This window comes from Pan troglodytes, chromosome 5 (genome assembly GCF_028858775.2).
Source record: "Pan troglodytes isolate AG18354 chromosome 5, NHGRI_mPanTro3-v2.0_pri, whole genome shotgun sequence".
NCBI classification, from domain to species: domain Eukaryota; kingdom Metazoa; phylum Chordata; class Mammalia; order Primates; family Hominidae; genus Pan; species Pan troglodytes.
In genome coordinates this window covers 99,768,534-100,041,286 of record NC_072403.2, presented here as the reverse complement: position 1 = coordinate 100,041,286, position 272,753 = coordinate 99,768,534, and the positions used below count along the sequence as shown (strand labels likewise).

At 40.2% G+C, this 272,753-nt stretch overlaps 3 long non-coding RNA genes across 5 annotated transcripts; 1 reads left to right on the top strand and 2 right to left on the bottom strand.

Moving 5' to 3' along the window:
- Nucleotides 1-47,323: 47,323 nt before the first annotated feature.
- Nucleotides 47,324-264,927, bottom strand: LOC104006903 (uncharacterized). Of its 3 annotated transcripts, none has more exons than XR_001718573.3 (6): nucleotides 264,680-264,927; nucleotides 56,748-56,859; nucleotides 54,545-54,717; nucleotides 53,935-54,115; nucleotides 52,345-52,526; nucleotides 47,324-52,207 (listed from the first exon to the last, which is right to left on the bottom strand). It is a non-coding gene; the product is annotated as an uncharacterized LOC104006903 (long non-coding RNA). The 3 variants fall into 3 exon arrangements; XR_008548811.1 differs by having other exon boundaries at nucleotides 47,324-49,118; XR_001718571.3 differs by having other exon boundaries at nucleotides 47,324-52,526.
- On the top strand, nucleotides 127,140-131,141 carry LOC134810208 (uncharacterized). Its single transcript, XR_010157736.1, has 2 exons — nucleotides 127,140-127,451; nucleotides 127,823-131,141. It is a non-coding gene; the product is annotated as an uncharacterized LOC134810208 (long non-coding RNA).
- LOC134810209 (uncharacterized) lies at nucleotides 133,094-142,160 on the bottom strand. The gene is made up of 3 exons (XR_010157737.1): nucleotides 138,466-142,160; nucleotides 137,583-137,702; nucleotides 133,094-133,535 (listed from the first exon to the last, which is right to left on the bottom strand). It is a non-coding gene; the product is annotated as an uncharacterized LOC134810209 (long non-coding RNA).
- Nucleotides 264,928-272,753: the final 7,826 nt, after the last annotated feature.

Below are 272,753 nucleotides of genomic sequence, written 5' to 3'. Positions count from 1 at the left end.
TTGGCTTTAATATGCTTGATTTGGTAAAAAGCATTCTCCATAGTAATCCCCCAGAGAGAAGGTTCTCAAACCACTCTTGTGATATTTCTAACCTTTAGGGGAGAAGAGGTTTCTCTTTTGGAGCAAGATCCCAGAGGCAGGATTTCTCCCCTGGCTTTTTTGTTTCACACCCTTACCTCTGTTGTGTCCTTATTCTGTGTCCATCACTTAAAACTGTATTGCTACACAATGTGGGAATTTTGTGGTAGAAACTGTAGGACACCTACTGCAGGAAAAATATAGGCATAAAAAATTAAAAAGCTGTAGGAACCCCCCTGGATTTTTGAATATAGGAATAGCAGCTTCAAATGGTTGGACTGTATCCTCTCAATAAAATGTAACTGCCTACAAAGGCCCTACCTCACTGAAGGTCTTCTTAAGCCAATAAGAATTTCCATGTGTTAAGGGAAGAGTGGTACCCATAAGATGTTCTATTTTAATAAGAAGAATTTTAAAAGCCATTGAAAATTAAATAATATTCTAGAGCAATGTGGTTGGCATTTGTGACAGGAATAAGTATCACATTGTGAATAAGTCTTGATAGAAAGCATATGGTACTTTCATATTCCTCTATTTGCAGGGCTGTGTAAACCACATTTTCTAAGATTGAATAAGGTCTCCTATCTGTAGTTATTCAGGTTATAGATGCACAGCCTCACTCAGCTACATGTGCCCAGATTAACACATGAAACAGAATTTTAGAATGTACCTATATCATTGAGTTTGCCCCACAGCTTTTGTGATCATATCTTTTGTTTTTTTTTTACTTTGGGTCCATGGTAAGAACAAGTTCTCTCATTTCCCTTGGTTACTGAGGAACAAGGTCTATCCCACTGTCCCATTTCACTACTTCTCTACCGACTCCCACTCCAAACTCAACTGCTTTCCTATTTTGTCTCCCTAATACCCCTAAAATAGATGTGCCCCTTACCCTGCTTTCTAAACATGGATTCCCTGGTGACAAGCCTGAATTGTCCTAATTTCTGAACTCAAAGGTTCCCCCAGAGTCTCAAATTTACAGTTTCTCCATCTAACTCTACTCTGTACCACCACCACAGCACAAACTGTACGGTGTGTTACAACTCCCATGGTTTCAGGATATTTAACAAGCTATATAAAAGTCTACTACCTTTTGACATATACAGCACAATTATACCAGAGCTTTTACACTTTTCACACATGTAGATTAAGGAGAATCATAGAACTGGATATCTTTAGAGTCTTTAGGAATTCTTGCATGGAACCACTAAACATCAGATGCACCTAAATTATCTTAGGATTTTAATTTTACTTTCAACCGTCTAATAACACAGGACAGGCATTCTGGGGAAGAGTGCTTTGGAAGCAGGTAAAAATACAAGTTGTACTTCCCAAAACTCATAGGTACTCACCTTAAAAATTCTCTAGTTACTTTGAGGTGTGAGTAAAGATTTTGTTCCCAAATAAGATTTTTTAAAATAGCATTATTGAGACATAGGCCATACAATAAGCTGCACACATCTAAAGTAAAGAAGTGCAACTTAAAATCACAATGAGATACTACTTTACCTCAGCCAGAATGACCATTATTTAAAAATCAAAAACAATAGATATTGGCATGGATGCAGTGTAAAGGGAACACTTACACACTGTTGGTGGGAATGTAAATTAGTACAACCTTTATGGAAAATGGTAGGGAAATTTTTCGATAGTAGATCTATCATTTGTTTCCGCAATCCCAGTACTGGGTATCTACCCAAAGGAAAAGAAGTCATTACATAAAGAAGACAACAGGCACATGCATGTTTATTGCAGCACAATTCACAATTACAAAGATGTAGAATTAACCTAAGTGTCCATCAACCAATGAGTGAATAAAGAAAAGGTGATAAATATATTCACACATACCATGAAATATACCATCGAATAGCCAAAACAAAGAACAAAATAATGTCTTTTGCAGCAACTTGGATGGAACTGGAGGCCATAATTCTAAATGAAGTGACTCAGGAATGGAAAACCAAATACTGCCATGTTCTCACTTATAAGTAGGAGCTAAGTTATGGGTAGACAAATGCATATGGAGTGGTATGATGGACATTGAAGACTCAGAAAGGGGAAGGAATTTTTTAAAATTACCTATTGGGTACAATGTACACTATTTGGGTTATGGGTAGAGTTAAAGCCCAGACTTCACCACTATACAATTCATCCATGTAGACAAAACACACTTGTGCTCCTAGAGCTATTGAAATAAATTTTCTTAAAAAAAAGAAAACGTAAAAAATAACAAAGTATAAAACCATCACCACAATCAAGATAGTGAAAATACCTGTCACACCAATAAGTTTCCTCATCCCCTTCTCCTCCTTATCCCTCCATCCTTGTCCCTAGGCAACTACTGATCTGCAAGAGAACATTTTATGGAGAGAACACTACTCTTCCATTAATACTTGTAAATTTTTACTGCCTTAAGAAGACCCGCAGAGAGGTAGGGCCTTTCTAGGCAGCTACATTAGAGTTTTATGTAAATGGAATCATACAGTGTATATTCTTTTGTGTCTGGCTTCCTTCAGTCAGCAACACTGAGGTTCATGTATGTTGTCATGTGTGTTAACAGTTCATCCCTTTATATTGCTGTGTAGTGTTTCATTGTGTGGATAATATCACAATTTGTTTTTCCATTCACCTTTTGCTGTACTTTTGGGAGATGTTTCCAATATGGGGCTCGCAATGTTTAGACTGTTGACATCTAACCAAGAATATTGATTGGTTTCTATAAACTAAGAATATTGGTTGATAATTATCTTGTAATATCTTTGTCTAGTTTTGGTATCACTGCAATGCCGGCCTCATAGAATGAGTCATGGAATAATCTCTCCTCTGCAATTTTTTGGACAAGTTTGTGTGGAATTGGCCTTATGCTTCTTTAAATGTTTGGTATAATTCACCTAAGAATTATTGTCACGAATTTTTCTTTATGGGAAGATTTTTACCTACAAATTCTATTGCTTTAATATACCTAAGGCTGTTCAGGTTATCTGTTTCTTCTAGAGTGAGCTTTGGTAGTTTGTGCCTTCCACGGAATTTGTCCATTTCATCTAAATTACAAAATGTATAGCGATAACAGTGTTCATAATATTTTCTTATTATCCACTTAATATCTGTAGAAACTATAGTGATGTTATCTCCCTCATGTTTGATGTTGGTAACCTACGCTTTCTCTCTTAGCCTGGCTAAAGGTTTAGGAAGTTTATTGATATACTCTCAAAGAACTGACTTTTGGTTTCAATTACTTTATTGTTTTTATGTTTTCTAGCTTATTGATTTCTGCTTTAATTTTTATTCCCTTTTCTCTGCCTACTTTAGTTTTAATTTGCTCTTCTTTCTCTAATTCCTTACAATGGAAGATGAGGTTGTTGATTTGAGATTTTTCTTATTTTTTAAACATAGGCATTAAGTTATACATTTCTTCCTGAGTCCTATTTTAACATTAGCCCACAGTTTCTGATATGCTGTGATTTCATTTTCATTCAATTGGAAATATTTTTTAATTTTCATTTTGATTTTTTTGACCCATAGGTTATTTAGAAAAGTGGCATTTAGTTTCCAAATATTTTTTAATTTTCCAGATAATTAAATGTCTGCTTTAATTGTGTTATGGTCATAGAATATACTTTGTAAGACTTGAATCCTTTTAAATTTGTTGAGATTAGTATTATGGCCTAGAATATAATCTATATCGGTAGATGTTCCATGTGCACTTGAAAAGAATGTGTATTCTGCTCTTGTTGGGTGGAGTGTTCTATAAATGCCAGTTAGGTCAAGTTAATTGATAGTGTTGTCAAGTCAACTATACCGTTGCTGATTTTATGTCACTAGTTCTATCAATTGTTAAAAGAGAGGTATTAAAATCTCTAACTATGTGAATTTTTCTATTGTTTTTTGCAGCTCTATCCATTTTTGCCTCATACATTTTGAAGCTCTATTATTAGGGGCATACATATTTAAGATCTTATGTCCTCATGATTAATGATCTCTTTATCTTATGAAATAATCTTTTTTATCCGTGGTGATATTCTTTTCTTTGAAATATGTGTTTTTATATTAAAATAAGCAATCCAGCTTTGTTTTTTTAAAACTAATGTTAGTATAGTATATATTTTCTTTCCATTTACTTTTTTTTTTTGAGATGGAGTCTTGCTCTGTTGCCCAGGCTGGAGTACAGTGGCATGATCTCAGCTCACTGCAACCTCCGTCTCCTGGGGTCAAGTGATTCTCCTGCCTCAGCCTCCCGAGTAACTGGGATTACAGGTGCCCACCACCATACCCAGCTAATTTTTATATTTTTAGTAGAGACAGAGTTTCACCATGTTGGCCAGGCTGGTCTCGAACTCCTGACCTCAGGCAATCTGCCCACCTCAGCCCCTCAAAATGCTGGGATTACAGGTGTGAGCCACAGTGCCCAGCCCCCATTTATTTTTAAACTATTGTGGCTTTATATTTAAGTTGTATTTTTGGTAGGCAACATATAGCTACTATGTATTAAATTAAACTTTTTATTTTGAGACAATTGTAGATTTACACACAGTTATATGAAGTAATACAAAGAAGTCCTTTGTGTGCTTTATCTAGTTTCCCTAATAGTAACATCTTGTAAAACTACAATAAAATATCATCCAGGATATTAACATTGATATAGTCAAGACACAAAACATTTGGTTCACCTCAAGGCTCTTCATGTTGCCCTTTTATAGCCACACTCACTCCTCTGCTGCTCTAACACCCTCTTTAGCCACTGGCAACTACCAATCTATTGTCCATTTCTATAATTTTGTCAATTCAAGAATGCTATATAAATGGAATCATAGAGTATACAGGCTTTTGAGATTACTGTTTTTTTATTCCATGTAATTCTCAGGCTAATGTGTGTAGCAATAGTTCGTTCCTTTTTATTGCCAAGTAGTATTCTATGATATGAATGTAGCACAGTTTGTTTAACCATTCACCTATTAGTGGACATCTGGATTGTTTCTGGGTTTTGGCTATTACAAAGTTGCTATAAACATTCATATACAGATTTTGTATGAATATAAATTTTCACTTCTCTGTGATAAATGCTAGGAGCACAGTTACTAGGTTGTATGAAAAGCATATGTTTACCTTTTAAAGAAACTGCTACATTGTTTTGCAAAGTAGCTGAACCATTTTACATTCCTGCAAGCAATGTATGAGTGATCCAGTTTCTCCACATCTTTAACAACTATTTTTTAAATTTTAGCTGTATTGATAAGTATATGATATATATTCCAAATGTTGTACTAGTCCTTTGTCAGACATGTGGTTTGCAAATATTTTCTCCCTGTCCATTGCTAGTTTTCCATCCTCTTAATAGAGTCTTTCACAGGCAAAAAAAAAAATAATTTTGATGAAGTCCAATTTATCATCTTTTACTTTGTATGTTTACTTTTGTACTTTTATTTTTGTATGTTTATCTTGTATCCTTTGAACTTGCTACATTCACTTATTAGGTCTAGGTGTTTTTATGCAGATTCCTTGGGATTTTCTACACAATCATGTCATATGCAAATAGGAACAGTTTTAATTCTTACTTTTCCATCTGTATGCATTTTATTTCCTTTTCTTGCCTGACAGCACTGGCTAGAACTTTCAGTACTAGGCTGAATAAGAGCGTTTTGTTCCTGACCTTGGGAGAAAAGCATTTAGTCTTTCACTATGACGTATAATATTAGCTGTGGGTTTTTTGTAGATGCTCAAGATGAGGCAGTTCCCCCATTCCTATTTTTCTGGGAGTTTTTAAAAATTAATCATTAATGGGTATTGAATTTTGTCAAATGCTGTTTCTACATCAATTGAAACGATCATATAATTTTTTACCTTTAGACTTAATATGATGAATTACATTGATTGATTTTTGAATATTGAACCAGTTTTGCATCCCTGTTAAACTCCACTTGATTATATAGTATAATTCTTTTTTTTACATATTGCTGAATTTGCTAATATATTCTCAAGGATTATAAAATCTATACTCATGAGAGATAATTGGTCTGTAGTTTTGTTTTGTTTTCATTTTTTTGGTTTGTTTTGTACTGTCTGTGTCTTTTTTCATAATAAAGCTAGCTTCATAGAATGAGTTGAGAAGTACAGTTTTCCTTTAGTTTCAGGAGGCATTGGTTCCAGGACACATTTTCTCTCTCTCTCTCCTCTCTGTCTCTCTGTATTATTTTTTATTGTTTCTTTTTTTAATTTGTTTCAAATATTTTTGATTTGTGATTGGTTTAACCTGCAAATGCATAACCTGCAGATAGGGAGGACCAACTGTATTCCCCCAGTAGAATTTTCCAGTGAAACCATCTGGGCCTGGATATGTCTTTTGGGGGAATTTTTAATTTGATTTTTACAAAATCAATTTCCTAAATGGCTGTAGAGTTATTCAAATTATCTATACCATCTTGGTGAGTTATAGTAGTTTGTCCTTTTTGAGAGATTAGTCCATTTTGTCTAAGTTGCCAATTTTATGGGTGTAGAGTTCTTTGTAGTGTTCCCTTGTTACCTTTTTGATGTCTACAGCATCTGTAGTGATAGCCTCTGTTTCACTGTTAATATTGATAATTTGTGTTTTCTTTTTTTCTTTGTCATTCTTGCTAGAGATTTGTCAGTTTATCTTTTCAAAGAGTGAGGTTTTCATTTTATTAATTTTCTTTATTTTCTGTTTTGAGTTTTACCCCTATCTTTATTGTTTCTTTCCTTCTGCTTGCTTTGAGCTTATTGTTCTCTTCTTTTTCCAGTTCCTTAAGGTGGGAGCTTAGGTTATTCATTTGAGACTATTTTCTTTTCTAATACAAGCATTTAGTGCTATAAATATCCCTCTCAGCACTATGTAAGGTATGTTTCTCAAATTCTGATATATTTTCATTTTTATTTAGTTCAAAGTATTTTTTAATTCCTTTGAGACTTCTTCTTTGACCCATGGATTATTTATCAGAATGTTATTTAGTTTCCATATGTTTGGAGATTTTCCTGTTATCTCTCTGTTATTGAGTTCTAGTTTGATTCCATTGTGGTCAGAAAACACATTCTGTATGATTTCAATTATTTTAAATGTGTTGAGGTTTGTTTTATGGCCAAGATATGTTCTATCTTAGTATATGTTCCATTGACTCTTGGGAAGAGTCTGTATTCTTCTGTTGTTGAGTGGCATGTACTCTGTCAATTAGATGCTGCTGGTTGATGGTGCTATTAAGTTCTTCTATGTCCTTGCTCATTTTTTGGTTTGGTTGTTCTATCTATTGCTTAGAGATCAGTGTTGAAGTTTCCAGGTATAATTTTAGATTTGCTATTTCTCCTTTCAGTTGTAACAGTTTTTGCTTCACATATTTTGCAACTTAGTTGTTTGGTGCATACACATTTAAGATTGCTATATCTTCTTGGTAGATTAACTTATTTATCATCAGGTAATGTCAGCTCCATGCCTTCAACTCAGAGAGTGTGCCAGGTTCTTCCTGGCTTCACCCTCCCTGCACCACAGCCTGCAAACTCTCTTAAGGCAATATCCTGGGGCAACTGTAAGCCTACCTCATTGTTTCCCATCTCTAAGGGATCACTATACTTCATTGCCTGATGCCCAGTGTCTTGCAAACTGTTGTTTCATAGTTTTTTCTGCTTGCGGGTAGGGCAGACAAAAGAGTGAGTTGCTAGACATAGCGGGGTAAAACCAATTATTCTTATTCCATCTTTGGCATTAGCCAAAATCTCAATGTATGTTCTAATGGTCTTGGATGTGGTGGCTTCCTTCCCTGTCCCCCTATTTCATGAATAAAAATCTAGGAAATTCAGATATTCAGAAAGCTCCAGTTGAATATCATGAAAAAGGAGTTAGTCCAACTTTATATTACAGTTCAATTATGAAGTTAGATCTCTCAAATAAGGCTCTGAAATTTTCTTTAGGGGGCCACATTTTCCAGCTTCTCTGAGCCCCATCATTTCCTACATATCAAATATCACTTTTGATTAGTGACTAGAATTGATTAGTGACTAGAATTTTTCTCTGAATGTTTATCATTACCAGACTAGTACTAGTGGGGAGAGTAGTTTCCTTACCCAAGGATTTAGGGAAGTGGACAGAAGATATCATTACTAGCTATCATTATTATACATCATTTCTAGGCATTAGATGACTTTTCCAACCTTCTGGTGGCTTTTTCCCTAGTAGATCTGGGGACAGGCCTTTATGTAGGTACTGAGTGATACTTAATTCTAAGTACCTTTAAAATAAATGAATCATGTATACTTATAACCTGAACTTTACATTAGTATTCGATTTAATAAAGATGCCTCTGTAAGGAGAGTGTCACAATGGCATTAGTCCCTACCCCTCTGTGAAACTTGTATGAGTGCGGTATAACATGATAAGGACATTATCCATTTTCGTCAAGGGTTTCTAAGATATTGTTCATACCAAACTTGAGACCAGTTGACTCAAATTGTGCAACAATTCCTCTTTTTCTTTTTTAGCCATTGAATATAGTTGATGGAATTGTAAATACTAAATACTGTTTTCGGTTTGTACATAAAAGCTCATCTTTTATTTGGTCTCTAAAGTCTTAGATTAATCTTAAACAGTTGCTCTTAACAAGTAGAAAATATTTATGTCCAAGAAGATCTAACAATCCTAAACATATATGCACCTAACAACAGGGTTTTGAAATATGAGGAAGAAATTGATATAACTCAATGGATAAATAAATCCACTATTATAGTTGGACACTTCAACATCCCTCTTATCAAGTAATTGAGAGATGAAACAAGCAGAAAATAAGTAAAGATAGAATTGGCTTGAACAGCATTATCAGTCAACTGGACCTAATTGACATTTATACACAACAGAATACACGTTGTTCTCAAGCTAACCTGGAACATTTATCAAGATAGAATACATTCTGAGCCATAAGACACCCCATCATAGATATTAAAAAAATGGAAATCATGCAAAGCATATTCTCAGACCACAATAGAATTCAACTTAAAATCAATAAAAGAATGATAGATGGAAACTTACTCAAATATTTGAATGTTAAACAACATACCTCCAAATAACATGTGGGTCAAATAAGAAGTCTCGAGGAAAATTTAGAAATATTTTGAAAATACAGCTTATCAAAATTTGTGAGATACAGAAAAAACAGTGCTTAGAGGAAAATTTAAAGTATTGAATGTATATATGAAAGAAAAGAAAGATATAGCATCAATATCCTAAGCTTCCAACTTCAGAAACTAGAAAAAGAAGAACAAATTAAGCCCAAAGTAGGCAGAAGAGAAGAAATAGGCTGGGTGCAGTGGCTCACACCTATAATCCCAGCACTTTGGGAGGCCGAGGAGGGCAGATCACGAGGTCAGGAGATTGAGACCATCCTGGCTAACATGGTGAAACCCCATCTCTACTAAAAATACAAAAAATTAGCCAGGTGTGGTGGCAGGTGCCTGTAGTCCCAGCTACTTGGGAGGCTGAGGCAGGAGAATGGTGTGAACCCAGGAGGCGGAGCTTGCAGTGAGCGGAGATCGCACCACTGCACTCCAACCTGGGCGACAGAGCGAGACTCTGTCTCAAAAAAAAAAAAAAAAAAGAAAGAAAGAATAAACATTAGAGCAGAAATCAATGAACTTGGCAGAGGAAATCAATAAAGAAAATCAACAAGACTAACACCTGGTTCTTTGAAATGATCAATCAAATCAATAAACCTCTAGCCAGGCTAACTAAGAAAAAAAGAGAATACATTAATATAAGAAATAAAAGATGGGTCATCACTGCTGATTCCATGGACATTAGAAGGTTAATAAAGGAATCTTCTGAACAACTCTATGCCCACGTATATAACCCAGATAAATGAACCAACTCCTTGAAAGATACAATCTACCAAAATCCACACAAGGAGAAATACACAGTTGGAATAGGCCTATATCTATTAAAGAAATTAAATCAATAATTAGTAGCCTGCCAAAACAGAAAGCACCAGGCCCAGATGGGTTCATTGATAAATTCCACCCAAAATTTAAGAAAGAAATTATACTAATTATCTATAATCTTTTAGAGAAAATAGAATCAGAAAGAATACTCTCTAACATTCTATGAGACCAGCATTCCACCAATAGTGAAACCAAAGACACTGAAAGAAAGGAAAACTGCAGACCAATATCTCTAACCATCTCTCATGAATACAGATGTAAAAATCCACAACAAATTATTAGCAAATAACACCCAATGGTGTATAAAAAGAATTATACATCATGAACCAGTGGGATTTATTCCATGTGTGGTTTCAAAAATCAGTTAATTTAATTCATTACATCAACCGGCTAAATAAAAAAAAACATGTGGTTTTATCAATAGATGCAGAAAAAACATTTGAGAAAACCCAAAACCCATTAATGATTTAAAAAAAAAATCTTCAGCAAACTAGGAATAGAGAGGGACTTCCTCAACTTGATATAAAACATCTACAAAAACCATACAGCTAATGTTATACTTAATGGTGAGAAGCAAGATCTACCCCTAAGATCAGGTAGGAACAAGGCAAGAACGTCTGTTCTTACCACTCCTATTTAACATCCTACTGGGAAGTCCTAGCTGATAGAATAAGATAGGGAAATAACATAAAATGTATACAGATTGGAAAGGAAGAAATAAAAATGTATTTGTTCATAGATGACATGACCATCAATGTAGAAAATCCCAAAGAATCAACATCAGAAAACCCTGAAGCTAATAAGCAATTTTAACAATATTGCAGGATAGAAGGTTAATATATAAATTGCTTTCTTATATACCAGCAGTGAAAAATTGAAATTTGAAATGAAAACATGTCATTTACATTCACACTAAAAAGAAAAAAGAAATCTGTAAAAATAAGCACAAAATTTATATGAGGAAAATTGTAAGACTGTGATGAAAGAAATCAAGGAAGATAACACATGGTAAGACAGTCCATGTACATGGATAGGAAGACTTAATTTTTTTATTTTTATTTTTATTTTAATTTTTACAAACATCTCCAGGCATTACACCTTTCACCCTGCAGGGAGACATTGGCATCTCTCCCTTGGACTCTAAGCTTTTTCCCACCACTGGATCTTTGTACTGGCTATTCTCCCCTGCATGGAAAGCTCTTCCCCTTACCTCCATTTGCCTGCTTTCTTCTTTTCATTCAAATGTCTCTCTCCTTCTCACAGAGATTTTCCCTGATCATTCCCTCCCAGTCTCCTTCCCTGTTACTTTCTACCAGACTATTCTATCAGCTTTCTAGCCAGTAGCACAAATGGCTCAAAACCTTGAACTTGAAGACAGCTCCTCACAAGGAACCACATTATCTCTGCCTTCCTGTCCTTAAATTTTCATCTTCACTCACTCCCTGAAGCCACAACAGCTTCTGTTGCTCCTCCTAAGTGCCAGGCATCCCCAGCAAGGCCTGCACATTGGCTGTTCTTTAGCCTGAGCACTGTTCTGAGACAACCTCTGTGAACTTCAGTGTTTGCTCAGGTGTCACCTTCTTAATAAAAGGTCCTCTAACTCCTGCTCCCCTGTGCTCTATCCCTTGCTAATCTATTTTTTTCTACAGCATGAATCACTTAATTATCAACATCATTCCTTGCTTGTCCCCTACCCGGCCACCTCCTTCAGGCCTTTAGAATGTGAGCTACTCCAGGGCAGGAATTTTTGTTATCTTTTCTGGTGTCTCCTAAGTGCTTAGAAAAGAGTTTTGCACACAGAAGCTGCTCAATAAACACTTGAATTACTCTGAAATTACCCAATATATTGATTTACCTGTGTCCTTTATCATTCCAGATTGTGAGCCCCAATGCAGGGTCTGGTTCAGGGTGCTATCTACTCACTGACTGCACCCCACTGTGGTTGCCCCCAAATCCAGAATGCCAAAGAGCTGGAGTAAACTTTTCCTATAAAAGCCTTTTTGAATTGCTATTAAAAGGCCAGACCACAGGCTACTCCAGACCCTGCTAGTTGATACCTATCACCCTAAATGTTTTAACATGTCAATTCTTCCCAACTTGATCTGTAGATTCAATGCAACCCAATCAAAGTCCCAGCAAGTTACTTTGTGGACATTGACAAACATTCCAAAGTCTACATGGAAAGACAAAAGACCCAGAACAACCAAGACAGTATTTAAAGGAGAAGAACAGTCAGAGCACTGACACTATCTGACTTCAAGACTTACTTGCAAGCTACAGCAACCAAGACAGTGTTGTATTGGTGGGAAAAAAAAAAAGACAAATATTTCAACAGAACAGTAAAGAAAACCCAGAAATAGACCCAAACAAATATAGTCAACTGATCTTTTACAAAGGAGAGAAGACAATCCAACAGAGAAAGGGTGGTGATTCTATGATCACACTTCTATTGATATGATAGATCATGCAAATGATATAAATCAGTACTTAAAAATTCCTTCTTTCTGTCAATACCTGGTGAAAATCTACTAAGTAATGAATTTTTAATAAAAGAATAAACTCTTTTATTTTAGTTTCCTAAAAAATAATTTATCTTTTAAATGGCAAGTTAGACAATTAAAATAAACTAGACTTCTTATGAAGTCCATTGATTCCAGGTCTTTAGAGAAACTCAACCAATTTCCAATCAGAAAATCTTTGCAACCACCTATGACCTGGAAGCACCCCCACACCCACACCCGCCACTTCATACTTCAAGTTGTCTTGCCTTTCTGGACCAAACCAATGTATATCCTACATGCACTGATTGATGTCTTACGTCTCCCTAAAATGCAAAAAAAACAAGCTGTAGCCCAACCACCTTGGGCATATGTTCTCAGGATCTCCTGGGGCTGTGTCACAGGCTTTAACATTCCTATTTGGCTCAGAATAAATCTCTTCAAGTATTTTACAGAGTTTGACTCTTTTCATCAATAGACTTTATTAAAATTTTAAAAACTTCTCTGTGAAAGATGCTATTAAGAACATGAAAAGACAAGCCACAGACTGGAAGAAAATATTTGCAAAACACATAAGCACTGATAGCCAAAGAATTCAACAAAGAACTCTTATAACTTAACAATAAGAAAACAAATAACCCAATTGAAAAATAGGCAAAAGTTCTGAATGGACATCTCATCAAAGAAGAAATACAAATGGCAAATAAGCATAGAGAAAGATCCTCAACACAACATACCATTAAGATATTGCAAATTAAAACAACAATGATAAACCACCACACAACTAAAACTCAAAAACACTAAAACACCAAATGCTGGTGAGGTTGTGGAGCAAGAGGAACTCTCATGTATTGCTGATGGAAATGCAAAATGATATGGCCACTTTGGGAGACAGATTGGCAATATTCACAAAACTAAACATACTCTGACCATATGATACAGCAGTTTTGCTCCTTGGTATTTACCCCAATGAATTGAAAACATGTTTATACAAAGCCCCACATACAAATGTTTATGGCAGTTTCATTTTGTTCTGTTTTGCTGTGGGAATGAGGAGGACTAGAGAGACTACGGGGTGAAATAGTCGGATGTTTATTGAGTGCACTTAGACTTAGCAGATTAACATCCAAAAACTGGGCCTAGAACAAAGACAGCACTTGATTTTTATACACACTTCTAAAAGGGGGTGGGCTAGCTTGGAATAAGCTTATAGTAGTGCGTAGTGGTGTGAAAGCAAGGAGACAGAGGCAGAACAAAGGCAGTTAATCAAATTGTGACAGGTTCATAACTCAGGATTACATGCGACTCTTGCTATGCGGTCTAGATGGCTGTTATCCAGGCTTGCTCTAGTGCTTTGCACGGGTTTATCTCATAACCTTTGCTATGGCACCTAGATGGCTGCAGCCCAGGCCTGCTCAGGCATGTCTTATAACTTTCACTGTGCTGCTTAGATAAAACAGAATACTTGAAGTTACTAGTTACAGAAAACAGGAATCTATAAACTCATAAGTTTACTCATATCATAGGGGAAAGGGAAATTTGTTTTATTCTCCTTATTTTGAGGGAGTGCTGGGAGAGTCTCTAGAGCACATTCCTTTGAGCCCTGGCTTCTTTGATAATGTTATTGAGACTTCACCTGGGTCCAGGCTTTGCCTGTTACTGCCTTTGGGATGAGTCAGCATAATATAGAAAGTTTGTTTTTCTCTTTTTAATTCTATTTTTTCTTTTTTTCTTTAATTTCCTGCCTCAGTTTTTTTTTAATTATAAGTTTTATCTTTTTTTTTTCTTTCCAGCTTTTTTTTTAGGTTCAAGGGGTACATGTGCAAATTCATTACATGGGTAAATTGCATGTCCCAAGGGTTTGGTATACAGATACTTTTGTCACCCAGGTAATCAGGATAATACCTGATAGGTAGTTTTTCAATCTTAACCCTCCTCTCACCCACCACCCTCAAATAGGCCCCAATGTCTATTGATCCTTTTTTTGTGTTCATGTATACTCAATGTTTAGCTCCCACTTATAGGCCAGAACATGTAGTATTTAGTTTTCTGTTTCTGCATTACTTTGCTTAGGATAATGCCTTCAGCTCCATCCATGTTGCTGCAAAGGCCAGGATCTCATTTTTTTTTTAATAGCTGTGCAGTATTCCATGGTGTATATGTACCACATTTTCTTCATCCAGTCTGCTGTTCATGGCATCTAGGTTGATTTGATGTCTTTTGTTTATAGCAGTTTATTCATAATTGCTAAAACTTGAAAGCAACCAATATAGGTAAATAGGTAAACAAACGGTGGTACATCCATACAATGAAATCTTATTCAGTAATAAAAAGAAATGAACTATCACACTGTGAGGAGACATGCAGGAAACTTGCTAAGTAAAAAAAAGCCAATCTGAAAAGGCTATATACTATAAGATTACAACTATATGACAGTCTGGAAGAGGCAAAACTGTGGAGACAATAAAAAGATCAGTGATTGCTAGGGGTTCTGCAGAAAGAGGTGAAGAAAGGATGAATAAGTGGAGCACAGGTGATTTTCAGAACAGTGAAACTATTCTATATGATACTGTAGTGGTAGATGCATGTGATAGGGTTTTTGTCAAAACTCATAGAAGTGTATAATACAAAGAGTGAACCTTAGTGTAAACTATGGACTTTAATATTAATGTATCAAGATTGGCTCATCATTTGTAACAAGTGTACCACACTAATGCATGATGTTAATAATAAGGGAAACCAGGAGGTGTGTTTGGGTTGAGTGAGTATTTAGGAACTCTCTGTGCCTTCTGTTCAATTGTCTTGTAAACCCAAAACTTATCAAAAAATAAAGTATATTATTTTTTAAAGACTTTATATTGTTTAGAGAAGTTTTAGGTTCACAACAAAACTGAGTGAAAGATACAGAGATTCCCCATCTATTGTCTACCCCAACACATGTGTAACCTCCCCAACTATCAACATCAAGCACCATAGTGGTATATTTGTTACAATCAATGAACCCACACTGGCTCATCATCATAACCTAAATTCATAGTTTACATTAGGGCTCACCTTTGGTGGTATACATTCTATGGTTTGGACAGATGTATAATGCCACGTACTGTATTCAGCCTTATAGTATGATATAGTTTCAATATATGTTCCCACCAAATCTCATGTTGAATTTTAATCCCATTTAATTTAATCAACATTGGGGAATGTTGCAGGGGGGGCCTGGTGGGAGGTGTTTTGGTCATAGGGGAAGATCCCTTCTGCTTGCTAGTGTCCTCACAATAGTAAGTGAGTTCTCGCAAGATTTGGTTAAGTGTGTGACACCCCCCTCCCACTCCTTCTTGGTCCTGCTTTCTCCATGTAACATGCAAGCTTCCTGCTTCACCCTCTAACATAAGTAAAAGCTTCCTGAGCCCTCCCAAGAGCAGACGCTGATGCTATATTTCCTGTAAAGCCTGCAGAACCATGAACTAATTAAATCTCTTTCTTATAAATTACCCAGTCTCAGGTATTTCTTTATGGCAATGCAAGAATGGCCTAACACAGAAAATTGGTACCAGGAGTAGGACATTGCTATAAGGATACCTGAAAATGTGAAAGCAACTTTGGAATTGGGTAACGGGCAGATATTGGAAGAGTCTGGAGGGCTCAGAAGAAGACAGGAAGAGGAAGGAAAGTTTGGAACTTCTTAGAGTAGTTAAATGATTGTGACCAAAATGCTGACAGTGATATGGACAGTGAAGTCCAGGCTGCTGAGGTCTCAGAGGCAAATGAGGAACTTACTAAAAACTGGAGCAAAGGTCACCTTTGTTGTGTCCTAGCAAAAAACTTGGCTGCATTGTACCCATGCCCTAGGGATCTTTGGAAATTTCAACTTGAAGTGATGAGCTAGGGTGTCTGGCAGAAGAAATTTCTAAGCAGCCAAGTGTTCAAGGTGTGGCCTGGCTGCTTCTAACAGGATACACTCAGAGGTAGGAGCAAATAAATTTTTTTAAATTGGAAATTATATTTAAAAGGGAAGCAGAACATGAAAGTTTGGAAAATCTGTAGCCTAGATATGCAGCAGAGAAAGAAAAAGCTTTCTGGGGAGAGAAATTCAAGCAGGTTGCAGAGCAACCACTCACTAGAGAGATTTGCATAACTTAAAAGGAGACAAGTGCTGATAGCCAAGACAATGGGAAAAAGGTCTCAAAGGCATTTCTAAGACCTTCACAGCAGCCCCTCCTATCATAGGCTCAGAGGCCTAGAAGGACTGAATGGTTTCATGAACCAGGCCTAGGGTCCTGCTGCCCTGTGCAGTCTCAGGACACTGCTTCCTACATATCCTCTGCTCCATCGTCAGCTGTGGATCAAAGGGACCCCAGTATATCTCTGGCTGCCACTCCAGATGTCAAAAGCCATGAGCTTTGGAGGCATTCATGTGGTGTTAAGCCTGCAGGCCCACACAGTGCAAGAGTAAAGGAGTCTTAGTAGCCTTTGCCTAGATTTCAGAGGATGTATGGGAAAGCCTGGGTGCCCAAGCAGAAGCCTGCCACAGAGGCAGAACCCTCACAGAGAGCCTCTGCTAGGACAGTGCCAAGGGGAAATGTGGGGTTGGAATCCCCACGCATAGTCCCCAGTGAGGCACTGCCTAGTGGAGCTGTGAGAAGGGGGCCACCATCCTCCAGACTCCAGAAAGCTAGGTCCACTGGTAGCTTGCTCCCTGCACCTGGAAAAGCCCCAGGCACACAACAACCTGTGAAAGCAGCCATGGGGGCTGAACCCTGCAAAGCCAAAGAGGTAGAGCTGCCCAAGGCCTTGGGAGCCCACCCCTTACACCAGCATGCTCTGGATGTGGGACATGGAGTCAAAGGAGATTATTTTGGAGCTATAAGATTTAAGGACTGCCCTGCTGGGTTTTGATCTTGCATGGAGCCTCTAGCTTCCTTTTTTTGGGCCAATTTTTCCCTTTTGGAAAGGAAGTGTTTACCCAATGCCTATACCCCCACTGGGTCTTGGAAGTAAACGGGTTGTTTTGATTTTACAGTCTCGTAGGTAGAAGGAACTCATCGTCTGATGAGACTTTGGACTTGGACTTGGGACTTGGGACTTTTGAGTTGATGCTAGAATGAGTTACATCTGGGGGACTATTGGGAAGGCAATATTGTATTTTGCAATGTGAGGACATGAGATGTGGGGGCTAAGGGTGGAACGACATAGTTTGCATATATGTCCCCACCAAATCTCATGTTGAATTGTAATTCCCAATGTTGGAGGCGGGGCCTGGTGGGAGGTGTTTGTGTCATGGGGGTAGATCCCTCATGCCTTGATGTTGTCCTTGTGATAGTGATTCAGCTCACTCGAGATCTGGTTGTTTAAGTGTGTACCACCCCACCCCCTGTCCCTGTTGCTTCTGCTTTTGTCATGTGGCATGCAAGCTCCCTGCTTTGCCTTCCACCATGAGTAGAACCTTTCTGAGGCCTCTGAGAAGCATATTCTGGTGCTATGCTTCCTGTACAGCCTGCAGAACTGTGAGCCAATTAAACCTCTCTTTTAATAAATTATACAGTTTCAGGTATTTCTTTATAGCAATGCAAGAACAGCCTAATGCAAGTATCATACAGAGTATTTTCTCTGCCCTACAAATGTTAATTTTAAAAACTGTTTCTGTAGAAAAAAAAAGAAAGAAATGAAGTAGAGGAAACAGTGATTCTAAGTCTGCCCAAACTTTTCCCACACTGTTCATGGTGGGGAGTGACCATCCAGACAGAGGCTTCAATTATCTCCAGTGTTACTCAGAAGATCATGGAGCACAATATCCCAATACACTTGTTGCCCATTTATGGTTTGGATCACAGAAGATACATTGGGAAATTTTGCTCTAAGAAAACAAGATAGAGAAAGTTAATTTTAGTTATAGTTTCAATTATTTTTCATTGTGGAAAAATAATGCTGTATGCTGATTAATAAATTTGGAAATAATTATTTCTATTGCTAGCAAGATGCGTTGAAACTGGAATGCTCTAACAATGCAGGATTCAAAATAAATTGTTATAGGCTTTTTCTAAAACAACTTTATCCATAAGTGTATATATATTATAGGTGTGCTTTGTAAAATATTATATATATTTATATTCAATAGTTTGATTATTGGTAATTTATGCTATGAAATGAATTTGATGGCTCAAACTATACAGACTGCACAAAGATGTTTATTACTGCATTATTTATAATGACAAAACATAGAAATTATCTGAATATGTATCTAATAGCAGAATGATTAAATAATGTTTTTGCAGCAATTCAGTAAGATGTGTTACAGTCATTACAAATCATGATTAGGACATTTGATTATAGCCAGAATTATTGTTACTAATTATCATTACAATTAGCTCAACATAGCACTATACAAAAGAGAATGAATACAAAATCTTCAAACATTACATTCTTTCCATCTAACTTCCATAGCTTTGTCCATGTTCACCCTATTGCTTGGAGTAAATGAATGATTGTACAAATACAAGTAAGTAAACATCATGTGTGAATATGCAGAGACTGGCAGCTCATTGAAATTGAAAGGCCACATGATGAGAGTTAGGATTTTCTTTTTAATTTTTAAATTTCTATTGTTTGCATAATAAATAATTTATCTTTAAATAATGAGCAATACTTTGCCTATCCTAATTCACTGGGGATTTAAGAGACTTGAAAGCTTATTCTTGAGCAGGCATCATGGCATGACCACACGGGCAACAAATCTGAGAATGGAAGTGCTTATCCATATAGTTCAACATCCTGACCATTCTCCCTTCTACCCCCCGATAATCACTTTTTAAAAACTATATAGAGAATTGAAACAGATTTCTTCCTTTAGATAATTGTCTCAACTCTCAACTCACTTGGCTGGTTAAAATCTGTTACAGAAATGCTTCCCAAGCTTTAATTGTACATGAATCACCTGGGGATCTTGTTAAAAGGCAGACTTTGATTTGGTAGGTTTGGGGTGGGGCCTGAGATTCTTCATTTCTATCAAGCTCCCAGATGATGCTGATGCTGCTAGCCCTGGACCATATTTATGTAATAAATAATATAGCATTTGAGTAATCTACTGATCCAGTGAATCCAGATAATTCATATACTTATATGTGTGTGCATATGTATGCATATATATGAGTCATATACTTAAAAGTATGCATATATATCACATATATACACACATATACACACTTCATGTATACATTTATATATACATACTTTATATATGTACATATACAAATATACATATCTATACATACAGGCTATATATACATCTATACGTATATATACTATATATATATACACACACACATACATAAAGTATTCCATCAGGTTTGACCATCAACATGAAGCAAATTATGGCAAATGGCCAGTTTACACTGTAATTTATACTATACAGACTGACTAGTTTCCTTAGTCTTCTCATCTTTGAAACAAAGATGATAAAACAGTTGGTAAGTTACCTGCTATTTCTAGATTCTGTGAAGGAAAAAAAGAAAGAAATGAAGTGTTGAGTTTGATCGTGCTTGGCAGAGGCATGACTTGTTTAATGATAGAAGCAAAACCTGGTCGTAAATGTTCAAAAAGCATCAATAAGCTCTAGTAACTCTTGCTGATGGAATTGACATCTAGCACTCTTCTTACTCATAGACTATGCTTGAAAAATATTTGTTCAGTAAATGCCACATGAACAAATTTATGAACACCTACAGCCATATCTTTGTACCGTACCCTATGCTACTATCTTCAGCTACTGGCTGAAAATATTATTTTTTTCATGGTGTTCTCAAGTGATAAACCTGACTAACTTCAAATATGATGAAAGTATTCATTTTTGTGGAAAATCTTAAATCATCAAGATGCGATTTTCTGTGACATAGTATTTGAATTGATGACATCTTCCACAGTCAGTCAGTAGCTCTCAACACATCTTATTTTCCAGACACTGTCCTCAGCAAAAATAATACTGAGAGGTCAGGGCACATCAATCTGCAGGGCGTAAAAAGGCGGCATCTGAAATACTCTTTTCTCACTTCTTTCTTTGCATAGATAATGCATTGCTTTCCCCCGCTGAATAGGGATTGTTGCCATAGTAATGTTTTAAGAACACTCCTAGATCAATATTAGAACTGCAGAAAGTGTCTGAGATATTCCATGCCATTTGTGAGTCTAAAGCTATGTCCCCACTCTTGTTTATTTGCTCAACTGTAAACTAAAGATTTGAGCAACTCTCACAACTGGTCAGTTCTGTGATGTGAAGAATTAGTCAGTCAACCAACAAGTGTCCTGTGAATGCTCCCAAGCAGAGGATTATGCTAAGCATTAAACAATAACCAGCAATGTCAAATGCAGAGGCTGTGTATCTGTCAATACGGAAAAAAAAATGCAGTGTTTACTGCACCAGAGGGCCAGGATCCCAGCTGTCCCTTAAAATGCACACTTTGATTTTTTTTCCATATTATATTTCAAAGTTTCCCTAAGAAAATTAAATATGTTTCTCTTTTTATTGTCCTATTCATCTTTAGCTTCCCATCACAATTCCCAACTTGCCCACATAAATAATATCTCAGTACCACACACTGCACAAAATATGGGAAATGAGTTGCAATTCCTTATATTACAGAATGTTTAGAAACATTCAGATGGTTTAGAATCAACAGTTAGAAGGAAATAAATATATATGCCAAGTATGTGTCTGCTTCCTTCTGTAACAAAGCTACACATACACAGACAGTGCTTTTTATGCCACAAGGTAGACATGTATTCCAAAGACCCCGTTAACTTCAAGTGCTGTTACATAAATCTCCTCAAGTTATCCCAATAATGAATGTCCTTCTGAGGAGCTGGATAAGAAGATGCCTGGGCTCCAGCTGCAGCCCTGCTTCCAGCCATGTGACCCTGAGCAAGTCATTTCACCTTGCTTGAGCCTGGTTTTCCATGTTTAAAAAAGACAGAACTGTACTTCCCAATCTGAGTCTCCATCTGACTATAAAACCTGTAGCACCATGAAACGAAGTCAAATAAAGGGTCCCTTCATCCTTCTTTGGTCTTTTGCTCCACTTTCATATCCCTTGCTGATATAGCAAAGTACTCAGTATCTGTTCTTATGGAAGTTTGGCGGCAAACACACACCATCTGTCGAGAAGATTGGTGGTGGCTCACGCCTGTAACCCTAACAATTTGGGAGGCCAAGGCAGGTGGATCACTTGAGGTCAGGAGTTCAAGACCAGCCTGGACAACAAGGTGAAACCCCGTCTCTACTAAAAATACAAAAATTAGCCAGAAATTGCTTGAACCCAGGAAGCAGAGGTGGCAGTGAACTGAGATTGTGCCACTGCACTCCAGCCTGGGCAAGAGAGAGAGAGACTATGTCTCAAAAAAAAAAAAAAAAAAAATTAACTCCGTGTTTTCCCAGTCATGCATATTATAGGAATGAATTCAAGGATTCGGTCTGGAAGAATGAGGACACTTGTTATTTCAAATTAAGAATATATAATTTATGGGAGGCCGAGGTGGGTGGATCACGAGGTCAGGAGATTGAGATCATCCTGGCTAACACGGTGAAACCCCGTCTCTACTAAAAAATACAAAAAATTAGCCAGGTATGGTGGCAGGCACCTGTAGTCCCAGCTACTTGGGAGGCTGAGGCAGGAGAATGGCGTGAACCCGGGAGGCGGAGCTTGCAGTGAGCTGAGATCGCGCCACCGCACTCCAGCCTGGGCAACAGAGTGAGACTCTGTCTCAAAAAAAAAAATATATATATATATATATATAATTTATATATACACATATGAGTTTAGAAAAAAATATATAGGTTAGGTAACTGAAAGATGAGCATTACCAAGTAATTGGTCAAGCTGTCTTAATTTTTTATACAACCATATTTAGAAATAAAATAATGCCCTGATATAAATGGCTTCTAACTACCTGTCCTATATTATTCCTCCATTGTAACCATGAGTGAAATTGCATAAAGTTAATCCATTGACCTGTAAAGTCAGATTTGCCCTCTAAAATGCAAGCTATTCTCAATATAAACAATCCTTTGTTTAACTATTTGTAACAGTCATTTTAGCTATATGAAAAGTGCTTGAAGTGTACTCTTAGAATGCCAAATTATAATTTAAATTTAAACATTATTTGGCATAGGGTTGACTGCCACTCAGTGAATTCCTGGTTATCTGCATTGTGGCAAAATGCTCATCTGCCCAGGTAAGTGAAAATTGACTATATTTTTAGTACTGTGAAATTTCCCTTGGCCTGCTCATTGTCTCCCACACATCTCTGGGAATTTAACCTTTCCTCATTGCGATCTATTTCTTTAGTTGCAAAAACTCCAGAAACAATCTTATGTGGGAACCCTAGATATCCAGATGTTAGAGAGAAGTAGTGTTATTACATAAGAGGTGTACTTGGGATCTTTCTATTTACACAGATTAAATGGAATGAATAGTTGTGACAACTTCCATCATTGAACACCAGTATACTGTTCTGGGACCATCAGGAAACATAGCAGAATGAGCTGACATAAGCAGGTTACCTCCCTGCATCACCATCTTACACCCAGCTCCCAAAACATAGAAATGCTGGATAAAATAGGACAACACCACAATACAATTTTACTACAAGCCAAGCACAAAAGAATGGTAAAAATGCAGGAAGCAAAAACAAAGGCAGACGCCAAAGTCAGAGCGGCACGCAGTAGCAGGGTGATGCAGCCACAGCCCATAGGGATTGAATGGAATGGAGGCCCTTGGGACTGCTGATTCAAGGGCAAGAAGTTCAGCCTAGGCTCTGTATGAGGCTGGGAGCCTACCTGGGCCTTGGGCATGAAGGTCAGAGCTGTGAAGCACTGCCTTCTCCAGGGCAAAGGAGCCAGGAAAACTCTCCACAAGTCCAGGAAAGCCTTGAAGAAAGTTGCTGTCCTTCTGGGGCCTTGGGTTAGAAAATAGTCACCAGAAATCAAAATGCCAGTTCTGTGACATATTTGGTTGTATAACTTGAATTTACATCATTTGCATGGTAGGGAACCTCCAGGCCAAGAAACAAGCCCAAAAAGTGGCCCAGGATCACTGGAACCCTAGAACCCAGAGAAACAAACTGCAACTGAGGGCATCTGGGAGGTTTCTAGGAAATGTGGACGTGGAAGGATAAACAGAATTTCAATAGACAGAATTAGGGGAAAGGTGTTTCAGGTGGACACCTACCTGTGCAAAAGCATATGAGGGAATATGTGGCCTAAGGTAAGAAATTTGTGAAGGAGTAGAGTGAGAAAAAAGGCTGGATAAGGGGGGCAGATTAGAGGAATAAGATGATCAACTTTTTTATTGTGAAAATAGCTGGTATTGTGCTCAAGCTGATTGCAAATGTCACAATGTGTAAAGCTAATAACTAGGTTTATCCCTTTCCACTCGATAATGAGCAATATGAATAATGAATGGTATGAATGAGTGAAAGGGTTGCTTAATACTAGCTAACCTCCCCTGAGTTCTCTTGGCCAAATAATTCCCCACAATCAGATAAATAAATCCTTGGTGCTACTTCCCGAGAGCTTCCTACAGAGAAGGCCAAATGAGAAGTAGTTCAGTTTTCACATAATTTGGTGCATTGGTCCTTGTTACTTCCAATTTGGGGCCATTTGCAACCATTGTCTAGCATGTCTCACTCAATCATAAAGTCTCTCACTGAATCTCGGTTTCAGCTGCTTCACTAATTGTCTTTTGAGATCTTCTCTGGGCTCTCCCTAAAGAATATTTCATATAGTCTACATGGTTTATACTTAAAGTCAAACCATACCAAAAGAATTTCTAAATTGGGAAGACATGAAGCTTGCTGTTTTGCATGATGTGGTGTCACATGAAAACAATTTTTTAATAGAAATCATGGTTAGGCAAACTTTTCAATAAAGATCCAGATAGTGAATCTTTTAGGCTTTGTGGGCTATATACAGTCTCTATCACATATTCTTCGTAGTTTTTTTCATTTGCTTTTATAACACTTAAAAAGCCTAAAAACCAGTCTTAGCTCACAGGCTACACAAAAACAAGCTAGGGCCAGATTTGGCCCACCGGCTGTAGTTTGCTGAGCCCTGATATAGATTAATCCAAGGAATACAGCATTTTTGGCATTTAATTACAAAGAAGTCCGGAGCTAGCATGAGTGAATGACTGAGACCCTGAGGGATGGCTGTTGGAGTGCTGAGACCAGCTGAAGAGAATGTTAAAAACACAAGACCATGCTCGCCTGAACAACCAGAGCATCCATCAAAAGGAAATCATTTTCAAAGTGAAATCATGCTTGCATGACGAACAGCAGAATATCAATCCAAACAGATGTGTAGGAGGCAATGGAAAGTCAGAACCACGGAACAGTAGATTATTTAAAGCAAATGAAGTCAAGTGCCAGAGAAGATGTATAAAGGAACCCAGAATGGGATTTTAAGGAAGATCCTCCCTCAAAACAAAACTACTCTGCTACACCACCCTTCAATTTCAAGTCATTTAAGACTAGGTAACCTCCTGTAGTATAACTCCTATTATAAACTAACACATAAAATATAAAGCTATTATTCTGGAGAAAGAGAAGAGAGATAAGGAAGTAGGGGAGATAGAAGAAAGGCAAAAAGAGGAAAGGTAGGAGGGTGTGATGGTAAATTTTATATGTCAACTTAACTGGGCTATGGGGATGTCCAGATAGCTGAAAGAACATTTCTGGGTATGTCTGTAGGGGTGTTTCCAGAAGAGATCAGCATTTGAACTGGTAAACTGAGTAAAGCAGATGGCCTTTCTTAATGTGGGTGAGCATTATTTAATACACTGGGGACCCTGAATAGAAGAAAAAAATGGGGGAAGTGGGAATTATCTCTGCTTAAGCTGGGCATCTAACTTCTCCTACCCTCAGACATTGGTGCTTCCAGTTCTCAGCCTCCGGACTTGGACTGGGTCTCCTGGGTCTCAGGCCTTCCAGCTTAGACCAGCATAACATTATTGACCTTCCTGGGCCTTCAGTTGGCTGATGGCAGATTGTAGGACTCCTCAGCCTTCATAATCCTGTAAGCCGATCCCTCATAATAAATTTCTGTATATCTATAAATATCCTACTTGTTCTGTTTCTGGAGATCCCTAATACAAACGGGAAAAGAAAGGAGGGGAGAGAAAGAAAAGCCAAGGGAAAAGGGGAAGAACAATAACATAACATTTAATAAATCTTTTTTTTTTTTTTTTTGAGATGGAGTCTCGCTCTGTCATCCAGGCTGGAGTGCAGTGGCGTGATTTCGGCTCACTGCAATCTCCGCCTCCCGGGTTCAAGCAATTCTCTGCCTTAGCCTCCTGAGTAGCTGGGATTACAGGCACCCACCACCGCGCCCGGCTAATTTTTGCATTTTTAGTAGAGACGGGGTTTCACCATCTTGACCAGGCTGGTCTTGAACTCCTGACCTCGTGATCCAACCCCCTCAGCCTCCCAAAGTGCTGGGATTTCAGGCTTGAGCCACCACGCCCAGCCGGCATTTAATAAATCTTTAAGTATAAAGTAACATGTGGCATCTGTCTTAAGCCTAAAAACTCTGACTACAAAAAAAAAAGTACTATCTTTTTTCTTTTTCTTCATGTATGTCCCACAAGAAGTTGACAACTTGTTGTCCAGGATTAACCACATGGCCACACCCAGCTGTGAGGAGGGTGGGAAGTATATTTCAGCTAAGCACATTGCCTCTTCTGATAAAATCAGTAGAAAAGGGATAATGATGTTGGGGTAGGCTATGGCAGTTCTTGCTGTATGGTGCTAATGTGACTTTCACCTTACTGTGGTTATTGGAATATTTTTCAGCCAAGTCAGGGATCTGAAAACACAGAAAATTTAAGGAGCATTCAGAGCCACAGGTATGTAATTGGCCAAAGCATTTTGGAGGATGGACATTGGTAAACACCAGTACACTAAATAAGCAATGGAAATAAATGTGTGTAAAACACACTACCCTTTTAAGCTATCCAGAAGCATATGATACAAACCTTGAAAGAACAGCAATGGCCTTCAACTAAGCAAAACATAATTTATTAGAGGTGAGCTCTTTTGAAATGAAAACTATTTAGAAAGTTAATATTGTTAGACTGGGAAAAAATATTCCAAAACACACACCTGACAAAAAATTTGTACCTAGATTATCTAAAGAACTCTTAGAACTCAGTAATTAAAGGCAAACAACCTAATTTTAAAATAGGCAAAAGATTTTAATAGACTAAAAAAGAGATGCACAAATGGCCAATAGTTACATTAAAATATACTCAATATCATTAGTTACCAGAGAAATGCAAATTAAAACCACAATTAGATACCACTACATCCTCACTAGAATGGCTATTAGTAAAAAAGCTGACAATACCAAGTGTTGTCAAGGAGGTAGAGAAACATGGAACTCTTCATGCTGATGGGAATGTAAAAATAATACAGGCGCTTTGGGGAACAATTTGGCAGCTTCTTATGAGGTTAACATGCAACCCAGCAATTCTACTCTTATGTATTTACCCAAAAGAAATGAAAATACATGTCCCAAAAAAGACATGAACATACACAGCAGTTTTATTCAACATTTCAAAACATTGGGAAACAATCCAAATGTCCATCAACAGGTGAATGAATAATGAAATTTATCTCACAATTACAATCCAACAGCACTAATGTTCTTTTAAAATCAATGTATCGTGGTATATTCCCATAATGAAATTCTCCCAGCAAGAAAAAAGAAGACAACTGCATTCAATGACATAGATGAATCTTGAAAACATTACACTTTGTGAAAGAAGTCAGGCACCTAAATACATACTGATAATCCCATTTATACAATTCTAGAATAGTTAAAGCTAATCTACAGTGACAAAAAGCAGAGCAGTGGTTGTCTAGGCCAGGAGTGGTGGTGGGCAAATTGACTGCAAAGGAGGCCAGTGGAATTTTTGGAGATGTTGGAAAAGTTCTGTATCTTTATTTTGATAATATTTATGGATGTATAAATTTGCCAAAACTCATTTAAAAACCATAGGGGTTTTTTTGGTTTTTGTTTTGTTTTGTTTTTGGTTGAGATGGAGTCTCACACTGTTGCTCAGGCTCCCAGGCTGCAGTGCAGCGGCGCGATCTTGGCTCACTGCAACCTCTGCCTCCCAGGTTCAAGCGATTTTCCTGCTGCAGCCTCCCGAATAGCTGGGACTACAGGCGTGCACCACCATGCCTGGCTAATTTTTGCATTTTTGGTAGAGACGGGGTTTCACCATGTTGGTCAGGCTAGTCGTGAACTCCTGACCTCTGGTGTTCCACCTGCCTCAGCCTCCCAAAATGCTGGCATTACAGGCATGAGCCACCACACCCAGCCTAAATAGTTAAAATTAGATTATTTTATTGTAAGTAAACTATATCCCAATAAATTGATTTTAAAAGAGCATTAGTGCTGTTGCATTGTAACTGAGATAAAAGCGGTGTTTGTATGATAAAAAATCGCATTCTTGGAATATGATTCATTAAGTAATTGATTCATCAAATGAATTAATCCTTGGGTCAGAATCAAACATGTTCACCAAACACCTGCTGTGTGGTAAAAATCATCCTAGTGCTGGGAATTAATGGATACATGACATAGTTCCTACCATCAATGAGCTCAGTCTCATGAAGGATGTGGGCCTCTAGACAAGTAATGTCCATACAGGGTAATGGGGGCTGTAATAAAAGTGAGTACACAGTGCAGTGAGTGTTCAAAGGAAGAAACCACCACTTCTGCGTGAGGTAATTAAAGAAAGCTTCATCAAGAAAGTGTTTGAGTTCAGCCTTGAAAGATGAGTGTGAACTTCTCAGGAAGCCCGGGGTGGAAGAATGCTGAAAGGATATTCTGCCCATACCCAGAAAGAAGCATCCTGAAAGCATACAGTTGAGAAATAGCTCCATGCAACAAAGTTTTGGGGTGGATCTTAGGCTTTGTGCAAGTGATGGGGGGTGGCCACATCAGAGAGGACCTTGTGTGCCATGTTAAACAGTCTAAACTTTGTCCTGCATGAAGTGACAAACCAATGAAAGGTTTTAGCAGGAGAGGGAGGTGGTTAGATTTGCATTTCTGACAAGCAAGATGAATGGATTGGAGGGGAGCAAGTCTGAAATGGGGTGCAGTATTGTTAATTTTTTAAAGAACTGGACTCAGTTGTTAGTCAGGACAGCAAGAACAACTTACTTTATCAGAGCCCACAGTGCTCCACATGGCCTGGCCACTGCCCTCCTTTCCAGTCTCCTTTCCCCCCACTGGCCTTCTTACTCGCTGTCCTCTAGTCACACTGGTCTCCCTGCCTTTCCTCAGACATTCTAGGTTCATTCCTGCCTTGGGACTTTGCATTAATGTTTGTTTCTGTCTTGCTCTCTGCTTCCTTCTCATGAGCCTGCTCTGCATTTAAATGTCACCTCTCTCAGAAAGCCTTTCCCTGATTTCCTGGTCTAATGCTTCCTTCTTTGCCATTCACTATTTATTACTTCCCTATTGGATCTTTTTCCCAGTGTCAAGAACTGTGAAGAGTCTGAGATATTACCCTACTTGCAAGTTAAGAACTTGGCTTGCCCCATTATCTCATGGATGCCAAGACAAGACACAAGACTCTTGGGTCAGAAACAAAGGGCCTTATTACTCATAACACAACAAGTAATCATGAGCTTTATGTTTGTATCAGTACTTCTTGCTATCCAAGTTCCAGGGGTAAACAGTGTGACCCAGAGAGATACCGCACACACAGTGGGTTTGTCACAGCTGAGGAACCTAGTACTTAGGGAAGTTTGATCTTTTATATTGGATGGTAAACAAACATACCCAGCCATATTAATAATTATTTATTACACTGGACAGTAATCAAGCCTACCCTCTGCTCCAGAGAGATGCTAGCTTCATCTTCCAAGGCTGTTTGCCATACAGACATCCTTAAAAATATAGTCTAGAACAAAAGGGCAGTTTGTGCCCTTTTGCTTATAAGACATGCAGGAACTTGAGAACCTTGGAGTATTATCTCCCAATAATATCCAACCCTCATTTCTACACTGTTTTTTTTTTTTTTTTTTTGGTTTCTGGTGAATTTTCCCAAGAGTATAGTGCTCCATCAGCTACTGTGTACAAATTGAGCAAGAACAGCTGGGATCAAATCCATTAAATTTGTCTTATACCGTATTTACTTAGGTTACTATCAATAGAATGCCAAGAAAAAGGATAAGACCAACTGGCAGCATAAATCTCAGCCATGTCCTACTATTGTCCCAGACCTAACCTGCTGAAAAATCGTGTAAGTCATCAGGGTCACATTAGAAATCTAAATGGTTTTAAGTTTTCATATTGACATTTGTACTTAGTCTGAAGCATCAACCCAAGTATACCAGAATGTATTGGCAATAGCACAGATTTCACCATGGCACACAGGGAAGAAGTTTAGGGTAATTCTCAGCAACCATTCTCAGCCCAGTGAATTAAGGCTGACCTTAATGCCTTCCAGGGCCAAAGTAGTATTTCCTTAAATACTTGAAGGTCTCTTATGACTATCCATAAGGCGCAAGTCACTGTATTTTCAGAAGAGAGGCACATTAATGCTGGCTTCCTCCATCAGTGAGGAGCACAGGTTGACAGTGGCCTCCAATGTGGCCTTATAGCCAACTGGCAGGTCTTGGGGTGCCCAATCTAATTGGAATAATTTATGTTGCTCTTAATTTTTGGAAAGACTAGCTGAGAGCAATCAGTCCACCTGTTCTAGTTTTCCAAATCACCAGTCACGTGGCATTCATCGGCCTCATGGAATGACCCAGAGGTAGAAAAGATGTCTAGAGGTGACAGGTGACACTTTTGCAGGGGAAGTGCACGAGCTAGGGCAATGCCTTACTGTTTCTGGTAGACTTCTCAGAAAGTTTGAAAGGAATAATGATCAAATAGCAGTTGGAATCATCTAAAGCAGAAATGTTTGCAACAGTTTAGAGAGGTATACTAGGTGTTTTCCTTCATGAGGAAGGCTCATGGGGTGAATCTAAAAAACAAAGATTATTAGTGCCCCTTTCCTCTGCACCCTCAGGTCTAAAATATTTGTATTAGTCTGTTCTCACACTGCTATGAAGAAATACCTGAGACTGGGTAATTTATTAAGGAAAGAGGTTTAATTGACTCACAGTTCTACATGGCTGGGGAAGCCTCAGGAAACTTACAATTATGGCAGAAGGGGAAGCAAACCATTTTCACGTGGTGGCAGGAGAGAGACTGAGTGCCCAGCAAAGGGGGAAGCCCCTTATAAAACCAGCAGATCTTGTGAGAAATCATTCACTATCATAAGAACAGGATGGGGGAAACCGCCCCCATGATTCAATTACCTCCTACCAGGTTCCTCCCACAACACATGGGGATTATGGGAACTACAATTCAAGATGAGATTTGGGTGGGGACACAGCCAAATCATATCAGTATTCCTTCCCCAGGTGCTGGATTCTTGCTCTCCCTCCACAGTCTCAAAAATCAATGTGTCCCACTATGATAGCTACAACATCCTCTTTTCTCTAAATATCCCAGATCTTTCATCTGATGGGGATCATGTATAAGAAGGAAAAGGACACTTTTTAAAACTTATAGAGATCTACAATGTTCCCTACTTTGGCCTGTGAGCCACCTGCCCCCACAAAAGGGAGACTTAGCATGCAGCATACTCAACTAAATTGTCATTACCTTACGATCTAGGCCCACATCAAACCAGCAAGAGAATCCAGGTGACTGAAACAGAATTAAGCTTGAATTTCCTAGGCCACCTTTTGGCCAGGCTGCTAACCAAAGAGTGTACCAACCAGATTGGCCTGTGGTTGCCATTAGGGGAACAAAAAAGTATCAGGCCCAGGAATGGTCAGGACAGAATCCAAAATTTTAAAATAGAGCTATACACTTCCCATTCCTTTCGTCATTGACTGTTACCCAAGAAGTTGCTAAAAGTAGAAGATTCCTGTCTGGGACAGCCGCATTAGTGATCAACTGCCTTGCTGAGGGGTGTGGACCAGAAACAGTTAAGGGAGGTTGTATTAGCTTCTTAGGGCTGCCCTAATGAATTATCACAAACTGGGTGGCCTAAAACAACAGAAATTTCTTCTCTCACAGTTTTGGAGGCCAAAATCAAGGTGTTATCAGGGATGTACTTCCTCTGAAGGCCCTAGGGAAGGATCATTCTTTACCTCTTCCAGCTTCTGGTAGCTCCAGGCATTCCTCGGCTGGTGGCTGCATAACTCTATTCTCTATCTCCATCTTCACATAGTCTTATTCCCTGTCTATGTTTCTTCTCTTCTCTGTTATAAGGAGATTTGTCATTAAATTTAGGACCTAGCTGGGTAATTCAAAACATCTCATTTCAATTTGCTGAATTTAATTACATCTGCCAAGACCCTTTTTCCAAATAAGGTAACTTTCACAGGGTCTGGGTATTAGGACATGCACATATTTTTGGGGTGGGTTTAACCTGACACAGAGGTATAGTCAGAAATCTTTCTGAGTCAATTTTTGAGGAGGCCATTCCAATACTCGACAATACCACATGCCTGTGAATGGTACAGCATGTGGAAGGACCACTGCATAACTTAACTATTATTAGCTCATTCTTGAGTGGCTTTTGTGATAATAAATGTATCACTATCAGACTGCAAATAGTATGGAAAGCCAAACACATTATGCATATTAGTTTCAAGGGCCACAGCAGTGTGGCTGGAGTCTGTTGACCAGACTGCAACAGTAACACTGTAACCTGAAAGAGTATCTACAGCAGAGAAGCACCACTGATAACCCCAACAGAGGAATCAAAGATCCAAAGTTGAATGCATTCAATCACCAGTGCATGGAAGGCAGTGTGGCAGCCTACAGCATGAGATAAATGGATCAGCTTATGGCAGGATTCACAGGTCTGGCATGCAGTGGCAGCCTCAGAAACACTGAATCCTTTACTTTGTTCCCAGTCTATGATGGTGGATGTATTGCCATGTATGGTATGAGGATGGATTCCAGCAGCAATGGTAGCAATCCAAGCTGTGCAGGCTTGATCAGCAGTTTGATTTCAGTTGATTTCATCAAAGAATAGGTTCTTATGATGAATATTTACTTGAGTGAGCCTGACTGTTTAGTTAACACAGTTCATGATCCCAAAGAGGGATATCTCTAAATCTGCCAGTCTTTGGTTTTCCAGGTGGCAGACCAAGTAGCTAGGCCATTGGCAACACCCCAAGAGTCAGTAAAAATATAACAGAGTCTGTCAAGGGGAATATTAGGCAGAGCTGTGGGAAGACCTTGAGTTCTGCCCCACTGATAGGATCAAATGCATCCATTTTGCCTCTGCATAGCTGAATAGCTATAGCAGCTCACTGGACAGTACTGGATTTCAGCTTTGCCAAACCATCAGTGACTCAGGCCCAGGCATCTGTAGCAGGAATCAACAAACTTTTTCTTAGAGGCCCAGAGAGTAAATATTTTAGGCTTATGGGATGTGTGATCTCTTTTGCAACTACTCGACTCTCCCACAGTAACACAAAAGTAGACAATACATTATGTTCTATCCACGTAAAGAAAAAAAATAAAAATAGACAATACAGGAATGAATGGGTGTAATTGTGTTTTAATGAAACTTTATTTGGGGATACAAAATTAATGTACAAAAAGCAGTAGCATTCCTATACACTAACAGCACCCAAGCTGATAGCCAAATCAGGAATGCGGTCCCATGCACAATTGCCACACACACACAAAAAATACCTAGTAGTACAGCTAATCAGGGAGGTGAAAGATCTCTACAATGAGAGTTACAAAACACTGCTCAAAGAAATCAGAGATGACACAAACAAATGGAAGAGCATTCCATGCTCATGGATAGGAAGAATCAATATCGTTAAAATGGCCATAGCGCCCAAAGCAACTTACAGATTCAATGCTCCTCCTATCAAACTACCAATTACATTCTTCACAGAATTAGAAAAAGCTATTCTAAAATTCATATGGAACCAAAAAAGTGCCCAAATAGCTAAGGCAATCCTAAACAAAATGAACAAAGCTGGAGAAATCACACTGCCTGACTTCAAACTGTACTATGAGGCTAAGTAACCAAAACAACATGGTACTGATACAAAAACAGACACATAGACCAATGGAACAGAATAGAGAGCCCAGAAATAAAGCCACACACTTACAACCATCTGATCTTTGACAAAGCTGACAAAAACAAGCAATAAGGAAAGGACTCCCTATTCAATAAATGGTGCTGAGATAACTGGCTAGCTATTATATAATACATGCAGAAGATTGAAATTGGACCCCTTCCTTACACCACATACAAAAATTAACCCAAGATGAATTAAAGACCTAAATATAAACCCTAAAACTATAAAAACCCTGGAAGATAACCTAAGGAATATCATTTTGGGCATTAAAAACTGGCAAAGATTTCATGGCAAAAATGCCAAAAGCAATTGCAACAAAAGCAAAAATTGACAACTAGGACCTAATTAAACTAAAGAGCTTCTGTATAGCAAAAGAAACTATCAAGAGTAAATAGGTGATCTACAGAATAGAAGAAAATATTTGCAAGCTATACATCTGACAAAGGTCTAATATCCAGAATCTACAAGGAATTTAAACAAACATACAAACAAAAACCAATTAATCCAATTGAAAAGCAGGCACAAGTGGGCAAAGGACATGAACAGACACTTCAAAAGAAGACATACATGTGGCCAACATGCATATGAATAAATGCTCAGTATCACTAATCATTAGAGAAATGCAAATCAAAACCACAATGAGATATTATCTTACACCAGTCAGAATGGCTATTATTAAGAAGTCAAAAAATAACAGATGCTGGCAAGGTTGCAGAGACAAAGGGAATGCTTATACACTGTTGGTGGAAGTGTAAATCCATTTAGCCATTGTGTAAAGCAAGTGTGGTGATTCCTCAAATAACTAAAAACAGAACTACCATTTGACCCAGCAATCCCACTACTGGGTATATACCCAAAGGAATATAAATGGCTCTACCATAAAGATACATGCACACATATGTTCACTGCAGCACTATTCACAATAACAAAGAGGTGGAATCAACCGAAATGTCCATCGATGGTGGACTGGATAAAGAATACATATACACTATGGAATACTATGCAGCCATTAAAAAGTACCAGATGATGTCCTTTGCAGAAACATGGATGGAACTGGAGGCCATTATCCTTAGCAGACTAATGTGGGGACAGAAAACCAAATATTGCATGTATTCAATATAACTGAAACTAAATAATGGATACATGGATACATACAGGGGAACAACACACACTGGGGCCTATCAGATGGTGGGGTATGGGAGGAGGGAGAGATTCAGGGAAAGAAAAAAAACTATCAGGTTCTATGCTTGGTACCTAGGTGACAAAATAATCTGTACATAAAACCTCCAAGTCATGAGTTTACCTATGTAACAAACCTGCACGTGTATCCCTGAAAGTAAAATAAAACTTAAAATTTTTTTAAAAACAATATTCTTAAATGCATGTTCCCTCATATGCTTCTTTGCACTGTTTATTTTTATCATGAAAAACATAGTTTTGTTTTATTTATTTAAAAAAAAATGAGTGGCCAGCCTGCAGGCCACAGTTTGATTGAGGGCAGAATTCTGTGAATAAAAGGCCCTATTGAGCCAGTGACTTTGTTTCAAATGGTAGAATAGAGGAGATAGTTTCTCCCAGAGAAACCTGCCAGTTTTTCATGTGAAGCTGAGATGCAACTGGGGCCAGGGTGCCTGCATTCTTGAATATACCATTTCTATTTGAAAACAAGGGTTACTGGGCTCTTCACAGCTTGTTACCAGTTGAGTCCAAGTTGACCTACCCCACAATGAGAACTTCAGACTGGAAGTCCAAAAGTCTCCATGAATTAGGCATTCGATGTTGACAAGAGCCAGATAGCAAGTTGTTAATAGCTGCTTTTCAAAAGAAATGTACCTGGTAGCTATGTCAGTAAGGTAACAAGACCAAAATCCCAAGGAGCACCTCTAGATAAAGGCTGCCTCTCTTTACCAGAAGTTCCCATCAGCAAAATCATCAGTCATGGAGGTTTGTAGCTCACAGGGGTAAAAATAGACTTCTTGATGGTGGCTGTTGCTTTTTTTTTTTGAGTCCCACTTACAGGGTGCTGATTTTCAAGTTACCCCATGTACAGGACCAAGAAAAATGCCCAAGTGAGGCACATACTGTCTCTAATAACCAAAAAAAGTACAGTAAGGTGCTGGGTCTTCTTTTTGGTGGTGGTTGGCTACAGGCAGTAGTTTTTTCTTGACTGATGGAGGGATTGAACATTGTGAATCCATACATGGTCCCAAAAACCTTCACTCACTGAGCAGGCCTCTGAATTGTGTTAGGATTTTCAGCCACCCCTGCTGGCAGACATGGGATAATACCACAGTCAGGATCTTCTCAGGCTTCTGACTTGCTAACCAGGAGGATATCATCTGAATAGTGAAAACTTTGGGCATCTGAGAATGGACACATTCATGCTAAATCCCAAATCACCCGCTGGGCGCAAATATCAGGATGGTTTATCCCACTAACACTTCTATACATTAGCCTCTCTTTGATCAGGGGAATCCCCTCTGGCAACTTCTGGGACAGGGAAGTATGGGAATATAAAACATCAATTCATACTAGAGATTCATCCTATCCACAAGGTCGTGTTAACTTCCCTTCCCTACTGTATATCCAACCCACCCCCTGTCACTTGGGACTTTGGGGTAGGTTGTCTATGTCCAATAGAACTTAAAAGTTTGAGGTCCTTCCCTCCCCAAGCTTTCCCAGCATATTCAGATAAGTGTATAAGGCCTCCAGTTGCCCTTGGGGACAGGGAGACCTTGGCCCAGCCCCAATCCTCCTTCTCTTTGAAGCAGCTGAGGTCAAGGTCAAGAGAGAGGGAGAGATCACAGAGGTGCAGAGGAAGAGAATGATTCTGCACCGGAAATCAAGGCTTTGTATTTACTTTCAGTTTTAAGCAGTCACAGTGCAGTGCAACCAAATGAACTTCTAATGACTTTAGCCTGTCTAAATCTCTGCATCTTCATTGCTGACATCGTTTATTTCAGCATCACTGCCTCGGTAGCTATAGCCATATTGTCTTTTGGCTCTGGCCACAGGACTCGCTGCCTCATTGTCACTATAACATTTCTTCTTCTTCCCACCTGAGGCAAGCAAGCAATGTCAAAAACACTGTTCTAATTGCTTGTTTTATTCCTACGCCCTTTACTTGGCCTTAAAACATATATTAACAGGCAGGACCATGGAGACCCTTACTAATCCCCCTACAATCCTTGTTCACCAATTGGATAAGAGTGTTATCACTGGATTCTAGAAAATCCTTTCATATTCCTGAACCTGGCCCATATGGTACTTATCCTTTCTTTTTCAGAAAGCAATGTCTGTGTCAGCATCTTATATTCTCACCAAAAACTGCTGAGAACTACAAAGGGTCTGAGGTTTTACCTGCTTGCAAACTAACAAAGTAGCCAGCCATGGTTTCATGGATGAGGGCAGAAAACACTAGACTCCTGGTTCAAAGATAAAGCACCTTATTAGTCACAACACAGCAGATGGCATGAGCTTCATATTTATGCTGCTTCCTTTTGCCCCTCAAATTCAGGAGTGATCTGGGGAGGGCCTGCATGAATGCTGCACACACACTGGCGGAGGAACCGTGAGCTCAGGTGTCCCAAATCTTTCATACTAGACAGTAAGCAAACCTACCTACCACCTGCTCCCGAGGGGGACACTATTATCTTCCAAGGCTGTTTGCTATACAAACATCCTTGAAAAGACAGTTCCAAACAAAGGGACAGTTAGAGCCCCTTCTCATGAAACATGCAGAAATGCAAGGCACCCAAGTAGAATTGTCTTTGAGCATCCAATCGTCTCCACTTGATATTCCCTCACTTGTTTACTTTTTTATTTGTCTTTTGCTTCCACCAGAACATAGCTTTATGGGATCAGGGACCTTCTGTGTGTTGGTCTCTGCTCTTCCCCTACCATCTAAAATAAGACTTGGCATATAGTAGAAGCTCAGTAGGTATTTGTTGAACAAATAAATTTCTCAAAATCTTACTTGTTTCTGAATACCCAGCTTAGATGACCTGTCTTCAGAGGAGCCATACCAGATGCTGTCATTGAGATTTATTAGTCAGGCATTTGAGCTTTCATAATGCTTGAACTTTTGGCATGGCACTTGTAATTGGACTTGTGTTATGGTTCCTTTTTTTGAGACAGAGTCTTACTCTGTCGCCAGGCAGGAGTGCAGTGGCACAGTCTCAGCTGACTGCAACCTCTGCCTCCCGGGCTCAAGTGATTCTCCTGCCTCAGACTCCCGAGTAGCTGGGACTACAGGTGCGCGCCACCATGCCCAGCTAATTTTTTTGTATTTTTAGTTGAGATGGGGTTTCACCATGTTGGCCGGGATGGTCTCGATCTCTTGACCTCATGATCTGCCCACCTCGGCCTCTCAAAGTGCTGGGATTACAGGTGTGAGCCACTGCGCCTGGCCAGTTCTTTTTTATTCATGTTTGTCTGGCTAGATTGAAAAACCCTTGAAGGTGGGGATGGAGTCTTATTCATAAGGCTGAGACTAGGGTGAAGCAACTAAAGAACCTCAGCACAAAATTTAAGGAGGTACCCTCAAGCACATGCAAATATGCCCTACACACTTTGCTTGCCTGACCCTAGTCTAGTCCTGCTTACTTGTCTTCACATCTTCAGAGCCCACAAAATTGGCTCTCATCTAATAGATGTTCCACCAGTGTTTATTCAGTTAAAATGAATAGGATCACTAACTGAAAGTGTTCGACAACCATTTGCTTAGTACGTAATATTTGCCCTTTGACCCTTTAGAGGCATGTTCACCATTCTCCGCCCTGCTTTGTGCCACAGAAGGCTGACCTGTGTGAACTGTATCAAAAGGCACTCTTGCCTGTAGCTTCTAGTTGGATGTGGTCAGTGGGAACTCCCAGTAGAAATTGGAAGGGCAGAAGGAGGATGAGTTCAGGGCCCCCAGCTCCCTTGCTGCAAGGTCACCTTGGATTGGCTATTTCCTCCAACAAAGACACAGCTCCTGTCAGTCAGACCTCTCTTACAGGTACAGTCACTCTCTTCAGGTTACAACAGTTGCTCCCACTCCTTGCTCCTTCATGCCTAAGACAGGTGATGCCTCCCCATTGTGGCTGCCTCTGGAATGTATTGCTGTACCTTTTTGTTTCCCTCCATTCTGACTGCATCTTTTTTACATAGTTCATTTATTAAAACTCTTTCAGGCCAGGCACAGTGGCTCACGCCTGTAATGCCAGCACTTTGGGAGGCTGAGGCAGGCAGATCACTTGAGCCCATGAGTTCGAGATCAGCCTGGGCAACAAGGCAAAACACTGTCCCTACAAAAAATACAACAACAACAAAAAAATTAGCGGGGTGTGGCAGTGTAAACCTGTAGTCTCAGCTACTTGGGAGGCTGAGGTGGGAGGATCACTTGAGCCCAGGAGCTTGAGCTGGGGAGGTTCAGGCTGCAGTGAGCTGTGTTCATGCCACTACACTCCTTCCTGGATGACAGAGAGAGACCCTGTCTCAAACACACACTTTCAATTACTTCATTTGATATGCTATTTTTTTTTTCCTATTGAGACACTTAAAGAACACGATATTGGACCTCAACAGATATTTTATAATAAATATGGGGAAAAGCAATGATAAAATATATCACTTAATTTTTTAAATATAAAAGATATCATTTTAAAAGAAAACTTGACAGCAACTATATGGTATTTTATTGGTTTCAACCAAATGAATTTAATTTCAATGGATCATGATACCTAAAATTGATAAAGTAATAAAATTAAGCCAAAGGGAAACCAGTTTGAAGGCTGGGAAGACTGATGATGTATTATGGATAATGAATGCTAGAGGGTGGGGTATTTTTATAATTCACCTTTTTGTCATTAGTAAGTTAATCGCAAATCTATGCACCAAAATGAAAATGCTCAATCAAAGGAATACATAAAGCCTTAGATGACTCCAAGAATTACTAGGGCATAAAGACTTAAAAGAGTCTGAAAACTAAAGGATGCCTAGGTAAAATAATTTCAATTATCTTAATGATTTAGCAGCGTAAGTATGAACATTTCTTGATAACAAAATGGCATTAATGATTCTGGCTGGGAAAAGAAAAGCTTTAATTTACTAGAAAAGGGTTAAAGTTGATATACTGTTTCAACTGGGAAACTCAATTACTGAAAAGCAGAAGAGCAAATTGATTAATAGGTGGTTTTAACAATGGTTTCATGCTTTGGTCACTACAAATAGAGGGAGGAGTGATGGAAATCCTACTAAATTCATAACATCTTAATAAACCTAGAGGATTTGGGATTCTAATAGCAAGTTTATTTTGAGATGGGACTGACATTTACGTTAGATTTCATCTCTTCTAATAGTGCCTTTAAGAAAAAAATCTTTGAACAAAATGGGATGGCAATTCCTTAACCCTTTCATCCCTGGAACTAATTACCTAAAGAAAGAATATGATTGTGTGTTAAATTCTAAGCTTATTTAGAAGATGCAGCACAGAATTGAGTAATTATACAGATAATTGAATCCCCAAGCCTTTCTCTTTATGCAGAGTCTAAATAATTGACGCAAGGATGAATTATCCAGATTCATTATCTCATTTCTGGACTTCATTTTAGTAATTACAAATTAAAATTCAGCCAACATTTATTGAACAGCAGCTGATTCTAAGATTTTCCATATGCTGTTCCAGTTAATCTTCCTAGCACCTTTGTAGTGTAGGTGTCATTAATTCCATTTTACAGATGAGGAAGCTCAGATTCAGAGAGGTTTATAACTTGCATGGAATTGGATTTGAAACCGCATCCCCTTACTTTAAGTCTGGCAAAGTTTGCTTTAAACCACGTGGATAAATAGATGAGAAATGAAATTTGATCATGGTGTGAAAGCCACACATTCTGGGAAACAATACTAGCCAGGGGATGAGTTTGCTGTTCTGAAGTTCTAACTGAACATGCCTTGAACATTTCTGAGGATCCTGTCATCAACCACACTGGGAGCAGAGCAGGACTAAGTTTACACCCAAATTGATTTGTTTTCTTCATCAGTTACCTCTCACTTTCTCTGGAAATGATTTATCTTTCCTACCTGATTTTTGAGTAGAGGAAACATTATGACATTAATTGGTCACCAGTTAAACAGTGACTCATGATTTATGTAAGGAATATAGAGCTTTTCCGGAAGACTACATTTCCCTTTGCCAGCGTTACAGAAAAACATTTCGTCTCACATATAGAAGATCAAAACTCGGAAAGGGAAGAAGCATTTAAAAATCCAGTGCCTGTGGGGAGGAAAATGTATCCAAAGAGATAATCCCTCAGGCACTTACTCTCTCTTATTCACCAAGAAAAGAATGCACACAACTGAAAATATATGAGAAAACTGAAAGAAGCAGGAGCTGGAGAAAGCCGGAACAGAATAGCTGTTGTCTAGAAAAGAGCAGTTGGTTCTTGGTTGGTAAAAATACCAATCTCATTCCAGTGGTATGTGACTTAGTAGAACCAAAATAAGTGACATACTGGTCCAGAGAGAAAACTGCCCCAGGTCTAAGGTGTTAGGAGAAATGAAGAGCTACAGAATGTATTCAATGAAACATGACTTTCATTTGCATTTTCCCCTTGATTTGACTTTGTACTTCACACTTCCAGCCTTCTACACATTAAACAATGAAATGAACTTATTTCTAGACCCTCACTCAGCAATCCACACAAAATCTATCTCAGGCAGTGCCCAGCAGAAACCAACCTGTATAAAAGCCCAAAAAACCCCAGCAAGATTTTTCCCATTTTTTATCCCACATCCCTCCTCGCCTTTCTCAGTCCATACATTGTTATAGCCTCATTAAGAATAGTCTTGAGTAAAACCTACACTTTCATATTTTTCTCCAAGAAACCACCAGAGCAAAACTCATATAAAGAAGAATCAAGCAGTCTTTTCAGATAAACGTATTAGAAAAAGGCAGTTTCTATGTTCACTCATTCATTCCACATTGTTTTAGCAGTACCTACTCATTTCCAGCCTCTGTGCCAGGTGCTGGGGATTTAGAGGAACGATGTGATCTGGCTGTCAACCTAGATGAAGAGACAGGACACACAGTACATTGTAGTTAGGGTACCTCACAGATAGGAACACCAATCTAGGATAGCACAAACATAGAAGTTTTAAAACTTTATTATCTAGAATATGCTGTTGCATGATTTGTTGATGGTGTTTCTCGCAAATAAACGGGTTACAAATGCAACACTGTGGGCTCTGGCCAGTGCTGCAACCCTCCCCCTGTCTATAATTCTGAGGTTACTTCTGGACAAACTGTAAGTAGTCTTTGTTGTCTGGGGTGGCTTAAAGGGATCTGAGGGATGCTCCTTTACAGTAAAGAGATGTTCTCTTTACTTGAGCAGTTTCCAGGTGAGCAAACCTTTGACTCAATTGTCAAAGCCTCTTACTAAGCCCCTCTAAATATAATGATCTTTTTTTTTTTTTTTTTTTTTTTTTACAGAGTCTCACTCTGTCACCCAGGCTGGACTGCAGTGGCGCGATCTCGGCTCACTGCAAGCTCCACCTCCCGGGTTCCCGCCATTCTCCTGCCTCAGCCTCCCGAGTAGCTGGGACTACAAGCGCCCACCACCACGCCCGGCTAATTTGTTATATTTTTAGTAGAGATGGGGTTTCACCTGTGTTAGCCAGGATGATCTCGATTTCCTGACCTCGTGATCCGCCTGCCTCGGCCTCCCAGAGTGCTGGGATTACAGGAGTGAGTCACCATGCCCGGCCAATGATCTTTTTTTTTTTTTTTTTTTTTTAAAAAAAAGCTGTTTGGTGGGGGAACTCTCAAATCAAATCAAATAAGAAAAAAATGCACACGAATATTTAACATTGAATGTATTCTCATTTGTATCATATGCCAAAGGAGGTATCACAGGAGATGAGCAAGACGCCAAGTTTTGCCTTTCGTTAAGCTTGCAAGAGTCCTGTAAATGGCAACTCTTGAGCACAGAGGAGAGGGTTTTCTCTTCATTTCCTAAATAGTTTTTCCTTCTGTTAGGCTTTCAAAGTGGAGAACGTAATCGCTACCAGTGCTATCCCCCATTTCCCAAGCATTGGCTCCTTCGCCCCTGGAGGGAGGAGGAGCCTGGCGGGAGAGGAGGGGAAGCAGCGGAAGGGTCTCATTCAGCTTCTCCTCCGGGAACCTTCCTCCTGCTGCCGGGATGGCAGGCGTGGCAAATAGGGGTATTCTGCTGCCTCTTCACCACCTTTTCATTCTACTCTCCCTGCCTTGCAAAAAGTCACAGAAGGTCACCAAGCACATAATCCATCATGGCGTTTTGACAGAATACCCGCAGCCCTGCTGAGGGAAGACATGAGGTCATTAAGGGCTTTCAACGCAGACGAGGAGGAACCAGATTATATATGAGCCAAATTACTTATCTCTTGGCCATGAGGGATATTAACGTTGAAATGAATTTCCTAAAGGCTATTGCAGAATCGTCCTGTCTGGGCACCTTGAGAAGAGAAGGGGTAGTGTCTGTCTAATGCTAGATGGGGGGAGAAGAGCTTGGGAGGAAATGGCATAGCCCCCACTTTTTCTTCCAGCCTTAGACTTCTATTAAACTTCTGTTAGATACTGGCTACAGGGTGCTTTTTGGAAAGTATTAGATTTGAAGTGAAACAAATTGCTGGTCATTTACTTACACTTTGATCGCCTTTGGGTATACACCAATTGTTGATGAGAAATAACAAAATTAATGGAAATCGTCACTGAAGAGAAATCTCTACCTACCTTTCCTCTCCCTGTAGGCTTCCATAACTGAGAGAAACAGTTACCAGATTCTGCTGGGGAAAATACAGTTAAGGCATAAAACCAAGAAGAAATGATGTTGTAAGTCAGTGACCCTGTTTTATCTCCTAAACAACCACAACCACACTCAACATTTCAATCGACTTAAGTGAAAACGTGAATTGGGCCCCTAGTTCTCATTGATTAATCACACTGGGAGACAAATCAGCCAAGAAACCAATTGAATTAAAAGGCTGAACAAGATAAATAAAACCTGGGAACAATCCTTTAACACAGACAGCTATGACTCAGTTATGAACGCTCAGCACAAAATGATCCTGAGGAGAGAGAAATGACAGTTATCATTATTATCGTTAACATTATTAGTTGCTATTATTACATTTTATTAAAAACTCATAAAAAATAGATGTGCCATTGTAAAAATTATGTCAAGAACTTAAAACATAGCTAGAGAAAAAAGAAAATTTCAGGTTTTCATGATTGTGCTTAAATTAATGTTTAATACATCCTGCTAACTTAATTTTTTTTTTTTGCTTGTGACTCATCTAAAAGACTAAAAGGATTTTTACATTTTCAGAACAGGAAGATAAAGAAATCAGGATGCTGCAGCAAAATAAGCAACATTCTAGTTGATAATTATCTATCACACAGTATAGTAACTTTTAATTAATTTGGTCACAGTTTAATTAAAACTTAAGTTTTATTTGATCAGATCTCCAGGAAGCTAGTGATTCGCATTTGCATTGTGCTTAGAATGCACATTTTCTTCACCTCCTGTTATCACCAGATAATTCAGTAATGATTGCCTGCGACTAAGCTAGGCCTCCATATCGGTCACAAAATTTATCACCTCACTATAGAGTGACCTCTGCTTGAATCTCCTTAGGTTTCTCTAACTTGTTTTATTCATGAGGCACTCTTGTTCCAGGAGGCCAAATACAGTTATCAGCGGCAAAGGTCAGCACCTGTCTTTAGATAGTCTCATAAGTCAGTGGCTTTACAAGGGGTTATTCCACAGCATTATACATTCTGGACTGAATGTACAGGAAAAACAAGGAAACAAGGAAAAGCAAGGCATTTCCCTTTCCCTTAAAAAGGCTGTGATCTGGTTTAGGAAATCATGTTCATCTCTTATCCCCTCACAAGGGCCTCCAGCCAGTCTTGCTGCCTTCTAGCTCCTACTCCCTACCACAGATCTCCCCAGCACCCTTCAATCTGATCAACATCTTTCTACAACCACTTTGATTCTGTCACTCTCCTCAGGAAAGCCGAGTCCAAATTCTTCAATCACCAGATTGCACAACATTGTGGCTGCATTACATAAATCTCTTCTGCAGCCTCACCCCTAATGCCTCACAATGAAGCTGGCTCTGGCCATCGTCCCCACCTGAGCCACCACCTCCCCTCTCTGTTTTGTCACATTCCACCTGTACTTCAAGCTCCAGTTCACCTCCACAAACTTGCCAGAATATCCTAGCCCTTAGCTCTCTCTCCCTTTCCTATTCATGGGACTTTCTGTGTCGGCAAAGATTTCATTTAGCAATCAATCTTCCAAATTAGATCATTGGCTTCCTGAGCAGAGGCCAGGATTTACACCTTCTTGGTTATCCCCAGGCCCTACCCCAGCATTATTTTTCCTCAACAATTGTTAGTAAGTCATGATGGACAGTGATAAAAGTGGTAAAGAATTGATGGTGTAATACCTTAAAACATTTTTAATATGTCAACATGCACAATCATTATATATTAAAATTACTTACATCTTGCCTCTCCCTACTATACTATATTTTCCCCAAGAGTCTAGATCAGGTTGTCTACTTTTTTGCTTTATTCCAAATGCCTAGCATAGCACTGCACACATTGTAGAGATTTATTAAATAGTTGCTGGTTTAATTTAATTAATTTGATATAGCTGACACAAATATCTACAAAACCAAATATAAATATCTGTGCCACCACTAAATACTATAAGTTAATTGCTATTCTTCAGCAATTTTAGTACATTGTCCTTGTACTGACACTTCACTTCTCAGTCTAATGGGTTATTTATTTAATTAATAGCTATTGCCCATTAGGATCCATTAACATATCAAATTGTTTTTTCTGAGTCTTGCCAAAAAATAAATTGTACGTGTTACTCTATGACTCTTGATTGTATTATTTTAACATCTCTTTGATGATCTACGAGTCCCTAATTAAGATAACAAATTAAATATACAAAACATTAAGTTTATAACTCCTTTGTGAAGGCAAACCTAAATATGAATTTGCTGATATTTTAATTTTTTTTCTAAAGTAAATCAAGGTAAAGTAAATCAATTTGATTTTGTAGGACTTTGTCGTGCATAAACAACAAATACACAAATGCACAGACACACTTGGGCTAATTCAAATTGTGTTTCCAGGAGTATCTGTGATTTAGTTTCAGGTTGTTTATTTGCCCCTTAGAATTCTTCTTGGTTGTTGCTTCTGGCACATCAGAAGATGACTTTGGGTAATATGTCCTTCTTAGCTGTAGTAAAGTGCTGTGTTGGAATCAAATCGGCTTCTACTTCCTACAAACTGTCCATGCTCCATTGAGATGGGAACCTGCTAAGAAAACAGAAAGCTAAATAGCAGCAGGCAAAATAAATCAATGTTCAAGCTTACCTAGTAAGCAAATGAACCAAGCCATTGCCTTGAATGTGGGCAGACTGAACTTAAAATGGCTGCTATGAGACACTTGGAAGAATCTGATGTCGTTTGCCCTATTTCTTAGATTTCACACACTGAAAGACTTCCTTTTATCTTGAAGCAAACAAAATAGACAAACATGAACAAAAGTAGACCATGGTCTTATTTTTATATGAGACTTAAATGCAGTCCATGGTCAGGTATCTTGCCAACTCTGTTTTACTTAGGACCAGATCGTTTAATGAAATTATTGAATTATTAAAGAAGCACTTCTCACCAGCCCATCCGTCATTGTTTAGGGATTTATATTTCACAAATAAAATCAATAGTCTCGTGAGGACATTGCTGCTTATATTGCAGAGTAACACCATCTGTCAACACTGAAACTTGGGAATTTTTTCTATGACTTGCTATGGAAGCATCTTATATGCAGAGACCTTTAAAAAAAAACTTTCTACGAGTGCCTCTTAACTACACCAAATTTGACATGTTTAATACTCCAAAAAAAAGCATAAATAATGAAACTCACTGTAACATTCTCAGCAGTCAAAGCCAGAAAGGACACATAGTATTCTTACCATCTGGGCCAGCCACAGGTAGGAAATGTCCACTGCAGAAAACTGCAGAATCTCATTCTTCAAAGGACCAACCCACATGCCTCTACCCACACCCACACACATACATGCATGTGCATGCTCTATGTGCAGAATCAAGACTATAGATGAAAGGTCCAAGGATACATAATCACATTACCCATCACCAGTTTATTTTCTTACTCCAATGCCAAAAACCATAAGGAGATGTATATCCCTCAGTAGGTGCAGAGAAGGTGACTTGGGAGATAGAATTTTTGCTGAAGAAGTGATGTGCAAGGTCGGAGCCAGTTCTGGTTGTAAAAATTCTCAAAATGGCAGATGTTGTCCACAGAGGTTTTTGTCAAAGACCACTTGATGACAAGTTCTTTAAATTCTACTGTGTCATTCAAGATAAGAGTGTCAGATGTTTTGGGCATTAGGTTTGCACAGCTCATCCCTATGAAAACATTTTCTACTTTTTCAACCAAGGAAATAGGTTAAAGAGATTCTCAGGAAAGAATTCTTGGAAAAGAATTTCTTTGCTCCATTGATAATTTGTGGAAACCACTTTAGCTATTAGAGCACTGCGGCTTCAGATGGGTTTTAACAGATATTCCTAAATCTCTTCATTTTGTTTTTTTGTTTTGTTTTGTTTGAGACGGAGTCTTGCTCTGTCGCCAGGCTGGAGGGCAGTGGCGCCATCTCAGCTCACTGCAACCTCTGCCTCCCAGGCTCAAGCAATTCTCCTGCCTCAGCCTCCCGAGTAGCTGAGATTACAGGCACGCGCCATTACACCCAGCTAATTTTTGTATATTTAGTAGAGATGGGGTTTCATCATGTTGGCCAGGATGGTCTCGATCTCCCAACCTCGTGATCCGCCTGCCTCTGACCTCTCAAAGTGCTGGGATTACAGGCATGAGCCACTGCGCCAGGCCCTTGTTTTTTTTGTTTGTTTGTTTTTAATATTAATGGATGCAGGGTCTCACTATGTTGCCCAGGCCAGTCTTGAAACAAAATCTCTTCTAACAAAATACAAGTGTATAGGGTAAGATGGTGTCCATCCTTTAAACTTAGTCATTATACTTCTGTCTTTAAAGAAAAAAAAGACTTAACGTTCCCAAACTACTCAGACCTAGTCAGTACACTGTACCAATGTTAGTTAGCTGTAAATTATTCATTCTTTTTTTTTTTTTGAGACAGAGTTTTGCTCTTGTCGCCCAGGCTAGAGTGCAGTGGTGGCATCATCTTGGCTCACTGCAACCTCCGCCTCCTGGGTTCAAGCGATTCTCCTGCCTCAGCCTCCCGAGTAGCTGGGACTACAGGCACGTGCCACCATGCCCAGCTAATTTTGTATTTTTAGTAGAGTCAGGGTTTCACCATGTTGGCCAGGCTGGTCTCCAACTCCCGACCTCAGGTGATCCGCCTGCCTCGGCCTCGCAAAGTGCTGGGATTACAGGCATGAGCCACTGCGCCTGGCCAGATTATTCATTCTTAATGGATGTCTACACTGTGTCATGGCACTATTCCAGATCTGATAACACAGTAAAAAGCAAAGCAGACACAATACATACCTTTGCGGAGCTTCATTCTGGTTGGGGAAATGGACAACAAGTACATTAATAAATAAATAAAAGACTGTCTGACATTGACAAATACTACAAATACAATGAAACAGGCTAATGAGGCAATGGCATTCTGAATTCTGATAACACAAACAGACAATAAAATTTCTTTGAGAAAAAAATCCATGTCCTACTTATCCTTCTTAAGACCCCTGGTATCTAATGCAATGCTTGATATTTGGTAGATGTGCACTTTTTTTGCAGTTGAATTAATTCTAAATGCAAAAATAAATAAATAAATAAGACATCGCTGAAGCAAGAACTTTGAAATAAAGGATTAGAAATTCACCAATAATGCTTAAACTCTTTTGCAGTCAAATTTCTAATACAAATGGCAACCTGCACAGGAAAAGCACTCAGAGTTGCTCTCTGCCAAAGGATGGAGCTTCCATCCTTCTGATCAGAGCACTGCACAAAATGCTCCTAGTCTGTCTTAACTGATCTACTCTGCTCCCTGGAAGGAAGGGGGTACTGGCATCACTTTGATTCAGATTTATTATGGCAGGACATACAATTGCTTCATTACTGCTGGGACTTGAGGGAGATTCAGAATGAAACCCAGGTGTTAAAAGCCATTTGATGCTGAACTCTCAGCCACACCTCCTGAGGGGTCAACTGAGACACCAAGCGGAGAAAGAAGTCATTCTCTCATGGACAGCAGGCTGCTGAAACAGTGTCCCTTCCGACTGGCCAATCAATGGCACATTACAAGAACGGCAAAGAGAGGTCACAGGTTCCAGCAGGAGGTGTTAGGTCATTTATTTATTTCTTTAAGTTGTTGGTTTAGTTCCTCCAGACGTGTCTATTAGAGAAAGAAGGGTAGGATTGGTTTTTGTAGTTTGTATTTGTGATAAAATTCTGTGTTTGAGTCACACTGGTCTCTGCCTATTTATAATTTTTTTTTTAATGCAGTGTCCATACAGCAGAAATAAAATTTTGTAAAATCATTCATTACAGTAGTATTTACATTGTACTGTTAGTAGAAATTGTTTATTTACAACTTAGGTTTTCTATTTATTAGGATCATTAGTAGGAAACAACATTCTCACTTCTACAGGGCAACTTGATGTCACAGACAGAGCACTGGGATCTGAATTTCTATCTGAGCTCACTCATGCACTGGCTCTGGGACTTCTGGCTTTGCAGTCACATCTGAATTTTGGCTTTTTCCTCTCTTAGCAGAATGAGCTTGGCAAATTACCTATCTTCCCCGAGCTTCCACCACCACCTCCATAAAATGAGGATGACAATATGTACTTCAAAGTTTTTATGATGACAGCATCATAAATGTCATCATTTATGTATCATCATGTCATCATATGATGCCAATATGTATTAGTTTGCTAGAGCTGCCACAATAAGATGCCCCAGAATGGGTGGCTTAAACAACAGAAATGTATTTTCTGACAGTTTTGGAGGCTGGAAGTCCAAGATCAAGGTCCTAGCAGGAGTGGATTCCTCTAAGGCCACTCAGCTTGCAGATGGCCATCCTCTTGCTGCTTTTTCATATGGTTGTCCCTTGTATACTTGTGTCCCTGGTGTCTCTTCCTCTTCTTATAAGGACACCGGTCATATTGGATTGGGGCCCCACCCTAATGGCCTCCCTTTAAATTCTTGCAAGGACTTGTCTCTAAATATGGTTAAATTCTGGGGGGTGGGACTGCAACATACGAATTTTGGGAGGACACAATTCAGTTCATAACATAATGTTTATAAGATGTATAATAAATTAGATTCCTTTCCTTTTCCCTTAATTTTACAAATTGGCCTAAATCAGCAGCTTTCAAAGTGTGGCCACAGATCCTTGAAGGTCAACAAGATCCTTTCGGGGGATTTGTGAGATCAGAACGATATTCACACTAATATCAAGATGTTATTTGCCTGTCAGGGTTGACTTTTGCACTGATAGTGCTAAAGCAATGGTGAATAAAACCACTGGCCCCTTAATACGCATCAAGGCAGTGGCACCAAACTTTGCTTATAGTCATTGTATTCTTCAATATCATACACTCGTAGCAAAAAAAAAAAAAAAAAGGAAAAAAAGCACCAATTTAACTAAGAGTGTCTTTGATGAAGCAGTTATTGATTTTATTAAATTTCAACCCTTGAATACACGTGTTTTAAATATTTTGTGTGATGAAATGTAGTGCACACATGAAGTACTGCTTCATACCAAAGTACAACGGTTGTCTCAAGGAAAACCACCTGTGTGGCTGAGTTGCAGCTGACCTAGCCACCTTTGTCACAAAGCACCAACCAGTTTTCTGTTAAGACTTTCAGACTTACTAACTTTGATTTGAGGAAGTTTAACTTGCAGACAAACTATGATTATTGAGACTTTGGTATGACATTTTCTTGAAAATGAACTAAGTGGACCTCTCAACTGAAGGGAAAAAAAGAACCTGTGTTTTTCAGTATTTGTCCTAAATAATAAAGTGGGAGCTTTCAGGTAAAAATTAGAATTTTGGAAACTTGTATCTGCCACCATGAGATTAACAAGATTTCCAAAGTTTAAATACTTTCCTTACATGGCTGGTGGTGATATTAAAAAATATGATTTTTTGCCAAAATTTGGAAGCTCTGCATGGCCCAGCGAAACAATGTTTTCCAAATAATCAATGCATCCTTTTACAAAATGAGGCATGGGTAAAGAAATTCATTCAAAGTGCAAGGTAGACCAATAGATTTTAAAGTAAAAGTTCATTGATTTCGTTTCATAATCTATATTATTGAGCTTTGTTGCAGAACCAAAGAAGAATATCTACAGTTTTGTAAGATGATGAAAATATACTTCTTTTCCAAGTACCTATCTGTGTGAGGCCAAATAGAATGGTTCTGAGTTTCCTCCCCCTACCTCTAAAAAATATTGATAACTGCTAGCCTAGACCAACGTCTCCCAAGGCACAGTATACACACTGCTGGTCATGCATAAGATGGTTCTAATAAAAGCACACATAAACTTTTAAAAGTTTTTATAATTGCAAATTTACTTTAATTGATTTTGGCAAATTATACTGGTTTTCCATGTTATAGTTTTACAAAGCTTTCTTTTTTCATACATTTACTTATATTAAAAAGTGAATTTAATGGAAACATGCAGATATGGTAAAAATGGTGGCAGTTGTATGTGAATCACTGACGTATGGGAAGCTCTGGTCCCAGGATACATTTTCAAAAGCATGTATTGCACTGGGTTATTTTTTTCTAACTTGGGCCTTCTCACCCAACATTTTTACATATTAACGATTATCATGAATGTGAAAAAACATTTTAAATGGTCCATTTTCAAGGCATGATAAATCTAAGTACTGGTGGCCAGCCTGTGGATGTAACAAACCGCACATCTCATGCACCTAGAAGGTCACGATAAGTGAACAGAATGTAGAGGAGGGGTCAGCCCATAAAAGGGAAGAAAGTTTCATTATCGGGAAATCGAAACTTAAGCAGGGAGGGGGGTGGGGTATAACCTTATAAGGGGGATCATGAAACTTAGGCGACATCCGGGAAGATTGTAACCCCACAGTACTCAACCAATGAGGAACTAAGGGAGGGACTTGCATGCTAGGAGATAAATTACCTTCTGTAACTGCCCGGGATGTGCCTACCTACCAAACACCCTATCTTGCAAGACCACCATTAAAAGTCTTGCTTTCACTGTTCTTCGTGTCTCTGAGTCCATTCTTTGGGTTTGGACAGGTGAATGTGTGTTTCTCACAATGAAGAAACAGAATTTACTTACAGTACAAATTATTCTCCATCTCATTCAGACCACAAAGTTCTATTTGAGGCCCGGATAATTAGTTTGATTTAGCTATCTGCAGTAACATTTGAAGTCTCCAATTCGTTCTGGATTTTGTAGACATAGCTCTCATTACACAGCTGGTAACATTACTTGATGAAATAGAAAATATTACTTATCAGGTATTTTACTTTAATCTCATCTTCTGTCTACAAGCTATGTGAAGCCCTAGGCTTCCTTTAAATTAGAAAACCCCCCAAATTCATGCTGTATGGACAATGACTGATACCTCCATTCACTTTCTAACTCCATGGAAAGTGGTTCAGGAGCCAGTCTTGAGAAACAGGGTAGTTCAGGGAACAGAGTGCTGAAGGCAGCATCTGGAGATTTGGGTTCTTCCCATGACACTGACCCAATTTTGCATTGAGGCTTTGGGCAAAACTCAATCTCTCCGGACCTGGCTTTCCGTATCTGCAAAACAAGGAGTTGAACTAAATAATTTTTCAGTTCAAACATCCTGACTCAGAAGAGGGCTAGAAAGAGCTTGTCAGGGAGCCATTTCTCTAGGGGACTGCAGAGGAAAGGGAGCATTCAGCCCCTCAAGAGGCACCACTCAGGACACTGAATGCCAGGCTCTGCCTTTGCGGATATGGACTCCATTTCCATTTGAACGGTGTTATTTTATCTTAATCTGTTACTCTGCAGTGGCACTGAAACTTAATATAATTAAAAGAAGGGGGTGGACATATTGAATGGGTGGCAAGGCGTGGCTGCCTGAGCCCCAGGAACTGTGAATTCTAATCTTGGCTCTGCTGCTGTCTCAGGACACATCATGTACCATTTCTAAAACCTAGACAGCTTCTGGACAACATCGTTAGCCTATCTCACAGGACTGTTGTGGGAAATAATTTGCAAAAATAGCAGTGTAAAACAGTTTGCAAAATTAAGTGCTAAACTGAAACTTGGGCAACATGCTGAGTATTCCTATTCTGTCCAGCTAACTAATAAATATAAATTTGCTATTAGTTGAAAAGTCCTTAAGAATATAACTACTTAATCAATACAACACCAGCAGCCTGACAAATTAGCATGAAGCCACAAGCCTGAGACCTGCAAGAAATTAAATTGGTGCTTAACAGAAATTGGACTGTGAGCAAGATAATTTATGGAAATTTAAATTTCAACCCACAAAACCTGAACCACATTATACACTTTTAGGTCTAGGTGCACGTAATGGCTAGGTCCACATTGCTGTTACACATATTACAAGCAAATGTGAAAAGACAAACAAAAATGTTTTGGGGAACCCAGAAATTTTTTAAATCTATCTGCAAAATTGACACGCAAAATATGCTTTTATAATGAATTTTAAAAGATACTTTACAAATTTTTTAAAGTGGCTATTATTGCTCTAAGTAAATTTGTCTTTTAAAATTGTTTCATTTAAACTAGGGAATTTAAGAATTAAGAACTGGAGAGAAAGAGAAAGAAAGAAGTTTATTTTGATGCTCATTTCTCTTTCCTCTAAGTCCTATACAAGCAATTGAACAAGAGACTTGCAAAACTGAGGTTGACAAAGGTGTGTGTGTGTGTGTACATGTATGTACACACACAGAAGTCCGGAAAACAGCTGGAATGGTTGAGTTGTGCTAGACCTCTCCTGAGCATTGTGGTTGGTCATTCCTCTGATGGGTCTGTTTTTCTGTTTACCTTTTCTTGGTCATAAAAGCTAGCCATATCTTTAGGGCAGCCTCCTTAAAGGAAGTGCTTCGATTCTGGCATAATGAAAGGTCTGAATAAATGAATGCTAAGAGTTTTTGTCACCTCTGTGTTCCTGGGGACTCCCCGTCTGCCAGCCTAACACGTCTTGCAAACTTACCAACAGTCTGTCCCCCGAGGGCCAGCAGAAGGTTTCCTTGATTGCCCTGTGTTCTTTTGCTGGATGCAAAGGTTTAATCATGGTCAGATTCCCTTGCCTCATTTCCATGGAGTTAAACTAAATGACAATCTGGCACTCCATCTTGTCTCGCAGTCAGCAGGAAATGGCAGCTCCACGGAGACTGATGTGAAGGGAAAATAAACTTTTTTTGCTAGAAGCAGCCAACCCAGACATTTCTTATTCCACAGGTAGTCGATAAAGTATTAATGACTGCAGAGATTTGAAAGGCCCCAGACAAAGAGGCTATTCTAGGCTTTCCCTTTCTGGTTTGCCCTTTAGATCACTTTGTATCTATAGGCAAATGTAACTCAAGAAACAAACTCCAGAATGAGTTATCCCAAATGACACAAAGAGAGTAGACTTCCTGTTTCCCATTATTTCACTGTAGGGAACTGAAAAACAGCAATTCTTTGCAACTTGCAAGGCTATGACAAAAGAAAAGAAAACTCATGGCAAGAGGAGAATGAGAAAGAGAGAAAGGAGAATTAAACTTCCCTGATTATCAAGTGGAAATAAGTCAAACAATGATACACATGCCAGGTATACTCACAAAGCTCTCTGTGGAAATCTTCATTCCTTTATGGCTGTTAAGCAGGATCATTTTAACAGCTGTTTCTTTGACATTACTTATTGGCATCTAAAAATATGCCAGAAGCTGTAATGCAGGCCAGAGATGAAACTTCCATTTTTTCCAAGTGTTTTTTTTCCCTTCTCTTTTGAAACCTAGTAACCAACAGATGACACATTAATTCCTTGAGCAATGAAATTAAACAAAGTAGGATTAATGTCCACTTCACTAAAATGAATCAAATGAAATAAATATGTGATTGAAACTTGTCAGAATTAGAGAAAATAACCTGCTTATATGCAATTTTTGAAATGAGCACCTCAGGCACATTTAGTGAATTTTGCTGGAAGAATGTGAAAAACGAATAGTTCTCCATGGAATTTCTGTTAGATGGTCTCTAAAACAGCACCCTATCAAACCGTCCCTCTCCCATTAAAAAAAAAAAAGTCAAAGCCAAAGGAAGAATTCCGAAAAGTTAGGAAATTGAATGTTTATTTTTGCTATTGTTTTCATACTGAATAGGAACATGAAAGAAATCTTTTACTCCGCAGCTGCATCTAATTTAAAATGAAGCTCCCCAAAGAGGAGTGAAGAGGATGTGATGAGGAGCAGTTAAACATGGATGCTAATATTTTGTGAGGCATCTGGTACTGTTCCACCACCTAGAATTCTAAGAATCAAATTAGTAGATTCAATTCTGCCAAAGTTATCAAATTATTTGTCCAAAGGATTGTGCAAAGCAGGCCCCTCCCTACCAACATCTGCTCTACCCATCCAGTGAGGACCAAAGACGACCATCTATTTGATTTGTGGAGACGGTACGTTTCACCCGTTGCTGGTCTGGCTGAACACTGCACCTTTCATCATCAAAGTCCTCAGTTATTGCATGAATCTGCAGAGAACAGTAATAAACTACTTCATCTTTAGGTCTATATAGAGATAATTCAAATATTTGATTTGAATTGTAAGATACTTACATATTTCACAAATATGTTAAAAATGTTTTAGCACCTGTGTCACCATTTTAAATGAACACCCAAGAACCTCACCAGCAAATAAATGAATGTAGTACTTTTTTGGGGTGTCGAGAGAACACAAAAGGAAAAGTAGTAAGGGTTTTCTTACTACTTGTTACATTCAGAGCCTTTTAATTTGTTTGAGAAATATTATTTAATACTAGAAAACGTGGTAATCCTATCAAGTCTGACTGTCCATCCTTGATGCATGTTGGAATGAGATGACAGACAATGGGCAAAATCTGTTAGGCTAAAAAGCTGAAATGAAAAGTTGCCAGGGATTTTACTTGCCAATGTCTCGCAAGAGGTAAAGAATGAATGACTATTTATCAGTCTGGGATATGTGCAATTTGGCTTTTGCACATAGGAATTTCTCTTCCCTCCTACCAAAATGAAAACTGGAGTTTGAGGGTGCATTAACCATACTGGATTCAAAGACAACTGACTGGAACCTGACCAGCGAGGATGTGGCTGTGTAGCTCAAATTTATGACGGTGCATCTGCTGTGAGTGGTGTCTTGAATGGAGGCCAGGCCCTCTTCCGTCAGCCGCATCCATATGCTACGCATGTGTTCACTGTACGCACACTTTTTAAATTTAGCTCTTGTGGGTACATGTTCTACACTTTCCCCCTGTACATGATTTTTTAAAAATATGCTTTAGAAAATATACACAATCTTTTCAAAGTCTTTGCTGACTCACTGGGGGTTCTTTTGAATGTTTTCCTTTTGAAAGCCTTCAATTTAGGTAGTCAAAAGTGTGTGACAAAAGCCACCCTTAGTCTACTAAGATTAAAATCTACTGCTTATTTTAAAATAGCTGTTTTGTGATGGCCTGTCAAAAAACTTCTTTTTTTCTATCCAGAAGCAGACTACAGCTCTTTTTGATAGACTACAACATGGTGAGAAAAGATAGGAAAACAATCATCCTGACCAGTTTGGGCCAGTTTATGTGTTAGTCTTCCAAACATCTTGCATTTTACAGTTTAGTGACAGGACAACACAGGTTTCAGTACTACAACTGTCAGTATGACTGCCTCCGAAGTGTCTCCCTTAGGAAGATGGAGATTCAGACATTTCCGATGTAAAAATTCAAACAACTATGTTGTCCATTAGATTAATTTCCATAGCTCCTTTTTCTAATGTCTGAGTTGTGAATCAAAGTTATTACCTGGGTCAGGCACTCCTGGAACAAGATTGTGAAATTGGTTGGCTGCAACTTTCCTGGAGGCTTGTGTTTTCATCTGACTTTTCGTGATTATATTTTATCATCTTCTTTGCACCTTAGAAAACAAAAAGGCATTATTATTGTGGGTGTTTATAAATATGTTCCTATTTAGCACTTTTTTTTTTTAAGATGGAGCCTCCCTCTGTCGCCCAGGCTGGAGTGCAGTGGCGCAATCTTGACTCACTGCAACCTTCACCTCCCGGGTTCATGCGATTCTCCTGCCACAGCCTCCTGAGTAGCTGGGATTACAAGTGCCTGCCACCGCTCCTGTCTAATTTTTATTTTTTAATTTTATTATTATTATTTTTAGTAGAGACAGGGTTCCACTATATTGGCCAGGATGGTCTCGAATTCCTGTCCTCAAGTGATCTGCCCACCTCGGCCTCACAAAGTGCTGGGATTACAGGTGTGAGCCACCGCGCCCAGCCCCTATTTAGCATTTAAATGCATACTTTCAAAATGTTCAATTTGTACTTCCCTTGATCCTAAAATCACGGTTCTATTTTTCTTTTTCTATAGACAGATAAGATAGACAACTACGCTTTCATTTTATTATAATTCCTGGAAGGCCAGGACAATGCTTTTTTTCATTTTGATTTTTTTCTTTCTTCTCTTTTATCTTACTCTCTTCATGACATCTACAGTCTTATGCACACAGAAAGCATTCTTTTTTTTTTTTTTTTTTGTGAGACAGAGTCTCATTCTGTCCACCAGGCTGGAGTACAGTGGTGTGATCTCAGCTCACTGCAACCTCTGCCCGCTGGGTTGAAGCGATTCTCCTGCTTCAGCCTCCCAAGTAGCTGAGATTATAGGCATCTGCCACCACACCCAGCTAATTTTTGTATTTTTAGTGGAGACAGGGTTTCACCATCTTGGTCAGGCTGGTCTTGAACTCCTGACCTGGTGATCCATCCGCCTCGGCCTCCCAAAGTGCCGGGATTTCAGGCATGACACACAGTGCCTGGCTAGAAACCATTCTTAATTGGCTGTGTTTCCCTCTTCTCTTATTACCAAGCCTAAGATTTGGGAAACAATAGCTTCCGAAGTAGTTTTCATCTAATCTCTTAAATCATTAGAAAAATGCACCCAATAATACAATGTGAAATACAGGATTTACATTTTTAATATATATTTGGATACTTATCTCCTCTGAAACACCCTTTAAAAGACAAACTACATCAAACTTTTCGAAGTAATTCTTAGCATTATTGGAAATGTTCACACTTTTGGAATGGTTGACAGGAAAATAATTGGATGACAGTCACATAATTGATTAATTCAGTAAATTCAGCCGGTAAAATAAACCAATTTGGGATATCATATGAAACGAAACATCTAAATATTTCACATTCAGCCAATTAGCTTACCATCAAATAGCCAGCCGTGAATTAAAGGAGAAAATAAATTATCCCTGAGAAATGGCTTTGTACGGTGTATTTCCACCTGTCTTCCTTGAGGAAGGGTAACCCTCTAATTCAATCTAGCTGATAGCTCTAGGTCACTGCAGTTGATCAAATGATAAAGAAAAAAAACCACTAAGGGATTTTACCCAAGGCTGGGAATAATTTAGAACTAACACTCTGAGACTAGAGTTTAACACAACACTCGCTTCATGAATCTTTCTTAAGGCTACTATATGAATTCCATCATTTTCAAAGAAGCATTCAGGGTTCCATGAAACATCACACGCCTGAGAATTTGTGAGTTCCTGTAGGGTCTAGTGACTCCTCTCACATTCTTCCTACTTCATACACAAATTCATGGTGCTCACATAAAAAGCCCTGGCCCTCCTCTGGTCTTGAAAGCAGCCGTCCTGCTGTGTATTCTCTTTTGGTAGAGGGTTGGACGCAGTTACACTTCACTTGAAAATCTTACTCAGCTAGAAGGCAGTCATTCAATTTCTTCAAACACCCTCTAACATGTGGTCTTATCTCACATCTGGTTCAAAGTTAAATTTCTTTCTCTTGCTAAAGGAAGAATATTATCACTTCGTGCAAGCCTTGTCCCTGTAATGGCTCCATCTCCAGCCTCATCCAGTCACTGAATCCTGACTCCTCTCACTCCTAAATTTCTCTCATCCACCCTCTTCTCTCCTCCAGGCCTTCTGCTGTGGTCTGATTTCAGACCTTCCTCACCCCAGATTACCACAATACCCCCCTCCAGCCTACTTCTCTACTTCATCCTCCACACTGCTGCCAAAAGGATATTTTTAACTTTCAATTTTGAAATAATTTTAGACTTACAGAGAAGTTGCAGAATCAGTACAGAGTTCCCATAAACCATTCATCAAGCTTTTCCTAATGTTAATAGGAAATGTTTATAATCTCTTATATGACTATAATACAATCACTGATTTTTAAAAATGAATATTTTTCATTGAAAATTCATAATTGTATACATTTGTGAGGCACAATGTGATGTTTTCACATATGTATACCAACTGGAATAACTAAATCCAGCTAATTAACATATCTATCACCTCACTTTATCATTTTTTGTGGTGAGTCATTTTTTAATTTACTCTTAGTTACTTTGAAATATACAATACATTATTATTGATTCTAGTCTCCCTGCTGTGCAATAGATCTCAAAACTTATTCCTACTAACTGAAACTTTGTACCCTTTGACTAACTAACAACTTCCCATTTTCTCCCCCATCCCCGCAGCCTTTGGTGACCTTCGTTCTACGCTATGTCCAGGAGTTAGACTTTTTTAAGTTTCCACATATAAGTAAGATCATTTGTCTTTCTGTGCCTGGCTTATTTCACTTCGCATAATGTCCTCCAAGTTTATCCATATTGTCACAAGAGAATTTCCTTTTTTGAAAGGCTGAATAATGTCTCATTGTGTATTCATACCACATTTTCTTCATCTGTGGATCCATTCATGGGTACTTAGGTTGATTCCACATCTTGGCTATTGTAAATAATGCTGCAATTAACATGGGAGTGCAGATATCCCTTCAACATATTGATTTCATTTCCTTTGGATATACACTCAAATATGAGATTGCTGGATCATATAGTTCTATTTTTGGTTGTTGTAAGGAACCTCCATACTGTTTTCCATAATAGCTGTACTATTACATACCCAACAACAATGTACAAGGGTTCCCTTTGCTCTGCAGACCCACCAATACTTGTTATCTTTCATCTTTTTGATAACAGCCATTCTATCATGTGTAAGGCGATATCTCATTACGATTTTAATGTGCATTTCCCTGATGATTAGTGATACTGAGCATTTTTTCATGTACCTATTTTTATGTCTTCTTTTGAGAAATGTCTGTTCAGGTCCTTTACCCACTTTTTTTTCCCTTTGAAAAAAAATTAACTTTTAAGTTCAGGTGTACATGTGCAGGTTTGTTACATTGGTAAACTTGTGTCATGAGGGTTTGTTATACAGATTATTTCATCACCCAGGTATTAAGCCTAGGACCCATTAGTTATTTTTCATGATCCTCGTCCCTCCAAGCCTCCACCCTCTGATAGGCCCCAGTGTGTGTTGTTCCCCTCTATGTGTCCATGTGTTCTCATCATTTACCTCCTACTTACAAATGAGAACATGCGGTATTTGCTTTTCTGTTCCTGAATTAATTTGCTAAGGATAATGGTCTCCAGCTTCATCCACGTCTGTGCAAAGGACATGATCTCATTTTTTCATATGGATGCCTAGTATTCCATGGTATATATGTACCACATTTTCTTTATCCAGTCTGCCATAGATGGGCATTTAGCTTGATTCCATTCTTTGCTATTGCGAATAGTGCTGCAGTGAACATACACATGCATGTGTCTTTATAAAAGAATGATTTATGTTACTTTGGGTATATACCCAGTAATGGGATTCTTGGGTCAAATGGTATTTCTATCTTTAGGTCTTTGAGGAATCGTCACATTGTCTTCCACAATAATTGAACTAATTTACACTCCCACCAACAGTATATAAGCGTTCCTTTTTCTCCACAACCTTGCCAGCATCTGTTATTTTTTGACTTTTTAATCATAGCCATTCTGACTGGTGTGAGATGGTATCTCACTGTGGTTTTGATTAGCATTTCTCTAATGATCAGTGATGTTGAGCTTTTCTTTATATGATTGTTGGCCCCACGTGTATGTCTTCTTTTAAGAAGTGTCTGTTCATGTCCATAGCCCACTTTTTTATGGTTTTTTTTTTCATGTAAATTTGCTTAAGTACCTTAGAGGTGCTGGATATTAGACCTTTGTCAGATGCATAGTTTGCAGAAATTTTCTCCCCTTCTGTAAGTTGTCTGTTTACTCTGTTGACAGTTTATTTTGCTGTGCAGAAGCTCTTGTCTAATTAGATCCATTTGTCAATTTTTGCTTTTGTTGCAATTGATTTGGAGTCTTCATCATGAAATATTTGTCCGTGCCTATGTCCTAAATGGTATTGCCTAGGTTGTCTTCCAGGGTTTTTATAGCTTTAGGTTTTATATTTAAGCCTTTAATCAATCTTGAGTTAATTATTGTATATAGTTTAAGAAAGGGGCCCAGTTTCAATCTTCTGCATATGGCTAGCCAGTTATCCCAGCACCATTTATTAAATAGGGAACCCTTTCCTCATTGCTTGTTTTTGTCATGGTTGTCGAAAATCAGATAGTTGTAAGTGTGCAGCCTTATTTCTGGGTTCTCTATTCTGTTCCACTAGTCTATGTGTCTGTTTTTGTACCAAAACCATGCTGTTTTTGTTACTGTAGCCCTGTAGTATAGTTTGAAGTTGGGTAGTATGATGCCTTCAGCTTTGTTCTTTTTGCTTAGGATTGCCTTGGCTATTCAGGCATTTTTTCAATTCTATGTGAATTTTAAAATAGTTTTTTTCTAGTTCTGTGAAGAATCTTAATGGTTGTTTAATAGGAATAGCATTGAATCTGTAAATTGCTTTGGGCAACATGGCCATTTTAGTGATATTGATTCTTCCTATCCATGAGCATGGAATGTTTTTCCTTTTGTTTGTGTCATCTCTGATTTCTTTGAGAAGTGTTTTGTAGTTCTCCTTGTAGTGATCTTTCACCTCCCTGGTAAGCTGTATTACTAGGTATTTTATTCTTTTTGTGGCAACTGTGAATGGGAGTATGTTCCTGATTTGGATCCCGGCTTCACTGTTGTTCAGGTATAGGAATATTTGCCCACTTTTTCATCAGGTTATTTGTTTTCTTGCTATTGAGTTGTTTGAGTTTCTTATATATTTTGGATATTAACTCTTTATCAGATGTATGATTTGCAAATATTTTCTCCCACTCTGTGGGTTGTCTCTTCATTTTGCTAGTTGTTTCCTTTGCTGTGCAGAAGCTTTTTAGTTTAATATAGTCCCATTTGTCTATTTTTGCTTTTATTTCCTGTGCTTTCAGAATCATATATAAAAAATTATTCCTCAGATCAATGTTGTAGAGCTTTCCCCCTATGCTTTCTTCTAGTAGCTTTACAGCTTCAGGTCTTATATTTAGGTCTTTAATTCATTGTAAGTTGATTTTCATATATGATATGAAATAAGGATCCAATTTCATTATTCTGGATGTGAGTATCCAGTTGTCCTAGCACCATTTATAGAAGAAGCTCTCCTTTCCCCATTATGTGTTCTTAGCACCTTTGTGGAAGATCAATTGACTGTAAATATGTGGACTTATTTCCAGGCTTTGTATACTGTTCTATTGGTTGATACGTGGTATTATTCCAGCTGTTTGGTTAAAATAGCCTTATAATATATTTTGAAATCAGGGAGTGTGATGTGCCCAGTTTTGTTCTTTTTACTCAAGATTGTTTTAGATATTTAGGGCCTTTTGTAGCTCCATAAGAATTTAATGACTGTCTTTTTCTGTTTTTGAAAAAAATGATATTGGAGTTTTGATAGGGGTGGCATTAAACTTGTAGATTGCTTTGGGTAATATAGACATTTAACAGTATTAATTCCTTCAGTCTATGAACACAGGATGTCTTTCCATTTATTTGTGTTTTATTCAATTTCTTTCAGTAGTGTTTTATAGTTTACAGTATACAGATCTTTTTTTTTTTTTTGAGACAGAGTCTCGCTTGGTCGCCCAGGCTGGAGTGCAGTGGCACTCGACTCACTGCAAGCTCCGCCTCCCAGGTTCATGCCATTCTCCTGCCTAGGCCTCCCGAGTAGCTGGAACTACAGGCGCCCGCCACCACGTCCGGCTAATTTTTTGTATTTTTAGTAGAGATGGGGTTTCACTGTGTTAGCCAGGATGGTCTCCATCTCCTGACCTCGTGATCTGCCCGCCTTGGTCTCCCAAAGTGCTGGGATTACAGGCGTGAGCCACCGCACCTGGCCAGTATACAGATCTTTTACCTCCTTGCTTAAATTTTCCACCCCTAAGTATTTTTGTTGCTGTTTTTGCTATGTAAATGGGATTAATTTCCTTTTCAGTGGTTTATTATTAATGTATAGAAATGCTACTGATTTTTGTATAATGATTTAGTATTCTGCAGTTTTACTGAATTCCTTTATCAGTTCTGACAGTTTTTTAGTGGAGCTTTTAGGGTTTTCCATACATAAGATCATGTCATCAGCAAACAGAGATAAAATTTTGCTTATTCTCTTTCTATTAGAATGTCTTTTATTTCTTTCTCTTGCCTAGTTTCTCTGGCTAGGATATCCAGTACTACACTGAAAAGAAATTATGAGAGTGGGCATCCTTGTCTTATCCCTGATCTTAGAGGAAAAGCTTTCAACCTATCACTGTTGAGTTTGATGTTAGCTATAGGTTTGTCACATATGGCCTTTATTTTTGTTGAGGTACATTCCCTCTGTATCTAATCCATTATGGTTTTTTTTTTTTATCATGAAAGGATGCTGAAATTTTTCAAATGCTTTTTCTACATCTATTGAAATAATCACGATTTTTATTCTTCATTTTGTTAATGTGATGCGTCACACTGATTGATTTACATAAGTTAAGTCATCCTCATATCCAAAGGATAAATCCCACTTGATCATGGTGAGTGATTCTTTTAACATGTTGTTGAATTCAGTTTGCTAATATTCTGTTGAGTATTTTTGCATTTATGTTCATCAGGGATATTGGCCTGTAGTTTTTCTTTCTTGTAGTGTCCCTATTTGGCTTTGATATCAGGGCAATATTAGCCTTGTAAAACGAGAAGTATTCCATTCACTTCAATTTTGCAAAAGAGTGTGAGAAGGACTGGTATTTGTTCTTCTTTAAATGTTTGACAGAATTCAGCCATCTGGTCCTGGGCTTTTCTTTGATGGAAATTTTTTATTATTGATTCAATCTTCTCACTCATTATTGTTCTGTCAAACAATAGACTCATTATTGGTCTGTTCAGGTTCTCTATTTTTTCATGATTCAGTCTTGGTACATTGTATGTGTCTAGGAATGTATTCATTTATTCTAGGTTATGCAATTTGTTGGCATAGTAATTTCTTATAATCCTTTGTATTTCCATGGAATCTGTAATAATGTCTCTTCTTTCATTTCTGATTTTATTTGTTTGAGTGTTCTCTTTATTTCCTAGTTAGTCTAGCTAAGGGGTTTGTCAATTTTATTTATCTTTTCAAAACATGAACTCTTGGCCAGGTGCAGTGTCTCATGCCTATAATCCCAGCACTTTGGGAGGCCAAGACGTGCTGAACACCTGAGGTCGGGAGTTTGAGACCAGCCTGACCAACATGGAGAAACGCTATCTCTACTAAAAATACAAAATTAGTCAGGCATGGTGGTGCATGCTTGTAATCCCAGCTACTCGGGAGGCTGAGGCAGGAGAGTCACTTGAACCTGGGTGGCAGAGGTTGTGGTGAGCCAAGATCATGCCATTGCACTCCAGCAACAAGAGCAAAACTCCATCTAAAAAAAAAAACAAAAAAAAACCTTGTTTTTCTAGTCTCTATTTTATTCATTTCTGCTCTGATCTTTGTTATTTATTTCCTTCAGCTACTTTTGTGCTTAGTTTGTTCTTCTTTTTCTAATTCCTTGAGGTATAACATTAGATTATTTATTTGTGATCTTTCTTCTTTTTTGATATTGGTGTTTATTGCTATAAATTTCCCTCTTAGGACTTCTTTTGCTGCATCCCATAAGTTTTGCTGTATTGTATTTCCATTTTTATTTGTCTTTGGGTATTTTTACAATTTTCTTTCAGATTTATTACGTGACGAATTAGTTGTTTAGGATAATGTTTAATTTTCACATATTTGTGAATTTTCCAAGATTTTTCCTGTTATTTATTTCTGGTTTCATGCCATTGGGATAGAAAAAAGTTCTTGATATGATTTCCATCTTCTTACATTTGGTAAGACTCATTTTATAGCCTAACATAAGGTCTGTCCTGGAGAATGATCCATGTTTGCTTGAGAAAAATATGTAACCTGTTGCTATTAGATGAAATGTTCTGTACAGGTCTGTTAGATTCATTTAGTCTACAGTCTAATTCAAGTCCAGTGTTTTCTTATTGATTTTCTGTCTAGATGATCTGTCCATTATTGAAAGTGGGATATTAAGTTCCCTAGTATTATGGTATTGCATTCTGTCTCTCCCTTCAGATAATATAGTAATTGCTTTATATATTTTGGTGCTCTGATATTGGGTGCACACATATTTACAATTGTTATGTCCTCTTGATGAATTGACCCCTTTATCATTATATAATGACTTTTGTTGTATCTTTTTACAGCTTTTGACTTATATAAATATAGCTTCCTCTGCTCTCTTTTGATTTCTATTTGTGTGAAATATCTTTCCCATCCCTTCACTTTCAGTCGATGTGTGTTCTTACTAGTAAAGTGAGTCTCTTTGTTGGAAGCATGTAATTTTTTTTTTAATCTATTCAGTCATGCTATGTGTTTTGATTGGAGAATTTAATCCATTTACATTCAGGGTAACTACTGATAAATAAGGACTTGCTACTACTATCTTGTAATTTGTTTTCCGGTTGTTTGTAGATTCTTTGTTTCTTCCTCACTTGCTGTTTTCCTTTGTGGTTTAATTGTTTTCTGAGATAGTATGCTTTGAATTCTTTCTTTTGATATTTTTGCAACTAATATGCATGTTTTGTTTGTAATTACCATGAGGCTTACATAAAACAACTTATAACAGGCTATTTTAAGCTGATGACAACTTACCTTTCATTGTATGTAAGAACCCTACACTTTTATTCCCTCCCCTCCATCTTTTATAATATTGATGTCAAAATTTATGTCTTTATGTTATTTGTGCCTTAACAATTTATTTCAGCTACAGTTTCTTTTAAAATAGTTCTGTCTTTAACTCTTACAGTAGAAATTAAATTGGTCTATACTCTACCCTTACAGTATTAAGATAGTCTGGATGATTATACATTACTTATACAATTGAGTATTTTTACTCTTACCTGTTTTATTTTATTAGCAGTCTTTTATTTCAACTTAAAGAATTATCTATGGCAACTCCTATAAGGCAGGCCTAGTGGTGATTAACTCTCTTAGCTTTTGTTTATCAGGAGAGTTTTTATTTCTCCATCATTTCTGAAGGATAGCTTTTCCAGGTAAAGCATTCTTGCTTGGTAGTTTTTTTTAACTTTACCACTTTGAATATGTCATCCCACTCTGTCCTGGCTCACAAGGTTTCTGCTGAGAAATCTGCTGACAGCCATATGGGACTGTCTTCAATATTATATGCTTCTTATTTCTTTCTGTTTTCAGAATTTTTTTATGGTGTTTGATTTTTGATAGTTTGACTATGATGTGTCTTGGTGAACTCTTTTTTGGATTGAAATTTATTGGAGACTTCTGAGCTTCCTGTGCCCAGATTTTGTCATCTGTCCTTAGATTTGGGAATTTTCAGCCATTATTTTATAAAATATTCTTTTGGGGCCTTTTCTCTGTCTTTTCATTCTAGAATTTGTATTACGCAAAGTTTCGTTCTCTTCAACAAATCTCTAGGATTTCTATTTGTTTTTACTGTTTTTGTTTTTGGGGGAGGGGATCAAACTTCTCATTTTGCTCATGAATGTTTTCAAAATTTCATTGCATTTCTATTTGTATTTTCTTATGGTTTCCCAAAGAATTTAGAAGATTATTCTGAATTATTTGTCAGTCATTTCATAGATCTCCATTTCTTCGAGATTCATTATTGGAGCTTTATGAGTTTCTTTTGATGGTGTAATATTTCCCTGGTTCTTCAACATCCTTGTGCCCTTGCATTGGTATCTGCACATTTGAGGACATGGCCACCTCTTCCAGCCTCCAGGTGTCTTCAGTGGTGATAGACCTTCACTATTTATTCTAGCCTGGGATTGGATGCAACTCCAGGCAGGCAGACCTTGCTGTTGGGTTCTCTAGTTGGGCTGAACCACTGTCTGGGTTCTGAAGTTGAGCAGAACTACTGGATGTGCTCTACAGTCTGGTGAGACCAATGGCTGGATTCTGATAAGGCGGGGCTGCTGACTGGACTCTGCAATTGCCTCTGATCAGCCTGGGTTGCAGGCTGTCATCCCTGGCTGGATGACATCACTGTTTGTAATCTGTAGTTGGACAAGGCTGCATCATAAGTTCCAAGGTTGGGCAAGGTCTCTGGGGTTGCTGTGGAACCACTCAGGATGAGCAGAGCCAGAGGCTATGCTCCACAGATATTCATGGATATACACTTGCCTTGTAGCTTCAGAGAGCCTTGAGCAGAGCACTGAGGCTTGGTGGAGTTAATACTTGGCCACTGGGGTTGAGCAGGACCAGAAGTTTCTGCTTGCAGACCTGCACTTGCCTCCCAGCTAAAGGATATTTTTTAACTGAAATCTGGTAATGTTATTTCTTAGCTTATAATCCACCCATGGGCCTCCAACACCTTCCAGATATATGCAAACTCCTTGGTATGGCTATGGAGCCCTCCACAGTCTGATCCTCTCACCTCTTCAGCTTTGTCTTCCAGTGATTTTCTATTTGTGATAGTTAATTTTCAAATCAACTTGATTGGGTCAAGGGATGCTCAGATATTTGGTTAAACATTATTTCTAGCCATATTTATGAGGGTATTTTTGGATGAAATTAGCATTAAATCAGTAGACTGAGTAAAGATTACCCTCTGCATTGCGAGTGGGCATTGGACATCACTTAATCTGTTGAGAGATTGAATAGAACAAAAGGGTGGAGTAAGGGAGAATTTACTCTCTCTTCCTGGCTGCTGAGCTGCGACACTGGTCTTCTCCTGCCCTCAGACTGGTACTTACACCACTGGTGCCCTTGGTTGTAAGCCTTCAGACTTGGACTGGAACTACACCACCGGCTTATCTAGATCTCCAATTTCCAGACGACAGATCATGGGACTTCCTAGCCTCCATAATTGCATGAGCCAATTCCTTATAATAAATCTTTAGATAGATATAGAGACATACTAACAGTAATGTATATACATTATATATATATTATATATATATATATATGTAAAATTTCCTATTACTTTGGTTTCTCTAGAGAACCCTAATGAACACTACCTGATCTCTAGTCATGTGTAGGATACTAGGTATAGGTTGTGGAATTTGTTCTTATTCTTTTGGGCCTTGGCACATGCTTGCTATTTTCTCTTCCTTGGATGTCCTGCATGCCACTCTATGCCCCTACATTCCAAACCTTCCTAGTTTCATTTGGCTAACATCTACTTGACCTTCAAGACCTGACTCTTTCCTGTTCTCTGATACCCTTAGCACCTGAGCATCTGTTTATCATAATATTTGTCACACTGTCTTATCATTTCCACTCACCAGATTCTTTTCTGTACTAGATTCTATGCTCTAGTATCTAGGGCAGTAGCTAACACATAAGGAGTTTTCCTTGTGCCTAAAGCAGGGGCCAGCAAACTATGGCCCACGTGCAAAATCTGACCCTCTGCCTGTTTGGTAAATAAAGTTTTATTGGACCACAGCCATGCTCATTGATTTTTGTATTGCCTGTGGCTGCTTTTGCACTGCAGCAGCTGAGCTGGGTAGTTGAAACAGAAACCATATGGTCCACAAAGTATAAAATATTTATTATCTGGTCCTTTCCAGAAAAAGTCTGTCAACCACTGATCCAGTGGATAAACCAGGAGTCAATTATATTTAATATTTTATATTTGATTATCAATGGCAATGTGTGTTAGAAATCAATAGATTTGTTAAAAAGATGCCTTTTTCAGGGCATTAATAACAATCATCATAAATTTAAAAGTGGAAATTGGCAAAGATGTTTTAAAACAACAATTTCCTGTAAGCGTCCAGGGAAACAGTCACTCACACACTGCTGGTGTGAGTGTAAATTACTACACTATTTCTGGAGGGAAATTTGACAATATATTTCTAAAGCATTAAAGTCATGCATAAAATTTGTACCAGAAATTCCACTTTTAGAAATTTGCCCTAAGGAATAATCAGAGATGTACACAAAGATTTATGTCCCGTGTTCATTGGAGCATTATTTACAATACTGGAGAAAATACACCAGCTAAATACCACCTAAATAGCTAGCAGAAAAAAAAATGGTTAAATAAATTGTACTCTATCCAGAGCCTGGGAAATAAATGTAGCCATTGCAAATCATGCATAGAATACTTATCAATATAGGTAAATGCTCATGAAGTATTGTTAACTGGGAAAAGCAAGTTTTAAAACTGTCAGTATGACATAATGCTATGTTATTATTAAAATATATATAATACATGCATCGAAACAAGCAAAAAAGATGAAAAGAAACATGCCAGAAGGCTAACAGGAGTATCTCTACTATGTCTGATATTTTTTGTTGCTGTTCACTTCTGAATTTTCTATAATAGAGTTTATTGCTTTGGCAATTATAATCTTTTAGAAAGAAAAATGGGCAGTTTCCCCATTCCCTATGATTTGGATGGGTTTTCACACTTTACGTTACAGAATTTCGAGAAAAGAAGGCAAAACTAAAAATGCTGTGGTTGAACCGAGGTCAGGAGCTCAGAAATGCCTTTTTTCCCCCAATCACTCCCACTATCAGGGAATCAACCAAGAAAAGGGAAAACATCCCCTTAGGTTGTCAATATTAGGGTAATTTATTGCCTGAAGCTAATATAATGAAGTTTAAACAAAAATCAGTGGCAAAAAAAAGGTTGAAATGTATAAACTTTTGGGGATACAAGGAGTAAAATGAATTGTCCACATAATTTCAAGTAACCAGATTTATTGATTTTTTTCTCCCCTATTTTCAGCTGGATATTCACTATCATGTAGACATGATCATTAATAACAGCCTCACCCATAGGTGACCCTTTGAGGGACAGGGAAAATTAGAACCTAATATGCCAAACAACTGCAATGAATGGTGTGTGTGTGTGTGCGTGTGTGTGTGTGTCTGTGTGTGTGTGTTGGCAGGGTTCAGTGGGAGGAATGGGGAAGTAATATGGATACAGATGAAAATTTTTAATTAATAAATTTGTGGACTCGAGTTTTATGTCTGTGGGTGATTTGCATAGCTTTTATAAAAAGACATTGGTGGAATAATTTGTCACTATTTTCCAGGACCCTCAAGTATTTCCTGATTTGCCCTAAGTTTACTCTCCGCTTCTCTAGCCAGGCTCCTCACATTGTCTCCTATGCCTTGTTTCTTGCTATACCCTCCCTACTTCTCCACTTCTTTACTTAAAAAAAAAATTGCTTGTGGCTGTGACCTGCTCACGGTCAAGGGCAGGAGTTCACCTGAAAACTTGTTAACAGGATTTTAAGGGCAGTGAAACTCTATCGTATGATACTATGCTGGTGTATACACATACATTTATCCAAGCCCATAAAATGTACAACATTAAGAATGAATTCTAATGTAAACTATGGACTTCAGATGATAATGATATGTCAATGTAGGTTCATCAGTTGTAACAAAGGTACAAATGGGGGATGTTGATAATGGAAGGGGCTATGTATGTGTTTGGGCAGGCAGTCTCCATACCTTCTTATCAATTGTTGTGAACTTAAAACTGCTCTAAAAAAAATAAAGATGATTTTTAAAAAAGAAAAAAAAGCAGATCCCTAAACCCCACTCCACAAATACCAAATCAGAATCTCTGAGGCCAAACCCAAGCATCTTTATCACCACCCAGCTCCCCAGGTGATTCCCCTGCATATTAAAGTTTGAGAACCCCTAGCTCAATGAGTGTTAACATTTCCAGGTAGATCCATTTTTGATGAGGCTTTGGAGAGATAAAATAACTCAACTTAAAAACATAAACGTAAAGGCTAAAATTTCAAGGACTGGTGAGGAATATTTTTTTTAGGGAGGGGGTTGGTATCTTTTAGCTTATCCTCCTACCTGTCCCCTAAAAGTCACATCTCCTCTGCCTTAAGATGATCTGCAGAAGTGATCATTCTCTTATTATGATCATTTATGGGGGAGAATAATATTGGTCCAAGGGGGAATTAAATATTAAAGCCATAATAATTGTTAATGTCTTTAAGAATTTTGCACCCTTGTAGTACTTGAACATTTCAATTTTTTCTTGTTTTTAGTTCTAAAATATCATTTCTAAGTCTCACAGGGATTTTTTAAACTATCCCACTTCTTTATATTTCTGAACTTATTTTTTAATCAACACTTTTCAAAAAGTCTTTTGATTGAAATACTGCCTTGGCTGTGACTGCTGATTGGAGTTTTATTTTTAAAACTTAATTCAAATGAATGTGTTACTAGCTGGAATAGGGTATGACATTAAGTTTAAAGAAACTATCCTTGTTTCTTTAGTCTGATATGTGGTGATGGGCAAAAATGGTTCTCTTCTGAGGGAAAAACGTCTCTCATTTTCCTTTCATATGCATGCATATCCACATCAATTTCAAGTGCAGTAATTATGACTGAAATATCTCTTCAGCCTCAGTCTACATTTCTGAGGGGGAAAAAGTTGAACATATAATGCGATATTATTTTAAATTGCCTGCAGAATCTATTAAATATTCAACTGCTGCACAATAACCTTTATCTAGCCACCATCTTACTTATTCTCAAAGGTTTCAAAGGTGATCTATCGCTCTTCATGAATATAATGGTTGACAAGGTACAGACTGCTGAGTTTGATCTTAATAGAAGTTGAAAGATATTCATCAGACTTGAGCCTCTCTAAGGTTCCACAGTAGATAACAGAATTGTGAAATGCTACGTTTGAAAGAACAAAGATTGACAAGCTCACAGCTATTCCCATTTTCTTGGTTCAGAGGACATTTTGGTATTGCTCTGATGGAAACATCCCTGCAAATGAGGGTCTTGTAAAAGCTCTGCCTAATAAACTGTAATGCTTTCAGACCGCCAGGTCAGATTGAAGCACTACAGTTTCTGTTGCCATATAAATATGATGAGTTGTGATGGGAATTATAAATTCATCCTTGCTGAAGATACTACATAAAAGGGTTCTGCGTGTGTGTGTTTGCGTGTGTGTGTGTGTGTGTGTGTGTGTAGGGGGGGTGATCATTAGAAGGATGATATTAAAAAGGAATGAAGGGACCCAAACACTATTTAAATCAAATTTTATAACAAATAGGAACTTTAAAACATTATAGACCTCTATGTGTCAAATATTTGAAGAAAGTGTGTGTGTGTGTGTGTGTGTGTGTGTGAATTGTTTAAAAAATTAACAAACACCCTCTGGTCTTCCATAAGGAACAAGAAAGACAATTTTCTGATTGGTTTGTCCCTAGATATGTATATACTGTGGGCGTTTTTTTCTCTTTCAAGCCCTTTACATAGAGCCATCAACTCTTGGAAAATTCTGGTGAAGTGGGAGCAGTTAGTCCTCTAATGTGTATACTCAATCCAAAATAAAATTAAATTGGGAGTTTCTATGCCTTTCTAAAATTGAGCAAAGTCAGGAGGTGAGGAGGAGGTGAGGTGGGGGTGGTAATGGGGGGAATTTAGAACTCTGACTCTTCTTTGAATGCATTACAGTCTAATGTGTGCCTGCCAGCAACAGCCCCGGAGCTTGAAGGAATAACATAAATAACTCTCGAATACAAACTCAAAGTAAACTTGACAGACGGGATGCTGGGCCAAGACCAACAAGATTAAATTTCATAGGATATAAAATCCTACATTTGGTTTCAAAAAAATCAATTAAGTAACTATAGACTGCAAGAGAGTTGACTAGGCTGCAGCTCAATGGAAGAATATCTGGGACTTACACTTGACCACACTTTAACATAAACTAATATTAATGTTGAGATGGCAACAACTTACAATTTTATAGTAGTCTACAGTTGGCAAAGCACTTTTGTATACATGATCTCATTTGATATTCCCGAAGATATTATGGGATAAATATTTTAATACCCAAGCACAAAGATTCAGAAAACTAAACTTAGGGAAGATAAAGAGCCTGATCCTGAATAACACACCTAAAAACCCTGCCTAGAAGGCAGGATAGGCCACTAAAATGTATTGAGCACCTAATATGTGCTGAGTCCTTTATAGATGCTATCTCATTTAAAACTCAAAACAATGCTGTAATGTGGTAATTGTTGGTTCCAATTTATAGATGAAAAAAATCAAGGCACATACACTTCCTTAAGCTCATAGTAATAACAAGAGGTTGAAATGGACTGAATGATGTCCACCAAAGATATCAGGTTCTAATCCTAGAACCTGTGAATATTTTCTTATTTAGAAAAAGATTATCAGAAGATGTGATCAAGGCCAGGCATGGTGGCTCATGCCTGTAATCCAAGAACTATGAGAGGCCGAGGCAGGTGGATCACTGAGGTCAGGAGTTTGAGACCAGCCTGGCTAACATGGTGAAACCCCATCTCTACTAAAAATACAAAAATTAGTCGGGTATAGTGGCACACACTTGTAGTCCCAGCTACTCGGGAGGCTGAGGCAGGAGAATTGCTTGAACCCAGGAGGCAGAGGTTGCAGTGGGCTAAGATTGTGCCACTGCACTCCAGCCTGGGCAACAAAGCGTGACTCTGTCAAAAAAAAAGAAGAAAATGTGGTCAAGTTAGGAATCTGGAGATTAGGAGATAATCCTAGTTTATCAGGGTGGGCCCTCAATGTGGAACAATCACAATTGTCCATGTATGTAAGAGAGAGGCAGAGGGAAAATGGACACCACACATGCAGAGGAGAAGGTAACATGAAGGCAGAACAGTGAGAGACACAGTCACAGCCAAGGAATGCCAACAGCCCTCAGAAGATGGAAGAGGCAAGGAAGGTACTGTATCCTCTCCCAAAGCCTCTGAGAGAGGAGAGCCCTGCCGATACCTTAATTTCCAACTTCTGACCTCCAAAACTGTGAGAGAACAAATTTCTGTTGTTTGAAGCCATCCACTTTGTGGTTATTTGTTACACAGCCCAAGGAAACTAATTCAGAGGTAGAGGCCAAGTTAAAACTCATGTTTGCTAAATCTAAAATTCATGTTCTTTGTATTCTGTAGATGCCAGGGAAAGAAGATTGTGAGGAGGGGGAGAAGGCTGAGGAAAAGGGAAGAGGCTAAAAACTCTCTCCAAGGAGGATATCCAGGGCAGAAATATGGAAAATAGGAGTGCTTTACACCTCTTTCTAGCAATCAGTCCCCCACATTTACAACTAAAACAAGGAGAAACAGGACCCAGAAGATGAGCCTCAAAGACAAAAGGAAAATCTCAAATTAAATATGAGTTCAATAAATACATGTAATTTTACAACCATAGGAGAAGAGCAAATGAACAATAACTAAGAGAAGAAATCCAACAACAAACAAGTGAAAACTCACAGTCAAGGGTAAACTAGCATACTCGTGGTCTCAAACGAGACCTAAGGAGAAATGGTAACTGTAAAAGAATGAGGGGGTGTACCAAAAGGTGCCAGGAATGCTGGGACCACTATAGAGGAATGAAAACATCACCTATAAGAAGAAACACCACAGAAAAATAAAGAACTAATAATGCATTCACGGTATCAGCACAGACACTCCTAATAAGAACAAAATTACACAGACAGATGTCAACACAAGAAAAGATGATGGACTTAAAGAATTATTTTCATGTAGAAAGAGATTCAAGCCAAGACAAATCATTCAACTTGTTCTGTTTACTTCCAGAGGTCTCAACCAGACTAACAGGAGAGAAGTTACAATAAAGCCACTTTGGCTCAATAAAAGGAAAAAATTTTAAATAACCAGAACTTTCAATAATGAAGTGAGTCTTCTTGTGTGATGGTGATCTCATTATAAGAAATATGACAGCAGAGGCTGGGAGACCATCTGTCAGGGATGCTATGGACAAGATTTCAGCATCTCCACATCTTAAGGTCTCTTCCAACTCTAGGAATCTATGGCTTGAAAAAATATACATAAATTATAAAAATAAGTCATAAAAATGATTAGAGGACAACTGATTTTGATGATGTTTAACATTTCTCTAAAGAGAATTAAATATAACTTAAATCTAAATGTTTACTTTACCTTATAAAACACAATGGTGGCTAATCAAAGTTCTCCAATAGATACATAGTTAACATATTTCAATGAAATTTAACCTGCAGATAGAGATTAAACAGCTATTCAACTACACTAATGGAATCTACATTTTGCAGAAGCATTAGAAGTCAAAGTACAAGTCTTTCTTGGCTAGCAGCACCTGAGAATACAATGAGGAGGTGGAATCAGGTGGGGATTTGGAGAAAGAGGTTGGAATTAAAAGCCAGAGGCACCACTTCCTAGCTTTGGCTCATTGCAAGGCATTAAGCCCCACTGAACTTCAATATCTTTGATGTTAAATAGAGATAATAATAGACATCCTAACTCACCAGTGGTTGTAAGAATCTTATGAGAAAGTGAGTATGAAAGTGCTTTGTAGGACATAAACAGACACTTTTCAAAAGAAGACATACATGCAGGGCCAACAATCATATGAAAAAAGCTCAACAACACCGATCATTAGAGAAATGCAAATCAAAACCACAGTGAGATACCATCTCACACCAGTCAGAATGGCTATGATTAAAAAGCCAAAAAATAACAGATACTGGCGAGGGTGAAGAGAAAAAGGAGCACTTATACACTGTTGGTGGGAGTGTAAATTAGTTCAACCATTGTGGAAGACAGTGTGGTGATTCCTCAAAGACCTAAAGATACAAATACCATTGGACGCAGCAATCCCATTACTGGGTATATACCCAAAGGAACATAAATCATTCTACCATAAAGACACATGCACATATGTATTAATTGCAGCACTATTCACAATAGCAAAGATATGCATGGAATCAACTTAAATGCCCATCAAGGATAGACTGGATAAAGAAAATGTGGTGCATATATACTATGGAATACTATGCAGCCACAAAAAAGAACAAGAACATGTCCTTTGTAGGGACATGGATGGAGCTGGAGGCCATTATCCTTAGCAAACTAATGCAGGAACAGAAAAACAAATATCGCATGTTCTCACTTATAAGTGAGAACTAAATGATGAGAACACAGGGACACATAGAAGGGAAAAACCCATACTGGGGCCTGTCAGAGGATGGAGGGTAAGAAGAGTGAGAGGATCAGGAAAAATAACTAATGGGTACTAGGCTTAATACCTGGGTGATGAAATAATCTGTACAACAAAACCACATGACACAAGTTTACCTATGTAATAAACCTGTACATGTACCCCTCAACTTAAAATAAAAGTTAAAAAACAAAAAGAAAGTGCTTTGTAAATAGTGATATGTACTCATGATTACTATAGGGTCTTCAAAGCCCCATTATCCTATGATACTCTTATAACCCTTATAATGGCCTTAGGTTGGGATGGCCCCAGTGCAGACCCTAAGACAGACATTTGGATGCGAATGGTTTTTTTGGATGGTAATCCCAGGCAGCACAATTAGAAGAGCTGGAAAGCGAGACAGGGAAGGAAAGAAGTCAATACAGCGTATGTGTTACCAAACAAACTACTACTGCAGATGACTGAGGTGCAATCCTACTAAGGACTGCTGGGAGTGAGGCTACATAGAAGAAGGGGCACAGTGAGAGAGCTGAGGTCCTGTGCCACCAATTCCCATTAGTGTTTCCTCGAGGTCTACTCCTGAGACACTAGCAGCCCAGGCTTCTAACCTCCCCAGCTCAGGCTGAGCATGCTCCAGCAGTCAGAGAAACTCCTGAGGCAAAAAGTCACAGCTGCCTACAGTAGAAGGCACTGAGTCTTTGAGCTCCCAATATAAGGAGCCCAGGGGAATGTGCACAAGCCATCAACAGCATCCACTCCATACTCGTTTCTTCATTTTGAGAAAACTAAGGCACAAATACTTTCTAAGACTTGGCTATAAGTACATGATTGCAAATTAGAAAGATACATCCCAACCTAGTGAGCTAACTGGGACTGTCAGATTTCACCTTTCCAGTTCATCAGAAGTTAGTGGTTTTCTTAAAGGCCATGTTCATAGGAGTTGACAGTATGACAACATTTTGGCATTTTTTAGATCAAAGGAGCATCATATTGATAAATATGGAGATAGGAGAAGTGTAAAAAAGACTATTAAAATCAACACTGAATGGTAAAGAATAATGCAAATATTTATAAGAAAAGTAAGAAGGCATCAATGTTCAGATTCAAGATGCTCATCAAGCAAAATTTCCTAAGCCTGTCTTTCTCCACCACTACCCGGCTTCCTATCTCACTGTCTTTGGAAATCCATAGAGGTGATTTCACCCATGCCAGGTTCCACTCTTCCTTTTCCAGGCACGTCTTACATCACATTGTCCTGCAGAACATAGTTTTCTCTCTTTTCAGGGCCAGCCCTGACCTGCCAGAGACAGCATGCTAATCCTCACTTATCTTGGTTGTAAAGTCTAATCTGTTACAGCACTGGCCTGTCAGTCAGACTTCTTAGCAGTACATGGAGTGAGATTCGGTTCAGCAATCTACAGTGAGGTATGGGACCTGGGGATTCCTTCCTTCTGAACGTTTTATGCCATTGACTTCCAGTGTGGCCTTTGAGCAAGTCATTTAACCTCCTTGGCTCAGTTAACCATATGGAAAATGAACATGATAATATCTCACAAGGGTATTGTGAGATTACTTAATGTTTATAAAGTGCTTGGGAAATGAAAGGCTCTGAATGGGCCTAGCAATGTCATTAATCATGTGGCCAGTTGAATTCAAGTAGGTGGAATGTTACAGAACTCTTTACTTTCTGGATAATTTCATTGCAATACCTCACAAATCATGAGGCTTAACTCTATGAAAATTTAGACAATGAATTTCATGCCGTAGTGGAGGACTTAGAATTTTTCTAAACACTTGCTTTTGAATTGCCTTTTCATAGACGTTGTTTCTTCCTCTCTCAAGAGCAGAAAATTGCTGAAACACTCATTGCTGTATTTCAGGAGCCCTACTTCTTTCTCAAGCACAGTGGGCCTTTCCTTGTCTTCATTTCTCTATCACTTTGTTTGTTTACTCATTCCACAAATGATCATTAAGCCCTAGCTACATTCCAGGTACCCTGCTAAAGGCTGGAAAAACACAACTAAGACATGTTTTCCACATTGGAGGAGCTCCCAGTCCGGAAGGAGAGAAAGACATACAAACAAATAATCATGAAGGAATATGAACTCCAAAAAGCTATGGAAATTCAAACAAGTTTTTATACTACCTGTCAGGTAGTCAATGAACTGAAATTCCCCTCCAGGAATGATTTCCTCCTCAAAACTCACACTTGAATTACATGAGATTGCACTAGCTATCCTGGTTCTATTACTATCATTGTTCTCCCTTATCGGTTTGTTTTTTCTCTTTAATAAGAGTAGGTATTATCTAAGGTTTTATACTTGGTTTCTCCTCTGTCTGTCTTCCCTTTCTCAGTATAACATCTATTCCCTGATGTCAGTTATTGTCAGTATGAAGCTCTAACTCTGACCTCTCTCCTAAGTTTCCAATTTACCTGAAGATCCTTAAACTCGACATCACCCACACCAAATTTACAACATTCCTAACACTGACTTCCTCTGCTTGATTTCTTGAATTCTCTGAATGGTTCCATGACTTCCCTTATCCATGCTTTAAACCCAAGCATCACATGAGACTCTTAATTCTTACTCATCCTCACATCAAAATGAGCACATGTCCTCTCTGTTTTGCAAAGGGTAGAAGATGAAGTGAGCCTCAGAAAACTCAAGATCTCTCAGATACTATCTTCCACTGCTAGTACCTCCCATCTACAATCTTGCAATCTCCTCTCTCCTATCCCTACTGTGAAGTTCTCCTTTTCCCGGGCAATCCCTATAGGCTAGCAATCCAAAATTTCTTTAGCATTCTTCTATTTATATCACTCTTCTGCTCAAAAGTATTGATTGCTCCCCAATGCCTGCTAACTTAAGTCAAATTTCCTCATTCTGGGACTAAGTACCTTTTGCAAAATAGCCACAAACTTGTTTTTCAGCCTCTTCTCCCACTACTTCCCCATGCTAGGCATAAGATGGAGCCTGGTGGATGGTTGATGGTTTCCAAGTGGATATCCTCTTAGTCACTCCTAGATCTTTACACACACTGTCCCTCCTGCCTGGAATATCCTTCTTGCCCATCTCTGCCTAGCCCATCAAGGTCAATCGCAAACATTGCCACTTCCACACAACACCTCTTCCTAATCCCCAGTTACATTTGGCTGATTCTCCCTTCAAACCTCCAGAACTCTTTTTTGTTCACCTCTAATGGCATGAATTTTGCCCTTTTTCTACTCTGTTTGCCTTATCCCCTTCCAGATTGAAAGCTCCTTGAGGAAACAGAATGTATCTTATTCCATCTTCATTATTACCCCCAGCATTTAGAACAACCCTTGTTGAATCAAACGAAATTAATCCTAGAAACACCAGACTTCTTGCTGTTGTTTCAACTACTCTTCATTTACATAAATGGGCATTGTTCTCCAAAATATTTTTAATACAAGAGCTGACCTCATTATTGCAAGGAAAAAAAAAGCAACAAAAATCTCTGCAGTGTCTGCCTTAATAATATTAACATTTACTCCCTATTTCAATTAAACCATGAAACAATTTTTTGTGTCACTGAGTCTGTGCTGTTTGTTTAGTGCTGGAATACAGAAATCAATAAGTCCTAGTCCATCACCTCAAAGAACTCAGAGTCAAATGGGAAAGACAAACTAATAAACAAATGCATTGCAACACCAGGTAATATGTACAAGACTAAACATATGGGCAAAGCATGGAGGATGGAGGCAATACTTTAATCAAGGGGATCATGAGTGTTAGAGAAAACACACGTAGATGGAGCCAGAGTTGTCCCAGAAAGTAAAGAGGGGGAGACAGAATTTCATGCATTTGCATCTGCAAAGGCCCAGGGGCATGAAATAATACAGTGTCGTAGCAGGACTGTGGCCAGTTCATTCCTGCTGCCACATAAAATACATATGGCAGTGTCTCATGGGAAGAAGATAAAGAAGTAGTTGGTAGCCACACTGCAAATAGCCCTTCATACCTTACTAAGGAGTCTCTATTTTTCCTATAGATGATAGGGAGCTGGTAAAGAGTTTTAGGAAAGGCTAAGATTCTGACACTTAAATTGGATTTTCTTAAAATTGACTCAATTCTGATTTTTTAAAAATACTAGCACTGGCTAGAAAAAGGAGGTCAAGCCAAGATCTGGAGAAAAGGACTGCATTTTCTGAGGAATACGTATGCTTAAATTTATATTCGAATTTGTATGTTGAGGGCCCATTTCCCGGTAAACCTACCTTCTACAAGAGCTGCGGCAGCAACAGTATGGAGAGCTGATATGCACGAGGTAGTTATTCCAAACATTTTTATACATTATCTCATTTAATACACCCAACAGTCATAGGAGGTTCACTGCTCAGAGGGAGAAACTGAAACCCAGAGGAGTCCAGCAGCCGTCCAGGATTCCCCACCTAGTGAGAGGGAGATCGGGGAGGAGGGGGCCCCCTAGGTAGCCTGCGTGTCACAGCTCCATGCAGTGCTGCGAAAACTGCGGAACATATCTGCACCTTATTTGTTTTCCTCTTCTTTTTAATGTGAGAACAATTATGTTTACTATGTACTTCAGAAACCGGTCCTGCAGCCCAGTGTTGATAAAGAAGGGCTCTGAGACAGGCGCTGCTAGCACCGCAAAAGCCTTCAGGCTGGGAGGGGCTCCTTGCTACTCAGCAGAGCGCCTCGCGCTGTGGAAAAGAACGCGATTGTTATTCAAAACAAAAATATTCTTACCAGCACTGAAAACTACATTTACAAGTTAAGCACACGTTTTCTAAAAGTAGAGAAGATTCCAGGAGGGAGGGAGCATCTCTCGCAGCCTGGAGGGAGGAGACATCTAATTGCCTATTCATGAGGGAGCCGGTCTCTCAGGGACTGTAACATTTCCAAACAGGCTGTGCAGAGAATGGCAGCGACTGTGAAAACAGCAGGTCGCTGAATTCAAAACCTTGATGTAAACATATACAACACAAATCTCAATGCTCGCTTTTCATCAACTGCAGAATCTGTAATGTTAGCACTTTGGATCTTATATTGTGAGCTTTTGTGTATGGGTGCATGTACACTTACAGGCGTGGAATTCACGTACGTACAGTCCAAGATATTACTGTAATAAGAAAGGTTCCAAAAACCACGTCTGAAAATCTGCTACATTACTTTGGAGTCACAAGTCACACACATGTGTGCATGTTCATGCATGCATGTGCACACCTACACACACACACACACACACACACAGATAATACACATCTGTGGCTTTCTCTATTTGGGGGTGTGGAGGTGTAGAGTAAATCTCCCCTCTCTTCCTTGTATTTTCCCTCAAATTGCCCAAATTTTTATACCTTTGAAAAAGCTCTGGGTCTCTCTCTGTGTTATCTTTGTACCTTTACAAAGGAAAGAATATGTCAGAAATTAATTGAACCAAACCTGCTGCAGAAAACGGACCTGTGCCTTGCACGACAAGATTCTTGCCTCCTTCTCAAATTTGAAATTTTGACTGCCTAAAGTTGTTGTGTAATGGAACAAGAATTCTAGTGAGACTAAAATATCTGCATAGCCACTTCAGTTTCATCCTGTTCTTCTGAATGTAGAAAAAGCTAGCACTCCTCTATGTGAAGCTTCCCCAAACCCACTGCCTTCCATTCCAGGCTCGTTATGATGAGGGTCAAAGTGAGCTCAAGAAAGGTGCCATGTGTGAAATGGTAAAATGCTCTAAGGTACAGCTCCTCATTCCTGAATATGGTTTTGCAGGGCAAGGACAGGCATAGGGACTGCCAAGTTTTGATGCTGGGTAGGTTTCTAGGACCCTTATGCAGGGGGCGTGGAAATGAGGTTCTAGGGAGAGCCCAAGCGCTAACTGGAAAGCTTTGAGGTTATAAGAAGTGAGAATGATGAAAATGATACCCTCTAGATTTGGAGATGACAAATGAAGGTAGGATGGTGCCTTGGGCACAGACATAAGGAGCTTGAGACCATGCCATGCTTCAAAAGTGAGAAATGGCTAAATTCCATTAAGGATCGTGGAACTACACCATGATTTGCTAAAAGAAAAAAAATACTCAACTGGCTATGTATTTTAAGAAACCAAAAGTTGCTGCATGGGACTAGCCTAAAAAGAGAAGTCAGGAGGTGAAGAGGGAGAAGGCAATGATCAGTTCAGGAAATAGTGGAGTGTCAGAAGAAAAGCATCCTTTGGAGACCTGAAAGCAGGGTCAGCTTTTCAAGGATGATCTAAGCTGATACTGGAAAAAGTTAGTTTGAATGCCATTAAACATAATCCAGTGGCTAGGATGTAAGTGGGCTCCTGATGTGAAGAAGAAAGAAGTCAAAGTTAGTCTATGAAAGTAAGCGGCTTAAGGGGCCCCAACCAAGAGCAAAAGATGCCCTTGATCAATAGCTAACATATATGCCTCCAAATCAGCTCAGTGTCTCCATCATGTTTTCAAGGTATTAGCCACCACTGACAAGCCAGGTATCAGTGTGGACACTTCACACACACTGGCATGAATACCAAAAGGTTTGTCTACACTTGAATTTGATGGGGTAAATTCCAGTTGATCTAGTGACTGCCTGTGCAATGGGGCTCAGAAACCTCAGGGGACATGGGAAGAGATTGTGTGAGGCAGTCAGCCCACTTGGACTCAGAGCCAAACCCTCTCCACACTCAATGTCTGCGTTCAAAGCCAACCATAGCAAGCAGGAGGGCAAAGGTCTGTTGTGTACCTCAGTACTAAAATGTCTTGCCTAATCCTCAAGGGACATGCCAGTGTGATAGTGTATGGATTTCTCACCACCCAGAATCAATTCTTGGTCATTTACTAAGGACTGGGAAATATATAGCTCAGACAAATTAAATCCAGAGTAAATCTCAAACCTCTGATAAGCCAGCAGTTACAAATACTTGCTGACAAAATCCTTCACCAGAACTGTTTTGACGAAGGCAAGTTTCCTCTGATCCCCTCTTTATTTCATTCCCTCTAAGAAGATTTACTAATGAACTGAGTAAAACCTTAGCAAAGGGTAGAAGATGAAGTGAGCCTCTAAAAATTCAAGTGCTGGGCCTCACTGGAAATAAAACTCTGTTACAACTTCCCTCCAGAACTTGAAAATTAATTATGGTCATTTTTAAGGAGGGTCAATGTATTAGTTCGTTTTCACACTGCTATAAAATAAAGAACTGCTATAAATAAAGAACTACCTGAGACTGGGTAATTTATAAAGAAAAGAGGTTTAATTGGCTCACAGTTCCACATGGCTGGGGAGACCACAAGTAACGTACAATCATGGCAGAAGGCAAAGGGGAAGCAAGGCATGTCTTACATGGCAGCAGCAGAGAGAGAGAGAGAGAGAGAGAGAGAGAGAGAGCAAGACTGAATGGGGAAGTGCCACTTTTAAACCATTGGATCTCATGAAAACTCACTCACTATCACAAGAACAGCATGGGGGAAACCACCTCCATATCCAAGCCCCTCCCACCAGGTCCCTCCGTTGACATGTGGGGATTACATTTCAAGATGATATTTGGGTGGGACACAGAGCCAAACTATATCAGTCAATTAGTTAAGAACAGAGTTAATCAATAAGAAGGTACTGTGGCCAGGCGCGGTGGCTCACACCTGTAAGTAATCCCAGCACTTTGGGAGGCCAAGGCGAGTGGATCACCTGAGCTCAGGTGTTCAAGACCAGCCTGGCCAACATGGTGAAACCCATCTCTACTAAAAATACAAAAATTAACCAGGTGTGGTGACAGGTGCCAGTAATCCCAGCTACTTAGGAGGCTGAGGCAGGAAAATCACTTGAACCCAGGAGGTGGAGGTTGCAGCTAGCCAAGATTGCACTATTGCACTCCAGCCTGGGTGACAAGAGCGAAACTCCATCTCAAAACAAACAAACAAACAAACAAACAAAAAAGATTGCACTGAGCCCCAGAGGGTGCCAGACACTTCTGAAACAGGGCAGGTGTTGCATCCAGGACCTTTCTCGCACCTGAGTCAAGTCAACAGGTGTACAAGATGATTTGGAAATCATCTTGTAAAAGTGGATTTTTTTTTTTTTTTTTTGAGATGGAGTCTCGCTGTCACCCAGGCTGGAGTGCAGTGGCGCGATCTCAGCTCACTGCAAGCTCCATCTCCCAGGTTCACGCCATTCTCCTGCCTCAGCCTCCTGAGTAGCTGGGACTACAGGCGCCCGCCACCACGCCGGGCTAATTTTTTGTATTTTTAGTAGAGACGGGGTTTCACCGTGTTAGCCAGGATGGTCTCGATCTGACCTCATGATCCGCCCGCCTCAGCCTCCCAAAGTGCTGGGATTACAGGCTTGAGCCACTGCGCCCGGCCAAAAGTGGATTTTTTTTTTAACATAAATGATAGTATATTATACAAGGTGCTCCAAATCTTGCCTTTTTCACTTAGTGATATACTTTAGAGCACACCCCATATCAATATATTATTTTTAACTGCTGCAGAACACTCCATTGTATTACTATATACCAAATTTCATTCAATTAGTCCTTTCAGGATAAAAATTTAGGTTGTTTCCAATCTTGTGATATTACAAACAATACTGCAATAATAAGTCATTTAACAGAAGGTGAGCATATCTGTAAATGAGCATATCTAAATATAGAAGTATAACTGCTGGGTCAAATGGTATGTTTGTTTTTTAATTTTAATAAATATCGTAAGTTGCCTTTCATAGAGGTTACTACAACGAGTGCCTGTTATTGCATATTTTCAAAGTGTATTATCAATTTTTAAAAAAGTTTTGCCAGTGTGGTAAGTGAAAAATAATATGTCATTGTAGTTTTATTTTGACTTCTTTTTGTTTAAATGAGGTTGAGCTCCTTTTCATATGTTGTAGAGCCATTTGTATTTACTTTTCTGTGAACTGTCTTCATATCCTTCACCTAGTGTTCTAATGGATGTAGAATCTCTCTTACTGATTTATTAGCTCTTTATATGTTAAGAAAATCAAGCTTTTGCTGAGATAGGCTTTCAAAATGTTTTACCAGCTTTTCATCTGCCTTTTTATTTCTGTAAACCAACTTATGTTGTTTTTTGCCACATATAAATGTTTGATGTTTTCCAACAGGATTTTAGAAGTATCTTAAATGCTTGAAAAATTACTTACCAAATAATTTTTAAATATCATAGGCTTGATTTCTATCTTCTTAGACCAAGACTAAAAGTTCTACATTACACCTGTATTCATTTTCTGTATTGCTTAACAAATTATCATAAACTTAGCAGCTTTAAACAATTTGCATTTATTATCTCAAATTTTGTTTTCATCAGGAGTCTGAACATGTCTTACCTGGGTCCTCTGCATAGGGTCTCACAAGCTGCAACTAAAATGTTGGCCAGGGCTGGGGTCTCAGCTGGGGCCTCAACTAGAAAAGGATTTACCTGCAAGCTCATCAGGTGTTTGGAGAAGTCACTTCCTTAGGGGTGTAAGATTCAAGGCAGCTCCATCTTCAAAGGCAGCAATGGAAAGGGAGACTCTAGAGCCAGCATGCTGGCAAAATGGAGTCGTATATAATGTAACATAATCATAGGAGTGACATCCTATTACCTTTGCCATTTTCCTTGGTAGAAGCAAGTCACAGTCCCACCCCCACTCAAGGGGGGTGGATTATATGAGGGCATGAATACCAGAAGTCAAAAATCACCAGAGTCACCTTAAGATCTGGCTGTCATAGGCATAATATGAAGTTCTGTGGAAAAGTATAGAAATAAAACAATTGGGCAATATTCCCTCAGGAACTTAAAAGTCTAGTAGAAAAGATAAAAATAATTTTAATATAAGCCATAATATGGTATCTTTTACCAAAAGTGGTACAAAATAAAACATTATGCAAGTTTAGAAGAGGAAGAGGGACTTTGAGAGATTTTGAGAAGTCTTCTCAGAGAAGGTGGTGGCATTTGAGTTGAGCTTTTAAAAATTTTTTTTTAATTTTTAATTTTGTGTAGAGATGAGGGTCTCACTATGTTGCCCAGGCTGGTCTCAAACCCCTGGCATTAAGAGACCCTCTCACCTCAGCCTCCCAAAGTGCTTTGGGATTACAGGTGTGAGCCACTGCACCTGACCAGGTTGAGCTTTCTAATGGTGGTGGTTGTTGCTGTTGCTATCCTTATTACTTAACAGTTAGCATTTACTAAATCTATGCCAGGCAGGATGCCATGCAGATGAGAGTCCTCACCTTCTTTCCAGCCAGAACAGCTCCATTTTCATCTGTTTTACATATTTCACTATAAGACTTTTATTTTATCAAAGGCTTTTTGTGGCTGACAAACAGATGTGAAACAATTGATTGGATTGGGTAGGGGCTTTGGAGAAGATCAATTCAATGTCAGACCAAAGGTTCCAAACTGAGTTTAAAATCTACAAAAACTGAGGCCCAGCAGACAAGACCAGAGGTCCATGCAGTGACCATTACATCATAGGGAGACTGTGCCTGGAGAGCAGAAAATCTGACCCTCATCTGGCCTGGCCTAGGCTTGGTCACAGGAGAAATGAGTTGTCCAAGTTAGTGAGATGAGGAGCAGAACTGAATCAATGCTAAGCCCTAATTTAAGTGCTTGGGGCAAAGAGCACAGACTGTCCCTAGAGTCTAACATTGGGCCTAGTGTTAAGTGACGGGTTAGAGGGGAATGGAAAAAGAGTACAGGGCATCACTTGTGAAAATTAGGAGACTGCTGTGGCAGGAGAGCAATATGGCAGGGTGAGTTTGACTTTTCTGGATGGTCATCTTGAAAGCCTTCTGACTGGGGTAATAATAGAGAATAACTCATTTATTTCTTGATGTCACTCCTTATATCCTACTTCTGATTCAGAAAAGTCTTTGATAATTGCCATGTACTGTTTGAGAGGGCTATGGATGACCTGCCTGAGAATGTTGTATCTTTTAAAATCTATTTTTTAAAATAATATCTTTAACTTGCTATCATCTCAATCAATGGTTTTCTAACTGTACTCTTGTGTGGAGCCTCAGGGCCATCTCAGGAATTCAAGGTATGGGAGCAGGGACCCAGGCTCCAGACACCCCCTTAACCAAAGCAGCTCTGCTTTTATTGGTTTCATTTGCTTAAAATTCCATAGGTTTGTTGACTCAAGAAAGAGTTTCTTAGATTTAAAATATTTTTAAATAATTTTTAAAGTATCTATTTGTTTCCTTATCTTTACCAAGAAAAATCAGTCTAATTTCTTTTTAGTCACATTTCGTTTTTGACCATAGATGGTATTACCCAGGGTGGCTCCCCTCTTTATTCATTAGACTTAACTCAAAATCATTCTGGTGCTAGAGTGCTACCAAAAAAAACAAAAAACAAAAAACAAACAAACGAAAAAAAAACTCATATCTTTGCTCAAAGAATAAAGATTAGTCATTAATGTGAAGATTTAACAGAATGTGCCGCCATCTCTGAAGAAAATTCCAGCAGAGGAATTCTGCAAATGTTTCCAGCAGGTGTATCATCTTTGCAATAAGAGTACAACTCCTCAAGTACTTTAAAAGATAAAGTATTGAACAGTAAACATAATGAAGATCCTCATTATTCAGAGTTCACACTTATAATTTACATTCTTTTTTTTAGATGGATTTTTGCTCTTGTCACCAAGGCTAGAGTGCAACGGTGCGATCTCTGCTCATTGCAACCTCCACCTCCCGAGTTCAAGCAATTCTTGTGCCTCAGCCTCCCGAGTAGCTGAGATTATAGGCATGTGCCACCACATCCAGCTAATTATTTTGTACTTTTGGTAGAGATGAGGTTTCACCATGTCGATCAGGCTGGTCTCAAACTCCTGACCTGAGGCTAGGGACAAAGCCAGCAAAAGATGCATGGCAAACAATCCCCATAGGTGACATAGGGCAGGAATAATTCCTGTTGCCACCAGCTGGAGGGGAAAGCCTCATAATTCATGGCGCACAGAGTACTCAGAAAGGATTTGCCTCTGTAATGGGGAAAAATTAGCCATATGACTTACGCAGCTTTAGTCCCACCTAAAAAAAAAGCATAAAAGCAACACTCAAAAGCATAAAGCTGTTTCTGTAACTCAATTACACCCTAGAACAGAATTAAGTAATATCTACAGAAATAAAAACACATCCCACATCTAATAGGGTAATATTGGCAATGTCTGATATCCAATAAAAAATTATCAGGCATGCAAACAAACACAAAAATATAACCCATAATGAGAAAAATTAGCACAACTCAGTAATAAAACAGATGATAGAATTAATAGATAAGGATATTAAACATTATTATAATGGAATTCCATATGTTTAAGGAGCTAGAAGAAAGATTAAACATGTTAAGTAGGGACATAGAAGATACTTTTAAAAGATAAAATAAACTTCTAGAGATGAAACCTATACTGTTTGAGGTTAAAAATACACTGGATGAAATTAAAAGATTAGTCACGGCAGACAAAAAGCTTAGTAAACTTGAAGATTAAGTAATAAAACCTATCCAGATATGGAACAGAGAGACAAAAAAGAATGAAAAAAAAAAAGAAAAGAAACAAATATCAGGGACTCATGGGAAAAGTTCAAGCATCCCAGTATACTTGAAGTTGGAATCCTCAAAGAAAAGGAGAGAATAGCAGGGATAGAAAAAGTATTTATGAAATAATTGGCAAAAATTATCCAACTTTGATGAAAACTATAAACCCACATATCTGAGAAGCTCAACAAATCCAAGTTCAAGAAACTCAAAGAAAACTATGCCAAGGTATATTATGACTAACTTTCTTAATACTTGTAATAAAGAAAGTATCTTAAAAGCAGCCAAAGGAAAATTACACATTATGTACACAGAAACAAAAATAAGGATGACAGCAGATTTCCCTTTAGAAACATACAAGCCAGAAACAGTGGAGCAATATTTTTAAATACTAAAAGGTAAAACAAAATAAAACTCAAATATTGTCAACAAAGAATTTTTTACCCTGTTAAAATATCTTTCAAAAACAAAGTGAAATAAAGACTTTTTCAGAAGAATAAAAGCTAAAAAAAAAACTCAAAAGCAGACCTACACTTGTGATGGAAATATTAAAGTCCTTCAGGCAGAAGGAAAATAATAACAGACAAAAATCTGAATCTAAACAAAAGAATATGTAGAAGTATTAGTAAATAGAAAACTATGTGAGCATACACAAAGGACTTTTTACTCACTATTTAAATATCTTTAAAAGATAATTGATCAATTAAAATGAATATAATAATTTACTGTGAAGTTTATAATGTGTAGAAGTAAAATACATGACAACAATAGCACAAAGTCTGTGAGGGGGGAAATGGAAGTATATTGGCATAACATTCTTATGCAGTATGTAAGTGGTATTCTATCACCTAAAGATAGATTGAGGTAAATTGCTGTATGTACTACAAACTCTAAAGCAACCACTAAAACAACACAAAAAGCTATTAGTAATAGCTAATAAACCAACAGAAGAGATCAAAAGGAATCATAAAATACAGTCAATCAAAAAGAAGGCAGAAAAGGAGGGAAAGGGAACAAAGAACAGATGGAAAATAAAAGCAAGATCATACAGATTTAAACACAAATGTATCAATAATCATATAAAATGTACATATTCTAAATATCACAATTAAAAAGCAGAGATTCTCATATTGGATAAAAAAGCAAGTCCAAGTCTTTGCTGCCTAATGATACCCACTTTACAAACATATTTAAATAGGTTAAAAATTAGAAGGGTGGAAAAAATATACCATGTTAACATTAGTCAAAAGAAGGCCAATGTGGCTATTTTAATATCAAATAAAGTAAATTTCAGGGCAAAGAATATTACCAAGGATAAAAGGAGTCAAATTTATCAAGGGAATATGACAATCCTAAATGTTTATATAACTAATAGTAGACCTTGAAGATACATGAAGAAGAATGATAGAACTATCAGGAAAAACACACAAATCCACTATTATAGATGGAGACTTCAATACTACCCTCTTACTAGTTGATAAAACAATTAGACAGAAAATCAGTAATGATATAGAAGACTTAAACAACACTATCAACCAATTAGACCTAAGTGTCATTTACAGAACACCCTACCCAAAAGCAGCAGAATACACTTTTTTTTATTCAAGTTCACCAGGGACATTTACAAAGATGGACTCTATCCTGAACCATAAAACAAGTATCAATACATTTAAAATTATTCAAACCACACAAAGTATGTTATCTGATCATAATAGAAAAATAAAAAGATATCTGGAAACTTCCAAAATATTACAGAAACTAAATAACACATTTCTTAATAGCCCATTGGTCAAAGAAGAATTCCAAAGGGAAATTAGAAAGTATATTTTGAATAAAAATGAAGACACAACATATTAAACTTTAAAGGATGCAGGTAAGCAGTACTTATTGGGGGAAATGTATACCACTTATCACCTATATTAGAAAAGATCTCAAATCAATAATCTGTTTTTACCTTAAGACACAAGAAAGAAAGAGCAAATTAAACCCAAAGTAACAGAAGAAAGCATATAATAAATACAGTAGAAGCCCATAAAATAGAAAAACAATAGAGAAAAGTAAATCACAAGCATGCTCTTTGAGAATATCAATAATATTGATAAATCTCTAGCCAGATGGATCAGAAAGAAAAGAAAGAAAATACAAATTACCAATATTAAGAATGAGAAAGGTGATATCACTAGATTCTACAGGCATTAGAAAGATATTAAGATATTAAGAGAAATATTAGTAATTTAACGTGAATCACTATTTATACTTTTATTCCTATACATTGCATCAGTGATTCCAGACAGTGCAATAAGTCAAGAAAAAGGAAAAAATCATTCAGTTGGAAAGAAAATATAAAATTGTCTTCACTCACAAATGACATGATTGTCTATGTAGAAATCTAATAAATGAGCTTAAGAAAGTTGCAGGATACAAGATCAATATACAACAATTAATTGTATTTAATATTTCCACAGAGTAACAATGAACCTTAGAAATTGAAATTTTTTAAGTGTCATTTATAAAAGCATTGAAATATGAAATGCTGTGGGATAAATCTGACAAAATATGTGATGTTCTATACACTAAAAACTATAAAACATTGCTCAGTAATAGTAAAGAACTATCCCTTCAAAATGAAATACATTCACTTTGTTTATCAGTCAGAAGACTCATATTGTTAAGATGTCTACTCTTCTTAAATTTTAGATTCAATGCAATCCCAATTTAAAAAACCCAGCAAACTTTCTTTAGGAATTGACAAGCTGATTCTAAAACTCATTTGGAAACAAAAAGGACCCAGAACAACAACAATAACAACAAAACCTTTAAAAAAGAAGAAACTTGGAGGGCTTACAGCACCTGATTTCAAGACCTAATTAACTATAATAATCAAAGCAATGTGATATTGCAGTATTGGTATAAATATAGACAAATACAATCATCTCCCTTTATCCACAGTTTCACTTTTCCATAGTTTTAGTTACCTTGAGTCAACAACGGTCTGAAAATATTAAATGGAAAATTCCAGAAATAAAATCATAAGTTTTAAATTACATGCCATTCTGAGTTATGTGATGAAGTCTTGTGCCATCTCACTTCGTCCTGCGTGGGATATGAATGATCCTTTGTCCAGCATATCTATACTGTAGACGCTACCTGCTTGTTAGTCATTTAGTAGCCATCTGGGTAATCAGATCAAAAAAACATTGTATACATAGGATTTGGTACTATCTATGGTTTCAGGCATTCACTGGGGGTCTTAGAACATACTCCCCACAGAAAAGGGAGGACTACTATAGATCTGTGAAGCAGAAGAGACTCACCACATAGGGACAACTAATTTTTGACAAAGGCAATTCAGTGGAGAAAGGGTAGTCTTTTCAACAAGTGGTAATGGAACAATTGGCTATCCATAGGCAAATAAATAAACTTTATACCTTTCACTACATTCAAAAATTAACTCAAAATAGGTCATATACCTAAATGTAAAGACTAAAATTATTAAACTTGTAGAAGAAAACATAGGAGAAAATCTCTGTGGCCTTGGGTTAGGCAATACTGAAAGCACTATCCATAAAAGAAAGAATTGATATATGGGATTTCATTAGAATTAAGAACTTCTGCTCTTCAAAAGACACTTTTAAGGGAATGAAAAAACAACCAAGTCACAGATAGGGAGAAAATATTTGCTAATCACATAGATAATAAAGGACTTGGACCCAGGATATTTTTTAAAATCTCAATATTTAATTTTAAAAATCTTTAATGAGCAAAAGATTTGAACAGACACTTCATCAAAAAAGACATACAGATGGCAAATAAACACATGAAAGATGCTCACAACCATTAATCATTAGGAGAGTGCAAAATAAACCCGTAATTAAATACCACGACACACCTATTATAATATCTGCAATTAAGACCAACCATACCAAGTGTCAGCAAGGATGCGGAATGATTAGAATGCTCATACAGTCTTAGGTGGGAATGTAAAATGGTGAAAATTCTTTGGAAAACAGTTTGGCAGATGCTTCAAAAATTAAACATGCACCTACTACATGACTCAGTTCACTGCTAGGTATTTACCCAGTAGAAATTAAAACATGTGTCCATACAAAGACTTGTACACAAATGTTCACAGAAGCTTTATTTGTTATAGCCAAAATCTGGAAACAATCCAAATGTTCATCAATAGGTAAATGGAGAAACAAACCATGTTGTAGTCATATAGTGAAATACTACTCAGCAATAAAAAGAAATAAACTATTAATACAATAACCTGGATGAATCTCGAAACAATTATGCTGAGGGAAAAAAGCCAGACAAAGAATAAATACTGTATTATTCCATATATATATATAATTCTAGAAAGCATGCAGGCTAATATACAGTGATAGAAAGCAGATTAGGGGTTGTCTAGGAATACAAGGCATGGTGAGAGGGAGGAAGGAGGAATTATAAAAGCATAGAGTAACTTTTGATCATGTTTATTATGCTAATTGTGATGATGGTTTCATGAGTGTTTACATATGTTCAAACTCATAATATTACATATTTTCAATACATATTATTTATTTTATGTCAATAAAGCTGTTTTAAAATGTCTTGACCCTTGAAACTCATATGGGTTCTGTTTTTCCCTCTCTTTCTTCCATAGTAACTCTTCTCTAAGGCAATGGATGCCACCAACTGAAGGGCAAAGAATACAAGGACAAGCACAAGGGAAATAAACCTAAGTTTGTATCTGAAAATACATTATGTTATACAAGCACCAGAGTCCAGTGGAGGGAACAGTGTACAAATAGTGGCTAATCTGGCTATGTGACATAGCTTCCATTTTGAAAGGGTTCTGTTGATATCATATGCATGTCCAACTTTGTTGTGAAAATGTTAGGGGTCAGGGAGCTTGCCCATAGCAAAATCGTGAGGTGAATAAATCTTGTCTTTAGCATTCCTCAATTCTTCTGGAATTTCTCCTCACCTATAACTTTCCATTATTACTCTTCCTCTTCTCCCATCCTTGCTTCTCCTCTAATCAAGACCCACTGCATTTATGCTTCCACCAACCACCCCACTCCCTTGTAATCTGGCAGACACTGAAAAGTTATATGATAAATTTAGCCTGACAAAGATATTAGTAATTTAATGTGAATCACTATGCATGGCATAGGATTTCAAAGCATAGATGCTGGAGCCAGGGTACCTGCATCCAAATCCCAGCTGTCACTGACTAGCTGTGTGACCTTGGGCATGGTACTTAGCCACTCAGAGTCTCAGTGTCTTCATCTGTAAAATACACATAATTTTACCTACCTCACAGGTTATGAGGATTAAATGAGTCAATAATTATAAAGTACTCAAAACAGTATCTGGCCCATGGCAAGCACAATGTAAGTGTTTATGACATAAATTAATTAAATACCACTTCCCATGGACTATTGTTTTAAAATGAAAAAGAATGCTTGCATCAAGGAAATGAACTCTTAATCTGTCAAGGGGTAAAAGCACCTTCCTGACCCATCTCATATCCCCCTACCTGGGTGCCCACCACTTCTGCCTCTGCATCAGCCCACCATGGGATTCTCAATGCCCTCATTAGAAATCTATGGAGATGCTAATGTCACTCTTCCTGATTTGGGTCAATGGAACTCACTGCTGTCCTCAGAGCTACCATCCTAGTGCTCTGCTCTGCTCAAACATCTCAGAGCCCTAAGCCTAAAAGCCGCCAACCCTTGGCTGAAAATGCAGGAAACCTGCAGCTGCAGATTCAGGCAGTAATAAGTACACATGCTAATGCAGTTCCACAACCTCCTGGGTGAAATATTAACTCTTTCAAGGATATATAAACCCAGACAGAAGCACTCATTAAAAAATTTCAGGGCTGGGCGTGCTGGCTCACACCTGTAATCCCAGCACTTTGGGAGGCCGAGGCTGGCAGATCATGAGGTCAACAGATGGAGACCATTCTGGCCAAGATGGTGAAACCCTGTCTCTACTAAAAATACAAAAATTAGCTGGGCGTGGTGGCATGGGCCTGTAGTCCCAGCTACTCAGGAAGCTGAGGCAGGAGAACCGCTCGAACCCGGGAGGCAGAGCTTGCAGTGAGCTGAGATTGTGCCACTGCACTCCAGCCTGGCAACATAGTGAGACTCTGTCTCAAAAAAAAAAAAAAAAAAAAAAAAAAAAAAAAAAATTCAGAGCTATTAATCACAGTAGCTTTTAAAAGGCAGTGGAGCCGCAGCATCATTTGAAGGAAACCCAAACTTTCTCGGTGTTATTTATTCCTCCATTGCCTAAGTCCTCTTGAGGAAGAAACTATATCCAGGAGGATTAGAAGATTTCTCTTGAAAATCTATTAACCCAGTAGAGGCAGGAGTGGGATATATACCCTGAGCTATTTTACTCTTTTTTAAGTTCATAATTGGGGTGGTTTTCAGGCTTCTGGCTCAGTGGTGTGTCATTATCCTCTAGGACAGCAACCCTAGTTTATAACATGGCCAATTTCCATCTGGATCCTGGAGTCCAAGACCACAGGGACCCTTTTACTCAAGATTTTTCCCACAGTCCTTTCCTGAGCATCTGCTTTGGGCAAGACTCTTACAGCACAAGCCTCTTCCTTCCATAACACAGTAACTATTGGGGGAGGGGGATACCTGTCTTTCCCACAGACTAATTCTCAAACCTCCTGTTGGAGGGGAAAAAGCAATGTTTACATATGTGACATGCCCCATGAACTGCTGATTTAAACAGGGTGGACATCCAAACCAAAACTAACCCATCTAATGGTCAACTGGTGCCTAATTATTCTCTCTTCTACAAGAATTAAAATTGACAGGGGCTGGCCGGGCGGAGTGGCTCATGCCTGTAATACCAGCACTTTGGGAGGCCAAGGCAGGTGGATCACTTGAGGCCAGGAGTTTGAGACCAGCCTAGGCAACATGGAGAAACACTGTCTCTACTAAAAATATAAAAATTAGCCAGGGGTGGTAGTGCATGCTGGTAATCCCAGCTAATCAGGAGGCTAAGGCATGAGAATCACTTGAACCCAGGAGGCAGAGGTTGCAGTGAGCCAAGACCACACCACAGCACTCCAGACTGGGTGACAGAGTGAGACTCTGTCTCAAAAAAAAAAAAAAAAGAATCAAAGAATCAACAGGGGCTGTATTTAGCTGGCCCTATGGAAGACACATTGATCTGGGCTGCTGGCCATTTGGAGCCATGCAGGGAAACATGGAAAGAGGGTTGAGAGAACAAGAGGGAGAAGGGTTGCAAAAGCAGAGAAAAGACCACACGGCCTGAAAGAGAGAGTAGCTTCTGTGCCCAGAGCTTGCCCAAATATAGCTCCCATGAGTCTTAGTTGTCCTCAGTGCCTACATTATGAAGTCACCTGTTAGTTTGTGAGCTTAAGTGAGCTCTTATTCCTATCAAAGAAGTTCTGAATAAAACTAATAAGCCTTATGACTGGTTTTTAGCCTACACTACGTCTGGGACTAAAAGACTCACAGATTGCCATCTTCTATATGCAGCAAGAGTTCCATCTTAGGACTAAGCCCTGTTCAGCTAAACACTGAGATATGTGTGGTGGGGCCAATCTACTGTGTATCTATTTCTATAAGAAGCCTCATTGCCTCCTGGGAAAGAATTCATCCTAAAGAAAGAATTAAGGCATAAAATTCTGGTTCAAAAACAATGCTCAGTAGAGAGCAGATGCTGAACATTTTAGTGCGATAGTAAAGCATCTGTTGCAAAGCCCATTCTGAATCTTCTGAAGAGGGGATTGAAATAAAAGGCTTGTTTTCAAAAACTAAACAAAACAAAAAACCTCTTTGATTTCTAGGTACACGAGCAGCACTGTTCTGTATCCTAGTAACTGAGGAATTCCCACAATGGGGAGAAAGACTCTGCCCCGTTCTTCAGCACGAAACCCAGTGCAGCTTAGGAGGGTCTGGGCCACTTAGTAGCAGCAGTTACAGCCCTCCAGATGGAGACCTGTGGCCTCAGCCTAGGAGCTGGTGCCCGGTGCCCACATGGGCCTGCATCCCTAGCTCAAGAGGCATCAGTAGCCCAATCACAGGCATGGGGGAAACAGAAAACACAAAGTAGTTGAAAGCACCTCATCCATAAATGTACATGAGACATCCCCAGAAAGGCTCAGAAATAGGAGATGAGTTGGAAAAAAAGAGCTTCAAAAAAGTTTTGAAAATTCTCTCTTAGGTGGTGGGTGCTTGAGGTAGAAGGATACTGTTCTTATTGCTATTGTGGCAATCCTTCCTCTTTCTCACTGTTTCAAAAGAAAATTTCTAGGTTGTGGGGGAGGGCCACAAAGCAAAGGTTATATGTGGGAATGAAAATTTCCTTTTAATTGTGCCTTTATCTTTGAGGAGTATTTGTTGTAGTTCTTGTTGAACAAGGCCACCCAAACTCTTCATCATATTGCAAACTTTCCCACTTTCTCCACCCATCACACTTTCTCTTTGAGGACTGAAGTTTGCTGATGTATTTTCTTCATATTCAAAAAAATTTATTTTCATAATGGACAATGGTGATGACATATCTAATCAAAGCCCCCATAAAATTGGGGTTTCATTAGAATTCTCAAGGGCTCTACCTCCTGAAGGGAGAAAAGTGTCTAACACAGGACAGCAGCCTGGCAGAGAAAACCTTTGATTAGATTCAACACTTACATCTAAAGTAAATGATAAACTCAAGAGCATTTTCAGCACCTTCACTATGGATCTTTGCTACGACCGTGGCTCAGCAAAGCACTGAGGCCTCAGCTTTCAGCGGGTGGGGTCTTCCTTACTATGCCAAGCACCTGTGGGAGCCAATGTGAAATCTGAATAATACTTTGACGGAATGTAGTTCAGTCTAGGAAGATGAAAGCACTTCACGGATAACATTATCTCTTTAATTCACATACATTCTCTATGCAAGCAGTAGATGGGAAGTGGGTATTTATTCCTGGATTCTGACTCCGTTAGTGTTGAAAGATTTGCATATTTATGGGAGCAGAAGAACCCCTGAAATTAACACAGTGAAGGGAGAAATGGATGGGAGTGAGGTTAGCCACCATCAAGGTGATGTGGTGGCCAGTGGATGACTCTGTTTTCCTGCCCCAGGGCAATGGCACTGAGATGGTAGGGCATGGGCTCATTCATGGAAAGCAAATTGTCTAGCTTGAAAGAAACTCTGGGTGTGAATAGAGAAGGAGTGCAACAGGGGGAATGGAAGGGATGAAAGGAACACAGGAGGGAGAAAATGTGGGCAAGGAAGGCAGAGAGGAGCTGGAATAGAAAGAGCTTTGAACACCATATAAGCAAAGAGTTTGAACTTAATTTAGTAAACCATCGGAAGCTGTCGAAGGTTTTAGAATAAGGGGTTGACATGTCAGAACTAACTTGGGCGAACTAACCTGGAAATAGTAAATAAAATGTTTGAAAAGGCAGAGAGACCAAAATAGCAAGATAGGCCCAGCCAAGAACCAGGCTTTGACCTTGAGATCTTGGCTCCTGAGCACTGATGAACCAGCCTTCCCCAAGCACCCCAAGAGCCGCTGAAGGTATGAGCCTTCTGTGCTAGAGGCTCGAGGAAGTCCAGGGGTGCGGAAAGCGCCAGGACCAAGTCTATGGGCTTTATGGCCTCTACTACATTTTCCTCTCAGGTTGAGCTGCCTTAAGTGGTGACATCTGATCCTTACATCTCTAAACATTTGGCTACTCTCCAGACAACCAATCCCATGAAGTCCTACAGCCTAATTGACCTGCCGGCTCTGTCCTACCCTCAAATTTCGTGACATTATTTTTCCTTGTCCCCTGCTTACCAGTTAATTAAGAGTCAATTTCCTATTATAGACACTGAAGTCCCAATTACAATGCTTACTTTAGGAAATATTCATGAAGTATGCCATGGACCAGGCACTGTGCCACAGACACTGGCTAAACCACAGGGAATGCCCTGCACTTGCAGACCCAAGGCCTTGTGAACTCACTATAAAGCACAGGCCTTCAGATGAAAGCTGTTTGACATTCTTATCACTAAAAAGCCTCCTTTCAGCAAACCTAAACAAACTGCACTCTTCGTGGGCTTGCCTTTATGTTTTCCTTTGCTTTGCATTTCATAGGGAGGTGTCCTGTGCACTACAGGATATTTACCGGCATTCTTGGGCTCTACCCATCTATGGTAGTAGCACATCCCCTGCCCCAGTTGTGACAAACAAAAATGTCTCCAGACATTGCTAAATGTCCCCCTGGGGACAAAATTGCGTAGAGCTGAGAACCACCATTTTAGAGGAACCACGTACGTTTATATCTATAGATATAGGCTGCGTGGGCTCCCAGCCATCTGGGCAAGGCAGGCAGCATGGAACTCTACACACCACAGAAGATGCTGCTCCCCAGACCCTGCAAAATGAGGATCTGGGCAAGGAACAAGATCGTCAGAGGAAGGGCAGCACCTTTACCGTCTAGCCCAAATCAGGAATGGAAAAACTTGGGGAGAGGTGCCTTGATTAGTCAGTGGTCATCCTCTCTTTCCTCCTGGCTTGATTGCAACACCCAGAGCTGTAATTGCTCTCACGGTTGCTCTCTGTGGGTGACGGTCTTCATTAGGAAGGAGGCCCTGACTTCCACCATCCACCCATGAGGGCAGGGAGGTGTGGAAGGGGAGGGTGTCAACCTCAGGACGCTTTTCCCGCATTGGAGATTTTGTTCCACCCGCAGGAATGCCAAAGGTTTCCAGCCACTTGGCTCCAAGGCAGAGGCGAAGTGGTAGGAATGAGGTGAGGATATCCACAAAAATAATTGCAATTTAAATCTGCATTTTAAGGTGTGCATGTTGAATTTAAAAGAGAAGAAATGTTAATGATGTTTTAGTTCCTCGAAGCCTCATAAAAGTATTAAGGTCTGTGATCTGTCCTCACCTTTACAGACTGAAAAAAATACATTTGTCAGTGCTCCTAAAGTGAATGCACATCACATGGACCAACTTAAACTAATTAAACTCACCAGAGACAGATGCGTGAGCCCAGTTAGAATATTTACTTCTATTCACATGAAGTGAAGAATATGCCTCTCGGGCCTGGAAATATTTGTATCTGCTCTCTAGGCTATCCCTTTCTTCATGTCAAAGTTCTAAGGTTCTTCTTCTTTTTTTTTTTTTTTGAGATGGAGTCTCGCTCTGTCGTACAGGCTGGAGTGCAGTGGCGCAATCTCTGTTCACTGCAAGCTCCGCCTCTCAGGTTCACGCCTTTCTCCTGCCTCAGCCTCCCAAGTAGCTGGGACCACAGGCGCCCGCCACCATGCCCAGCTAATTTTTTGTATTCTTAGTAGAGAGGAGTTTCACCGCCTTAGCCAGGATGGTCTCGATCTCCTGACCTCGTGATCTGCCTGCCTCGGCCTCCCAAAGTGCTGGGATTACCAGCGTGAGCCACTGTGCCTGGCCCAAAGTTTCTAAGGTTCTTTAAATACACAAATTCTTTCAACAAATTTATTTAACAAATTTTTATTGAGTGCTTGCTATATGCCAGGTTCTGTGCTAGCAAACAAGATAGGAGTGGTTTCTGTTCCCTTGGAAGTTTCAACCTAATTATATTAGTAACGATAAGCTTCCCTGCTGGCTAGTAAAGCAGAGAAAAGAATATGAAATGGGTTTAAGGAATGTATTCAGGGCTCAGAAAATCCGATAAGCTATTTTAAACCCACAACAGAAGAGAGACCTGGTATCTCTTATTGTACAGTGATGCTTAAGTTAATTAATTCCAGCATCAACACTTACTTGCTTAAGAATAAAGGCAAATTATCATGCCTCCATAAATGGTGCGTCTTCGTTTGTAAAATGAGGTGGAAACATATCTTTCTGTCCTCTGTAGCACAAGGTTGTTGTAAGGAAAACACACATGACAGTCCTTTGTGCTAATGGAGGGGCTGGTGGTGAGTGGTGGTGGTCAGAGTAGTTGCCTGTGTTGTGTTTAATTCCATTGAATACATAGGTTTAGGTGACTACCCTGTGTCCAGTCCGAGCTTCAGAGAAGGAAATGGAGCTAGTGTAAACATTTCCAGTACGCATGGATTTTTGTGAGTCTGCTGATGGAAACAGTAGTAATGACTTATCACAACACTCTAAGGGATCATTTTTTCAAGAGGGGTACTTTGAGAACCTTGGTGTGCCAGGTACAATGTGTCTGTTTACAGAATTAAAAGAGAAACACTAGGAATCATTTCTGTGAATCCAATAACAAGCCTGCCTCCTGCTACCTGGTTCCTGTAGATTAGTTGGTTATGGCTGATAAGTTGCTAAGTATGTGCCAAGTTCTGTAACATTATCCATCTGTCCTTCACTAAGAATAAGGGGAAGAAAAAAGGGGTGAGGGGAGCCTATCAGATTGCTCATCCACTAAAATAGCAGAGTAAAATTTTAAAACAAACAAAAATAAAACCCTTTCTCCTCTCAAATCCCATTTCTAAACCATTTCAGAGGGCTATTATTAAACTTCAGAGAGTTTGAAATATTATCCTATATTAAATTTCAAAGATCCATTAAGTGCCATTTTGCTGCAGTGAAAGGCAAGAACTAATTCAAGAAGGAAAAAAAAATCTTGGAAGAGAAATTATTTTTAAAGGTCAGTTTTTCTTAAGAAACAGCTGAAAACCCCTCATAGGGGCTAGGCTTTCAGCAAGTTCACTTTCTTCTGAATGTTCAGAGCCAGGGAAGACATCCTCGCGTATGGCAGGACATGGTTAAGTCACGATGATTTGAAGAAGTGTCACACTCTGTATTCTCGTAAACTACCATCTCACTTCTGTCTCATGTCTAAGTATCATGTTCTCATTGTAGCTTTACAACAAGCTCCTGTCAAGTAGGTCACTGGGAAAGGAAAGACATGAGACATAAAGAGGGGCTACAGGATGTGTATTATTTACTGTATTGCAGTGGTCCCCAACTGGGGGCAATTTGCTCCCCAGGGGACATTTACTAATGTCTGGAGTCATTTTTGATTTTCACAACTTGCGGAGAGAGTGCTATTGGCATCCAGTCAGTAGAGGCCAGGTATGCTGCTCAACACCCTACAATGCCAAAGACAGACCCCCCCAAAACCAAGAATTATCCAGCCCAAAATGTATACGGGGCTAAGACTAAGAAACCCTGCTGTAGTGCTGTTCTGTATTTTTTTCACCCCAAGTTCTGCTTTCTTGATAATGAACTAATATGTTGCTGGTTGCATGATCTGTTGAACACAAGGTAGCCGTGTCAAACCCTCTCAATTAACAGACAATCCTAATTAATTTGTTATCTTTTTCCCCCTCATTCATTCTTTATTCATCTTGGGTGGAAGCCCAAGTAGCAGCATATGGATGTCTTACAGCCACCAGCTCACATAAAGGAGGGTAAGCATGTTGCTGTAGTCACGCCGTCTGGGCTGCAATCCAATCAAGTTTCAGTATTTTGCATGGCATTCTCACTGCCTCACTTTGCCAGGCATCGTGGAGTTGAAAAACAAGTCCCAACAGAATTTGCTCAAATATATCTCATCATGTGAAAGGAATCACAGAGAACTGGATGATGTAATATTGACTGCCTGTTAGTAAAGAGAATAAGCATGTCCGCCAAAGAATTAAGCCCAAGAGCCAGAGATGCAGAGGAAATGATGAGAGGGTTGAAATGGTAAATGAAGATGTCAGGTCATATGATGTGTGGACCCAGGCGCTGCGGCAGCACCTGGAACCTTTATAAGCACCTCTTCCAGAATGGTACAGATTTTCTCTCACAAAATTTACGACTATATATCACACTCCTCTGTTTGATCATCTTTATTTTCGTATGTCTACATGCTACCATCAAGCAACATCGTTTGAGCCAGAACAAAGGCTGCTGCCTTCCTTCAGTTAACAACAGGTTTTATTTCTCTGCCCTGAATCCTATGTAGTCAAATAAATACTTTTGTCACAGAAGGTGTGTTGATGAAGAAAGGGATCTATACCAATGCTCAGTAGATTCTGTGCTGTTTGATTCAGTGTATTTTATACACAGATATTTTTAAACTGCTTTACCTCTGAGAAGTACTATTTAGAGGTGATTTTCAAGTGTACAAGTCTCTTTCCTCTTCAGCACATTTTTGCTGCATGGTTTGTTTCCATCCAATCCCTTGATGTTTTCAGGCAAAAGAGAAGGGCAGGGAGGGAATGAAGCTGAGCTGCTGCATCTCAGAGTTTATTTACAGCTGAGTAAGTAACTGAGCTCTAAGAGCCAGACGCCAATGCAGGAGTGAGCGTTGGAAGATCAGCCTACTTTGTTCTGACATCTTGCCTGCACCGACCCTGCTCACCGCCAAATTGTCATCATTAAAACACCTAGTATTTATGGAGTGACTTAGAGCTTAACACTTTCCCATACTGATTCTCTCTGTAACTCAATGAGAAAGCAGGTATTATTCTCAGAGCTGGTTGGAAGCCTGTGGATGTAGTTTGCCACGACCCATTACACCTATTGAATTCGCTGCATGTTAACACTGTCAAGCTTTTTCATAGAGGCAGAACATCATATTTTCTTAAATATTGCCTCTCTTTTCACCCCGGAGTTCCAGCATTCTCCTGTGGTAACTGTATTCCAAATATGCCATGCTTAAAAACTCCAGGGTATATGAGGAAAACAGAAGAAAACAACCTTTTCTGCAAAATTTGACCTGGAGGACCTGGAATTTAAACTCACCTCCTAGATCTCTCTTCTTTTACCTCTTATATGCTGCTTTATCTTCACCCTCTGGCCCTGGCCTGATGGTGGAGCCTCTGGCACGTCTTGACAGGCCTTCTCAGTGCTGAGAGCCATCAGCATGAGGTCAGTGCTGGTGGCATGCCGAGCTCTCTGTCTAGCCGTGACTTGCACTGAGGCAGTCACATTTTTAGTCCTTTTTTTTCCCCAAGATCATATCTCCAGCTCAACTGCAGCATGATAAATACCCAGTGTAAACATTTTAGTCACCCCAGAGAGTCACCTCCCTCCTTCTGTCATCATTAGTTAATCACCAGATATCAATCAGCCACTTTTGTTTATAGTAAAGCAGATTTCAAGGCATGTTGAGAGCTTGAGAGAGAGAGAAACTCAGCTCATATCCTAAAGGAAAGAGGCTTCAATCATAAATTGGATGAAGGACTGGGCACAGTGGTTCACGCCTATAATCCTAGCACTTTGGGAGGCCAAGGTGGGAGGATTGCTTAAGGCCAGGGGTTCAAGGTTACAGTGAGCTACAATCATGCCACTGCATCCCAGCCTGGGTGACAGAATGAGACCTGTCTCTGAAAACAACAACAAATTGGATGAAGAGAAACATCGAAGTATGCGCTGAATGTGTCCTGTACTCCAGGACCTGGGTTGGGTATTTTATGTGTTCAGGGTTATTCAGTTCAGGGCAGCCATGTAAAAGCTTACGTTATCCTTAATTTCAAGAGAAGGTGATAGATTTGTCCAATATCACCCAGCAATAAATGGCCTGCTCAGGACCAAGCCAAGTTTTTTTGTTTCTATCCCTTCACGCTGCTTCTCAAAATTAGTGCACTCTAGATGGGACCCAAACCCCCAAATCCCAGGAAAATACAGCAAAAACAGCACCTTTGAGCCCTGGGTTAAGTTTTTACACACACATATCTTGACAGGATGACTGTCCATTCCTACTTCTGAAGACAAGAAATCTCAACTTCTTGTGTCACGCCAAAGGACAACATGTTAATTCTGGGCTACCCAATGGGCAAGTAGTAAACTTCCTTGCCTAGAGAGAAAAGCACTGGTCTGAAAGTTAAGAGATGTCCCAGGTTTGCCCTAATTAGATCCCAGCAATTCACTTCATCTTTGTGATGTTGGTTTCCTCATTGACCAAACTGAAATGAACTCAGGAAATAGTTTTTTAGTGTCTCCTGTGTGCCAGGCAGTGTTCTAGATGCTGGGAACCTAGCAGTGAACTAGACAAAGTCCCTTCCTTCATTGACCTTTCATTCTACGGGGGAACAGAGGCCATAGACCAATATATAAAGGCAATGATTCCGGAGAATGGTAAGGCCTTTGAAGACAATAAACAAGGTAAAATAATAGAGAAGCATGTGTTGGGGAAGGGGTAGATGAGGGTAGTGTTTCTTTAAAGTGGCCAGAGAAGGTTTCTTTGAGTAGGAGGAATTTCAGTTGATAGCTGTATGGTGGGGAGACAGTCATTTAAAGACCCAGGGGAAGAGTGTTCCACAGAGGGAACAACCAATGCAAAGGTCCTGGGGTAGGAACTACAGTGATGTGTTCAAGAAACAGAAAGTCAGTGTGGATAGAACCTAGGAAGCAGAGAGGGCACACTGCAGTGTGGTATAAGATGGTAGGAGACCTTGTGTGCCACCGTTAGGAATAATACTTGCCTTCCTGGCCTGACAGCATTATGGTAAGGCTCATATTTGATACAACTTTAGATGGGAAAGTCCTTAAGGCAGTTACAGCCTAACCAAAGATTACGTGCTGCAGAAATAGGTGGTGTACGTTTGGTATGTGTTTCCTAAGTGTGTTATATGTGTTATATGTTGCCAAATTCTTTACTAGTGCTGCTCATGTGCAATCTTTATTAAATCATTCTTAGCAATCTTTATTAAATCACTCTTAGCCCTCAGATTGCTTTGAGGAGTGGGATTGCTCCATCTGGATGAAGCCAGGGATGTTCGGCCCCTTCTCTTCCATCTAATACTGTTTTCTGAATATGGAGGGCAGAGCAGGAACTGTAGGCTCAGGGAAGGGAAGTTACTCTCAGTCTCTAAATCCATTGTAAGCAAGTAGCAGGGCAAAAGCTGCACTGCTTGCTTTAGGCAAGAAACAAACACATACTCCTGTTTTATCTTATTTATGGATTTTTTTAACAAGATACATGTAGCTGGTAATTTGTAGAAATAAAAACCTCCTGAGAGGAGATTACTTCTCATATCCTGTCTTCTTATGAAGTTAAAATGCATATGGAGACAAGAAAACAGGCAGGTTGCCCTGTGTACCCACGAAGGAACACAAAACAGAACCCAGGCTGCTGGGAATAGCAACAGAGCTCTGGGAACAGGGAGATTCATTAAAAATGTAAAATGAATGCAATGATTGCATGTGGTTGTCTTTGGGGGCATTTTGTTTTAGACCTCATATGTGTTGGAAAACACTACTACAAATGCCATAATTATTTTAAGATATAAAATTATTTAAATTGGCCAATGAATGCAGCCCCTGACACCAGTCTGCATAAATCTGGATGTATTTGTGTGTTCTTGCAGAGTGGATGGGGTTTAGAAGCAGCTTTATTCATTAGCAGCATTCTCTTCACTTTCTTCTCCTCCTTAGCCCATTCGAAGACACAATGTCCTAAACTGCATGACCATCTAGAGGCAAAATACACCTTCACATACATTAGCTCAATTAATTATCATAACTGATATATGTTGCCATTTTCTGTATTTTACCCACAAGAAAGCTAAACTCAGAGAGGTTAAGTGTCTTGCCTAAAATCACACAGCCAGAAATGGCACATTTACTTGAACCCAGGTTTTCTGTCATCAAATCCTCCCTTCACTATTTTATGGCAATGGAAGAGTACCAGTTAGCAGATTGATCTAAAGTGATGAGTCATGTTAGGAGGGAGAAATTTTTTTTTTCATTTGGGTGTCCAGTAGTTTCCAGGAATAAAAGAGAATCTGTGTGGAAGAGCAGTTCTGTATATCGAAGCCTTTGCTTATTCATCAATGTGTCAGATTGTGTGGTTTATTTGTTTGTTTGTTTTGCCATGGGCATTCTTTCTTCCTTCTTCAGCCAAACTGAGCTTGCCATGATTTTCAAGCTGATATCTGGCCATCATCTCCTTCAAAGGGCAGAAAGTCTTGCAGAGGTCATGGAATTCTGTAGCAGCTGTCCTCACTCAGACCCTTTCAGTTTGAAACTTCCTGAATGAGATGCTATCTCTGCCATCTCTTTGTTTTCTCTCTAGGAATCTTCGTATTATTTCCATTTCTGTTTTCTAGCAAAGGGTAGAGATTACATCTATTCAAGGCAGTGCCAAAAAAACATATTTTTCTCCATTTCATGATTATAAACATTATCAATTGACATTTATTAAATACCCGCTGATGCATGATACCAAACAGACTATGGATTCTGTTCTCTCCCAAGGATTATGGCTCTGACATTGATCTGGGTTAGAAGGATGTAAATTCTGTAAACCAAGGAGGAAGTCAAGATAACAGGAATGTTGGGACCAGCATGAAGTTACAGCTCCAACTTATGGGCAAGGTCCCCCTGAGAGGAACTTGGCAGCCAAATATGGTATGGCTAGCTCTAATCTATCTGTTGCCACCCAGCAAAATTCCAGAAGACTTCATCCTGTTTTTCATTTGGGATCAGTTTGAGGAAAGCTAGATTAATCCCATTGGTTGTTACACGGAATAGGGACTGGAAGAGATCAGAAAATTAAGTGATGCCCAGTTTCATACTAGAGGGGACATCACAGCTTCTCTATCCCAATGAGCAGGGATCTCTGTCATTCCTAGTTGTTTCTCTAGCACTGCCTCTTTGAAGAGAAAAGATGTGATATTCATCACCTCCCCAGGAGGCTTGGGCAAGATGTTAGGCAGGATAGAAGGATGGGAAAGAGACCCAGACTTCCACAGAAGAATGAGCCTCCCTCATCCATGTAACTTGTGCAGGCAGATCAACCCCTGTACAATACCCATCTGTGGGATTGTAGGCGCTGGAATCTCTCTCTCTCTTTTTTCTTTTTTTTTTTTTTTTTTGAGGCAGAGTTTCACTCTTGTTGCCCAGGCTAGAGTGCAGTTGCATGACCTCGGCTTGGCTCACTGCAACCTCTGCCTCCCTGGTTCAAGCAATTCTCCTGCCTCAGCCTCCAGAGTAGCTGGGATTACGCCCACCATCACGCCAGGCTAATTTTTTGTATTTTTAGTAGAGACAGGGTTTCACCATGTTGGCCAGGCTAGTCTCAAACTCCTGACCTCAGGTGATCCACCCAACTCAGCCTCCCAAAGTGCTGGGATTACAGGTGTGAGCTGCCATGTCTGGCTATGGATTCTTAATAGTTATATTTCTCCCTCTTCATTTGAAAATCATCCCGTTTTCTATTTCACCTGGGATTTATTGTTTAACCCCCAAGTTACATCTCATCTTCTTCCTAACACAACTGAAAACAACTGAATTTAGTTGGAGAATATGATCACGAATCTGGTGAATTTAAAGAGCACCAAAGGTATCATTGTCCATATTTCCAAATACTAAAACACCTGGTTTTAAAGGGCAAACTAGACAGCTCAATTCAGTTCAATAAATATACAATAAATCTGTATTATGTCCTGAGTAGTAAATACCTATTTTATTCTTACCATTTTCTGAGCACCGTGCTAGGCTAACGAAGATGAGTACCTTGAGTCCCTTGGGGACCTCCCACTCTAGTGGGAGGTTACACTTTGTGTATAATAGACTTGGTTATGTAATTAATGAAGCATTGCACCAGGAGGGAGAAGCTCTAACCCAGTCTTTGGGCCTGGGGAGGCTTCCTGAAGCTGAGCTGGGTCCTACAAAGCAAGTAGGAGAATGTCCGTGAATAAAGACAAAAAGGGGACTGTGGGCACAGAGAATAGCCTGAACAAAAGCAAGATGTGGGAGACAAGATGGGATGTGACAAGACAGTAATGCACAAAGTTGAGTGCCACTAAAGCATGGAGTACACGGCAGGGGATGGAGCCCTTGTAAACCAAGCTAACCAGCTTGGATTTTATGCTATAGGTGATAAAGAGCCCCTGTAGTGTTTCTCTAGGAGAGTGAAGTAGGGAGGCTGAACTTAAGAGGTGCAAAACTGAAGACAAGTTGGTGTGGAGTGCCTCTCACTGAAGGTACATATTAGAATCTTCTGTGGAATACTTTAAACTAGAGGTTTCCTCAACTCATCTCAGATTTTTAAAAACATATGTATTTTTGACCCACCAACAGAATTCTAAAATATTCCCTTAGCTATGGACCACTCAACTGGGAGATTATTACATCGTAATAGTCCAGATAAAGGTGATGGGGACCAGGACTATGAGAATGGGAAAGAGGATAAAAAGACATATTTGAGAACCATTTAGGAAGCAAAATCAGTGGAACCTATTTATTTACTCACTCACTCATTCAATAAGTATTAGGCCAAGTACTGTGCTGGGTGGCAGGAACTCAATGATGAAAAGAACTCAGTCCCTGCTACTAATGATTGCACAGTCTAGAGCAGAATTTCTCCAACACAACATTAATCTTTTTAGCAACAGGAAAAATAAGTGGAAAAAATACTCCTGAAACATTCTGGCCATGAACTACCTCTGAGATGATTTGCAGGTTGGGTACTCCAGGGAACCTCCAAAATTTGGTATAGGCACCAGGCAGATCACTAACAAGTTCTCCTTGGAGAAACACCTTTTAATCCCAGGCCTCAAAGAACTGCCACAGACAGTTTTTCAAGAACAATGAGCTAGACACAATTAAAATAATAAAGCAAAAAGAAATACAAAGAAAATATATTTACTTAATATTTATTACTCAGGACATGATACAGACTAATTGTATATTTATTGAACTGAATTTAACTGTCTAGGTTTGCCCGTTAAAATAAAAAATTTTAGTATTTGGAAATATGGGCAATGATACCTCTTGTGCTGTTTACATTTGAAAGATTTGTGCTCATATTCTCTAAAAAAAAAGCAGACTGCAGAAACCAACCTGTAAAGACTAAAGATATTAGACATATCACATTGTTTAAATATTCAGTCTCTCACAGCTTTGGAATTTATGTTTAATACTTTTTTACAATGCTATATCATCAGGGACAGGAAATTGTAAATAATAATAATAATGACCTGCCAGATTTATAAGGGTTCATTTAAAATAAAAAATGCAATAACCAATATGAAAAACTCAGTGGACAATGTTAGCAGCGGAATAAAGATGGAAGAGAGAATTTGTGAACTGGAAGATAAGAAATTGTCTACAAGGGGGAGCAAACTTTTTCTGTAAAGGATCAGATAGTGAGTATTTCAGGCTTGTAGGCCCTATGGTCTCTGTTGTATCCACTAAACTCTGTCATTAGAATGTGAAAGCAGCCCCACACAAGATGTAAACAAAGCAGTGTGGCTGTGTTTCAGTGGAACTCTTATTTACAAAAGCGGGCAGTGGGATAGACTTGGCTCAGAGGCAGTAGCTTGCCAACCTCTGGTCTAAAATGAAGCACAGAAAACAGAAACATGCAAAACAAGGAACAAATATTAAGAAACAAGAAAGATAGAAGAAGAAGGTGTGACATATGTTTAATCAGAGTTCCTAAAAGAAAGTGGACAGAGAGGCAGAAGCAATATCTAAAGATATGACTGACAATTTCCCAGAATTGATAAGAGATATTGATTTGCTAATGACAAAGCTCCATAATTCCCATGTAGAATAAATGAAAAGAAACACACCTCACGCCCGTAATCCCAGCACTTTGGGAGGCCGAGGCGGGCAGATCACGAGGTCAGGAGATCGAGACCATCCTGGCTAACACGGTGAAACCCCGTCTCTACTAAAAATACAAAAAATTAGTCGGGCATGGTGGCAGACACCTGTAGTCCCAGCTATTCAGGAGGCTGAGGCAGGAGAATGGTGTGAACCTGGGAGGCGGAGCTTGCAGTGAGCAGAGATGCTGCCACTGCACTCCAGCCTGGGCGACAGAGCGAGACTCCGTCTCAAAAAAAAAAAAAAGAAAGAAAGAAAAAAAAAAGAAAAGAAACACACCTAGATACCCATCATGAAACTGAAAAATCATAAAAAAAAAAGAAAGAAATCTAAAATGCAAGCAACAAAAGAATGACGCATAGACATAGGACAAACTCTAGGGGCTCCCAATTAAATAGACTAGAGGGGCCCCCTGGGGTTGTATAAGATGGACGCCCTGGTTAAGCCATTAGCTGATTTTTCAACAAAAATACATCATGCCAGAAAGTAGTGGGATAATAAAAACCTGTTTTGAGGCATGAGAGTAGCAGGGAGAGTCGCTATATGTGTGACTGGGGGCAGACGCAGGATTTGGAGGCCATGAGGCCTGTATAGTTTGGGAGATCTTTTATGAAAAAAAAAACCAAAGAGAAAATTAAGTACAAGGCCTTGAAGGAGACCTATTCAAGTGAGAGGCCCTAAAATTTAAGCTTTATTAGCTTCATGGTAAATCTTCCTCTGACTTACAATGCACTCCCCCTCTTCTGCCTCCAGCATCCCTCTTCCCCAACACAGGCAGGAGAGCACCATGCCTCCTGGAATGGCCTTGGAGAGTGCCCGCAGTGCTCCTGTTGTCTCACCCTTTGATAGGTTTTGGCTGTGTCCCCACCCAAATCTCAACTTGAATTGTATCTCCCAGAATTCCCATGTGTTGTGGGAGGGACCCAGGGAGAGGTAATTGAATCATGGAGGCCTGTCTTTCCTGTGCTATTCTCATGACAGTGAGTAAGTCTCACGAGATCTGATGGGTTTATCAGAGGTTTCCGCTTTTGCTTCCTCCTCATTTTTCTCTTGCCACGCCCATGTAAGAAGTGCCTTTCACCTCCTGCCCTGATTCTGAGGCCTCTCCAGCCATGTGGAACTGTAAGTCCAATTAAGCCTCTTTTTGTTCCCTGTCTTGGGTATGTCTTTATTAGCAGCCTGAAAACAGACTAATACACCCTTGTTCAGAGATCTTCTGAGTCAGCCCAGAGGGACCCTTGATCCTACATCTCCATCATATTCCAGGGGCCTATTAATCAGTGGGGTTCATAAGTTTTGAACAAACGTATAGAGTGTTAGTAGACAGCCACACATATCCTTACATTAGGTCTGCGCACACTTGTGTACCTCATGTGATCTATTCTGTGACACTTTCCATATAAAAAGACAGTAGCTGGCGTTCCAGGCCTCCTTCCCCATTCTCACTGCCTTCTGCCTCATCCAGGCCCTCTTCACTTTATCCATCTGGTGAGGCACCCAGATTTGCCTCACCACCCTCATTCTAAGTTAGACACTGCCACCAAAACTGCTTCTGTAAACGTATTCCCTTCAACAGTTTTTCTCAACCACCAGCGGAGGAATATGATCAGGGTAAAAAGCAATAAATCTCAGCCCCTGCAAATTTCTCCCTCAGGCTCAAAAGATGGGATAATACCTGGAGCATCTCCTCAGTTTCTCCACAGCCTCCAGCTTCCCCGTTGCCAACACTGCAATGGGATCCCGGGAGAATATGCATGCTTCCCAGAGAACCCACACCTGCTCGTGCAGTCACTGCAGTTGTCTCCAAGCAAGCCATACTTTGGTGTAGGTCCCCAGCAGGAGCTGCAAGGCGTTGCAACTCTGCCCCCAGGAAGGCCGGGAGGCCTATCCTATGCTCTCTAGTTCAGAATCGCCTCCTGGGTGCACCCTGGTCACTCATTTACAAGCAGAAACCTGCCCTTTGCAGCCCTTTATTCTCTCCCTCACCCAGCATTTTTACTGCCCCCAGTTTCTCTCCTCCCCACGCACAGCTCTGGGGCGCTGCAAGCTCCAGGTGCCAGGTGGAGCGATTACCCCGCTTCCTGTTTCCTCCTAAGTCCATTCTCCCAACTCCAGTCCTTTCATCTGAGAATCCAGTGCTTTCCTTTTTCTAGAGAGTGAGGGCTTCAGCAAGATCATTCGGATATCCTGGACGCTTGAAAGAAAATGCTTCTCTGAATGGTTAATTCTGCACGTGAGTTATATAAGATCTTTATTCCAGAACCTGCACGCAGTTATTTTAAAAAACAAGCTCCTGTGACTGACTTGAGAGGCCCCCACCTACTTTGAATGCACCCTTCCCTTCCACGCCTACCTCCAGGAACCCCCACCAGTTGAAACTGGCCACTCACCAACCCCATTTTTCTGTCTCCTCAAGCCCCTGATTCCTTTCTAGACTTCCTCAGGTGGTTTCCTTCCCCCACTCTCCACTTAGCCAAACCTTTTCCATCCAATCCAAGGTCTCATTATTTCTCAGAGGTACCCTGACCGTTGTAGCCCGATCTTGTCTTTACACGTGGAACTTCTGAAGTTGCTATTGTGAATCCTGTTACTTTGCAACTGTGGTTCTCAACCCTGGCTGGGCTATTTTTTTTTTTTTTTAATACACATGCCTGGGCCTCCAACTTTGAAGATCCTTTTTCTGGAAGCTTCTGGAGCTTTGGAAAGCTCCCTGGGTGATTCTGATATGCAGCCAAGGATGAGAAACACTGCTTTAGAAACATGCTATCTTGTGATTTTATGTAATGCCTTTTATGTCTAAGCCTTGTTTCCCCAAATAGACTGTAAATTTATTGAATACAGAAGCCACAGTGGCAGTTCTTCTGTATCCCCCACATCATCTTGCCTACCAGGCATATAGTAGGTGCTCAGTGACAACTTGAATGATGGATTGATTGATTGAGCATGATATTGAATAACAAAGCCCCTGGACGGGAAGGAGGAAACCTTATATCTGTTCCTGACTCCATAACTAGCAAGCCACTATCCTTCCTGGATTTCTGCTTCCTCATTTGTAAAACGAGGGTGATAATTAGGTTTCCAAACTCCTGGGAGCTCAAAGGAAATTGTAGAAGCTCATGAGTTATTTTCAACATTTCAAAAAGTCATTGAAAATTATATATTTTATATCAATTTTCAGATTAGTAATCTATCAAAATATGCATTAATGAATGGCAGTGGGCAGAAATAATATAAAGGAATCTTTAGTAGTGAAAAGGTTTAAAACCGCTTTTAAATTACAGGATTTCATGATTCCATTTGCTTGGTATTTATGATCCAGATCCCCTGGGAGAGGGAGTAAAACAAAGTAAAAACTTTGGAGTTAGGCTAACCTGGGTTCAAGCCCCAACTCCACAGCCTGCTAACTGTGAAGTTACCTTAGGCAAGTTACCTTAGGCAAGTTCTTAACATTTCTAAGCTCATCCCTTCATCTGCAAAATGGGCATATTGATAGTACCCATTTCGTAGAGTTGCTTAAGCATAGATAAGTTGATACATGGAAAGCCTTTAATGCATTGCCTGGCACATAGCAAGTGTTCAATAAATGTTAGCTATAGTTACTAGGAATATACTTGGGATGAGAAAGACACTCAGAGCTATGCCGAGGAGAGAAATGATAGTCAAAGTCACAAGAGGGTCAGGCATGGTGGCTCATGCCTGTAATCCTAGCACTTTGGGAGGCCAGAGCGAGAGGATCACCTGGGACCAGGAGTTTGAGACCAGCTTGGGCAACAAAGCAAGACCCCTGTCTCTACAAAAAATTTAAAAATTAGCTTAGTGTGGTGGTGTGCATTGAGTCATGATTGCACCACTGCACTCCAGTCTGGACGACAGAGTGAGACTCTGTCTCAAAAAAAAAAAAAAGCCACAAGAAATATTTCTTCTAAGCTGGGGAAGGGTTATAACAGGCTCATGGTTGGGGAATCGTCCTTCCACTCTAGAAGATGTGATAAACGTGTTCGACAGCAGTCACTGTGGTACAGCCTCCATCATAGAACACGGAACTGTAAGAGAACCACAGCTATTCCCCAAGGCCAGGTTTCTCCACTTCCGTGGACTTCCAGATCACCTGGAGGACTTGGTAAAGTACTAGTTCCCAGGCCCAGCTGCCAGATATTCTGAGTCGTTCAGGAAAACTGCGTTTCTGCATTTTTAATAAGCCCACAGAAATACAGCTCTAAGGAAATTATTCTAGAAGAAAAATCCAAAGCCCAGTACAGAGGCAGAGGGTAGGCTGATTATGATGGTTACAAAGCTCCAATGCCTGCTGGAGCCAAAGTGTTGGGGTGGAAACCAATGTGTATGTGATCAGGCAGCTCATCTGCAAGAGGTAGAGAGACCAGGCATGGGTAGGGAGAGCCAGGAGGCCAGCTGGGGCATGGATATGGCAAAACAGAGGGCACAGGGGACAGAGGAAGGTTGATATGTATATGACTGCCTTCGAAGCAGGCCAGCCCTCCACATCCTGGATGCCAGGGTGCCCAGGCACTGGTGCTGAAGCTGTGGGGCTCAGAAGATTCAGGAGGGTAAATCAGTCGGTCACAGCAATTCCCCAGCTTTGGTTTTCTTCCAGGTGGCTTTGTTTACTTCTGAACTAACATTTTTTTTCAGTTACTGTCAGCCCAAGTAGAGGCAGTTACTGACACAACGTTGTCTGATGTTCAGGGAGTTGGGGGTGCTGATGATGACAGTGGGGGTCTCCTGGCCTGGCACCTGCTACAGTAGCATCTGGTATCTAGACCTGAAAAAGGGCAACATGACCCAACAAGAGGAAGCTGCCATTATCATAAAGGCACAGTTAGTTTCCCTGGACTACTTTTCTCTATTTTTATTTTCTTGTCAATCTGTGGTTAGATTAAACTCTCCCCTGATGATTGAATGTCATGATCACAGGCAAGAGAAATATTTGATGGTTTGGTTGATTGTGGTATACATGATACAAACCTTGTCTGTCTTTCCAAACTTATTTTGCAATTACTAACAGTCCAGGTGATACTGAGGGAGAATTCTTAGCCCAGTATTTTGCCCTCACTCCTCACCATTAGGGTTTCTATAGTTCCCATATTCACATTGACGTGTACTTTTCTGCGCCATGTTAGGGAAGGAAATGTCTTATATTGAAATACAAAGAGACCATTAGGACTTCTGAACCTATTCTCAACCTCAGTCCTTATCTAAAATGAGATCCAACTTAAGGATTTTAAAGCTCAACAACAACAACAAAATCAGGAATAAGTGTTACAAATTCTCCTTCCAGAGTTCATGTTCATTTAAGGCTGCTAAAATGAAGCTATTCTTCATTAATGTTCAGATTTAATCAGATGGACAGTGCTCTGGGTTACATAAGTGGTAACAGAAATGTCAAGGAGGGCATTTGGTTGAAAGAACTTTCTTCCTATCTCCTTGTTTCCGCCTTGATTATACACACAGCACCCTGTTGCTTGCTCATTTACACAAGAGGAAGAGTTGCTAATCTGCTCTCCAGCCCTGACCTTCATCGGGTAAGGGCACAGCGTTGAACAGTGATAGGCAGCTGCAAGCACCTGGTCTTCTACTCGCTGTTGCTGACTGAGGAAGGACCAGCCTGCAAAGGCAGGCCTGTGTCTCCTTGTCCGCTTCTTGCTCTATGAACTCCTGTTCTTGTGTGGGAATCAGGACAGTCAGGACCTTCCCTGTTAGGAAGAAGCTCTTTGGCTCCCCTGTGGCCTTCAGCCTAAGCCACATGCTAGGTTTCAAATTAACCAGAGACACTTTTCACAGGGCAAGTGGGGTAGTATTGTTGTAATTGGAAGCTTGCTGAGATGTTAATAAATATGGTTAGTATTCTTCACTTGGCTGCTGATCTTTGCAGATACAATTTTTTCAGAAGGGAGCATGAGTCTTAGGATTTAGACCCCAATTTCTCTACCTTGACTATTTATTAGAATTCTCCTAAAGTGGTTGAATATTTACTAAAAATCACTTTGTGGCCCTTAGATCCTGTGCAATTCTGTCCTCTGCACTCTGAGTAAAATCCATACTCTGCATTATAAAAAGTCTCAGGTATTTTCTACCACTTTAGCTTTAGGCTGGCAAAGACCAAAGGCAGGGATGGTCCATTTCCACTTAGAACTTCACCTGTAGCTGGATGCATTATTCCTAAATGATTTGTGGAAATTTGGGTTTTAGTCTGTGATGAGACTGTAAGAACCTAGTTCATTGCAAAGGCTTCATTTAGATGTTCACCATCTTTGCCAACTTGGAAATGAGGTCTACCCCACCACTGGGAAGTTTCCAGAACATGAAGATCTTAGAGGTGATCTTGTCAACATCCCACCCAACTCAGCCAATAAGCACATATTGAAATTGTGACCAAAAATTTGCCCATTTACACAAGAGGAAGAGAACCTGTTTTCCCCAAACTAACATTCCATAGTTTCTTATTACTTACCCCAAGAGACTCCCACAATCTTTAGAATCAAAATGGTGCTTCCTTCTAGGGTAGATCTTTTGTTTTAGTTCTCTCTCTCTTTTATCTAACAGTTTCTCTCCAGTTGATAGGCCTTCATTTATTTGACAGTCAGTGATTAAGCCATTCTTTGTCTTTCTTTTCTCTAGAAAAGATACAGATTCTGTTCATCCTAAGTATGTACAGGGCCTTTAAAAATCACTCTTGTGGGCCGGGCGCAGTGGCTCACACCTGTAATCTCAGCACTTTGGGAGGCCAAGGTGGATGGATCACCTGAAGTCAGGAGTTCGAGACCAGCCTGGCCAACATGGTGAAACCCTGTCTCTACTAAAAATACAAAAAATTAGCTGGGTGTGGTGGTGCACCCCTGTAATCCCAACTGCTCAGGAGGTGGAGACAGGAGAATCGCTTGAACCCAGGAGGCGGAGGTTGCAGTGAGCCGAGATTGCATCATTGCAGTCCAGCCTGGGGGACAGAGTGAGACTTTGTCAAAAAAAAAAAAAAAAAAAAAAGCACTCTTGTGTATTCCTTTTCCCTAAGAGAGCCATATCTAAACTAGTCCAGATCTAAAACAATGCCAACGTTTTCTAGGGGTAACTCACCAGGAATGAACACTTCTCAGTGCTAAAAAGTCTTTTCTATTTTCTTGCTCTAGGTAAAGCTCTTTTCCTCTTCTACTCTGGAAACAGGGAGTAACTGAGCATTGTTCTCTGTAAAAATAACCCTTCATATATTATATATATTCTTTTTTCAAAGTGGCTAAATTACCCTCAAAGTATTGCTTTCTATAAAAGCCCCACAGTAGATCCAGCTAAAAGAGGAAGGTTAAATAGAATGTGTGAGCATAGTGATTATTTTAACAATTAGAAATTATTCTGATTTATAAATGCCCTTTCCTTATATATGGTTGCAAATGGTCCTTTTTTCCTTCATCTTCCTGTCTTAGCTTCCCCACCATCAAAACCATCATCCCAACACCTAACTATTCTGCCTAGAGTGTTGGTTATCAAGTTAAATTGTTGGTTTTTCCATATAACCTATCTCTCATCCTCCTACTGACTTCACTACAGTGGGTTGTTTGTTTTCCTGAAGACTGGGCCTTGTGCACCTTCGTGTACTTAAGCCATGCAAAGGGAAGAGAACCTACTCCATATATATTCACTGGTTGGAAACACAAATGAACAGATGAATGAATCAGAAACACCTGCATACAACCTCTAGATTAGTCAAAAATGCCTAAATAACACCACTGGATTGTGTTCAACCCAACCAGATAATAACTATTTTAACAGCTACCAATGTTAAGCTCCCCAACCAGGCTTGTTGCTTTACCTATGATATGTCCTTCAGCTTACAACCCCCCTGTGAGGTAAGGGGTTAAGGGAGAGGATTAGCAGAGGTTGAAAGACTGACTGTAATGTCCCCATCCTTTAGTGTCACCCTGATCTTGCCCTCCTCCCTGCCTCCCTGTCTTTAATCATTGAGGTCCTGCAGTCCATGAAGATTTCTGTAGTCCTCATGGGCAGCATTCAATCCGCCAACACTGAGGAAGTCAGCCAGCTGGCCTTGCACGAAATCCTTCCTCTCCCATCTCTTTGTCCTGGGCCATAGGAGTGTGTAGTCTGGTTCCCATGTGCCACCTGCTGGTCTCCTGAGTCACTGCTTCCGAAGTGCCTGAGTAGTGCCGAGTAGTGGCTGAAGAAAGGGAAGGAGCGGCCTTTTCACAGCATGTGCACGAAGTGACCCAGATGCCTAGACTGGGGTGTGAATTAGTTCCTTCTGACTGCACGTCAGCAGTGGAGACTAGGAACCTGAGGCACTGGGGAAAGAGGTCTCTGCCCAAAGCCATAATCTGTGTTTAGGAATTCTTAGTCAAAGCATTCTTTAGGCATGCAATCCGCCGAACATCCAAAAACAAATGTTTAAAACAGAAAACAAAAGTCTCTGTGCTCATATCATAATAAATACATGTACAAGATGAATGGGTCAGATAAAACAAGAAAGGGTTATTCGGGTATTTGGTAAACCTATGGCAGTCTCTCTGGAATAAAATAAAGAGAGGAGGGAGGCAGGAAGAGAAGGAAGGAAGGAGAGAAAAATATACACCTTCACCAGAAAAATATTGCTTAATGTACATGTAATTATTCCTAAAAACTCTCCAGCTGAAAATGTTCAGGATTTTTTTTTTTTACTTGAACTAGCCTTTTGGAAATTTATACAAAATAATAAAAATCATTGATTACAAGCTTATTAAAAATTAGATGCAGTCACAGAGATATAAGGTGGGTGCTTATAGAGATAGCAGTATTGATTCGCTAGCAACAGCTCTTCGCTCATAGCTATGATCCAATGAGCTTCTCTGGTGGTTTCCCAAGGGTGAATTATGGCCTCAGTCAGTTGGGTTTCTGGGCAAACATTTACATGAATGATTCTGTACAGAGGCTCTCATGTCTCCTCCCATATATTCTTCATCTAGATCACTAAATAACACTTCTGAATTTCCAGAGACATGTACCTTTGCCTTCTGCTTTAAGAGGTCTTTATTTCAGCTGGGTGTGGTGGCTCATGTCTGTAATCCCAGCACTTTGGGAGGCTGAGGCGGGCGGATCACGAGGTCAGGAGATCGAGACAATCCTGGCCAACGTGGTGAAACCCTGTCTCTACTAAAAATACAAAAATTAGCTGGGCGTGGTGGCACATGCCCATAATCCCAGCTACTTGGGAGGCTGAGGCAGGAGAATCGCTTGAACCAGGAAGTCAGAGGTTGCAGTGAGCCCAGATCGTGCCACTGCACTCCAGCCTGGCGACAGAGGGAGACTCTGTCTCAAAAAAAAAAAGTCTTTATTTCTCACACACGTTACCTTTGTGTAAAATAATTTCCCTCCTAAATATCTTCCCCTGCTCTGTTTTCTTCAGCCTGAGGCTCAAAAATTTTTACACGGAAGCCATGTCAATGAATGATTACAGAATTCTTTTCATTTCTTCCTCAAAGGCCAGAAGAATACTGAGGAAGACAATCCCTCCCCATCGTCCTTTTGCCTGAGCTTCTGCTTAAATGCAGGTCTGAGCAAAGTTGAAAACCATGGGCCCTCAGGCAGAGCCCTCATAAGCGCTGTATTTAAGGATCTGAACAGGAAATAAAGATTTTGACTTTTTTCTTGGCATTGTGCTTGGCCCTCTGGTTTCTCCTAAGGGCAAGCCCATTTCCTCTGTATCTCGGAGTCTGTTTTGTTTTGTTTTTTATATTATTTTTATTATTTTTTGAGACAGAGTCTTGCTCTATTTCCCAGGCTGGAGTGCAGTGGTGCCATCTCAGCTCACTGCAACCTCCGCCTCCTGGGTTCAAGGGGTTCTCATGCCTCAGCTTCCCAAGTAGCTGGAATTACAGGCTTGCACCACCATGCCCAGCTAATTTTTGTATTTTTAGTAGAGACGGGGTTTCACCATGTTCACCAGGCTGGTCTCGAACTCCTGACCTCAGATGAGCCACCCGCCTCAGCCTTCCAAAGTGCTGGGATTACAGGCCACCGCACCCAACCGGATTATCTGTTTTTAAAATGGGGCCAGAAATTTTGGAATCAGAATGTTAATAATATCATACAATGATGGTTAATATGCACTGAGTGATGACTATGTGCTAGACACTGTGCTAAACATTAACAATGGGTTGTCTCATTTAATGCTCATAAAACCCTATGAGATAGGTAAGAACTCTTATTATCCCCATGTTATGAGTAAGCATAGGTGAACTACAGTGGATTAAAGTACCTTGCTTATTGTCTCTTTAACATGAAATTCCTTCAACATAAGTAAACACCTATTATGTGCTAGCCAATAAACTGGATGCTGGAGCTCAGGACTAAACACAAACATAATCCTCACTTTTGAGGTTTGCATAGGCTCTAAGGAGCCCATGAAGGTAAACTTACAGGACCAGGAAAGCTTTGCAGAGGTTTCAAAGAAGTGTACTTCCAGTGGAATGGGGGCTCCTGGAAGGGAGTGGAAAATCTCTGGGGGTAGGGAGTGGAAAATCTCTGGGGGTAGGGAGTAGGGGGTTTCAGGGAAGTTCTTAAGATAAGCAGTGCCTTAGGGGAATCTTCAGCAGAAGGAAGAAATGAAGTTCAGACTCCTGGTGATCAGAAGGCCTTCAAGATTTTCCATTTTCAGAGGACTCTGAGACCCTGGGTTGGGAGTCCTGACCTGCCAGAATGCACATATTCCTATTAATGGCAGGATAAGGCCAATGAGAGGGTCCCCACCATGTGGCCTCGAACCTCCCATTCATCCCCCAAAGTCCAGAAGGAGCAGTCAGGAAAAGGAACCAGCTAGCCTTATATTTGTGAAAAAGAAGTGATTAACAAGTAGCCCTCTATGATTTCTATGTAAACTCAGATCGCAAAAGGCATTTAAATACTTAATGAAAGGATTTCCTCTACCTAGTTTTAGTCCTGCTTATTGATTGAATTCCCTTCTAATGACTGGGCTTTTCTATGTTTGAGCTAAGTTGTCTCTGGGAAGGGAGGTCATCTGAGCGCCTTAGGATGTCATGTCCTTCTTGGCAAGTACAAGAAACAGGTTTGAAGAAGCCTGGAGGACATTTACCAGTGATCTGGTCTGGGAAGTTGTGGTTAGGCCACAGCAGAAGGGGACCAATTACCACCATGTACCATCTGGGGGCCAAACACTCTTCTGGGTGCTTTATATTTGTGACCTCATCTCAGGTGGACAATGACCTAGCCAAGGTGGCTCTCATAATCCTTCAGTCACAACTCAGAGAATGGAGTGACTGCACAAAGGACCCAGTGGTGACTGGCAGAACCGGTACTGTGAATCAGCTGTCTTTGAGCCTGGGATTATATTCTTCTGGAAATGCCTCTCTTTACCCAGGCCAGGCAGTTCCCAAACAATTCCCCAAAAGACGCCAGATTTGTGAACAGATATTGGTTGACTAAAACATGTTCCCCCTACAGGAAAAACAACTCCAAGTGCATGCCTTAATGACAGTGCTTCTGCAGTGTCCCCACTGTACCTGGGGACAACATACTATCCACAATGGATAGTATGTACTGAATACCTACTTTGTGCAAGGGACTAAGCTGACAACTCTGTATACAAGAGCTCATTTAATCTTATTATTATTCCTGTTTTATACAAGGTTAAGTAACTTGCCCAAAGTCACAGCCAGAACTGGGACTTAAACCCAGATCACTCAACTCCAGAATCCATGTTTCATGACTATTTTCCTAACCACTGTTTTTCACTGCCTCTCCCTGAGGGAAATAAATCAGTGGGCCCTGGTATCTGAGAAACGCCACCACAAGACAGCCAACCTCAGCGCTTTGTGGATTTCTCTAATTCTAATTTCCAGTTCCTGTTTTTGTCACCTGTGTGAGTGGTAACGGCCTGAAGCACTGGTATTACTAAGACAGGTCCCCCATCCCCTAAGCAATCCTGAGGGCTGTGACGAACTATAGATAAATGAGGGTAGGTTGAGCACTTCGAATTGGAACGCATGAAATTGGTTGGATTTGTAATCAGATGAGAGAAAGCAAAGGCTTTAGGAAAGCCCACTTTCCCCCGTAGTCCCTTCTCATGGCCATGAGGCATCATCAACTCTTAATGGAAAGGGTATAAATGCTGGAGTTGGGCAGACCTCAGGTCAAGCCCTGGCTCCACTCCTGGCCAGCTGAGTGACTTGGGCCAGGTAACTTCATCTCCCTGAGCCTCAGTCTCCTCATGTGTAAAGTATGTGCACCAGTAGCTAGCAGAGGGCTGGGAACATGGATGGAGATGATCCACAGGAAGCACCTGGCACTATGTCTGGCACATGGGAAAGGATCAAGTACATATTAGTTAAAAATAAAACTGAGAGCATGGTTTCAGGGCCGTTGGGGATTCCCCAGTCACCAGACTGTGAACATCTGCCCCGATGCTGCATGTGGGATCCTCCAGATCCTACACTGGCGTTGCATCCCTGTGTCTGGCAGGACAGGTGGCTTTTCCTAGCCACCTCAGGAGAGTACATTTTTCACCACGGATGCAAACCCTGGAAGCCAGTGCAAGCTGCTTGCTACAGCACTGGTGTGGCCAGGCCCCTGCTCTGCCAGAACTTGCTTCTAGTGAGAAACGTCATTTCTCACCCCTCGGTCAGGTGGACTGTGGTGGGAGGAAGAGGTTGGGAGCAGAAAAGGTGACAGTTCTGGTCTCAGAGTTGATGGCTTCACATCCCGCAGGGGTTCAGATGCCTTCAGATTTATAGGCCCATAACAGCAGAAAGCTGCCTCCTGGCTGAGCCTGGTGCTGCTTTTGGGCCCGGGGGGCTCCTGGCTGATACTGTTTGTGAACCTCTTTATCTCTCTAATGCCATGTTCTCTAAATCTTGGTATTAGAACGATGAGAAAGGGCGGAGGAGGGTGATTCATGCCCTGGTTACACTGACAACGAAATTCATCGAAATCAAATTTCTCCTAAGCATGCTAACAACATCCCGGCTGGTGCCTGCCTCGGCTGTAGGTCTGGGTTTGTTTGGTTTCTACAACAATTTTTCTTTTTAATGTCATTATTTTTATTATTTCGCCTAATGTTTTTATAATGTGCTTACTGTGGAGGTTGTTCCACAGAGCCCGCCAGCTCTCTGGGGATAGGGTGGGCCACGCTTGGTAACCCCAAAGGCTGCTGTTTTGCACAACCCTCCAATCACTGAAGGAAATAGAGTCTTCACCCTCCCCACTTCCCTAGACCTGTCTTGACAAGGAATCAAACACTAACCATAGAATTACTAACCTGTTCAACCCCAGTCTGAGCAAAGCTCCAATATTAACTGATGAACCCAACCAACCCTCCCCTTCTTCCATCCACCTTTTATTCTCCCAGTTAAGCATCTCTGGTTGCATCAGTCCTTTTTTCTATGTCATGGCTTCTGGCTCCACTTCTGCCATCCTGCCCTGGAACATCATACCCTGCCCTATTTGCCCGTATCCCTCTTAAATGTGACATTGATTAAGGGATGAATAAATGATACCACATCCATATTTCTGGAACATTAAGCATTTTAAAATTAATTTTGGAGAGGTGTCAATGATGTATCCTTAAGTGAAGAAAGATGGAGAAAATGGGTTTGTCCACTTTATGAAAAACCAAAAATCCCAACAAAAATCTTATATACTTGTGGGTTTGTTTTGATATGTTTGTCTCAGCATGAGTAACAGCACGGAAGGATACACACCAAGTTGTTAACATGGGTTATCTGTTTTGGGGGATGTTAGAAGGAAGAATTATTTTTTAATATACCTATAATGTTTCATTAGCTGCAGTTAACTCTTGTTACTCTGATTTATTTATTTATTTATTTATTTATTTATTTATTTATTTATTTTTGAGACAGGGTCTCACTCTGTCACCCAGACTGGAGTGCAGTGGAGCAATCTCAACTTAGCAGAATCTCAGTCTCCTGGGGCCAAGCAATCTTCCCATCTTAGCCTCCCAAGTAGATGGGACTACAGGTGTGCCATCACACCTGGCTAAATTTTTTTGGTATTTTTTGTAGAGATGGGGTTTCACCATATTGCCCAGGCTGGTCTCAAACCCCTGGGCTCAAGCAATCCACTCACCGCAGCCTCCCAAAGTGCTGGGATTGCAAGTGTGAGCCATCACACCTGGCCTCTGATAATTTTTAAGGAGGAATTTAAAATTGTTTTCAATCCATCAATCATCAATCAATCAATAACATGTTTGTATTTTTATCTTCAATGTGATAGACACTCGGAGTCCTGCAGATGTGGGGATCTGTTCAGGGCCTCTATTCATGCAGCCTAATTTGCATCACCTTCTTCGTTAACTCATGGTAGAGCCGACATCTACTAAAAGTCCTTAGTTGTTTTCCCTAGAACTGCTACAAAGAAAAGTCTCTCCTCCTATCCTATATACTTTTGAAGCAGATTTTTATTTACCCAAGTACAAGACCTTAAGTTTCTTATTAAATTTTTTTCTATTGGTTTGGCTTTTTGTTCCAATTGTCAAGATCTTTTTAAAATCTGCTCTTCTTATCTAGCCTATTAGCCGTCCTGCCCAGCTTTGTGCCAACTGCAAATTTGATCAGCAGGTCTCTTAAGTCTTGATCCAAGTCCCTAATGAAAATGTTCAACAGGACAGAGCCAAGGACACAGTCTTGCACTGCCCATTTTCAATAAATAAATACAAATTTTTTTTTTGTCTTTCGGTGTATTCCCTTCATTATGTACAAGGCTCCTAATAAACAAAGAGGTTTGTGCTAGGCAAATCAATAACCATCACCATTATCTGATCTAGTGATAATAGCAGTAAACACTAATCACAATCCAACTTGAGCCAACCTAGAAGCACAGCAGCATTAGTCAGAGCGATGGAACATATGGCTGTGTCCACATCTGCTCTGAGGCATCCAGATGGAAGAGGAGGTGGGCCAGGGGGCAGGGGTGAGTGAACAGTGGGGTAGGAAGGAGAGAGGAGGGAGCAGACAGGTGAAGGCTGACAGGGGAGTGGGGCAGGGACTAGGCTCCCAAATCAATCTCCACGATTGTGTGGTTAATGTGCAAACAGCACACAACAGCTGCTGGTGGCTCCCATCCGTGACAGTACAACTGTATGACAAATACTTCCTGTCACACTTAGAGAGCTGTGTCTTCTGCTTTTTGGTTAATGGACCTTTGACATGCCTACTCAAATCACTTCTTCATAGGCCTTACAAGTCTTTGTCACAAATATATGCTAATGTTTTTCTTCTCTGTGTGGCTGTTTCCTTTGAGCTATCACCAAGCATGGGTCCTATGCTACCCTGGTCCTCCCCATCTCTCCTCCACAGCCTCCCAGAAGCTGGCACACTCCTGACTTGTGCATCTCCCTACATAAAAGAACACTCACCTAACTGATAAAAGGTGTAAATTCAAGCACAGCTCTTGCTTAAAGCAACATTTAACCCTCCCTGTGCCTTGGTTTCAGAACTGAAAAAGGAAAGTCATGACTGCAGCTTTTTTGTAAGACTAAATAAGATAGCATGTGGCAAAGAAGTAGATGCTAACTAAGTATTAGCTGAATCTGAGTCCATACCTGCAGAAGACCTGGGCTTGACTTACTCCAAACCTCTGGCTTTGATTATTTATAAACATGGGCAGGGTTAGCAAATGGGTTTTGCAATCTTCAGTGTTTTGCCAGTCACCCTTGTTGGCCTCCTGAGAACATGTTGAGGACCTTTTACAGTATTCTCACATTTGCACTGATTCTTTCATTCACTCAACATTTGCTGTCAACTCTGTGCCAACGCTGGGCTGAGCCCCAGGCATACAAAGATGATTGAGGCAAGATCCTGGCACTAAAGTATCTCACGGTCTAGTGCCCATCACCCATAGTAACAACCCCCCCCCCACACACACACACACACCACCCAGCAGCAACACCAGCAGCAGCAAAAGTTCACATACCAGACCCTTACTATAGGCAATATACTCTGATACTTTATGTTCTATTTTACTTTTTAAATTGACTTCACCACCCACTAATGGGATGTTGACCCACAGTTTTAAAAGCTCCATTTTGGGGTTGGATATGTGTGCTAAGTTCTATTATCATTTACTAGATTGCTATGGGAATGCCAAAAAAAGAGCTCCCAGGCCTAAGAGAATCAGCAGACCTAACACTTAAGCTGGAAGGATAGTCAGGTGTGCACAGGGTATTTGGTGTTCTCAGAAGAGGAAACATCATGAACAGTGCATGGAGGAATGAAAGCATGGCTGTTCAGGGAATTTTTTTTTTTTTTCTTAGATGAAGTTTTGCTCTTGTTGCCCAGGCTGGAGTGCAATGGCATGATCTTGGCTCACTGCAACCTCCCCTTCCCGGGTTCAAGGGATTCTCCTGTTTCAGCCTCCCAAGAAGCTGGAATTACAGGTGCATGCCACCATGCCTGGCTAATTTTTGTATTTTAGTAGAGACAGGGTTTCATCATATTGATCAGACTGGTCTCCAACTCCTGACCTCAGGTGATCTACCAACCTCGGCCTCCCAAAGTGCTGGGATTACAGGCGTGAGCCACCACACCTGGCCAACTGTTCACAGAATTCTAAGAAGTTTTGAATGGTTAGAACACAGGGAACTTTAGGGGAAATGGGGGAAATATGAGGCTTTAGAGATAAATAGAGATTTTTGGTTTAAAGCAAATATTACAGAGCCAATGACTGAATACTCGGGGAAAAGATTTTTACTGCCAAGCAGGAAACTCAATCCAGCACAGAGTCTAGGCTCTGGGAAAAGAGGTTTCAGGAGAAGAAGAAACAAGATAGGTTTTTTAAAGCCAAGAGACCACACCCTGTATTTAAAAAGCAAACTCTCTTGAGTATTGCTGATTGGTTGGAGGCATCTTGGTGTGTGGATTTGGTTAAGCACTGGGCTGGGTGGAGAGCTCTGCTGTGTACCAGAGCACCCACCTCAGGATTGTGGCACCCAGAGGTTGTTTTAGCAGAAGTCATGTCTGCACCACTGACAGCTGATCCAGCAGCCCAGTTGCATCTGTCAGGAATCAGATCATGAAGAAATTTGTGGCCTGCTAGAGAGTTTGGGTGTTATCGGCCATGGAGGCCAGTGGAAGATTTAAAGTAAGAGAGTACCTAAAAATTGGTAGAAGCATCAATATCACAGCAGAGTAGCAGATAAGATTGGAAGGAAGAATTAACTGGAGGAACACAAACCAGAAAAGCAGCTAAGGTTAGTAGTTCAAGAGATGGTGACGGTGGGCTGAAAGAGAAAAGAGGTGATCAGGAAGAAAAGGAAAGGCTGGATTAGGAAATGGAAAGTTGGAGAATCAATATGATCCAGGGGCTGATTCAATGTAACAGGTGAGACAGAGGGAAAATCCACGATGATGCATCAAGTTACTAACTTGGGTGATGAGAAGATTGTGGAGATCCCCGAAGAGAAAATTTGGGGTGTTTGGGGAGAGAACGGGAAGATCAGGTCAGCACAAAGACAGTGCTAGAGTACCCAGACTTGTCTCCCATGTGTTACTGTGAGCAGAGAAATCTCCCATTTACAATGTTCATGAACCCAGGAATTATAGAGCTACCCTTCTCTTCCAGATGCCTAAGGAATCATCATTAGGATCAGGGCCAGGAGGAAGGGGAAGTGTCTGCCTGCTGGTGTGCATGGCATGAAGGTCGTCTCTGCCATCCAGAAAGCAGACTTTCTCCCACAGACACCAGATACGGTGGGGACTCTTGGGGCTGCAGAGCAACTCCTCCCTCTAGCTGAGCATCGAGCTGGATGAAGAGAGGTGGAAGGATGCATTTGTCAGCTCTGGCTCCAGAAACACTTGCTGGCCATCTCCATCTGGAAACCCAAGTTTGCACTGCCCAGTCACTATTTCAGCTTCTCCTCAGACCTGAGGTTGGAAGAATGATATCTGTAGTGGGTTGAATTGTGTGTCCAAAAGGATATATCCAAGTCCTAATCTCTGGTACCTGTGAGTAAGACTTTATTTGAAAATAAGGTCTTTGCAAATATAATTAAGGTTAAGAGAGATGAGATCATCCTAGATTTAGTGGGAGTTCTAAACCCAATGATTGATGTCTTTGAAAGAGAAAGCAGAGGGACATTTGAGACACAGAGATGCGGGGAGAAGGTGGCCACGAGAAGATGGAGGCAGAGACTACAGTTACACAGGTGCAAGCCAAGGAACACCAGTGGTGGCCGGCACCCATGAGATGCTTGGAGAATGGCATGGAATGAATTCTCCCTCTGAGCCTCCAAAGAGAACCAACCCTGCTGAATTTGGACTTCTTGCCTCCAGAACTGTGAAAGAATAAGTTTCTGCTGTTTGAAACCCCCCGTTTGTGGTAATTTATTATAGTAGCCCTAGGAAACTGAGATAATATCCCATTTAATTGCTTTTATGGCACTTGGGTACAGGAAACCTAGTGACCATCTCAGAAGTAATCACTACTCTCTGGTGGCTTGCCTCTTCTCCCCCGCCTATTCCCCTCAGATAGACACCTTCTCAACCAGCTGTTTTCCATCTTTTCTTCATTCTTTCTCTAGAGCAGAAGCTGTTCTTCCCAGCTTAGATGCTGTTCTGAACTCAGGGTAACAGCCAATTAAGCAGGTCTTTACTGAAGTCTGGCAGTACACCAGATGCTAAAGGTGCCCAGTAGATCCCAAGTGTGACAAGGACCAGAAAAAGCACACTTTTCTCGGGCATTTAGTAAGAAAAGCCTTTCCTATTTTATGTTTTTTATTTCTACTATCCAGAGCAATATGACATTCCAGGGCAATCATTCTTACATTTCAGAAAACATCAAAAAATAGCTTATCCTTAAAACAAGGTTGGAGAGCTCATCCTATTCTAAGGCTTGGCCTGAGCCTGTAGATCAGAGAGGGTTCCATGATCTTAGGAAGTCACCCAGGACTTCTCATTTCCACTTGAACACCTAACACTATACCAAAGCAAGTATTTCCCCAGATTGCCCCAGTTCATGAACTGACCCTGTAGTGTGATGTTGAAGTTGCAAATTTTGGTGAGCCCTGGAATTAAAATGTGTCTTCCTTTCTGGAAATTTAAAAAACATAAATGAAAGGACTAGCCATATCCACATATGGTTCTGCCCTAGTCATTTAACCTCTGTTTGGCCCAGTTTGCTTATTTATGCATTAAGTGGAGATTGTGAAAGGACATCTTATGAATTAATTAATTAACAATTGAAAGGGGCTTTAAAAGTGCTATGCAAATGATAAGCATTATTGTAAGGCCCATGGGAACCTGAGACAAAGCAAGGAGCCAAACTCCAAATTGAGGATTATAACCAAGAAGCAAATGTCAGCACTTTGGAATGTGAAAGAATGATTAACATTGGTTACGATGATGTCGGTTTTTTCTAATCCAGATAGAGAGGTGAGAAACTGTTAAAATGTGGATTCAGTTTGAAAACCCATATGAGCCCAGATGCTCTGTAAGTGGTTACACTTCAGCAAACGCCTGCACATTAAAACAGAATCAAAAGATCGAACCAAACTGGAACTGGAGAAGAAGCAGGTGCATAAAACAAATGCTGTCAGCATATGTGTGAGCACAAACAATTCATTGTGCCCACATAAGTCATATGATTGGCATTTGCAGATGTCTACATATATTTAGTTCAAATATTACAAAAATAAAACCTCTTGAACCCACCTAATTTTAATATTACACTCGTTAGAGAGATAAAACCTCTCTCAAACCATTAGCCCATGGAAGTTCTCCAGGCAAATCAGCTTAGTTTTCTGTTTTCTATTTCTCAGCAAACGGACTCTTGGCTTTACAGAGGCCTGAAGCAGCCATTGGTCCTTATAATTATAAACAAAATGTGGTAATTCATCTCTTTAAAAAAATTATTCAAATTAAGCTATTGAGATGTGGCTGTATTGTCTTCTAAGAGAATAAAAAGCTATCTTAATAATAACAACAATAAAAATGAAGAAACAGTTTACATTTTTTTCCAGTTTAAGCAACTTCTGGCTTCAGTAATTATAGAAGAATAGTTTTGCAGATTGAAAAAGCAGCTGTTAGTGTCCAGGCCTGACTTAACTTTTATTTTCCTGCCTGAATGGCACTTTAAAGTGTCCAGCATCCTGTGGTCTTTAGCTTACCAGGCAAAAGCAGAGCTTTCTAGACTGGCAGCTTCTCATTTCCAAATCATCATGATCTATGGGTAAGCAACAGCAATCATAGAATTCAGGACTAGGTAATGAAGTTAGAGACCAGGAAAAAAAAAGACACTCCAGAAAATCTGTCTTCCAAAATATTTCCTCTGGAAATGAGAACAAATGTGTGATCTTTATATTTCTGTGCTGCCTTTGTTGCTGATCATTCTTGTCCAATTGACTAACCAATTATGGCAAAGAAGCATTCAAAGTTGTCTGGGCAAATAATAATGGTCCTACCGTAATACAAACTACTTGAGCTAACATGGTCCTTGACAAAGCCAAGCTGCTTTTTCCACATCTCTGCTATTGATTACATGATGAAAATGTTAAATGCTCAAAAATTTGGCGAGCCCCATTTATAGACAATCATTTTGAAAAAGTATTATCCTAATGACAGCCGACCTAGGTGGTCTTTGGGCACAGTGACTCAGCTGCATTTATTTGGCTTCCCAGGACCTTCCTGGGTACCAAAGTTTAGTTTGTAGGATTCTGTTTCCTTGATACACACACACACAAAAAAGTAAGTATGGCAGGTCTGTCTAAAATAAAACACCCTTTTATATTCTTTTCTAGTTCTTTTAAGTGCCTAAAAAGGCAAGAGAAGTGAGACTATCTGAATCTCCTGAAAGGTTAAAATAATTAAGGGAAGTTTCAACAGAAAGGAAAGAAGGTTTTTAAGCCTTGCACTAAATGTAAATTTTTTATATTCCAAAAGAAAAATACCCCAGAAGTTAAATCCTTCATAAAGGTCATCTCAGAAAATCTCAGATCCTAACTTTGGTCCCATGTCCTCATGTCTTCAAGAGCAACCAACCTCCTTCTAACCTGCACTCCTCTCTGACTACCTTTTGAGAAACCCCTCTCTACTTATGGTATCTACCTCCTCTGCAGCAGCACAATTCCTAGGTCTGAGATGCTCAGTCTGGAATAAGAACCAGAGGCCTTGAGGATAATAGATCACAATGGCCTGGCACTCTGAGGCAGGAAATTTTCCCTGACCCCTTCGTGGGCCTTACTTAGCCTGTAGCTCTCAATCCCTTGCAGGAGGGAGAGCACGCAGGTAAGTGGGTGCAGGAGTCAGAGCAAGTGCTTTTGGGTGCTGGCAGGAGCAAAACTCCGTATGGGCCCACAGCAGCATCTGGGGGGTAGTATCTACAACCCCCAAAGCCCCAGAGGGCGTGTGTTACAGTGCTCTTTTAGCTTTGCCATCTGCAGACAGCTTAAGTGTTAAACAGCTCAGTGGGCCTTCTGCCTTTTTGCATAAGGCAGTTGCTCTCCACCAGTGAGGGCAGAGGGTCAGTGTGACAGCCTTTAGCGTCTGAACCTATGGAACTTAAGCTCTTGTTTGGCATCCAGGAAAAATGAGGTCGCACAAATGAACTGAAGGGTGGTAAATGCAGAGGATTTTGTTGCCAGTGAAAGTGGCTCTCAGCAGGAAGGGGAGCTGAAAGGGGGATGGAGCAGGAAGGTGATCTTCTGAAGCAATGCTGTCAAGCCGTTCCTCTGAAGTCAAGCTGCTTTTCTCCACATTAAACCGCATTCTCTGACTTTCAGCTGCTTCTCCTCTCTCCCCTTCTCTGTTCTCTGCCAGTGGAGCCTGGGGTTTTTGTGGGTACAGGAGCAGGGCAGGGAGGGCCAGGGGTGGTTTTGGAAAAGGCAACATTTGAGTGAGAAAATGGGGAGTAAAATTCTCGCTTTGGGCCATGGTTCCAGGCTTGAGGGTGGGGCCCTCACCAGGGACCCCGCCCTTTCCTGCCCAGAATTTCTCTGCCTCTTGTCCCTATCAACTCCATGTCCCAAGGGGTGTGTTCTGGTTTTGGCACTTAAGTCCTGCAGTGGAACACTAGATGGATGTAGGCTCTTGATTTAGTCATCTTTAAGAGGTAAGCTGAAGACACACCTATCCCTGTTGTCCAGCATTCTCAGAAAGTTGTAACGATCTAAACCAATGGTGAATAAGAGAAATATTTTCCTAACTCAGTCTTAACTCACAATAAAAGCAGAACCATATTATTGTTCAAAGCAGTCTAATTTCTTTCCTTTATCTGTCCTTCCCTAAGCCTTACCCCCACTTATAAATTGTGTCCATTGAGCTTTCCTGGCATGAGAAATTGCCCCATTAAAAATCAGATATCTCTTTAAAATCCTTAGTCACACATAGACCTTGCTGAATGTTTCCTTTATTCATTCATTCAACAGATATTCATTCACTGCCTATAGGCACCTTGCTAGGCATTCAGAGTACAATGGTGAGTAAAACCCCACATAGCCCCTTGCCTTTATTAGAGCATAATTTATAGGGGCACAATCTATTTTTTTCAGCAAGGGGCATCCTCTTCCCCAACCTCTGGGCAGAAAAGATTGAAGATCTTTCTCCTAGTTACATTTGTTAGAAGCCCACAGAGAAAGCACTTCCTAAATGAGTTATCATTTTATCGTTGATTTAGACCAGGTTGCCTTTATCCTGCGTGCTTTTGGTACAGAATTGCTATAACGCAAAGCAATGAAATAGCAAGTCCTAAGAGGGCCTTTCAAATTGTTCTGATTCTATAATGAAATAATCAGAGTGTGAAAGCTCAGAGCTTAGAGATTATCTACCCACCTCCCACCCTCCACACACACATATGCACCCATTTCGCAGATGAAATATCCCTCAAGGCTGAGGGAGAAAGGTGTGCCATGTCTTGTCTAAAGCTAAACAAGTTGTTAGCAGAAGAAGCAGAACAAGCTGGGTCAGCTGCCTGCTAGTTCTAGACTCTCTCCACCACATCCTGCCACCTTATAAGGAACATTTGGCTTCTGGAATCTGACTACTAGCTGTTCTGCTGCAGCTGCTAGTCACCACCAGCCAATGAGAGGGTAATTTGTTATCCTCTGCATTGCCCTCTTTCTAATTCTACTCACATGCAGAAACAGAATCTAATAAATATGGTACTCACAGTCTCACAATTCTCCCTATGATGGAAACCAGCATTCCTTTTCCAGAGGAAAATGCAAACATGTATACAAGCCGAATGACAGGAAGAAAAATCACTTACATGTCAGCATTGGAGAACATGTACATGTTTCATTACATTGAAAACCAAATTCCTTCTGAAATTACCTAAGAAAAAACTAAGAAAAATAGCAAAAAGACAATGTCAGCAAGTTCTCAGAAAATATAATATATTTTCTATATTTTTCTTTATTAGCAGGTGAGGATAGTGACAGATAAACTGTGCCTCTGCCCTGCCATAAGATATATGTCATCCAAGGTTATAGAAGTTGACACTCTAATTTTTCTCCATGTAACTCTTAATTCATTAATTAAAATTAGAAAACATGGTTTGGTCATCAAATGTTCAAATGTTTACCTTTTTGTACAGATTTATACTAGTCCCCACATTTTGAAATAGAGAAAGTGTAAATCAGGTATAAACAATACAGTCAGCATGAGTGTTCACCATTTAGGAAACAATTTGGGGGGAAAAATAATGTTTAGAGTTTGAAAATGTCCTCTAATTCCAATTTTGTAGCTCCAGTTTCATTTTTTCGTCTCTGGTTCTTGAATCCTAGTCTTCAGGGGTTAGTGGAGGTTAAAGATTGCTCTACCTACCAGTCGCGGAACATGTGTGTTTTAACACATTTTAAAGTTTTTATTAGGTGCTCTTTTATTACCTTTCCGCTGGAATCCCTGGTGGCCATACTCGATTTTTAATAAGGTAGAAATCCTGTAAAGTGATTGTTCAGTCGTTGCATTTAACCAGCAGGCCCGTCGCTGAGCCAAAAGGTCGGCTGCTAAGCTCAGGGAGGAAGCTGGAGAGAAAGCAAGCTGGCTCAGCCTCCCCATTTTAAATGAAGTCCCTTTCATTCTGCTGCTCATTCAGAATCAAAAAGGTTTCAAAGCTCATTCACTACCATGGGAGAAGGGGGCAAAAAGGAGAGGGTGCATTTTGCTACTCGATATCAGAAAAACAGAAGCCTGAGCTGAGCACTGGTATCCTTAGACAACACAGTCTTATAGTATACTATTATTCAGTGTTGTTGTTATACTTTTGCAACGAATATGAAGTTTTATTCATAAAAATAAACAGGTCACTCAGCCAGGAGGCCAAGAAAACCCAGTAATGTATTTCCTGCTGTAAAGGCACAGTGGGGGCCCCTCTCTGTCCCCACTCTTTATCTCTTTTACACATGGAACCATCTGGGTTGGGGGGCAGGCACAGAGTTCAAGAGACCCTCACAGGGATTCTGAACAATCCCAGTTCTCAGTGTGCCTGCCATCAGAAAGGGAGAAAGGTGGAAATGTTTCCAATAGAGGAAATAATTAGTGAGAGACACAAAACCACTAAGCTAGAGAGGTGCCAGCCATATTTTGAAGAATTAGGTGTGTGGCGGTGTTGCGGGGATGACCTTTGGGACAAAATGCCAGTTTTGAGATATAGCTATGTGCATGGGGGTGTACGCTGAAATGCATCCTTCACCTCTGAAAAGGATAGTAACTAACTTAGGGTCTACTTTCTTCCAGCACTATGCTGGTAACATGTCACTAACAACTGTTTTGGAGGAAAACCAGGATGTGGAACATGTTGCAAATGTAGGCTTTGCCACAGGATAAGTGGGAGTACAACAATGCCTGAGATTGGCCAAGAGGATTTGGAGGGAGCTAAATAATATAGATGGATACGAACTCAGAAGCTTCTTCTTCTTTTTTTTTTTGGCAGAGTATCACTTTGTCACTCAGGCTGCAATGCAGTGGCACAATCTCAGCTCACTGCAACCTCTGCCTCCCAGGTTCAAGCGATTCTCCTGCCTCACCCTCCTGAGTAGCTGGGATTATAGGTGTGTGCCACCACACCTAGCTAATTTTTTGTATTTTTAGTAAAGATGGAGTTTCACTATGTTCGCCATGCTGGTCTCGAACTCCTGATCTCAGGAGATCTGCCCACCTCGCCCTCCCAAAGTGCTAGGATTACAGACATGAGCCACCACGCCCGGCCAAACTCAGAAGCTTCTTAGCAGGTCTTGCACAAAGTAACAGGGTCCTCTTAAAATCAGTGTAGGCTTTAGGGTCTACAGTTTTGGTAACCTAGTTGAGAATCTCACCCCACTGCTGCTCTGTTATAGCCATGGGGATGAAAACTCTCTATTACACACACATATAGAATGCACTGTTGCCCACCTAAACCATTACTACTTAAGATATAGGGCAATCTTAACTAAAATTGCACAACCATCTGGTTAACCCAACTGTTGGACTTATCTCATGCTAGGGGTTTAAGGTAGTGTTTGGGCTCCCAAACTTCTACTCACTCTCCTTCCTCTCCATTGCTGTGGCCAAGAGAGCAGACATGCCCAAACAGACATCTGAACAAGAATCCAAATATTGGACTTATAACAGACTAAGCAACTATCTAAAGACACCTCTGCCCAAGGTTTAGGCTTCCTGGGAACAGCTAGATTGGAGAATGTGGTTTGGCTACATATCTCCTACCTCAAATTGAGGACAGACAGACTGATGGGAAAGGGGACACCTGAGTAGCACCCTAGTTGTAGTTAGAAAAGCTAGAACAGAAAGTGAAAATCCCTGTCTCCCCTCATCAGTATCATCAGTATAGGAAGAGCTTGCTTTGGTGTACAAAGCAAGGAGGAGGTGGCCCTTTTAACTGATAAATGAGACGGAGCCCGCTTTATTTATTTATTTATTTATTTATTTTGTTTTTAGAGAGATAGACATATGTCCATTCTCTATTGAGGAACATACTCCCATCCTTTCATAATTTTCCAAAAGACATATCAATCTTTGACCATTTGCATTAGCCATTCATTCACCAAAGGGGAGGAGCAGGGGGCAGATTAGAGAAAGTGTCAGGAAGGTTGATTCCAATACACTTGTATTTGGGAAGATATTCCCCTTCCACAAATCACAGCTCAGTGAAATCTGGGGAGGCCAGCAGAGAACAGAAGGATACTTTTAAGGTTCCAATGCAACTGTAGATGCTGTGCGAGATGCCAAAGAAATAGAAAGAGTTCCTGCCTTTGTAGATCAGGATACCAAACTTGCATAAGATTCAACAAGAAAAAAATAAAATAAAAACACAAAATAATAATAAAGTTCAAACTGTATGATATTATCCACTTCCATCAGGTGAACTTCCAAAGATGAAGGGGGAGAAATTGGGAGGAAAAGGGAGGTCGCAGAACAACAATCTTCCCTTCCAGGAAATTGCTCTCTGCTGGGGAAGCACCTGTAGTGTGAGGTGCCCAGTCTCAGCTCATGGACCAGCATTTGGGTACTCTTTGGGAGCACCCATTGAGCCCCAAGTTTTCTGAAGCAAAGTGATGACAGATAATCAAGCAGTCACTAGTTGGGCTGCTCCTGAGCTTTGGTTTTCTGCAACTCTGATACCACTGGTGCCTTAGGCTGGCTTGTCAAACACTCCTGCCATCATTCCACCACTCTCATTTACTCTTTCCCTTCTAAAAGCCTTTTCCAACTAAACAAGTGCCTTTTCTGGCCTTGATCATCACCTGACATCTTTTTAACAACTTTGTTGAGGTATAGTTTGCATGCCATAAACTTCACCTGTTTTAAATGTAAAATGTACTGCCTTTTAGTAAATTTACTGAGTTGTGTAACCATCACCATAATCCATATTTAGAACATTTCTAGCACCCCAATAAGATCCCTTATGCCTGCTTTCACCTAACATCTTAATGATATTGTTTGGCAGGTAGCTAAGAGTAAGGCTAAGACACAAAGGGAAGCAGAGGGAGTAGTGAGCCTTAGAAGGCAAAAGAACACCAGAGAGGTGCAGGTGAGAAATGTAGAAGAGATCAAAGGCTTCACATGGCTCACAGCTCTACTGAAGGCTTCAATGATGGAATGCATGCCAGATGTGGCAATCCTTCATCTCCACTCCTCAATGAAAAGCCATAAGAGTGCATGGCCCCACTAAATGCAACATGACTGACAGCAAAGTGTAGACAACCTCTTTTTCAACATGCCCAGTATCTAAGAATGCCTTGTGCAGAGTTGAAACTTAATGTTTGTTGAATTGAACTGAAATGAGTTGGAGAGATGAAAAGTTGGAAGAGGAAAAATGTCTTCTCATGGACAATTGTCACCCAACATCCTTTGTCACTTCCCAATGCCCCTCCAGTTTCCTTTTTGATAATTACCTCTTTCCATCATGTGTGGTGTTAGAGGGATGATAATTCCTGGAGTGTAGTAAACCATAGAATCAGATTTTCCTTCTTCCCATCTCAACACATCCAGGGACAAAAAGTTTCATTTTGACACTATAAACCAATGATGCAAAGTCAGAAGGAATGATTAGACATCATCCATGGCCACAGTTGTCCTGGCCCCAGCCAGACTCAACCTGTGTGAAGCAGATGCTATGCTTCCTGCTTCCTGGCCTTCCAGAGGTGCCCTGTTCCTACCTATTTGCAAGCCCAACTGTCCATCCTCCTGCTGATTCTGTGTCCTCCCAGTAATTCCATTTTATTACCTAGAATTGGTTTCTGTTGCTTGCAACTGAGGAATCCTAACCCCTTCATGCCCTTTAATGGCCATGGCATTGATGAGGTGAGAGGTAACAAGAGTCATGGTGTCACTTCCATAAGAGGCATTCGGGGCAAAAATGGGGTGACTGAAGAAATTATTTCCTGGCAGGAAAGGAAAAGCAGTCAAAGTTGACCCTAAAGTTTTATATTTCAAATGTGTTTCTACCACACAGGGTTTTTGGTCATTTGAACTTTCACCCAGGTGAGCTAAGAAAACTGGTGGCACATTTCTCATAAATGGATCAACAGCGCAGGCTATTTTAAGACCTAACGTGTGAGGATGAGCAATTTTCACATGCTTTTCACTTCACTGAGAGAACAACCAACATGGCTTGTCGAGCAGTTGGTCTCACTGCTCAACCTCACGCATGTGCCGCCTGGGCCGGTGATTCAGTCCCCCCAAAACACTGCTTCCTTCTGAATTGGAGAGCCAAGGTTATGAGTCAGCCCTGCTCAGAGCCAAGACACTTCGATTCAGTGTTATTTTTTGCCTTACCACACAAAGTTCAAAATGTCCAATCTCTTTTCTCTAATGCCAATGCCCCAATAGTTAGGAATCACAGTCCAGAGCTGCTTTATTAAAAATGTTCACTTTCAGAAATCATTGATCCTGAAATCATTGCACTCTTCTGAAATAAAAAATAAATAGAAAGAAAAATCAATCAAGGAAATAGCAAAATGGTAAGCGGTACAATATGACATGTTAATGCTAAATGCCAGCTTCATGGTTCAACGCCCAATTTATTATGTTGAAAGCACTAGGCAGAAGACAGGCATCAAATGAAATGAGGACTGAATAAATGTGCTACTGCATAAAAACTATTTATGAATTTCCATGCTGTTTGTCATTGAATAAAAGCTATAATCATTTGATAGATATACATTTTTGTCAGTGTTACTTCAAACTGATACTTCATCAAATTGCTACAACCCTTTCAGGTGTGAGAATCATAGAGCTTCTTTGACGGAAATCATGACTTAATGCATGAAAGCTGAAAGACCAGCAAAAATTACAGAGCAACAGCCCATTACTAAAGGGCCATGGTATGAGAGACACATAATGCATTTCACTTGGAAGGGATTTCTGAGTTCACCCCTAAGTCCAATCCCTCCACCCAGAGCTGAAGCCTGCCAGTTATAACACAATCCAGATAACATGCAATGGTGTCGTATCACATACTAATGCTATGGTAATTCTCCTAGTATTTCAAAGACTGGGAATCTGAACCAAGAACAGGAATAGATTAGTCAAGTTTATTCAGCTTATGCCTGCATCCTCTCATTGCCCTCTTTAGAATGGAAATATGTCATCATAGTTCAGTTTCCTGAGGTCGCAAAGATAAGACAATATCTACTTTGATTTCAAACAGAATCATCTGTAGATAAAAGAAGGCTCCTCTCTCAAATAAAACAGCTTTTCAAATAGCCTCTCACCACAGTTAGTAATAATTTATGCTTGGTGAACAGGAAAATGTGCTGAATTTATTCATTTTACCGTGTGCTGCCTGTCAAAAGGGCAAGCTGATAAAGACAGAAGTAGGGGTGGGCAATTTATTGGTATTTGCAAATCTGATATAAAAGGTTTTTGTAATTCCTCCTGATTTCAAAAGAAGAAGAAAATTAACTCTGAAAGTGGCAAAACAGAAAATTCCTGTTCTTGTCCATCATATCTGACATTTTACCACGTGGATAATTCTAGAGGCGGGTTTTTCTTTTGTCCTCCAAAATAAATTTTTGCTCCATTTTTGAACCCTAATCAAAAAATTATGCCACAGGAGACACTCTACTTAAGAACCTAGAGTCTAGCCCAGCTTCAAGGGCATAGTCCTACTGTGTCGCATTTTCCTAAACACCTGTAACAGCTGGACAGCTGCTCATTCCCCTCCTCTGCCAACCCAGTCATTTGCTTTAACCAGGACAAGTTTATTTTCAATCTTAATTATTTCTGAATTGAAACTTTATTTTCTTACCTGGTTTCAGGATGTGTTTTAGAGTGTTTTGGGTTTTGAAAATTCACTTTGAAATGGGATATGGTTTTTACGTCCTCTTCTTATGCTGTCTCTCCTCAGGAGTTGTTGAAACTCCTTACATTTAAATTCCTTAAGGGGCAGTTGTAGTTTTGTGCCTCATGTAGCAGACAGGGTATCAGGTACAGCTGGAAGTTTGGGGAATTAACTTGACTTGAAGCTCAGATAACCAGAAGTCTTAACTCATATGCCACTCTCTTTTTTCCACCATAAAAGATAATAAAGTCTTTATCATAAATTAAAAGTATAGCATGAAGATTGGGGCATTTTGAAGAGAAGAAAGTTGTTTGAAGCTCAGAATTTAGCAAGTTCATTTTATAGACTTCATGTATGGGTTGCTTTTTGTTTAATAGCGCATCACAAAATTCTGGCTGAAAGCCATGAGATAATATAGCTTAACGATACTAAGGTTCATTTATAAAAATTATAATTTAATCATAAAAATACATTTTAGATACAAAAGCTTCTTTCTGAGCTCACATCTCCCATTTATGTCTGAAAGAGCACAGGCAATGCCACCCACTGAGCATTCTTGGTGGTAACTGGTTCTAAACCTCAAATTTCAAAATAATCACACTCAGACACACCACAACCACATCCTGGATCGTCAGAAGCCAAGAAAATCCAGTGATGAAAGTTTTTCTTAATCCCACAGGCATCTATGGTGTGGGGAAGAGGACTGTGTTGCTATAGCTACTGATCCCCCCCGTTTTTGGCTTCTTTGACCTTTCCTCCCCTTGGGGGAGGAAATACTGCTGCAGTAGCCTGTGGAGGCTATGGGGAGAGCAGATCCACCTTCGAGTTCAAGAGAAAGACATTCTCCAGGAAGCCCTCCTGTCCTCACATTTGGTGACAGTTACAAAGCAGAATTGTCTCCTCTTTAAGTGGCCGTCGTGAAGCCCAGAGGCAGTGTGGGATGCTGAATGAAATAACAGTTTCCAAAGTACCATCCGATCAAGCCTTCCCATATTCTCCTGAGATTCCTTTCACTACTGCTCAAAGACTTGGGGGTCTGGAGTCTTTTGTTTTTGTGTGTTTGGTTATTTACCATTAGATGGTAACATAGGGATGGGGCCTGGCTATATTTCCACTCCTTGTTCTTGCTCCTGCATAAGTCATGGAAATCCTCACCTTAAAAACTTCTTTTGACCATAACCTTGACTTCATTGTGAGGCATTTAGAAAAAGGCGTGGCCTATCCAAGTAAAGGGCAGGTACTCAGCTTACCCACCAGCTACAACTTGTCACAAACTGACACATAACCTGGCTCTCTATCCATCTCCATTGGTTTTTACACTCACTGAGGAAGCATCATGGTATACCAGAAAGTCTAGGCTTTGGATCAAACATATTTGGATGTCAATTCCAGCTCCTGGATCCAAACATATTTGGATTTAAATTCCTTGAGTAAATTACCCCCATCTTCAAATCTGTTTCCTCAATTAGAAAGGGCTGTTAGGAAGAGGCAATGCAAAATGAGCACTTAGTGTGCTGTGCCAGGCACATACTAAGCGTGTAAAGGATGTTAGCTATTATTATTGTAATTTACTTCATAGGGATGCTGTGCGGAATTAAATGAGATGACATCTGTGGAAGGCCAGGCCCATTTGGAAGAGCTCAAAAAACACTAGCTCCTTTCCTCTTAAGAACAATTAAGTTCTTTCCAAATCTGCTTAGGTTTCAGGTGAAGACCTTGGATTTGAATCCAAGGTGCTTCCCTGCAGCCACTTAATGATACACACCTCTCCCTGTGCCTGCAGCCCCATAGGGGGAGCATCCTAAACACCTTTATGACATCTTTCCCCCTCCCCACCTTAAGTCCAGTTCTGTTGGGTCTTCTTCACCTCACTGTCTGGCCCTCTCTTCGAATACTGAAATGTTTTCCCAATGTCTTCCCTCCTTCTGATTTCTAGGTTGGATCATAAACCTTGCCCTTAGCCCACCCACTCCTGTTTCCTCCTCTACTGCTCTGTTCTCTCCCGTCCATCCCTGAGGGGCTCATTACCCAAGCACCATTTACAATGACAAAGCAAATGCACTGCATTTAGATTGATTTTTGTCTTAGTCAAACTGGGGTACATTTGTAATATAGAAAAGGATTGGTGTGTTTCATCACAAGGAATTAAAGCTATTATCTCACAAATCTGATTGATGTGAGCAGCCAAAACAAATATGTTGAGTAATTTCTTCCCTTACTAACTAGTTCTTTGCTTGAATCTTCCAGTTAATAGTTACGCCTGGCAAATTCTCAAATGGTATATATTATATTCATCCCAGCACTTGCGTTCTGTTTTGGATATGATTTTGAAAGAAGACATCTTAGAGAGTAAATTCTTGAGGAAAGGACATAGATAAATACCAGATATAAACAGATAAACATGAATAAAAATGCATATTTCAGAAACATTGTAAAAAATAACAATAATAATAATAATATAATGGCTGTAATTTTTCAAACATCCTCAGACCACAAAGGTAATGCAGAGGGAAAATAGGCGTATTTGTTTTCCTCTTGCCTTATGGCTGAAAGAGCAAAGCATGCATGATTTTTATGACCTGGCTAGTGATGTGTCCCTTCAGGGAGCTATTAACTCTATCCTTGTAGATGGTGCCTGATCCCCTTCAAAATTAGAAATTGCTTAAAACCAGAAAAAAAAAGCATTTCATTCCTAAATAGGCCATTAGTGATATTGGATAGTTTGTTATGCTGTAATGCAATATTGAAATTCCTAGAGGCAATGGATTTTCAGTAGTGAATTAAAAAGACCAAACTAAACCAAGTATTTGAGGAATGAGTGAAAAGAATCTTGGGTAGCTAACTATTTTATAGGTTGTGTGTCAGCAAGTGACCTTTTGAAAATAAAATTATTAACTCTCCCCAGAGAACTAAATGCAAATTGAGCCCAGCTGGATTGTGTGGTAGGTATGAAAACATATCTATTTTGATGCAGGGGAGCAGGGGGTGGACACATATGTCACGAAATGTCAGAATAATGACCATCACCCTCAACAGAAAGTAAGTGGACTAAAAATAGCAACATACAGTTTTGGTTCTTAAAAATTATCAGCAAAGATGCAAAGGGTAATGACAGCAGATGTGTACAGCAGGGTTTTAACCTGAGTATGTGCCTGGACATGCTGTGCTGCCTCACTGCACAGCTAATACAACCTTTGACAACCTTTTCCCAGGAATGCAGAAGTCCAAGAATAATGCACATAAACTAAATAGCATCATTTCGTAGCATAAGTTAAAGGGAAGCTAATTTACTGGCTGCATGTTACAATAGATAAAATGAATTTCATTGTCTCCATGCCTGTACCTATCATCAGGCTTAATGTAAATACCCCTTTGAAGGACTATAGCTATCAGACGTGACATTACAGTGATTCACAAACAGCTCTAATTACATAAGTACAAAACTATATTGTACTTACAGGCTTGCAGATACTAACTAATTTCTCATCATTTGCATCCAAAAACCCTGGTAAATTCCCTTTTCCTGAATATAGTATCTAAATTTTAAATGTGTAGGAAAAGTCACTATTCTACTAAGTGTATCTTTCAATAGATACTTAATTTCCTTTCTGAAGTTACTGTAATTATTTCAGGAATTGAGCCTTTTTGTCCTAGAATTTTTGTTCTCATCAGGATAGACAAGCTCTCCAAGGACATGCTGATATTTCTCCTGGCTAACCTCTGGGGACATTATCAATGCATGGTACAGTAAGTTAATATTTCACCAAAGTTAAAAAAAAATAGAAGAATACAATTTGAGGAGGGGGGATTGTTAAGAATCATATTCAGGTTAAAATATTACATTCATAGGAACTTTAAAATTTTTAAATCAATATAGATGATTTCAACACAGTATATAAATCAAAGCCCTCCTATTTAGTCCCTGGCCTGATTGATAGGGTTTCTCCATTAAAATTGCCCAGTTCATCCCAAATATGGATAATATATAATTTGAAGTTGAAATCAGGTCCCTTGAGTTTCTTGAGATTGGATAAATGTCTGCAAACATCAACAAACAGTCCTTAAAGTAAGGCAGTAATCTATAAACCATCCTGATGACTTGTCAATAGGAGGAGGGAGACAGGATGAGACTGTAAACTCAGCAACCTCTTCCTGACCTTAACCCTCCCCCAACCTCTGAAAAGTAATGAGGACTGTTCCTTGGGCCTTTGTTTGAGGAAGCTGAGAATAAGAATTGTGAGCTCCTGTATTCCCACAGAGACTTAAAGTATCCACAACCCCTTCAGTTCAAAATTGCTTTATATTTGGTGACCTGAGGTTCAAGTAGATAAGTTTTGCTATATTCAAGAATGCAGAAATAATTCATCCTGTCACTGCACTGAGCAAGACAACCAACCAGGGCTGGTGTGGCCCAGGAAAGGTCTAGGGAAACAGGGAACCAAGGATGTATTTCAAGGGGGCAGGTGGACTGGGGAACAGGAACTGTTTGAATAATTTTCAGAGACTCTGAGATTTTAGCTGCCACCAAAATGAGAAAAAAAGCACCAGATGTAGAGTTAGTAAACCAAGTCTCTAGTCAGCTCTGCCATTAATTTATTTTGTTATCTTGGACAAGTTTCTTAATTTCTCTGGGACTCAGTTTTCCCATCTAAAGACTGGCTGAAACAATGTCTAAGTTACTGTCATCTCTCAAAAGTCTGCAGTTTCACGACTGTTACTTATTCCTCAGAGATATAAGAAAACTGATGTTAACTATAATCACACAAGTGGAGGAAGAAAGAAAACAAATTGAGTTTTCTCAGCCTTGCTAATAACACTGCAGCGCAGCACTCGAACGGTCAGTGAGAGGCGATGGAACGAATCAAGATCCTTAGACTAATTACATGTGGAAGACCTCCGTGCGTCACCATGGAAACCAAAGGGAAGGTGGCCCCGGTAAAGGTCAAAGACTCGAAAAGTAGACACGGCATTATGAGAGATTCCTACACCTCAACCAGATTCATCCCCAGGGCAGTGAGACCCTAATTATTTTCTAAAACAGTGTCTCCAAGTAGGGTGTGTGCTTCAGAATCACCTGGTCAGTTACTCATACAGACTCCTTGAACTCACCCAGGCCCACAAAATCAGAATTTCTGGGAAAAGGACTAGGAAATCTGCATTTCTAAGCAATTCCCCTAGTGTTTGTACAATAGCACTTGAGCACTACTGGTCTAACAAATGGAGAGGAAGAAGTTGGAAAAAAAATAATGAAATGCCCAGCATGTAGGCTCACAGAATACCTCTGGAAGTGGAGGAGTCACTGATAACAGTGGTTGCCTTCAAGGACGTCTGAGGTACACAGAAGAAAAACTTGCTTTCACTGCAAATGTGTTAATGTTGTTAACATTTTTACGATGAGCAAGAATTACATAAATATTTCTAATCCTAAAAAAGATTTTAAGTGCAAATTAAATGTGGGTACAATTTCTCAGATTTGAAAAAAAATGGGCACTCTTTTTAAAGTTAAAGGATAAAGTGATAACAACAGTTTAAAATTTTCTCCTTTCTTTTTTTTTTAAACCAAATAACCCAACTTGGAAAGGTTAAGCAAAATGCAGTCTTAGTTTTGGATTTTATCAAATGAAAGCTGTCAAAGAAGAGTTTCAGGAAGGATACTTAACAAAGGTATCTCCCCTCAATTCAGCTAATTTCTGGTTTATATCCTAGAATTAGTGCCTTGTTACTCACTGTACTATTTTTTGTTTCCTGGATGATTAGCAGTTCTTGCTAAGCAGAGACCATAATGTATGTCCCTTCCTGTTTCTCAAAGTCCCTTTCATGGTACACAGTACATGGTACTTGCTCAATAAAATTCTTATGAAATGTTTTCTTTTCTGTAACATGTAACACTTCCCTTTTGCAAGAAAACCTTGAAATTTAATCAAATTAAACATATTTTTAACTCCAAGGTAGGCTATAAGCTGTGATTTCCAACAATTGTAAAAGAGGATGATGCCTGAAGAGACCAAGGAGAAAGAGATCAGGATCAGAGGCCCAACTGAAACCACCTTTGCAAAAATTATAACTGAGACAATTATGACAGTGAAAGAGATCTAACCTAACCGACTCCATCTTGCTTTTAACCTCCAAACTGTCCTTATTTATTCCTAGCCTCCCAAGTAGCTGGGATTACAGGCACACACCACCACGTCCGGCTAATTTTTGTATTTTTAGTAGAGACAGGGTTTCACCATGTTGGCCAGGCCGATCTTGAACTCCTGACCTCGTGATCCGCCCACCTCGGCTTCCCAAAGTGCTGGGATTATAGACGTGAGCCACTGCACCCAGCCATATCTTTGAAACAAAGATAACAGCCCTTTCTGAAATAAACCCCCTTCTAGCCAGGGGACTAGACTGCCTTTGCAGGACTAACAAATTAGCCACAAGATTAGAAATTATACTTTAGGAGTCAAGCAGCTGAAGGCTGCAAGATTATGAACCGCCCCAAATTGCTCCTGGGGATAACATTACTATTGTAAAACCTAAGATCAGTGCTTGAGATATTTTGCAGACTCTGTACTTGATGGATCAGCTGCCACCACCCAGATCAATAAACTGGCTCATCTGGCCTTGTGGCCCCCACCCAGCAACTGACTCAGCACTGGAGGACAGCTTCAACTCCCTATGATTTCATTTCCCACCTGACCAATCAGCACTCCCCACTTTCAGACCCCCTTCCCACCAAATTATCCTTAAAAACCTCAACCCCCAAGTTTTAGGGGAGACTGATTTGAATAATAATAAAACTCCAGCCTCCCATACAGCCAGTTCTGCATGAGTTAAACTCTCTCTATTGCAATTCACCTGTCTAAAGAAATCGGCTCTGTCTGGGCAGTGGGCAAGGAGAAACTGTTGGGTGGTTACACCAGGACCATTTTCACATATGCTCAGGGGTAAGGCAGTTTGCTTAAGAAAACCCCAGGACCAAGAGGCCTACAGCTGAGAGCTATCAGTGGAGGAGACGCAGAGGCCTTCTCCCAAGGCAATTGTTTTATATGAAGCACCACGAACTTACCTGGAATTCACTGGAAAGTGTCCCGCCTCACCATCTGAGACAAAGAGAACCAAAGACACAGCATGTGCTATGCCCTCTGTGGGAAGGGGTGGGATGAGCTATGCCTGGTGTGAGAGTTAGAACTGCACCATCAGGTCCCCAGCCAGGGCTCCCCACACTCTGCTGTTAAGTACCTGTTGGAGAGGTCAGCTTGTCCTGCTCCTGCCTAAGACAGGCAGAGACAGCTGGGAGTGACATGGAAGGAGGTAGGGAGATACTGGGTAGAAGAGGGCAGTCACCCAGCAAAGGCCCCACCCTCAAGCCTGGAAACCCACAGCCTTAAATGGGAACAGGCATTCCTGTTTTTGTGCCCCAATGTTGCCTTTTGGCCCACGATGCCCCCTCTATCTTGTACCCATATAAACCCCAAACCTCACGCTCTACAAGCAGGAGAACAGAGAGTGGCAGCGTGGTATGGCAGAGAAGGAGAGAAGAGAAGGAGCGTCTGAACATCAAGAGGAGTTTGGCTGGGGATGGTCGGAGAGGAGATAGGCCATGGGGTGGCCAAACTCCAGGGGAAGATCATCTTCCCACTCCATCCCCTTTCCAGCTTCACATCCATCCCACTGAGGGCCACCTCCATCCAGCAATAAAACCCCCCGCATTTACCATCCTTCAATTTGTCACTGTGACCTGATTCTTCCTGGACACCAGACGAAAACTCGGGTACTGAGCGGGCACTGAGTTGGTTAACACTTTAGCCATCTGTGGATGACAGAGCTAAAAGAGTACTGTAACACACCCACTGGGGCTTTGGGAGTCACAGGCACCCACCCCTAGACACTACCATGGAGCCGGAGCCCAAAAGCACTCGCCCTGGCTCCTGCACCTGCCCGTCTACGTGCTCCCCCTCCCATAAAGGGTTTGAGCACATGGCAGGCGAACAGATGAGCCACACCCTGTTAGGGAAGTTAGGTAACTCTCCTGTTTCAGGAGCATGCTATGGTGCCTACCAATTACCTAATGGGAAGCAAAGGTTGCTTCAGTTAGTTCAACAACACTGAGATGAGTGGTGTGCAGTGAGCAGCAGAAAACCATTTGACACAAGATGGGCATCTAGGTCATTGCATGACGGATGATGCAAGAAAAGTGGCAAAGCAACTTTGGTGGCTAACCAAACCCAAAATTCAGAATCTCTCTTTTATGGTACAGAGTTGTGAGTTGTCTCTGGCAGCTGGGAAGCAGCTGCCCAATCAAGGACTACTTTCCTAACCCTCTTGCATCTAGAGACAATATAATATGAACAGAAATGATGTGTGTCATTTCCAGTCAAAGGCTTTCAAGCAATTCTTGTACCATCACTCCCTCTTTCCCATCCACCGGTTGGATGCAGAAGATGCCAACCCCTAGCTGTTGACAGAGCCACAGGATGGGGGAAGCCTGAGCCAGAATCATTTCATGAAAGAGACACCAAACAACAAGGAACCTCTGCTTTGGACTGCTACCTTAGCAATAAATAAACTTCTGTTGCATTTGAGATGGTATACATTGTGGGATATATTAATATTTGTAACAACAGCTGCCGCTACTCTAACTCACGTATTTGGCTATGCCAAAAGTAAGTGCTGTATTTCCTGGGACTCAGGAACTGTGTCTAAACAAGACCCAGTCCAAGGTCTAATTGGCAGAAGCCCGGAGCCACCCTACTCTGACTAGGCGTTTGCAATGGAAAGACTCTTGTATAAATTTTGTTTGGCTTGAATGAAAAGTATTCCTTCTTTGGATGTTCATCTCTCCAGGACACACTAAAGATAATGCCCAGAGGAGATATATGTTCTCTCTATTTCTTTCTCCATCATATGCCTCTTAGAGAGGGTTTCCAAAGCCTGGAACACTACCTGATTGCAAAATGGTTTAAGACCTGATGAATTTCCTTTTGCAAAAAGCATCTTTATAAAAGAATAAGTCCAGAGAATCCAGCCACAACCCAGAGCAGAGCCTAGAGATTCCCCTGAGAATGCTGAGTGACTTGTGTTTTCATGCAATAAAAACAACTCTTGAGGATCTTAATAGAAAATTATAATTTATCAGCATACAAACACACGTCCATGTGCACACACACACATGAAAATATTTGCCCTTTGAATCCCAGACTTGGGTTATATCTATAAGAGACACAGTGGCTCATGTCTGTAATCCCAGCACTTTGGGAAGCCAAGTTAGGCGAATCACCTCAGGTCAGGAGTTCAAGACAAGCCTGGCCAACATGGTGAAACCCTGTCTCTTCTAATAATACAAAAATTAGCCAGGCATGGTGGCAGGCACCTGTAATCCCAGCTACTTGGGAGGCTGAGGCCGGAGAATTGCTTGAACCCGGGAGGTGCAGGTTGCAGTGAGCTGAGATCACGCCACTGCACTCCAGCATGGGCAAAAGAGCGAGACTCCGTCCCCCTCCCCCCTAAAAAAAAGAGACAAAGTCTCACATTTGGGGCATTCAGGTGGTTCAAAAATAAATAAGACATGGTCCCCTATCATCAGGAACGCACAGAATATAACTCTTAGTGTTACAAAAGAGAAGGATGAAGAATGTGCTATAGGAGCAAGAGAGAGGGAAGGGGTAATTCCACATGGGGCACCCGGGAAGTTTTCTGGGGTGGGGAGTATACAATGAATGCCATGTGTGTAGAAGGAGTACCCAGAACAGCAGGCAGAGGTAATAGCTCCAGCACAGGCCCTGGGACAGGAGAGGACAGAAAACTTACACTGGATCCTCTTGCTTGCAAAAGCATTTAGTGCCATAATCTCAAGGCAAGGGAGTAGTGCACTCTTAGTAACAAAGCTTCTTAACTTTTTCCTTCCAAAAAGATAAAAATGCAATTTTTAAGCAGTAAACCTGCCACTAAGCACCGTCTGGAATAATGGGTAGATGAAGGGAAGAGCACATTCAGAGGAAGTAGAGAATCAGGATATAGGTGAGCCCAATCCACAATTTGCCAAGATTATATGATGCTCAAGTTACCAATGAAAGCTAAGAAGATATTGAGTGAGGAGACAGAAATGAAGGCTGGGCCGAGTGTGGTGACTCATGCCTGTAATCCCAGTGCTATGGGAGGCTGAGGCAGGAGGATTGCTTGAGGCCAGGAATTTAAGACCAGCCTGGGCAACATAGCAAGATCCTGTCTCTAAAAAAAATTTAAACATTTAACAATGAAGGCTGGAAAATTCAAATAGCTTTTGGACAAATGACCTATGAAACAGGGTGGGGCCATATCTCAGAGGTGCCAGACACCCAGTAGGCCTTCAATAAATGTTTGTTGAATGAATGGCCCCTACATACACATACACTTTGCCATGATAACCTGTGTCAGAAATACGCTTCAAAATTCATCGGTGGCCCTAATGCAGTGACTCATCCTCTATCCTTCCCACCCACGTGCAATCAGAGCCAAGAAACTTCCTAGGGCTAAGCTAGAAAATATGTACAGATATAAAAAATTAATATTTAAAAGACTATGCAAGCCAGGAGTCCCATGCATACCAAGCAATGCTCTCCATTCAAGCTCCAGCTCTGTCTGTCTTGCTTTCTCAGTCCCAGAAAGGAGTGGGAAGGCACAGCAATCTAGATAGCTATACACCTTTTCATGAGGACAATTTTAAACTGCCTATCATAGTGAGAACTATAAAATCAGTCTCCAAGTGTACATCTTTAAAGGTCTATATGCATAAATTAGTTTTCCATAGCGCTGCAGAGCTCTAATTATTTTTTAATTTATACAAATACATGCAATTAAAGTGCAATTACAATGCAATTAAAATGCCAGTATAATTTAAATGCAGAAAGAAGAAAATTTATAAATCTACTCATGAATCCCCTTGATTTCTTTTTTGAGTTCAATTAATGCCACTTATGATTTACAAATTGGGAAAAATCTTATTTCAGTTCATAAGGCCACCCCATCAATCCATGTACCTTAGGATGTGAAGTCTCATCTAGACCCACAATGTGTATCTTTATCATGAATATTGGACCAGAATTGGCCAAAACAGAGTTGCTTGACAAAGAGGTAGCCAAAAGAAGGAGGGTAATTTAGAGTCCCTGCCTTACAGAGAAGTAAAGAATGTATGCAAAATTCAGGTCTTGCATGCAAAATTCAGGCCTTCTTAAATGTTGGCAGGATACATTTACATATTTTCCTAACAGGAGTTACAACCCTCTTTACCCTAATTTCTCTGTAGATGAAGATACTCAGTAAATAGAGACTTATCTGAGCTGCCAGCAGTATATCACAGGCTTTTGAAAACTGAAGATGATTTCTGCTAAAGGGCCTCCCCTTTTTTTTCAGCTTTTTATAGATAAAAGCTTTCACTGGGAAGTGGCAGGGGAAGACAAGCAGTACGCAGTCCAGTAATATGCTAGAAACTCAAACTTAAAAGGTTGGCTCACATTAAATTATGTTTCATACACCAAACATTGAGCACTTCCAGGCTCTTAGTATAAAAAATAGCCTGAGGCTCTAGTCTTCTGGGAGGACGTGGTTTGGAGGAGAGAACAGATATGTAAAATGTTCATTGCTATACAATGGGATAAAAGCTACAGTGGTCACGTGCATTTCGGGGGTGCGAAAGGAAATGGCCAATAATAAAGAGTTCTTCAGGAAGGAGAACATGTCTGAGTTGGGTGCAGATTGAACAATGGTTTTCATCCCCTAAGGGGCTTGTGATGGTTAATATTGAATGTCAACTTGATTGGATTGAAGGATACAAAGTATTGATCCTGGGTGTGTCTGTGAGGGTGTTGCCAAAGGAGATTAACATTGGAGTCAGTGGGCTGGGGAAGGCCCACCCACCCTTAATCTGGTGGGCACCATCTAATCAGCTGCCAGCAAATACAAAGCAGGCAGAAAAACGTGAAAAGGTGAGACTGGCCTAGCCTCCCAGCCTACATCTTTCTCCCGTGCTGGATGCTTCCTGCCGTCAAACATCGAGCCCCAAGTTCTTCAGTTTTGAGACTCGGACTGGCTCTCCTTGCTCCTCCAGCTTGCAGACAGCCTATTGTGGGACCTTGTGATCATTTAAGTTAATACTTAATAAACCCCTATATATATAACATAACCCCCATATATATATTGTAATAAACCCCATATATATATATATATATGGGTGTGTATATATGTATATATATCTCCTATTAGTTCTATCCCTCTAGGAAACCCTGAAAAATATGGGACTTTCACTGTTATCTCAGTGACTGGGGCACAACAGGCATTTAGTGGGTAGAGGTCAAGGCAGCTAACCATCCTCACCCAGGGTCAGTGCCCCACACAAAGAGTTGTCCTGTTTTCCACACGACTTTTAAATGTCAAGTGTCATGCCAGGCATTTAGGAGGTAAGAAATCTGTTTATAATTATCTGAGCCTAGAGGCTAATTCGGTTTTACATATAAACCACAAAGAATATGTTATGTTTTCTTGTGTTTTTGGCACAATTCTAATACCGAGGAATATTTTTGAATTTTCCAGGAATGCAACTACTTTGTAAAATAAGGGAAAATTGCATTTTGTTTTGTTCAGAACATTACATTATTTCATAAATATAACAATGTATATTTATGCTTCAATTTTTCAATATAGGGCAAAAAATTTTCTTTCCTCAGCATGTGTCTTCTGATAGGAGTCATACAATGTATTTCTTACATAAATATCAAAATATGTCTACAATTTCCAGTTTCAGCTTCTTGAAACTAGAGTGGGGCCAGAAAGACAATCTCGAATTAATATGAACCCCAAATCCCAAGTTTGTCCTCCGGTTTTTTAGAATGGTCTCTTTGTGCACGTTGATGAGAGTTTCTTTAGGATACAAATGGCTGTTCATTGCACAGTTCCAAGGTTTGTGCAATGCAGTGACCCACGTAAGTATGTACAAGTGGAATTGCTGGATCATAGGTTCTGCACAAGTCCAAATAGTTCTTCAAAGTAGACATGCTTTTTATGGTCCCACCAGCAATGTTCCCAAAACCTCACTAACACTTGGAGTTATTCAACTTTTTAAATTTGATAATCTTTGTAGTAACAGAATGGTATCTTCTTGTTGTTTTAACTTAAATTTCTCAGATAATTAGGAAGGTTGGACATTTCTTATGTGTTTATTGGTCAGTCAGGTTTCACTTGCTGTGAATGATGTGTTTATATTTTTCCTCCATATTTCTCATAGTTATTTTCTGTCTTTTACTTATTGAGTTATAAGAGTTCTTAATCTTTATGTGTATTGCAAATACATTCCCTAGACAGTATGTTGACTTCTCTCTCTCTCTCTTTTTTTTTAAACATTTTGATGTAACCAATTTTAACTATCTTTTCTTTTTTGGCTTGTATTTTTTGTGTCTTATTCAAGAAACTCTTTTCTACACCAAAATTATGCAGCTCCCTTTCTACATGTTTTTCTTGATGTGTTTAATATTTGCTTTTCTCATTTCGGTCTTTAATCCGTGTGTGTGCATGCATGTGTGTGCATGCATGTGTGTGCATGTATGTGGTATATAAAATTTTTTTTCATGTAGACATTCAGTTGTCTCAGCATCATTGTTTCAAAATTAATATTTTCTTACTTGTTTGTAATGCTGCTGGTGTCAATGATCAAACTCCCATACGTACTTGATTCTGTTTCTAGGTCTAATGGTCTAATTCGTCTATCAGTACATCAATACCACTCCTTCCATTACTAGAGCTTTATAATAAATATTGCTAGCAGATAAGATCACTCCCCCTACTTATTCTTCTTCAAAATTATCTTGACTGTCTTTGTCCATTTGCCCTCTGTGTAAGTTTCTGAGTCAGATTATCAAGTTCCCTGAAAAATCCTGCTTAAATTTTGACTTTATTCATATTGAATACAAATATTAATTAGATAATAATTTATGTTACCAAATCTATTTATCGAGAAACATATGATTCTCCATGCATTTGTGTCCCTTTTCTGTCTTTTAATGAAATTTATTATTTTCTTCCTAAAAGTTTTACATACAACTTTTGTTGGATTTATTCTTAGGTAACTTAGAATGTTTCTTGCTATTATAAATAATATATTTTTGAAATTATATTTTCTAATTATTCCCTGCTGGGATAAAGGGACCACTTTGGATGTTTTGATACTGTTGACAAAGCAAGAAGTATTGCTTGCCTTGTTGATAAATTCTAATGGTTTGTCAAGTCTTGTATTTTCTGTATAGACACTCATAATTTCCTAATGATGACACATGCAATCAATCTTTTTTTCTCTTATTGCACTAAGACTTCTAATACAATGCTTAATATGAGCAAGAATAGAAAGTATTTTTGTCTTGTTCTTACCCAGAATTCTTCTCTGATAGGTATAATATTCACTGTATATTTTTGTTAAATACTTTTATCAGATTAAAGAAGTTTTATTCTATTCAAAAATTTGCTAAGAGACTTTACCAATTCAATTCAATTAGATTCAATTTGATTTGTTGTATATACCCAACATCATAAAAAGAGGGGGTAAGCTCCCCAACTATTTTTTGAGATTAATAAAATTTTGATAGCAAAATTAGAGGAGTATGTGAATAAAAAATATAGGTTATTCTCACTTTTGAATAGAGATGAGCATAAAATATATAACAATGATCAAATATGATTATCTCATTGGAATATTTAATATATAAAAATTACTACAATATTAAGGGACAACAACCATGTAGTGCCTTGACATTTGCAAAAAACTTCCTTTTTTTCCCTTTCCTAATTTCTGCCAAATTAGTTACTTGTTTTATTCATTGTATTGGTTTGGAAACTATACCATCTGTTGCTATTTTTAATGATTACATTTAAATTCCTTAACATATATTGGACTTAACAAATTATAAAATTAATCAATATTTATTAACTTTTCCAAAACATAGCAAGCAACTTGGAATTTATTTTTTTATTTTTAATTTTTTAAATTTATGTATTTATTTTATTTTATTTTTTTGAGACGGAGTCTAGCTCTGTTGCCCAGGCTGGAGTGCAGTGGCACGATCTCAGCTCACTACAGCCTCCACCTCCTGGATTCAAGAGATTCCCCTGCCTCAGCCTCCTAAATAGTTGGGACTACAGGCATACACAACCATGCCCAGCTAATTTTTGTATTTTTAGTAGAGATGGGGTTTCACCATGTTGGCTGGGCTGGTCCCAGACTCAAGTGATCCTCCCACCTCAGCCTCCCAAAGTGCTGGGATTATAGGTGTGAGCCAGAGCGCCCAACTATTTTTTTTTTTTTTTTTTTAGACAGGATCTCTCTCTCCCAGGCTGGAGCACATTGGTACAATCATGGCTCACCACAGCCTCGACCTCCCAGGCTCAGGTGATCCTCCCACTTCAGCTTAGTGAGTAGCAGGGACTACAGGTGCATGCCACCATGCTTGGCTAATTTTTGTATTTTTTGTAGAGATGGAGTTTTGCCAGGTTGCCCAGGCTGGTCTTGAACTCCTGGGCTCAAGTAATTTGCCTGCCTCAGCCTCCCAAAGTGCTAGGATTACAGGCATGGGCCACTGCACCTGGCCTAACTTGAAACAGTTTAACTCTCATATCTTCTTCAGTCTTACATTTTTTTGTCCAGTATTCAAATTCTATCTTGTTTTTAAACTTCCTCCACATTTTATCTTCAACACCATTATTGTTTTATACTGTGTAAGTTTGTTTACATTTATTCATATTTTAGTAATTTATTGGGTCACCAATTTTTTTTTTATTTCCCACTTCTTCCTTTGAGTTGAGTTTCCCTCTTGCTGAAGTATAATTCTTCATAAGTTCCTGTGGGGAAGTTCTGTGAATGGTAGACTAACCCCATCTTGTTTTTCTAAAAATGTCTGTGTCCTCACCCTTGAATGATAATTTAGCCTTGTAATTCTAGATCACAAATATTTTCTTTCATTATTTCGTGTATCATTCTACTGGCTTCAGGCTTCAGTTGTTTATATTGAAAAGTCTGCCATTCATTTGATGGTCTATTCCTTTTGTAAGTTGACTTTTCTCTTTAGTTGCTTATAAAATCTCCTTGTTTTCTTTGTTGTTTAGTTTCATTGTAACGTGTCTGCTTGTGGATTTATTTCTATATTATTTATTCTTTTTTATATTCATTGTGCTTCCAACTCATATTCTTCATATAAGAAACAGGATAAATTGATGTAAATTTTGGAAAATCCTCAGCCATTATATCTTTAAGGATTGCCTCTTCATTATTCTCCCTTTTTTCTCTTTCTGGAACTCTTACTAGATCTATCTTAGACCTTCTAATTTTATCTTCAATATTTCTAAATTTCTCATTTATATTTTTATTTGAAATTTCTTGCCTCAGCACCATAGCTAACTTACATAATTTACATTTAACTTCTTGGCCAGTGTCCTTTGAGAATGGCAAGTAAATATGTGACACTTCATTCAGTGCTATAAACTTACAGTCAACTTTTAAAAGAAATTCTGTGTATGTTCTAAGGAAATGCTTGAACATTGCATTGTACCAGAATCCCTGAAGTCTCCATGTAAAACATCTGGGGTTCTTTCTCAAAAACTTCTCCAAACAACAATACTACAACAGGATGAGATTTAGCACTTGGAGCTTCAATCATGTTTCAAATTGCAGAGCTAGTTTGGACATAGCACAGGTCAAACTCTCCACTGTCATTATCTCATTGTAGGCAAACCAATAGTCTTGGGTCTCTACTATGTCTTTATCAATTAAAGTCTTAGCATCACAGTGATACTAGCCATGGTACAACCTGTGTGATCATGAATCTCTTCAGTTATTCCAATGCTACTGCACTCCATGAGAGGGAAGGTATTTCTCTCTTCCACAGCTAGCACACACCCTGTGATGAGTGACTCCTAGCAGCTATGGAACTAAGCTTTTCAAACCTCAATAGCATAATATATTTGGAATAATCTTTACACTGCTGTTGTAGTCAGTCATACCATATAAAGCACATAAAAATGGCAAAAGAAAGCAGAAGTTGCCTGTTAGGGGTTTGATATCTGACACAGCTATAGATAACCCAGGAATTCAACCATTGGCTTTGTTTTTGTTTTTTTAACAATGATTATAGTGGCCATTTCTACTTGATTCATTTGCAAATGTCTGATCTTTTCATTATATCTTACTTTTTATTATTTTATTTTATTTTATTTTATTTATTTATTTTTGAGATGGAGTCTCACTCTGTCGCCCACTCTGGAGTCTGAGATGGCTGGAGTGCAGTGGTGCCATCTCAGCTCACTGCAACCTCCACCTCCGAGGTTCAAGCCATTCTCCCTGCCTCAGCCTCCCGAGTAGCTGGGATTACAGGTGTGCACCACCACAACCAGCTAATTTTTGTATTTTTTAGTGGAGATGGGTTTTCGCCATGTTGGCCAGGCTGGTCTTGAACTCCTAACCTCAGGTGATCCACCTGCCTTGGCCTCCCAAAGTGCTGGGATTACAGGCGTGAGCCACAGCACCTGGCCATTTTAATGCTTTTTTATAGCACTTGTTATTGTTTTAAATGTATATAGTTATTTTATTATTTCCATTGTAGCTTTCTATTATCTGAAAGTTTGGGAAATTAATTCTATTTATTGTGCTAGGTGGCTTTCAATTGTGATATGTTGTTTCCTCATTTGTATTGTAATCGTGGATTGTGAGCTCATCTTTAGCAAGTTTTATTCTGTTGAAATCCTCTGCTGCAGGGGTGAAGATATGGTCCTCCAAAGTGATTCTACATTTGCTTCTGTACAGTATCCTAGGGACATCATCAGCTCACAATTTTTATTGAACTTCCTGGCTTAAGGGTGCCAGACTATGTGGATATTGTAATTTCAAACCTTGGGTTTCAGGTTCTCAGAAATTTTTATTTTCTTTTTTCTTCACCCACAAACACATAAGCTTTCGCGTCATCTCCCGTGTGAGTGTGTGGACTGTTTTTTAGTCCACCTTTACACAGAAGGTGCTGTCTTTCAAAATCCAGGCATTATACAAGGGTTTTATTTCAAACCCACTGCGTATATAGGACCAGTCCTCCTTTCTTCTCCCTTGCAAGCATTAAAGCTCTCCTGCCCCAGTCTCCAGGGAAGGCTTGCCATCAGCTCAGATTCATACCTCTTTGATTTATAGTTTCCTCTTTATCCCCAGGAGCTGGAGGTTTCCATTTTCTCCTAAACAGTTATACATTTCTAAAAATTTTTATTGTATTTCATCTGGTATATATAAAAGCTATAAGAAGGAGAATTTTCTGATTGTTTTGTAAGTTTGCTGGAACCAGAAATTCTCAGTTTTATCTCATATAATAGTCTCTTTTTGCACAAATATTTTAGTGCTTTATATTTCCTTTAATTAAATTATGGAATTATAATAGGTTTAACAAAAATAAACAGATTTGGAAACACACACACACTCACACCCCTCATTCTTTTAAGCATATAAGTCCAACTGGTGTAAGCAGAAGTTTAGGGCATACTGGAGAGTGTCCTGCTAGCTGAGTATATTTTGCAGGCTGTAGACATCCGTTAGTATGTTTTACAGAAAGAACGGGGAATCTCTTAAATCCAATAAGGGAGTTAAATGGAGATCGAGGAAGAGTGTCTCTTATAGCTTTTAGAAACTAGAGCGTAAGAATGGATCAGAAATGATTCCAGAGAAATATGTTGGATCCACGCTCTGAAAGCATGTAAGTCATTCTGAGAAATTTGGCCTTAATCCCTAGGACATCATGGGAGAGAGCATATCAAAGTATCTAGGCCTGTCAGTTTTGAATGAGAAAACATACAAAACCTTCTGTGTAAAGTTTTACACAAATGTAAGACACTTTTCCTATTATTGCAACATCTATAAAAGCTCCCCTTAAAAACTAGATGTCAGTGAAGCAGTCTAAATGTTCTCTAATGCTTATATGAATGTAAGTTCTTAAGCTGCCTCAAGGTCTTTGCAGATGCTCTTGCCTAAAACACTCAGCCCACTCCCTCAGCTGTGGCACCTCAGTGACCATCTCCACCATCCAGCAGACCTCAATTATGTCCTCTCCAAAGAGGCCTTAGCTGTGGTGATAGTGGGGAAGGGAGTATCTTTCAAATTGTTTGTTCCCTATGTACTCTACTCTACCTCAACCCTAGCAAGAGTGGCTGTTCCCTATATTTTTTCTTTTGAATTCTTTTTAACTGTTCGTAGTGATGGCCCATCAGTAGTTAATAATCCTTTATATTAAACTTTCTATGTTCTAATTACTGTGTTGATTCTGTCTCCAACTTGGACCCTGACTGATACACACACTGAAATCTGAGGACCATGACCCTAGATCACAAAATTATCGAAGAGTTTCCAGTTATTCTCACCAAAAGTAAACGAATGACTCCAATGGCTATAAATACCTGTTCCTCAAAGGTTGAGAATCATAAATACCAGAAACTTCTAGGCTCGAGTAACTATTTCCTCAAAGAAATTTTGACATACAGGTAAATGTTGTGCACTTTTAGGGCAATATACGTAATCTGTACTTGTATGCTAGTGTTTTTCTGATTGTAAAGCCTATAAAATATTTAGTTAATTTAATTGAAGAAAAAAAAATCCCAGGTCACCATGATTCAAAGCAAGATTAATCATCTGTGGAACTAAGAGATAATATTAATAATTATAGTTCAAAGTTGTTTGAAATGTGTTATAATTATTCAGTTATGGAATTCTATTTTAGCCATGGAATGAGTGCAAAGGTCAGGAAAAGAAAAAATATTTTTAATGGGGCTTTGTAAGGAAATACCCTTTTTTAAAAGAAGCAGGAGATCTCACACATAACCTATTACACCACATTGTGGTAAGATAAACATTGCTCACAGCAAAAATTCTGATCTTAATTTACTTATTGAATTAAAATAAAAACACCTATTCAATCAAAGTGACCTGTCAGTGCTGCAGTTTCTACTGCTTCAGTGAGTACCTTTCTTATAAAGATCAGTAGAAGGTCCAGAAGAGAAAGTGGTAATTGCACATCAAAGCTATAGATCACAAAACTCCCAAACATCAGCTTTTATTTCGAAGCTAACTTTAGCTATACAAACCTAAATTTTTATGAGGCCTCAATTCCTTTCTCCCAAAAGTGAATAGATTGTAAAAATCATTCTCGATCCAGAATTTTGAAAGATTTTTATATTCTTTAAGGCATTTTTTTTTTTTTTTTTTTTTTGAGACGGGGCCTCATTCTGACACCCAGGCTGGAGTGCAGTGGTGCGATCTCGGCTCATTGCAACCTCCATGTCCCAAGCCCAAGCAATTCTCTCCAGCCTTCTGAGTAGCTGGGACTAATGGCACATGCCATCATGTCCGGCTAAATTTCTATATTTTTGGTGAAGATGGGGGTTTCACTATGTTGCCCAGGTTGGTTTCGACCTCCTGATCTCAAACAATTCACCCACCTCAGCCCCCGAAGTGCTGGGATTACAGGTGTGAGCCACCGCATCTGGCCATTTTAAGGCACATTCTTAACAACAGATTCACCAAAACACAAAAATCACAAAGGTATTCCCATCTTTTAAGAAATTTTCTTGACAACACTGACATTTATGTGAATGTCTTTAGGTTTGACATTATTCTGTGTGAGAAAAATGACTTTTAAAAGGGAAGGTTTTCTTCTGGTGGCAACACGGCAACTTATTCAGTATCAGAACCTCAGTATCAGAATGAAACTCCAAACTCTTCCAGTCTTCCTGGTATGTAAATCTAGAGTAAGTTGTGGAAAGCACAAACTTTAAGATTCTAATGCTTGCTTCCAGTTTCTTTAGAATTTTAGTCACCTTGATTCTTTGTCAGTATAGCAAGATCTCAGCCTTAAACCCACTTGGAAAATCAACCCACATGGAACCCACTTTTCTTGTCAATCCACTCAGTGTTTGACACTTTGCGTCTTGTAGTGTTCACCCTCCTACCTCTTTTACTTTGTAGGGGCACTCAGCCTGGTGCCTACTTATTTTCCTTGTTTATTCACTCATATTTTAATTGGTTGATCTTGGCTTCTCAGCAGTTGATGACCCACATCTCAAACCCTGTAAGTATATCTGGAGCCAAAAAGATCACTTTATTTGTTTTCAATCATTCCATTGATTTTAGTTGTTTAACCAAGAACATGTTCTTTTTCTTTTCGAGAGAATCTACCATGGTTTTTTAAAAACCGCTTGGTAACCTCAGAAGGATTTTAGACACATACATTTGATATATTTGAATCAGAAAAGATAAATCTGGATATCCAATTCACATCCTCAAACTGCAAACCTAATTTCTGCTTATTTACTTGCACAGAGGGCTTCAGAAACTTCTGATTGTGTTTATTTTGTCTTGAAAGGTGAGGATGGGGAAATATATTTATGTGCTTCCTCGACAGGAAATCTAGTAAAGAAACAAAAGTTAATGAGTTGTTTTGATCACTCTTGATGACCAGGATATTCTAATTTCTCATATTACCGAACTTGGATCCTCTAAACCTATAGCTTGTCAAATATTAATGTGCAAGCTAATCCTCTGAGATCTTTTTAAAAGGCAGTTTCTGATTCAGTAGGTCTGAAGTAGATCTCAGAATTCTGCATTTCTAACAAGTTCCTAGGTAATGGTGATGCTTCTGCCTGGGGGCCCACTTTGAGTAGTAGGCGTCTAGACTATATAAAGCAGGGGTGTCCAATCTAACAAATGGACCTTGAGAGTAAATAAGTTTGTAAGAAGAAAGCATTCTTTTCTGATAGAGCAACTTCCATGACCCACATCTGGAAAATGGGAGTCAGAGGAAAGATCCTTAAAACGTCGACTCTGAGTCCCAAGAGAGAGTTACCACAATATGCATTTAAGTCTGCCTATTCAGATAACAACACATGGAGACTAACTTGCACCCTTCACTATTCCCTGGAGCAAGCAGTGGAAGAATTTCCCATCATGTATATTACCACCTATACCCCTGAGGATCAAAGATGTTCAGGGAGTGAGTACATGGCACCTTCATGTCACAGGTGGGAGATCGGAGGAATGGCAAAAATTAGTGCCAGTATTTTCTTCTTTTTTGTTGTCCATTGCATCCTTGATAAATAGGCCCTTTTCAAGGGACTTGGTATTGTGTGTTTAATTCCTTTGGCCCAGATGGGCAGGGGAATACCTAATAGTATTAGATGTGAGGGAGGTGTAAATATTGGGCCTTCTAGGGGGATTACACCAGGATTACCCCCTCACCAGGAAAAGTGATCCGGAAAACCAACTTTCAATCTTCCCATTCTCCAGAAAAGTGCAGGGGTCATTAACCATTGCTTTCCTGGAGGCGGGCAGGCTGTGGCCCATCTTCTGGACCGCTGAGGCATGGTCAAAAGAGTACACACCATGTCATGAGAATTGCAATGGGAACCTCAGAGGACTTGATGCCCTAAGGAATCCTCACCCCAGTTAGGTGGAACCATCTTCAATGGGGGCCTCTGTGGGGCATGAGGGCCAGAGAAATTCGTCCTTCCAGTAGGGAGAAGGGTGCTATGTCTCCCACTTCATGTAGTAGCAGCTGACTGTGTTCCAAGTTGTATCCTTTTCCTGTATTAGTGGTGTCCGTTATTTGTGGCTATCTTCGAATCAACTGTCCAACCCTTTCTTTATGGCTAGCAAATCTAGGTAGTATCCAGAGCCTCATTCAGTTATTTAGCAGACATTTATAGATTTCCTTCCTTGTACAGGCACTGCATGGCCTTGTCTAGCTGACATCTTCACAGACATGCATGCAGTGGTGGCAAAGAAGGGAGGGGGTGAGAACATAGGCTTTGAGGCTGGGCAGACTCCACTGGACTCCCAAATCACCTACTGGCTGTGTGACTGCTTGTTTTGCCATCTATAAAATGAACACTTCACAGGATTGTTGAAAGAATTAAATGAAATAATGCATGAAAATGTGTTTGGCATGTCACAAGAGTTCAATAAATTGTTGATATTTTGTTGTTATTGCTATAATTATTATGTTTAAATATCCCTTCTGAACTCCTAGCCAATATTTTCAACTGCCTTTAAATATCTCTCCCCAGACAACTCTTATGAATACATCAAACTCAATATTTCCAACACTGAACACTTTAGCATTCTTGGGAAATGTATTACTCTGTCTTTTTCCTTATCTTAGTATCTCCACCTGCCATTATCTTTATGGACAGATAAAATATCTGTTTCTTCTTCACTCCCCTATTATATATGTCACCTACTCTGTCCTTTTAAATTCATAAGTGCCTCCCTTTCTCTCCATTCTAATTGGCACTGCCCTGGTTTACACTGTCATTCTCTCTTTCCTGCATAGCCCTGGGCTAGAGCTTCTGTAAATGTTTCTAAATGACCCCAATTCTAAATGCTCTGTTCTGTTGTGTCTGTAACCACATTAGTACTTGTTGAACTTGTTCTAATTTTTGATTCAAGAAATACAGCCTCCCCACTCGTCTGTGGCCTCTAGTCCTCTCTGTCCCCTCTAAATCATGTCACTCTGCCACCAGAGCAATCATTTTAAATAACAAATCTAACTCTATCACTTCAAAACATAAATACTTTCAGTGCCTTCTTATTATGCCAAACTCCTCTCAAAGTATAGAAAAGCATCCACTCTCAATTCCCAACCTTGCTTTTGAGGCCTATCTCTTGTCAAATGCTAATGTCCATTCTATGTACACTCTAGCCAAACAGAGTCAGGTTTTTAAAAAAACATGGAGCCTTCCACTTGTCACCTCCACCTAGGATCCCTTCCCCATCCTGAGCCTTCATCCTGCCTTTTCTCCAAATGCCAGCAATCCTCTCTCATTCTTCAAAAGTCACTTCCTCCATGAAGACTTCCAAAAGCTTTCTCTTGAGAACACTCACGCTTTTGGCTTTGGCCTCATCTGGTAAATACCCTACCATGGGCTTGTTATACAACAGTTCCCTCCATATCTTACTCTTCCACTAGAGTTTGAGTGTCTCTCCCACTGGACTTTGAGCTCTTCAGGGACAGGTCAATAGTTTACTTCTTTATGTTGACAACATGTAGTTGGTCTTTGATAAATGGTTGATGGATGAATGAAAGAATGAATGAATGAGCAGGTATGGAGGGAAGGAGCATGGGCTCAATTTGGAAGGGAGATGAAGGACACTCACTGGTATTTTTCAGTAGGAAGGAAAGTAGCATCTCAATTAGTAACAGCGTTTGCAAATCAAAGCATGTCTTTTTTTCACCTACAATGAGAAGGGCACTGAGACTTACACAATCACCATTAGAAACTCAAGTAGCCAAAAGCCTGTGGGGTCAAAGAGTATAAGAGAAAGGCCCCAGTGAACACTATGTGCAGGCCCTTAGGAATACTTATGAGAGGAAGTGATGGCCAATATCCAGGTCATTTACATAAGGTTTTAGACAACTAGTAGAACTATTCAGTCACTTGAAGACTCACAGCGCCGTGTAGAAAGGAATGAGTGTGCGTTCTATTAAGAGTGAGAATTAAGAGGGATGTCATCCTGAGCTTAAGAGGTGCCTTTCTTTCCAGCCAGTCATATTGTATCAGGGGTGTATTCATTTGCTAGCGCTGCCTTTGTGGTACCACAGACTGGGTAGCTTAAACAACAGAAACGTATTGTCTCACAGTTCTAGAAGCTGAATGCCCAAAATCAAGATGTCAATAGGGTTGGTTCACTCTGAGGCTATAAGGAAGAACGGGTTCCACACCTGTCTCCTAGCTTCTGGATTTGCTGGCAGTCTCATTGGCTTCTGCTGCCACACCCTAAGCTCTGCCTTCATCTTCACGTGGCATTCTCTCTGGGTGTGTATGTGAGTCCAGATTTTTCCTTTTTATAAGGACACTAGTCATATTGGATTAAAGGCACATCCTACTGTGGTATGACCTCATCCTAACATATCTAGTTATAATTGTAATGACTCTATTTCCAAATAAGGTCATATTCCGAGGTATTGGGGGTTAGGGCTTCAACGTATGAAGTTTTAAGGGGATATAATTCACCTACCAAGGGGTTCGGTGGTGTCCATTCCAGAAGATTCTGTTCTCCCAGCATCTTGGGACAATTTATGAGGAACCCACGAGGACAAGAGCTGTGATACTGATGGCTCAGGAAGAGAAGGGCTAGGAGATTCCTAGCAAGCACTACCAATGCACCACTGTGCAAGGGCCTTTAGAAAGCAGACACTGGAAAGGACAAACTATAAAAGGAGGAGACAAAGGGTCTTTAGGACGAGACCCACCTCCTAATGGCTGTTTCGGCAGGTTGTAGAAGACTAACACCAGCAAGCCCTGAAGGATAAAATTGCCACGAGAATTGAGGGTCCCGGGATTGGGAAGGCATTTTGCCAACTGGTTTACCAAAGTCCCAAGGTGTTGATGAATCACTAAAATTAAAGTCCTATCTAATTATTTGTATCCAAACTCCAGTTATGTTTAAAAAACAGATATTTTTTTTTTAGAGAGAAAGAAAAGAATTTGACAAAATACTGCAGTCTCTCTGCCTTAATTTATAGAAGAAACTCAGAGGGGCCATATATGCTATGATTTAGAAAAAAGAACACCAGATGGAGAAGGAGGAGGACTCTGTTAAGTCCATGTTCTGATGCTAACTAAAGGACCTTAGGCAAACCACTTCATCCCTCTGAACCATACTGTGCTTATCTTAAAATACCATACGTCTTTCACAGGATGGTCAATTGATTAAGGAGGTAATGGATGTGAAAATATCACTCAACTCTAAGAAATGCTTCTGAAACCAGCCCAATTGTCCCAGAGAACTGATGTTTATGGTTTCTCTGAATAAACGTACAAATTGATCCTCCCAGTCTTAAAATTTGAGAAAGTTATATTTGTCTTCTATGAGTTCCTTTCTCAGAAAGCCAACCATCAGGACTCCCAGATAGTATCAAGGAGCTGAAACTTACTAGATCACTGTATCTGGACAATGAGACACCATATTTCTCACCAATCATGATTGCCTAACTGACCACCTGCTTCCTGTTGACCAAGTTCTCTTCTTTACCCCTCCCTAATTCCTGTTTTCCCACACATTTCTCCCCTGCTATATAAGCCCCTAATTTTAGTCAGTCAGGGAGATGGATTTGAGACTCATCTTCCATCTCCTCTGCTACAGCACCTGATTAAAGCCTTCTTCCCTGGCAATACTCATTGTCTCAGTGATTGATTTTCTGTGCAGTGAGCAGCAGGACCTAGACCAGACCCCTGGTGTTTTGGTAACAGTTCTATGAATTCTTAAGTGCAATGATCAGATTCTATTCCTTTTTAAGTCTATAGTAACTAGCACATAGTAGGTGTTCAGCAAATATTTGTTCAGTAGGTGTGAATGAATGAATGAATTCAATCTAGTCCTTACTTGTATTCAGAAAACAGTGTCCAGATCTCAACTCTGAATACCAACTTCCTGAGACCTTGAAGATGTCCTGATTTACAATCAGGCAATTCCAGAATCATAGGGACAATAGGTTTTCTGAAGGCAGCATCTCAATCATCCTAAAGAAACTATCTTGCTATGGTTGCTGCTTGCGTTCTAAGCAGCCTATTGGAAAGACTACATCCTCTGGCAAAATTCAGCAGAGTTCTCTGAACATCAGCCTCTCAGGACTTGAGAAAGTCTCCCCTGGGTATTGACTGCACATCTGTTACACTCCTCAAAAAGTAAACAAGTAAACCCAGAAAACAAATTCGTTACAGCCAGCATAATCTCTAGCAGTTATTCTTCTGGAGCCCTGTGGCCATGTGGGAGATCTTTGTGCACGTTATTATAACCGGTGTTATTACTGTATATTGCAAGCTCTGACATGGGGATTTTTTCTGTGTCTGGTGACTCACTCTTTTTCTTAGTACCAACTACATTGCTTCTTTGTAGATTGATCAAAATGTCCACATAAGATTTCTTACTTTAGTACCTAACCAATAGTTGGGGGCTGGGAAAAGGAGAGTTAATTTCAAGGCAAACAGGAGAAACTGGCCTGATTGTAACACTTATTGAAACATCCAAATAGTACATTGTATAGGGACATTTTTAAGGGAAATTGTGATAAAGTGGTACTCACCACTCTGAATCTGTGGCTTCAGTCATTAGAATGATTGGACTATGATGTTTTATCCTAACAAGTGATATTTAGGAGCTCATTAGATCCTGGAGGGATGTACTTTACAGCATTTAAATAAACCTAAGTTATTGGACCCTAAAGAGCATAATTGATCATCATTTTTTATTTGATCAAAATGGTTTGCAATTATTCCTGCTGGGAGATTTATCTATTTGCATCTTGCAGTCAGTTTTAGAATTTTATCCCTTTGATCTTGCCATAATATCATGATTAATTGATTGATTCCAGGGTTCAAGAGTCAATAAACCCAGTATTTGTTATTATTTATTATTAAACTGTCCCCAGTGTGCCAGTTGGCATTCAGAGGCTAAAGAAAATACAATTCAGCTCTCACAGCTTCTTAAAGAATTGATTATGCAAGGGAAAAAAAAAGAAGAAAAGAACTCTTTTTGTTCCATCGTGTGAATACCAATGGGGAAAAAAAATAATGAAAAAAAAAATGCATTCTGTATGTATATTAGCCATTATTTACATGCTCTGAAAATCTGGATTGTTGCTCACTTTTAATTTTTTGGTTTCCATCTACTTATATGCATCCATATCTGTATTTGAACCTGCATCTAAGATGAAAGTTCCCACTGTACTTATTCCTCACATTGTAAAAACAATTTTACTTGAGCACTGTTTAAGAAACACACAGGCTTGGAAGAAAATGCACAATAAAATTGTCCTGAGTTAAGAAGAATAAAAAATATGTAAGTCCAGGGATATTGATTGTGTCCTGGTGCCCTGGGTGCTTTACTTAGATTAGGACTAAGGCTTCCTTCACCTGAATAAACACTTCTTCACAAGATGGATTTAGCAGTAGCAAAGAATGGGTCACTGAACCCAAGAAAATATAACCATTTCTTGACACCCAGATTTGTTGTCAGACCCCTGGGCAAGTAAAAATAAGACCAAATTGGCCAAATGGGAGGTATCGCAGTAAATAAATGTTACCAAATTTATGCTGTAATTCTCAAATTACGCATTTTAAAATAAACTATCACTAAAACACAGAGCCTAAAAGGGGGTGATTTACATATAAATAATATCATGCTTGGGTATTATAGCCTCCATCAATGATTAACACAAAGCCAGGATGATTATTTGGTGGCTATTTTACAATAAATAAAGATGTAGAAAGCTTAGTGAATTCTTCCCAACACTGCTAAAATGAAGTCAGTATTAACACTGAGATGTAGCTATCCTAACGGAAAATTTCCAGGAAAGTGTCTCTTCCTAGGCCACATTTTTACCCAAAAACTATACATTCTGTATAATTTGAAGTCAAATTATACAGAATGCTGTTACAAAAATATGCTACTCTCACTTGAAGCTCCAGGAGAGATGTTTGCATAATCCAAAAAAGGAATTCATCACCAAAAGCCCAATAAAAACCCAAAGGTGTAAGGATGCTACTGAGCTAAGATTGATGGTATGTCCTAAAAGCACCAGCTGTGTAAAATATGAAACCATCCACTATGCTGACGTCCCGAAGAAGCCTGATGAGAGGCACATGCAATACCACATGTCCTGCATGACAGGCGAGACAACAATGGTCGACCAGATGTTCTTTTCCTTCTCATTTGCATGGTTAGGACATATGGTAACTGGGAAGAATGAAGTCATCACTTAAGAAGTGATATGAATAGCTTGAAATATAATTGTTTCAAATCATAGACCCCACACCTGTCACGGATTAACGATGTTTGAACCTCTAAAAATAAACATGTTAAGTATAACCTAAACACCTCATGTCATGCGGTGTTTTTTTAATGCCTTACCACACATTTGCAATCCCTAAAATAAATCATACCTCTTTGGATAGTTTTAGATTGCTAAGTTTTATCTGGAGAAAAGGTTTGGTTTCCTTACACATGTTAAACTTGGGAGTATTTCAACACTTGCAATAGCAATATTTGGATGTCAGTAAGATCTAGATTTCAACACCAATGGATGATTTGGTATATAAAACATCTGGTGTGTTTGTGAGAGAGTATCAGATTTAAATCAGTGATAGCCACAGTCCTTCTCATTACATAAGCCCTTTAGTAGTAAGTTTAGTTTCTGGTCTCTGTACCTAATGCCTAAAGTAAGACAAACATATATTTTTAAAGGTTGCCTTAAGTAAAATAACAGCAAAGAAGAAAGCAAAATTGCTTGCCATTTTGAGAACATGAGCAGCCAGACAACCCAGCTCCAACTTATTGCAGCCGATCTCATACTCAGGAATATTGAGGACAAAATTTTGATAGTGATGGTGGAGCACAAATAAAACAAAAACCTTGAAATTTGACATGCTGAGAATTCCCAAGGAATACATAGAGTTGGGACTCTGTTTTCTTGGATTTGAAGAAGGCAAGAAAAACTCATTTATTCTTTCCTCTTGCAACATAATTGATTTCTATAATAGAAAAGGAAATTTTTGCCCCACCTATGGTCTTAATGCTTCTATTTTGACAGATCTCCTAAAAATCTAGTAATGTCAACATTCCTTGTGTATTTGAAGCAATACTACAAACAAGATATATTAAAGGAGTCTACCCTGCTGTAAAACATATTATAATTGATTTTTATGAAGCATCCCTTGGTCATCACACAGCAGTATTTTGGAGTCAGTATATGAACCACATCAAAGAAGAGAAATAAGGTTTGAAGTTTATTCTCGTGTAAGATGTGGTTCCTAATAAGTAGAACTTCTGAGTTGAAATCATATCTCTTGTCCAATGAGGATGAGATTTTGGAAAGATAGACCAAGAGAGACACTCAGGGAAAATATGCAACAGTGTCTGTAAGAGAAACCATAGAGGAGAAAGAACTTAACTGTACCAGACATATCATAATTGAACGCTGTCAGATCAATCTCTGCTGGGAGCAGTCTTACACATTGCATATGTAATCTTCACTGTCTTTAAGTTAACACATAAATACCGACAATACGGGCAGAATTCTTGGGTCAAATCGATCCTGAAATCCAGTTGGATAGACCTACGAGACTGACCCTTCTATTTCATGGGCTTATCGACATAATTTTCCATGTCTAGGTATAGTTATGTCTAGACCAGAAGGCAACACCAATATCACAACAATGCTATGTCCAGCTGGCTCCAGGCAAAATTGTGAATCGGTTGTGAGTTTGACCAAACACAATCACCATTTCAGTGTTCTGCTTTCCATTTTCAGTGTCTCCTCCAGTAATGGTCAGTGGTTTTTCTACCCCTCACCTCACCCCTCACCCCCAGGATGCCAGCTCATTATGCCCCTGGCAAAACAGTGCTGCCCACCCAGCCACACTGTCCCATGCTGTAGGTTTTTTGTACATGTTCTTTAATTGAAGAAGTTTCCCTGTATTACTAATTTGCTGAGAGTGTTTTTAAAAAATCATGAATGGGTGTTGAATTTTGTCAAATGCTTTTTCCATGCTAACTGATAGGATTATTTAATTTTTCTTCTTCAGCTAATTGAAGGGTGAATTACAATGACTTTTGAAAGTTGGAGCAGCCCTTAATTGCTTTTTAAACACCAATAGAAAAACAAAATTCTATTCAATGAGTATAATAAGTAATAAAACCCACCTCAACATTTTCTGACATGAGATAAAGTTTGAAAACATTTATTGATGTCATTGTTTTAATGTGGAGAAGGCATAAAACCATTTGCATTTATAAAAACATAAAATAATATTGCTAGACATAAGGAATATTTTAATTCTTATGTGCAGTATGGAAGCTCTAGGATTCTTTACATTCTCTCTTTTTATAGAGAAAACCTCTAACTTCCTAGGCTGGAATATCAAGAGTGTAAAGTGGTATTTTTACTTTAAAAACCCACGGAAAATGTTTTTTTATTTTCAGCAGGAAATGGCTCACTTTGATGGAGCTACATCACTAACTTGTGATTGAAGAATATTACTTCTAAGACTTTTAAATCTTGTTGCATTTCCCAGCTAGATGCATAAAACAGGATCCTATTTGGTGTTTGTTCCACAAAACAGATAAAGTGGAGCCCGTATCTGGGTTGGTTCACAGGATTCAAGTCCCTTCTGTTGAACTAACACATGATGAAATATTAATAGGGGAATTCAAGGATATTAACATACCAGAGAGTATTTCTATTTTGTTTTCTTATATTTAACACTCTCACATGAAAGTTAAACTCTGAGTCAGGTGTTCAGGCACTGGACAGAAAGCCTGGAGATTTTGGTCAGTAGGCTGCATTTGGGGTCCCTCCTCAATATACTATATGGTTGATTGCCTCCTTCAACTACATATAATGCTTTTCAGAGCCCTTGAGTAGCTGCTGTTGTTGTTGTTGTTGTTGTTTAATTTTATCCTGAAGATTTAGTTGCAATCAGTGGGAGAGATGGGACATAGAGAGCTTATGCCACCACAGCAGAGCTGAAATTCTCAACAACTCACTTCATCATGGGTAAACTGAGGCCCAGAGAGATGAACAATGATGGCAGCAATTCCTCGTATTTGATGTAGACTTCATGGTTTACAAAGCACTTCCTCATATTACCCATTTCATGCTTACAATAATCTATTGTGAGGGTATAGTCTAATAATGCCACAGATTCCGGCAAGTTACAATTTATGCTACAAAATTATGACTGTGCTTAAAATTTCATTTTTATTTCTCTCTGCTGTTTTTCTGGATTTATACAAGTAATATAACCCAACAGACAATGTAGGAGGACATGAATTTGCAGCATTAGAACATAAATCTGCAATTAAATAGAAAAATTTTGAGAGGTCTCAAACTGAGACCAAAAAAACACTAGACACAGAGGATACTTTCCTTGAAGTGCCCAAGGGTGATGGAGGGGATGAACCCAAAAGTCATGCTAAGATGAGCTGCACTGATTTGAAAGAAAAGGAATTTGGATCAAAACAAGTAGAAAGTTTTGAGCTGAACCCCCTCATCCATATGCTGCACACACCAACGTAGAGGAAGCCAGGATATCAGGGAGAAGGGGGCTCTTTGCCATTTGTAAAAAGATTCTGTTTTTTAGCTTTACTCATGATGCCTTCCATTTTCATCCCACCTTTGTTTTTTCCAGAGCATTCTCACATGTCCAGTCTTATTTCAGCCACATAGCAACATGAGATTGGCAAGACAGACACTTGCTTTGCTGTATACAGATTCTTACTGCTGCCTTTACAAATGAGAAACTGAAGCCCAGTGCATTTGAGTGCCTTACTTAAGGTCACACAGCTGGTTTGGAAATGAGCAGGAGCTTGGACTCTCACATAACATGAGTCAGGCAAGGTCTTCAACATGCAGTAAAGCAGGTTAAACACTCCAGATTGACACATACATGACTGTGTCCTAAACTCCATCAACTGACAGGAGAGGAATTTAAAAGATTTTAGCCCACAAGAGAAATGACCTGTTGGGGAGATATTAGCAGAGCAGAAATTTCAACAAACGTTTGAAAAATGGCAAAGGAATGGAAGTATGGTTTTGATTCAGCAAGGAGGAGACACATCCAGGTTGCTAAAAAAAAAAAAAAAAAGTGGGGGAGAATACTAAAAAGAAATGAGACCACTTGCTGCACAGAACCACAGCAAATCCATTACGTAGTGGCACAAGTTATCAGAAGAGGCAGGAGGGCATCTCAGAGCAGACAACCATGCATGGTCCCAAGCCCACACACAACCTGATTAGAATCTTCCATCATTCTCCCACTCCTTGCAACCAGCCAACTATACCTTCCCTACACTACTCCCTACCTACCCTCTGCACACAAACCAGAGAATTCTTTTCTGGGGAAATTGATCCCAAGTCTCAGTGGTCACCACATTCTATGTGGGAGGAGGAAGGTAGACATGAGTACAAATGGGGAGATTAACTTGTGAAGGGTGGGACTCCCCAGTCTCTTTTCCCAATTCTGATTCCAGTAAACCACCCTCCAGGCTTAACTCCTCAGGCAAGAAATGCAATGATCCTTCTCTTCTCTAGAGAAATTGAATAGCTGGAAACACATAACAAACCCAAAAAATGGCAACAGCAAAAGCAAATAAGAAAAAAAAACTCCTCAGGTATTGGTAGGGGGAATAATTAGGTCTCCAGCATCAAGCCTGACTTCCTGGCCACCAGAATCTACACAGGAAGGCCCGAGAGTCTACAACCCCTGTCCTCCTACACATCCAAACCAGTACACACTGAGCCCTCCCACATTTGAAAGTGTCACTCTAAATCGAATGGACAGCCTAGGGTAACCAGACTTTTTTTTTTTTTTTTTTTTTTTGAGACAGAGTCTTGCTCTGTCGCCAGGCTAGAGTGCAGTGGCGTGATCTCAGCTCACCGCAATCTCCACCTCCCGGGTTCAAGCGATTCCCCTGCGTCAGCCTCCCGAATAGCTGGGACCACAGGCACACACCACCACGTCCTGCTAATTTTTTTGTATTTTAGTATAGACGGGGTTTCACCATGTTGGCCAGGATGGTCTTGATCTCCTGACCTCGTGATCCGCCCGCCTCGGCCTCCCAAAGTGCTGGGATTACAGGTGTGAGCCACCACACCCAGCTTAAGGTGACCAGACATTTGAGGAAGGTCTCCAATAGGAGAGGGACCAAAATAGGCAAACAGAATATAGAAAACTGAGCAATAGGGGAAAAAGAGCAAACTGATAAAGAGATGGACGAATGGAGAGAAAGTTAAGAAAATTTAAAAAATCAATCCAAGGACCCTAAATGTGACTAATAGGAGCTCTAGAAGAACAGAACAGAAAAAACAGTAGGGAGGAAATTATGAATGACATAATTTTCTCATAACATAATTTCCAGAACTAGAGAACACGAGTCTGTAAATTAAAAACGGTTGATCATAATAAAAATTAAAAGACCAATACCAAGGCACCATTGGAACTCATTCCATACCCCAAAGTACAGCACCACAGCCTACTGAGTACTTTGAACTGAAGGAGGTGGGAAGGGCTCAGAAACAAGGTCGATCTGCCCTCCTACTGCCCTTCTGCCTTCCTGCCACCTTTCTCCCCTGAAATAAATCACAGAAGCCACAATTCCTCTTCCTCAAGGCAGGTCGTAGAAACTAGACCTGCCCTCTCCCAAAGCAAGCCATAAAACCTAGAAATCTCACTCTCCCTCCCTCTTCTCCCTTGAAGACCCTCATTCCAGAGGGGTTCCACCCCATACCCAGGAGGAAGGAATGCTACCCAGAGAACCAAGAAGCATCTGAGCAGACAGGCTTTGCTGGGCTTCCCCGCTCAGTCTGTTACCATTAGATCTTACACTTTTGTCCAATCCCATTTCTACACAGCTGTCTATTCTTCATTGAACCTAAGCATAAAAACAGTGTTCCCTGGGTCTTTCGGTCTTCATTTCTGAAAGTTCCTCTGTCACATAAAACTTTGATTAAATAAATTTGTTAGGCTTTTTGCTTGTTAACCCATCTTTTATTATAAGAATGTTGGTCATAACTCCTAGGATGGGTGACGAACAGGTATCACACCTTTCTGCCCCTGCAGGGCATTGTTGTGAAATTTGAAAATATCAAGAATAAAGAGAAAAATATTTTAAACTTCCAGGGAGGAAAAAGAGGACACACACAAGAAATTATGAATCAGAATAGCATCAGACTTCTCAACAGCAATTACGCAAAGTAAAGAAAATGACTTCATAATTCTGAGGAAAAATGATTTTCCAAATGAAATTCTATACTCAACATATCAGTAAAGTTTGAGTATACAATAGACATTTTCAGATGTTCAGATCTCAGAAAATTTACCTTCTTTATATAACTTTTTAGGAGACTGCTGAAGAGTAAACTATTCTAGCAAACCATGAAAAGAAGACATTGGAACCACACACACACACACACACACACACACACACACACACACAAAACAAGGGATCTATCCCCAAAGAGCTGCATGTGTGGTTCAAATATAGAGCAATGCACATGGATTAGGGGGAAACAACAAAGAGCTCTAGGAGAAACATTTTTAAGGGGAAACAGCAGAGTTGATTTGTTTGCATACATGGCAAATATTAATATGTATGTTGTGACAGAAACATTGGAGGCATTTGTGGGAAAATGGCAATAGTTACACAAAAATGAAGCAAATGAAAACAAGAGAAAAGTATCAGCTCCAAAAATGTACAAGGTAAGAGCCATGGCTGTAGTGTATTACTGGACTCAGCAGTTGGCAATACTTCCGCAGTCATAATATTCTAGCACTGATTATTAATTTAATCAAAATTTGTGGTGTTACTATTTGAGGAGTCTGAGGACTATGAAATGGGGATGTTTATACAAGAGTAGGTCTTCATTTACTATGATAATAAATTAACAGGTGATGTCCAAACCAACAAACCAAAACCTTGTGGTATAAACATATTAGTTAGAAATATGACTATATTAGCCGGGAGGGTTGGCGCATATCCATAGTCCCAGCTACTCAGGAGGCTCAGGCAGGAGGATTGCTCGAGCCCAGGAGTTCAAGCTATGATTGTGCCGCTGCACACCAGCCTAGGCAACAGAGTGAGACCTTGTGTCTTAAAAAAATTTTTAAAAATTATTTAAAAAAAAGAAATGTAACGATAAAGGCCAGAAGAAACAGCTAGATTCATGGTGGTTACCTCTGGGGTTCAGATTTGGGGTTGGGTGGGATGGGACAGAATAATGTAGTTTTTCATTTAAAGCCTTAATGCATATATTTAGGCAAAATAAATACGGGTAAGGAGAGCCACCGCTTTCATCACACACAGGCACCCCTTAGAACTGTTCTCATCCCAGCCTCCCCACTGAACTCCTCCTTACAGCCTATGGAAGGGAAGGTACAAGCAAAAATCACAAGAGCGAATTCACTAAGAACTCTGTAGGGTGCTCAGACCAAAGACAGCCCTACCTTGGAATCCCTCTAACATTGTATGCCTTCAAGTGGGGAACTGCTTCCTTGTGTACAGACCCTTTCCCAGCTGGGCACATCAAGGGCTCCAGCACATTAGGGCACTGTCCAGAGGGAGACTAAATGCTGCAAGTGGACATGCCTTCAGAGACTGCGCAGAGCAGGGCATGAGTCTAAATGGACGCGCTTATTGCCGACTGAATTTGCTCATAAGCACAGGCCAGGCATACCCTGCAGACTCCCAAATCGCTGCAGGGCACTTTGCAGCCATGGATAACCTGTGTGAGCAGATGGGGTGACACAGGCAAGCTCAGTGTCTTTCTGTGTGTGTGACTCCGTTGCTCTCTTGGGCTAGGGATCTAGAGGAGCAGACCTCCCTGAATGGGGTTCAAATGTGCCGGATCACGCACCTGGCTTGGGAAGAGAGGCTCACCTAGGAATTCTCTTGCCACAGGCAGCCTTCCCAGATCCAATCAGGAAAAACAGAATGCTGAGCAACTGCCCAGGCCCCCCAGAAACTCCCACCTCACATTGTTCCATCAAGTCTGAGAAAGGGGCTGTGAGCAGCAGGCTAGGTCATGGCTGTCAGCTCCGGGAACGTGGTCTGAGCTTCACAGTTTAGGACGAACAAAGGATCCTGGGGAAATGAGTTCCGGGCTTTGGTGCCTGCTTTTCCCTATGGCCATGTCATCCGCCTTGGGCCACTAGGCACATCCTCACCTTGAGCAGCCAAGGTGTGCTCTTGGTGCCTGGGTACCAAAGAAGAAGCTCCTATCACTTCCTGGAGGGCAGAGCAGCATTTCTGTGCCTCTTCCTGTCCTCTGGCTGTTCTGTTGTCACAATGGACAAGGGGAATTTTCCCCTTAAAGGTCATTTCAGCCTCTAAGACACCAGGGAGCCCTCATTTGTGCCACTGCCCTGACCTCTCCAGCCCAGATACTCCAAACCACATGTCCATCATTTAATGAGAGATCTACAGACCCTCTTCTAAGGAAGGTCCCTTATGCTTTTCCATAGGTTGGTCTTTCCCTCTTAGCTCAACATTCCAAAATGGCAAGGACCAAACCTTAAACATCTAAAGTCCCCAAAGAACCAGCCCTAGCCCAAGTACCCATCTAGTACTCAATAAATACGGCTTCACTAGCTATTTCACTCCGAAGGGCTAGCTTTATAAGGAAGCTGAAAATGTCATGTTGGAGGGGAGGAGGAAAACAAAGAAAAATCGACAGGTTCTTCAAAGTGCTTTTGAGAACCCCTCCTTCCTTTTCAACCCCTTTCTACCCCCATGCTTACTAAAAATACGTAAGTAAGATTCTCTTAGAAGCCAAACATTTAGAATAATATATTTTCAGGAGATTGTTTTTTTCCCAGCAAAGCTTGGATGCCTGTGCAGGTTGTAAATTTACAGCTGATGATTCTCTGCCAGAAGTTCTTTTGGGTGTTTACAGCTGTGAAATACAATCTTTAGGTGACAAGCCTTCCACTTCGTTCTCCCAGTCTGATTCCAGCAGTCTGCGTTCCTGACAACATAACTCATCACAACAATAATGAAATAACAAGAATATTTATTCAGATTTACACACCACCTTTCACCTAAGGATCCCTCAGCAATTTCAAACACAGCTGAAATAATTCCAAACTGTGTATCTCTCCAACTTTGATTTAGAAGCTAAAAAAGGATTCAGTCTGCCGTGTGTAATTCCTTGGCAAAAATCATATACTTCTCCATAAATGGAAACAGTGAATCTGGCTCTTTTTCAAAAATCTTCTCTCTCCTTCTTAAACCTTTTTTGTTGGGAAATAAGCCATTGCCATAACCTAGACCCCACCCAAGATTTTCTTATTTTGTGCTTTCAAGATTTTTTGCAAAAGATAAATATAATATATAAATTAAGTGCCTTTTCTGCTTGGCAAGATTCAGTGAAACAACTTGTAATTGGGATAACTAATAAACAGGAAATTCTAAATAATTTATAGTTTTAATCAAGTAGAAACCCTCCCTCTCCCATTCCTTTATTTTTTTTTCAACACTTGCGCTTTTATTTTTCTATGAATTACAGCTATTTACTAACTTTCTTAACTTCCTAACCAGGAGTTTTTTTAAAAAATAAGGCCTTGCATGTGTATCACTTCTCTTTGTACACCAATATTTCTCATAGTGCCTCGTGCAGTGTGCAGATCTGTGATAAATTGTTTTTGTTTTTGAGACAGGGTCTCCCTCTGTCACCCAGGCTGGAGTGCAGTGGCACAATCTCCACTCACTGCAACCTCCACTTCCCAGGTTCAAGTGATTCTCATGCCTCAGCCTCCCGAGTAATTGGGATTACAGGTGGGTGCCACCACACCCAGCTAATTTTTTGTATTTTTAATAGAGACAGAGTTTTGCCATGTTGGCCAGGCTGGTCTTGAACTCCTGACCTCAAGTGATCCGCCCACCTCGGCCTCGCAAAGTACTGGGATTACAGGCCTGAATCACCGTGCCCAGTCTAAATTGATTTATTTCTGAATTGCATCCATGAGTTAAAATATTTCCAAAGTAATATGACCACAATGTCTGCATTAGGGTACAAACGAAGGGAGAAAACAAGCAAATGTCCAAACCCTATCTTTCACCCCACTATCAGTGGTGCTACCCACCCTTATCACTGGAAACCAGATTACTAGGCCTAAGTTCAAAGGCCTAGTAATTCAGAGCTCTTGCCGCACAGAACTAAAGGGAAATTCCTCTGAGATCTTGGATAACTTCAGCCCTATATCTGGGCAGAGAAAATGTTGACCTTCTTGGAAAACCTTGGCCTATAGTCATTCATTAAATCTAAATTATGAATCCACTATGCATCAGACATTGTGCTAGGGGCTGAGGGTATAAGAATGTAAAGGGCATTGTTCTGCCCCCAAGGGATGTGTAGTCCAGGGTGGGAGATATTAGAGAAACAGATAAGAGAGATAAGATCAGGAGAACACTTTGTGTCATGACATAATCACCCATAAGACAGAGGTGGCTCCATCTGAACCCAGTCTGACCTCCCAACCACAGACTAGGCCATAGGCATACTTTAAAGACACCAGGCTCTAAACCCACCTGCTCACTTCCGCCATGTTCAGTTCCCATCCTGTTGCATCACATGGGGGACACTGCCTTGTGTCTTGGTGTCCTCAGAGTGGCGATTTTGTTGCCCTCTAGGAGCTTTCTGGCTTCTTCCTTGGATGCCACCTTTCTGCTCCTTCTTGGATCCACACTCTGTAGCCCACAGGCTTGCTCGCCTTCTCTTCTTACTTTAACACTGTGGCTAGATAGTATTTTAAGATATTAGCCTTTTTTCCTCCCTGTATTTATTTCCTTCCCCCAGTTCAAGCTGGTGGCAGTCTTGATACTCCATAACCTCAGGAAAGCATCCATCAGGGTCAAAACCAACAATAGCCAGCAAGTCCATCTGGCTTTTATTTCCCTGAAAAACAATGTTTAGCCCTAAAGAAGAGTTGGTGGTTTGGGGAGAAAGCGGGAGCTAATGTGAGAAGTAATACAGTGGGGGCTTCATCCTTTCTTCCCTCTTTCCCTTTTCCAGACTAACAAGAGATGTCCCTGGGTGAGAGGAGGGAAGAAGGGGAAGAGACATGCCAAAGGGTTGCAGAGAAGCCCTTGCTCCTTTTTAGTCTACAGTGTTGACAGCAAAACCCCAGGTGGAAAGGCTGGGTGGAGTGCATGCCAGGCAGACAAAACCACAGGCAGCCTAACATGGCATAGCTATGGCAGAGAAGAAGGAATCCAGGAGGTTGGTGGCAGCTTTAGCAGTAATCTCCATAGATGGATGACCAAAGACCAGACCACCAATCTGCACTCTGAAGACTCCACACCACATAAGAGGAGGATAAACTCAAATCCGTGAAATTAGGTTTTCCCCAGACTAAAAAAAGGGGTGCTCAGCATGAAGTGAAGTTGACTTATAAGCCATAAAGACATGTGACATTTCCAACACACCTGAGTTGTGTGGGTGACTTATTCTGGCACCATACTCTTCCTGGAGGCATCCAACCATGCCCAGGTCTTTATACACTGTTTAATGCCAGATCTAAATCTCAGGTTTTGTTCTCTTTCTCTGTTAAGAAAAAGACCAATATTTTAAGCTGCTTTCTAAATATCTCATTTCAAACTTAGCATGTCCTTAAAGTGACTTTATCTTTTTGAGTCTCCCTGCCCTACCCCACCAACTCATTTCTCTCCCCACTCTTCTCTTCCCAGGTAATAGCACTAGAGTCCATCCAAATTAGAAACCGCACAGATATCGCTAGTTCCTGTGTCTCTCTTTCCACCCAGCCCGGTCTATTCTACCTCAGAAATCTCATTCATATATGGCCTTGTCCTTTCTATTACCTCAGCTATGCCCATTTTCCAGACCTCACTATCTGTCTGCCATGTTCATGAAACAGCTTCCTGTGTTTTCAGACTATCTTCTACACTATCCAAAGGATCCGTGGTCCTAGATTACTTAGGCTTCCTAATAGAGAAAATCCATATCCCTCGGCAGAGAATGCAGGACTCTGTCTAAATATGGCCTCTGACTACTTCACTCCCCATCAACTTTTACGTGTGTCCACACTCATGCACACACACGAGACTTACCACCCTCCCATGACTCAAGAGGTAACTATTGCTAAGCAATGGATCACGTAGCAGAAAAGAAAGCTGTGGTTGGGTCTGGATGCTAAGCTGGTAGAGCATAAGTAAGCAGGAGGGAAATAAGAGCAAGGAAGGGAAAGTCTTGTGATTTGCTTCTAGAATTTTCTTATGATGCAAAAAGAAAAACCCAGGAAAGGCTGTCTGAGTGGAAAGAGAGACACAGGAACTAGAGATATCTGTGCGGTTTCTAATTTGGGTGGACTCTAGTGCTATTACCTGGGAAGAGAAGAGTGGGGAAAGAAATGAGTTGGTGGGGTAGGGCAGGGAGTGTTAAAAAGATAAAGTCACTTTAAGGATAAAGTCACCCAGGATAATGATCAAGGTGAATAAAAATTAAGCTTCTGAAATCTGTGAGGCTGCTCTGGCCAGCCTTCCAGGAGTCCTTGTGAGATGGGACAGGGACTCCTTTTTTAAGTGGCCTGTGGACCCAAACCATGGAAATCAAGAAAAATCCTGAATTCCTTCAAAAAATATACCGGGTACCTAGCTAGTCCCAAAAGTAAGTAAGCAACTTGTTAAACAAGAGGGGAATAGTAGTCCAAAACAACAGCGAAAAAATTAAGAGTCCCGGAGATATGGCTTTCCCTATAAAACCCAGAGATAACATTTTAGCATATGTCCCTGAGTTGTCTTTCAGAAACTCAGACCTCCACCGGGGACTCCCACCAAAGGATCCCCTGGCACACCGACCTCAGATATGCGGGAAATAAATACTAAACTTTGACCACCATCCTTTATTCTAAGTTTCTTCCTGAGAGGCTTGGAAAAGGTCACTCCCTGTAGCCAGTTAACATTCTTTCATTGACCTCAAATTTTAAAACAAAGCTTTTCTTCCCCAACCAATCACAAATCAGAAAGTCTCTGAATCTACCTATGACCTGTATATCCTGCCCTTTCAGGTCTAAACCAATATGTAACCTCCATGTATTGATTAATAATTTTGCCTGTACCTTCTGCTTTCTTGTAATTTACTCCCGCCTTTAAACATCCTTGCCTGCGGTCGGCCGGGCGCGGTGGCTCACGCCTGTAATCCCAGCACTTTGGGAGGATGAGGCGGGTGGATCACCTGCGGCCGGAAGTTCAAGAAAGCCTTACCAACAGGGGGAAACCCCGTCTCTACTAAAAATACAAAATTAGCCGGGGTGGTGGCGCATGCCTGTAATCCCAGCTACTCGGAAGGCTGAGGCAGGAGAATTGCTTGAACCCGGGAGGTGGAGGTTGTGGTGGGCCGAGATCGTACCATTGCCCTCCAGCCTGGGCAAAAAGAGCGAAACTCTGTCTCAAAAAAAAAATCCTTGCCTGCAAGCCATCAGAGAGGTCAGGATTTGAGCATTCAGCTGCCTAGATCTCCTTGCTTGGCACCCTGCAATAAAAGCCTTTCTTTTTATTGCTGCAAACCTTGGTGTAGGTATCTGGTTTTACGTTGCCGGATGAAGGACACTGGTCACTTTTGTGGTGCTTGTAATACTGCCATTCTCATGGGATTTTTTAAGTACAAAAATGATAGTCGGAGGGGGAGTTTTCTGCAAACTTCAAAGTGCTGTATAAAATAAATAAATATTCATTCACCTTTATCTTTTACAACTCAACATTTCTTAGAAAAATACAAGTCACAGAGGATCTGTCTTATGCAAAAAAGAAATGCCAAATACTCATGATGGTCCAAATAATTTTTTTACTGAAAGAATGTTGGGAAATGGCAGGGTATCTTTTACTGAGAACATGGGAATCCATATGAATTCAAAAACATTACACCACAGTTGTTATCATCAGGGTAGCCCTGGTGTGTCTTGGCTGAATTTTTAATATTCTATCTTTTCAATCTTGCATGACTCTCCTTAGTAAAGTCGCTCCAAAAGGAACAGACACTTAATAAACATTTGAGGCTGGAGACTAGCTGTTTGTAAAACTCTGTCCATTAAGTAATTGTAGGTTAGGCTGAGTAAGATGTTTTATGGAGGCTAAAATAGCTACAGTGAGGCCTCATTAAATATGTTACTGTTTTTATGGCCCCTTCAGCATAGAAAACAAATAACTTGTCCTTGTCCTCCAGAGACTGCCCTGTCCCCAAATCTGCTTTGCACTTGCCTTGCGTGTAAATAAGATGTCAAGGGCTGGGTTTACAAGGTGTAAAAGGGTGGAACTAGTTCTTTGTTGCTTACCAATGCTCTGATAACACATGATGAGGAATGATATGTTATACCAGTATTCTCCAAACTGTGTTCTGTGAGATGGTAACATATATTCTGAGAAAAAAAAACAAAAAACAAAAACAAATGAAGGAGGCAGCCATGACAGGAGGCTCTTCCACGAGCAAACAGATTTGAAAAACAGTCAGTTAAACAAAGGTAAGAAGTTTTCTTTCCTGCAGAATATTTAGTCTTTCATGGGCCAAAGTGCTTTGTGAATCTCCAAGAGGGGAATATCATACACAGAATGCCACCAAAAATATTCGAGCATAGAACTTTTTTTTGTAGAATACAGTGCAAAAGACACTAATGTTCCACAGAACACAATTTAAAAGAGTCTGCTTTATTTAATAAAGCCGAGTAACCAATGACAACCAGTTCAATCGTTTCCAGAACATCATATTTCTCATTGAAGGTCCTAAACAAGGGAACTTCTCCGCAAGCAATGTCATTACAAGAAGCATGAAACAGAATCATCTGCAAATGAAGTTTTGCGTAAAACACATTAAGATTTCACTACAGCCTGAGGATCCATAATTCAATATTTGAAGTCATTGTTCCTCTCATTGAGACTAGGAAACAAAATTGACAAAGGAGCCTGCCATGTTTTCTACACTTTGCTGCAAGATGACAATCCTTACTAAAGCACAGGAAGAAAAATATGACACAGAAAAAAGCCAAGTATATGTGCTGTCCATATTTTCCCTTGCAATTATAAAAAGAATCATAATAACGCAAGCTTACTAAGTAAATGACTACAGCAAGAGCAGTCAGAGGGACCAAGAACAGAAGCCACATTGTGAAAAGCCTCCCACATGACTCCATGTTGTCATAGTGTAATGAATACTGATGGTGCCCCTCGTAGATCCCCTCTACCTGGCTGGTGCACCTATCCCCCGGCTGCCATGAGTGTGGGTTGCTAGTGGCTCCAGAGGCTTCCTCCCAGGGGAGCTGCCCTGTGTAGAATAGGGATGGCCTCCTCCATGAGGTTACATCACCCATCCACCCCAGGGCAGCCTGTAAACAGTGACTGACATGGGATACAAAAGTCTGATTGACTTTCCTCAAGGTCTATGTGGTGGAATTCATGCCCCAGTGCTCCCCATGGAATCAGGCTAAAGCCAGCCTCCAACTGAGACCATAGCCTTGCTTAGCTCCTTGTCTTGCCCTTGCCCACTTCCCTCACTCCCTTTCTCCTAAGACCCCTCCAATAAATCACATACAATTTGTTGCCTGTCTTAGGCTCTGCTCCTAGGGAACCCAGCCGATGACATATAGTTAGAACTTTAGATCTAAAGAGACATCTTTTCTCTTAGCTATGATATGAACAGAGTTCGCCATGACCAGTCTTCTTACCTGCTTCAGCAACCGTTCCTTGTGGTATAATAAGAAGCCCTGGGTCTGTATTTCATACAATGTGCTTCTGTGGTATGCACATCACAGGTATTGGAATGCTTGCTAAAAAAAAAAATATAGATCGCCAAAAACAAAAACAGATCTCAGTCCTACTAAATCAGATCTCCAGAAGTGGAACCCAAGAATTATATTCTATGACAAGATCCCCAGGTACCTCTGATGTACCCTAAAGTTTGAGAATGACTAGCAAGGGGCCATAGGTTAGCCAACCCGTTCCTCTCCTGCGCTGTAGTAACTGAGAGATACTCTCAAGGCAAACTAACTTGTCTTCTTATCTTCTGCCTACTGACAAAGTCCTCTGAGAGAAAATAACATATGAATGTCCAGGTGAAAATTTCCAATATGGTCTATAAAGGAAAAAACAAAACAAAACAAAACAAAAAAGAAACCCAACCAGATTTGTCTTAGCTAATGACAAATTACTTCAAAATGTGAATTTCATTTTATTTCTTTAAAATTGGAAAATGTGATTTGAGATGACAGTCTATGTAAGTTGGAGCAGTTATGTGTAATCATTGAAAATCAATTATGTCCAAGTACTTAGGAGTTACGGAAAGAAAGAAAATCTGAAAACAATTTTTCAAAGCATCATGCAGAAAAGATTTACAGTAGCTCATAAATGTCTAAATTACCACATTTATTCATCTTACAAAAGTTGACTGTTGCTTTTTTACCTAAAAAGTCTCAGATCTCTAGACACACATTGATAAATATCACCGAATGCTGTATTTTTCCATACCTCTAACAAGCATGTGACAGCCACAGCTGAACATAAGTACCTCAACAAGCAGGACAATCAAAATTAACCACAGGTATAAGTTAGTGACAGAAGATCAAACAGAGCTCCAATAGTAAACCTGCTGTCCACTATGGAACAAGATGGGTCAAGAGAATCAGAGGGTGGGCAGAGACGGCCTCCAGGGAATGATGTTTATTGAGCAGCAGTTGGTTCAAGCCTAGATTGCTTGGCAGGCAAACTCCTCTCTTCATTGTTGTTGTTTTGTTGAAGGTTGAGGGGAGTGTTTCATTTGTTTGTTTGGCTCAAGAGAAATAAAGTTGTTTTGATTCATGTCAAGCAGAGCAGGCGCCCAGCTCTTCACTGGCTGACACTTCTTAATGACCATCTGGGCAGGGATCCCAAAATGAATCAGGCCACCCATGAGAGGCTCACCCACCCCTAGAAGATTCTTAATAATTATCTGGTGCTTGGTTAATAGAGAATAACAGAACACACTTCTAATCAAAGTGAAGCACCTTTTCAAATCCCAGATGTCCAAAAAATTACCTGGTAGAAGGAGATTGGGTTGTTCAATGTGGTTTTCTCCTGAATGTTAAAACCAAGGACAGTGTGATAGCAAATCTAAGTACAAAACTCAAAGATAAGTCTAAATCTGTAAGTTTTAAAAATATATTAGGACCAATATTCTTAAGAAAAGATATACCAACTAAAAAGCATAGCAAATAACATACTTCTTAAGGAAACTCTACAGATAGTTTCCAGAACATGCAGTTTCTAAAGTTCACAGTGGTTCTAATGCATCATTTTTAAATAAACTCAAAGTTCCCTGAACAATGTATTATTAGAGTGGCTCCCTTTTGGGAGAAATAATAATATATCATTCCATAAGATTACCAAGCAGATACCTGGGGACACCTTCCAAAAGTCAGCATCCTTACCTCAAATTTCATAATCAACTCCATTGGTGGACCACAGTGAACTGACTAGTGTCAGGCCTCTGAGCCCAAACCAAGCCATCGCATCCCCTGTGACTTGCACGTATATGCCCAGATGGCCTGAAGTAACTGAAGAATCACAAAAGAAGTGAAAATGCCCTGCCCTGCCTTAACTGATGACATTCCACCACAAAAGAAGTGAAAATGGCTGGTTCTTGCCTTAAGTGATGACATTACCTTGTGAAAGTCCTATTCCTGGCTCTTCCTGGCTCAAAAAGCTCCCGCACTGAGCACCTTGCAACCCCCACTCCTGCCCACCAGAGAACAAACCCCCTTTGACTGTAATTTTCCTTTACCTACCCAAATCTTATAAAACGGCCCCACCCCTATCTCCCTTCGCTGACTCTTTTCGGACTCAGCCCGCCTGCACCCAGGTGATTAAAAGCTTTATTGCTCACACAAAGCCTGTTTGGTAGTCTCTTCACACAGACGCGCATGAAAACTAGCATCAAGAGGATGTTGGCCATCTGAAAAGCTTGGTATTTTTAAACAGACACAACTAAAAGGAGAAAGGATTGTCTGAGATAGAGAACCTTGGAAATGGTGATGTTAAAGCAACTAACGTTCCAACCTCCTGCCAGTATAGAGTCCCACTGCCTTGACAGTTTCAGGGAAAGGAGGAAGACACATGAGACTGACAATTATAACACATCCTTTAACATTAATTCCTGTGGATACACAAGGACAAATCATCAAACTATCTATTTGACATGACTCAGAGAAGCACTAGGTTCAAATAACCTTGCATGGATCCATGAAGAACAGCCTGGGAGGTAGTTCTTCTACTACAGGGTTGATCTACATGTTATGTAGATAAGGGAGGCAGAATTAGAGCTAATTTCCTCCAGAGATTCAAGTCTAGTCTACATGATATTCTCATTAATTACTTATCAAAATATGGCTTAACACTTAGTCAAAGGCCAGACCGAAGTATAATCGAGCCGAGTGGCTTGATGTCAGTCCAAGCACCATAGAGTATCATTAAAATGAAGACTTGAATTACAATGCACAGCTTAGTCATTCAGATGACACAAAGTACGGTGGAGCTGTTTGGCAGTCATGGTATCCTAATTAAAAGCACTTGTAATTTTAAAAATAGGAAAAGATGCTCAACTTCATTAGTCATCAAGGAAGCACAAATTAAAGCACATGTGATGCAATTACATACCACTAGAATGGCTAAAATGAAAAAGACTGACAATACAAAGTGTTGGTGAAGGTGTGGAGCAATAAGCACTCTCAAACTCATGGGGGTTTAAATTGGCCCAACCAGTTTGGAAAAACTGTTTGGCAATATCTAGTAAAGCTGAGCATACACATACCTGATGACTCCACGATCCCATCTCTAGGTCTATACCCAACAGAAATGGGTACGCATGTTCACCAAATCACTTCCACCTTTAGGCTATTGTAAAGAATGCTGCTATAGATATTCTTCACAGAATATTCAAAAGTTCGAAAACAGGCAAAACCAATCGATGGTGTCAAGAAGTCAGAATAGTGATACTATTGGGGCAGGGAGAGAAGGTTGCTGGTAATATTCTGTTTCTTGATCCAGACATTGGTTACACAGGTCTGCTCACTTTGCAAAAAAAAATTTTTTTTTTTTTGAGATGGAGTCTCGCTCTGTTGCCCAGGCTGGAGTGCAGTGGCACGCTCTCGGCTCACTGAAAGCTCCACCTCCCGGGTTCATGCCATTCTCCCACCTCAGCCTCCCATGTAGCTGGAACTACAGGCGCCCACCACCATGCCCGGCTAATTTTTTTGTGTATTTTTTGTAGAGACAAGGTTTCACCATGTTAGCCAGGACGGTCTCGATCTCCTGACCTCATGATCTGCCCGCCTTGGCCTCCCAAAGTGCTGGGATTACAGGTGTGAGCCACCGCGCCTGGTCCACTTTGCAAAAATTTATTGAGCTGTCTACTTATAATTTGTTTACTTATAATAGTATTGTATTCAATATGATATGGCCGAATTTTGTCCCCACAAAATTATATGTTGAAGCCCTAATCCCCAATGTGATGGTATTTGGAGCCAGGACCTTTGGGAGATAAATGGGTTTAGATGAGGTCATAAGAATGGGGCTCTCATGATATGATTAGTGTCCTTATAATAAGAGACACCAGGGAGCTTGGTCTCTGTCTTTCTGCCATGTGAGGACACAGCAAAAAGGCGACTGTCTGCAGTCTAGGAAGGAGGTACTCATTGGAACCAAATATGCCAGCACCTTGATTTTGGACTTCCCAGCCTCCAGAGCTATGAGAAATAAATGCCTGTTGTTTAAGCCACATAGTCAAGGGTATTTTGTAAGAGCCTGGCAAAAGGAGGAAGCTAGGCATGTGTGAGGCCACCTTCATCATTTTCTTCCTATAATCAAATTGGACACAGGAAACGATTTCCTTATAAAAAGAGAATTGAAAGAGTCAATATAAGTTCCCCCAAGTTATTCCTCCTTGATTATTTGGGTCTGTCAAGTGAAGTGCTTACAGTTTTAATGGCCAGACAGTGCTTACAACTTTAGCTGTGTTTTGCCTGTGTAAAGACAAGTTTGGTATTCAACGCTAAGACTGACAAAGTTATAGAAAAATGCATAAGTGCAATTTTAACTCTATTAGAGATGCAAACCTTTGGGAACATGGATATGTGTTTTTACCTATTTTAAGTGTGAAAATGGAATGTGATTAAGAACAACCACCCTGTTAGTGTGAAAATGGAATGTGATTAAGAACAACCACCCTGTTAGATAATATGCATCTTTAGAAATGGACCTGTGATAAGCTTTTAGTGGTAATTTAGTAACTAGCTATAAATATTGACCATAAAACTTAGTTAGCAGAGCATCTCAGAATGTTTTTATTTATTAATAATGAAAGTTTATAGAGCTCTTTCTGGAATGGTTGTTTGGGCCCAGAATCTAACTTCACACCACTCTTTGGTCTGTGTCTGCCTGAGGCAGTGATTCATCTTAGACATCCTCTGGAGACCCCTCCAACTTCTGTGGTTCTGCAATAAAGAGATAACCTACAAGAAAGATGTCAGCGTGCAAAGAAAACATCTCCATTGGAACACTCGTTCTGGTATGGATTCTCCAAATTATCTTTTCCTAGGAATTCGAGACTATTGTTCCTTCTTAAATCGGGAAAAAGAATATTTAGGTATAAATCTCCTACACTTCCTGATCTCCACAAGAGAAAAAAGAATCAAACAATTTATCACTCTGATACTGAATCGAGAGTGGTTAAAAGTAGTAAATTAGTAGAGAATCTTATGGCTGTACAGAGCCACAGTAAAATAATCAGCAAGATAAGAAAAGAGAAAGAAAACGAGCAACAGAGAGAGAACCAAGGAGATTCCAGGTAAATAATTCTCATTTTTTTAGGATATTGGCCTGAGGCATTTTTGTGAATTTTAGATAAAGATATTCAGCCTCTGCAGAAACCTTTAATGAAACACCCAACCCAACAATAATGTATTTTCCTGCTGTGGCAGAAGACTGCAATTCCATTTTCCAATGGTCATGATCTATATTTCTGCACAAGAAAGAGGGCCAAGTAAACAGGATTTTTCCATAAGGCAATTAAGGTAGAACATGGATTAGGATGAAAATAAAATGACTCTTTATCTTCTTTTATGTAAATATTTTTCCTAATATACCACCTGCTGGAAGCCCGTGGCAGAATATGATTGCAAGAACACAACTGTGAAGCAATTTTCTGAATTCCTGAGTAATTCAGTCAAAAGTGGGACAGCCCTTGTGTTATCCAAGATGTTATCTCAAGCCACTGCTCTGCCCTACTTTTACAGACATGCCCCAGAAATTTCTATGTATCCATTTTTCTATTCAGTGAGATAAATTCCTTTGGTTTTCTCATTGAGTCTGAAATTTAATCAGTTAACAACCTTTCCACTGCCAAGTCTAAGTCCTCTGGGATCTCCTCACCCTCTCACCTTCATGCTGACCAGCCCCATCAGTCCTGCTGCACACACATGCACACATGACACACTAAAATATGCCTTTGAATAGGTGCCTCTCCCTGTGGGCAATGCCCTGTTTCCTCCTCTGTGCCTACTCAAATTCTAGGCCTTCAAGACAGAACTCAAACACACCTTCTCCAGGTAACTTTGCTAGATGAAACCCACTCCTCTCTCTCTCTCTCTCTGTGTGTGTGTGTGTGTGTGTGTGTGTGTGTCTTTCTCTTTCTCTCTTTGAGACAGAGTGTCACTCTGTTGCCCAGGCTGGAGTGCAGTGGCACAATCATGACTCACTGTGGCCTCGACCTCCCCAGGCTCAAGTGATCCTCCCACTTCAGCCTCCCGAGTAGCTGGGACTACAGTCACACACCACCAAGCCTGCCTAATTTTTGTATTTTTTGTAGAGATGGCGTTTCACCATGATTCCCAGGCTGGTCTTAAACTCCTAGGCTCAAGTAATCTGCCCTCTTTGGCTTCCCAAAGTGCTGGGATTACAGGTGTGAGCCACTGTGCCCAGCCTTCACTCCACTCTCTTAACACATAAAAATCAAGGTCAAATCCTGTGAAAGTAAATTCCAGGTATTTGGCTGTTCTAGACTTTAGTTCTTTTTAACATTGCTTGAAATAAAGCAACTTTTATGTGAGCATTTGGTTCTTGGTTCTCCTAGCCCCAGCCTGTATTTCCACTGCTACCTACCCCCGACCCCGACACCCCACACACACACTCAAACACACACATACACACAACAGGTTGATCCAGGGCAGCAGTCTCTTTGATTACTTTGCAGCATTTGTTCCTTGCATTTCCCTCTATCCTTCCTAGGTGAGCAAGAATACTGTTTTTTTTGCACTGTAGTTATTGAACAAATAACTATAAATAAATGGCAAATTTATTTACAGTTAATTTGCCATCTATTTATAGTTAAATAAATAAATTGGCAAATAAATGTTTGCCATTTTTTTGATAGCTAGAGATAAAAGGACATGGAAACTAAACTGACCAAATAAATACTTGATCCAGTAGGCACCTAAAATGTCAACATCAGTGGTTTTCTTGAGGGTGACTATCTTTGGAAGTGGGAGCTGGAGTGGGAAGGATTTTAATTAATCTACATATGGAATTACATAGCATTTTCATAAATCCCTGCTTGATTTTCCCCATGGATCAAAGACCAGGGAACCATGAGGATCCTAGTTCTCTGACCCGTCAGCCTGGAGATGTGTCCTTTGGTCAGGCTGCCCCTTCATCCCCTACCAGAGTTTGGTTGTTGTTGTTGTTTTGTCTTTTTAATCTTGTTGCATACCAACCCGACCAGAGTTTCTTGTCTGTGAACACCACAGAAATAACTGCAGGAATGTTTTCATGTGCCCCTATCACAGCATTTACCCACTGTCATGTGATGATTTATTCATATGTCAGTCTCCCATGATTAGAGTTGCCAGAATTAGCAAATTAAAATACAAGATACCAGTTTAATTTATATTTCAGATCAATAATGAATAACTTATTAGTGTAAGTATAACTTGAATATTGCATGGTACATACTTACACTTTTTAAAAATATTCATTGTTTATCTGAAATTAAAATTTTATCCTGTATCTTATCAGTTGTCCTATATTTTAGCTGGCAACCGTATCCACAATAGACCAGGATCATTCCTTCACCTGCCACACCCACCTTATGCCATGTCTTGTGAGCACCTCAGAAATGATTATCTTGGATGTATGTAAATAACTTCCTTTTTTTTTCGAGACTGAGTTTCACTCTTATCACCCAGGCTAGAGTGCAATGGCATGATATTGGCTCAATGCAACCTCTGCCTCCCTGGGTTCAAATGATTCTCCTGCCTCAGCCTCTCAAGTAGCTGGGATTACAGACACGTGCCGCCATACCCAGCTAATTATTGTATTTTTAGTAGAGATGGGGTTTCACCACGTTGGCCAGACTGGTCTCGAACTCCTGACCTCAGGTGATCCACCTGCCTCAGCCTCCCAAAGCGCTGGGATTACAGGCGTGAGCCACCACTCCCAGCCTATAAATAACTTTCATTCAGAGTTTAAATGGCATCAAGTTGCACTGAAAGTTAAATTTTCACAATAGAAAGCACAAAAATATTAAATGTTCATTTAGCCTTACTTTTAGCATGAGTAGATCCAGCAAAAAAGAAGGATGATATTGTTTACAAAGAGTATATGAGGGGCCAGGCATGGTGGCTCATGCCTGTAATCCCAGCACTTTGGGAGGCCAAGGTTGGTGGGTCACTTGATGTCAGGAGTTCTAGACCATCCTGGGCAACATGGTGAACCCCCGTCTCTATAAAAAATACAAAAATTAGCCGGGTGCAGTGGCATGTTCCTGTAATCTCAGCTACTTGGGAGGCTGAGGCAGGAGAATCACTTGAACCCAGGAGGCGGAGGCTGCAGTGAGCCAAGATCATGCCACTGCACTCCAGCCTGGCAACAGAGACTCTGTCTCAAAAAAAAAAAAAAAAAGAGTAAATGAGAACATTTGCCCATTTTGAACAGCAGCATTCATCAACTGATTCCTTCAACTCACATTATAAGGATATGTAGAACCAATGGTCCAGGTCAGAGGGCAACCACTGTCAGGCATGCAACAACCTACACTTGTAGCTTTCCAAACAGACAAATATTCATGGCCTCATTTCCCGCAGGGCTACCTTATCTTCCTTCCTCCTATCCCAAAATGTTGTTTGTTGATACAAGTCATATTTCTCAAAAAAAAAAAAAAAAAAAGGGAAGATGAGAAACAGGAAAATCTACCACCAAAGAGTTGGAACAACATAAGAGAAATAAGCTGTGTAGATTCTGGTTTAGCAATGGAGAAAGGAATTAAGAACCTGATATATTTCATAAGTGGAAAGATGAATATGGAGGATAAAGAATATAGAAAAGTTTCTTTAAAGCTGAAATACACACTAAAAAAAGTACATAATACAAAGCAAAATATTCAAGGCTACAGAGATCAGCAAATACCTCTTCATTGTGAAAATACATTTTTATAGAATTGTGGATCAAAGGTTTCTTCAGGAGGACTTTACTAATTTTTCAGGTACCTGAGCCTTCTTGTTAGTAAATCTGTTGTCCTAATAATCCATCTTTTGTATTGTTACTGAGCAAAAGCTACTCTTAAAATTCAAATGTTTTATATAAGTTGGCTGGGCATAGTGGCTCACACCTGTATTCCCAGCACTTTGGGGGGCTGAGGAAGGCAGATCACTTGAGTCCAGGGGTTCAAGACTAGCCTGGGTAAGATGATGAAGTCTCATCTCCATAAAAAATACAAAAATTGGCCGGGCTTGGTGGTACATGCCTGTAGTCCCAGCTACTCAAGAGGCTGAGGTGGGAGGATCACTTGAGCCCAGGAGGCTGAGGTTGCAGTGAACCAAGATGGTGCCACTGCACTTCAGCCTGGGTGACAGAGTAAAACTCTGTCTCAAAAAAAAACGAAAAAAAATTGCTGGAAAAAAATGGTCTTCAGAAAGCAGAAAGAATGAACTTATATAACTCACTATTTAGAACCCATTAAAACATTGCTTACTTCCCTTTTAAAAAATTAGTATGTATATCTAGGAAAGGAACATCAACTGGCACGTGGAGGAGCATGGATTATATAACAGCCCTTCTTCTAGTAGCTGCAAATCCTTGAACAGGTTTTTTCACTTCTATGGCATTGTCTTTAAAATGGAGATATGATACTTATCCATTTGGGGCGAACATCAGTTAACATCTATGGAACACCCAGCATGATTTCCACAATGTATCTATTTCCTTATTCATTCACATTGAGTGCCTCACTGTCATGATCATCACCATCATCATCTTTATCAATTTCAGTTGTTGATTGCCTGCTATGTGCAAATCGTTTTTCACACATAATCAAGCATGGCTGATCGAGCATTCTAGTCCCTATTTTGTTGATTCTATAGGCCCTGCCCTGTTTATGATACTATATTGCCTCTAAGAATAAAAATTCTTTCATGTAAATCCCTTCGCTTCAGCATTATACTCTCTCTGTATTTTGGAGAGTCAGAGATTTATTGACATTTAATAGCAGCAAAGCCAAGGCCTTCAGAGGTGTGACAATGAATTACACTCTCTCCTCGAAATCAAGTGGTAAATTCTTAGTCTTCTGAATTTCATTGAACAAGAACCTCCCCAAGAACAAGGGAGAGAGTTGCTCAAATCTAGGCCCTGCTGATGCAGACAATTCTGGGAGTAGGGAGGACAGCTCAAAGAGGAATGGCATCATCGTGAATGACTAGGGCCCAGGAGAAGAAATGAATTGGTAGCCTTGATAGTTGACCTCTAGCTACTACAGGAAGTGTTTGCTTTCTTCTTCTGGGCCCTAGTCATTGCCAGCGCGGTGGCTCATGCCTGTAATCCTAGGACTTTGGGTGGCCGAGGCAGTGGATCACCTGAGGTCAAAGGTTCGAGACCAGCCTGGCCAACATGGTGAAACCCTGTCTCTACTAAAAATGCAAAAATTAGCCAGGCATGGTGGCGGGCACCTGTAATCCCACCTACTCAGGAGGCTGAGGCAGGAGAATCGCTCAAACCCAAGAGCTGGAGGTTACAGTGAGCCAAGATCACGCCATTGCACTCCAGCCTGGGCAACAGAGCAAAAACTTGGTCTCAAATAAATAAAAAATAAATAAATAAATAAAATAGTGTTTAGGCCGGGCACAGTGGCTCACACTTGTAATCCCAACACTTTGGGAGGCTGAAGTGGGTGGATCACCTGAGGTCGGGAGTTCTAGACCAGCCTGGACAGCAAGGAGAAACCCCGTCTCTACTAAAAAAAAAAAAAATTAGCTAGACTTGGTGACAAGCACCTGTAATCCCAGCTACTCAGGAGGCTGATGTAGGAGAATTGCTTGAACCGAGGAGTCAGAAGTTGCAGTGAGCTGAGATTGCGCCACTGCACTCCAGCCTGGGCAACACAGTGCGAGACTCCGTCTCAGATAACTAAATAAACAAACAAATAAATAAAACAGTGTTTACAAAAATTAAAAAAATAACTCTGCAGTTCAAATCTTTTAAAAATCAATGTATTTTGTTTCTCATTTGAAACCACCTGTTTCAGAATCTCAAAAATGGTGCCCTCAAACTTATTCCTCAGACGGGCTCACACAGGTGCACAAAAATGTTTAGACAAGGACATTTCTTTTTTCTAAGAGGAAAAGATTAGAAAGAATCCAAATGTGCACCAATAGGAAACTAGCTAACATATTGCTTATCCATTACAACAAAATATTCTGCAATGATGAAAAAGAGTGGAATAGGTCTCTATATGCTGATAAGGACATATTTCAGAGCCTAAGATGGTACCTTTGTGCAAATTGAGAAAAGGTGCCCTCTTCCAGGCAGGCCGAGGCCTTGCCAGAGAACACAGTTTACTGAATTTCAGCTTCCATTCTCCCTTCAACCAAGTGCCTGTGCACAACTACATATGACAACTCTGCTAAGACCTATTAAAGGGGAAGAAGGGCGGTAGGTATAATTTGATACCACGTGTGTGTTTCAAAGACCATACACAAAAATATTAAATATATACTTTTATCTTTAAAATATTTCTGGAAGAACACTCAAGAAGCTGGTAACAATGGTTGTCTCTGGGGAGAGAAATTGAGGGTTGTGTGGGAGATGACTTTTCACTGTATTCTCTTTTGTACATTTTTTACCATGCGCATGTAACTTTCTCAATTAAAAAAAAAAAAAAAGGAAAGTTCTTTTATTTTCTAATGGCATACCCAGAGACTGTTGAGGCCAAGGGCCATGGCTACTGCTGCTATGCAACCTGTCCTCCCACACACCTGGACCTCTCAGCAGCCAATATGCAGTGTCCTGGCCCAGTTCAGCCCACGTGGCTTCCATTTATCTATGTGAAGTACAGATTTTCTAAAGTATATTTTGTTGATGGAACATACTTTGCTTTTATACATTTTTCCACAATGACAACACATCTCCAAATTATTTTCACTAGGCGCTTTTCCTTTTAGCCCAGTACCCACCCTGATGCAAACCAGCCATGAATTCTTGTTTTACTTCTGCCAACCACAGTGGGAAAATAACACACCTACTCCAATGTGTGCAGCAGTCACTGAAAATTGCTGCAATGGCAGGTTCCTAGCTAACATCTGTAGACTGTGTTTCTAGCATCTTGCTTCTGGCACAGGATAAACCACTCTGAAAAGTGTTAATCAATAAAAGTCAAAGGTTCCCAGATCCCCGATTAAGAAGTGCCCTTGATATGGTCCATTTGCTAGCAGCGTCATCCTAGGCAGATTCCATGCACACTGTATGTCTCTAGAAAATTGGTAATACTGTAATAATCATACTTCCCTCAGAGGATTAGTGTGATGGTTTAATGAAACAATGCATGTGTCTCACATAGTAACCACCCAATAAATGGTTTGCTCTTGTGGCTTTTGTGGCAAGGTGGTTGTTATATGATTGGAGAGATGAGACTGAAACAATTACATGATAGGTAACAACATCTATTATAATCTGAACAATCTACACTTACCAAATGTGATCTCATATGGTACATTATCTTTAGTAAGTACAACAATATTTGTCCTTTGAGCTTTAACGTAAGGTACTTTGAAATATAATGCCATGTCCTTTATGTTGGTGCTTGGTTATGGTTTTTGCTTAATTATAAAAGCTACCCATATTAAAGTTTGGTGGAAGGTAAAAAGTACACAAAAAGAAAAGATCATCATTTCCAATCCCACTCCAGAAAACCACTATTAACATTTTAGCATATTTCCTTCTAGTCTTTTTTCCATGCATTTTAATAATTGAGATCATATGATATATATACTTTTCTACCCTTTTTTCCTGTTTAGCATTTTATCCTAAATATTTCTCCATATTATTAAAAACTCCATCAATATTATCATTTTAATAGGTGGTTAGCATTCCATTGCATTTATTTATTTAACAAATATTTATTGAAAACCTATTATGTGTTAGATACTCTCTTTGATGCTAGAACTACTATAGTGAATAAAACAGACAAGCTCTCTCTTCCCATGAAGTTTCTGTGTAGTGTTAATGGTTGTGGTACAAGTTAGAGTAAATTAAGGAGAAAATAGGAGGTAGAAAAGTGGAGGCAGTGCTTATGGACAGTGTTTTCAAGAAGGTTAGCTGTAAAGCAGCCGTAGCTGGAGGAAAAGGAATGGTCAATGCTGTACCTAATTTTACTCAATTATTGCACTGGGGAAATACAAATGTGTATTTTAGATGATCTCTTGGGCATTTTGGTAACATTTAAAATTGAGTTTTTAATAAAAGTTGCTAGTGTCATTCCTAAGCTGGTTTTGGTGAGTCTATTGTGATTTTCATGTAGTAGCTGCAATAATGTCGTGGTCTTTAATGCTGTATAAGCAGAGAAATGAGCTTAAGGGCCATAGCCACTGATACTAAGTCCTAATGCAGGATTCTCCTCTGGCTATCATGTTATCACCTCACAATAACCATTCATCTCACCATGGGGAATAATTTGGTAGAAACCCTCTCTACCTTGGATCTCATCCAACTATTTTTGGTGTGTTTGTGTGTTTTTTAAGGCAGGGGAGAAGGAGTATTGTTCTTACAGATTTTTGTACTAGAAATGTTTTCTGTTTCCTTCTCATACCCTCTTCTATGAGAAACAACCTGCTCACAGCCCTGTTAAGGAATGGTGGCCATGTTCTGAGCACATGGCCCTACCATTCCCCCACCCCAAAACACACATACGCCCACTGACCACACTTGACTGAACCTAGTGTAGACGCTGACACAACAGCAGTAATCAAGGACCTATGAACCTGAATGGCTTGACTTGAAAATTCGATTCCTCTCTTAATTGGAGTTGAAGTGACAGGGGCAAATGGCAGTGACAGTAGAAACTGAAGTAGAGTCAGAATCAAAGAGGCTTTAGTCATGGAAAGCCACAGTAAGTTGGAATTCTGGAAGGCTGGGAACTTTGACTAAACAGGATCAGCTGACCTAGTAGAGAAGAAGCACAGTGAGATGTTTATATTGAAGTAGAGACACTGGAAGATTAATTCTCAAGCTTCCAAACTCCCCAAATGAGGCAACTAAAATGTTAGCTAATATTTTAAAAAATGATTTAAATGCATCAATGAGCTGGCATAAAGTAAAGGACTCTACAGTTGCCAAAATATGATCAGATCAGGAACCCTGGCTGGTAAGTGAACATCAAAGCTGGCTTTCATCCTGAAAGTTTCTGCCAATCCCTGGAGGATCTGAGCTTCTGCTTTGAGGGGTTGCACAGAGATATAGGGACCCACCCAAGATGGGTAATCTAAATGATGACCTCCCACATAATATTGAAACCCAGAAGTCTACACCTCTAGTGCTTAAGTGAATGAGAAAAAGACCCTGATCTACAGAAGGTAGCAGCAAGGAATTATGTCTCTCTTGATCTCAGTGCTGAACGAAGGGTTAAACCATCTCCTATGTGTATTCAGAACCACAAGCTAGTCCTCACATGGCTTGCAATCCAAATGCTATCGGTGTAGTCTGAAATACCTTAAGCACAGAATATAATTCCTAGAGTGCCTGGGTTGGTAGTCTCAACTTCAATCTAGGTCTCAAAGGATTCCACAGATAAAGTTCCGAAAGAATAAGCAGCTCTCAGGCAAAAATCACAAAAAAGAAAAACCCACAGAGAGATACCATGAGAGAAAAAAACCCATGTAACGCTTGAAAAAGAATCTTCTTCACCCTGCAGTCCCTGTCCTTGGACAGCCATGAGATTCATTTTAATGATGCAATAAAGTCTTCCCTTATTTGATAAATTTTACAGAAATTTTGTTCTTAAAAAAAAGTCACAACTCCCTTGTTAGCAACTTTTGTTTCTGAACAGTGGCTGAGAGCATGGATCTTAACAGCAGCAGTAGCAGAGCTCTGCTGCCTTGACTTACCTTTATCTTTACTGTTATTGCATTGGTTTCTGAGCCTCATGCTGCAACCTCACTCTTTTGTCATCATCAAGTGCCAATGATCTTATGCATCTCTCTTTGGTATCTATTTGAATGACACACTGGATGAACAAGAGGAGCTTACTGTGTCCTACTGGGACTTGATTGCAGAAGAAATGTATTAGGAGACTCTTGTGGGAAATCTAGCTTATGCTAATCAAACCCAATTTGGATGATTGTAAATGCCTGGGAATTAAGGAGAGTAAAACCAAAGAGACAAACAAATGGCCAGCTAATTCCTCAAAAGGGTTGAATGTAAGAAATAACTAGTCTTATCATTTTTAGACACAATGGGAAATACTCCATAGCCGAAAGTCTGGTCTATGCAGATAAATCTTTCACATAAAGGTGAATAAAGCAACCATTAACCAGCTTTAAAAGACATTACATGGCACTATTACTAAAGACGGCATTTTGTAAACCTGTGCTCCCCTTCCGGGAATGATCACCCTGTTTCAAATCCCTAGGCCTATAGACCAGGATAAAAATGTCTTTGATTCTCCAGAGAATTCTATGTTGGCTGGCCGCCAGCTGCTGCTAAGACTGGTTTTTCTTGAAAGTTTCACCAGCCCTTTGGTTTGTTTTCCTGTTAAACAAGCAAACCACCTGGTTGTTGACTAGACTCTGATGGTAAGACTTCCAGGTGAGTGGCAGGAAGACAGAAGGAACCAGAACTCCTGACCTTGGTCTCAGGCTACATTAACACTTTTTGGTTAATACAATTAATCACAGAGAAAGAAGATGCAATCGGGAGCTAAAGCCTATGCCTTCTTAACCTTTTCTCTTAACTCTGTGAGGAACTATTTTGAGCTTAATTGGACTTTTATCTGGAATGCTCAGTTGTATGACCCTTTCCTTGCTCTGCAATGAGCCAGCCACAGTACAATTATTTCCTGTGATGGTCAGATACACAGTGATATTTGAAAACAATTCATCATTAGGCATTAAGGAAATGAGAAGAGCATTTCGATTCCTCCTTTCCTTGTTTGGAAAATCATTTCCAATTTCAGATTAAGTGAAAATTTAAGGGCTAGTAGTGGTGATTTAAGGTCTAGTAGTAGTCAAAACAGTAAGTCAGGTATGCATCTACTGCAGATGAGCTTGGTGAAAATTAATCCAATCTGAACTCTACAAAATCATTTTGGAACTGGGGCATTGAGGCTATCCAGGAGTTATTTAATATCTCAATTGATATTTCAGCAAAAGACCTTTACTTCTACTTTCTCAACTTGCTTCATTTGAAAAGGTATATTTTTAATGCTACTTGGAGTTTAGCCTTAGTAACTTCTGATTGAGCCAATTATAGTAGTTGACTAATTTAAATCACCAAGTATTTATTGAACATCTACATGTTCAAGGCATTATGCTGTGACAATTAAACCAAATGTCAAGCAAAAGGAGGCATCTAAAATCAGTTGAATTTCACAAACTTCATCACTGAGGGTCTCAAACAAAACATGATAATATTTTTAATTTTGCGAATTCTGACTTTGTTTAATTGAAGTCTTCTTATCTAATATTTATCAGAGAATATACTTAACATCTTTATTCATTATAAGATATTTATCTTACTGTAAAACAAAATGCCATCTTTGTCCTCATTATCATCAATAACAATCGACTTTTACAAGGTGCCCACTGCCTATAGGGCACTGTGCAAGAGAAATACAGTATCATAAAGCTGCTACTTTCACAATGTTATTTAGGTTGGTGCAAAAGCAATTGCGGTTTTTGCAACTTAAAAGTAATGGCAAAAACCACAATTACTTTTGCACCAACCTAATACAATCTAGTGGAGGAGTCAAAATATACAAGAGGGTATTGGGAGAATCTGGATACAGAGTGGAAATACAAGGGGTTCTTTGGTGTGTTGAACCGTGCTCTGTACCCTGTCAGTCATAGTGGTTACAAGAACCTATGTATGCATGTGCAAAAACTCATAGAACTGTAACCAATGAAAGTCAACTTTACTGCTATAAAAAAAATTAATTTTCAGTGCACAGCAGGAAAGCAGAAGCAGATTTCCCATAAAGCTAACGAAGCTAAAGCTTCAGGGCTCTCACAAGCACATCTCCTTTCAAAGCCTGGTACCTATTTTATATTCTTTGTCATAAAGAGAGACTTTATGAAAATGTGGAGTGTTTATGCCACACTCCAAAATGTTTAAGCCTCAGGACCTATAAAACTTGGATTCACCCCTTGGAGGTATGACTCTAAAGTAATTAAATTTATTTCCATAGTTGAATATAGAGAAGGGTAAATAATAGGATGAGGCGGCAAATGCTGAATGCTGGGAATTCAGAAGAAAGAATGATGACCGAGGACCAGGAAAGTCAGTGGGATTTGGATTGGGTCTCAATAATAAGTAGTCTGACTCTATTGTTAATGTTTGACTGCTGAGAGCTTTCAGCCCCATTATAGCTATATGCCTCCTGCCCCGCATCTGAGCAAGCCAATAAGAAACTTGACTTGCCCAGAGAAACCCCTCCTTTGCTGTTGGCAGTAAATTCAAACCACACAAGCCCCATCCTATGTGGGAACTTTAAACCAAACCCCACTCCCTAATCACAATAAAATCCAAGCCAGTCTACTTTCCCTGCTCTCTCAGCGCATTTTTGGACTAGCTTGGGAGCCTTGCTTGCTTTCCATGCAAAGCCTGATTATGTGAGTAATGAACGTTTTCTGTCCTCTTGGTAAGTATGTGGCATCATCAATGTTGACATTCAAACCAAATTTTGGATGGGAACCAAATATTGGGTAATGGAACCAGCCAGTTCTGTTTTTATAACAGTCTTGAAAATTGATATAATTTAGATGCAAAAAGAAAAGGACATTTTAGGGAGTGAAATTGCTTATGCGAAGATATGAAAGAAAAATATGAAAATGGTGTTTACAGGGTAGGTTAATTGAAGCTACAAGTTTGCATAGAAGAGTCAGAAGGATGGTGATAAGACCAAAGTGGTAGGTAGGGGTCACTGAATAGGATGAGAAATATGGATTTTATCATTTGGACAGTAAGAAATACTAAATATTTTTTATGAATGGGCAAACAACAAGGTCACATAGGTATTCTAAGATTGTCTATCTAGTTATGAAATGTAGAATGGCTTGGAGGCAGGGAGGTCAAGATAGAAGAAAACCAGTTAGAAAACTGTCTTATTATTCAAGCATAGGATGTCAAGGGCCTGGTTGTTGTGATGCCAATGGAATGGAAAAGGAGGGGTTAATATAAAAATATAGTGAAAGATATTTCACTATAGATGTATATCTACAGTATAGACATTGGATCAGGTCTGTTTCCTCATTTTGAATTGGAAATATCATTACGAGCTCCTAATTTTCTCTCTCTCAGATCTGATCTCTTTCTGTCTTCCTTTTTTTTTTTTTTTCTAGAGATGGGTTCTTGCTATGTTGCCCAGGGTGGAGTGCAGTGGCCCTTCACAGGGGCAATCTCACTACTGACAGAACCAAAGTTTTGACCTGCTCCGTTTCCAACCCGGGCCGGTTCACCCCTCCTTAAGCAAGTTGGTGGTCCCCTGCTCCCGGGAGGTCACCATATTAATGCTGCATTTAGTGTGGACCCCCAATTGGCATATCACATTTCAGCCTAGAACTCCTGGGCTCAAGGGACCTGCCTGCCTCAGCCTCCTGAATAGCTGAGACTACAAGCATGTGCCACCATGCCCAGCTTTCTTTCTATATTTCCTAGCTCTGCCCACTGAAACTGCCCAAAATAATGATGACTTCAGTAGCAATGAGTATCCTAACACCATATTTTTATCTCCAAATATAATTTTACACTAAACTGAACCAGGGCTCTTTGGATAAATGTTTGATTCCAGGTCTGGGACAAGAAAGATAGAAATTGGTCCTGAAACATCTTGTCAACACAGATAGCAATAATGTTATCAAAGACTATTGGAGTGTCAAAAGGACCCAGGAATATACCTGAAGAGGCTCCCACTGGCCAAAGAAGGGAGAATTTGAGTATCAATGAGGATAATAATGGCAACACATTGAAACATTAAAAATTCTTAAATCCATGAGTTTACTAACATACTATGGGGAAGAAAGAAGAAAACAAATTGCCACTATTGGAGGATGCTAAGGAACCAAAGTTTGTTTTAGAGAATTGGTCAATAAAGGGAAGAAAATCAAGCATGTATCCCCTTTCCTATATGAGTTGTATCGATGGATAACCAAAAGTAGATGACAATGAATCTCTCTTTATGAAAGTATTCTAGCTAACAATCAATCAAACTAACAAACAAAATGTTCTAGCTAACAAACAAAAATGATAGAATTAGAATATCAGCATTCTCCAATCCCTAATGAATTAATGGAGCTAGACATTTTATACTAACAAATAATAATGTCACAAAGAGACACAGCAGATATTATAGGGCTCCTAACACAATGCCACCTACAAACTTGCCTTGCCCAAATACCTGAAGGTGAATTGGGTCAAATCTCCTGATTTAACTACTAACTAACAGGATGTACAGGGGACAGATGTGCATGGTAAATAACATGCTTGGGATGCAATCAGCAAAATCCAGGCTGAAAACTATACAGGACAAACAACCTGGTCTCTTTTTTTTCCTTTTTCTTTTTTTTTTTTTTTGAGACGGAGTCTCGCTCTGTCTCCCAGGCTGGAGTGCGGTGGCGCAATCTTGGGTCACTGCAACCTCTGCCTCCCGGGTTCACACCATTCTGCCCCCTCAGCCTCCCGAGTAACTGGGATTAGAGGCGCCCGCCACCACGCCCGGCTAATTTTGTTTTTGTATTTTCAGTAGAGATGGGGTTTCACCGTGTTAATCAGGATGATCTCGATCTCCTGACCTCGTGATCCTCCCGCCTTGGACTCCCAAAGTGCTGGGATTACAGGCGTGAGACACCACGCCCGGCCAACAACCTGGTTTCTTTAACAAATAAATTATAAAGAAAAAAAAGAAAAGCTGGACGGGAAACCTATAGATTTAAAAAAAAAAAAAAAAGTAAGAGACATTTCAGCCAATAATATGTGTACGAGGCCGGGCGCTGTGGCTCACGTCTGTAATCCCAGCACTTTTGGTGGCCGAGGTGGGCGGATCACGAGGTCAGGAAATCAAGACCGTCCTGGCTAACATGGTGAAACCCAGTCTCTACTAAAAATACAGATCAGCCGGGTAACATGGTGAAACCCAGTCTCTACTAAAAATACAGATCAGCCGGGCGTGGTGGCGAGCGCCTGTAGTCCCAGCTACTTGGGAAGCTGAGGCAGGAGAATGGCGTGAACCCGGGGAGGCGGAGCTTGCAGTGAGCCGAGTTCACGCCACTGCACTCCAGCCTGGGCGACAGAGCGAGATTCCGTCTCAAAATAATAATAATAATAATAATAATGATAATATGTGTACTTATGTGGATCCGAATCCAAAAGAAAAAGACAATTAGAAGTATGAACCCTGATGGATATTGATGATATGAAGGCTCCAGTGACTCCTGTGTATATTGCGTATATTTCTAGCCAGTGATTCCAAATTTTAATTAATTTAATAAGTATTCAGCAAGTTCAGTAAGATAAAAATTCAAAAAAATTCTTTGGCTGTTATTGCCTATATCTATATTTTTTATAAAATTTTTTTCTGTTTTCAGTTTTGTTCTTAATTAACAAGTTTTATTTTTATTTGTTAACAAAATTGCAAGGATATAGTGTTAGTAAATTTTATTTTAGTTCTACAATATAGATAATTTAAAATTAATTAGCTTTAATTCACTTTTAAAAAGAAAATAATATTTAAAAACCACATGTGTAAAAAAACTAGATGGGTAGATACATGATGAAAAGAGTCAGTATCGAAAAGATAATTATCCTCCAAATTAATCTACAAGCATAATTCAAGTCCAGTCAAAATCCCAGCAAGATTTTTCATGCGACAAGGTAAATCTTTAATTTATATAGAAAATTAGAGGTCTAAGAAAAGCCAAGATAATTCTGAGCAAAGAGCTCTTCCCTGCTAGGTAACAAAATTTATTATAAAGCTATAGTAACTAAGACAGTGGGATATTGGCACAAAGATGGATAAATGGGTTAAGGAAACGGAATAGAAAGTACAGAAAGAGACCTATGTATATATGGGAACTTAGTACAAGTGGTCAAAATTAATGGGGGAAAGGATTAGCTAGTCAGTAGTTGTGTTATATTCCTAAAATTATAATAACAGTAATGTAGGTTGTTTTGAAAAACACAGTTCTTTACAAATACATCTATTCACAACAAGCAAAAGTGTAAAACATGGAGTGGATACCCATAAAATATATATAACTCATGGCTTCTGGGGGACAGAATGTCCTAAACCTTACTAGTAATTTTTTTCAAATCTTTAAATATAAATTGTATAAGATGTTACAGCTTTTAGTGTTGGATAGTAAGTAAAATTATATTTGCTACATTATATTTTGTTCCTTTACAAGTTGACATCAGTGTATGTTATATAATTCAATATATAATAACAGCACAAATCGTTGGGAATAAGAAAGATTTACTCCATAAATTGTTTAGGGCAATTGGTTACTATAATGGGGAGAGAGTTAGATTGACAACTTGTATCATATACCAAAATAAATTCCAGAGATAAATGTAATAATTTAGATCATTAAAACAAAATTCTGTACTGTTTAAAGCAAAACTTTCTAAGGATAAAACAATGGAAGAAATCACAAAGGGAAATATTAATGGATGAGACTAAGTAAAAATATTAAATTTCTACATGTCTTAAAGTGTCACCAAAAAAATTCCAAGGCAAATAAACTATGAAATATCTTGAGACTAATATAACAAAATGTTGATATCCTTGATTATAAATTATCAAGGAAGATATCAAAACCTTGGCCAAATAATGGACAAAGGACACAAGCAAGCTATATTTAGACAAAGAAATACAAACAATAACCATAGGTACAAATACTCAACACAACAATTAAAAAATACAAATTAAAATAAGATGCTCTTCTTATGTATTATTAGCAGTTATTTCAATAATTTTCATTGTTGGTGAATCTGGGTTAAACTGGCATTGACATACCTCTAGTGGGTATATAAATATATTTGTCCCCAGTTATTCCTGCAAATAACATCACTTTCATAGTCTTTTCAGGTTTTTGTACTTCTCATGACTGAATGGCTCCACCCAGGCCCGTCAACCTGTCCTGTGGCCCCTACCCAGGAACCAACGCAGTACAAGTGGACAGCTTCGACTCCCTATGATTTCATCTCCAGCCCAAACAATCAGCACTCCCCAGTCCTTGGCCTCCTACCTGCTAAACTGTCCTTGAAAAACCCTAGGCTTCCATATTTTTGGAGACTGATTTGAGTAATAATAAGAATCTCCCATTAAAGCAACAACGACAACAACAACAAAACTTTCAGGCGAGCTTTTTATCAATAGACATCAAAACTAAGATTAGGACCCTTTGATTTGTAAATTTATTGTGTACCTTCTATGAATCATTTAAAGGAAATAATCAGAAACTTAAATAAAAGATATAAGGAGTGCTGAGGCAGTTGGATCACTTGAGGTCAGGAGTTCGAGACCAGCCTGGTCAACATGGTGAAACCCCGTCTCTACTAAAAATACAATAATTAGCTGGGCATGGTGGTGCACGCCTGTAATCCCAGCTACTCAGGAGGCTGAGACAGGAGAATTGCTTGAACCCCAGAGATGGAGGTTGCAGTGAGCCAAGATTGTGCCATTGCACTCCAGCCTGGGCAACAAGAGTGAGACTCCATCTCAAAAAAAAAAAAAAAAAAAAAAAAAAAAACCTATTGAGTAATAAATACAAATACTAGTATTTTTCTAAGTTCTCCATCACCGGAATGTTCCATGTGAGTCATCACAGTGAAGACTAGAAGCAACCAAAATGTTCAAAAATTGGAGAAAAAGTATGATATATGACTTCTAGTTTCAAGATAGACATTAAGTGCTCCCTTTTCATAACCACCAAAAGAACATAAAACTGAAACATAAATACCATCTTTGATAAAACTAGTTGGTGATTTGTATTCATTTCTTAGGGTTCTGTAACAAATTACCAAAACTAAGTGGCTTAAAAAAGAAATGGGGCTGAGTGCAGTGGCTCACGCCAGTAATCTCAGCACTTTGGGAGGCCAAGGTGGGCAGATCACTTCAGGCCAGGAGTTCAAGATCAGCCTGGCCAATATGGGGAAAATTTGTCTCTACTAAAAATACAAAAATTAGCCAGGCATGGTGGCTCACGCTTGTAATCCCAGCTACTCAGGAGGCTGAAGTGGGAGAATTGCTTGAACCCAGGGGGCAGAGGTTGCAGTGAGCCGAGATCACGCCACTGCGCTCCAGCCTGGATGACATAGCGAGACTCCATCTCAAAATAAATAAATAAAAATTGTGGCTGGGTGCGGTCACTCACGCCTGTAATCCCAGCACTTTGGGCGGCCAAGCCAGGCAGATCATGAGGTCAAGACATCGAGACCATCCTGGCCAATATGGTGAAACCCTGTCTCTACTAAAAAAACAGAAAAAAAAAAATTAGCTGGGGCATGGTGACACGTGTCTGTAGTCCCAGCTACTTGGGAGGCTGAGGCAGGAGAATCGCCTGAACCCAGGAGGTGGAGGTTGCAGTGAGCCGAGATCACGCCACAGCACTCCAGCCTGGCGACAGAGCGAGACTCCGTCTCAGGGAAAAAAGAAAAGTATTCTGCCACAACTCTGGAAGCCAGAAGTCCAAAACAAGGTGTTGGCAGGACTGCCCTCCATCTGTAGACTCTACAAGATAACCACTCTTTGCCTCTTCTAGTATCTAGTGGCTTCAGCCCTGCCTTGGTTTGTGGTTGCACCATTCCAATCTCTACCTCTGTAGACACATTGCCTCCTTCTCTTCCTATCTGTCTTCTACTCTGTGTGCCTCTTGTATAAGGACACTTGTGGTGGCATTTAGGGCCCATCTAGATAATCCAAGGTAATCTCCTAATCTCAAAATCATGAATCTACTCACATCTGCAAAGACTTCTTTCCCAAAAAATATAATATTCACATATTCTAAGATTGTGACCTAGATATCTTTTGGGGGATCATTTTTCTGACTACCACCACAACTAGATCTCAGCCCCTTATATATGAAGATTAAAAACAGGAGCATGATAAATGACCATGCAGGGAGAAAAGAAGGTCAAACCAAAATATCTACACAGTGTATGGCAATAAATTACAACAACAATACCATAGTATTAATAACTAACATTAATTGAATAGTGATTTGGTGCACAGAACCTTGGAAGAGCTCAGAAAATAGGAGAACTAGAGACCTTTGAGGACAGGTGTGAACCAATGAGCTGAAGATGAGGATTCGTTGATAAAAATATATAAAGAGCAATTAAGCCACTCCTAAATTAGGTTCTCATTTTTATTCTGTGTGGTCAGGTAGCTGCCCCTTCTTTACCCTATAGTATCTGGAGGAATCAAACCAGAAAGTCTTCGGAATTAAGAAACTAGGCAAAAAGGAGGGTAGAGATGCAGTACTATGCTGAGAACAGAGGGATCAAATGAAAATCTGCATCCTGGATTTTTCACTCAATTCTAGAGCACAAGCAGCCAATCTTACATCCCAGGCAGGAGATGGTTAGTATCCTTCTCTGAAGACAATGAACCTGAAGACACCAATATATGCTAACATATAAGGAGTTCAATTCAAAAGCTCTCTGCTCATCACTTGTTCCACAGCAACCAACCCCACACATGCACACACAGCTTCCAACCAGCTTTTTAGTGCTCCATTCCTAACTATAAATAACTAGATAGACTCTCTTGTACCAGAAATTTGAGGAAAGCCTCCAACATGAGAGAAAAAAATAAACAATGGGGGGATGAGGGGAATGGTACATAGGAAAGTGAAACAATGCTGAGGGCAGAAGAAAATTTCAAACATACTACCATTCATAGCTTCAGAGAAGAAATGATGATAGCAGAAAGGACAGACTCAATTGGGGGACTGGGAAATAAGGTCTAGGAAAGGACAAAGAATTCAACAACAACAAAAAAGCAAACAAAACAAACAAATACACAAAGAGATTGGCATTAAAAAAGATAATTAGAAAATAAATTCAAAGATCTAAATTAATAGGAGAGAAGGTAGAAAACAATAGAGGGAAATTATCAAAGAAATCATATACTTTCTAGGACTACTAGTCATGAGTCTTCAGATTAAAAAGCCAATTAATGAAAGAAAGAGCTGCGTCACTACAAAAGTTCAAAACACTAAAAATAGAAAAGATTTTGAAAAGGTCTAGGGGATGGATGCGAGAGAGAACAGGTTATACTATGAATCACAACTTAAAATGGCACAAGATTTCTATCAGCAACACAGAAATTTAGAAGGCAATGGAGCAAAGTCTCAAAAATTCTGCATAAAAATTATTTCAGTCTCAAATTCCCTACCCAATCAAATTATTCATAAAACATAAAGAGAAAATTAATAGATATTATTTTTAGAGCACTGTTAGGTTTATAGAAAAATTGAACAGAAATTAAGGAGCACTCATACATCCCTTTCCCTACACTTTTCCCCCACCTTCTGCCACAGTTTTTTCTGTTATTGACATCTCACATGGGTATGATACATTAGTTACAATTGATGAATGAATATTGATACATTACTATTATTTACTAAAGTCCATAATTTATATTAGGGTTCACTCTGTGTTTTACACTTCCATGGGTTTTGACAAATGTATAATCAAATGGATCCACTATCATAGTATCATACAGAGTAGTTTCACTGCCTAAAAATCCCATGTTCCATGTCTTCAGCCCTCTCACCCTTCCTCTTGAACCCCTAACAATCACTGATCCTTTTACTGTCTCTACAGTTTTGCCTTTTCCAGAATATCATATAGATGGAAGCACACCGTATATTGTCTTTTCAGACTAGCTTTTTTCACTGAGCAATATGCATCTACATTTCCTCCATGGCTTTTCTTGGCTTGATAACTTACCTCTTTTTATTGCTAAATAATATTTTATGGTATAGATGTTCCATAGTATGTTTATTCATTCAGCTATTGAAGGACATCTTGGTTGCTTCCAAGTTTTGGCAATTATGAATAAAGCTGCTATAAATATTCATATGCAGTTTTTTTGGTTGGATATAAATCTTCAACTCATTTGAGTAAATACTAATGAGCATGATTGCTGAATTGTGTAGTAATACTATATTTACTTTTGTAAGAAATTACCAAACTGTTCTCCAAAGTGGCTGTACTGTTTTGCATTCCAACCAGCAATGAATCAGAGTTCCTGTTGCTCCATTTCATCAACAGCATTTGGTGGTGTCAGTGTTTCAAATTTTCAGGTTCTAATAGGTGTGTAGTGATATCTCGTTATTGTTTTTTGTTTTTCTTGTTTTTGTTTTTGTTTGAGACAGAATCTCGCTCTGTCACCCAGGCTGGAGTGCAGTGGCACAATGTAAGCTCACTGCAGCCTCTGCCTCCCAGGCTCAAGTGATCCTCCCACCTCAGCCTCCCAAGTAGCTGGGACTACAGGAGCACACCATCATGCCTGGCTGAATTTTTTTGTTTTGTAGTGACAGGGTTTTGTCATGTTGCCCAGGCTGGCCTCAAACTCCTGGGCTCAAGTGATCTGCCCGCCTCAGCCTCTCAAAGTGCTGGGATTACAGGTGTGAGTCACTGCGTCCAGCTTCATTCTTGTTTTAATCTGCAATTCCCTGAGGACATGTAATGTCAAGCTTCATATGATACAGTATCTTCTTTGGTGAGATGTCTGTTCAGATATTTTGCCCGTTTTTAAATTGGGTTGTTTGGGTTTTTTATTGTTGAGTTTTAAGAGTTTTTGTATATTCTGAATACAAGCCCTTTATCAGATATGTGTTTTGTAAATATTTTCTCCCAGTCCATTACTTTTATTTTTATTCTTCTAAAAATAAAGATGTTTTAGACAGGCAATACCTCAGAAATTTGCCTCCCTTAAACTTTTTCTTAGGAAGCTACTAGAAGGTGTGCTCCATCAAAATGAGGGTGAGAACTAAGAAGGAAACATTAAATCCAAGAAATAATACAAAAAAATAGACTAAAGTAATTTCTAGATTGATGGCAAAGGAAAATCCCAAGACAATCATTGTGAGTAAGCCTAGAGCATTGGTCTCCCACCCCAATGAGTGAAAGACAACCACTAAGGCACAAGAAGGAAATTAATACCTTTTAAATTTTATTTTTATGTTAGCCTTTAAAAATTTCTAATTTGTTCATGTTTCACCATGTGCATTCTACTTTATTATAGAAAAAGGATATATTTTATAAACATTAATAATACAAATATTGGAGGCATGTGCTTTTTAAAATAATTGATAACAGCCTATTATTTAAAAATCTAACCAGGTGTGGTGGCTCACGCCTGTAATCTCAGCACTTTGGGAGGCCGAGGTGGGTGGATCACCTGAAGTCAGCAGTTCAAGACCAGCCTGGCCAACATGGCGAAACCCTATCTCTACCAAAAACACAAAAAATTAGCCGGGTGTGGTGGTGCATGCCTGTAATCCCAGCTACTCAGGAGGCTGAGGTAGAAAAATCGCTTGAACCCAGGGGGTGGAGGTTTGCAGTGAGCCAAGATCACGCCATTGCACTGCAGCCTGGATGACAGAGCAAGACTCTGTCTCAAAATAATAATAATAATAATAATAATAATAATAATAATAATAATAATAAAGTAAAATATAAATCTAGAGACACCTGGCCTAGGGAGAACAAGTCCATAAGGGAGCAGGAGGTCAGAGGGCTTCAGAAGGAATTTTACACAATAAAATAGAACTGATAAATTAAATGACAGATTTGACTGTGTAGAAAATGATATAGAGTCATTTTACAGAGCTGTTAGAAAGCAGGGAGACATTGTGTGTCAAGAAATTTAAGCAAGCAAAAATGACAATTATTAACTCCAAGAAAAAATTAAAAATGCACAAGAAAATATAATCACAGTATATCACTTAGAGGTTGACAGTGAACAATATTCACAAAGTAATAATCATAGACATACTGAATATGTACTTGGGTAAAAATTAAAATATAATTACATCAGGAAGATTCGAGAAAGAAAGGAGGGTAAAAATAAGCAGAAGTCCTCATTATATGTACTAAACTTGGTAAATGAAGAAATAATAGGATATTAATCATGTTTTTAAATATGGAGGCAAATTTCAAAATAAGCTGCTAGTGAAAACTGAAAGTAGCTCCTCTTGACAAGGACAAAGCAGTTGAGGGTGAGTAGAGAAAGCATCATTCATTCTGTTTTTATGCTATTTAGCACTATGTAGAATATTTGCATGCAATATTTGCATAGTACACCTTAATAAAAATTACTTTAAAAATTAGAGTAACCCATATGGAATATGTATATTAAATAGTATTTTCAATAATAGTTAATAATATAGGAAAATATTCAAAATAGGGTGTTAAGTGAAACAGGGAGAATAAAAGTGGGTAAAATTTTTATAGCAAATATAGGTATTTAGATAAATTTAGCAAATTCCAAACATGCATCTCTCTTGTTAGTTTAAAATCTAACCAGTGGCAGGGCATGGTGGCTCATGCTTGTAATCCCAGCACTTTGGGAGACCAAGTGGGAGGATTATCTGAGGTCAGGAATTCAAGACTAGCCTGGCCAAGATAGCGAAACCCTGTCTCTACTAAAAATACAAAAAAATTAGCAGGGCATGGTGGTGCATGCCTGTGATCCCAGCTACTTGGGAGGCTGAGACATGAGGATTTCTTGAACCCAGGAGGCAAAGGTTGCAGTGAGCTGAGATTATGCCACTGCACTCCAGCCTGAGTGGCAGAGCGAGACTCCGTCTCAAAAAAAAAAAAAAATTCTAACCAGGCATGGTGTCTTACACCTGTAATCCCAACACTTTGGGAGGCTGAGACAGGCAGATCACTTGAGGCCGGGAGTTCGAGACCAGGCTGGCTAACACGGCAAAATCCTATCTCTTCTAAAAATACCAAAATTAGCCAGACATGGTGGCAGGCACCTGTAGTCCTAGCTACTTGGGAAGCTTAGGCAGGAGAATCGCTTGAACCAGGAAGGCAGAGGTTGCAGCAAGCAGAGGTCTCATCATTGTACTCCATCCTAGGCAACAGAGCAAGACTCTTTCTCAAAAAACAAACAAAAAAATTAGATGGAAATACATCAAAATACCTTTTAAAAATACATCAAAAGTAAATCTCATTGTACGATAAACTAAGGGCTACTTTAATCTAATTTTTTATGTTTTTCTAATTTTTTAACCACCCACAATGAGATATGTTACTTTCTTAGGCAAGAAGTGAACTTTTTAAGAACTTTTCAGACCTTCAATTACAATGGAAATTGCCAAATTGAAGTCAGGATTCTGATGTGCCCCAGACTACAGCAACCTGAAGGATACAAATTGGGTAGCATTAGGCCGTAACCTTCCTTATGCTGATTTTCACCCTGCCTGCTATAGTAGGACTCGTCTTCTGCAGAGAAACCCCACCCACCCAAAGTTTCTGGGTGTTCTTAGAGGCTGTCTCCAATGTCCTCATGAACAATCCTCTCTGGAGTGTCTGCCAGGGACCTCTGCCACCCAGCAGAAGCCCTGGGGACCTGGAGGTGATAGTATTGGCCCACGGTCTCTGGAGCTATCAATCCTCCAAAATCTCAGCCCTACACCCATCATGGGCTACAATCTATCTAGGGGCTATAAAAGCAATTCTGCCGAGACCTTGGGGTCTTATAGATATTTAGGTGAAATATCTCTAACACACACACACACACACACAAACCCCACTGCAGGAATCAGGACACAGAACTGGGCCAAAGTGACAGATGCTGTGTCTTGCCTCTGCTTCTTCCCTGGGGCTTCAGGGTAGAGCCAGACATGCCAGCCTGACTCTGTCTTCCTTAAGTTAACTCGACTTCTTTCCTTGGGGGCTCCTTGGTGTGTCCGTGAAACGAATTTAGTTGGGCTGCCCTACAGAACTGTGGAAATGCCCAGTCATGTCTGATTTCCACAGGAGAACATAGATAGGTGCTATTATGTACCCACATTTTATAGATGAAGACACTGTGACACGGAGAAGTTGAATAAGTTGCTCAAGGTCACACAGCTAGTGAAGTAGCGGCCTAGATTCAGGACAAGTGTTCTCACCTACTATACTGCACTGACTTGGCAGCATAGAGTGGAGCCTCTAACTCTGTGCCAGGCACCGTGTGACTACAGAGAGACCACTGCCCTCAGAAATTTTACCGTCTACTGATAACAACAACCACAGCTACAGATATTTGATGGGAAATTGTAAGAATAATCTTATGCCTCCTTCAAGTCCCAACTAAATTAGCACCTCTTCCATGTTAAGTGTCAGCCCTTCCATCCAAGTGCCATCCCAGCAATGAACCTTCCTGGAGTCCCCCAGTCAGGATTGAATCTCATCCTCTTTCATACTCCCACATTTTAACTGTAGAAAACATAACACTGTCCAAGTGATTAATTTTACTTTCTCTCATTGGAACATAAGCTCTGTAAAGACAGGACCTCATCTAGCTGACCCTAATGTTTGCTGCAATACTCACCGAAGCACCTTGCAGAGAGTCAATAATATATCTTTGTTGAGTTGCATTGACATTGTGCTGAGTGCTTAGTGGGCAGGCAATGACTGTTGATTGATTATGAAGTGGTGAACAATGCCTGTAAAAGACCTCTTCACAGAAGGCCCTGTAGCATAAAGTATTAGGTTGAACTCTGTAAAATGGCCATTTTTATAAGCCAAGTTGTTCAAATATTGACAATTTCACACGAGCCAATTCAACATAAGAAAAATAACCTGGCGGGGCATGGTGGCTCATGCCTGTAATCCCAGCACTTTGGGAGGCCAAGATGGGAAGATCACCTGAGATCAGGAGTTTGAGACCAGCCTGACCAAGATGGAGAAACCCCGTCTCTACTAAAAATACAAAAAGTAGCCAGGTGTGGTGGTGGGCACTTGTAATCCCAGCTACTCAGGAGTCTGAGGCAGGAGAATCACTTGAACCTGGGAGGCAGAGGGTGCAGTGAGCCAAGATCATGCCACCGCACTCCAGCCTAGGTGACAGAACGAGACTCTGTCTCAACAAAAAAAAAAAGAAAAGAAAAGAAAAGAAAAATAATCTAACCGGAATAGCCAATAAACCCTGGAAAATGTTCCCTTAGAAGGTTTTGAAATCTCCCTTCTTGGATATCTTTTATAATCTTCCTACAGCTCTTAATATTAGGTTGGTATAAAGTAATGGCAAAACCTGCAATTACTTTTGCACCAATCCAATACTGTTTTTTTGAAATATCTAAAAAGTTCAAATTTTAAACTATAAACCCTCAAATATCCCAAAGCCCAAATAACAGAGATGAAACTTGATTCTGACAACTTTGGTGAGCCATGAGACCCTAGGGTCATGAGAAGGGGGCCAATTGTCAACAGGCCACCAGAAGAGAAAGTGGTTTACCTAGCTGAGTATCTCCCATTCTTGGCCAAAAAGGAGGCTGAGACACTCTGGGGCCTGAAAAATTGGAATTTCTATGTGCAGTAAATCCTTCTGTTCCCTGGCACCCTTTAGCAGATTGATCTGCCTGTATATTGATGTTTTGGGTGCCATCCTGACCTTTGGAAAGGATGTCAATAGTTGGGGGTTAGTCCAATAGATGAGAGTGTTCTGGAACTGGCAGCTTTCTTTTGTGTGACTGGAGCCTCTGGAACTGGAGGCAGCAAAGGTAGCTGACAATGTAATTTATCTACATTTCACCTGGAAACAGTAACATGTCTTTGAGCTCCCTGGAGACCCTAGTCTGGAAAAAGGCCCAAGATACCTGTCAGACCAAACAATGCCTATCATATTTTATTACATGGCATGAAACGTAAGACTTTATGCTCCATTAGCAGAAGGTTTCATTTTCACTCCAGGAAGGTAGTTCAACATTATAACATCTTATCTTGTTCTTTCTTGTGTTTTTAATATAAACAGCCTTAAAATTTCCCACTTCATCCCCTACACCCACTGCCCCAGGCATCTAGAAGCTATATTATCAGATTTTACAGTCTGAGATAATGTGTCATTGTGAGATTCCCAATATATACGTGGTGTGTATTTTTTTTAAAAAATAAAACTACGGCCTGATAAAAAGAAGAAGTTTGCTCTCTAGTGGCTGACTTATAAAAGGCTCTGAAAACCACACAATAGGTTATCTTAGAAAAGGAGGCTGTCTAACAGCGATATCTATGTAACAAGGTCTGAGTAATCATTTTGTTTTTATTGATTTTTTTAATTTTCTTTACACTGAAAAACTACATGATAGCAACTATTTGTGGATAGCTTTTCCTATTAAAAAATTTTATATCATTAAGCTAATTTCAATTCTAAATTCTGAGAGTAGCAATTAGGTTTCTGGTGTTATATTAGCCTACTGTACCTTTAGAAAGCTCTATGGATTGGTTTAATACTGTATCATTAATGTCTATTACAGACACATTGCTAAATAATATAATATCAGTAGAGCTTTTTAAGCCATTTTTAGCTCTTTGCAGAAAGATTATATAAATTCAGAGAGAAACAGTATAATTATGAATATGATCCTAATTAATATCATTTTATTATTCCTTTTTCTACAGAAACTAAATTTATAAAATTTTACTATGATATGAATTATAAAGCAAGGAAAAGATTTATCCTGGGGGCTTCTCTTTTTAGCTCCCCCTTCCCCACTCTGTTTTACTTTCCCATTTTATTCTCCCACAAATCCATTCCTTTCTCCCCAAGTCTATACTATTTTTTTCACTCTCTTCAGTATCCTTCATCAGATAGTAGAAAACTGACAACATCACTGGTCCCTGAAGTTCCAGTCTTTGTTTCAAAAAAAAAAAAAAAAAAAGAAGAGGTTACCTAGGAAGTTTTCTACCTCCTGCACAGTAACAAATACTTTAAGGAATTTTCAGATCCATAAATATTTTTATTCTTACTTTATCTGTGGGAAAGAAACCATATAGCATAAAAGAGCCTTGAGCTTTTCAGGAGGTCAGTACTACAGCGGAAATAATGCACTGAAGAATGCAAAGAAGAGGGTTTTATGGGCTCGGGGACGCGGACATGGGGCAGTGCAAAAGGTTATTAAGAAAGGCAGTGATGCAATCTGATTTACATTTTTGAAAATTATTCTGGATGCTGTGTGGAGGAAGTACCATAACAAGCACAACAGTAGAAACAGGGAAACTTCTTTGGAAATGACTGTAGTCTTACAGGCAATAAAATATAGTTGCATGGACAAGGGTGATAACAGTAGTGTTGTAAAAAGGGAATGGGGCCAGGTGCGGCAGCTCAAGCTTGTAGTCTCAGCACTTTGGGAGGCTGAAGCAGGTGGATCACTTGAGCCCAGGAGTTCAAGACCAGCCTGGGCAACAGAGAGAAACCCCATCTCGACAAAACACAAAAAAATTATCCAGGCATGGTGGTGGGCCCCTGTAGTCCCAGATACTCAGGAGGCTGAGGCAGGAGGATTGCTCAAGCCCAGGAGGTGGAGGTTGCAGGGAGCCAAGATCTCGCCACTGCACTCCAGCCTGGGTGATGGGAGTGAAACTCTGTCTCAAAAATAAATAAATAAAGGAATGAATTTCCAATTTATTTTAGAAGTATAAATGGTAACAGATTAGAGGTGGGCATGGAGTGTGACTTTTGACTGAGCTACTAAGTGGATGCAATACCACTTACCGGAATTAGAAAGGCTGTGAGGAAGGCATGTTGGGAGGGGGTGGCAGTGAGAATAATTTCTGTTTGTGTTGCTCATGGCTCAGTTTGCTATGTCCATTCAGGAGAAGATGTCAGGAGACATCTGCACAAACAAGATCTCTTCTTGTTAGAAATCTGGAGATTAGGGGAGAGGTTAGGGCTATTGATTTATACTTAGAAGTCTTCAAGGCCAGGTGCAGTGAATCAGGCCTGTAATCTCAGCACTTTGGGAGGCCAAAGTGGGAAGATCAACTGAGCCCTGGAGTTTGAGGCTGCAGTGAGCTGTGATAGCATCACTGCACTCTAGCCTGGGTGACAGAGAGAGACCCTGTCTCAAAAGAAGAGGAAGAGGAGGAGGAGGAAGAAGGAGGAGGAGGAGGAGAGAGGAGGAAGAAGAAGGAGGAGGAGGGGGAGGAGGAGGAAGAAGGAGGAGGAGGAAGAAGGAGGAGGAGGAAGAGGAGGAGAAGGGAGAGGAGGAGGAAGAGGAGGAGAAGGGAGAGGAGAAGGAGGAAGGAGGAGGAGGTGAAGGGGGAGGAGAAGGAGGAGGAGGAAGAGGAGGAGAAGGGGGAGGAGAAGGAGGAGAAGGAGGAGGAGAAGGAGGAACAGGAGGGGGAGAAGGTGGAGGAGGAGGAGGAAGGAGAAGACAAAAAAACAAGAAGGAGAAGAAGGAGGAGGAGGAGGAGGAAGAGGAGGGAGTCTTCAAGATATAAGTGATATTTAAAGATGAGAGCCTCAAGGAGAGAATTTGGATAAAGAAGAGAAGAGGCCTGGGTCTGACCCTAGGGCACAGGCAATTGAAACAGAGAAGGGAGGAAGGGTGAGTCAGGAAGCATAAGTGGCCAGCAACAGAAAGGAGAGCAGAAGACAAGTGAGGCAACCCTGGAGAGAGGTCGGCAAGAGGAGGACACAGAAGACATCAAAGCTGGCAATGCAGAGGTCACAGGTAACCTTGACAATAGCCCCTTCAATGGAGTGATGGGGACAGAAGCCCATCTTATTCTGGCACTAACCCAGCATATGGGCCAACAGAATTCTTTCTCGGTGCAAATACGCAAGACAGAAAAGAACTAGTAATTGACGCAAAGTATCTGGGAGACTTTTCTTTTGATAGATAGTTAAATCGACTCAACTTTTTATCCGAAATCATCCTCTTTGAACCCTTTTAAAGTCAAATTAGGCAGGGAAAGGGATTCTTGGATGTCAGAAATCGAGTTATATACCATTGCACAAAGTACATCATCTTCCCCACAGAATAGATAATGAAGTAAAAGGAAACTGAGGGCCGGGCGCGGTGGCTCACGCCTGTAATTCCAGCACTTTGGGAGGCCGAGGCAGGCGGATCACGAGGTCAGGAGATCGAGACCATCATGGCTAACACGGTGAAACCCCATCTCTACTAAAAATACAAAAAAAAAAATTAGCCAGGCGCTGTGGCGGGTGCCTATAGTCCCAGCTACTCGGGAGGCTGAGGCAGGAGAATGGCGTGAACCCGGGAGGCGGAGCTTGCAGTGAGCCAAGATAGCGCCACTGCAGTGCGGCCTGGGTGAAAGAGCGAGACTCCGTCTCAAAAAAAAAAAAAAAAAAAGGAAACTGAGATACAGGATAAAATAAGTAGAGAAGGGGAAATTCGACCTAGCAAATGTAAAAAGACACAAGGAAGAGAGAAGGAGAGGGGAAAAAAAAGAGGAAAAAAGAAGATATAAATATGAAAGGAAAGAAGTAGAGGTGGAGTTTTTATCCTTTAGGCATACCTCAAAATGAAATTTGAACCATCTGTCAATCTCAGAGGAAACAGTACCAGACAGAATAAATATGGAAAACATTTCTACTTCAGACCATAGGCCAAGGACTGGGGAACAAGGGAAGGGAGGAGCACATTAAAGGTGAGGCAGGCAGTTAGTGAGGAAACAGGGCATGATTACTTGCTTTTTCGCACTCCTGTAATGGGTCTTTGTTCAATTCACATTGCAGTTTATGCAATGTAATGCCCAGTAATTATATGATGTTGAAGACTGGGCTTCACTGTCAATGCTTGTTTGTGCCAACTCCACGGACCTTAGAGGCTCTCGAAGATACCACCAGTAAACGATGGTCAAGCGGGGGTGATGCCAGAACCCTCTAACTGGTCTTAAGATCACACTTCTCATTTCTACCCTGGCCTCCACCACCAGGCAACACCATCCTTCACAACCCCAGTCTCCTCTCACCAGGGGCCCCAGCTGGGGTGCGCCTGAGACCCAAAAGTGGAAGCCTCTCTTTACTTGGTTTCCATCTGGTGTTGAGCTGCTGTTTCACCTGACCATTTCTCTATCACTCCAGAAGCTCAGAGACATCACCCTTCAGGCTCCAACTTGTTTCTCTTTTTTTGCTTTATGGCCACCAATTGTTTCACTGTTATTAAAAATTTCAGCCACCATAATCCCAGCACTTTGGAAGGCCGTGGCAGGATTGCTTGAGCCCAGGAGTTTGAGACCAGCCTGAACAACATGCCGAAATCCTGTCTGTAGAAAAAATTTAAAACTTAGCCAGGCATGGTGGTGCATGCCTGTAGTCCCGGCTACTCAAGAGGCTGAGGTGGGAGAATCACTTGAACCTGGGAGGCTGCAGTGGGCTGTGTTCATGTCACCGCACTCCAGCCTAGATGACAGAGAGAGACACTGTCTCAAAAAAAACAAAACAGCAAGCAATAATTCAGAGCGCTCTATAGGAGTGGGAAAGCAAGTTGCACACCTCAGTTCCCTGGACCAAACAAGCACATGCATAGTCAAAGGACGTCAAGTGTGTTTTCCTTCTCCTGCAGAGAAAAATGGGATGGTGACAGGAAGCTTCCTCCTCCAGAAGGAAGGCTGTGATGTGCAGTTCATTAGTAATGACATCTTAAAAGAAAATAATGGTTAAGGAAATGCCATTAAAATTGTTTCGGGCCGGGCGCGGTGGCTCACACCTGTAATCCCTGCACTCTGGGAGGCCGAGGCGGGCGGATCACGAGGTCAGGAGATCGAGACCATCCTGGCTAACACAGTGAAACCCCGTCTCTACTAAAAAAAAAAAAATATATATATATATATATATATATACACAAAAAATTAGCTGGGCGTGGTGGCGGGCGCCTGTAGTCCCACCTACTTGGGAGGCTGAGGCAGGAGAATGGCGTGAACTCGGGAGGCGGAGCTTGCAGTGAGCCGAGATCGCGCCACTGCACTCCAGCACTCCAGCCTGGGAGACAGAGCCAGACTCCGTCTCCAAAAAAAAAAAAAAAAAAATTGTTTCGTAGGCCGGGTGCAGTGGCTCACGCCTATAATCCCAGCACTTTGGGTGGCCGAGACGTGCAGATCACTTGAGGTCAGGAGTTCAAGATCAGCCTGGCCAATGTGGTGAAACCCCATCTCTACTAAAAAAACAAACAAAACAAAACAAAAAAATTGTTTCGTGACTTCTGTCTCTTATGCAGTTTAGAAGGGAAAAATTAAGAAAAGGACCAGGATTAACATTATTTGGTGGACAACTGCCCAGAATATACCAGCAATATTGCTTTTCTCAGTCTACTGTGCTCCCATTCCTGAAGCAATTAGGCAGGAGAGACTATCCCTAGAATCTTCAATCAGAATGTTATAACTTCAACCAGAATGTTCAAACTTCAACCAGAATGTTCTTGGGAACCCTTCTGGTTTCTTACTAAATTAATTTGAAGAAGGGCAAGCTTAGGCAATGCCAAGTCATACCAGAACATTATGTTACTGGATTTTTTTTTTTTTTTTTTAGACTGTCACCCAGGCTGGAGTGCAATGGCACGATCTGAGCTCACTGCAACCTCCATCTCCCGGGTTCAAACAATTCTCCTTCCTCAGCCTCCCAAGTAGCTGGAATTACAGGCATACGCCACAACGCCCAGCTAATTTTTGTATTTTTAGTAGAGACAGGGTTTCACCATGTTGGCCAGGCTGGCCTCAAACTCCCGACCTCAGGTGATTGACCTGCCTGGGCCTCCCAAAGTGTTGGGATTACAGGCATGAGCCACCGCACCTGGCCTATATTGCAAACTAATTCTAGCAAGTTGTGCTAAGTCTCCTCTCCATCCCAGAAAAAATAAAAAATTAAAATAGCTATCTCATATTGCAGAAGCTTGGCTTGAAAAAGAGATCAAAGGGGGCAGCCAGGGGTTAGCAATTACTTTATACAATGACAGTAAGACTCACATTCTCTCCCAGTCCTTATGGCTCCAAGTAAACATCTGATTTCCCTCAACATTTACACACTGTGGTTTCTATGGTTTTGGATGTTTGTATTTCAAAATGACATTAAGAAGGAATAGGCATAAGGGTATGGAAGACCAGGAAAGGTAAAGGAAAACAACTTTTACAGGTCATTCAGATTTCTGAACAGTTCCAAGGAAGAAATAAGCCAGGTAAAAACATGTGCTTTAATACAGCACCCAAACAGCAGTGAAGGCACCACTATGTGAGGCACATATGTAGAATCCCAGTTCACCCTCCAAATTACAATAGATTGTTAAGAGAGGTTGGTCCAAAGGTAGTGAGTTATCTCAATTGGCTGTTCACAGTCAGTTACAGATCAAACTCCTTTTTCTACTCTTTCCTCCCATCTCACTACTGCATGTGACTAGTCTTAAAAAAAGAAAAAAAGAGAGAGTGCATGATTTTGTATTGTCTTACAGTATAGAAGAAAAGATGAAGTATATAGGCTAGGGACTAAATTTGGGAGTAATCAAAGTAGGGGAAAATCCACATTCTGTGATATATATTGATATATTTTGTTTATTGCAACCGTTGCTAAGGAAACCACTTCCTATCCATACACTGCATATATTTCCCCTATTTGTTGTTCTCACAAAGTGCACAGTACTACGTTTAAAACATGAGAACAAGAGCCTGGTAACATACACTGAGGGACAGTCAAAGCTCTTAAATAATAAAGAAGACATTAATGAGGTTGTCCCAAAGGTCAGGGACCAAAGTGCATATAGCAGAAAGACAAATCTACTCTTTATTTTTAGTATTTATAGTCCAATCCAAGCTAGGGACGCTTTCATGAATGCCTTTGAATATCAGTGAAGAGGTGTCTATTTCCATAGCTCTCTCTCCATCAGGCAAGGGTGGTGGAACTCATTCTTCATACAATCACACAGAATATGAGAGCTGGAAGAGCACCAACCTAATCTACACTCCTCTTTTTACAGGGAGAAAGCAGAGACTTGCCAAGGTAACAAGGCCACTTCATGGCTTCACCGGGACTTGAAGTCATTTTCTGACTCCTAACACAGGAAACAGAATTCAGGGAGTACTGTCTGATGGCTGGAATCTAAAGACTCATCGAATCTTAGAGTGACATAACTTCTTCAGGTCTTTCAAGTTCAACTTGCCCTAAATTGCCAAAGTTTCATTTTTATTCACACTACGAATTCAAACAACTGTGACTCCTTGCTTAATCCACTAAAAAATATCTATGCAGAGCTCACTGTGTCTGAGGAGACAACAGAGGTTAAGTGTAGTTCAGAACTCACTGTAACAGACATAATCACAAAACTTGTTCAACTCTCAAGAGTACATTAAAGCTGGCAGAAACATGCTCCCAAAGCTTTTCTCAAGGCTCTAGAAACTGTTTAGCTCACTCTTTCTCTCTTCCTCTTCTCTCTCCAGTTTCCTCTCATTGTGACTTTGTGACATCCAAAGAGATGTCTTCTAAAGGAGAGAAAAAATAAGGGAAGGAACTGGAAACAGCCAAGAAACAACCTAGAGAAGAACCTGACCCTTGATGTGATAACACAGTTGATGATGATGATGATGATGATGATGATGATGATGTTGATGGTAGTGGTGAAAATAATTTTGTACCAATTTGTCTTTCCATTGCTGAAATTCAGTATTGGTTTGTTTTTGTTTTTGTTTGAGACGGAGTCTAGTTTTCTCTCCAAGGCTGGAGTGCAGTGACGCAATCTCAGCTCACTGCAACTTCTGCCTCCCAGGTTCAAGAGATTCTCCTGCCTCAGCCTCCCAAGTAGCTGGGATTACAGGCACCCTTACCATGCCCAGCTAATTTTTGTATTTTTAGTAGAGACGGGGTTTCACCATGTTAGTCAGGCTGGTCTCGAACTCCTGACCTCAAGTGATTCACCCGCCTTGTCCGCCCAAACAGCTGGGATTACACGCTTGAGCCACCATACCTGGCTTCAATGTTATTTTACAAAGCTATGACAAACTGTAGTTATCTAATTATTTTTTTCCCCTAAGAAATGCCTTAGACTCCTTGAAGTTAATTAGAAGCTCCCAAACATTAAATATATACTCCTTTTATTTGCTGGAATTACTGCATTTTCCTTTTCACAAATGCTTGGATTAAATGTATTTTAGTACAGTGATATTTACCAATCTGTCAAATGTCCATCAGCCCTGGGAAAGCAGTCCTGTTCATATGTTGTCTGAAATCCATGAGTCTCTGTACTCTCTGTCACCCACCCACTCCACCATTAAATGCACACAAACACCACAGAATACCACTCTGCCTCAACCTTCTGGAATTTTTTTTAAATCCAAGAATTATGTTGCATGACATACTAAAACACTCATGCACTTGAAATATAATTAAAATTTCTCTACACTGGATGTTTTTCCTTTATGGCCCCATCTCTGAATTTGCGGCAATAAACCTGCTTCCCTTTATCAGCACGCTTGGCCTTGGGCTAAAGCAGGGGGACACACCAGAAGATAAGACAAAAGCAAGAGAAGCCTCAGAAACCAAGCTGACTTTGAATTATTTTGTTTTTTTACACCTGTGCTTTCTTTTGTTTTTTGTTTGTTTGTTTGTTTGGTTTTTCGTGAGATGGAGTCTCACTCTGTTGCCCAGGCTGGAGTGCAGTGCAGTGGCATGATCTTGGCTGACTGCAACCTCCACCCCCCGGGTTCAAGCAATTCTCCTGCCTCAGCCTCCTGAGTAGCTGGGATTACAGGCACGCGCCACCACAGCTGGCTAATTTTTGTACTTTTAGTAGAGAAGGGGTTTCACCATGTTGGTCATGCTGGTCTCGAAGTCCTGACCTCAGGTGATCTGCCCGCCTCGGCCTCCCAAAGTGCTGGGATTACAGGCGTGAGCCACCACACCCTGCCACACCTGTGCTTTTGAGATGATGTATCACTAGTAATACCATCAGCTGTTTGTTCCAAACGTATTTCTTATCATATGTTCAAAAACGTAATGTTGGTTCTTAGAAGCCAACTGAGAAACTAGTATCTCTGTTGCAAATGCAGCCAGAATGACTGTAGTTTCACTTCATTAATCACTGGAAGATGTGTGATATAAAACATCATAAAATGTATAAAACCTTTCCTCAATAGCGGTTATCCATAAAACAGTATCTTTTATTTGTATAAAGATTTGTACTTTTGGGCCTGGCGCGGTGGCTCATGCCTGTAATCCCAGCACTTTGGGAGGTCAAGGCAGTGGGAGGGATCACCTGAGGTCGGGAGTTCGAGACCAGCCTGACCAACACGGAGAAACCCCGTCTCTACTAAAAATACAAAATTAGCTGGGCATGGTGGCACATGCCTGTAATCCCAGCTACTAAGGAGGCTGAGGCAGGAGAATCGCTTGAATCTGAGAGGCGGAGGTTGCAGTGAGCTGAGATCGCACCACTGCACTCCAGCCTGGGCAACAAGCGCAAAACTCCGTTTAAAAAAAAAAAAAGATTTGTACTTTTGAAAATATTTTCTTGGACCAGGCACGGTGGCTCACACCTGTAATCCCAGCACTTTGGGAGGCCAAGGTGGGTGGATCACCTGAGGTCAGGAGTTCAAGACCAGCCTGACCAACATGAAGAAACCCCGTCTCTACTGAAAATACAAAATTAGCCAGGTGTGATAACGCATGCTTGTAATCCCAGCTACCCAGGAGGCTGAGGCAGGAGAATCACTTGAACCTAGGAGATGGAGGTTGCAGTGAGCCAAGACTGCGTGATTGCACTCCAGCCTGGGCAACAAGAGAGAAACTCTGTCTCAAAAAAAAAAAAAGAAAAGAAAAGAAAATATTTTCTCATAATAAACAGTTAACATTTATTGAATACTTATTATCTGTCAAACATTGTTTTAAATGTCTTACACAGCACATTTAATTAGCTTGTCCACATTTTAAAGAAGAGAAAACCAAGACATTATTTTCTATGCAAACTTTAGTTGCCCTTGTATAAATTAAGAATTATTTCACTTGAGTCTTCATCAATTCATAGAAAAGAGCTACAGCTTTTGGTCTCATGCTATTATACTTCATCTGAAACCACAAGAAACCCAAAACCAGCTTATTTTCTCTTGGGGAAGATATTATATGTTCAGTTTATTTGTTTGAGTATGAAAATATAGAGAAAGTCCCAAATTTTCATATATAAAGGCCAAATGCCAATTACTATCTGTAAAAGAAAAGAACAGTTTGCAAGTTAAAGGCTTATGCTTCTATTAGTTCTATCTGACTTCAGGCAAATTGTTATTGTAAATAAAATCTCTGCCTTGAACAGAACAGAAAGAGGATTTGTTTAACATAGATCTTGAGCAAACTACAAAACTTTAGGAATTCTCTGACTAAGCAAGCCAATGGACTTCTCTTAAAGAACTGGCCTTCAAGATAGTAGGCTAAAAAAACAAAACACATGTATTTCATCTATTTTTCCTCTTCTCACTGCAAATATTTTGGATATGACCTTTAGCACTAGCTCGTGTGTGTCTGTGTTTATGTCTGTGTGTGCAGAGAGATAGAGAAACAGATGGACAGTAAGAATACCAAGCCCTGGGAGAGATAATCTGGCCATTTGCAACTGGAAGTCAGATTATTTATTTTAAAATTCAGGGAAATATTTAGGGTAATTCTAAATACATAATATTATTAATTTTAACTTGAGATATGTAAAAAAAAAAAAAAACCCTCCCTAATACTAGAGAAGTTAGTGCTGCTGACTTAATTCATCAAAGTAAAGTTGCTTAAATACCTTAAATTAGGCAGGTTCTCAGTTTGCAGAAGCGCAGGGGTGTACCTTATTTATCCTTTTATCTCCTGTGATGAATAGCATCACAGCATGACTTGGAGAAAGCACAAGGTAAGAAAATTGAACAGCTGAGTTCCAGTTCTTGGTTGTCCAACTAATGAGCTGGTCCATGGAGACCCTACTATAACACAAACTATGACACTCTCAAAGCTGAGCACACCATCTTGACATATAATGAGGATGCAGTAATTATTTGTATTAATAAATGAATGAGGAAATCTATAATTCTGGTAGGTAATCACAAATATTTCTCTGAACTGGAGTCAGGGGTGATATACCATTTATATTCTAATACAGTCAAGATGAAAATTGTCCTAGGCCTTCAGAATGTGTTCAGGAATTTTTGGAAAGAACTCAACTGGTCATTTGCAGATAAATGCTCCTATTTATAAATAGGGATGAAAATTAACATTTCTCATTAAACTCCTCCTCTTCCCTACCTTCAAGCCTGCAGGAAGATTTATAGCCTCCATTTTACTAAATAAGAAATTTGGCCGAGCACGGTAGCTCACGCCTGTAATCCCAGCACTTTGGGAGGCCAAGGCGGGCAGATCACTTAAGGTCAGGAGTTCAAGACCAGCCTGGCTAATATGGTGAAACCCTGTCTCTACTAAAAATACAAAAATTAGCCAGGCATGGTGGCTTGCGTCTATAGTCCCAGCTACTTGGGAGGCTGAGGGAGGAGAATTGCTTGAATCCGGGAGGCGGAGGTTGCAGTGAGCTAAGATCGAGCCACTGCACTCCAGCCTGGGCGACAGAGAAAGACTCTGTCTCAAAAAAAAAAAAAAAAAAGAAAGAAAGAAAAAAAAGAAAAGAAAAGAAAAAGAAAAAGAAACTAAAAATCAGAGAAGTTCAGTAATTTGCTCGAGTTCACATTAGCTAGCAAATGGGTGAACCAGAATTGAACCCAAAACTGACAGATTCCACAAAGACCAATTTCTTTCTACTATATTTTGCCACCTCGACATTTCTGTTAACATGTGTACTAAGGGAATACAGCTCCTGGGGGGCAGGAAATAGTTCTGTCCACCATTATATAACTAGGGCTAGCACAGTGATGAATAAAAATCTATTGAATGAAGCTACTCATGGTGGACAACACCCAGCCCACCTTAGAAATGTGCCCTGGACAATGTTCAGTCCTCAGGGCAGCTGGACAGAGCGCTATCCGTAAGTAACCTCATCTGTTACCCAAGTTTGTCTACAAATGTAATCATTTTCTCGGCATGCCACACTGTAGGAAAGATTGGGAAGGCTTGCACAACTTGTCAATGTCAGTAAGGCAAGTTATGTGCTCATAGCAGTAAGAGTGATTTTCAGGGCTGCAAGCAGTGGCTCATGCCTCTAATCCCAGCACTTCGGGAGGCTGAGGCTGGTAGATAGCTTAAGCCCAGGAGTTCGAGCAGCCTGGGTTACATGATGAAACCCTACCTCTACAAAAAATACAAAAATTAGCCGTACATGGTAGCATTCGCCTGTAATCCCAACTACTCAGGAGGCTGAAGTGGGAGGTTCCCTTGAGCCTGGGAGGCGGAGGTTGCAGTAAGCCAAGATCCCTCCACTGTACTCCAGCCTGGGTGACAGTGAAACCCTGTCTCAAAGAAAAAGAAAAAGAAAAAGAAAAAAAAGAGTGGCCAGGAAGAGAGGATTTCTTCACTTTTTGAGTTCTGAAAGTTAGGCCTGTCCACAGTGAAGTGGAAACCAAGAAAACCAATGGAGGCCATGATAATGGATTACCTGAATCAGGAATAGAGAAAGGGTTCGTTGGCAAGGGTGAGAGAGAAGAAACCGCCTACCCGAAGCACAGAAGTCAGAAATGGGAGGGGATCATTAAATTTGTTAAATGGAACTTAAAAATTTTCTGGTGTGGATGGTAAAATAATTATCCCATCAGGCCGGGCGCGGTGGCTCACGCCTGTAATCCCAGCACTTTGGGAGGCCGAGGCGGGCGGATCACGAGGTCAGGAGATCGAGACCATCCTGGCTAACACGGTGAAACCCCGTCTCTACTAAAAATACAAAAAATTAGCCGGGCGTGGTAGCGGGCGCCTGTAGTCCCAGCTACTCGGGAGGCTGAGGCAGGAGAATGGCGTGAACCTGGGAGGCGGAGCTTGCAGTGAGCCGAGATCGCGCCACTGCACTCCAGCCTGGGCGACAGAGCGAGACTCCGTCTCAAAAAAATAATAATAATAATAATAATAATAATAATAATAATTATCCCATCAGAACTGTGGATGGGATTGGGAGACAGGAAGAGGGGCAGCAATGTGAGCTCTCTAGGACTAGGGTTCAAATTGGTTTTGCCTAAGTAATACAGAAAACTATGATGTATCTTAACAGAAGATCCAAGCCCCTTGCATTATTCTTCACAATGACAGTAGTTGCCATTAGTTATGTATACAGTATATCATGTACCAGGCATCTTTACATACACCTATAACCTCATTTTTAAAATCTCACATAACTCTCTAAAGTGCATAAGTCCCCACTTACACATCAGAAATCTGCATCTCAGAGAGGCTGAGTAACTTGCCCAGTGTTAAATCCCCGATGAGGAGCAGCCAGGACTCCACCCCAGGCTGTCCGACTGGGAAACCCATAGCTTGCCATCTCTCCCACAAAAGCTCTTTCTGAGAGGCAGATATTCCCCCTCCATCTATCTGAACAAACATCTTCAAATGAGAAAAAGTGGGGCAAAGACTTATCTAATTCCCAAAGCCCTGTTATAACGTAACCAATTAATGATGGCAGAGTGCTTTGAAAATGCCAATGCTGCACTCTGACTGCCTGGGCTTTGTTGGGGCTTTGAGGCCTCCTCTTCCCCAACTTCATCCTCAAACGTTGGGCTTCTTTGCTTATTCTAAACTCTCCCTAGGCAAGATTCCTTTTCCCTATCCATCTTACCGAACATCTCATACTAGATGTCCCACAAACATTTTAACTTAACACTTCCCAAGCCAAACCTATTTTCTTCCTCCTCACAGCCTCCCATCTTAACTCATGGGATGAAAGGCTCCACAGAGCTTCTGTTTCCCACAATGGCCTCTCATAAGGATATCAAGAGGAGCAGGGAGCGCCATTCTTGGGAGGAGCTTTCAGAACCCTTGTTTGATGGGATAGTTGAAAAGCACTTCACATTAGCACTGTCTCCTGCAAAGCTCCTGGTGAATAAAGGGTGGGAGATGGACCTTAAGCTAACAAAAGTATCTCAATAATTTTTATAAAACATGCTGAGCAGAAAAATGGGTAAGAGAAAGCCTGCTTCTTTCAAAGCATCATGAATTGCCTTGGAATGATTTGAGTGGCATAAATTGAGTCTCTGATAAAAGACTAGAAAAAAAGAAACAAAATTTCCCAAATAAATACTGATGAATAATTAAAAGTACCTACCACCGCCTAGGCTGCTGAGCCACCAGCTTCTTACCAAGTTATAATTTGACCACAAACTTCAAAAAGCCATCCAGAAAAAAAGAATGCTTGAAACAGAAGCCTTTTGTCTTTCTTTTTTTTCTTTTTTACTATCTCTGAGACAAACCCAAACAGGGACACATCTGAAAAGACAGATTGATTGAACAATATACAGTTCATTATGTGTGCTGGAGGAAGACAGTGTACTGATACAAGAAGGTGGAGGAGGGAGAAGCCTGGAGACACACAGTTACAGGAATTGCTCTGCAGTGCTGCAGTCAATTTTAATTTTGCTTCCATGTTTATATCAGAGCACAATTCATGATGGCATGTTTTCCCAAGTTCCATCTCTCATCTTCCGTACTCTTCCCCTACTTCATCACATTACCAAGCCCAAAGTTGTGTATTAGTTAGCTTTCAGTATGTAATCACTACCCCAAATCCTAGTGGCTTAAAACAACAGCCATTTATTAGTTCATAGTTCTGTGGATTGGTCAGCAATTTGGGTTGGACTCCACTGGGTTACAGTCATGCTGCTTCCTAGCTAGGTGGCTCTATTTCTGAGGCTAAGGTGGTCAACAGAGGCTACAGGGATATCTGACCCATCATCATCCTGCAGGCTAGCCTAGACTTGTTCTTGAATGCCTCTCGTGGTTCCAAGAGGAAAAGCAGAAGTACATAAGGCCCCTTGAAGACTAAGCTCAAAAGTGGCTTAGTTCACTTCCCTAGCATTCTATTGGCCAATGCATGTCACAAGTTCAGCCAAATTCAGGGGTCAAGGAAATAGACATCATCTTTGCATGGGAGTAGCTGCAGCTACATTGCAAAGGGTCATGGATTTAGAGAGGGAAATAATTATGGCCCTTTTTGAAAAAAAAAAAAAACAACTATGCATCAGGGGTTTGGGGAAAGGGCCGCCATTCCTGTTCCTTTCCTTACGCCTTACTCTGCTTTTCTCACCCCTGTCTACACAGCAATTCACCCAAATCTCCTCAAGTTTTTGCTTCTCAACTCTGCAAAACTCTTCTGAAATGATCTGGTCAACAAGATTTTAGACAGCTATCTCTCTCTGCTTAGCATTTTTCTGAATGTCAAATATCTTGCTGAGACAAGACAAATAACATTAGGAAAATAACAGACTTCCAGAGCCTTAGGAATCCAGTGTGGGTTTATTTTTTTCTAAATTAACAATACAGTTTTCATAGAATCCAAAACCCAAACCACTCTGATATTCTTGGCACACTATTTGTTCTCAATAGCTTCAAGCTTACTTTTAAATCCTTTGTGATCCTACTGGAAATCATTAAACAGTGAGTCATAGAAACTCTCTGATGGCCTCCAATAATTATTTTACCATCCACACCAGAAAATTTTTAAGTTCCATTTTACAAATTTAATCTATTGCTGAGATTATTTGTTGGGAGGGTCTCCATTTTTTCCTTACTGTGTCTCCATGAGGAGCCTCAGGGTCAGTGAGTCCCTGGCACTCAAAGCCCTTTGAGGGCCAGCTGCTATGGTATGATAAACCAAGATGCCTCCTGAAAAACACTCATTGCTGCTGCTTCTGCCCTTTTGTACATACTGGAATTTGTTCTGAGATGTCCCTCGCTTCTCCTTTTATAAATATCCATCTTTCAGAGCTTCAAAACAGAAGATCATACTTAGCTCAAAGCTGGAGCTTGTGCTGGGGAATTGAGCTGCTTAAACCCAGGTCTCCATGTATATCTGAGTGCTTAATAAACATTGAAAATGCATAGCACCAAGCTCCACAATTCAAGTCATAGTAGAAATTACTTGAAAGACTTGTCGAATTTCTTTGCAAGTTTTTAACATATCTTCATCTCCTTTACCAATTGTTATCTTCCTTCTTGTCCCAAAGAGGCAGCCCTACTCCTCTTAATGACCCATCCCACTGTGTCTTTATTTCACCCCATCCACACCACAAATATCACAGCAATAGTTTCCCCTCTCTTCTCTGAATTTTAATCTCTCCTACCTTAGATCTGTGCCATCTGCCTACAGACATGATCAAGAGTTTCTGTGCCCAAAATAAGCTTTCTTTCAACTGACCTGCTGCCCTTTTTGGCTACGTCTCTACCCTTCACACCCCCACTTCACCTCCTATCCACAACTAAGCACACTATAATTTGTCTTCAGCTCCCCACCACTCCACTGAATAAACAATGTACAAATCAAATGACCTCTTCTCAGTCTCCCACTTGTCCTCTTGGCAGCATGTCATTCTTTATTGTGGGGAAAAGCAAGAGAGATCAGATTGTCACTGTGTCTGTGTAGAAAGAAGTAGACATGGGAGACTCCATTTTGTTATGTACTAAGAAAAATTCTTCTGACTTGAGATTCTGTGACCTTACCCCCAACCCCATGCTCTCTGAAACATGTGCTGTGTCAACTCAGAGTTAAATGGATTAAGGGCGGTGCAAGATGTGCTTTGTTAAACAGATGCTTGAAGGCAGCACGCTCCTTAAGAGTCATCACCACTCCCTAATCTCAAGTACCCAGGGACACAAAAACTGCGGAAGGCCGCAGGGACCTCTGCCTAGGAAAGCCAGGTATTGTCCAAGGTTTCTCCCCATGTGATAGTCTGAAATATGGCCTCGTGGGAAGGGAAAGACCTGACCGTCCCCCAGCCTGACACCCGTAAAGGGTCTGTGCTGAGGAGGATTAGTATAAGAGGAAGGCATGCCTCTTGCAGTTGAGACAAGAGGAAGGCATCTGTCTCCTGCCCGTCCCTGGGCAATGGAATGTCTCGGTATAAAACCCGATTGTATGTTCCATCTACTGAGATAGGGAAAAACCGCCTTAGGGCTGGAGGTGGGACATGCGGGCAGCAATACTGCTTTGTAAAGCATTGAGATGTTTATGTGTATGCATATCTAAAAGCACAGCACTTAATCCTTTACCTTGTCTATGATGCAAAGACCTTTGTTCACGTGTTTGTCTGTTGACCCTCTCCCCACAATTGTCTTGTGACCCTGACACATCCCCCTCTCGGAGAAACACCCACGAATGATCAATAAATACTAAGGGAACTCAGAGGCTGGCGGGATCCTCCATAGGCTGAACGCTGGTTCCCCGGGTCCCCTTATTTCTTTCTCTATACTTTGTCACTGTGTCTTTTTCTTTCCCAAGTCTCTCGTTCCACCTTACGAGAAACACCCACAGGTGTGGAGGGGCAACCCACCCCTTCATTTATAACAGTATCGGGCTGGCGTGGTGGCTCACGCCTATAATCCCAGCACTTTGGGAGGCCAAGGTGGACAGATCACCTGAGGTCGGGAGTTCAAGACCAGCCTGACCAATGTGGTGAAACCCTGTCTCTATTAAAAATACAAAATTAGCCAGGCATTGTAGCACATGCCTGTAACCCCAGCTATTCAGGAGGCTGAGGCAGGAGAATCACTTGAACCCAGGAGGCAGAGGTTGCAGTGAGCCAAGATTGCACCATTGTACTCCAGCCTGGTCAACAAGAGTGAAACTCCATCTCAAAAAAATAAACTAATTAATTAATTAATAACAGTCTACTTCGTTAAGCTTCATTAAGAACTCAAGAGACTTCTGAGACACTGCCTTCTCCTAAGTCTCCTCCAACTTCTCTGCTCTTTCCTGGTTTCTTCCAGAGACTCCTCTTCCTCCACTTCAGTCTCAAACGTTGGCCTTCTTTGCTTATTCTAAACTCTCTCTAGGCAAGATTCCTTTTCCCTAACCATCTTACTGAATATCTCATACTAGATGTCCCACAAGCATTTCAACTTAACACTTCCCAAGCCAAACTTATTTTCTTCCTCCTCACAGCCTCCCAACTTAACTCATTTCTCTTCTTGCATTCCTCATCTTAGTTAACAGAAACACCATTGATTGTCTCCCCAGTATTCATTCACTCTTTCTATAGTAATAAAAGTTTTATCTGTGTATACAGATATCTAGTTAAAGACCACGTTTCCCACAATCCCTAGCAACTAGGTGTGATCATGTGACTAGGTTATGGCAAATGGGATATGAGCATAAGTAGTGCAACTTCCAGGTCATGCCCTATTAGCCAATGTGTATTCTGTTGCCTACAACTAAGAATCTTGAACAATACAGTAATTGGTACTAAAAGTAAAGTTTATGAGTTTGGGGTTCTCAGTCATCAGCTCATCCCAATTGTCCACATTCCAATCCTAAGGGTCCTACTCTTCCCTATCAGTGCCCTTATCTTTACTTGAGAGACCTGGCAAGACTGAATTCAACCTATATTGTAATTCAGCAACTCACAGTATTAGACTCTGGATATGATTTTCAGCTACATAAATCCCTTACTACAAAAGATTTTTTAAATTCTTCTAGGATAATATTAGGAATTTCTTGGTATTGTTGTCATCTACTGAGCTGAGAATTTAAAGCTTGAGCCTGTTACTTTCTTTTTTTTTTTCTTTTGAGATGGAGTCTTGCTGTGTTGCCCAGGCTGGAGTGCAGTGGCGCAATCTCGGCTCACTGCAAGCTCCACCTCCCAGGTTCATGCCATTCTCCTGCCTCAGCCTCCCGAGTAGCTGGGACTACAGGCGCCCGCCACCACGCCTGGCTAATTTTTTATATTTTTAGTAGAGATGGGGTTTCACTGTGTTAGCCAGGATGGTCTTGATCTCCTGACCTCATGATCCACCTGCCTCAGCCTCCCAAAGTGCTGGGATTACAGGCGTGAGCCACTGCACCTGGCCTGTTACTTTCTTTCCTTACATTCTCCAGGGCACTTTGAAGAAGTAAGCCAAACCCACAGGTCTTATATTCATCATGTTCCCTCCATAATTATTTCTTGCAATGAATAGCCACTTACTCACAAAGATTAACACAGGTGATAATTTAAGTAACTCTTTTACCACAGGTAACAAGAACTATCAATATCTCATACTTTAATAATAACTGACAAGGCAGGCAGATCCCCTGAGGTCAGGAGTTCAAGACCAGCCTGACCAACATGGTGAAACCCCATCTCTACTAAAAATGCAAAACTTAGCCAGGTGTGGTGGCGGGCACCCGTAATCCCAGCTACTCAGGAAGCTGAGGCAGGAAAATCACTTGAACCTGGGAGGCGGAGGTTGCAGTGAGCCAAGATCGTGCCACTGCACTCCAGCCTGGGCAAAAAGAACAAAATTCTGTCTCAAAAAATAATAATAATAGTAATAATAATTGTTATTGCCCTCAAAATCTAACCCAGTATGTATTCAATTCTAAATTTCCCATTTCCTTGTAGGTTTGTCTAGAGTGAGTGTGTAGGAAAAATGGTGTACATGAGTGTCTGGGTATCAAAGGAATAGACTACAGTAAAGAATGCTAGTTCCCTATCCCTGCATACATTTTTCCCCTCCCTCTTTAGTATTATTTTTGGGATGGCAAAATAGACAGCTAAAAGCCACATTCCCAGGACCTCTAGCTGCTGAGCATGGTCACATGTCTAAGTTCTGCCCAGTGAAACAAAGTGGAAGAATCATTTGGGACTTCTGGGAATCCTGCTTTGTGGGAATTGTCTCAGTAGGTTGGAATCCTTTTTTGCCCTTCTGTCTTTCCTCTTGTTTCTGGCCTGCATCACAGATGTGATGCCCGGTCCCCCAGCAGCCATCCTGGATTCTAAGGTGATCTTGAGAATGAAAATCATGGACTAGAAGAGTGGGATAGAAAGATAGAAGACGCCTGTGTTCCGGATGCCTGTGAATCCTCAATGCCTACTTTGACACTTCACTTACATGACAGATAAATTAAATCCTGTCTGATTTAATATTCTGTCATATGGGGGGTTTATGTCATATGCAGGCTCACTTAATCCTCGCTGATATATTGAATAAATGTTTTAAGGACAAGAAGATAGAGGAAACAGCATCTTAGTAATAAAAGAGGGCAGAACTAACAGCAAAGCTGCTCCAACCCAAGAATGTCCCTCACCTAAAGAATGACTTTTGTTTGACCTTTTAAAATTAATCCTGTAAAATGACTCCATTATATTATCCTCATCTTTCAGTTGAGATAATCCAGGCAATAAGTGTTTAAAGGAATACTTCTAGAATTATGCAACTATGTGGCAGAAACATAACCAAAATGCAGAGTACATTTGCCTATATATGTAGTCCCCATAGTCACCCAATGCAAGTATCAAAAATATAAGAAGAAAGACATAACAAAAACAGCTACTCCCCTCCTATATGACTAGGACCAGTTAAGATGATTTACCTCCTGCATCTGTTCGATAGGCTATTTTCTATGAAGACTTATCAGGCAAGTGGCTCTATGGTCATAAAAGGAAATGAGTGGATGACCCTGAAGTCATTTTAGTCTTCCTTCCACCTTCCTGAGAAGCTCTGGAAGTGCTACTCGGGTGGCTGAGGCAGGAGGACTGCTTGAGCCCAGGAGTTTGAGGTTACAGTGAGCTTCCACTGCTGGGGTTAAGTCTGAATGCATTTTCAGATGCAGCAAAGTCAGCTTCTACAGTCTGGTTTATTCACCTGGGTGGATGCAAAGATTCAGCATCCCCCACTGCTTTAGAAGGTTTGAAAAGCTCAGTCATGCATATTTTAGAATACATTTTGGACATCGTGAGTCCTAAAGGAATAGGCCATGGCGAATAATAGAAAACATCAAACAAACAAATGTTGCTTTCAAGACATACGTGTCAACAAGTCACTGATCATAAACTTTCTGCTAGAAATCAGCTTACTGCCACTTCACAGAGGGTTCAGTTTTCTTTCTTGCAACTCCAAAGCAAAACTTTCCAAAGGAAGATCAGAAAAGCCCCCAGAAGATATTGAGGCTCTGGCAACAATTGATTGTTGATGAATCTGATCCTACTGGGGAATCTTATAACCATACACTCTCAGACACATTCTTCAGAGGAGCCAAAAAATGAGCAATCCTAAACTCTGACTTGAGGGCAGCTGTGTTGCCATGAAAAAAAATCTTTCTGTAGAAGAAAATCTTTTTGGCCATCAAACTAATTTGAATGCATGGTCTCCAACAGTCCACTCACTGAAAATCGATTCTGCATCGATCTTCTTCATGCCCTGGGCTTCCCACTCTCTGTGCTACTCACAGTTCCCTAATTGCACAGTACTTGCTGAAAACCCTATGCCTTTGCCCATACTAGTCTCTCTGCCTGTGCCATCCTGCATCCCCCTTTCTTTACCTGGCTACTTCTTACTTGGCAACTATGTTATGGAACCAAACTGGGGTCCACTTGCCCGGTGCGGCAAAGCCGGATACTGACATCAGGGTTGCAATGAGAGAAAATGAGGCATTTACTGCAGGGCACCAAGCAAGGAGAATCAGGCAGCTAATGCTTTAGGACCTCAATTCCCCAATGGCATACAAGTAAGGGTTTTTAAAGGCAGAGAGGTGGAAGTGACGAGCAAATTCATAAATCAATATATGAAGGCTATACTTTGGTTTGACCTAAAATGGCAGGTTACCTTGAAGTGGGGCAGCACACAGGTCATAACGTGGATTCAAAGGTTTTCAGATTTGCAGTTGGTTCAGGAGATGAAGGTTTGTCAGAAAATCTAGGATCAGTAGGAAGGAATATTAGTTCTGGCTGGGAGGCATGATCTCCTCCAGGTACCTCAAGAAGAAATTTAGAACAAAGAACTAACAGCAGTCAGGGTTGAGTCCTCAGTCCTCCCTTATCTGAGGTCTCCATGCCAGTGGATCCATTGGGTGGGGATCTGGGTTTCTGAAAAACAACTCAGGGACATATGTTAAGATGTTATCTTCAGTTTCTATAAGGGACAACAAAACAACTGTGATTCTAACTTTCTTGTCTATTGTTTTAAGCTACCACTACCTTCCTGGTTATCAAATTGCTCATTTACTTCTTAGGACTAGCTAAGTGCCTGAAATTTTCCTTGAAGGAACTCAAGATTTTCCCCTATTTCCATGCTTAGGGGCCCACAGGCCCCTAAGAGGGGTCCCTGTTCTGTCTCAACTGCTTCAGGCATCACTTCCTTCAGGAAGTTTTCTCTGACTATCTCCGAATCAAGGCAATGAGCCTCCTCTGAGCCCCGTACACCCTGGGCATACCTACACCATGGCATTTATCACACTCTATTGCAATTCTCAGGTTATTGGAAGGCAAGTTCTGTTTTTTGAGATATGTGTTGTTATAGCACCTGTCAAAGTGCCATGCCCTGAAAAAATGTCAGGACAATAAATTGATCAATGCCTGTGTGGTAGGAGTATTGTACCGCAGGATGTCAACAGCACAGGGCTTGGCATCAGAAACCCTGCCTCCAAGGCATGACTTCATAATTTATTTGCCAAATTATCTAAAGTCTCAGACTCAGTGCCTCATCTGTAAAATGAGGATTATAATTCCATAGCATGGTTGCAGATTAAATAAAATAATATAAATAAAAGTACTTAGCTATATTTCTAATAACAACTTAATAGACGCTATTCAAATATCATGTGAGGCCAGGCATGGTGGCTCAAGCCTGTAATCCAAGCACTTTTGAAGACGAAGGTGGGCAGATCACCTGAGATCAGTTCTAGACCAGCCTAGCCAACATGGTGAAACCCCATCTCTACTAAAAATACAAAAATTAGCTAGGCATGGGGGCGTGTGCCTGTAATCTCAGCTATTGGGAGGCTGAGGCAGGACAATCACTTCAACCTGGGAGGCAGAGGTTGCAGTGAGCCGAAATCACACCACTGCACTATAGCCTGGGCTCAAAAACAAATAAACCATATATATATATATATATATATATAACCATATATATATATATATATATATAACCATATATATATATAACCATATATATATATAATTCGAGCATTAGTATTAACATCAACATACAATTTGCCCCTTTCTGCTGTGAAAAAGGACTTGGTGGCAATACAGGTAAGAGGAGATGCTTCCTATTTATTCTAAACTTTACTCAGTCTAAAGGAAAAGATTCTTCAGTTTGATTCCTTCTTGTACTTTGTTACTGACTGAGTTCCCCATGCCACCTACATGCTGCCCACCTTACTGTTTCTTATCCACAATTACAATTCCCAAAGGAAGAGAGGTCTCAGATTCCCCATGTGTAAAATAAGTCAGACTAGACTACCATTCATCTGCCTTTAATATCTAATCTGTACACTTCAAGGTTCATATGGGCTAAGTCCTTATGTGTTCTTCACTGTATCCCCAGCACCTAGAAGAGTGCTTCTCTTGAGGCCGGGCGTGGTGGCTCACGCCTGTAATCCCAGCACTTTGGGAGGCCGAGGCGGCGGATCACGAGGTCAGGAGATCGAGACCATCCTGGCTAACACAGTGAAACCCCGTCTCTACTAAAAATACAAAAAAATTAGCCAGGCCTGGTGGCAGGCGACTGTAGTCCCAGCTACTCCAGAGGCTGAGGCAGGAGAATGGCATGAACCCGGGAGGCAGAGCTTGCAGTGAGCCGAGATGGTGCCACTACACTCCATGTAGTGACAGAGCAAGACTCCGTCTCAAAAAAAGAAAAATTCTTGAATGAATACATGCATGAATAGATGAACTAATAATGCTTAGAATACGATGATGACCATATTTGTTAATATCTTCCATAAATTATTTACAGCACTCTGGAATAAATAATTTGACCATATCAAAGACTACAAACTTTCATTTATAAGATGAATAAGTTATGTAGATTTAATGTAAGACATGATGACTAGAATTAATAATACTGTATGGTATACTTAAAATTTTCTGAGAGTAGACCTTAAGTATTCTCTTCACACACAGCAAAACAGCAATTGTGTGAGGTGTTGTTAATTAGCTTGATTGTGGTGATCATTTCACAATGTATGCATATATCAAATCATCACGTTGTACACCTTAAACATACAATTTTTACTCGTAAATTTTACCTTAATAAAGCTAGCTAGAGGGGAAAAATCATTTGAATATACTTTAAATCAGGATCCCGGCAGTAATGGTTCTCCAAAAGCAGTAGCAGTTGCTCCATTTGTTCTGTTAAACTGAGGACAAAATGGTGTTTGGGCTGAAATGAACCAGGTGAATGTCGAGGGTCTTCTCACTATAAGGCACCACCACCTTTGCCAAGTTTCAGAGATAGGGTCAACACCTGTTCCCTCAACCTCCTATTCTGTTCCCACAGATGACCTAACTGCCCACAACCATCGTGTTTATGATAGTGAGATAGTTGAGAGCACCAGACGTTAACTGCTTCCAAAAAACAGTCCACAGTGGGATTTTCTGGGATTATATATAGCCTGCTTCCCCAAACAACCCAGATTTGAGAACAAAGGAAGAGGCCCAGTCCTCCCACAGCAGGCAGGAGAAACAGAAAGTACACCGCCCCCTCCTCTCCCTTCCCTTGAGATAGGAGGAAATTTTGAACTCTAGTCTCTGCCTCCAATTATCAGGGTGTTCCACAGTCTTAGCCTTGCAATTTAAGAGTCTTTTCTGTTTTAGATTTGTCAAGCCCTGGGAAACGAGTTCAAAAACAGTTGTATAGTGTTGCACAATGCCATTTTCCTCACCTTATATAAAAGAGTTAGGATCAGGCCAGGTGCAGTAGCTCACGCCTGTAATCCCAGCACTTTTGGAGGCCAAGGAGGGCGGATCACCTGAGGTCAGGTGGCCAACATGGTGAAACCTGTCTCTACTAAAAATACAAAATACAAAAATTAGCCAGGCATGGTGGTGTGTACTTGTAATCTCAGCTACTTAGAAGGCTGATGCAGGAGAATCGCTTGAACCCAGGAGGCAGAGGTTGTGGTGAGCCGAGATCACGCCATTGCACTCTAGCCTGGGCAACAGGAGTGAAACTCCATCAAAAAAAAAAAAAAAGAGTTAGGATCTCTGAATCCAAGAGGAAAATGAGTATAGTAACGGGCTTCGGCTGTGTAGCCAACCTCATATTAGAGTCTGCATTCATTTCCACTCCACCCAGAAGGGGCAGGTGTATTTAAGTGGCAGGTGATTGTGTTGGAGGAACAAAGTGCTTTAAGGCACAATACTTACATGAAAGACTATGTAAACCCAAGTCCAGAGTCATTACCTCTGTTGCTCCCTTTCCTCTGCTAAAAACTTGTAAAAGGCATTTATACCATCTGAGTCATGAACCCATTCCTGTGTACCAATTCATTTCCCTGAATGAGTCTTAATCAGTCATACTTTGAAGGGAGTAGTCAAGTCGTTAGATCTGACGAATGAACCTTTCCAAATTATGCACACCATTTACTGTAAACCACGCTAGTCCCACACAATGAAATTACCTGTCATTTTATCTCCCAAGAAGCAGGGAGCTTGAATAGATGGGATACAGCTCTGAAGCACTCACTTAAACGTTGACCCTATAATCTTGGTGTTTAGTTAACATTCAGAAAAGAGAATAGTCATGCAAGTCATTGAAGGCTGCCCAGTAGGTTGGAAACTGGTAGGTGTTGAACACAGAGTATATGATTTCACACTTTTGACTGCAATAATTTACATTTTTGCAATGTTGTGATAACTGTGCATAAATGAAATACCTCATCTAATGGTTTCTCAGCTACCAAGAACATAGGCAAAACTCTGCCTTCATTTCAGAAACATGTCTCATAGTACATGCTACACAAAATTCATTCTCATCTAAGGGCAAAGCCATGGATCTGTGGGGCACTGCGGGGCACACAAATTTGGGTCCACCATGGTTCCTTCTCTTTTGGAACCCACTTTCTAGTGGGAGATAGACATAATATAAGGCATAGCAGAGTAAGGGCCTATTGGAGAAATGATTTCTGTGGCAGACCAGAGGATGAGGACCTTAATTTGAATTAGCAGATTAGGGAAGGTGACTGTGAGGAAAAGAACCTGAAGAATAAGAAGGATTTCAGGTGGAGGAGAATGAGGATGATGGCATTCCAGCATGATGGAATAACAGCAATGATAGCATGAAGGCATGAAGCCCTCACCAACACAGAAACTCTACAATTACATAAGCTCCTAAGTCCCACTTACATTTCTTGCCTACACAATGCTCAGCCCACAGGGGTCCTGAGAGAAGCATAATACTTCCTCTTTTTCTGTACTCTAAAGATACATGAAGAATCACCAGCAACCCTTTACAACAGTCATAGTCAGAAGAAGCTATTCAGTGTCTGTATCGCTCCACCTCCTTGGCCACTGGTTCTTGGTTTCCAATCCATTCTGCACACTGAAACCTTATTAATCTTCCTGAAAGCTGCATTTCTCCAGACAAGAAGAGCTCATAGAGAGGAAGAACTTATAATACTCTTCTGGGCATTCTAATGTTCACCAAATAAAGCCCAAACTCTTCAACGAGGACCTGAAATTTCTCCATGATCTGGTTTCAATCGTCCTTTCTGCCTTAATTTTCTGCTACTCCGCATGTAAGCAATGATGGCATCTTATCACTAGGAAACTACATGGAACCCGGGAATTAAAAAAAGGAGAAAACTCTGTAAGAATTAGTCTGAGACAAGGAAGGAGGTGATACTGCTTCCAGCAACAAGACTTCAGATGGTGGGTAAGAGAGAGGGAGGAGAGAGGGAAACTTGCTAGGAAAGAGCTGCCGATGAGAGAAAAAAATTGTTTTATCTCAGTGAAAATTGTATTTCAAATTTGAACTTTATAAAGACAAATCAAAATAAAACTTTAATAAGATTTTAACTCACACAATATTTGATCTCGTCAACCTCTTCCACGATTATTTAAAACAATCATTTATTTGTTCAACAAATATTTACTGAGTGTCCACACTGTTCCAGACATTGCTCGAAGTCCTTGGGGATATAGCTGTGAACATGATGGATGTGGACGGCCGTGTAGAGTTCAGTAAAAACTAAAATTATGATACTAAAATAAAGTGGTTAGGCCAGAAGATCTGTGTATGATGTGCATTCACACACCCACACTCCAATGCAACAAAGCAGTGACTCTACGTAATTAGATAAGGCAATAAAAGACAGACTCTCCTATATTCCATTGGCAGATTGCCCACCTACCAGGTTTTGCTTATCCTTCTGAACCCAGTGATATCTCTAAAGAAAGTAAAAATTTCAATTAGGGATGACTTGATCTATCTCTTTATTAATGTCCCTGTTCCTTCTCTTTTAACAAATTATTTTCAATTTTTTTCTAAGATATTTTCAATTGCACCTTTGAACAAGAGAAACATGCCCTGCCTCCACGAGAATTTCAGCTTTTCAGAAACTGAGTGTCTCAGTTAATATCTGTTTGGTTGACAATAAAAATCAACTTGAGCTAGCTTATTTGGAAGGAGGAACTTATTCTAAAATCACAGTGGTAATTCACAAAACCCATGAAGGCAGCCAAGCTTGAGAAACTGACCTGGAAAGCCCCTGGGAACCCAGACAGTGTTCCCTCTCTGTTCTTCCTTGTTTCTCTCAGTGCATCTGCTTCTTTCTTCTCTTTTCACACCATCTTTCTGTGAATGCTCTCCCACTGCTTGGGTTTTCACCATTTCAGTTCCAGCTGTAAAGAGCTACTAGCCATCACTGAATCCTAGCATCAAATTCCTGGGCATGAGAATCTAATTGGCTCACTTTAGGTTTACTCTGCTCCAACCAGCGGTGACAGGGCCAAACATGTCCACCAAGGTCTGTCACTATGAGAAGCATTGTCATCCAAAATGTGTCTCCCATACCAGGAAAATGTGTACAGAGATTCCACAGCTACCTCCCACTGAGAAATGTATCTTTCAAAATGAAGTTATAGGATGGGCAGTGGCTCACACCTGTAATTCCAGCACTTTGGGAGTCCAAGGCAGGCGGATCACCTGAGGTCAGGAGTTCGAGATCAGCCTGAGCAACATGGTGAAACCCCCATCTCTACTAAAAATACAAAAATTAGTCAGGTGTGGTGGCACATGCCTGTGATCCCAGGGAGGCTGAGGCAGGAGAATCACTTGAACCCAGGAGGCGAAGATTGCAGTGAGCTGAGATCACGCCACTGCACTCCAGCCTGGGCAGCAGAGCGAGACTCTGTCTCAGAAAAAAAAAAAAAGAAGAAGAAGAAGAAGAAAATAGGTTTGTCCACACATGAACCTAAAGAGTTTTCCTCCAAGGGTCTCCAGAACACATTTTGAGAACTGTTACATTAAAAATTGCCTACCATCAGCATGTAAGAAAATACTTAAACAAAGCATCTTGATTTTATAGGAGTAACTTCTTTCTGCCTCCATATTAACTAACTCAACCAGTTTAGCTTGCTACATTAATCATATTATTTTGATTAATCTGATTAATCTATGAATCAATTGAATTTGATAAATTGGATTGATAAATAGTATATAGCAGTTATTGAAAAGCTTTGCAGAAGGATAGATCTGAAATGAATACTTGGCTCCTCCACAAATTAGCTACATGACCTCAGGCAAGTCCTTTAAGCATCAGTGTCAGTGTCCCCATTTTTAAATAGGCATAATAATGATACTTACTCACGGGGTATGAGGGTTTCATGGAACACTATAATAAAATGCTTAGCATAATGCCTGATACAGTGAGTGTCCAAAATGTCAGCTGTTTTTATTTTTTGTTACTTAGCATATCTGTGCTCACAGCCACTAAAGATGAATCTTTTCTTACGCTTGAAGAATTAGTCCTACAAGTAATGACTTATGTTTTGTATCCTAAGTGTCCCTACCCCACAGGAAAATGTGCTAAGTAACTACCCCACTAAGACAGTTACTGGGCACACAAGTGTTCTGGGTGCAGCTTGAGAAGGAAATCTCAGGTTACCCTCAGTCCATGTGGTGGTTTAGAAAGTGATTGGTCTCACTGAGAGGTTATGGAGAACGCCTTTAAATGTGTCTGGATGGAAAAATTAAAATATATTTGGACCTAATTATAATAATATTAGATCTATTCCCAAACTTTTTTTTTTTTTTTGAGAGACGGAGTCTTGCTCTGTCACCCAGACTAGAGTTCAGTGGTGCGATCTCAGTTCACTGCAACCTCCACCTCCCAGGTTCAGGTGATTCTCCTGCCTCAGCTTCCCAAGTAGCTGAGACTACAGGTGTGAGCCACCACGCCCAGCTCTTTTTGTATTTTTTAGTAGAGATGGGGTTTCACTATATGTTGGCCAGGCTGGTCTCGAATGCCTGACCTCAGGTGATTCACCCGCCTTGGTCTCCCAAAGTGCTGGGATTACAGGCGTGAGCCATCGCACCTGGCCCATTCCCAAACTTTTATTTTGTTCCTTAAAGATTTGTTTCTTGAAGCCTTAAGTGAAATTTCCCTTTTGGTAAAAAAAAAAAAAAAAAAAAAAAAATCTTTCTAATTGGTTACTAATAAATCCAGTTCTATGCTATTACATTTCATCTTTGTCTGTTCCAAATTGACAGAAAATGAGGAAATCATCAAGACATGGATTAAAATTTCTTGTGTAGCCCTGGAGGTCCCGTCAATTCTCACATAAAATAAGAAGTATTCGAGAAAATGGAACCCTGACCACTGCTCTCTGGCTTACCTATGACTATCTTTACCCTCATTTTATATATTTTGCTGAGAATACAAAATACATAAGCTATTTAATTTTCTTTATCCAATGCCAGTATTTTCTTATAAAATGAAACCAAAAAGCATTTCCTTAAAGCACATGCTGGGTGGCCACATATAACAAGTCTTTTATAAGAGGCAATATGTTTGCGTAAGTGAGAAGGCGGAAAGAGAAGACATCATCTTATGTGGCCACAGTAAGTTTTACACAGATCCTACTGCCTCTATATCCTGCCAAAGCTTGATCAAGCATCTCAGTCCTAACAAGCCATGATAAAGAGCCAGGAAATAACCCAGGTATTTGGCAAGTTGTGATCACTCAATTTGAAGACTATTTTTTTCTTCAGTTATTTCTCACGACTCTAAAAGCTCTTTCCCATAAGCTTCATAGGAAATATTTAAATTCCTCACGACTCTAAAATATTTAAAATAAACAGCTAAAATCCAGTACCTTTGCTTAACTTTACTGAGAGAATGCAACAAAACATCAATCCAAAATTATATAAATCAGAACAACATTTTGAAAAAAATTGTAATCAGCAGCCTAACAAAGTACACACTGATAAGCCGATTAAAACGTTCATGTGTAGCTCAAATAATAAAATGTTTATTTATGATTTTTATCTTTTTCATAAAGGCAAAAGATTCACATTTTTGTTAGATGATTTTCATAATGGGAAGTCCACAACTTGTAGCTTCTCCTGGGTCAGTGATTTGGCAGGATATAGGTCTAGAGTTGGCCACAAATCTTTGTCACCCAAGCAAGTTTGGCCACAGTTAAAACACCAGGACTCTGCTCATTTTATATATTTTAAAATACACAAAAAGTTGGGGACCCTTAGCACATCAGGATTCATTACTGAGCAGAGCCATGAAGTATTTCAGCATCTTCTTTCCCTGCTTCCCAACGATAGCACTAACCCTAGTGTTCCATGAGGACCTAAATACTAATCAATCAAATGGAATGATAAATTGACCAAAAGAAACATTACAGTTTCTACAGGATGGTGTTGTATAATGTGGAGAAAGAGAGAATGGGATTTTTAAAAAATTCTTAAACATTTTATTTCTGGTCTGCACCAAAAATAAAGACAAGGAGAATCCTTCCAAGATCATGTCATAAAGTAATGAAAATTCTCTATTTTTTCCACTCAACTCTACTCTTTGCCACAGTTTCTACAAACTTTATAATCTACTTCATCACCCACACTTTGAACAAATTAATATAAGGAGGATTCTGGAGGATGAAGTTTAGAAATGGGCAAAATAAGAAGAGTTTTCATTTTTCTGTGGAAATAGAAAAAATAACTAGAAAAAGTTTATTAAAATGTTTTAGTTATTTTTAAGCTTCTTGTCTGTAGAAACTATCCAATTTGCAAAGAAACATTATCCGTAGATCCTTGTAACTAGAACACATTTCTTACAATCATGATTTTAAAATAATTATGTTATTATTACTATGAACTATTTTTTATTTTTTGAACACTAGAAGTACTCCTGATGTATTTCTTATCAGTGGTTTTACCATATTATTTTAACAAAACAAATTTAAAAAGCAAGCCGTAAGATCACTGGACAAGATTAGATGATAAGTTTCCATTTCTAGAAATGGCAGAGTAGCTCATATTACACCAATCCTCCCAAAGTAACAATTATAAACCCTGGAAAACACACACACACACAAATCTGAAGCCATTTGAGAGTGTCTAAAAGCAGGCAAAACTAGAGGTGGTCAACATTTAGAGGAGATGGCCAGGCTCAATGTGCTTATAACCCCAGTGCGTTGGAAGGCCAAGACACGAGGATGGCTTGAGGTCAGAATTTTGAGACCAGCCTGGGAAACGTAGAAAGACCCCATCTCTCCAAAAAATATATAAAAATAAAAATATTATCCAGGCATGGTGGCATGTACCTGTAGTCCTAGCTACTTGGGAGGCTGAGGCAGGAGGATCACTTGAGCCCAGGAGTTGAAGATTACAGAGAGCTATGATCATGCCACTGTGCTTCCAGCCTGGGCAACAGGGTGAGACTCTGTCTAAAAAAAAAAAAAACCCACTGGATAGTTGCCAATTTTTTCTATTTCTTTGTCTTAGAGTACTCCCAATTGGTCCCACAAAAAGGTGGCTAAAACTTGCCCAGAAACCTTGCTAGCTAAGAAATCGGAAGACAAAATTCAAAGCAATAACAGCAGAGAAGTGAAAGGAGAAATAGTGGAAAGGAAATAGCCGCAGAAGGGAGACTCAAATTCTACATATAAACTCTGCCCAAATCTCTGGCCAGCCTCTAAAATATACATATGTTGGATAGATACCAAGAAATCTAGCTCGAGCTGAAAGAACTAAACAGATTTCAGTTGCCACACACCACAGAGGAAAAGAATTTAGAAATTGAAATCAACTAGGTTAATTGCCTGCTAAAACACAAAATCAATACTCTTTAGAGTAACATAAGAGAATCCAGAGTCTCTATATCATTCACAATATGCACAACATGATCCAAAATTACAAGACATAAGAAAAAATGGGAAAATATGACTCATATACAAGAAAAATGACAATCAATGGAGACTCCTAAGATGATTTATATGTTGGAATTGAGAAACAAAGGTTTTAAAACAGCCATTATAATTATGCTCAAATATATAAAGGAAATATACTCATAACAAATGAGCAGAAAGAAAATCACAACAGAGAAATAGAAAAGAACCAAATGAAAATACTAGAATTACAAAATATAATATCTGCAATTTTAAAAACTCACTGATGGGCTTAACAATGAATTGGAAATGACAAAGGAAAGGGTCAGTAAATGTGAAGATAGATCAAAAGAATTACCCAATCTAAAAACAGAAAAGTCTGGGGGTGGTGGCTCATGCCTGTAATCCCAACACTTTGGGAGGCCGAGGCAGGCAGATCACCTGTGGTAGGAGTTCAAGACCAGCCTGGCCAACATGGTGAAACCCCGTCTCTGCTAAAAATACAAAATTAGCCGGGCATGGTGGCAAGTGCCTGTAATTCCAGCTACTCTGGAGGCTGAGACAGGAGAATCGCTTGAACCTGGGAGGCGGAGGTTGCAGTCAGCCGAGATTGTGCCACTAGACTCCAGCCTGGGCAACAAGAGTGAAACTCTGTCTCAGAAATAAATTAAAAATATAAATAAAAACAGAAAAAAATTGAAAAAGAGGAGAGCCTCCAGGACTTGTGAGAAAGCAAAGAATAACATGTATAACATACACGTAATTATAGTCCCAGAGGAAGAGAAAAGAGAAGGAATGGGGCACAAAAAATTTCTGAAGAAATAATGAGAGGAAGATTACCAAACTTGGTAAAGGACATACATTTACAGATTCAGTAAACCCCAAGCAGGATAAATACAAAGAAAACTATACCTAAGTACATCTTACCCAAACTGTTGAAACCCAAAGATAAAAAGAAAATCTTGGAAGCATCAGAGTAAAGCACTCATTATATACAGGAAAACAATACAGATGATAGCTGATTTCTCATTAGGAAAAAAAAAAAAAAAAAAGAAGCCAGAAGAGAGTAAAAAAAAAATTTTTTTTTTTTTTTTGAGACAGAGTTTCGCTCTTGTCACCCAGCCTGGGGTGCAATGGCTTGATCTCGGCTCACTGCAACCTCCACCTCCCAGGTTCAAGTGATTCTCCTGCCTCAGCCTCCTGAGTAGCTGGGATTACAGGCACACACCACCACGCCCAGCTAATTTTGTATTTTTAGTAGAGACAGGATTTCACCGTGTTGGCCAGGCTGGTCTCAAACACCTGACCTCAGGTGATCTGCCCGCCTCTGCCTCCCAAAGTGCTAGAATTACAGGTGTGAGCCACTGTGCCCAGCCAAGAGTAAAATATTTTTAAGATGCAAAAGGAAAAATTGTAAAACCTAGAACTAGGATTCTATATCTAGTAAAAATATCCTTCAAGACTGAAGGCAGAATAAAGACGTTTTCTTATAAATGAAAACTAACAACGTTTGCTGTCTGCACCACAAGAAATGCTTAAGAAAGTTTTTCAGGCTAACAGGAAATGATAGCAGATGGAAATTTGGATTTCCCAAAACATTCTTTACAAATGGTAACTAGATGGGTAAATATACAAAACAATATTTATTATTTGTTTTCTCTAAAATACGTATCACTGTTGAAAGTAAAAATTATAGCGTCATAATTGAGGGGTTTAAATCATGTGTATATGGAATATATATAACACCTGTAGTATAAAGGAGGAAGTTGATGGTAAAGCACAGATGGCCAGTGAAAGCGAAACTCCCTGGCAGACTTCATTTTTTATGTATAACTTACATTTAATAAAGTGCAAAGATCTAAGTGTGCACTTGATGAATTTATGCGCATAACCACCACCGAGATCAAGATTTAAAATATTCTGACTCCCCCAAAACGTTCCCTTGTGTCCCTTCCCATTTGATGCCACATCTCACCTCTATCACCATAGATTAGTGTTACCTGTAGACACCCATTTTTTCCATGTTTCCTTTTCCCACTTCTCAGTCCTCTGTTTTCCCTTGTTGCCTTTAGGGCTGTATTGGCACCTCTGTCAAAGGCTCATTAGAGGGATATGTATATCTATTCCTCAGAGCTACATAGATAAATTAATTTCTAAAACAATTTCTATTCCTCAGAGCTACATAGATAAATTAATTTCTAAAACAAGAGGCATGGAGCCGAGGAAGACAAAAGGGAGTATGAGTAGAAGAACGGGATTCTTCCCTGAACATGCCCTGGTTACTAGCTACATGGAATGAAAACAAGCACCACTTATGTTTCATTGAAACTCCACTTTCTCCAACAAGCCTGTAAAAGCCATGGAGTCTGCCTGTCATGATCCAGTAGGCAGGACTTCTGGTCCCAGCTTTCTCAGATTTTACAGCCTCTGTGAGTGTGCTTCAAAGCTCTTCCCCAGGGCTGTTCCAGCAGCACCGAGTGCCCACAGCAGCTAAAGGCACCCTCACATCAAGTCCCAGAACTTGATAATGATGATGTTGGCCTTGAGTGGAGGGTTGCTGATTAGGAGACAGTAGGTGGGGGAATGCAGCAAGCTCTGAACACAAGTTAATTAATGACCACAGTGTGTGCAGTTAATGCTAACATCAAAAGCCAGCAGCATGAAGGGCTCTTTGATCTCCAGTTCAGTACCCTTTCAAGTTGTCCCCTTTATCTTGCCCAGAAAGTTCTTGCTTCTTTCTGCCTTGACTTTTAGGAAGAATTTTAAGAAGAATGACCTCCAGCCCCATCCACATACCCCGTGGCAAGCAGGAAATGGGCTAGAGCAGTATCCTGAATACACAGTTAGATCCCTGCATCTCATTGTTACCAAAAGGCTCCAGTTCCCGGTGACATAAAGTGGAATCACAGCTGTCCTTTTAAAAAAAGCTTGTGCACAGGAAACCTGTATAAGAAGGTTCTCAGCAGCATTCTTGATAGGAGTCAAAAGCTAGAAACAGCTAAAATGTCCAGCAACAATAGAATGAATACATTGCTGGGTGTTCTAACAATGGAATAATATATATCCATGAAAATGGACATGACACAGCTCCATGTGACCACATGGATGTATTTAACAGGCATAATAATGGATGAAAGAAGCCAGGAGTAAAATAATAAATGCTACATAATCTCATTTATATAAATTTAAAAACATGCAAGACTAAATTATAATGTTTCTAGGGTGAATAGTTAGGCAGCAAAAGCATAAAAGAGAAGCAAAGAAACAATTACATTAAAATCAGGGAGGACAAGGGCTTCACTCCTTCAGAAGAAACTAAAAGACTTTCCATGAAAAAAAAAATTCATGATACCCAATGTTAGCAAAGATGTAGGAAAAGAGGCATTCTTGTACAATTCTAGTGGGAGGGTGAATTGGTACATCATTTCCATTACTTTTGCAACCTAACTATTCACCTAGAAACACTGCAATTTAGCCTTGAGTGTTTTGAAATTTATATAAATGGGCTCATACAGCAAGTTGGCAATGTGAATTAAATGTCTTATAAAAATGCATGCTGGTTGATCCATGAATTTCCTTTTGATCTCAAGGAAGTTATCAGCTGGGTACTTCAAGATCTATACACAAACCTGTTCATTTCAACATTATTTATAAAAATGGTTTCTAGTAGCACACCCAGATATTTGGATCTTACCAAATACCTTGCAGCAGAGCTATATGGAGATGCAAATATTTTCACCAAATATTATTGAAAACATTTCTCATGTGGTCCATTTTTAATTATAGAAAGCATAAATACATATTTAAATGTGTTGTAGGATATTTCACAAAATGTTAACATGACCCTGGGCAAGGAAAAATCATGGGTGATATATTTTTCATCAATAGTCTGTATTTTATGTATTTTTTCCCAAAAATGGACATGCATTTTAACTGTATAAAAAATTCAAGGCCGGGCACAGTGGCTCATGACTGTAATCCCAGCACTTTGGGAGGCTGAGGGGGGTGGATCACCTGAGGTCAGGACTTCAAGACCAGCCTGGCCAACATGGTGAAACCCCATCTCTACCAAAAATACAAAATTAGCCAGACATGGTGGTGCGTGCCTGTAAACCCAGCTACTCAGGAGGCTGAGGCAGGAGAATCATTTCGACCCAGGAGGCGGAGGTTGCAGTGAGTCGAGATCATGCCATTGCACTCCAGCCTGGGCAAAAAGAGCGAATCTCCACTTTAAAAAAATAATAATAAATATAAATAAATACATACATACATACACATCTTTAAATGGAAGAAAAAGTAAAATCGGGGCAGAGTGGGGGTGTGACAGGGAAGGGGTGTATGGAGGAGGGATGTGTTCTGGGAGCTAGAGATGCTCTATTCTTGATCAGAATGATAGTCACCAGGGTGTTCCCTTCACTCTGCTGTACATTTATTCTCTAATCTTTTCAGTCACTCTACCATATTTCACAACTTTTAAAAAGGGGAGGGGGTTAAAAAAAGAAAAGTCTGAGAATTTTAACACAAGCTAGGGGAAACTGTAGTTTCAAAAAAAAAAAAAAAAGGAAGAAGAAGAAAAGCCTGTTCAGTTGCTGCAATGCCTAATAAAGCTGCAAATACAGCCCAAACCCACAGGCTGTCAGATTCACAAAGTGTGAACGTAATGTAGGCAGGGGAGATGAAGCATTGAGTTATGTTTCTCACACACACACACACACACACACGAAAATCTGTCCTTCTGGCCGCCCACCCTTCACCTAATCAGCACCAGTCTAGGCTGCTCAGTGGTGTGTATTCTCACCAAGGTGCTGCCCAGAAGATCCACCTTGCTCAGGGAAGCGTAGTTGGTCCTGTTCCCTTTCACCTTTGATGGTGCCAGAAATCCTGACAGAAGCAACAGTCTCTATGGTGCCAGAAGAGGAGGCTGTAGCGCTGCCTGGAGACAAACCCTTGCAGAATATATGCTTCCAATTGGAACATGTTGCTTTTAGAGCCTCAGGGCCCTGCAAGGGCAGGATGTGCCGCTCTGATTCCCAGTGTGTGACAGCAGGGGATTCCTCCCAGTTATTCTCAGAGTCAGGCTGTGGTTTGTACTTTCTTTTTTTTTTAGAGATGGAGTCTCGCTCTGTTGCCCAGGTTGGAGTGGTGCAGTGGTGCGAACTCGGCTCACTGCAACCTCCGCCTCCCGGTTTCAAGTAATTCTCCTGCCTCAGCCTCCTGAGTAGCTGGGACTACAGGCGCACGCCGCCATGCCCGGCTAGTTTCTCTTGTCTTTTAGTAGAGACGGGGTTTCACCATGTTGCTCAGGCTGGTCTCAAAACCCTGAGCTCAGGCAATCCGCCCACCTTGGCCTCCCAAAGTGCTAGGATTAGAGGTGTGAGCCACTGCACCCGGCCGGTTTGTACTTTCTATCAGATCATTCAACTAAACTTTGTGACACCGCAGATAAAACAAAGCAGATTAATGTCGCTGATCCAAAGAGCCAGGTTCTGCTGCACCTGGACCCAATGGGACCCGAAGAGGCTTCGGCTCTCCAGCAAAGATTGGGGGAGCCAGGTGTGTCCTCACCCGTAGGTCAGGGATGGTGTTGGGTAATTTTGATAAAGTACCCCTTCCTCATAGAAGCAAAAACTCCTTTCTGTTATTTTTTCTTTTAACTTCCAAATTAAAGACACCAACATGTTGTAACAAACAAAATAGAACATGCTTTAATCCAGTAAGGGGCACTGCCAACCATGAAGAAAGTCAGTTCACACACAGACACATAGGGCATAGACATGGCCTTCCCGTTGCAATCTTGGTTCCACTTCTCTCATGGTACCTCACACTCTCTGTCTTGTGTTGTAACTTACCACTGTGTCTGTGCACTTACCACTGACTTTATCTCCTCCATTACTGGGCTGCAGGCTCCCAGAGGACATAATCTGTGTACAATGGATTTACCTTTGTTTCCTCCCTGCCTGGCATAATGCCTTGTAGTCAGTAGCTCCTCCAAATGTTTGTAGAAAAGAAGAAAGGGAATTAGCATGCCTTAATCTCTAAGCTGTACCAGTTACTATACATATGCTTAATGTATATGATCATATTTAACTTGTAAAACCAGCCTCCAAGGTGTTATTATTACCATTTTATAGAAATGGTAAAGAAACGGAGGCTCAAAAAAGTTAGATGCCTGCTTAAGATCACTGAGCCAGTTAGAGTGAGAGATGGACTTGAGTCTAGAACTGTCCCTCTGCAAAATTCCTGCTCTTATTTCTTCATTAACGAGTGAATGAATGGGGGTTAATGATACCTGTGCGATGAGTCATCCCCAGACCCCCAGGTGCTACTAACACTGCTTCCCAACCCTTGCTTGGGGTTGGCAGGGCTTTTTTAATTCACTGGATAGTCCCTAACAGGGCTGGCATTAACCCATAGATAATAGAGAAGTGGCCTTGGCATTAGTTTGTGAGATATTCTCTCTGCTCAGATAACCTCCAGGGCAAAAGTGAATGCCACTGCGTTAATCATGCCTCCTCTGTCCTTAAGCATGACCACACCCATAAGGGCGAAGCAGACTCCTGAACTCACCCAAGGTTTTTCCTTAGAATGTCTTCCCCGTCATCTGCCTGACAAATGCCTGATCATCCTTCAGGATGCCTTCCTCAGCTCCCTCAGGCAGAGCTACTCACTCATTCTTCAGCTACTACAAACTGAGTAGGGACTACACATTGTGGGGTCTAAAGTAATCAAAAGTCTCTACCCTTCAGGAACAGCAAGCCAAACAGGGAAGAAAAGAGGCCAGCTGCAGTGGCTCACACCTGTAATCCCAGCACTTTGAGAGGCTGATGTGGGTGGATCACTTGAGGTCAGAAGTTTGAGACCAGCCTGGCCAACATGGTGAAACCCCGTCTCTACTAAAAATACAAAAATTAGCCGGGTGCGGTGGCGTGTGCCTGTAATCCCAGCTACTCAGGAGGCTGAGGCAGCAGAATCGCTTGAACCCAGGAGGTGGAGGTTGCAGTGAGCTGAGACCGAGCAGTGCACTCCAGCATGGGTGACAGAACAAGACTCTGTCTCAAAAAAAAAAAAATTTAAATTAAATTATATATATATGTGTGTGTGTATATATATATGTGTGTGTGTGTGTATATATATATATATATCCCTTTTAAATAAGTTTAAATAGAAAGAGAGTTTATTGGAAAAATACATGGAAATTTCCTAGAACTCTAAATTGGGCAACACAGCCAGGCCTCAAGAGAGACAAGAACCAGATACAGATATTAGGAACCAAAGCTTATTTTTGTTCTCTCTCTCTCCACATGTTCTTTCATCTCTGCTTCTGTCTGTACTTCTCTCTCTTCTCTCTCACTCTGAAAATACTAGCATCCTCTCTTCATTTGCACATGCATGAGCCAAACATAGATGCCCACATCTGATTTGTTTTTCCAAAACAAACAAAAAATTATAGTGACAATGAAATTTTTTTGACATTTTTGCAAATCCCTTTAGGGGCTTGCTTAATAAATGACAATTGAATCCCTACATCTGCTTCCACATTCAATCTGTTGTGATATACTATTTCGGTTGAAGTATATAAAGAAAATTCAGTCTCACAGAGAAATGTAGCTTAAAAAGAGTAAAGTATTTATGGATAATTTTTGACAATAACCAAAACTCAACATGTGGTAGTTTCTTAAAGTTTAATTGCAATGTGGAATCTGAATTCATATAAAAGAAATTGTCTTTTTTACCATAACATTAAAATCCGCTAGTCTGTCTTGCACTTTGATTAGATCTTTAACCTGCACATTTGTCATTCATAAAATATTGGTTCACTGAGGTATACATCTCATCTTCCTAATGTTGACACATTTTATACAAATATATTTCTTAAATCTCATTTGTTGATATCACCACTGATCCCTTCAGAAAGGTCTTTAAGTATTGAAAAGCTATCAAGCTCACAGTGACAGATACAAGTTTTACAAAATTCTAGTTTTCATTTGGAAACACAAATTCTAACATTGGCACAGAAAAAAAATGTTGTTGGTTGTTTTTCTTGAAGTGACAGGATAATCTGGTTCATTTTCAAGAAAATGTCTGCCAAATACCTGGTTTGAGAAATCATAGTTTGTGCAGTCAAGTAGTAATGGTACTCCTTGAAAAAAAGCCATTAGTTTTAGTTCACCACTCAAGCAATTACTTAAGTGGTTTTCCCAGACAATTGCCTACTTCAGCATGCAGTAGATATGATGTATGCATTTTTTCCATTTCATCACACAGAATGTGAAAAAGACATGTACCCAAAAGTCAAGTTTTAATGAAATTAATTATTTCTACTGCTTCATCAGGGACATTATTAAGTAACACTGGCTTTTGCTTTTATTTTTTCCTCATTTTTTCTTACTGTGAGTGCATGGTAGTGAGAAATGTAACAACCACAGTAAGTGCTATTGCCTTCATTCATGCTAAGATGCCAGCAGTATTCCCCATCACTGCTGTTATTCCATATGTGAAAAAGCACACTTAAAAAAAAAAGGCGGCCAGGCGCGATGACTCACACCTGTAATCCCAGCACTTTGGGAGGCCAAGGTGGGTGGATCACAAGGTCAGGCATTCGAGACCAGCCTGGCCAACATGGTGTAACTCTGTCTCTACTAAAAATACAAAAATTAGCCAGGCGTGGTGGCATGTGCCTGTAATCCCAGCTACTCGGGAGGCTGAGACAGGAGAATTGCTTGAACCCAGAAGGCAGAGGTTGCAGTGAGCCAAGATGGCACCACTGCACTCCAGCCTGGGTGACAGAGTGAGACTCCATCTTTAAAAAAAAAAAAAAAAAAAAAAAAAAGGCAAATATCCTCTTAGCCTTGTTATCAAAATGGTTCTAACTTCTTGGACCCCATGGAAGAGTCTTGGGGTCCCCAGGGGCCCATGGACCACATTTTGAGGACTGAAATTCTAAACCATTCAAATTCAAGTTTCTGTTTTTGTTTTTGTTTTATTTGAGACACGGCCTTGCTCTGTTGTCCAGGCCAGAGTACAGTGGCACAATCCTGGCTCACTGCAGCCTCAACCTTCTGGACTCAAGCAATCCTTTCACCTCAGCCTCCTGAGTAGCTGGGACTACAGGCTTGCACCACCATATCTGGCTAATTTTTTATTTTTATAGAGACACAGTCTCACTGTGTTGCCCAAATTGGACAACTTAAGTGATTAATAAACTCCTTTGGTCCCAATTTCCATATCTAGATAGGAAAAATTTACATGGCCCAGCTTGGGTTAAGTGTCTGCCCTGGCCCTCAGTGTGGACAGGTGTGTGATCATATGGGCCACTGTCCACTTAATAAGGATTATGGGACCAGACAGTTGGAAAAGGAGTGAACAAATCTGGCAGAGCTGAGATTCAGGATAGGGTGGGGTTAAGCACCTCCACGAGCTTAAAAAAAGAGTTGGAATGGCCAGGGAATTCAGCAGGAATATATCTTGGAACCTTGCCACAACACTATTAACAACTGAAGTGTGTATAGTTTTACAGATTCTAAAATGCTTTCACACGCATCACCTCATTTAATCCTTCCAACAGCCCTGTGAGATAAGCATTCCTACCACTCTACAAATATAGAAACAAAAGCTTAGGCCGGGCTCGGGTGGCTCACTTTGCCACACAGCACTTCGGGAGGCCGAGGCGGGCAGATCACCTGAGGTCAGGAGTTCAAGACCAGCCTGGCCAACATGGTAAAACCCCATCTCTACTAAAAATACAAAAAAAAAAAAAAAAAAAAAATTAGCCGGGCATGGTGGCGGGCGCCTATAATTATAATCCCAGCTACTCAGGAGGCTGAGGCAGGAAAATCGCTTGAACCTGGCAGGCAGAGGTTGCAGTGAGCCGAGACCGTGCCATTGCACTCCAGCCTGGACAACAACAGTGAAACTCTGTCTCAAAAAAAAAAAAAAAAAAATAGAAATTAGATCTTTGGACTTTAAGCAAAGGACTCACTCACCTACAGCACAGCTGTCTGCCAAGCTGCGGAAATTACACTCTAGGTGATCAACAGGTGCTCAAAAATTTGGAACAAGCATCCTGTACCTGATGAGGGTGGGGGTAAAAGAAGAAAGACTTAGGGCTCCCTGCCTAGAAGTTAAAGTTCAGAAAAGGGAATGGAGCCAGAGAGTCAGGGATTCCCCCACTTTCCTGAATTCTGGACAACTAGGTGCATTGAAGACCCTGTGGTCTAACTCGTGTTAGGTCACTCCACCAACTCTCACGGGACGAGGAGCCTTCATTCCATGCCATCGTCACTACCAGTAAAGTGCAACTTTATGTGAGAAAAGAATACTGCTCTTGAAGAATCAAGTGTGGAAGTGTTATTTTTCTATTAACTATCTAATGTGAATTATTGTGCTCAGACTAGGAACTAAAGCTTAGACTTTGTTACATTATAAACATTTTTTTTTTCTACAGTAGACCAGCTGGAGGACCTCCCACATGAGAAAGAAATGTCCAGTCTAAACAGAGAGGCATCCATTTAGGGAGCCTGGCTTTGAAACTTTCCCTGACCAGTTTCCCCTAACCCCTTTCACCCAGTATGGGTTTCTAGAATATTATTTCAAGTGTGCTGAGCCAAGAGGAAATGAAGATTAAAGTTAAGAAGGAAACTAACAGTTCGCTTTTAAAATACACAAGCAAAGCCTGGCTTTTCATAAGAGATCCAGGCTCTGAATTCCAAAGCAAATCCAGTGAAATACCACCATGAAACGGAATTGATAATTTCCCAGAATTAGGGGTCCAATATGGGGATCACGAGCAACTTGTGAATGTTGAGATCTGAAATGTAGCTAGTCTGAATTGAGATTACACTGTACATGGAAGATACACATCAAATTTCGAAGACAGTACAAAAACTATGTAAAATACCTTATTAATAGTTTTATATTGATTACATGTTGAAATAATATTTTAGATATATTGAGTTAAATAAAATATATTATTCAAGTCAAGTTCACCTATTTCATTTACTTCTTTAATGCGGCTACTATATAATTTAAAATTCTATATTTGTCTCATGTTGTATTTCTATCAACAGCACTTGCCTATGGGGGTCAATTAAACAGCGCTGCTAACCCCTCCACATTCAGCTCTTCCTCATTTTTATTCAGAACCACATCATTTTGTTTTCTCATTAATTTTTAAATTCCTACTTACATTTTGATAAAAAAAATAATTTTGAAGGGCAACTTAGTGAAATTTAGGCAAGTTGAGATGATAAAAAAAAATAGAAGAGGGAAAAGATCCAAATCCCAAGGTCTCTTTGTTTACTGAGAATGTAAAAAACAAACAAACAAACAAAACCTGCTCATCTGTTTCCCTCTCTTGATAAAGAGAGTGATGTACTTACTCTACATGACAAATTGCTGTCTCTCCTAGAAAATAAATAATGTAATCGTGACAGATTAGTTCCTATTTGACATTCATTAAAAATGAGTCTGTTGAATTTAAGCTCTCCCACCACATATTAGCAGATGCTCAAAAAGCTAGAACGAATTACCGGCTAAATGCTATGACTTTGTGAAAATAAATCTCAGTAAGTTCTCACCCAGGGAGTTAAACTACTGGATATAGGGAGAATGGAAGGAAGACGAGGCGGGGGTTGTGATGGGAAGGTTTTAGTTGCTGTGCAACTACTCGGTCACATTCAAATATTTTAGAAAAGTTAAATGGTATTTGGGAAGTCTAGAGAAATTTCACGTCTTTGCCTCTAGCCTTAAACAAATCTTCACTTTAGCAGATTTGAAGGTTAGGATAAAGGTTAACAAAGAACCAGGCTAATCATTTGGTGACACTAGCTGGAATACTGAGCAATACCATAGAAACCCAAGGGTTGGGGAGATGTGGGGCAGTCACAAAACTTGTTGCAATTCTCTACAGGATCATGAGATTGCCCCTCCCAGGTTCCTACTGTCTCAAAGATGACCTTCCCCCACAGCTCCCAGGAGTGACTCATTGCTTTCTGTTGAGCCTCTCCACCTCTCCACACTCATCAGAGGCTTAATAATTACTTTATTGAACAAAGCAGGAAAACATGAGTCCAGATGAAAGTTCGAATCTTTATTAACCAATCCTCCCAGCTTTGCTTTTACCCATCCTTTATCCTGTCCCTGGAGAGCATTCCTCCTTTTTTATTGCTTCCTACTGCCTGCTGGATTTGCTCAAGGTATGTGAATTGCTGTGCAGTTTTCCCACCTGGTCCATCTTTGGCAACCTCCAGGTAGCATTTTCCAACACCATAACCCTTCTCCTCCTGCCTGTGTCTGTGATCCCTCCCTGCTCCCTGGGCAAGGACCCTAGTTTGCAAGTTACTGCTTGTCAATGGGCTGGAGGTTTGTTAGGATGTTTTGAAATGAAACAAATCCCTCCCCTAAGGAAACTGACTCAGCAAAGATTATTACAAATGTCCCACAGTTTACAATCATGGGAAAGGGAAATTAGAATTGAGATTTATTCAGAAGATCCCACTGGTCAGAATTATGCAACTGATTTTAAAATATTTTAAAGAAGCCATTAGAAAAATAAAAATACTCCTTAAATTTAAATGGGTATGTGCTACAAAAATACTTAAATCTGTACAAACACAAATTTTAGCACCTAATCACATACTTTCAAAGTATGCTGCAAAATGTATATAATTAATCTTAACTCATGCTAAGATAAGGAAATCAGTATTACCAATCCTGCTACATTTTACAAATGGAGAAACTTCGCCACAGTAAGGTTTTACAAGGTGTCCAAAGCACAGAGAACTAGCATGAATTAGCCAGGGTTGCTTATTGAGGGCCAACACCAGACAAAAGATTATGGAGGCAAAAAAAAGAAAGAGGAAAAAAAGAGGATCGGGGGATACACGGAAAAACAAAAGAAACCACCCTGAAACCTAAACCATTCCCTGGAGTGAACATGAGCCCAAAGTTTTCTTTCACAGAATGCTCAACCTTGAAGTAAGTGCAAAGAGTACATTCATACAAATGGACCAAATTGGGCCAGTGGGTTCTAGAAGACAGTCTTTCTTGCCTGAGAATACCCTATCTTAGCCCACATTGTCTTTTGCAGAGCTTTCTTTCCTTCTTCCAAAACATTTTTCTCTTTTCACAGTTCTTTATTTGAATAGCTGTGGGAGACATTATAGGCTGGTAGCTAAGAACAGAAGAATCAGAAAACAGTGGGCTCAAAACCTGGTTCCACTGCTTACTAGCCATGCTGAATGTGGAAAAATTCTTAACCTTCTAAAATTGCTCCTTTACCTATAAAATGGGATGATAATAGTATCTACTTCTTATGATTGCCGAAATGATTCAACAACATAATATTCATAAAATGTTTAGCATGGTCCCTGACCTGTTCTCAATAAATGATAATAATTACCATAATTCTGTCTTAAAACAAGAAATTCCAGCTTCTCAGACAACAACAAGGAGAGCAGCCAAAACATACACTGACAGGTTTTAAGGGATTTTAAGAAATTCTGCTGGGCACGGTGGCTCACTCCTGTAATCCCAGCACTTTGGAAGACCCAGGCAGGCGGATCACCTGAGGCCAGGAGTTTGAGACCAGCCTGGCCAACATGGTGAAAACCCATCTCTACTAAAGATACAAATATCAGCTAGGCATGGTGGCGGGTGCCTGTGGTCCCAGCTACTCCGGTAGCTGAGGCAGGAAAATGGCTTGAACCCAGGAGGCGGAGGTTGCAGTGAGCTGAGATTGCACCACTGCGCTCCAGCCTGGACGACAGAATGAGATTCCATCTCAAAAAAAGAAAAAATTCTAAATTGGTTTGCAAGTTTGGAACCACCTGGGAAATAGACATAGAAATCAGACAGATGGAGATCAGAACATCAATTTGGTTACCAGTAAGAGCACGGATAGTAGAACATGGCTTTGATGAATGGCCACAGCAGGCTTGTATGGCTTTACCTCTGACTTAAGACAAGGCCCACCACATGCCTGTTCCTCAAAGGCAGGCCCCTTAAAACACAACAGAGAGCAGAATAGGCAGGAGGGTCTTTAAGAGAGAAAAGAAGAAGAGGCTGTATAGAGCAAGCTCAGTTTTTCCTTCCAGGGATGGAGAGAGGCCAAGAGTACAACTCTAACAAGTTCTTCCACAGGGAAAGATAAACAGTAGAGAGAGTGTTCTCACCCTACCCCATTCCCAACGAGAAAGTATTTTCTCATTGGGGTTGCTCTACAAAAAATGCCTTGACTCCCCTGTCCCGCCAAGACATCTTCCTGCCCTAGTGTTCTCTTTTTCTTGTCCCTTCTTATCCTCCATAGTATGATTCTCCAGGTTTATTCAGGTTCAGATCAACACTCCCATATTCTTCTCCTTGAATTCTGTCCTGATGCAGTAATAACATACAAAGATATTCACTTGCAAAGGCTTTAATTTTCATAGTCCTTTGCTCCTCACAAGTATGCCCTCACAACAAAACCCAGTTTAGAAGAACATAGTGAGAGTAAGAATATACCAAAAAGAAAGGAACCTGGAAAATATAGTATTGAGTCATCCAATCATTCCTGAGTACCCGATATGTGAATTTAGGGTGTTGTGAATGTGGCTGTGAACAAGACAAAATCCTGCCTTTTTCCCATGGGTCTTCCACTTGATGTGGGAGAAACAGGGAAGGCTATCCAAAGAGGTTTATCTTCACCTGCATGGAATAAACCAAAGACCTGAGTTCCCTCCCACCTCTTCCACTAACTGCCTGTGTGACAAAGTGTCTCTAGGCCTTCTTCAAATAAGGTATTAAAATCAGAAATAGAGGCTGCTGATTCAAAGTTCTCAAAGGTTTCTCTCTTCCTTGGATCTTTCCAAAGAGAGTCTCTTCTAGGCAGTGGTGAGATCAAATACAAACATAGGTGACTTAGCAGGTGTCCTAGACAGACACTGTTGGGAAACAAAGGAATCCACAATGCAGATACCACTGACTTTTATTTTAGACAAAACTCCTTCAAGCTCAGTGATCCTTTTTCTAAAGCCAAAGCGGATGGTGCAGCAAATTGAAAGAAGAAACTATAGATGCAAGGACAGAAGGAAGAAGCGAAAAACCATAATGGAAATGTCTGACTTAAATATTCCTGTAAAACCTTACCATGTAGAGGAGAAACAAAAGGGGAAAGATATGTTTTCAAGAAAATTAAAATTAGAAATGTTTGGTACTTTAAGGAGTAAATTTCTCTATTCTGGAATATTAATCTGTATTCCCTCATATGCAATTTACCCAGTGAATTTGCAGTTGATTTCTTTCCCAGAAGTTGCAAGCTCAAATGCTTCATGAGTCAAACAAGTAACAAATAGGTAAAGTGGCTGTAGGGGGTTCAAACTCAAAACACAATAAAAACTCAAACTCAGAGCTGTTTTAAAATTGCCGAGGTCAGATTTCTGACCCCTATCTTTTTTTTTTTTTTTTTTTTTGAGACGGAGTTTTGCTCTTCTTACCCAAGCTGGAGTGCAATGGCGTGATTTGGCTCACTGCAACCTCCACCTCTCGGGTTCAAGCGATTATCCTGCTTCAGCCTCCCAAGTATCTGGGATTACAGGCGCACGCCACCACACCCGGCTAATTTTTTGTATTTTTAGTACAAACGGGGTTTCACCATGTTAGCCAGGCTGGTCTCAAACTCCTGACCTCAGGTGATCGGCCCACCTCGGCCTCCCATAGTGCTGGGATTACAGGCATGAGCAACTGCACCCGGACTTTTGACCCCTATCTTAATCAATGTTTAGGGGAGAGAAAGGTACTCCCTGAACTTGACAGTAACGTCACCCTCTGAGAGTGACCCTAGTGGGAATCAACACATAACAGATGAGATGAACCACGAATAGAAATCACCTGTCCTGTAACTGGTCTATAAATGTATGGTTGAGAAGATCCACTCTCTCTAGTAACTAGTCAAGGTAACTAGGGTAAAGTCTCAGGGAGACAAGACTGATTGAAATTAACGAGGCAGGAAGGGAAATTGCTGGGTTGCCTTTCCTACAACCATTCCTTTCCTCTTTTTCACCAAACCTGCCTCCCGTAAGAGGCTGTGAAAACGTTAGATACTGCCATTCACAGCCTCTCTTGCAGCTAAGAGTAAAAAGGTGATACTGTTCTAGCCAAGAAAACATGAGGGGAAATCTGCAGAGCAACATCTGGAAAATTTATTCTCTGTGATAATAACAACCACAAGAAGAAGGTTTATCCCTTTGCTGGGCACAGAGATTAAGGGAGAAATGGAGACTCTTCAAAGAAAGCACAGGCAAAAACCACATAATTTGAACTTCAAAAGGGTTATTACAAATCTATGTTTACTCTTGGAGAATGCCTTATAGATCAAAGGTTGTATCTAACTCTTTAGACACTCCAAATCAAACACTACAGAAAATTTAAAAATCATGAAACCAGGTTTGGAAAAAATAAAAATTCCAAGAGAAAACTATCATACTCACTCAGAAAAGAGTTGACAGTGAAGAGTTTGCCCTGGGACATTGAAGATCCCCAGAGAGGCCTAGAACAATCTTTATGGAGATGCTCCAGCTGAATTAGATATCCTGTTTACAGCAGATATCATGATGGATTTTGCAACTGCTGTTGATGATCTCTGTCAAAGTATTAGGTCAAAGCAAAATGTAATAAAATTTTAACCACTTCTTCAGCTTTCTCCACATGAAAAAGGAACAGCAAGACACCATTCCAACATAACCTGTTATTTGCCACTTCAGATCCTCTCAGCCTTACCTTTCTCTGTGGCCTCTGACCTCTTGTTCCAGCTCAGCCCATATTGTGGCAGCCAACTCTGTGTAAATTTCAACCAACTTCACTCAGTGCATGCCAATAGCACCTCACTTCATGCACACTTCTGACGTCCTGTCCCGCAGCTTTCCCGTTGATGCTGGGTATGTCTGCATATGTACATTCAGGGAGTGCAGAAGGATTAACATCCACTGGAAAGATTCTTTGACCAAAGGGAAACAGGAACCAACAAATAATTCTCCCTTTAACACATCAGAGGACTGTCCTGAGAAGCAATCATATATATCCCTTTCAATAACAGTTCCCCAAGATCAAGGGATCAGCTGTTCTTAATAGCTATCCTCCAATTGCATTTCCCTCCTTCCCTGCCTCACTCTACTTTTCCCTTATTCCTGATCCCTACTAGGGAATTGCACTCCCTAATTAAGTTGTAGCACATAAGCCTTGGCCTCAGGCACTGCTTTCTAAGCAACAAAAGCTCAGAATGTATTCGTTTTCTTATTGCTGGTAACAAATTACCACAAACTTTGTTGTGGAAAACAATCCCTATTTATTAGTCAGGTCACAATTCTGTAGGTCATTCTACCCCAGTGCAGTTGGGTTTATAGCTCAGGTTCACATAAGACTGAAACTAAGGTGTAGGCTGAGTTGTGTTCTCATCAGGAGTTTAGAATCCTCTTCCAGGCTCACCTGGTTTGGGCAGAATTCAGTTCCTTGCAGTTGTAGGGTAAAGGTTCCCATTTCCTTGCTGGCTGTCAGCTGGGGCCTGTTCTCAGCTCCCAGAGGCTACCTGCATTCTTTATCACATGACCCCCTCCATCTTCACAGCCAGCAATGGCACATTGAATCATTCTCATGCTTCGAATCTCTTATCCTGGCCAGGCATGGTGGCTCATGCCTATAATCCCAGCACTTTGGGAGGCCAAAGTGGGTGGATCCCCTGAGGTCAGGAGTTCGAGACCAGTCTGGCCAACATGGTGAAACTCTGTCTCTACCAAAAAAAAAAAAAAAAAAGAAATACAAAAAATTAGCCGTGCATGGTGGCGGATGCCTGTAATCCCAGCTACCCAGGAGACTGAGGCAGGAGAATCACTTGAATCTGGGAGGAGGAGGTTGCAGTGAGCAGAGATTGCACCATTGCACTCCAGTCTGGGCAACAAGAGCAAAACTCTGTCGCAAAAAAAAAAACTCTCTTACCTCTCAGCGTCTGACCCCTAGACCCAGATTTAAATGACTCACGTGATCAGTTCAGGACCACCTGGATAATCACCCTATCTTAAGCTCCACTGACTTGGAATTTTAATCACGTTAGCAAAATCCCTTTGGCCATATAATGTAACATACACCCTCACCCTTGAAGGGAAGAGGATTATACAAAAGCAAGAGTCATTGGGAATCATCTTAGAATCCTGCCTATCAGACAGTTGGTATCAAGGGGTGACCCTTGAGAGCAGACCCTTAGGATGAGATTTTGGTACTAGATTACTCAGAGATCTGAAAGCAATAGGGTTTCCAGTATTAGTGGTAAGTGGGGTGGAAGTTCCCAATGTGCAATGATATCACAAGTACTGTCTTTCACCCGAAATTAATTGATATTAGGTGGAGCTAGAAGGTGAGGCAATGGCATATGCAATGGCTGTGGTACTTAAAAAGTATGGGAGCAGTTATGACTGAAAATTGTGGAATGGCCTTACTGCTATTAACAGAATCAAAAGCCTTCAAAAAAGAAAATGATAGACTCAGGACAAACTACTACCAATTCAAAGCTTGTTTTTAAAGCCAGAGGGCCACTGAGATAATTTTAAAAATACATTTATCTCCTGTTACCAAAGGGCAAAGCTGCTAGGGAGACAAGAATTGTGCCTCATTCTTAGTGGTAGCAGGTGTGAGGTGCAACCTCTCATTTTTTATCTTGGAAGGGATGACCTGGCACGTTCCAGACCACTGGATCCCTACAAACTTCACCAATGTAGCAAGTCCCTGAATATTCATGAGATTTATCTCCCACTCTCTGGTACACATGATTCTACTAGGGCATTGGTACTTGCCACTCTTTGTTCATCAGGTCCATTTAGCAAGATGCCATATGGTGATCTGATGATTGTCAACATGACTGAAGCCCCTATAATAGAAAGCAGAAGAATTTACATAGTCCTGGGGGCAAGGACATGAATGTGTAGTGCTGTTCTTCCCATGAAGGTGAATTACTTTTGATCTTTCCTTTTAAGGGGATTGAGAAGTATGAATTCACTAGATCAATAGCTGCTTATCAAGTGCTAGAGGTTGGGTTGATCTGAATCAGTGAAGATACCATATACAGGAGAGCAGGTATAGTTGGGATTAATACCCAGTTAAGTCTATGGAAGTCTACACTCTGCCATGATCCATCCAGATTTTGCAGGAACCATGCAGGTAAAATGAAAGCAGGAAATGATGGTAACCATAACAACTGTATCTTTTAGGTCTTTCATAGTGGTGCCAATCTCTGCAATTCCTTCTGGCATGTACTATGCTTCTGATTTATAATCTTGTCTGATGGGGCAGAACAGTGGGGAGGAATAGTTTCAGAAGCTTCCACTTGGCCTTTTTAAAGTTCTAATGGCGCAAACTCTACTGATTAGGGAACAACTATGAGGATTCTTCTAGTGCTAAGTATATCTCTAATGCCCTCAGGAACTGAGAAATAACAAGATTGGTTCACAGACCCATTGGACCCACTATGAGATAGATTTGGGCCAGAAGTCCATTTAACACATGGTCCCTAAAAGCACACACACTGTCTGCAGGTCCATGACAGAGTTTGGTGTTCCCTGGTATCAGTGTCCACCTAAATCTCTTATCTAAAAATCTTTGAATCTGAGTCTTCTCTTTTTCCCAGTGTAGTTACTCTGACAAATGTCTACAGGTCTCTCCACAAAAGGAGAGAGGGAAATATTTACCTATCCACTTGTGTTATAAAGTCCTTCCACAAAAAGACTTGTTCTCCCCTTCAAACAAAGGGATCTGGATCTCTGAATTACTTAAATCTAGCAACAGGGTGAGGGACCATAGTTTTCTTTTCCAAGGCCTAAAATTAGCCTTCTACTTAACAGCTTTCTATTCTTTTTTTAGATTAGCAAGTTGAGTTACATCCTAATTAGCTATCTGTCTATCTAATTCCTAAGAACACTGTGATTTATTAGGCTATCACTAGAGAAATCTGCAAGCTATGGTGACCTGTTTGCCACTCTAGTCTTGCTTTCTTTTGATGGTTAAGTTCTCTTTTTCCTCCTAATAGCTAAGTACCAACATCTGACCTCTACCATTCTGGAATACCATCATCCCCATTGATATTATAAGATACAATTCCATGGCAATATGGCCTACAGAAGAGGACCACCATTGAGTTTCTCAAAGACAGGTCTCCTGTAACTGATGAATTCCTTACTGTCTTAATGAAGGGAATCTTCTCAGAGCCCTCAGGGCAACATAATCAGAGGATGAATGTTCAGCTTTTTCCCTGATCTTCTGAAGATCCACTCAGTGTCATGCCAAGGCAGTTTGGTGTCTTCACCAAATCTTCATCGGTCCTTCAGTTCATTATTGTATCCAGCTTTGGTTCAGGGCATCAAACAGATTATTTAGATGGCCTTACATGTCCTTTGCCAGGCCCGGTGGCTCATGGCTGTAATCCCAGCACTTTGGGAGGCTAAAGTGGGCAGATCACTTGAGGTCAGGAGTTCAATACCAGCCTGGCCAACATGGTGAAACCCAGTCTTCACTAAAAAATACAAAAGTTAGGCATGGTGGCATGTGCCTGTACTCCCAGCTACTTGGGAGGCTGAGGCAGGTTAATCGCTTGAACCCAGGAGGGGAGGTTGCATGAGCTGAGATTATACCACTGCACTCCAGCCTGGGCAACAGAGAGAGGCTCCGTCTTAAAATAAAAAAGATGACCTTACATGTCCTTCATATAATATTGAATCCCCAAGTTTATAAGTTCCCAGTAAACCCTTCCCTATCCAGACTTATATTCTGCTCTTCATGGCCCAATTCCCTCAAGATTTACTCCCTCATGTTCCCCTAGTCCGTGCTCATACATATTAATCAGATCCAGCAATTCCTCCAGTGCATATTTTTCTCCTGGAGCAAGAACTCTGCATCTCTGTTTGAGCTGTGCTGACACCTGACACTTGTTACTGACCCACAGGCAATGAGAGGTAGCAGGGGTGGCTCTTGAGAACAGAGGCACCTGCCTCAGGCAAGCTCAATACATAGTCTCCAAGCAAGTGGAGGCTCTTCTCCTTAGCAATGAGAAAGGAGATTTTTTTTTTTTTTTTTTTTTTTTTGCCATCCCAAAAGTTTAAGAGGATTTGAAAGATTCAAGATTTTCAGGCTTGGGCACCCAAATATTCCTATCCTAGATCTCAGGGTTGCACTCATTGCCTATCAGAATCCCGACTTTGACATGAGAGATCTGCCAAAGCTGCTGGCAGAATTGCCAAAGTTACAATTCTGCCTCCCTTACAGTTAAATCCTAGTCCTAATATTCAGCAGTCTTCCCTGCAACTACAGAAGATTAGTCTCCTTAAATTCTACCATGGAGGCCTTCTGTCCCACACCTGTGTTATCCTTTTCTGAAGGTGTCCAAAGAAATCCATAAAGGCCACATAACTTCACAGTCTTTATAATTCTCACTGTTCCTGTATCATTCAAGTGAATAACAATCATGTAACTTAGTGCTTCTCCTTCCATGATATCTCATCCCAATTTACCATAAATGAGTTTTAGTAATTTTGATGCAATCACATGCCAGGATTTATCACCATCCACATACTACCTGCAATGGGATTTTTATTGCCATCTGAGCAGTGAGTGACCCAGCTCTAAATTCCATGATGACAGTTTGCTTTCTAGTGGCATTTCTGATACTGTCTCACCCCAGGTTTGCCTGAGACTTGGACCCAAAACAAAGTCTGGGTGCAGGTAGTTATTTGGGAAGTGGTCCCAATGAGCAGTACTGAGGAGCAAGAGGGTGAAACCTCCTGAGATGCATCTCAGAACTGTTTGCCAGGTACAAAAGATGGAAGCTTTTGTTCATTGGCTCCCATCCCCAACTGGTCAGAGATGACCTCATGAATATTAACTCCCTTAAACTTCTTGTTTGCCCTGCATGAGTGTCCAGAAATTCTGTGGATACCACCACTTGGTGTTAGAGAAGTTCTAGGGCAGGAACCGGAGACTAAGATAAGGCACTATCAGAATAAGACTGCATGCACCTAGTCTAAACCTACGAGAACTAATTACCATAGCAGTGGCTAGAGTAAGAGGTGTGGCCAAAAGGATGTAAGATGCACACAAGAAGTGTTCAAAACTATTATATTTGATCATTCAAGCCAAGGTGATTCAGACCAAAAATACTTATGTGTGGGGCTGGGCATGGTGGCTCACACCTGTAATCCCAGTACTTTGGGAGGCCTAGCGGGAGGATTGCTTGAGTTCAAGAGTTCAAGACCAACCTAGACAACATAGTGAGACTCCGTTTTACCAAAAAAAAAAGAAAAAAAAAGAAAAACAGCCAGGCATGGTGGCATGCGCCTATAGTCCCAGCTATTCAGGAAGCTGTGGTTGGAGGATTGCTTGAGTCCAGGACGTTGAGGCTGCAGTGAGCTGTGATCACCCCATTACACTCTAGCTTGGGTGACAGAGTGAGACCCTGTCTCAGAAAAAAAGAAAAGAAAAGGAAAAAAAAAAAAACTTGTATGTATAACAATGCTGAATCCTAGCCGGGCACAGTGGCTCACGCCTGTAATCCCAGCACTTTGGGAGGCCGAGGTGGGCAGATCACAAGGTCAGGAGTTCAAGACCAGCCTGGCCAGCATGGTGAAACCCCATCTCTACTAAAAATACAAAAATTAGCCAGCTGTGTTGGTGCGTGCCTGCAGTCCCCGCTACTCTGGAGGCTGAGGCAGGAGAATCGCTTGAACCTGGGAGGCAAAGTTTGCAGTTAGCCAAGATGGTGCCACTGCTCTACAGCCTGGGTGACAGAGTGAGACTCCATGACCACCACCACCACCCCCCCCAAAAAAAAAGAAAAGAAAAAGAAAAATACCAGAAAAATCACTAGCTTCTTTTCGCTATTTTTGAAAACATTTGAAAATGTTGAACGTTTTTACCTCATAGAAGCAAGAATTAGGAGATGATGAAGTCCAGTATATTATTGTAGTTTTAAAACTACGTACAGCTGGGTGTAGTGGCACACGCCTAGTCCCAGCTATTCAGGAGGCTCAGGTAGGAGGATCACCTGAGCCCAGGAAGTCGAGGGTCCAGTAAGCCGTGATGGTGCCACTGTGCTCCAGCCTGGGTGACAGAGTGAGACCCTGTCTCAATTTAAAAAATAAAAAAGGCCAGGCACGGTGGCTCATGCCTGTAATCCCAGCACTTTGGGAGGCCAAGGCATGCGGATCACTTGAGGTCAGGCGTTCGAGATCAGCCTGGCCAACATGGCGAAACCCTGTCTCTGCTAAAAATAAAAAAAAAAAATAGCCAGGAGTGGTGCCGGGCGCCTGTAATCCCAGCTACTCGGGAGGCTGAGGCAGGAGAATCACTTAAACCCGGGAGGCGGAGGTTGCAGTGAGCCAAGATGGCGCCACTGTGCTCTAGCCTGGGCAACACAGCGAGACTCCGTCTCAAAAAATAATAATAAAATAAAAAATAAAATAAAATAGATAAATAAATAAAATAAAACTATGTACATGTGCTTACTTTGTAAAAAATAAAAATTCAGTTTTAAACAAAGGCAGTTCCTAAATAATAATAATAAAAAAACATGTCAATACCACTGAATTCACCTTTTTGACTCTGACCAATAAGAGGGAAAAATGCCCAGATATACTCTAGAGTCTGTTGAGACTTAGAAACAGGGCCCCACCTGCCGTGGCTCCCATTTCAGGATCGCTGCCCAAGGCCTTGGCAACTGTGTGTAGCTGGCTGAATGCTTTAACTCAGCATCGAGTTCCAGTTGGCTCCAAATGTTTGTTCATCTTTGAGAGACCCCAGTATATATGAAACTAAATTCACAAGGCCATCTTTTTTCCTCAAACATTAGTACTTTGTTGAAAGAATACATTAAATTACCACCTTTGTACTTAATTTAGGGAGACCATCCCAACATTTTGGAGACCATCCCAACATTTTGAGAAAAGTAAACATTAATTTAACTTGATCTGTGATGTTATTAAAGAAAAATTAACCCACAAACATAAAGCCACTGTCAGCTCTTTAAAGGCGGTATGTCTCAAACTGTTCTCGAGATATTCAGCCAAAAATTTGAAGTCTTATCTTACCTTAGGGTTAGATTTAAATGTTAGCACGTACAGAGAAAAGCACACAGTCCAATTCTCTTTGACAATCCTCAGGAAGACTCTCTCAGGAAATTCTGCAGAGACAGGTGCTGCTCCATTGTTGGAACAGATTGCTGTCTCTTGAGTGGAGCACTGAATGAAATAACTGACATGCAGTTGGGGTTGTGAAAATTAAGTGTCTTTAGATATAGAACTGTGCTCAGTTTGGTGAGATTTTCACTCTATGAGAAGCCCTCGGGTACTGAGCCAAGCTAAGGAATGGCTTATTCACGTGCTTCCTGGAAGGAATAGTGGGTAGACTCTCCCATAATATTCAAAGAATATTTCTCTTTCTTTTTGTGGAATATCTAAGGTACACAATTAAATGCACATATGATACAAAATAAGTGCAATTTTGATGAAATGAGAGATAACCTAAACAGGTACA